The 288358-nt window shown below is 39.1% G+C and overlaps 6 protein-coding genes across 17 annotated transcripts in view; 2 read left to right on the forward strand and 4 right to left on the reverse strand.

The window, feature by feature from the left end:
• Positions 1-37784: 37784 nt before the first annotated feature.
• On the reverse strand, positions 37785-176270 carry FRMD3 (FERM domain containing 3). Of its 2 annotated transcripts, none has more exons than XM_080372765.1 (14): positions 175903-176270; positions 111526-111630; positions 98769-98811; positions 89756-89834; positions 78235-78332; positions 76888-77011; positions 66873-66960; positions 64962-65050; positions 62621-62684; positions 61520-61608; positions 58123-58197; positions 57485-57553; positions 54200-54321; positions 37785-38913 (listed from the first exon to the last, which is right to left on the reverse strand). In XM_080372765.1, exons 1-14 carry the CDS (start codon positions 175999-176001, stop codon positions 38318-38320), a joined length of 1740 nt encoding a protein of 579 aa, XP_080228891.1. In that variant the 5' UTR covers positions 176002-176270; the 3' UTR covers positions 37785-38317. The 2 variants fall into 2 exon arrangements, with proteins under 2 accessions (XP_080228891.1, XP_080228892.1); XM_080372766.1 differs by having other exon boundaries at positions 169252-175995.
• A 9201-nt stretch (positions 176271-185471) lies between these two features.
• Positions 185472-288358, forward strand: part of RMI1 (RecQ mediated genome instability 1) — a 153044-nt gene continuing 50157 nt past the window's right edge. Inside the window, exon 1 of the mRNA XM_080372761.1 lies at positions 185472-185481. The gene's annotated coding sequence lies outside the window, so the exon portion shown is untranslated. The remainder of the gene's footprint in view (positions 185482-288358) is intronic.
• On the forward strand, positions 190612-202237 carry IDNK (IDNK gluconokinase). Its single transcript, XM_080372791.1, has 5 exons — positions 190612-190732; positions 190896-190926; positions 191225-191311; positions 192850-192893; positions 195064-202237. Exons 1-5 carry the CDS (start codon positions 190692-190694, stop codon positions 195422-195424), a joined length of 564 nt encoding a protein of 187 aa, XP_080228917.1. The 5' UTR covers positions 190612-190691; the 3' UTR covers positions 195425-202237.
• UBQLN1 (ubiquilin 1) lies at positions 201409-228830 on the reverse strand. Of its 5 annotated transcripts, none has more exons than XM_080372759.1 (11): positions 228538-228829; positions 216407-216558; positions 212182-212297; positions 210620-210882; positions 209667-209825; positions 208776-209019; positions 208159-208301; positions 207117-207200; positions 204825-204940; positions 204348-204516; positions 201409-202624 (listed from the first exon to the last, which is right to left on the reverse strand). In XM_080372759.1, exons 1-11 carry the CDS (start codon positions 228694-228696, stop codon positions 202532-202534), a joined length of 1698 nt encoding a protein of 565 aa, XP_080228885.1. In that variant the 5' UTR covers positions 228697-228829; the 3' UTR covers positions 201409-202531. The 5 variants fall into 5 exon arrangements, with proteins under 5 accessions (XP_080228885.1, XP_080228884.1, XP_080228883.1 ...); XM_080372758.1 differs by having other exon boundaries at positions 201409-202605; positions 210620-210861; positions 228538-228828; XM_080372757.1 differs by having other exon boundaries at positions 201409-202602; positions 228538-228828.
• GKAP1 (G kinase anchoring protein 1) lies at positions 234153-266058 on the reverse strand. Of its 6 annotated transcripts, XM_080372782.1 has the most exons (12): positions 265138-265336; positions 258914-259173; positions 256062-256211; positions 249437-249514; positions 247789-247912; positions 246722-246744; positions 245900-246049; positions 245405-245506; positions 243397-243460; positions 241815-241885; positions 240860-240937; positions 234153-238929 (listed from the first exon to the last, which is right to left on the reverse strand). In XM_080372782.1, exons 2-12 carry the CDS (start codon positions 259124-259126, stop codon positions 238888-238890), a joined length of 1095 nt encoding a protein of 364 aa, XP_080228908.1. In that variant the 5' UTR covers positions 259127-259173; positions 265138-265336; the 3' UTR covers positions 234153-238887. The 6 variants fall into 6 exon arrangements, with proteins under 6 accessions (XP_080228908.1, XP_080228912.1, XP_080228909.1 ...); XM_080372786.1 differs by lacking the exons at positions 258914-259173; positions 265138-265336 and adding an exon at positions 265932-266058; XM_080372783.1 differs by lacking the exon at positions 265138-265336 and having other exon boundaries at positions 256068-256211; positions 258914-265130.
• The window catches only part of KIF27 (kinesin family member 27), a gene marked incomplete at its 3' end in the record, with an annotated part of 24832 nt that continues 4281 nt past the window's right edge, over positions 267808-288358 (reverse strand). The window contains exons 2-15 of one of the 2 annotated variants that reach the window (XM_080372752.1): positions 282578-282718; positions 280029-280229; positions 279334-279494; positions 278847-278980; positions 278141-278296; positions 276898-277103; positions 275836-276033; positions 275375-275485; positions 274142-274318; positions 273278-273493; positions 272058-272264; positions 270502-270700; positions 269908-270072; positions 267808-268271 (exon numbers count right to left, since the gene is read on the reverse strand). In XM_080372752.1, the coding sequence (XP_080228878.1) occupies positions 267808-268271; positions 269908-270072; positions 270502-270700; positions 272058-272264; positions 273278-273493; positions 274142-274318; positions 275375-275485; positions 275836-276033; positions 276898-277103; positions 278141-278296; positions 278847-278980; positions 279334-279494; positions 280029-280229; positions 282578-282718 (2736 nt within the window). Of the gene's footprint in view, positions 268272-269907; positions 270073-270501; positions 270701-272057; positions 272265-273277; positions 273494-274141; positions 274319-275374; positions 275486-275835; positions 276034-276897; positions 277104-278140; positions 278297-278846; positions 278981-279333; positions 279495-280028; positions 280230-282577; positions 282722-288358 lie in introns of both variants that reach the window. The other variant, XM_080372751.1, reaches the window with a different exon arrangement.

Raw genomic sequence — 288358 nt, forward strand, 5'->3', positions numbered from 1 at the left:
TCAAGTAATGTTAATCTGCAATCTGAATCTCCCTTCCTGCAAAAAGAATTTCATGTTGCCATTTTACACAAAGAAATACAAGCACATATTTCTATTCCATTGTTTGTATAACATAATAGGTTGAAAGTAGTTTATTTAAAGACCTTATTTAAAGAATTAGATCCAGAATATATGTGTACAGTATGTTTTTCTACTAATAAATCCATCATTAGAATACAGTCTGAACTGAAGATTAACTTTGAAAAGGCCAGTGCTCCCTAAACAAACAAGAAAATTCAATCACATGCATTTCCTCTATGTCTTCTGCCAGCAAAAAGTCCTTTAAAAGTTTTATTGCTATTTGGTATGGTATTATCACTTCACAAAAAACTACTCTATAGTTACACAGTACTATTTGGAAATAACCTTTATAAACTATTATTGAAGAAAGAATATTTTTTGCTTCTGCTTATTTGTTACATTCTCATGTTCACTTTTCCCTATGAAACCTCAAAGGATTTTTTTAGACCAGACATAATACTGGCATTGTCATACCCAAACATTTCAGACACCCATTCAAGCCAAAGTATAAACATTGCTTTGCCTTAGAAGTGTCATAACCCATTTACTGTGGAATAGAAAAAGAAGAGTGATTTCTGAGGATACCAATAGGTTTTACCTACTGTTAAGAATGAAAATCAGAACATGTGAGTCAACAGAATCCCAGTCAACTCAGGTCAACTGTTTTTGGCATTCAGGAGTTCATCTCACAGGGTATAGGAACTGTGGGGGCTTCTGTCAAGAAATACCCAATTATTAGTGAAGATCAACAGTTCTGCTCTAAAAGTTGGCCTGCAATTGCAAGATGTATGCCTGCTGATTACTCTAGCAGAACTGCTCATTTTCTTGTCTGGCTACATATGTAAATTGCTTTAATTTAATCTAAGTTCTCAAACTTTATTTCACTCCACTTAAAAGCAACAATTTTCTGCTATGACAAAACTAGCAACACAGGATATTAATAGCGGCAAGCAATGCAACTCCTATTTAAATTCAGTATTAAATATGCAAAATTATCCACATTCTCCTTTTACAGAATGCAACAATATGCATTATGTTGAAAAAAACCCAACCACAAACTAGTTAGCTCCAGACCAAACTGGACAACAAAATAACTCATTCTTAAAAAACTTTTTCTGTAATGGGTAAAAACTAAAATAGAGGACTTTGAGTAGACTTCAACTTCTATGACACACAGGACTTTTTGTGCAATGAGCACCAAATCATTACATTTGTTAATATTATAGAAGTTAATTGACTGAGGCAAAGGTGTTGCACAAAACAGTAAATACTTCTACTTTTTATCTCAATCCAATGAATAAAAGTTAATTAATTACTAGATTGGAAACTAGTGGTTGCTTAAAGACAAGTTATTGTGACACACATATTCAATATGGGAATACAGAACACAGTCCCAACAAATAATTATACACATTTTTTAATTCAAAAGGGATAAATTTCCCAATGCAAAAAGTCATAGGAAAAATTACTGGGAATAAAAATGTTCATAGAAAACAATATAACAAAAAATCAGAAGTTAAAACAAGTGTTGCACTTGGCAAAACTCTTTAATTCCAGTCATCTTTGTCTAAACAATGGAGAACTACATTTAGAAGCAACAATCAGAAATAACAAATATAATTAATGTTAAAAAGAGGAAATAGATGGTAATAAAACTGAATATAAAAAGTGCAGGAAAAGGATAAGGAAAGCTAAAGACTGCTGAAATAAATCTGTATTATCAGATGTTAGGCCAGCAAGACTAACGTTTGACGTAAATTAGCCACAAAAGAAATAATGCCAATGATATAATCCCACTTACAGACAGAGATGTTATACTATTAATATTGCATGAAAGGCAAAATTGTTCAATGCATGCTTCTCTTCTGCATTTTAAAAGAATCCAGATGATTTCCTTGTACAACAGAAGATTTCCAGGTCATTAAGAACTAAGATTTATATTTAAAAACATTCACTAGACAATAACCCTTTTAAAATTATCAAACCTGAGACTTCCATCCAAAAAGAGTTGACTACATAGATCATGTGGTAGAAGGCAACCAATTATTAAAAACCTTGAATTGTTGAGAAAATATTGTAAGAAAGAGCATATGGCGGACAACAAATGCTACAACAGGTAGCTGGATACTGGTGCTCGTTAAGATAAGGGAAAAAGAACCACGTTATAAAGTTAATAAAAGCTATAAAACTTGAAATCAAATCAATATTGTTTTCTAGGAAGTACACTTGATTCCATCTTGGATTTTGCCACACACTTCCTGATTTACAAATACAAAACTGGGAGACAGAATACGCTGAGGAACCTACATGGGAGAGGCAGCAAGGGAAGGTAAGGCTAAGGGGTACATGGAAATGAGGGACACTTTCTCCACCTGACAGAAAATGGCTGAAAAAAAGGGCAGTCCTCACTGCCAGTCCAGCAAACAAATGAGAGGAAATAATGAAATAATCTACAGTTATCAAGGGAAAATATGCAAACTACTGAATCAGTGCCCTTTGCTGCACTTTCTGTACAGGCCTGTACCAAGACAAAATTTGTCTCTCCTTTTCCATTTACTCCTATTCCCCTTCTGTTAACTTGACATGAAAATTCTCTGTCATAAAGGAGAAACTGCAGGGAAAATCCCTTTAGGTCTTGCTTTTATTATAGACTAACACCATAAATCCTGAAATACTGGCACCAGGATTTCAAGGCCAACACACTCCCATTTCTGCAGCCTGCAGAACTGCATACAGAAGGCAGCTAACAGCAGGATCCACAGCTGACACTGAGACTTCAGGGGGAATACAGAAGCACAGCATAAATTTACAGTTAATTTGCCATAATTATGTTAATTTTTTCCCATTAGAAGTTAAGGTAATTTAGATACGTAAATGCAAGAATTAATGGAACTACAACAAAATCACAGGGAAAATATCATCACAGCTTGTGACTCATAACAAGCTCTGAGAGGGGAAGTGGGAGAAAAATAATTGTTCCCCCCCAAAAAAAAAACCCACACAAAACCAACCAGCATTGATTAGCATCTATAAATATTATTAGCACCCATAACTCAAATAAGTTTAAATAATAAGAAATGAAACAGGATAAATGCTACAGCAAACAGTTGTCCCTTCAGACAGCCAGCAGAAGCCTCACATTCACAGGCCCTGGTGCTCAGGGTGGGTCCCAGCCACCCCAACACCTGCTGCAGCCGTGCAATCCAGCGGGGCACAGGCAGTCAGGAGGTTTCTGGACGGCACTGATGACAACCTTCTGGAAAGCAATTGAGAAGCCGACAAGCAAAAATGCTCTGCTGGGCTTCACACATGCAAAAAAGGAAGGACTTATCATGGATGTACAGGTCAGGGGCAGCATTGGCTGTAGTGACCATGAGATGGTGGAGCTCAGGATCTTAATATGAGAAAACATGGTAAAAAACATGATCACAGTGCTGGACTTCAGGAAGGCCAAGTTTGGCTTCTTCAAGGACCTGCTTAGAAGAAACTGATGGGATACAGCCCCGGAGAGAAAGGAGTCAAAGAAAGCTGGTTGCTTTTCAAGGCTTATATCCTCAAAACTCAAGAATGGTCCATCCCAACAAGTAGGAAATCAAATAAAGGCTGCAGGAGGCCTGCATGGATGAACAAAACACTTGAGACCAAATTCAGACATAAAAAGCAAGCATTTAAGAGCTGGAGGAAGGGCTAGTTAGCTCAGCAGGAATAGAGAAACACTGTTCAAGCATACAGGGGTGGGGTTAGGAAAGCTAAAACCCATCTGGAGTTCAAGGTGGTGAGGGATATGAAGGGCAAGAAGAATTTCCACAGGTACGTCTGCAACAAAAATATGGACATGCTGCTGAATGAAACGGAGAACCTAGTGGATATGGAAAAGGCTGAGGTTCTCAACACCTTCTTCACTTAAATCTTTACTGGTAGGATTTGTCTCCAGAAACCTCAGCCCTCTGAGACCCAGGAGAAAGTCTGGAGCATGGAAGACTTATCATTGGTGGAAGAGGATCAGGCTAAAATTCCAGTCTTATAGGGTTATGGATCAGTGACACAACGTTCAGTTGGAGACTAGTCACGGATGGAGTAGAGTGCTAGGGCTTGATCAAGGGCTGATATAATTCAGCATCTTCATTAACAATCTAGATGATGACACAGAGTGAACCCCCAGCAAGTCTGGAGATGATACAAAACTAGTAAGCATGGCTCTTACACCAGATGGTTGTGCTGCTAACCAGAGGCACCTCAGCAGGCTGGAGAAACAAATAACAGGAATCTGCTGGAGTTCAACAAAGGGAAAGGCAAAGTCCTGAGTCTGGGGAGGGATAACCACATGCACCAGAACACGCTGGAAGCCAACCAGCTTAGCATAAAAAGATCTGGGAGTTCTGCAGGCAAGCTGAACACAAGCCAGCAGCTCACCAACAAAAGGCTGACAGCTGCCTGGGCTGCATTAGGATAAGCAGCACCACTGGGTAGATAGAGCTGATCCTTTCTCTCTACTCAGCACTGGTGAGACACCTAGAGAGTTGGGTCCAGCTCTGGGATCCCCAGTACAAGAGAGACATGGTCATACTGTACTGAAACTAGCAAGCAGCCATGAAGGAGACTGATGTCCTGTGATTAAGGGACTTAACATCTGTCACAGAAGGAAAGGCTGAGCACGTTGGGAGAAGAGAAGGTCTGGGGGGATCTTATCAGTGTGTATAATTATCTGCTGAGAGGGTGTAAAGACAGAGCCAGACTTCTCTCAGTGGTATTCAATGACAGGACAAGAGGCAAGGGGCAAAAATGGAAATGCAAGAAATTATGTTTAAACATAGGAAAAACTTCTTGACTCTAAGAACACTGACACATGTTGTCCATGTACACTGTGGAGTTTCCATCGTTGAAGATATTCAACACCCAGCTGGAGACAGCACTAAGAAACCTGCTTTAGCTGACTCACTTTGAGCTGGGGCATTGAACTACCTGATTTCCAGAGGTCCCTCCTACCTCTGTCATTCTGTGACTCCATGAAACAAAGGCATTGATAGGCTCTATTATGTCATCACTTTCTAAAAACTTTCTCCTCTATTCCTTTACTCTCAATTAATATGACTGAAGTCTTTTACAAACCTACATGTTTAGCGCAAGTCTTACTAATGCAGGACTGAAGACCAGCTGCAGCAGAAGCAACCTAGTTTACCTTAAGCCTCCAACTGTTTCCAGTGTCATGTTAATGCTTACGGAAAATTTTCAGAAATTGTCTCTTGTGCAAAGTTCTTATGAGCCACCAGGGAATGCAACACCATGCTGGGGAAACAGCTGATCTAGCTATTAATGAACTGGAACACCATATTATCATGCAACAACATTAGCTTAGGTTCCAAAAAGCTGTATAATTGCATCAGCACAATGCTTCATCCAGGCTAATTAGCTCTGCCAATCAGACTAATTAGCACAGGGCACAGCCATGCTAATGTGGCTATACTGATTCTAGCTCCTGAAGTACAAATGACAACACCATACTACTCCAAACAAGAGGTATCATTTGAGTATATTTAGAGGTGAAAATTCCTGTAACTCTGCCCATTCTGTATGTGCAAAATTTTTAGAAAAAAAATTCTTGCTTTTCCAACAGACATTTAAGTATGAAACATATTTGAAGCTATTACAAATAACATTTCAAGGGCTTTAAAAATGTGTTTCTGCTCAATACTGGTTATTCTGCAAGATGATTAGCTGCTACAGCAGATTATAACATCCCTTGGATTTCTGTCAGGTTATGTCTCTTAGAAGGAGAATCTTTGAAAAGGCAGTAAGTTCACTGATGCAATTTTGTTTCTTCATATAGGGTTTTCACAAAGCTCTATTTCCTTTAACACCTTTAACACATAAACCACTAGACACTTCTCCTGCTCATCTGGTGTTGTACTATCACTTTCTTAAAAGTGTAACTCCTAATTTTTAGCTGCATAAGTAAAAAAAAATACTTTCTGGTGTTTGGTAAATTTATTTGTTCCAAAATGTTATGATAAAGCTTAGATTACCTTGTGCTTGCTAAAAACTGGAGGTGCATTACCAATTTCCTTTAGGATATATGTCAGGCTTTGCGTAAAGAACAGCTCAACCTCTGTCATGCTCTGCTTGCTTCCCAGAAAACGATCATGTTGTTCAGGTAGTTCATGTCAACTTCATCCACTTCCAAATAATTAATGTCTTTGATGTCAGCTAATTAGTTCTGCACTGCTGCAGCCTGTTTAACAAGGCTCTGTGTATCTAGGCTAACGCAAGAAGCATAATAAATCCTTTCAAGTAAACTCTTGATCTAAAGCACACTTGTCAGGTCATACTTAAGAATGGATTCCAAATTCCAAATTTATATTCTGAAGTACCCCCTCAACATGGTCTTGATGTGCCAAAGGTTTTAATCTAGGCAGGGCCTTTCTTGGCTTGAAAATTCTTTTCTTAGTCTTGGTCTTGAAAGGCTCTTAACTCCCAGGGTTTTATTTTATTTCTTTCCAGCTGTGACTCTACTTTCAGCTGCTTGCTGTGTGAAAGTGCACTACCCTGGCTGACTCTGCAGCAAACTAACTTACGATGAATGCATGGGACATCACCAAGGCAAAATCTGAGCAGAAAGGAACCTAAATTACTTCTAGCATGTATCTAAATAAAGTAACCAAAAGACTTGTAATACATGCTGAAATGTTGGTGATTTGTTATAGCAAAGATTAATTTGACTGTTATCACTGAAAAAATCAGCTTTAAAGGTTCAATATTTCCCAAGTAACTGAAACTTATCTCTAAAAGAGCCCCCCCTGGAAAGTTAGTCCTTGTCTGTGTTTGCAACACACTGTATACCAGTGCTCATAGCAACCTCATAATGAAACACTGCTCCAGGGCAAACTTTCACACAGACTTTGCCCACAGCAGTGGGTGTGGCAATACACAAATAAAGGTCACTTCGATGACCTCTCCTCCACTATGCTATTTTAAATGTTCTTCCTTCAGCTGATGATCCAACAGCAGGAAGTCATCTGTATAAATACCTCAAACTGCCTTCAAATTAGCTGCTTAATGCCAAAAGATGTATACAATTCATTGCAAAAAGGAAATTAAAACTATCTCTCCTGGACAGATAAATAAAGGGTTAAATGAGTGCACTTTGCAATGGGCCCATAGTCAGGCTGAGGTGCCCCATGCAACTGCTCAAGGTTTGATGCTGGTCCAAGTATATATGAGGAATCTGCTTGTTATACATCTTTGCAGACTCTGTGTTGTGTGTTGATAGTGTGTTGTGGTGGGGCTCTGCCCAATGCATTGTTCATTAAATTTTCTGTTACATTTTAAGCACAAGCATGTATTTAATTTGCCTCAAGGGGTACCATAAAAATTCCCTAACAGTTGTTAAAATGATTTTAAAGAAATTGGGTACCATAAAAATTCCCTAACAGTTGTTAAAATGATTTTAAAGAAATTGTTTAAATCTTCAACATGCAATGGACTGCTCTGTTAATGTACACCAATCTATATTCTGCATCCAAACTGAAGCAATACAGGACAATTGACTGTTATGGTATTTCATCAGGCTTCTCATATCCTCATTTTTGCATAGATCTTCAACATACAGCAGCCTGAGCTTATACTGTCATTCAAAAGTGATCTAGAGTCTGTTCTACTAATGGGAAATATCTGAGGGCAGAGTTAAACCATTTCAGCCATTTATGAGTCCTCCATTTTCCCTTTTTGAACCACATATAGTTCAGGATTTCATAATATTACAAAACTGTATTAAGAGGATCTTATTATCAGTTATTCCCGTTTATTCACTGTTCTTCAAGTACCATTAAGTTTAACCTAAAACAAAGCTAAAATACTGTGTTTACTTGTTCAAAGGGTACCACATGCACATCAAGTGCTGTATAAATAGCTATGATCGCAACAGCAATAACAAATTAACAAACCTAATTTGAAAAAGATTTAGAATCTGCTATTTCTCCCCATGTGTGCTGTCTTACTTTAAGTTAATCACTTTACCATCTTCTCTGTGTGCCAAAAGTCACTGTAGGATTTAACAACAAAACTTAAAGCAATCACAGTACTTACCTCCATTAACTTAAATTGCAGTTCCAAAAAGAAGAAAGTACAAAACAGATCCTATGTTAAGTGACTTGACAAACCTTAGCAGTTTCAATACACTGGTTTAATCTCTTTCTTCTCTTTTACACACAATGTACATCAGCTCAAACTGTACATACAAATGACCTAGTCGTGTGTAGTATATTGTCAAGCTACAGCTTTGTTTGGAGATGGTGGTAAACTCTCCCAGGCTGCATTCATGTCTACAGAAACTGCTGGTACTCCAACACGGACCCCAAAGCACCTCAAAATGCAAGAAGCAAATATCAATTATGAAAGAAAGATTTATAGACAGAAAAATATGGATAGTTTCTAAGGTTAAGGTTTGTATAATTTGCTGTGGTAGACATGATAACATCTACTGAAAGAATTAACTATGACTTAAACTTAGGGAACACACAGCCCCTTTTATGTAAATAGTATATATATGAAAAAGCATTTTTTTTTCCCAGAGCTTGGGCCTCAAAGGTTTGTTCCTTTTACAGCCACTCTTTCTATGGATGTTACCTATATGCATATATGTAAGTATGCACATCCCTCTATGTCGTATGTAGGAAAGCTTTATGATAAACTTAAGAAAAAATCCATAACTTCAGTTAAGACTCATTTGCAGCTGTTTCCTCAAAGAGGGAACAGGGAACAATATAGCTGAGCTAAATAAGCCTGCTGGTTTAAAGAGGCAAATGTAATTTAATTGGTGAGTAACACCATTTACTAAAGATAACTGCCTGATTACATGAGACTGCCCCATTCTCAGTCCCCAAATCCTTACCTGACAATCACTCTGGAAAATTACATTCATAATTACTACAGACTAACAGAAAACATATCTAAATAACTGGTTGAGAAGAGAAATTAAAAGCATGAACTAAGAATCACAAGCAGAACAAGACCTGATTTTCAGAGACACAAACTCTAAACACTAAAGAGCAAAAGTTAGAGAGAGAGATGCCTCCTACTCCACTCTTGCTGCGTGATGGAGTATTGCCCAACCAGCTGAGAGACTATCAGCAAACCCAAAGCAGCTGTCTGCACTTGTAACCACAGTGGAGCTAAATTATTTCATTATTTCCAATTGAGCCTGAAGAGATAGTATATTTGCTTACAGAATATATATGATAAGCTAATATAGATCTGTATTCTTTCTTAAAAGTAAGATATTCTTAGAAGTAAAATACATGCTAGTAACCCTAATGACTGGAATAACCTAAAGCAGCTGGTTACAGGAGAAGCACAGGATATTCATACATTACTGTATTCAGAATACTAGCTCTTCCATCATGCTGTACTTCCTGTTCCAGCAACTGGAGGACAGTTTTGTTAAGATCACTGCCCTTACTGCTATGAATCTTTCTGTCAATACCAGCTTGGCACTAGCAAGCAGATTTTTAAAAAGCTGGGTTTGGATTGGCTTCAGCCAATTTTAATCATACCAGTTAAGGAAGTGGAATCATTAAAGGGGAAAGTAGCTACAGTTATTGAACATATGAATACAGGAATTTATGAAAATTTCAAAAATATGCATATAAAGTGCATAATTGTATCGACATCATGGGCTGAACATGACGTTATGTTAGTCTGAAATGTTAGGGCAAGATAAAGACAGGCTAAGTCTTAAAACACAGGACCTTCATCTCAGAGAAAAAGCTAGCTTCAGTTAGAGGCTTCCTAGAAGGCTAACGAAGATCAACATTACTTTCAGATTTGCAAACTTTGTGTATTACTAGTAGCAGAATACTACTGCTAGCATGGAAATAGTGTGGATAGCATGGAAATACACAGACAGAAATAACTAATGTCAATCATAATAGTATGCCTTCATCCATCTTGGAAAACAAATATATATATTGCCTTTGAAAGTACGACACACCTATCTTCACTATGCAGTTCACAGCCCTTTTCTTATTTATCTGACCATGTATAACTGATAAAACCTCACTGAGTTTTGAAGCTTTGGTCCTTCACGACATGTACAATAACCAAAGCCAAATACAACACAAGCACCAAACTAAAAATCCCAGACTGACTTAAATTTTTCCACGCCTGTCTGTTGACTTTGGTTTACATCATATATGGTAGTCTATGACACAGTGCAAAAATCCTGCATGGAGGCTCCTGAAGTGATGCACCTTGGGTGAGCCAGGACTTGCGTGCCCATCCGCATGGACCCTACCTGCTACTGCTGCTGCTGCCACCCTCTTTCTGGAGGAATAGAATGCTTGGGTTGCTAAAACATTTGTTCAGCACCACTGAAATGCAACACCCTACTTTGTTTGGGCAAGGTGTAAGTATTTGCTCAGGAATTCACCGTGAGAACATGACATAAGCCCTGACAGATCTATCTACAGCAGGTGACCTCCAGTTTTGTTTGCTTCCTTAGTCATAGCCTTGAGTTTCTTCCTTTTTTAGAAGCCGCCACCCTTATTAACCATTCAGGTCATTCAGTGCATGTAAGCTTTCTTCTGCTTTGTTTCTGAAGTGTTCTTCTTTGGTCTACGGATAAAAGTTTGCTGGTGGGTTTATTTTTTATTATATTTTGACTTAAATTCTTGAGAACAATAAAACAGAAACACGGTTTGACAATGGGAAATCTTCAGTTTCCTTTTTATTTCTCTGTAGTAAGTTAAACTTTCCCATGGGTGAAAGATTCTGGAAATCTGTACAAACAAACTGATGCAAGCTGGGTTCAGTGACTTACCTTGGTCACTGAATGAATATTTGTGGCAAAGATCTCAATCCAAATGCCACTGATCACAAACCTACAATTTTCCTGCTTACATATTCATGTGAGCCCAGCTGGTCAAAATCTCTGCTGAAGGAGAAGAGCAGGAAGACTTTTTCATTACAGAAAAATTGTTCAAGTAACATCTGTCAGGTTTAGTATGTGGATCACACCTAATAAGATGGCACATATTTATGTGTTCTTTGGTAACAATAAAATTTTTTTCTTATTATTTATTCTTGGTTTAGACTCATGTATATGTTTAGCTGGGTACTGAGTCTAGAATTACTTGAAGTATTTGCAGAAAATCCACAGCTACCACATCAAGGTGAACTTGAAAATGAAAACAAAAATACAAAAGGGAGAGGGCACCTTGAGAAGAATTCACTTACAGGAGATAAGTATGTGACAATTTTCCTTAATGGAAACACTTAATTTGTGAAAAAAAAAAATCCAGTTATTTATGTCATATTTTATCAGGGATTACCTAGAATTTGCATTAGTCCCAAATTAATAATGGCTATGTAAGAATATTTAAAGAACTTTAATATAAATACATTCAGGAGATTTTCTTGGGTTTTTTAAATACATTACATGGAACAAAACAAGTATAGTAATATCTGTTGTTGTTCCACATAATGCAATTACTTAGCCATTACATGTTGTTATTATCTTGATTTACAATATATGACAAACATAAAAGTTTTTGCAAGACCTTTCTATAGTGCAAGTGCTTTAGTAAAATAAAAGTCTTTTTATGTTCCAGAAAAAATGGAGCACTATGGAATAGTATTCTCCTTAATGCAGAAGCTGAACACTAGACAAGCCTAGAGTAAATTCAATTTCCAATACTGAGATGTGCATATAGAGAAAAACAAGGCATATCTAAAAAGACTTAAATAACATACTGAAACAAAAAGGGGTACGTTACATATCATAGTGCATGTGACAAATTTCTAGTAAGGCCTTGAAAATTAAATTATTTTCCATCTCCCCTCCAGACAGACATACATTTCTTTGTAACCATGATCTGCATAATTATCAATACAGACAAATTTGTTCTAAACATCATCTTTCCACCACATAACTTATTGGAGACAAAGGAAATCTTTACAATTTAAGATTTTAGAAATGGGGTTAATAGCCTATAAAAGACGACGTTTATTAGCTTCAAAAACTGAACACATTCTTCCTCTTCAAAAATATCCTACAAATGAAAATATATGCACCATTTCTTAATGGTAACCTGTCAGTTACAACACTTCCTATATAGGAGTAAGAGAAGTTATTGTTTCACCAAATACAATATCCACAGGAATTTATTCTACAAAAACTCATAACTCAATTAGAGTATTGCCAAATTTAAATTTATTTCTGAACATCTGTGAACACAAAGTTGTTTAGACTAAAGAACTACCACATTGAAACATAAAAATGTGCCATTAAATTTTTCCATATCTATCAGTGGTTACTAGGGTGTTTCTTAGAGTTTCATTTGTTATTTCCCACCAGAGGGGACTTCTTCACCTTCATCTTACTGATCTTAATCCAGATACTGTAATATGCTTACAAAACAATTAATCCCTTGCAAGCCAGTGGAATCAGTGGCAGACTTATGGGACAGCAGTAAGACAATGCATAGCCACACCTCATCAGGCAGAAGAAGCCACGCTGAGAAGTCACTTTTGCCTTTATTGCTCTTAAAACTACAAGTAGTTGCAAGGAATGACAACAAATACAGTACAGTCTCTGACAATTCTTGTCAATTCTTGACTTGCGATAGACATGCAAAGTCAGGTACTGGAGGGGAGCATTTTCTTTTGTTCTTTAGATCTATTTTAATGTCATCTAATGTTTCTGAAAAAGAAACATGGTCTAAAGCATGCACCAGAGACACTCAGAAGATCTGTAGTCCCTATTTTAAAAAATCCTTACCACATCCTGGAAGACAGCTGTTTTGTAAAAATAAGCTAGAGAACAGATTTGCAAATAAAGACCATGCCATTATATTTTTCAAGGGAGTTTCAGGACTCACACCTCTGCAATCCCAAAGTAAGAATCTTTAAGATAGACACACACACCACACACACCCCCAAAAAAATTTAAAATATCTGAAGGTGGATTTGTGGCATAGTAAAAATTAACGTCAAAGTAGTATTTTGAACATGTAGCTAGGCACAGATGTACTTATTTACCAAATACGTTGTTCTCTCAGCAGTCTGAACTGTATTTTTGGAAGCTGGACTGTATTTGGAGTTGGATTTTAGAAAAAAGAGAGATTAGTTTGGAATCCCAGAGTTATAAGTAACTTTCTTTGGGATTTTTTAGTAAGGAAAGATACTAAAAAAAACCAAAAGTAATAAATACATAAGCAGTGGTCAAGCTGCACTGGCATACCCTGCCAGAAAGATATATGTACATTGTTATCACAGGGAAAACAGGATCAAATTTCTCAATTTTCCATTATGAATTCAGCATTTCCATTTTAACCACTATACAACTGGCCAGACTGTAATTTCCAAGAACTTGCAACACATAAGATTGAAAAGCCCTGTGATGTATGGGGATCTATTCTACATTTTAGTTCAGACTTTCAAAGGCCTATTAGGTCTCCAAATTACTGGCAAAGGCAACTGGAGGCAAAATTTTGTGCCAGAATAACTTGTGTTTGCACTTACTTTGGCACAATTTCTTTCTTAAAGATGTCTGAGCATGCAGAGGTACACTTTCTACAAAACCAGCCTAACAGCTGCTAAGAAACTATGTTGTAGGGAATCATCCCAGAGCAGGAGGCAGACAGCTTACATGATTTTAACACATCTTTCCCATTTCTAAGAAATGAGACCTCATGAAGTGAACAACATATTTGTGTCTTTCATTCAATTAGTATTTTCTCTCAGTCACTGGTATTACGCGATTACACATTAATTTCTGTCACTACAATTGCTACATGGCCAACAGTTAATAGCCAATGAATTATTCTAGCATGAAGCAAATTAGGCTTTTACACATCATTGTGAAATATTTACACTGCTTTCTAGACTGAACTCAACACAGCTCAAGTTCAGCAGCATGGCAGATTGTAGAAGACTGCTGATTTACCATCAGCCTGACAAATTCCACTCTGTTGTTCCACTTACACATGAAGCTAAATAGCTGGGCAGGGTAGAGAACTGAGAGTCCAGTAATTGTGGACATAGGAAGCTGGTACTTAAAAGGCTGTGAACACAGCAAGTGAGAACATGGAGTACCATGCTATCTGCCCTTCACTTCAACTTGTACTTAGTTGACAGCTGATGTCCTAACAGGATTACTATGCATTAAAATCATCCTACTACTTCTGTTGATGGGATTCTTTGCAGAATAATAGAAGAGCATTTCCAACAAAAAATGAATGACTCATAAACTTCTTTCTAAAAAAATATAGTCTATTTAACATACTGAGTCTAGAGCACCTGTGATTATAGGACAACTGTATTTTATTCAGATAGCTTCTGCAATGATGCAAAGCCACATGTGGTCCCATGTGCATTCACAGTCTTTTTTTTTGAAAGCAAAATAATTAGCATGCTCAGTAATCCATGCTAACATTATTATGTGACTACTGAAGCAGAGTCACTGACTGTCTTTGTGGATGGAAGAGAACAGTGTCATGAACTCAGATGGGCTGTGTTTGCTAGTATTCATTGCAACACAATAGTGCAAATGTCTATTTCCAATTATAGATACAAGCAGTATGAATAATTGTAATCAACCAGTGAAATAACATCTGTATATAACATTCTCATGTAATTTACAGATTCTAAAACTTAATACACTACTTAATGTCTGCATTAATCCTTATAAGACCTTAAGATACAAAAGCTAGAGACTACTTGATTATGTCTTCAAAGAACTAGGCATATCAGTAGTATCCCATTCAAATCTTACAGTCCTGTTAATATCACTTCAGCCACTAATCCAAGGATAGCTTCAAACCATTTCCAAGAGAGGTTACTTGATTATGCTTTAATGCCACCTCCTGTAAGCTTCTTAAACTTAACTGTAAAAGATGCAGCAGCTTCAGCTGCTCAGTGTTCAGCCACTCAGCACATCACTGAGTTCATGACACCAGATCTGAACAGAAATTAAACCAAGCAAGGGGAAGGTGGTAGATGTAGCAAGCACAGAAATTAGGTGATACTTATATAATGGTTTTTATTTATGTGCATTTAGTCCTCTTAAGAGCTACTACTCTGTTTTCAGCAGGCAGTTTCTGTTGTACTTTCTCAGACACAGTAAATTTCCAGGAAGGAAGTGTTTTCCCTTGTCTGAAATCAACACAAACTATGGAAAAATGTTTTCATAACATTTTCTTAGTTTCTTAGAATGTGGTAAGTAATGGAACATAGAACAAAATTATTTCACAGGTTGGAAAGAATCCATGCCACCACTTGATTCAATCTTTATGCATAACTTATCTGTAGCAATCCAGCAGTTCTAATGTGCTGAAACATAATGATTCAGTCTTCACATCAGACCTCTTCACTCAGTCTTGAATTTACCTGCAAGGTATTTTTTGGACCAGTCAGCCTATTCTAATAATTTGGTTTCCCAGTTTTTGAATCTTTTTAAACATTAGAAGCCCCATGTCAAGAATGTTAATCATTTTCAACAAGTCATGTTTCAGAAGTCATGGGATGCTTCTTATGGTATGTGGCTCAGGATCCACCAGCTTGATGAACTGAGAGATATAAAGCAATAGGAAAAGAAGGGCGGGGGGTGGGCTGGGGGAAGGTATTTTTATCTTCTTGTGTGAAGTCTTTAGTTCTTCTGTTTGAATACATAACTAGATTAATGGCAAAAAATAACATGGATTCTAGTTGCATTGCTAATGAACAAGGTTGGCTTTATGTAACCATTATTCTTGAATCGCAGTCAGAGATAAATAAGATTATCTGTCAACTGATTGCTGGGTTAGGGCGTTCCATCTTTGATTGGAACCTTTTCTCATTACTTCCAGAAAGAATGTACCTAGTACAAGCACAGAGGATTATTAAGCAATGGGATGTTAAGACCTTTCCAGGATCTTTTTCAGTGTGCTGACACTGTGAACATAAGATCTGAAAGACTGAAATGCAGTTTCTACGTTTACTCTAAGACTATATTTTCTGTATACAGTGGAAGTGTCCATGCATAAATTGTTTACTGGAACTTGTCTGTTTTAAATTAGCTGCCTTGTAGCACAAAAGACATAAATAAAAGGGCAAAAGCAAGCTCTGTAATCTATAAAAGTGAGAATTATTTGCTTCTGAAAAATTTCATTTAATTGATCAGACACAGGAGATATAAACCAGTATGCTTTAGAATGCATGTAAAACCTTTTAAGACTGCTATACAATTTAAGGACTGTCAAATAAGTAACTACCGGCTGAGTGTGATAAAAATCCAGCAAAGTGAGCATTTTCCTTTTATAGAAAGTGTATATAATTGTCATTGTCATTGCATGATTTGTGCAGAACACTAATGTAAAAGGGAAATTGAAGAAACACAGTAAGTGTAAGTGTAAGCATGAACCAGAAGCTGAAAATACGGAACACAAAACCAAATCTGAGTATTTTGTAGGATAAGAGTAATAGCTGCTTGCTTAATCAAAAAATTCAACATAGGCTCGGTAAAAATTAGCTACTACTCCTACATGAAATATCAAGAAAACCTTTGCAGGAGCAGTATTACATTGCATTTTACACATCATACATAATTAATTTATATACCACAACACTACAGAAGTAATCCTGACCTATAGGGTTGACATTCCAGTTGGCTGTGATGTCACAGAAGGCTGGAGAAATTAATAAATGGGAATGTCATAGAATTCAACAAAGGGGAAGGCAAAGTCTTGCATCTGGGGAGAAATAACCACATGCACCAGAACAAGCTGGAAGCCAACCACCTGAAAAGCAGCTTGGCAGAAAAATACTTGGGAATGCTATGGACAACAAGTTGAACATGAACCAGCACTGTTGCCTGGTGTGGGTAACAACCAACTGGGCTGCATTAGGAAGGGCATCACCAGCAAGTGATCCTTCCTTTCTACTCAAACTGGTGAGACACACTTAGAAAACTGAGTCCAGCTCTGGGCTCCCCACTGTAAGAGAGACATGGTCATACTGGGCCAAATCTAGTGAACAGCCTTGAAGGACACCAGCTGTGGAGTCTCTGTCCTTGGAGATATTCAATACTCAACTGGAAATGGCCCTGACCAATCTGCTCTAGTTGGCCCTTCTCTGATCAGGGACACTGCATGAGACAGTCTCTAGATGTTCCCCCTATTTCAATCATTTTGTGATTTCACATTTACCGGTTTCTCAAAAAGTTGCTCTGATTTTCAGTCTTCAAGGCTTATCTCAGCAATGTGAACAATAAAATGCTTACTCTAAGTAATCACAATATAAATGGAATGACACTTCTTAGCATGATTAAATCAAAGAAGCACAACTTTATTTGAAGCCCTTCAGCAGGGGCATGTAGATAGTGCAAGAATGCCTCTTCAAAAGGATGGAGAGTGAAAAGATAGGAGGATCTGCACGAGAAGAAAATAAGCTCACAGATGACATGTAGAAATCATGTACATTTGAATTAATAACCTTCTGAATTACTTTTCAAAGGTGAGTATTGTGCATTGGGTGGCTCAGAGTCAAACTTTCAGCAACTTTGTCTACCAGATGGAGGAAGTAATTGGAGGTAAAGGAAGGGTAGTAATTAACACAGGCCCACAGGCTCCAAATTCTGTGTGGCAAGAAAGAAATACAATGTAACTACCACCAAACTGTAGGATGTTACACTGGTCTTGCTGTGTATTCCTAGGCACATAAGCAATCCAGTTCCACTTTCTGGGCTTTTCCCTATTTCATAGTATTTGTTTACTTGGAAGTAGGACTGCAACGACCAGAACATCACATTTAATTACACTGATTAAGAGAAGTAAACCAGAAAAGAATAAACCGAAGAATATTGAGAGATTCCAGTACATCATTCCCCTTTCACTGAAAGGTCATGCTTTCTTTCTGTTTTTAATTAAAATATAAAAGCAATTAAAATCTGTTTTCATTCTTCTGAATAGTTATATGACCATTTTAAACAAGGTGAAAATGTGGATTCTGAAACCTTGAGATTTGTCTCACACTTATCAGCAGGAGTTGTAGGCTAGACATTGATCAAAATTTGTATTTTATCTACAAATCTGCAACAGCACATACATTTGCTGTGGCACATTGTTAACAGATATGCCCCATTGCCTCAGCCATACATTTAACCTAAGGACTTTTGTTATTTTAATGGATATTGATTTACATACTTGAAGACTGACCATTTTGATACATATCACTAATCTTCTTGTTTGTATCAGCTGAAACTGGTCTTTGGACATATTATGATCTGTGTCAGGCAATAAAATATCTCATTAAATTAGTTCTTTATTTTCATTTGCTCTTCATGAAAAGCTATTAGTATGCTACTTAGCATACTATGACCCATTAGCTATGATGCACTGCCAAATACAGTACTAAAATACACTGAAGACAAAAACATAACTGAAATCATACTAGTAGCATTTTACTAAATGTACTAAGCATATTACATGTCTTGATAAATGGCTCCCTCTTTGCAGAGACAGTATAATTTAATAAGTTGCAAATCCATATAAGAAATATGGAACCAACCGAACAGTCATATGAAGAATTTCTGTAATATGCTGTCATATTTATCAGCTTATTACCTTTTCAAAGAAAGTAATTCAAATTCTGTTATTTAGCTTTCATGGGTTAACTATTTTGAACAGTTGCATACAAGATTCCTCCCATTAAAATGTAAGTATCAGAAGACCTAAACTTTTTTTACATTGCTTATACTAATTTCATAATCCGATGTACATACTAACAGTCATCTATTAGACAACTGATATTGAGCATCCTGTGTTCATTTCAGCATCATACAACAAATTAAATTTAATGTTAATGCAAGTATACCTCTCATCTAGGAATATGATCTCTGACAACAATGTATTTCAAAAGAGTTCTCATTGTTTCTCCTTAATGAGGTACACCAAAAAAACGAATATTTGCATACGGATTTACGCTACAAGGGTTAAAGAAGCTTTAGCCTTGCATATTTCTGTTGTTAATGTGAATTATTACTGCTTGCCCTTATGAATGAACCAGAACAAATGAGGCACAAAGTACAGAGTCATTTCTAAACAGTAAAGTTCATTCAAAATTCTTTTAGGAAATTGATGGGGGGTTATATGGCATTTGCTACACTTTTTCATGCAACATTACACACAATGCTCATTCAAATTTTTTCAGGTCACATGCAACGGAAACTGATGGAATGAAGAAGAACAAGCAGCAAGTTAGCAGCAATTAACTGCATGTAGGGAGCCTTAAAGGAATAATTCAGAGTCCTAACATTTGGTTTTAACACATTTAAATTCTCTGCTAATGATACAAAGGAGCTGGCAGCAGAACCTAGGAGTGGAGGAGACTGCCTAGGTTGCTTAGTTCATTGCATCACATGACTAATACCACATCAAATAATCCTAGCCATGGCTAAAATTCATTGCTGTTGAATCATACAAAGTTACACATTAATCAAAACAAAAGAATAACAGTGAAGTGTTGACAGGCATTAATAACATAGTGCGGAGAGACAAATACGGGGTGAGGGGTGGGAGTGGATGACGACGACAATCTTAAAATGTTCAGCTTGGAGAGTTTCAGTTGGTAGTAAGGCCACAATATGATCAGAAATACATGCTGTCAAAGAGAAGAGAAGTAAAAAATAACACCAGCCCAGTGAAGAACCTTTCTTTTTACTTTCTCTTAATGAAAATCTCAAACAGGATAGCTGGAAAAAAATGCATTCATGCATAGATTTTAACAACATATTCACATAATGCTTTCAGAACAAACTGACTGCAGACACTGCATAGATGATCTAAGTTCAGAGGAAGTGGTTAAACTATTTTGATGGAGTTTTCCACTGGAAGCTGTTACTTAACTGCAAACATAAGCTTTTGAAGAAATGCACCATTTTGACAAAATTTTTGATTAAAAAGTTCTAAGCATTTAAAAAATAAAATGCATCTGTCTTTCAAGTCTGTTTTGATGCATCACTTTTTTATTATCTCCTTACCTAATTTTAAATTGAAACTGTTATTTTGAAAACTTAATATTGTCATAAGGTTCTGACAACAACACTGAGTTCTTTATTTTGTGGAAAAACAAGTTTTCAGCTAAATCTCAAGTAAAACTAGGAAAAAAGGCAGAAAAAGATTCTTAAAAAAAAACAGAGGTGATTTGTCTTGCCCATGGCAAGTAACTGGGACACTATCCCCTGCAAATCATTGAATACAATGGATTTCCTATTAAGATCAAATACTGCACAAGAATAAAAAGATATTGAAAAAGACTATTTGCAGTATGTCAGTCATCCACCATGTTATTTCCAGTTTCAGGCTGGGTGATTTATGAAGTATGCAGATACACGACCTGAATGGGAGTGAAGGGAAACCCACTAGGTCCAGAGTCCTGTTGCCTTTGTGGGACTCCATGGGGAATAACTTGGCAAGGATGCTGACAAGCACATCACAACAGGACGAGACAACTTCCATGCACTCTGAAAACAGGAACATTCAAAATGCAGCACCCCAGCAGGGCTCGGCCACTTTACTTGTACTCAGTTTTCTGCTGCTGTGAGTGACCTTAGAAGAAGGTGTAAAATGAACGTAGAAATAGAAAAATATGTACCTGTTATGTAAATATTTTTCAAAGCCCTTTTCCTCACCTGTTTTCCAAATATTTTTTTCTCCCACTGTTTTTCTCCAGTGGGCTTGATTTTTATTCATCGCCAGGTCATCTACTTAATTTTTTTCTCATTTTAAACTCATTTTATATTAGATTTACATTCAGTGTAAATGATAATTTGATTCATGCTAAGCAATCTCTTTTATTTAAATATACTGGCTTTGTATACAGGCTTTCTGTTTCTAGTGGTTACTTTTTCTATTCCCTGTCTTAAATATTCAGCTGTCTACCAAACAAAAGTAATGAAGTTCTGAGGCCTTTGAATAAAAATTTACCGCAGACATCATGGAGGCCTTACAGGATATTAGCAATACAGGACTTACCTTGACTTATTTATGGATGTGCTTCAAACAGAAACATTGAGTAACAGAATGTATTCATTGTAGTCTACCACCTCACTGTGGAGTGTATTAAAACAAAGCTCTGACAACTGTAGTTTGTTTTCTTTGATTTAAATTCAGTCACTGTCAGGACGATTATAACCTTAACGCAATACACTAAAAACTGAGAAAAATATAAAAGCTGAAGGTAAGGATTAAGGACATTGTATTGTTAAAAGTCAGTATTAAAGCCCTCACTGGAGTATTCACTAAAGATAAGAAATATCTTGTAATAAATATGAGCTCAAAAAGTAAGCAAGCCTCGGTTTCAGCTGCCCATGTATGTAAGATGACTACGTAAGTCTGGACTTCTCCCAGTGCCTCCTCGGACCACTCACTTTTGTCCTAAGGGTTTGTGCTACAGAGAGTTTCCTATTTAAACTGTGTGACAGCATGAAATGTTACAAAACATATTTATATAATACAAAACATGATGAGTGTTCCTTTTAATAAGGGGAGACCAAAACTTCTCCTCCACTGTAAAATAACTGTGTTGCTTAAGCACAGTTTCATAGTTCTCTACTACATTGTGCTGCATTAAAACCAGTTTTTGGTATCACCACCTGTGAACAACACCCAAGAACAGCTTTATTTGCGATTTTTTGTGTACAACCAGGCTATAGAATACAGAAGAGTGCTAATATTAACAATTAGTTATACAAGCAAGCTTTATGTTTCGTTTGACAATATTTTTCTAATGCAGAAATTGACCATGCTGGAATAGATCAATCTATTATGTATTTTAATGAGTAAGGGTACTACTTTTCAGGGTAGTGCAATTATTCCTATTACTACATTAAAGACAGTAACAATGTGTATTTAAAACAAAATTAATTACAGTCATATCAAAAAGCATGACTTGTATTTAACAGAATTATGAACAATGATTATTTACACAATTAAAATCAACAGCTAAGCATATGTCAGAAATTCTTTACCTAAATTATATAATTAAAATTATATAATTAAATTATATACAATTATAGTAATATTTTATATTATATTTAATTTAATAATAAAATCATATATAATGATTATATAATTAAAAATAATAAATCCTAGTTTATTAGTTGACTCAGGACTATCCAAAGGCTTTGGAAAAACATGCTTTACTGCAGATTCTGCATAAAATCTCTCATCTTCAAGCGGTATGGTCTTTTCTTCCACATCCCAGTCCTTCAATTACTATTAAAACTTAGTCTGGATGATCTGCAACCATTGCCAGTTCCTTCCATCTTGTCTCATTCAACAACTTTATTTTCAAGATGTCTGGCAAATCATCTTCAGAGAACACATTTTCCCTTTGGAGAAAAGGTGATTCATTTTCTTCTTTGAGCTGAAGCCATCTCATCATACTTAACATCCTGAAACAGACAAAACTCTCATTTTGTGATCCATGCTTAATGGTTCATCCTCCCAACATAACACCTTTATTACTTTCGGAGCCTTATCAAGGCTGCTTTTCAAAATTTTGTAGATGTGCTTATCAGATTTTATACACTCTTTGCTCACCAATGTATTTCCCAGAGTTTATTGAACAGGGGTGTAGCCACATTCAGAATTTCTGTTAGGAAAATTGAGACTTCTATAATTGGAAAAACCTTTAAAGGACAGGCAGCTTCCTGAAGGACTGTCTCCTGAGTTAAGCATCAAATCACTGCTTTCCACAGCAGAACTTTCTGCAGGTGATTGTAGCGCTAATTTATTACCAAAACTTTTGTCAATACTTGATTCAATAATGGCTCTATCCATTTGATTTATGCTAATCCACTTTCTCACTTCCAACATTTTGCCTTCCTTTTCTCTATCTTCAAATCTTTGTTTGTTTTTTCTGACCTGTCTGTACTTTAAAAACTTCAAAATTTAAGATCAAAGCCTCCAAATCATCTACTTATTCCTTTGCCTTAGGAGAGAAAGCCTGTCCCTTGGTGTTATCTGTAATATTTTTGCAAACACAGGAAATGTCAGCCTTTATGGGAAAAGCAGAATTTTTCATCTTGTCTTTATTATCTACTATATGCTTTTTTCTTGTGCAGCATTTTCCACTGCTGTTAGTCTTTTTTTCCAGAAGAAAACATTGCCTTCCAACCAAGTAGAACAAAAGTGTTTTGTATTTTCTATTTTGAAGGAAGAAAATTTATTTGGAGACTTTTTTGGTATAATATCCTTATTGGATCTCCTTTTAATGTCTGTCAGAGCAATTCTTTCTGCACAGTTCTCATCAGATCTATCAGTTAGGGTAATCAAAAAATAGGTATGAGTGTTTTCATGCAGTGTTTCTCCCTCATCCAAGCTTTCAAAATATTTCTCCTTGAGGTTTTGTGGTCATCAACAGCTGGAAGTTGGCCTAAAGTAACTTTTTAGATCTTAGGATCCTTTCCTTCCCATTTATCCATAATTACTGTTCTTTGTCGATTAGTAAGATTCTGTAAGACTGAATCTTACAGAAACATTTGTTTTGAAAAGGTAATGAATAAATAGGAATGGATTTTCCTTGTGTAGTCCATGCTGATAAATTAAATGCCACAAAGTCTAGATGCACACATCAGCATGTAAACTGAACTTGTCTGCCCACGAAAAGCAAAAGCTACCTGAACTTTCAATTTTCTCCATCTTGCTAACTATTGCTTTCTCACTTTCACTGTCTTGAGAAAAGATACATTCTTGGTACAACTGTGAATTTCTTGACAGACAATTGCTCTTGGGAGTTTTACTGTGAGTCTGTCCTATACATTTTCTAGATACTTCTGAACCTAATATTGTTATCCAGTCTTTTTCTGAATGTGATATTCCAGGTCATTTATCACTGTCTAATTGAGTGGCTGAGTGCTGTTTGATACAAAATTGATTTCCATCATCTTCTGCCTTCATTATGGAATACAAAATTTTTCCTTGCAATGCTTATTCTGGTTGGTTTTGAGCAACAGGACAGGAAACCTTTATTTTTTTGTAGTAAGCTAGGTGCTTGACCTGTATGAACTTGAGGTCTTGAGCGTGAGTTGTCTTTGTTTCACTAGGGATTTTGGCATGCAGCTGTTCAGTTGCTTTTTCAGAAAAGTGTTCTGCCTGAAAGGAAAAGAAAGCATGTCAAAATGAACTAAAATGTTCCTTTAATATATTCAAAGCTGCATTATTTTGTTGGCAGAAAGCTGTAAGATAGTGGGGTAAAAAAGTCCCAAAACATGCAAATCCATTTGAAATTACCTATGTTTAAATAAAGATGTTGTTGTACTTCACTATTTAGTGATAGCGGATTTGATCCTGCCCCTAATAAAGGAAATTCTTTACTGACAGCAAAGACAACCCTGAAGATCAAGAGCTCAGTGAATGCCAAACAAAGACATAAAAGCAATATTCCCTTGTTGAAGTTCTATCTGCCTAACATGAAATAGGTGAGAAAATTAAGTTTTTTTCAAGGACAGTTTTCATGTGATTAGAATTGGGCATATGCACCACTGGCATCTTACCACTGACTCTTTAAAAGTTCTGAAACTTTAAAGTATTCATAGCAAGTAAGGCAGCTCTTTGAAGTGCTACTTTATTTTCTTAAACATATGGAAAATCTTTTATTTATCTACTTTTAAACTGGAAAACCAGACTCTGAATGTATGAATATATGAAAATTAAAATCTAGATGATATTTAATTTCACAGTTAAAAGGCAACAGACCTTTTACACAGTATTCTATTGCTATTTTGATATGTTACAAATCAAACCCCAACTATGTTCACAGTTACCTTTAAACTAGATAGGACAATACACAAAACTCCAGCTTGCTATCAGACCCATATATTTTCCACTTGGCGAACAGGATTTTATTGGTTGATTTGAAAATCCATCAGAAATTTAAATAGTACAACAGAAACAAAAATATTAAACGCATTATTTCCAAAACAATATTCTGGAGTATAAGAATAATATAGGGTATTAAATAAATCTGATATTTAGCCAGCAAAGCATCTCTAAAGTTTAAAAAAACCCAGCAAAACCTAATTTTGAAATAAAATCCTTAATCACAGCTCACTATCCCAAGGGTAGGACAGGTAAATTTCTCTATCATCAAGAATTATAGTAAGGAAGGTTTTTTTTATATTGTCAGATATTCAACAAACTCATAGATATATGCATATATGCCTCTGCAAAAATCTTTTAAATGTGTGATCTGCTAAAGCCTCATGAAGCCCTGACAACCTTGAAGGTGAAATCCTGACTTCATTAAGATTAATGATAATATTTCCAGTGATATTAACACAAAGTCCATAGTTTTGTTTGTTTCCAAGGTCCAGCTGAGTCTTGCAGACTCAGAAAAAATCAAACTAGCTCAGATTTGGGGAACACAAAACAAATTCATCTGAATGAACACTGCAGTGCCACAAGATATCATCAATCGTTATGAAATACACAATTCCATTTAGGATGAAATTTAGCAATCAAGATGTCATTCAAAAAGGATTATAATGTATTTGAATTTAATTTTTTTTTTAAACTCAAAAGCCACAATAAAGTTGATAGCATACATATATTTTTTTTTTTTTTTTTTGCTGTCAATCCAGATCTGTACGGATCTTACTGGAGGAAAAGAAGCAATAATGCAAATAACAGGAAATCTACTTCACCCGTTTTCACTTGTCTACAGATATAGACCTTAATCTTACAAGAAATTTTTTACATGCTTAACTCCAAGCATATAGCTATCCTAGGTTACATGAAAAGGTGTCTTTTTCTCTCTCTTACAGCTTAACACCAACATTTTTCTTCCAGACTGACTACGCAGTCAGACAAGGAAATGTTGATAACATGATCCTGCATGTAACTGAATATATTAATAAAGATTTGGGTAAGGCTTACTCTCAACAGCATTTGATTTTGATTACAGGTCACCCCTGTAAGCATGAATTCCCCTTAAAATGAAGGAACTTTAGCAATGTCTGTTTCAGGCTTAAGTACTGACTTGAAAGAAAGCACTGGTTATTTTTCAGTATTTTCCTTGAGTATTTGAGCCTTCAGATTCATATTGCTACTTTTTTTTATTTTAGGAAACAAGGCAATATACTACAAGCTTATCAATCACAATTTTAATAAAAGGTAAAAAGAGCAGTGAAGCATTTGGATTGACAGCACATCTAAAACTGATGTGTTTCCAAAGACCAATTCTCAAAGCTAATATAATCAGTAAAACAAATTCATTCAGAGGCTGCCCTTAGGAAATATTCTCCCAAGACAAAACTGACTGCAGATACTTCCAAGGCAAGCCAGATCCCTTAAAATCTAAAACTTCCATTAGGTTTAAAGCCACTAAGATGAACTAATACAGATGATCAAGGATTTAGGTGAAATACCACATATTCTTGGACTTCTGTTCCCACCCTGATCTTGCCCTTGCCCAAGTAACTCACCTAAGCAGGCTGAAGCATATTAGGCAAATAACGAGCAAATCAGAATTCACAAGTCATACCATATCATTCCTAAGGTTCAAGATATGTTAGACTGACCTTACTACTGACACGGATCTTCCACATACTCCCCCTCTGGCTACCCTGCTCACGGAGCAGAGGCCACATGGGTTCAGGTATCAAAGCAATCAAGAAAATAAATGTTATTCCACCCAGTCTCTGCTCTAACAAAGGGTTCTTGCGTACCTGCTGGCCTCAACCGAACAGTCTGCACAACCCTTCTGATTCCAGCAGAGCAGGCAGCATGAGGCACTACAAGACTGCCAGAAGGACAGTCTAATCGAAATGGCACCTATCAGTTATAATGGAAAATCCTTTTAATATCTATACAGAGCAAATGACATCTATAACAAAATATATACCAAATGAAATTTATAATAAATTAAATGTTATCATATAATTTTGTAAAATACAACAGAGCTGATGATTGATACCTACAGCTATAAGTAAGCTATGTAAGTAAGATACAGCAGGAAATAATTAAGGGATAGAAGACAGGGGAGACAGTGCAGAAAAACAGGTCTCTTGTTTGGAAACTTATGATAAGTTCCTTCCAAGAAAATACTTACTGATTATTTCACAGCCTATGTTTCCTTCCCACGTAGTTCTTATAAGTCCCAAAGATTTGACATTCTCTGTACATACCAAGGGCATTTTTCAAAGTATTTCTATTTCCAATTTCAACTACTCTCTAGTCTCCATTTGTAATTTAGACCACAAGAGTAATAAAAGCTTTGTGTATTTCTATCCTTTAAACATTACCTTAGGGGCTGATAAACATTTTCTTGGTTGCTAGAGGTTAGAAAAACCAAAACAAGCAGCTGACAAAATCTTAACTGGCACAGCAAGAAATGCAATCCAGACTCTTGTAGGTTTGATAAAAAGCAAAATAAAGCAAATAACTAGCATTCACAAATAATTTACTGAATAATATGGCCACAGAAACAATATTCAGCAACACAGAAATTAAATTTATCTTGCAAATGCCATCTGAATGGGTAAGAAAATTATACTAATTTATAACACATTTATTATAATAACTTCTCTCAGAAACCTGGTTTTCAGGTTATCAGACCACATTAATTTTCAAAGCAAAGCTGTCCCGCATACTTTTGCTTGCCTGCCTTCTCTAAGAGTAATTCTCAAACATTCTTTGATTATTTTTTTCCTCCTAAAATGAAGCCTAAAACTAAAGCTCTCTGGCTCAGATCAAACTGTTTCACTTTTTACCAGTACATCCTGTTCTTCCTCACTACGAGAAAAAGAACAAAATCAAAAGTTTAATCTGCATAGTTAATGAGGGGAAAGAAGATATCACAAGAACACAGCGTTTTTAGACTTGGAGACTATCTAAAGCTCAGAACTGTGCATTGTGTGTTAGTACACGTGTAGGTTGTATGGATCACTACCCTTAATTGTTCCCAGGGAAAGCTTCCACAGTATTCTGCTCCCATATGCCCTTTGGACAACTTTCTCTCAGTGAACTGTCTCATTTGTATTACCTCAAGGCTTTGCAGGGAGTAACAGGACAAGAGACAATTTTATAATTTATAGTTTTCCCATAAAATTCAAGAAAGCAGCCACTTAAATTGATGCAGGTGATAATTTTCAGTTTCTACCGTTTAGTGAAATCAGCAGAAGCACTCACACTATCCATGTGAAGACCAACAGGGCTGACAGGAACTTTTCATATCAAACTTCCCAGTGGAAAACACTGTTCCACCAGAGTACTGCGAGTCCTTGTTCTCTTTTAAGTAATTGATTCTTCAGGAAAAAAAAAATCTGTTATAAATTAAATATTTCAGCTTGACATTACACTTCTTATCAGCTGCACAACTATACTGTCTTCATTTCTGTTCCCTTTTTCTACAGGTCTACTCTCTGGTGCCATGTTAACCTACAGCCAAATTTTCCAACTTGATATCAAATGCTTGAGGTCTCCCTTCCTACTACGCGCTGCTCAGGAGCAGCTGCCTACACAGAAATGTATCATTAGGATCTTTTAGAGCAATCAAGGAGGCCAACATACAGCAGAGGCCACCAGTCCTGGATGAACAGATTTCCCTTCTGTGTTGCTGTATATCAACACCAATATCTTCTTTAACTCCTGGGACACCTGAGCTACAGCAGTGCTGCAGTAAATTAAAAACCACCTGTTATTTTTTGTGTGTTTGGTGCAAAGTAATTTCAAAAGAGCAGGACAGGCAGGGAAGAAAGTGACTAAAGGTCTCTCATTTGACTAAACTGAAAATGTGTAAGCTGTGGTTAGCTAAATTTATCCATGATACCACCAGCCAAACAGAACTGAATAATAATAATTGCTTGTCATTTCCAAGTGCAGTTGAGAAGCGTGACCAAAGGCAATCCTGGTATGCAGAAAGATGCATAGTGCCAATGAGAGGGTCATTACAATCACACAAGTCCAGCTGAAGGTTTAAATAGAGCTTGCTTTCACTACCCCTCACAGACACACACTGTGGATATACTATATATATAATGTATATATAGAGAGATGCATATTTATGTACCTGCAGGGATGCTGCCAGCAGTGGCAGAACTCTGAGCAGGATGGCTGTGCACTCACAGCTCCACCAACACTGGGGTCACCCAGCCCTGTCCACTCAGGGTGGCAAAAAGTGCCACTGGAGATCTTTGGCACTGTATTTTTCTGAACCGGTGTAAAAGTTTATTCCGAGATCAACAAAACTTGAACTTATGCCTAAAACTTTAAACATCTAATTCAAAACTGTTTGGAAATATTTATTTAGTGTTACTAAAATAAATAAATAAATAAAAATAACCAAAAAACTTAAATCCCAAAAACCAAACCTACTAAAAAAAACCCAAAAACCCCCACCAATATCAGAATCAATTTTTTTAAAAAAGGCAGAGAACTCCTGATGGATTATTCTGTAGTACCACAAGAGGACACTCTTAAACTTCTTTTTTTAATGAGGACAGGTGTATTACAAGTTGTTTTGTATTCAGTGGTAAATATAGATTTCTGCTCCCCAGCAACACAGAAAAGAAGGACAGTTCTTGATATTAATCAAATCTTGTTTAAGCTCAGAATTCAGGTAGTAAATAATTAATAAAATTTGTTATAATATCTCCTTTAAAAAATTTAGCTCAACTGACAGCTGTAGCCCTATACAAATTGCACAAGCTTTGGTTCTTACAGCTTTTTTGACTACTGTGCTCATTTATACCTTTTCTCTGAAAGCATGTAAACGTATTTTACACTATATTACAACATTGTTAGAAACTTGCTATTTCCATCTCTGTAAAGGTGTCTTACCAGTACTCATGTACCTTGGCTTTAACTGCTCAAATCAACTAGGCATTTATACTAGTTCTAAAAATTTCTTAGGAATTACGTTTTTAGAACCATAAACCAGGTATTTAAATTAGCTGTAGTATTAAAAATAATGAAATAACTACAGTGTCACTGGCTTATCATTATTTTAGAGATTTTGGGTGCAAGTTTTCGAGATAAAGTCAAGCAAGTAATTAGAATATGTGAATTATACATTAAAAACACTTATGCACATGTAACCCAGTCACAGGTTTGGAACAAAACTAACACAAATACATAAAATATCTTCCTTCTCTATAGTGGAGCATTTACAATCAACTTGTAAAATCTTTTTCCATTTTGCTTATTATATGACTTGCAGTAAATTCTGTGGCCTGAACAAGGACAACAACAAAAGAAAAAGTTAAATGATTAATTAGTTTCTTTATACATACAACTTAACAATAAACTGATTAGGAGCAATAAAACTTAACAATAGCTGATGTTGCTGGTTACATTTGGGATAAAGGTGTTTCATGCCTAACTTAATTTTAAAGTTTTCATGAGGTGAACAGTACTGTTAACAAAACTGAGTAGGACTAATGCCCTTATTATACTGGTTAGTTGCTTTACGGGGAAGAGAGTAGCCTCAAATTGTTATTCAAAGACTCAACATTACATTTTTAACTTTGGCTTTCATCATAGCAGCAATTAGGTGGATACAGGAGACCACAATTATCTTTGCCTTGACCAACGTGGCCATGTCTGAGATATTCTGCTGGTTTACTTACATCCTTCAGATCTGTTTGCTGATTTTTATTCAGTCTGATGTGTTAGTACCAAAAGAACTTTCCCCACATTACTAGGTCCAGTCTGATCCACCACAGCATTTCCAGCAAGCTGAATTTACCACATTGTCACCATATCCAGGAAAGATTTGGGTAAAGAAAACATGAAGAAACTTGTAATAAAATGTCCATTTTATAGCTGGTAGTAATATGAACAACTGTATTTTTTCTCCTGTCTTCTTGTTCTCTTATAATCTATATGGAAGCTTAACACTTAGATGAATGTAACTACAAATAGGATTAACACTTCTTGCTTTGTGTATCTCTGGAGAGTCAGACCCCTATAGTGGGGGCTTTCTGGTGTACATTCACAGCTATATTTTAGTATTTTAGGTAGATGTGAGGTCTGCTCAGTTGTGATTTCATAATTTCAAATTTGCTGTATTCCTTTTTCTAAGTTGTTATTTTGTGATGAATAGCTCCAGCCTCTGGGGAGAAGTATCTTGTGATTTCGGAGTCTCCTGGTTGCTTTTTGCTAAATGCTCTTCTCAGTGTCCCGCCAAGGGAGTTCTGATAACTCCAGAAGTCAATAAGTTAAGTACAGCCATAAATTCAGAGGTGTTATTCGCAGGCAGGAGAGTAGAGACAGTCACAGAGCCAAAATCTTTGAAACAGATGCTATTGTACTTTATAAAGGTTTTGAGAGTGCTGGATCACAGCATATTTGCTACATCTGTAGATTTTTAGCAAGTATGTAAGAACAGTGAGTGCTGCAATGCACGTTGCAAAAAAATGGCTCTTCAGCACACAATATACAGGAATCAGTTGTACATGTTTTGCAGCTCTGGAAAATTAACACGTCAAAATATTACCAAATTAAAAAGGATGGGAAAGAAATATAGAACTGTGTTTCCTCCCACTTCTTCATGAGAAGTTTTCCTCACGCGATCATATAAATGGCCCTCTCTGATCTCTGCATCCTGATGATCTAGGCATTATGCTGCACTGTTTTTTTCCCGATACTTCACTCCAAGACATGCCTTATTTCATCTCCAAAGGCTCACCTGTTGTTCCACATACACTCCTGGCCAGTGCTGATGGATACACAAAGTGTATGTTAGTTTTTAAGTAAGTTGCCCTTTTACTATTTCTTCAACGTTAGCCTCTCTCTCTCCTTAGCACTTTCATCAGGCATACCTGCCTGGGGTGCCAGGTTCCATATTTTACTTTGCAGCAGTTCAGTTTCAGAAGCATTTTCTCTTTGTACTCTCTATGCTTTTTGTAAATAACCAGGAGAATGAAAGGGAACTAGCCCTTTTAGTGCATTGCCAAAGGTTCACCCTGCCCTGTTACTGACAAACGCTGCTACAGTCGCACCTCCCCGTCAGCCAGGGTGGCCAGGCTGTGGCTGGTGAGCAGCCCGGGGGTGGCCGTTCCAGTCCCCGGGGCACACAGAATGGTTTGGATGTCCAGGGTGTGTATTAAAGTTGCATGTGAGAAACGGAAGAGGAAGAGAGGCTTAGAAAATAAGGATTTTCACAGGAGGAGCTTCGTGCTTTGTGGAGTATAGTTGCCTAAGTCAGAACAGCAAAGGAGACTGATCAGAAGACAGTGCACATGAAGGAGGATGTAATGAGTACACAGCTGGGAACAGAAATTCCTGTTTCCAGCCTCTGAGCTCCCTTCACACACAAACACGCCAGCTATGCTGTTGTAATGACAAAGGAACTGCTCACATTAAAAAGAAGAGATCAACCCTTCATCTGTGTACCCATACCATGCCATGCTCTTTAAAGACATGTTTTATCTCATTTCCGAGGTTCCAAAATAACTTTTGGGAAACAGAAGTGTCAAGGAAAGGGCAGGGCGGAAGAAGGGAAAAGGACTTCCCATCCATCTGAAATGAAGAAAATTGTGGGAATAGAATAATGGTCTCAAAGGTAATAGAGTTAGCAATATTTTTGGTGAGCTGTCCAAAGAAAACACAACTGGCCTATTCTGGCTTAACAGCAGGTTTATTAAAAAAAAAAAAAAAAAAAACCAACAAAAAAACCCAACACAAACCCAAAAGGATGAAATAACAAAACCAGATAGGCAACTATGAAGCAAAACTTCATATTTTCACCAGCAGTTGATGTTTATTTGGGGTTTATACCAGTTTAGCATAACGAAGGCATCTCTTTACATCACCTTTGTTGTTACAGTTCCCTGCGGATATACCATGATCTCAGACCTAAATGGCACATGCCATCAGCTAGGCAAAACCAGTAGAGGAATGGTGGTTGTCATGAGACCACGAGATGCGGTGCTACTGAATTTGGCATTTCCAGTGGTTATATACCTGCTGAGTGAGGATTACAGCTGCGACTTAGACTTAAGCAAAAATTGTGCTCAGATGTTTTTTTGGATTTGGCTTTGCAGAAGTTCTGTTTCTCATACCTAAGTGTATCTCCATATGTCGACCCAGCTCTAACTGTGGGAAGAGAAAACTGAGGATTTAGTCGGAAAAAAATAGGGGACACATCAGGTGACATTTTCGTTTGTACTGCCAGGGTCATTGCACCTGAAGTTAATTTAAAAATACATGCAACCCTCTCAAAACTTCTCTTCAGGAAACTATTGCTGCAAATAGTACTGAAAATCAGAACACATTTTAAAGATGTTTTAAAAACAGACTTTTCAGAAGTCATTACATGCGGTAGATCTTTTTATTACAGACTGTAAATAGGATCTATAGGATTGCAGTTGAGAGGCTTTCTGTGTTCTGTCTACAGCTTTTTCCAGTAACACATGCTCTATTCAATCAATACAGTTAATTATTCTTCAGTCAAAGAAAGGTAACCTATTTCACCTCAATTTCTAGTCCATTTAAACCAGTTACGTTCTCTTCCATCTTTTGTGACTAGCAATTAGTAAGCAGTATTTGTTCATCAGGACACTGATGATTCTAGGGGCCACTTTGCACCTCTGAAGTATCTACCATTTCGTGAGCTCAGCAGACATATCTGGATTGAAATGGCAAGCCAGCTACCATGGGAAAACTCAGAACTAAATGCACAAAGCAGGTAATTTCTCATGCTTATGTTTCATTTTTATAAATATTTTTTGCACCCCTCCACTACATGACTGTGAAGTAGAAATTCATGCTTTATTGTTCTTCACTGTCACACACTGTCATGCTGTGGTTGGCTATAGCAGGAAAACTTTTGTGATAGAAGTTTTGCCACAGCCTTAAATTCCCACTACGTGATTAAGCATCACCACATAGGAACAGCTAGTGCCCATGTTTTCTAGGAGGGAGCTACAAAGCATGTAAAGGGCAAGCTGTGAACTTAACAGCGTAAGACAGAATTGCTGCAGGGAGTTCATCTGCTGAGATGAACAGCAATAACCTGCTTTAAAAGAAACCAGCTGCAAGCAAGGCAGATTCAAAACATCAAAGCAGCTCCTACAAACTTCTGAGGATAAGACTGATAAAGGATTCACCTTTGCAGACGGGCAGAATGAAAAACATTAAGACTATGGAATCAAAGTCTTGCAGCATGGCACTTAACAGCTGTAACAGCAGAGACCTTCACAAGGTGTCTCAGAGATCTTTTTCCACACAAAACACAGCTGTAAGAAAACCTACAGCAAATCCATACAAATAGAAAAGATTATTACTTCCTCTTGGGTTTAAACAAAACCAAAAATGAACAAAATAAAACAAAAAGTTGAGAAACGTACCTTGACTTCCAAATGAAGTTTCTTGCCTTCCAGTGCTTGTGATCTTCAATTTGGCCAACACGACTGTTGTCAAGTTTTAAGTTACCTACAGCAATTATTAGCACTGATACCTGCATCCTGATGTCTTCAGATGCCAATTTTGCATGACATTTCTGTGAGTTTTAATTTTAGAGAAATTTTATGTGTCATTATTCAGAAGGAATTTTATGACAAATTCTGAATTTCTACTCGAAGTACACATGCTATTCCCATAAATTGTGGCAAGTACTTAGAATGTTGAGGAGGATATACTGTATTCTCATGTTACCGCAGGAATGCAACCTCTTTTCAAGGCAGCATTACAACTTACCCCATTTCAACTGAGCAAACAGGTGTACTTGTACTATATAGTACTGGCCCTTTACATTTCAAATTGCCAGACAGTCCATTTACATTTTTGGCACCTTCTGTACTGTACATACACATCTGCATCTAAATGTTTTATGTGTTCAAGAAGTGTCCTTGTTTTTTTCTGACTTAGCTCTCCAAAACAATGTTGTTTCCTCTTTGCAGACTGTATGTTTCTTACCAGATGCTTTTTCACTGTCCGAGCTCCAAATCAACTTAATATAAGCAAGCTCCATCCAAAAGCTGCAAAGCTTTGCTTGCGTAACAGTCTAGCCAGAACTGCCTACCAAAAGGTTGCAGCCATATTTTATGGGTCTAACTTTAAAAGGGCCTAACTTTAAAACCAGAGTTCTCAATTTGTATTCTCTGTGTAGTAATTTTATTTCAGGGCAAACTGAAGACTACGATCAACTCTTACATAGTAACTGGGCAAACCATTAAGCCCTTGGTTAGTGTATCTGAAGCCATGTTAATAATATCTCATTTTAAAGCACTTTCTTACTGTCTCTCCAGCTGATGAATAAAAAATCAGTATGTAAAAAAACCTGTAAGAGTTCTAAGAAATCCGCACTGCATCACGTACTGATTAATTCTCAACAAGAACTATTATTTATGAAACATCTTTCACCATATGAACAGTCATAACTGCAGAAACCTTTTCTCCAGTGTATTTTTATTAGGGATTCCTGCCATCATATCAACATACAAAACAATCAGGATGTTGACATATAGAAATGTGAAATTCACTGTACAAAGATAAGGCTCAAGTTACAGGTATATTTTCCCCTTAGTCTCCATGAAATAAAACCATTTTAAATTCTTCCCAGAGTTGTGTTTATAAATGTTAGACAAACCACAAAATAGATTTCAAGTACATAACATTTAACAATATAATCCAAGCACAGACAGAAATACACAATACTGTACCTATAGATTCTCCATAATCCAAGTCTGTCATCCTCACCCATAAAATACGAGACTGCTACTCTCTCTGAATATGCCCAGCCATATCCTTCTGTATGTATTACGTGGTCCTAGCCTTTAAGTTACAGGATTCTCATTACTTTCGGTTAAATTACTTTTACAGACTAGAGAATATCAGGAAGGAAGGGAAGAATTTTAAAAGGCCAGGCCTGAATATATGCACATAGTTAGTAAAGGCAGGCGTATGTGCGCACACACGCTTGCATTTAACCCTACGTAAAACCTTACTGCACTGCACAGTTTCTGAGATTATGTTCTCATGCAACTCAGCTATTTTCTGATAGAGTTAAATCAAGCATACCAATACTCCTACTTTGGGAGTGCTGTAATTTACAGGGACAAGACTATATTTTAGAGCATAAGATCTAAGTTTTGGTTTTTGTTTTTGCTTAAATACTTATGAGGCTTATATAGATTCCTCTATGGAACCATGCCTCCATGATCCAGCAGGATGCCAGCTGCCACAGCCTTCACAACTCAAAACACCTTTTCTGACACCTTTGTTTAGAAACAATGCAAGTGAGTAATTTCCTGTTAAGGGCAAATATCGTCTTTAGTTCACTCTCCATTTCTATTAGGCTGAATGATTACTACCTCATGGGAAAGGATCATTTAGCTGCAAGTAGCACAAGAAGAAGTACACATCAATAACTAATCAATAACGATTCTTCTGGGGAACAGATTGGCAAGGACAACCAAAACAAGAGAAAAAAGGTAGTTGTTTAATTCAGCCTTTCTTGGTTGGGAAATGAATAGCAATTCAAAAGTTTTCAACTAAAAAAGAACTCCTAAGCCCTGTAACTGTTTTGTCCTTCAAAAACTGGGGAAGATTAGAGGGAAAGGAGAAACCCACCATGGAAATTGCCATTTTCAAACTAGAATCTGCAAAGGCTCACATGAGAAAACCAAGCAAAACTGATTCTCTGATATCAAAACTAAATTAATTTATTCAGTAGGAGATCTGGTACAATGTGTTAAATGCACATCTAATAAAATAGCCTTAAATATGTCTCCAATTCATAAATGTCTAAGCAGGAGAAAGGCTCTGAGGCCAAAATCAGATTTCCCTTGTTTAAATATGAAATACATCTGCACTAATATCAGGTCAGGGAAAAAGAATAAAAACTTTCTCCTCTTCAAATGTACCACAGGGGTTGTATTTAAGGCCTTCGAATGTTCTCAATATTGACAAGATTGTACTTAAGTATATTCTCTAAGCTATATTGGAATACTTTCAGATACACAAATCCATGTTACACGAAACAGCATTAGACCATGTAACTGGGCTTATAATAATGGGAAAGAGGGTAAGTATGCTGCTGTATGTGAAAGGAAGCATATTAGTATGCACGGAAAATATGTTGTCTTAGAGATTAGTAATAATGGGCATCAGGGATGAAGATGCATCTCTCTTAAAGTGTTTAAGCCTTTAACTGAGTCAGTAGGATACTTTTACATCGACTGTACAGCCTAATGCTTGTTTTTAAAAAGGAATACAAAAAATATATTCCTTTTCCTCCTTTCCCCTTCTCTTAATTTGTAAAGTAGGTAACTCCCTATTGATCTAGGTAGGGTGCTTTTTTTTTTTTTTACTTTTTTTTTCTTCTTTTTTCTTTTTTTTTTTTCTCCTTACTATTGTCTTTTTCCATGTTATGTACATTAATCTACATATAGACTGAAGACTCAATGTCTTCCAAAACATACTTACGTACTTGGACTATCTTGTAGGGACTTTCTACAGCACTGATAAAGTGTAAGACAACCTGCCAGGTAAGAGGAAGGATCATTCTTTTTAGTTCTGCTCACTTCCCCAAGCTTTACAACTGTGCCTTTCAGAAATTCTTCTGCACACTTGGTGTCCTTTCACCTCATCCAATCAGCCCCTACTGAACTTGAGTGAACTTTTTGTATATTTCCAAACCACAGTCCCTCTATACAGAGCTATATTAAACTCATTCATTCTTCAGCCCATAGTTTAAAAACAAATCATTGCTAAAACACTAAAAACACCCTACGTGCCCTTGTGCATTACTCTTAACGGTTTCTACATTTAAATAACATCAGAAGTTGTCTTTTGCTAAAAATTTACCAAAATATTTTAAACACATAAAAATGTAAAAAAAACAAACAAACAGAAAACCAACTCAAAAACAAAACCCCAGCATAAACATTGCTTGTATAGGCATTGGTTAGAAGAGACTGCTGTACTAAGGAGTATATTCAAAAAGGTTTTTCTTTCAGTTTCATTGGATTTAGTGTCATGAATCAAAAGGTTAAGGACAATGAACCTTACTGTGACCCCATTTTATATGATGTAATAGATGAGCAGGAAGTCTGAAATGCTATTAAAATAAAGCTTCTTTTTTTGTTATTGAATGGTGACTGCATAAACCTGTAACTAAAGGGGTAGCTTAAGTATGTAAAGAGAATTTAAGAAGCTGAAGAATCTGTAATGAACTGGATATGAAGACAGCTACCAAATGATGGCCCCAGGGGCAATATGGAAAGCTGGCACTAACTGAAATTTTGAATATAGCCCTTAGTTTTATCATATTTATTTCAAATTTAAAAGCTGCCCAGCATGTCACAAATGAAGTTTATTTTGCAAGCCACCCACTGCCTAAGGGGGCAGTAATATTCAACATGAAACTGCTGAAATTCTGGTGTCTGACGGATTTCATGAAGAAAAGAAATTTGAAGGTCCGACTCCAAAAGAACAAGCAGAAGAGGAAACACAAACAACAACAGTCCAAGGCCTACAAGAAGAAGTCTGGAGAAACTCTTCACAAAGGCATTCACCTCTATGTTGCCCATTACAAAGTCATAGCTCCACCTAAGTGCTCTCCGAGCTTCTTTCAGTTCTTCCTCTTCTGCAATCAAAAATGCATTTTCATCTGCTTCCAGTTCCTCAAACGAATCTGTATCATCTTTCTCATTCTCTACTCTTGGACAGGTATCAAAGAGCATGTCAATCTCATCATCAACAGGGGTGGGCAGCAAGCTGGCACTGGGATTGTATACCATTTCCGAGATGGTTAAAGGTTCTTCTTTCATCTTCTCTTCCTGTTCAATGGCAAGATCAACATTCTCCCCAGTGTCCTTAACGGGGGAGCTTGAAGTCACAGGTACTGAAATCTCATCTTCCTTTGGCAGCTGGATACCTTAAAAAAGGACATGAGAATAGTGATCCTAAATTTCTGCCTTCCTGGTGGCAAAACTCATCCTTCCAATAGTATTAAAAAAAGGTTGGAAAGATGATTCTGCAATTATTTTGTATATTGAAACCAAACCACACATGATTAGCAAAAACTGGAAAAGGTTTTTGAAAAGCTACAGAGGGCAACATCTTTACAACACTGCAGTAACCAGATCTGCTTAACTGTAACTGATGCAGCTAATAATGCTGTAATGCAAAACAGAAAACAAAACAGCTCATTTTCTACTAACAATAAGACTTCTGATATTAATTAACATGTAGTACATATGTGAATTGGTCTTATTTGGTGTATAACAATAACAGTAAAAATAAACACAACAACACACCTTTATTTCTTTGAGGAGAATGTGGTAAGATAAGGGCTGAGGTGGGGAATTTTTGATAGAGAATTACATTAAAAAGAGATAATAGGTTATCGCGATAAATTCACATTAACAGTAGAGAGGACAAAAGGAGAAGGTGGCTGACACTCAGTATGAGGATTAGATATCACTGAAACAGAATGAAAGAGCCTCACCTCTAAAAAGCTCCCTCTTCTCATGTCTAATTTTTCTTCCAGTCATCTTTCTACTCTTTGTACTCACAGTTTCTTTTCTCCCTCTCCTTTAAATTTTTCTCTCCTCCCCTCAGAGAGGAGTCTTTCTTAACCTTATGGTATGCTTGTTTCTTATTACCCCACTTGCTGCCCAAGCTTTCTCTTCCTGAAACTTACCTTTTTCCAGTTTAACATCAGTAGCAATAAGTCTGAAAAAGAGTCTTGGTGTTTAGCAACTATATCAACACAGCAGTGACTGCTGTTAGTCATCAGTTGCAGGAGTGGAAGGGAGAAGAGTCAGACACAGAGCTCAGAAAAAGTGATGGGAAAAATAGATTTAAATTTGTCCCAACTCTCATTACCATCATCAGATACCATCTATATGCAAAAGGAACAGACCATACACAGTATCATGTGCAACAGAAACACATAACACTTAGTACTTCTCATTTTGTGATGTTAAGCATCTCTCCATTCTTTACTGACTAATCCAAAACCAACAGATGGATAAGGATCAAGCAGGTAAAACCAATACAAGGCTACATGACTTGTCCAACAAGTAACTCAGGAAAACCATGTCAATGTACTATTTATAATGCAAATAGCCTAATTCTTTGATTTTAGTGAAAGATTTCTGTAAAAGACAGTGAACTGACATTATCAAAGATTCATTCCAGTTTTATTGTGGTAAAGATTAAGGTTCAGAGACTTCAAAACAACGTGATGTAACAGAAAATATATTATTACAGAAAAAAAAAGTACTCGGAAAAACAGTACATCTCCAGCCCTAATTACACTGGACATATAATGGTTTTCAGTGTGAATTACAAGGGTCTCAGCAAGCTACATTAAAGTTTTCTGTTAAAGGATGGCAAACATAAAAAAAATTAAACTGAACAAAAGACCTATTATGGTCAATTTGAGATGAAGGAAATAAAGTATGTCCTGAACCATGCTATAAAGAAGAGATGCACCAGTGTTCTGTAAACATATGAACCAGGACAAAAACTGAAAAGCAAAAACCCCCGTCATAAAGGCATCTACAATATAGGACAGTAAACAGCTTAGGTGCATTTGGGTTACAATACTAAGCCACAATTTTAAATAGTAACCAAACTATAACTGACCAGAATTCTGCAAAGAATCTCACTTTAAGATCAGAAGACTTTTCACATTTTTTCTTGAAAAAGCCACCTTTTTTTTTTTTTTTTGTACATTATTAGTACTAAGAATTTTAAATACCATTCATTGCACTGAAATTATTAACTTTGTTTCTGAAACCTACTTTCCTTTGTTACACTAGATAGTAAAAGAATATCCTTAAGTCATTGGCTACTACTAGCAGTAGGCATAACTACATTTCAGCAAAGTTGGTGATACTTGCCTTACCCTAGACCTCCTCATTGTTACAACTTTTGCATTTCTTGAATGACAAGGTCTTATAATCTCTATTTTCAATTTCTTCCCCCAACACACACACACACACACGTATATCTACCACGACTATCATGGGACAGGACATATCCATGAAAGCCTCAGTTTCATAACTGATACCAGCTTTGTGTCCTAATAGGTCACTCAGCAGTAGACCTGCCCTGAGCCAGACACAGACACATGATCATATTTCTGCCAGAGCCCAAAATACCCAGTACTTGCAGAAAAATCTCCCAATACAAAGTCAACATGTTGAAACTTCGTAAATGAAATTAATCAACCAGAGTAACACTTTGTGAGAAAGGGCTGCTGCACTAGGAATCTTGAAACTTTTTACACTTCCTCACGTAAACATCTGCCTTAGCTCCTGCTGTATGACAGAGTGCCTGACAGTTATCATAAAACCCTCCATGCAACCTCTGCAGCTCTGTGAGCATGTTCTCCAGACAATCGAATGGGTAAGTAAGGTACTTGCTAAGTTAACCCAGTTCACAGACTTCCCAAAAGTTGGGTAAGTGATGGCTTGCTAATATCTGGTAACTTTGAAGTTATACCAAACTTAATGCCAGTCGGGATGAAATGCCAATAAATGCAACATAAAATAACAACATATTACAAATATTTCTAAAAATGTAAGAAATTACAGAAAACCTACATTAAATCACTCCTTGAACAAGCTAGCTTGATTCTAATGTGACCAGAAATGTTTCTGTATCCATTTCTTAATGAATCCTTTTACCTGTCATGTTACATTCATCACAGAAAACCTCTTAATTACAGAACACCGTCCTCAGGAAGCATCCCCTTATTCTGTAGAACACATTAGCTATTAAAACTGATTTCCCCATTTCAGTCTTCAAAATGGCCCAGGCAGATGTACCCCCCCCCCCCCCCCCCCCCCCCATAATTCGTTACCTCTTCCTGCTCTCTGGGAGATACACTGGCCATGCCTCCAGGTGAGATTTCACATTCTGGCAAAATCAACGAAACCCACCGTTTCTGCTTCCCCTTACTTCAGCCCTGAGCAAGCCAGCTTGTAAAGCTAACCTAGGAAAAGAACTGGTTTTCTTCCTGGGTTAGTTCTCTGATGGTTTTTCTTCCTGAACTGGCTTGTCAGACGGTCTCACAAGTGCAGCACCTGACCAGGGACACAGAGAGAGAGGAGGAGTACTCCTTTCACCAACACAAAGCCAGCAGGTCTGCATAGCTTGTCCTCAATAAAGAAAATGCAGATGTCTCATCATTAGCTTAATTTGGCTGCATAATTTCTTGCCTCAACTATTCTGTCCTCTCCTACCACAGCCACGTTAGAAATTCATCACATTTCAGCATGAAACATATTTTGTGCTGGAACTTACTGTCTACACCAGTCTGTGCATTAACAAATACATTTGCCACAATCATCAAGAGGAGGACACAAACTGATGGAAACTAGACGCAACAGTCTAAGAACACTAAGAGGTGAGATCTGGGGTAAACTTTCTCCTAAGCATACTGTAACAGCTGGTAACACTGGATCATCAAACCGCACTCCAAGTCATTTGAGAGTGCATTCATGATATCTTAAAAATATAAAATCCAAAATTTTTAAACTCTGGAGCCCAACATTAAACACCTACACGTATTTTTAGATACACAAGTACTACTGTTTGATTTTCAAATGTGGTTTCCACTTTCTCTTAATAGAAGTAAAAGGTAAGTTGAACCACTTACTTAGACACCTCAGTATGGATTAAAGGACTAATTTTAACCTCTCAGATTTGAGAATCTGGGCCATAGGCATCTCTATACCTGCTTAGATGCAAGGTCAGTAATATATCTTCTTCGTGTTTCTCATCATAGAGAAGACAGCTGCAACTACCGCAAAGAAAGGTCACCCCAATTGATGATTCTTGAGCCTTCTCTCCTTCCTCAGAGTAAATTCCAGTGTGCATAGTGAACATAAACACAAGAGATCATATTAACTTTCATTAAAACTGTATTTTTCTCAAACAACTAGCAAACTTCTGACATTGTGATTAACTGTAGATAGAAGGCGGTAGAGGAACATTTTCAGATCAGTGTTTTCTGAAGGGGTTGTATTAACACTGGAATATGTAGCAGTTCCAGAGCATACATCAGCTTTACAGTCCACTACTTAGCCTTAGTGGATTACAAGAATTTTCAACTGTTTTGCATGTTATTATGACATATGAAATGCATTCTACATCAGCCAAACAGATGCGTAAGTAAGTAATGTTTTGATGTAAAAACCTGAAAATTTAGAACAGGCATTAACTGCTGCTGTTGCAAGCTCATTTAATATTTGAAAAATTAAATATATAAAGCTGTTCTTTTCATTACTTCATATTCCCTATAACACCACAACATTTCTCAGGTCAAGGACTGAGGAAACAATTAGCTATGAACTGCGTAAGCCCACAGCAAACATAGATTTTGAAGAGTCTACTGAATTTATATTGTGTTTAGATTTAAAGGATGACTTCAGTATTAAATTACATTTGAGAACAACTTCTTTGTTCCATTCTTCATTTTATATTTCTACCAGCAATTTACATTCCATAGATCAGAATCTTTTAACACCTATTACTGGAATATCAAGTAAATAACCTCAATTTTATTTTTAGTATTATATATCTATAGGAAAAATCTGCTACACTTTTCTGACAACTAGACAAATTTTACAGTTCCAGAAAGATCTCATTACGCTAGCCAAAAGTCAGCACTTCTCTTCCACCAAATACTGGGATTAGTTCAAACCTCTAACTGGCTACAGCAGATAGAAACACGAACAGCTGAATAAAACATGACTTTACAGTGGTCATCTGCTGAGAATATTAACATGCAAGAGGTATAAAAAAATTTTGTCAGCCGCTAGTGTTTCTAAAGGGGCCAAAACCAGCAGCTGAGGATTAGCAAGATGAAGGGCAGCCCCAGCTTCACCTCTCTTAAGCAGCTGCAGTTGCTGGAAATACAGCACCCCAGAAAAACGTATCCTCTGCTTATTGAAAAATTCAGTTCATGCATTGTTTGGTGACCAGATACACTGCACACAGCTTTACTTACCAGAGATGCAAACACAATTACACATCTGTAAAGGCTTAGTATAGTGGAGAAAGGAACAAGTGTGAGTCTTTCCTTCTTCTAAACAGCAATGTAAAATTAGATATTGCCCAGAAAGAGCAGTGCTGGCAATACTTCATTTAAACAAGTAAGGCCAGCCAGGCTGCAAAAAGGACTACTTCCTCTAGAAATATTGTGTAGTCCTTTGCTTGTTTTCAATGTGGACAAAATTCATTTGTACTATGAACAGAATGACCTTTCAGAGGGAAGGGGAGGGTGACTTTCTCACATAAGCAAAGTGCATGGATGTCACAAAGAATATGTAGGAAAGGGAAACAGAATCTAGAATTGCACTAAACTCAAATATTCCCCTACACGAGATCTATATCAAAGCAAGATCCACATCACGGCCAGATGTCCAGCCCTCAGAAGTAGGAGGACATAGATCCCTACCTTACCCACATCCCGTGCCCACAGAAAACACCTGTTCTAGATTTGCAAGGAGAGTAAATCAATGACAGTTATAATAACTCCTTTCTAGACAGTGACCTGGCTTTCCTGCTGGCCATTCCCATCTGTTCTAATCTTACAGGCAATTCTAGAAGGGAGTAAAGCCCTGTCAACAGTTGCCAACTCACCCCGGTGGCAAGCACTGTGACTGCAGCGTTACAACTCGCCTCTTAACGGCGTTGTGTGTCAGTGTTCAACCGATGTCACAGCTAGTGCAGCCACCGGAGACCATCGCCCTGCTTTTCACACCCACAGGGCACCCAAAGCACAGAGACAGAAGCAAAACAGAGCACACAGCGCAGCAGGCGTTCTGGTGTGCCTGTCTCTAACCTCCCTCTGGCCTGGAAGGAGCCCACCCCAGCACTGCTGACCCCATTCCAGAACCAGGATTAAGCAGCGAAAATGCTGAAGGGAGTAGCAGGGAGAGAGAACTGTGCATCATGGAAGCAGGAATGAGAAGGCAAATACATCTGTCAGTAGCTCAAGGAAATGGGAGAAGCTGGTGAAGGAACTGCAGCGACTCAAGTGTCTAGCACCAGGCCAATGAGACTAAGGTTGAAAAGAACTGGGCACAATGTGAAAGCTTAGCACCCAAGAAAAGGAAGAAAGTGGGACATTTCATCACCCCTACTCAGCTTGGGTGAGCCCTCCTGGTGAGAGTCAGCGTTGTTCTGAAGTGGTTGCAAACACAACAGGGTTCTTCCAAGGATTTATGGCCCCTGCCATGAGTTTTGCACAAGCTACCTCCAGTCCTTAGGTTTCATATGCTGACATACAGGTTTTATGTATGTGTATACCAAAATGAATAACATCCTATGAACTACTGTAAAATCAAATCTTTTAAGAACCAGTGTAGCTCCAGTGCACAAACACATTACTAGACTCGTGTCATATTAAACCAACAAGATGGCTTGTGTCTATTTGGAGCCAGCGTTTAACCTCTGATGTATAAGGATACAAAATACATCTAAATACTAACACTTTTCAATCTTACTACCTATTTTTGAATCAAGGGAGTTCAGTGCATTCTCGTACACATGATCGTTTACCCTGAGTGGTGAACTCATGAAGCAAAGGCAGCCAGGGGCTGTTGCTATTCAAGAGACAAATCACTGCAAGAAGCAGGTTCTCCCGTATCTGCTGTGCTTAATGCATTCTGATTTTCAGATGCCAAAGGTGTGAGAGTATTCTGGTCTTTGCCAGGACATTCTCAGTTAATTCTTCTGTAAATATTTATTACTGAAATGAAGATTCAATACAAAGGCATAGTTTTATATAGGTGCATGGAAACTGAAATCTGTCAATCTATATATGCAAAAATAACAAAAGTAAACAGTACCATAAACAGCATGGAGAAACAAATTTTGAAACGTCTCACAGCATTAAAGAAACAGAGACAGATAAACTGATAGACAGGCCAAGCCATCTTTGGCAAAGAGATTTGGTATAAAAACGAGAAAAAAGGTCTTTGTTTTGGTTGCTATCCAAAGCAATGTTGAATACACGTTGTTCCCTGGGTTGCACTTGTGTTATGTGGAAGTGAAAACCAGATCTGAACCAGATTCCCTTCCCCACCCACCCCCCCGTAACATTATTCACTATATTAAATTATTCTGTATCTAGAAAAATAAAACCAACAAAGTTATGATCTGGCAACCCAACCCACTTAGTTGAAGTAAAATGCTAAACTGAATCCACACTGTATTCAGTTGGCATCCAAACTCTGCCATGAACCTGTCTGATAATTTAAGACCTATTTAGCTTTGTCAGAAATTATCAGTTTCAAAGTATTTCTCTCCTCAGCCCAAGAAAACTACGAGGGGAAAAATTCCAGTCACTCATTTGTTGGCAGTTAACAAATAAATCCACAATTTACATCAGCTATTACAACAAATGTCATTTAAGTTTTGTCTCATTCATCCTCCATTTGCAACTCTGCTTCTGTCAGGAATTCATCCTTATTCTCTGCTGTACTTGATGTGACATTGCCATTCACAGTACAGTTCCTTTCCAACAGACCTCTATTAGCACAACAAACTGGGGGGTGGGGTGGGGGCAGGGAAAAGGTTTGAGTAAAAAAAAATGTAAATTTACCAGCCCTTCTGGCTGTGAGCTTGGAGCCATGTCGCAGCAATCGAACGCACACTTCCTTGTTGCAGTGGTTAATCATCCGCAAATGAATGCTTCTCTTGGTTTGGATTTTTACAAGACATTTCACCATTTTGACTATTAATTCCTCTTCTCAAAGTCTTGTAAAGGCTCTACCCATACCAGCTTTGACCTTTTATTGAGTTCCCACTGAGTTTTAAGAGACTAACAGAAGTCACTCTCAATGAATCAAATGACAAGCTTCCAATATGGCCAACAAAAATATCCCAGCAGGGAACAGAACGAGAGGTTATTTTTAAACATTTCCAAATGCCTCATAACGTATAATACAAACTTCCACAGCATCTATCTCAGTTAGCAGTTGCTAGCATAACAGCTGAACAAGCATAAAAATATCCATGGCATCAAAACATAACACAGTGAAACAAAAGGCCAGCATCTGGAGTACGTTTTTCACAGAACAAAAATGACACTGTGGCCATTATTTTTCTAAAGAGCTTCAATTTGGCCACTGGTGTTGGTTTCCCACCACTGCCTGGGAAGCATCTGCAGAAAATGTATAGATACAAATGGAAAAATCCCTATGTTGTTCTTACAAACCTCAGTCACAAGGCAAACCAACGTGAGGAAAATGCTTTCATTTCAAGCCTAGAATCAAAGCTGACCTGCCTGGTATAAACAAGAAGAGAAAATTCTTAACTTTGGGAAAAATGTCTCCCTTTGTATATGTTCTCCATTTCCCACTTGTGGACAGCTATTGGACACTTGTATCCACCAGAAGTGTTGCTTCAGAAGGCTGGGCACTGCGCCATCCAGCAAAGATATGCAGGCTCCTAAAAAAAGGCATGACACTCACACGCTGACCGATGACAACTTGCTCCAGCTGGAAGCTGGAATGCAACCTCATGCACAGCATCACAGTGTCCTAGTGGGAAAGGAGCTCTTACTGGGTCCACTGAAACCTCAGAGAGGACATAAACTGGAAGGAGCATACTGGCAGCGAGGCAGTCTCTCATTTCCCAGAATACTTAACCTTTAATGTTTATGACATATTATACCATCCAAGTCTTCATTATCTGGCGTCCTTGTTCCCTCTGCACCATAACATCAACGATGTGCATGCAAATATGTGGGAAAGAAATGGGCAGGGAAGACTGTCCTGTAATTGTGTGTTTTACACCAAGTGACTTCTCCCATGAAAGACACCCGTTTCAATGGAGCTTTTGGAAAGCATATTTACTGTGGCTCCTTTCCTGTGCCTGGCCCACACAATACGAATATCCAGCAGGTTTTTACTTTTTGCTCCTTCCTCCTGCAGGGCAGACTCTCCTCTCTTCCTTTCCTTCCCTGCCAGCACTTCTTTGCGGGTCTGAGATTATGTGCCCCTCTGCTTTCTATCTCCATTTTGTCACCACTTCAAAAGTAAGATTCTGCTTTTCTCATCTTTATTCTTATAACTGTTATAGCAACCAAAAGAGTATCATTAAAATCTCACCAAAAATGGATGGATCTCCAACATGTACACAGCTACAAAACATAGAAAGCACCAATTCTTACAAGAGTCTGATCACCAACACATTCAATATGCAAAGGAAAGAACACAAGTGTCACCTGGACATGGCTGTGGATGATTTCCAACAGGAGTACATTCATGTTGATGAATAAATAACATGCTTCATGTGACCATGCTCATGCAAAAGAGAAAAGACTGTGAGATTTAAAGTCACTTCCCACAAACCATGTATACAAAACTAAGGGATATTTATGCTGACATCTTGCAGCTGAGTCAGCAACTCTCTGTCTCTACTACTAAGTCCCTGCAAGTAAGGAACAGGTTCTGTCTCCTGAGAGAAAGATGACTTTGCGTGACCTGACACAGGCAGCACATCCTGCGTGACGGTTGGAAGATGGTTTTCAGCAAAGCTTTTCCAGACAAGGAGCCTGCTTCTATTCTGCAGTGCTGCCCAGGACTCTGTGCAGACGAGTGCCAGCAAGGGGATGGGTCCACTCTCAGTAACTAATTGTTTTTTGCAGCTCACTTCACTCTCCTCCTTCCTGAATTGCTACTCTAGATACTGCACTGCTGACAGGCTAATGACCGGTGGGAACTGTGGCAGAGACCCTTACCATTCATGCACCATTACAGGGGGGCCAGAAAACAGCAGATGGTTATGTAACTTCCCTTAAAATCAGAAAGTATGGTTTACAAAAGCAAAACCAATCCCTTCCAAAACCAAAACCTAGAACTAATAAAACACTCTTCCAAACTAGTCCCAGCCAGTGAAAACAGTGAACAGGAAATTCCTGTTCAAGAATAACAATTTTAATGTATATGTGGAAAGGAAGTATATCACCTGTCTTCAGATTTTAGAGGTACCCTATTAGGGTGATGGGGACAATGTTATTTAGTTTGTAACTAAAGTAGTGATCTTATTTTGTAGGCACATGGCATGATAAACACCTGGAAATCTGAGAATTTGTAAATAAGTTACAAAGGAAAGCTGGCAGAGCTAATTGTTAGCATTAGGTACTGCCATCTTGAAGCAAAAGGTTTGCTCCTAAAAAAATTCTTTGGGGGCTTTGCAGGGCTCAATTACATGGTTAGAGGACTGTAAATCCACGTTAGTTTATTGAAGACAGACATGATGATGCATGCAGTGATGTTAAGATCTCCTTAGGCCAGAACGCTCTTTGGGCGACTCCCAGAAACTTGCAAGACAAAGTGTGCAGCAGCAGGAGAAACTTAAGATGACCAGACTTTATTCCATAAATAAAAGAATGATCTCAACATTAATAAACTAGCAAAAAAACAGTAGAAAATTCCACCACATACAACCTGGCCAAAGGATGCTCACTTTGGCCTCTACCAAATTCACTGGAATATTAGAAGAAATTATGTCAGCAGATCACAGGAATCTAAAAATAGAACCATTATTTTATTTAGAAAAGCCACTAAGAAATCTGATGAACTCTTACATGTTACAATTTTTGTTATCATACACACACACACACCTGGTACAATCAGCTAACAGGACTATTGCTTCTGCTAATTTCACAGGGAAAAGCTGTTTGATGATACACAACATAAGACATTTAATGATTCTCTCTGATGTAACGTATGTGTCCCATATACAGCAGGTATGATTTTAAAAATATAAATGTTGGCAAGCTGTGTATTAGTTCTATCCAGAGAACAGTTAGCACTAAACCAACAATTTCTTTTTCAAATAAAAACTAAATGTAACAATACTGAGCTGTACCCAGGGCAAAAAGTGAACTAGTTTCCCTGTTATAGTGCTCTTGCTATACAAACAACACGTGAACAGATACTTAAAATTGTCTCCTATTTTACCAATATATTTTTAACATTTATTTATACAACTATTAATAAGTGGCTAATTTTTCATGTGTTCTGCCTAAGCTGTAACCACAAAAGCTCCATATGCCTCTGCTCTACAAGCAAAGCTTACACAGATAAGAACTCTCACGCAGACTTGCAGGAGCCGGTGTGTGCTCATTCCCATACATACCTGTAAGATGCAACAAAGACTCCACATTATAAAATAAAGATACTACTTGTGCCAATTAATTGCTGTTAATGCAGTATTTCTTATACTTAAGTGACACACAAAAATAAGTTTTCTAAAGGTTAAGAGCTCTCCGTACATAACTCAGATGCACAGGCATACAATTTCAGAATTTAAAAAAAGATCAATGAGGACATCTAAACAGTGAGGAAGAAAGAATTGAGGAACATGGATTTTAAACAAGAGGAATTTAGAATGAGTCTGTGCCATCAACACTGTGTTTTCTAAAAAACAGTACAAGTTAATTCTATCAATACGATGACTGAAGCACTCTTTCACTTTGGTTTTCCAAGGGCAAAAGTCAATGTCACTAGGAAAATCATTCATGTATGAAAGCTAAGCATACATGTACCAAGTGACTTACAAGACCTTTTCGTCACTTTGTCAAAACACCATTAATACGCTGTCACTCAGAGCTGTGGTTTTGCTGTTGTTTTTTTTTTTTAAATTAGGACTACTCAAGTACATGAAGCACCTGGTGTTGGGAAATCCAAAGACAATTATCTACCACCTGCAAAATAATTGCCAAGTGATCAGGACAAGCAATAATATGTCTCACCAAATCAGATGGTAAAAGAAGGCAGCCACAGAATTCCTCTATCAATGCCAAAAATATTATAATGTGTTCAACTGCACATAGAGCAAGGACCATGGAAAGGACCTAACATGAGCATTCAGAGGGCCTGATTTTGCCCTCTGTGACAAAGAGGAACTTTGCAATCACAATTCTGGATACACTTCGAACTTCTGTAGCTAGGTGCCTTTTGAACAACATCTTTTAGGTTCAAAAGTTAGAAATGATCTTTCCAAGCATATCTGACACTCATACATGTAAAATCTAATTCCATGCAATAACCCTCTATGCATAACTTTATGGTTGCATTTTCACATTAGCATGGCTCTTTCTTTCTTCTTCCTGAGATGGAAGGACATCAGTGCAAAACAAAAGTTAGTAACAAGGAATGTGCGAAGTGTGAAGAATCGTAGGCAGTAGCAATAAAGCACTGACAGATGACCTGCAAAACCTAAGATATGAACACATGAGATTAGTTTTTTAATTTGATAAAATATGTACTGGCTGGTGGCCAACCTCTTATATAAACCACTTACATAACGGTAATTTAACTGAATGTAACTGAAGAATTGCATTTTGAAGAATGAGACACCAATAGACAACCTCAGGATACTTTTTCCTGCCATTCTAATAAAAAATAAAATGCCATTACTTGTTTTCAAATCCTCTTGTGTAAATGTCAACTGCTGAAGTAACTATTACAGTGGTATCATGGGCGTCCAGTATCTTTCTTTCCACAGTGGTCCTTTATGACCGTGTTTAGGCAGCGTACCCTTTCTTAACATGTCTGCAAAACCAATGGACAATTTTGGCTTTTCTGGAGGACACCTTCACTTCAGCATGACTGCCAGAATAGATTTGTAAGATGGAATTTCATATGGGAGAATGGATGTGCTTTAATTCTTTTTCAATATTTGGTTGCATCATGTTTATTTTCCATCTGAAAGGATTATCCCATACGGACAACAAGGCAGGCTGATGCTGCTCAAAATCCTGTGGGCTCTGCTGTGGCCATCTCTGATGGCTTTTTTCCCTAGCAACTATCAACTGGCACAAAATCTTCACTCTCACCTGGCAGTTTCTGTTAGTTCAGTTTCATACAACCCAGTCTCAGCCAGCTCAGAGTTCATCTCTCCAGAAGTTTCAGGAAGCAGAAATATTTACTCAAGACACTGAGGCCACCATATTTTTGTCCATCTGTTTTCCTCATAATACATAAAGCCAATTTAAAATTAAGAACACGTAACTTTTGCTCAGTTAAAAGACAAAGCTGTGCACTCTCCTGAATCTGTCCAAGGTATGCATGCACAGCTGGCAGCGCCATTATCACCAGCTGTGCTAATGAGTTGCTTGGGCCCATCTACACAGCACAGTGCAGCACTATGTGAAGGTCTCGGCCACTGGCGGCTGGAACATCCGTGTGCATATGGCAGCACCTTGCAGAAATAGGACCGAGGGTCCTGGAAGCTGCATTAGCCAACCCACACAGCAAAGCCACATCTGACCTAGGCAGGACTGCACCATGCTCTCAACACCATCTGCAGGCTCTTTGGAAAGCACCCCAGGGTGTCCATCCCCACCTCAGGCCCAGACATTCAGAGAGATGCCAAGGCTGCTACATGTGCGCAGTGCACTAAAAGCAGTTTCCCAATGCAGGTAAGCCTGTCCCAGGGCTAGGTGCCTCCCCTGTCCCCACCTCCTGCTCCTGCCCTTGGCCTTGCACAGGACCCTTGCCTGGCCCCCTGTGATGAGCCTCTTCAAGGTTGAGCCAGGCAGTAGTGGGACACTGTACAGTTAGGGGTGCGTTGGGGAGCATTGGTTGGGGTTTGGTTTCTTTGTTTGTTTTTTGGTTTTTTTCTAACTCCTCCCAGCTCACTCTGGGGTGATCAGTGCTGACGCAAGGGAGAAGATGGGAATCCATGGAAGTGGATTGAGTGCATGTGGGCAGAACAGCCAGCATCAGTGTCAGAGAGCTGTGAGATCAGTTCAAGAGGCAAGTCCGTAATACAGCCAAATTCACTGCAGGAAAGTATTGTAAAAGAGCTAAACACTGCTAACTTAGCATCTGGTGGTATTTAATCACACATAACACTTTCTACAGGAAATCCACCAGCAAGTACTTCTATTAAATTGCAGTAGTAACAACAATCTGTCTGAATGAAAGGAAACATGCTTTCAAGCTTACATAATATGTACATTTGAAACCAGCAATGGTAAGTCAGCACTTTCCAAAAATGGATTTCATTGCTTAGAGTTGTAAGTGTGGTACAGCAGTAGCAAGCTGTTGATAACTCTGCAGTGGTGGCAACTGCCTAGCAGGAACACAGTGTTGATATTTGGTTGTCAGAAAGTGAATTCTCAGATACACTTATTTCACAGCAGAGGTAAATGAGTAATTATAAATATTAACTACATGTCATGCAGCTACTACTAATTACAACAAACTAAGTTCACAGACAATCTAATTCACCTTGCTTTTGCTACATTCACTGTTAAAACTCTGAAGAACAAACAAAACATGTTCATATGACTCCTACAAAACTAAAGTAGGATGCATTCCTGTGAAAATGAACATACTTGCTGAGCTGTTTTCCGTTTCCCATTAATCATCCACAACAAACCAACAGCAGAGGTCATATTTCCCAAGTTCTGAAACAATTAGCTCACTACATCTCAAGTAAGAACCACTGTTAGGCTTTTTGGGTTGGCTTCCTTTTTTATTAGGAAGAATGCAGTTACCCTCATTTAAGCTGGCTAAGATGTTCATACCATTCTATGTAATGACTGGGTCTCAAAAAGATAGTGTTGAATGCGATTTTTAAAATATCAAGGAATAAACAAATACAGGGAAAACCTTGTTAAACAAAATGCATTAAAACTGATCTTCCAATAACATCCTTTTTTGTCAATGGGATTAAATTACAAGAGATTCTTTCCTAACTGACCTTCAAATAGCAGTCCTTTTTGTCAATGGAATTCAATTAGGAGACAGTTTTTCCTAACATTAGAACAAAAAGAAAGAAATATAAAAGTAAAGGGAAGCAAGGAAAACAAAGATACTTAACAGTAAACTGCCAGTTTTCACTCCTGAGTAACTGAAGTTACTTTTTAGTAAAATAGTGCTATAAAAATGAGATTATTTATTTCCTGTTAAGTTCCCTTCACCTGACAATCTAAAAAAATTTTTTTTAAACAGAAAGCTGAACAGCATTAACTTCCTCACAATCTCACACGAGGCTTCTGCACAGTTCCTTGAGATAGTGATCATTTCCCAGTATGACATGCAAAAGCTTAATGGTGTACTCCTAATGGAAATTATTAAATTTTTCCCATATCCCTGCATCAGTAACTCACCTTTTCCCATACATTTTATCATAAATATTGGTAGCATTTGGCAGGAATCGGGTAAGTGACTCACCTTCATCTAAAGGAACCTCTTCATCCTCACAGGGAGAAGGAAGGAGGGGCTGTAGAGGTTCCAGGTTGATTATGAGTTGCTTGTTCAAGGAGGGAGAGCTGCGACTCTGGGTAATGTTGGTTCTAAAAGAATGGGGGAAAGAGGATCGGTTTATTCACAAGGAAACAACTGCAGTCAAGTACATCTCACCCCAGAATTGTTTTGCATAAATTACAGGAGGCCTTGAGTGATCATAACAAACTCTGCACACTGAATGCTGCTTCCAGCCGTGTTATATTGCACCTTCAGCAGATATAAACCTTTCAACATCTGAAGTGTAAGAAAGGTTTTGTGCTGCTTTACTTCCCTTTACACAGCCTGACTCCTTTTCACCTTATGCAGGATTTCAGTGGGCTGCTCTTCACCATGCTGCACAGCACACACCAGTATTTGGCTTCAAGGAAGGGGAAGGTAGAGAGGATACAAACTGTTTTCCTGATGTTGTTCCATTGCCTTCAGGACTGAGTAAAGGCTTTGTTATGGTTTGAGCACTGCAGACGAAAGGCTAAAGCAAGAACGGCTGTATCCCTTCAGTTAACAGATACACAATGCTCTCACTCTCCCACACTCCAGACACTACCTCTACACCATGCCTCCAGGTGATCAGGTTGGTTTTCTTTCTTGTCTTACTTGGCTCTAACAGGCTTTCATGATAGCAGGTGTTGAACTTTCTCAGGGAAGTCTGAGGAATGCTGTTGATTCGCTTGAGCCTAAAATCTTATTACTGAGAAGATAAAACGGTTCTTCAGAATAAGTTATCTAGGACTTACAGGCCTGAAGCAAGAGTCCTGCTATAAATGTGAACTATTACATTATAAAATATTTACTTTTAACAAAAGCAAAGATGAAAGGGAAGAGGATTCGACTTGACTTCAAATGGTACATAGGTACAGTGCTGAATTTCACAAACTGCATTTCAAGTTTGCACAATGACTCAGCTTAAAATTCCACATAGATAAACAAACTGAACAAAGCACCTATTGCAAGTGAAAAGAAGGGACTGTGTGTTGCTGAGGGCTTAGGTAAACTCAGACACAGGTGTCCCATGTAAAGTCACATTACATGTCATTAAATATTCTGTGGGGATAAACAAGCTTTCTTGCTCAATTGCCACAATTCCTTGCCGTTAACCATTAACATATGCCCAAAACTAATATCCTCCATTTGCATTCTGTAAGCAGTCTCTAATAACTGTTTAGTTTAAATGTTCACTATCCAAAGAAGTTTTTCACTCGGATTACTGTAATTACAATCGCTCCAATCCAACAGTACCTCCACAGGCTCATTATGCATCCCCTGAATCTTTGTGCTGGCTGTAAAGAGCTATCAAGCAACTCCCAAAACAGGAGTTGTGCTTGAAAGCCCATAGAATATTCCTACTCAACACTTACTTACAAAGATGCCTCCTTAAGGCATGTCCTGGAAGCAAAATATTACATCATTCAGTGTGCATTTGTCAGAAGAACTCACCACCACATTAATGCTGCATGACTACAGACTCCAACAGGTTTTCAGCCTGTGGTCCTTTAAGAGTAATATCCAAACAAAAAGATACGGAACAGTAACCTCCTTACAACTGTATATTTCTTTCTCAATGCAGCCATGGTACCATCGAATTGACTTTGACGGAGGGGGCAAGGGATAGAAAACTTCTTTTTATATGTTTATGTTTATATTTATATTTATATACATATATATTTATCATAAATCTTATCATTTCCTCTAAATGTTTTGCATCTTAAAAACTATCATTTCCCATCCCCAAATCTTCTTTCACAGAGTAACTTGATTCTAAGGCCTGCTTTGTTGGTGATGAAAATTTTCTATGCTTTTTGCCTAATGGTGCTACTGAGGACAAGCTATCTACCTCTGTCTCCCGTTTCAAAACCTGCACTATAAAAGCACTTTAAATCATTAGACTTTCTTAGTCTTTCTAAGAAACTGAACCTGGAGCTGCCATAATACTGTATATACAAGCATTTTAAGAAGTTAATCACAAAAAATATACATTATTATTTATGGGTATTAAATCTGTATGACTCATTTGCCCTCTGATCCATTTCTTTATGAACACTGAGTTTTAAACAGTATGTTTAAAATACTTTAAATATTGAAAGCAAAGAAAAGTAAAATACAAGATATAAAATAATTTTACATGAAAATGTTTTCTTATCCTACGGAAAAAAGAGACCCTATGGAAAGTAGGCAATAAGCTGTTTCCTTATGTAACTATTTGCATTTAAAATGCATTTCTGTGCCCAAGTATTCTACTCTGCCTCAGTGATTGAGCTCTATTCTGCCTTGTGTGTTCTCAATTAACACATTTCAGACCATTGCTTACCCCATTTTTAAATGTAATCTGCAAAAGCATGTTCAAAAGCATCCCTGCACGGCCTTACTATTAATTACATATATTACAACATAATTATAAATATTTGCTGCAAATATATTCCTATCCTTTAGTAAAGACAACCCAAGTTTTTCTCAAATATAGATGGAATAACCATATTAAATTAAAAATAAGCCAAACACACACACCACCCCTGAAAAAAAAAAAATCACTGTAAAAATAGGGATATGGCTGTAGAATGCTCAGAAAGTTAAGCAGCCTTTTAAAATAGCTTTTTCCTGCTGGCTTCTTTCTTCTTGTCTGAAGGACTTTAATTAGGTTCCTACCAGTTTTCATTGTTACTACAATAAGTGATAAAGTCAAGAAAGTATTTTGCTTGCAAAGTCCAGCTGCTTATTTCTAACAAGCCAGATTTTTCTCTGAAAAGAAGATTGTCTGATCTTTTTTTCCTTTACTAAATGAACGTCTTGCTTTTTAATCTGACTGCATTATAGAAAAGCTATAAAGTATACTTTTAATCATACCGATATACATACACAAAACAGAATTTTTCGAAACCAGGCAAGAACTAGCAATGAAATGAGAATGTACTTTTCTGTCAGGATCATGTAATAAGAGTCTATGTCATAACACAGAAAATTATATAAGGGACTTATCTGACTGATAGATTAAAACCAGCTTCAAACCAGCACAGATTAAGTTCCCTTGTGTAGACTACATGCTATTGTCAAAATTTCATAACACTGGCAACATGTACTTCCCAAGGCTTGCATGCCTCATTGTAGAAGCTCAGCATGACAGCCATTACAGTTCAAGTGAAAGGAATGAGAATTTATTTGTAGAGAACAATAATCATCCTTACTCCTTGAACTTTAATATCGAATATCAAGACATACCTGTGAACTTCAGGAGGTTCCCTCTGGATTTTAGAGCTTGCCTCCACAACCTCTTTGGCTACTTTTCCACTGCATTAGAACATGAAATAAATATTCAGGCAAATGCTAAGATTAGCTCATTACATGCCAAGCACTATATATACATGAACAATTCAGGTACATTCAAAAGAAGAATAGGAAAAGGTAAAAAAAAAAAAAAATCCTATGCAGTGGACATATAATGTCCCAGATTAAAAATTCTGCGACAACCTGTCTGCAAAGCTGTTGAAGAAAAAGCAACTTTGCAGTACAGTGCTAGGAGTGGGACTGGACTATCCCATTAATGCATCCGTGGTCCAGAGATGCCCAGTTACAGGGAGCATACAATCTGCACTGGCCACACATCCTTGTTTGTACAGCACAAGAAGTGAAGTGCTGTTCTGATGAAACTGCTCTTTGACAGAGGTCTGCGTGAAGCCTCCACATCATTTTATAAGTGATGCTAAAGAGAGAACAGAAAGTCTTTCAAATCCTGACCTGGATTAGGGGTGAACAGGTCCTCAAGAAGGAAAAGCTCTCAATTTACCATGCGTAATTACCCATGTTTTCTCTTACTTTCTGAAATGGTTTACCATGAAAAAGAAACAGCAAACACCCACCTATATCGAAATCTACTGCCTTTAAAAAATATCTTGCTGCTGGACATGGTCTTGATCTGACTGGATTTTGCATACCTGAAGAAAAATAACAGAGGCTGTCACATTTTCAGAACAGAAGGAACCTGATAAGCAAAACCAAACAAGGTAAACTACAAGCTTTTCTATTTTTATACCACAAAGTAACATTCAATAATTGGCCTTTCCAACTTTTTTAAGGCCTTACAAATTAGAATAAAAAGCACACACACAAAAAAAAATCAGATAGCACAGAATGTCTGAACACCAAACAAGTGATTGCCTGGATAAGAAAGCAAGAAAACTAGATGCAGACACTTGCTGCATCTCTGGGGACTTTCATTCACAGGACACAGGAAAGACCATGGTACACCAAGAGCCCCTGGGACAAGTCTGCCCTAACGCCACCTTGTTTGTGGGAAGACACGGCTATTTCCACTTTCCAACTAGTAAACCAAAGAAATAAAAAAGAAGTGGTAACACTTGTCTCCCAAAGTAGTTGCATTTCTGATGTCTCTATAGTGTCAACTTCTCAGTAGCCTATACCATATCCTACTGCTTCTCTCTAATCACAAAGTACACAGGAACCTTTTATCACAGTATTTTACCACAAAAATCATGGAAGAGTACCTCAGACATGCCATCTCCTTCATGTTCTCTGCCTTCAAAATGGCATACTGATTTTGTATCAAGTCTCTCGTTCCCAGACCCTAGTAGACAATCTTCTATGATTTATATCTATTCCAAAATAATCACAACAGTCAACCCTGAGCCTGGATCAAAACACAACTAAAGCTCTGTTTTTCAAGACATACCAAGTGATCATGACCTTATCTTAAATTCCAAGTCTCAAGCTCCTCTGAGCAGAAGAGAGGACCAAATTTAATTAAGGCAAAGCACCATTATCATTAATTACTTACACAACCTGGCTTCATCTGTCCTAACCTTACTAGAATTCCTTGTTGGTATCATACAGGACATAGACAGGATTTATCTAATGCTGTAAGACGCTAACAGTCTACACCGTACAGCTCAGTTTCTCTGAAACGTATGAAAAGCTGTGTTGTTTCAAAACTACTACTCTAAGCATTTATTCACAAATTACTTTGGCTTCAGTTTCGTGTTCAGGTTATTGTTGTTATTTTTCTGTATCACACATATTAACCATTACTATTTTCTAATCTACCTGCCAGGTTGCTCTCCACTGAGTATCACTACCAAGCTTCACTTTCGTAAAGTAGCCCTCTTTTAAAACCCACCAAAACTGAAACAGGCAAGCATAATTTTAAGGAATCATGCTAAAGAAATAACCCCACAGTAGTGCCCTGAAGGCATTCAGAAAATAGAAAAAAACCATGAGAGAAGCAGCCCTGCACACACCAAGGTCAGAGAAGAAAGAGCAGGAGGAGGTGCTCCAGGTGCCGGAGCAGAGATTCTCCTGCAGCCTGTGGAAAACACCACAGGGAAGCAGGTTGTCCCCCCTGCAGCCCATGGAAGACCATGCCAGAGCAGATACCCACACCGCAACCCACAGGGGTCCCTGCACTACAGCAGGTGGTCATGCTTTGAGGGAAGCTGCAGCCTGTGGACAGCCCATGCAGGAGCTGGCTCCTGGAGGAGTTGTGGCCCATAGAGAGGAACCCGTGCCACAGGAGGTTTATCCTGAAGGACTGCAGCCCATGGGAAGGACCCATGCTGGAGCAGTTTGTGAGGGACATTGGAGCGGAAAAGTGTGAGGAGGAAGGAGCAGCAGAGTGAAATTGCTATGAACTGACTGCAAACCCCATTCCCCATCTCCCTTGCACTGCTTGGGGCAAGGAGGACATGGAGGAGCTGCGAAATGAAAGAGTGAAGTTGAGCCTGGGAAGAAACAGGGGAAGGGTGGTTTTAGTTTTGTGTTTATTGACACTTCAAAAAAGAGTAAGAGGTGAGAAACAAATCAAATTAACTTCCTCAAGTCAAGTCTGTTTTGCCCATGACAGTAATTGGATTGCAATCCTTCTGTCTTTATCCAAACCCAAGAGCTTTTTTGTCTTATATTCTCACCTTGACCTGCTGAAGAGAGGGAATGAGAGAGTAGATGCATGGGCATCTGGCACCTACTCAAGGCCAAACCCACCACAACCATGCATTTGTGACCAACCCCCCACAGTTAATGCTACAACCACCTAACAGTAAGAGCAGAGAGATTATATTCCTGTGAGTGTCCCTCAGACATCTTTACTTTGAACACCAGTTTCTCTCTTTTGGGTGGGAATTGTTTCCCATTCCCCATATTTCTTTCTAGTATCATAAAATAAAACCTCTCTAATACCATGCACTATTTTCCTGCTTACGTGTGTTTACATACACTTCCAATGGAAAACACTTCCAGATAATCTTTTTATTACTTCAGTCTCAAACACAGTAGACGTTAACATAAAGAATTAACAGCCACACTGTGCCAGCTCATATTTCCTGTTTCTTCACTGAATGTATCAATTTAATAGATTATATTGATATATTAGTATATCAGTGCTGAAACAATAGAAGAAATTCTCTCCAAAATAAAGCAGGTCATTAACACCCATGTTAGAAGACACATTTTTCCTACCCAGTAATTATTTACCCTTATGGCAGCCCCCTGGTGTTTCTATGCTGCAACACAAAACCAGTATTTTTTTATAAAATATGCAAGATGCTGTAAGGAGAGACTGAGTAGCAAGAATAAAAGCTGTGGGCCTAAAGGCAGGCATCAATAAAAAAATCTAACAAAGTCAATGAAGGGCAAAAAGAACACATGAGAGCTTTTTAATAAATTATTTTCAGGTTGTCTTTTAGGGAATAAAGAGGAAGATACTCCTTTTTTCTTGTCAATTTACAGGCCTTTTTTTATGAGATGGCTGGCATCTTTCAAAATGTATCTAAGAACATTTTCTTTTGGTTTTTAAATCACTGCACAGAATATTTTTTTTCAACCAACTCTGACTAAATCTTGGATTTCAAGTGGAAGAACATCATCTACCAGCAGAAAAGCCCAGAGAATCAAGCACAACAGTTTCCTTCATTCTCAAGGTATTCAACCACAGGGCTAAGATTAACAATGATGTTCCCAGACACAAGTGCAGTACTGTGTCCATCCAACATCACAACACAGAGCGACAAAAGCAGCGTGCTGGAAAAAGTGTAATTATTCACTGCCAAAACTCTCCTGCCTCCTTTAGATTTTAAACAGTTTATAATATTGGCTCGAAATGAAATAATATTCTCCATTAACATGCGTATTTTCTGTCTGCATTTTGAATTTCATTAGTGAAATGGAGCATTTCATATTGAGTGATCTTTAACTCACATGCACATTTTTTTTACATTTAGTATAGATAATGACTTCAGGTTTACATACTTGTAAAAAGCCTGGTTCTCCACCCCACATTTCCAAAGATGCTTGCAGGCTGCTGGTGTAGAGGTATGGAATGACAACACAGTCTTTTTCTAAGTGCAAGGAAAAGAAGGCAAATAAAAGTAATTAAAATGTTGAATTCTCAAAGATTGAATCAGCTGTACCTGACGGCATCACCATGAACCAGATACAATGAAGAGTAAGTCTTCCTGTGGAGCCTCAATCTGTGGTTCACCTACAGAAGTTCAACCCATATGTAGCTGATATTTAAATTGCCCAGACACTTGTTTCAGAAATAAAAGGAAATGCTTCAAGTGGGCAGAGAAAGGTATATGTACAAATGGCTTGTAGAATAAATCTGTACCAACTCTATCCAAGCCAAAATCAAAGGAGGAGTCTCTGTGTTCAATATTACACATTCCACAATCACTGCCCTACTTACCATCCATTTCTTCCCTATGTCTTACCATCAAATCTTCCTTGCTACCACACAAACAGCCCCTAATACCTCCGGCATTATGTCCTTCCTCCATTTTCTGTTCCTCACCTAGATTGTATCCAAGGCCATAAGCCTGGGCTTTATCACTCTGCCCTAGGGGAAGAACTGATTATAATGTGCTGTAGGCAAAGATCTCTACAATTTCAATGGCAAGAGCCCAGCGATAAGACTCCTAACTACTTCAACAGACTCCAGCCTATTCAGCAGACCAGGACTTGAGGACATGATTTTAATTAGCCCAAAATACCTCACATGGATCCAGGTATCAATGCTTACCTGAATTTTCAATCTTATACAGATGTCACTCATGCTTTAGAGTGTGTGAGTACAGCTTTAGTGCTTTAAAATCCATCAAAATGTGACTACACAGACCATCAAAACCCTGAGCAATCAACATAGCACTGCATGAATGTTCAGTGAGAACGTCTCAACTCTGCAAGCCAGGCATTCTTCTGACAACAGCAATATTCACATTCACTCATTCTATGTTTTAGTTACAATATGAGGTACAACTGATTGTTTAGAAATTTATTTAGTTAAAAAATGTTATGTTTTAGTTGATTCTAAATCAAATACAGAAGTTCTGTAAAAATATTAAACCTGACCTCTTTCTGGGCTCCAAACACATAGAAAGTCTTCCCTTCAAATTTCAGTTTATAGACATCACACCTAGAAAGAGAAAAATTATTTGAATATAGGAAAAACAGATAGATCCATAGGTAAGAAAAGCAACTTGCATGCATGTTTCTCTGACTTCCAAAGTCAAGCAGGCTGTCAAATGACAAAGAGCCTCAACAGAAGTCTTACAACCTTTAGCATGAAAGTATTCAATATTCTAATTTTCTTTAGAGTAGAGAACATAATCCCACAGTATTTCTTTTACATCTGTATGCACCTTCAAAGAATTGACTTTGGCTGCTGGAAAATGAAGAGGAAATTAAAAGTAGGCAGAAGCTTATGTTTACATTCTATTTATTACACAGTTTGTAATTCCTCTTGTATCTTACAATCTTGGAACATCTAACGTAATTAAGTTATGTAATTAAGTTATGTAATTAATTGAGGGAAAGAAAATACTCATCTCTACCATTCTTTATGGATTCATATCACACATCTTAGTAACTGACTACTTACAGACAGAACACAACAGGAAGAAAAAGAAAATGTTTGACAGCACTTACTACTGGGCATTGTGAGTTGCAAACCTATGACAAAATTTAATTTAACTAAAGTTGAAAGCACAATCTACATATGGAATAGCGGCACACCATACAAAAGCAATGCAATGCCTCTGTTTAAATTGTAATGGAAATACAGTCATCACCACAGCTAAAATGGAGACACTGTAGTTTTTTAATAAACTGCTCTAAAGATTTTGGACATCAGTTGTTTGAAATGGGAATGATTCTGGAGGCAAGGACAATGTTATCCCTGAGACTTTATAATGAAAGTTTTGCTTTAACATTAAACAACAACAAAACCAACAAATCATTCCAGCTAAGAAAGCTTTTTCATCTAAAATAAAATCCAAAACATTAATTTGTGTGTAGTGCAAATTTCAGCTAATATCAGTTAAATTAGCACTCATTCCTAGGTCTCAGAAATGAAAGGAGCTGTACATGGCATTCAGATTAATCTCACTAGATTAACCTTCCAACAGCCAGCATAACACTGAGACAGCTTAATGGTTTTTCCTCTACCACTATTTCATTTTGTGTCTGGTTTACGTGCTGATGGACTAAATGAATACACCGAGATCTCCGAAAAGACACGTTACCCTTAAGTAAGCTGAAAATCTAAGCACTGTGAAACTCATTACCCACAACATGGTGGATACATGCTTGGCAACTGTTATTCTCTCCTGCATGCACTGCAGACTGATTTGTCCTTAAGCCAAAATCTCAAACTACCTTAGCACTGTGACTAGGGCTACCTGAAATTAACCCTAGGGAAACTACAGCACAAATCCAGGATCACAAATAGATGGTATTTGACTGGTATGTCCTCAAAGCTCCACAGGGAACTGAATCACACTGACAGAACTACACTGACTTTAGAATTCTGAGGATTTCAGGTTAGCCAGGTATTGGGGAGGTTTCTGTGAATATGTAGTGGAGTTCAGCTCTACACAAAAAAAAACCAAAACAACCAAAAACCAACCTCGCCATTTCTTTCTTCACTTTCTGCCCATCTTCTTCCCACAAGACAGACTGGGAGCACTGAGGCAGAGCGGCCACAGCTAGGTAACTACTGTTGGCAGCCGTTTACCAGCAGGGCTAAAATGAGATTTATGAATGTCTGAGCATTACTGGGCTCGCTCTGCACAACACTGCTGAGGGCATGGCCAGATGCTGTCACACCACCTGCAGGAGATGGGTTTTACCTCTCCCTCAAACGTGGCTGAGGCTGCCCAGTCAAGTGTTTTACAAGCAGAAAAGAAAAGCAAAGCCAGACAAACCAAAGCCAAAATGTCCAGTCCTTAAAAAAAAAAAAAGAGACTAAAAAATAAAAATTCAGCGGTATTCTCACTTCCTCTTCTGCTTACCAAATAAGTTATTTTACAATTTTCCAACTGAGGTTAATTGAGGAAATAGCAACACTTCCTAGAGTGAAATAAAGATGCAGGTGGACTCTTCCAGACACCTGTGCCAATAAGCCTCATTGGTGATTTACAGCATAGTTGAAAAATCAAATTACTTAATTTTAGCATTTGTGCATTATGTCAACTAACGCACCCTGTAGAACAACTTTCACTGGAGGAAGTATGAGACCAAATCCTACTTCTCATCTAAGATCTTTTAAAACAGAAACATGATGGGGCAAGAGAAGGTATATTCATGTGGTTCATCTTAAATACAAGAAATGCAGGTGAAGACAGTAGGAAGAAGGAAAGACACAGGAGGAAAGACTCCTGCATATTAATCTACTCTTACTTCACATGCTTACCATTTTAACAAATGAATTCTTTTATTCCCCTGGAAAACTACAAATCCTGCAGCTGTGAATCCTAAAAATGTAGTCATCCCCGTTGAGTCCTTGAAAGAGAAAAAAGAAATAGAATTTTCCCCTCATCCAGTGATGTATTTCTTAAGGTTAGAATAAATTGTTACTCCACTATAGACTACCCCTAGTTTTTTTCCTTTTTGAAATAAATTTTTCATTCAAATTGTAGACTTCAAAAAACAAAGACTACTGTTGGCCATACAGGTCTCATTTATTTCTAGGCATTTAAATGAGTAACAGCATCTTATGTTTTGTTTCCATCTACCTGTAGCTGATGACAACAGGGAATCCTTAGGTATACTTACTAATGTTGTTGAAAACACAACTTCTGTATATGTCTCATTCTTAACCAGCAGACTAACTACAAATCAGGCATTCACATCTACTTCAACACTAATATTTTTTAAGATTTCACAATAACGTTGTTCCTCTGTGAGATGTCGTGGTGGAAGTACTGCTGACAGACAGAATTACTACAGTAAGCAAGTACTCTTGACTACAAACCAGGACATACCATGATACTTGTCTTTCAAACAGAAAAGACTATTTTTAATTTGTAATTCCACAATAAAAGTTCCGGCTCATAGTTTTTCACCAAGGATTCAGGTGAGTTTTCCATTAATTAGGTTTCCTGTCCATCCCAAGTTCCAGACCCTCACCTTGCTAAAGTCAGTCAACTTTATTGTGACTTATGTTCCACCAGTCAAATAAAGGGGAATAGAAACAGTGATGTTTCTGTAGTAGCAGCCACAGCACTGTAAGGGAGCACATCATAAGAAGCCAAGGAAGCACTTTGCTTTGCAGTTCACTTCCAGAAGACTGAAAAATTTTGCTTACGCATGGGCTGTGAACCCCTGACTGCATTCACACTACAAGCCCTGCTGCACAGGTAAAGAGGAAATTCTGAGCCAGTTTTGACCCTGTTCTAAGTGCCAACATAAGTCTCTGGGATGACACCTGAAAATCTGCACTATATTTTTGAACTAAAGTTTACTAAGTCACTGACTTCACTGAGCTCTGAACCAGACCCTGTATTTCACAGAGAAGCATCATTCCCAGCAAAGTATACACAAAATCCAGTGCAGCTTTATTAGAGCTGACTGTTTTAAGGGCACTCACCACCAGAACAGCTAACCAGACAGCCGTGCTGTTCTGCCAAATGGCATGGTATACAAGCCAGAGCAAAAGCAGCAGTTAAAACAAGAGTTAAAGCAAGTAACACTAAAAATAAACCCTGTAGTTTATGCAGATAAAACCCAAGTAATTATAAATGCAGGTGTAAGGGATAATCAGAACTAGTAACTAAAATCACCTTCTTAGAGAAACCACAAAACAGTGAAATGGGAGAATATGCAAATGCATACCCAGTTCTCCCCTTCGTACATTTGGTTTGCTGTGCTTCCTAAGATTTCCATATATTCATAGTGTTTGAAAAAATAATCAGCCAAGGACTAACACTTTGCTGCATCTTCTGGACAGAATAATGCTGAATCCCGAAAATCTTGTCAAACACAAAATATTTCACACCTGGAGTATTTAGAGAAACCTTTGCATTAAATGCAAAGAAATTATGAAGTATAATCAAAGCTTTTGTCATGACACTCTACTACATTCTCCTATGATGTTCTGCTTCCTCTGGGGAGACCTTTCCTTTGACTGATGCAGAAATGTCAGCCAGTCAATGTTCTTCCAAGGCTTAAACATAATAACATAGTTCCAGGGCAAGTTCTTTTATAAATTACTCCCTATTTGTGCCTGGATAAAAAACAGAGTTAAATCAATTCAATTAACAGCTTTTTACTAAGTGTCAGTAAAAATAATGCTTTATTAAATGCTAGTAAAAAGAACCGCTACCTTGCAAGGATGAGGATCAACACCATAAGTTTCCAAAGAATATGCTTTCAGGAGCAAGTTAAATTCAGCAACAGCTGGGCTCTGACCTCTGAAAATACAAAGAAACAGCAGTTCGACAGCAAAAAGAAAACAGGAGAAAAAGACTTTTTGACTGAAGAGTTTAAACACATAAAAAAGGAGGAAAGAAAGGTTCTTACTGAAATACAAACTATTTCAACTATGTTCTGTTTATGAACAGATAACTTTTCATATGTTTTCTCCTGCTGAATTGTACAGTGCCTGATGTTTTCAGGTAAATCCTGATGGTTTTGTCCCGCTCCTGAGAGAACATATGTTGTGCAGTTAACCAGAGTTATCTGATATCCTGCAAGTATTTGGTGTCTTTTGATATACACACACATCAGCCTGAATATGAAGTAAACCTCAGCATCTTTTTTCCACAGAGTCTTGTTCTCCAGCTCATATAAAAGGATCGTGCAGATTAACTGACATTCCTTCCAGTGCAGGGCATAAACACAGCAATCATATTACACTGGTCTGCTCAGATGTACTCCTAATTATAGCAGTGCCTGTTACCATCATGATGGTTCAGAATCTGTCAGCATTTCCATTATATGCCCCTATTTTTAGGGTGTCTATAATGAACCATGAATATACACTCAAGCCTGAAACATGGCATGCAAGACTTGAGTTCTAGAGTAAGTTTTATTATTTGAATTTTGCTCTTCTAACTCTTGCCATTACAACAAGGTCTAACACAGATTTGCAATGCCTGCTTATCAGTGAACTGTTCCAAGTATTACTTTATTTACATATTTGAATGACTAGAGTGCATGACCCTATTAGACAATATGCATTTGTGACAACGGGCTGTGCTTAGGACCTTTAGAAAGTCATACCTCATAAATCCTTCTCATGCAAATTATCCCCAAAATATGCCATATCAAACTTCAAGGAACACATCAATAGTCATACTTTATCTTACCCCTGCATTTTTGGGGTCCAGTGTCACACCATGACCAATGGCACTCATGAACTGGCATTTAAAAATTGTTCTGTGCACTGCTGTAGAATAATTTCCCTTTAAGTCTGTTACCCCTCAGTAGCTGGAAACCAACAAGCTTTGACATGTAAGATCCAGTGTTTGGCTCAAAGTTCAGTTAAACAATTAAGACAATGTCTAGCATGCTTGTGGATGTCAAATCCTATTTTGAACCTACCAACCTGATGCCCTGTGGCAATGTGTCAATAACATCTTCTCTTAGAAAGTTTTAATTCATGCTCATTTGTACTTCACTGCTTACCGTCTCCCAGTCAATCCCATGATACTTCTTCAGCCTCTTCCCTATGTCTTTTGGTCCTCTTTGATACTACACTTTATTTCAGATCATATTTTTGTTCATGTTTAGCTTTTAAACATTAAAAAACACATAAGATAGAGAACAAGTGCCCTTCTTTCTCCTTGCATTCTTGGTCTCTTTCTCACCAATTTCGAATGGAGAAGTTCTTATATCAAATGGAACACTAAATATTACAAAAGTGCATTTACACAGCTAAATATTTAAGGGGAAAAAAGCATGAAAGCATCAAACAAAACAGTATTTATTTTGCCCAACCAAATTTCTGGCAGCTTTACTAAACTGGTTTTCTCCCTTTTCAATACTAATAAATCACAAGCTTTAAGTGTAATCATAACTGAAAGACCATAAAAGACCCTTAAAAAAGCAGTAAGTTTGTTTCATGTACCAACCACCTGCCCAGGACAGAAGAAATCAACTAAATTGACCTAAATTACTTAGAACACTTATGTTACATAGTGAAAAGCCAAACAAGTAAGACAGTTTGATTTCATATTGGAAATTGGACCTTACAGAAAAATAAGATCATAAAATGCATCTTTTTTTCCCACCTCCCTTTACTGATCCAAAGGAAAGCAGTCGGTCTTCTGGTTTGAAAGGACCAAAAAGTGACAAACAATTTGGAACAATGTAATTTAGGGGGTTTGACATTTCCAAAAGTAAAAAAAAATTAAATTGCAATTATAATTAAAGAGGCACATTAAAAAAGAATTAATATGCTCTCCCCCCTTATATCCTCTAAACCCATGCTATCTTTGCATACATCAAGTGGAACAAGCTGTGGTACTTGGAAAAAAAGCAGAAGACATGGACAAGTTTGAACTTATCGTATTACAGGCTAATCAAATGGCTACTGAGCAAAGCCTTAAAAAAACAACACAAAGCAGAAGAGTGAAGGGCAATATAACATTTAAAAATCCTCATTCATCCCTTATCAAAAGATTAATATTCAAGCCTTGATAACATGCTTTTTATCTGTAACTTAGTAATGGAATTTCCCTTAGTAAATAAAAATGTAACTACTGCAAATCCAATCAGCAAAGCCAGTATTTTTTTATCCATCACTGATTTAAAATTAGCTATGCCTCTGTCTTTGTTAAAAAGCCTTTAAGATTTACACATGCAACAAACAGCCTTATATAAAAATTTAGTTTCCTTACCTATGCAAGTGTTTCAACAGTGGAAAAAAGGGAATATTTAGACCACATATCTTTGCTGTTTTGTAACTCAGTTCTCTCAAGAAAGTCAGATCTCTGTCAGTGTATTCACGTCTTTTGATCTTACATGACTTCCCAAATTTTTCAGTAAGTATTCAGCATGCAGTGGAAGATGTATTCCCTTTCCATATGTTGCAGCCACTATAGCACCCAGCTGCAGCATGCCAAAAGTTTTGAACAGGACCAGTAAAAAACCATTACAAGGAAAAGTTTCTGTATACTATACAAATAATAAAATGTGGAATACTTGTGAAATTAAAGCTGCATAGTCATTAGCTATGGATTAATGATTCAACCTAGGAATCAATCATTGCAAAAGTTCCTAATAAAATTTTAATGAAACCAAGTCTTTAATAGAAGACTGAGAGGTCTGCAACACAGTCTGTTTTTTCCTTTAGGCTCATAAGAAGTACACGCTAGCGGATGTACAAGCTCTGCTTATTCCCCACAGGGCCCCCAACTCTGAAGCACTTCAAAGGCCAGGAAGCTCAACAGGGAATACTTCCAGGGTGTGCTACAGCAATGATCTCCTTTTGTTGGCTGCTCACACGAATTCACTCTAAAATTTTCTCCCCTTCATACCTTTCCTTTGAGGTGTGTATCTGTTCCATACAGAAGCAGTGAAGCTTAGTGAAAGTCAAGGATGAGATTGCAAAAGATTGAGGACTGATTTCTTTTAACAAACAGAGAAGACTATACAACAATAACAGCAAAGAAAGTATTTTCAATGCTATTTTTGGTCTCTTGATTTCTGAATGACCTTAGTAAAGTCACTCCATCTATCTTTTCTAATTCTCTTACTGAGTGATAATGGGCTGTGAGATACCATTAGCATACTAATAATATTAATAAAAGGGAAAATTAATGTCCACCTTTGTGCCTCATCTCTATGTTAAACAAAGTTACTTGCTGCAGAATACAATAGCAATACTGTATTTGAGTGTGCCCCATGTATGATTAATTTCTGGATATTTATGGTCTGTAGGGCATTTCAATTTAATTAATTCAAAGAGAAAGTATGTACATAATGATCTGGCCTCTACAAACATTGCATATTCACCTCCACACAAACCAGTGCCAGCCATAAAGCTTTAAACAACATAGGCTCAGCCTCCATCAAAGAGATGCCACCAAAGGCACCCTTTGCTCTGCCTTGCTACTGTGGACATGCTTCACTGCAGTCTCAGGAGAGACCACAGTGACTATTCAGGAAGTACCTCCATCTATGAAACATTCTCCTTGTTATATCCCAGATCTTGTACAGGGTTACCTGTGTTTCCTTTTAATCTAAAAAAAAATAAATAAATCCAGAATTCTTCAGAAAGAATCAACATGTTTAGCTACACTATATACTGATCATGGAACTGCTTACCACATAGCTGAGGTTTTGCTGTTGTTTCTTTAAATCTTTTCAGAGGTGGCTGAGACACCAACTGCTATACAATTATAGTGCTAAAGGTCTTGCATAGTTTACTTTTCATTTGAGCTCAGGACATGAGACAGCGGAGTTGGTTTTAAGTACATCCTGTCCACTACTGTTCTTGATCACAATGAAGGTGCTAAGGAGGTCTATGTAGTATTGAAATATAAATCTCCTAGAATTCCCCATTTCGGTTGTACTGGAGACAATAGCATGATGGTGTGATAATTTCAACATTAAGACACAAATGGAATTGCATTGTAGGATGTGGGTCAGTTTGTCAGAACAGTGAGGCCAGGCTTTGTACGTTGCCCAGGCAGCAGCACTGCTCCTCTGCGAATTGCCAGGGCCACCAACATCAGGGAGTTAAAAGCCTTTAAATGGGTTTGCATATGAAAACAGACCCTTATCACCCGGCAGGTAGCTGAATTGCTGAAATGTTTCTGGAACATAGAAAACTGCAGAAGACAAATATAAATTTTAACTTGTACTGCATAATTGTTTCTTCCCTCAGATAGAATCCTAGGATGACAAAAACCTGAATAATCACTTTAAAATAGTAATCAAACTCATTTATTGAGTCTGTTAAATGCTTAGGGGGTTAATTTTACACCATGCATATTGTAATGATATGTCCCACTTATATAACTCCTTCTACCAGAACGTTTTAAATTACTTGTGTGCCTTAAGAGATGAGGCTGAGATGGTATCTCTGAAGTCTGTGTTTAGGTATTTGTATTTCACCTTTACTTCATTAATTGATCAGTGACACAGACAGCTCTAAGTCTATTCAACAGACAGAATATATTTACAAAACAGATGCAGTTTTAATTTACCTTTTATTTTAATTAATTAATTTAATTAATTTAATTTAATTAATTAATAGATTAATTTATAATCTATTCCCATGATACAGAGACCTCTACTGAGCTATGTGTTTTCAATACCACAGTAGATTCATCTTTCTGGTCCAGATAGACCTAGCTTGTAAAGCCTCCTCCCAAATAAAGAAGAGGTGAGGAGGGAAATCCCTATATTGTGGAAATTCACACTGCCATTTGAATTCAGCAGTACGCTAAATATGCAGAGTGTGAACCCAAACCTCACCATGAGACAGGCAACAACTAGCTTGGTAAAGAAAACAACCACATTTGGGGTTCATGATTACGACCGCTCTTCCCAGGGTGGGGAAATGGGGAAGGTACATGCACATACACACACACACACACAGAATAAATCTTCCCTAAAGCTAAAAAATTATCAGTTACAACAAAAGCCGCTACCTTCTCCAATTCAAGCAGATTATCCTTTCTACTGAATATTTCTTGGAATTCCCATTAAAAGAAATATCACATATATTGATCTTTTCAATTTTTCATTTTATCAGATAAACTTTCAGGAAAAGAGGAGGGAAAACACCTGTTTTGTCTGTGAAGTTCCTCTCTCTATGTTACTGCTACAACTGCATCTTCCATTAAAATATGCTCAGGTAAAGCTGTTCCTCACCTTAAAGCTTCTGGAAATACTCTCTGTGCCATGCAAATGCCAATCCCAACAAAAATTATCTCGCTCTTACAATTTTCTAGTAAGTGCATCCATAGTTACAAGTATAGTTCCTTAATTTTAATTGGTTTTAAGCACACTTCTGTAAGAAAAGAAATAGTTCAAAAGAAAAAAGCTTTGAGGAAAGCAACACATACATCATTTTTCAGGGAAAGGACAAGGTGACTGGGAGAACCTGTTATTTCAAACTTCCAATAAATATAAATTCCAGCCATCTTTCTAATATAGTCAAATTACAACTGACAAGAGTGTACAGAGTGAAAGAATACACCAGGAAAATACAGCAGATTAAAAACAAATTGTTCATTTATTACAGCTAACACAACGTCATTTTAATACCAGTCTTCTAAATTAGAGAGAATTAGATAATTTTGAAGTTGCAGTGACATGTGCCAACATACAGCCTGATGGATAAACCTAAATGCCAACACTGGGAAACTGGAAAGGAACCAGCAGGGCCTATCAAGGCTGAAATGAAGTGGACATTCAATGCCACCCAGGGCTGTAATGTAGGTGGGACCCAGAGCAGCAGCCACCATTATCTGCCTATGAACTCCCTGTACACATCACCATCCTCCTCTGCTCTCCAAAGTCTTTGGTATGCTTTGTATAGCTGAAAACTACAAAGACTTTGGCTCCTTAGGCCTAGAAGTCAGCTATCCTTGCTGTAGGCCAAGTCCTGCTCTTTTCCAAACCCCCCCTTCCCCTCCATGCAAACCTCAACAGATCCTCGGTCCCCAGCAAAGCAGCCTGTCTCCCGTAACATGACTTGCAAGTTTTAAAGCATGCCATATGTCCTTCTGATCAGATTCCTTTCATGTGTACAAGGACATTAGATATCAATGTGATTAGGGTACTACAAGAAGCTAAATATAAAGTGTAGATGAGTGTGCTGCCAGCATTAAATGCATAAAAGCAGATAACATGTAATTTTAATTGCAGGAAGATCCTAAATGAAATACAAGACCCACCTTATTCTGGACTTGCTAAACGGGAATTTAGTTTTAGCACTTTTTAATGTATTCAACAGAATGCAAGAAGTCCCTTTAATCTTGGCTAAATGATATTAACACCCACAAAGAGAAGCATTTTCCAGCAGTCCTTGCCAAATCTTCTAGGACAGCCTCCCAGAATGTACTCTGATGGTAACATATTGTTATACTTGCCGGTGGCTCCCCTGACAGCTCTATGCCTGCACGAGAGCTGAAGAGCCCGATCAGCAGAGACTGGGAAATCCTGTACTCCTCCTGGCACCTGAGTCTGAGCACCCATGGTAACTGATAGTGTGGTGAAGGGAATACAGTAAAACAAAGCAGCAGAGGAAAGTTAAAAGTGCTTAAACCCCCACCAAGCAGTTGCAGTATGGACGATGCAGCAAAGGATAAAAATATGATATGCCTTTCCAATCAAATTTAAACACCACCTTTCATTTTGCTCGGATCAAAAACAAGCATTAATTTGCTACTCTGGTTTTCAAGAAAATACTACCCTTTAGCTTAAAAGTTTACATTGCTTTTGAGATAGTTAATAGCAGAACATGGCAGTGATTTCATGCCCTTAGAGGAAACTTTTTCTTCTCCCAAAAGATGTTCTCCCATATATGACTTCTACAAAAGCTGGAATATTTGATACAGACAATGGAGATGACAGCCAATTCAGTAGCACTTAACCGCCCTGAGCCTGCATCCACAGCTGCCATCCGAAGCAATACTAAATAACTTCCATACGAGGTCAGCATGGGAAACAGGCATTTGAACAGGTCATATAACTCTATAATTTACTGGGCAAAGTTAATGTTTGCATAGTGCTTTCAGATAAATTCATGACTGTTTACATAATACTTTCATATAAAATACATAGCACAATATTTCATATTAGAAATAAGTAAAAACGAATCATTAGTTTTCAAGCGGGACACAAAAAAAATCTCTTTATTTTCAACCACTGAGTCCTTTAAAAAAAAAACAAACAACAAAAAAAGACAAAAAAGCCCCATGAATCCTACAAATATAAATTCCCTTGATAGGGATTTAGGTGGATCTTCTCTTTGGAAATCTATGTATTTTCAGGTATCTGGAATCAGGAAGCTCTAGCTGACAGGTATCTTTCAAAAGCCAGGGAATTTTTTCAGAGTAGCAAATGTTCTGTTAAAGGGCATACAATTTGATATAAATTCATATGAAGGATTATTTCCAGCTAGATACAGAAATCCAATCATCTAGCACTAGACCTCTCTATATATAGATACTTCTATGACAGATATCTTTTATTAATTTGTACTCCTAGAATAGCGATCCATGGAATTAAATATCCAGAAAAGGGCAACATTTCTATGTGACTAGTGAATGTCTGATGTAAAAAATGCAATAGAACAATCAATTTTGGCAAGACAGAGCTGCAGTGGAAAATTTCCAGATAGTAGCTACAGACAGCTCTGAAACCAGACAGATAGGTAAGGCACACCAGATGCTGACGTAAGTGAAAGAAAACAGAAAAGAAAGAAAATAGCCCCTGAGGGCTGCAAAGAGGATAAGCCACTGGGCCTAACATCCATAACATACGAATCGGTAAAATCTAGAATAGAAAGGGATTATGGAACATACACATGTAAGTGTGCAGTTATGCCTCAAACACCTCCTGGAGTTCTTTGCAGGAATCAGCAGATCCACAGGCAAAAGAAGCTGGGTTGATACACCTGATTTCCAAAAGGCAATAATGAACAGCATCCCCCATCAAGACTACAGAAGAAATTCAGAGGACATCCTCACATGCCGAGCAGCCCTTGAAGGGAGGAGTCCATGACTAGGAGAATCCCAGAGGGACCTGAGCGAAGGCTTGTAACATTTACTGTCGCAGGATAAGAAGCATCACATTTCTTAGGACACAAAGGGGGGTTAAAAATGAGCTAAAAAATGTGTCTGGTTATTCATAAAAGAGGAACTAACAGATTAAAGTCACAATGGATGGGCAGAATTAACGCACAAAGTTAAAAAACAACACAGACAAATACATCTCTCCCAGGGCTATGAAACACAAAGAACACCAGCTTTGCTAACCACCCTTCCTTCTCTTCTCCTAACTTTAAATAAAGGACTAGCCTGTTCCTTGAAAGACTGAATTGATCAAAATATTTTCAATTGTGCCTCGGCTTAACTGATGAAAGATCTTGGGTTTTAAAAGTTGAATTTATCTTTTGGAAATCTGCAGCCACTGTATAGAACAATACTGAAAGTAAGAGAAATTCTGCTTTCTTTTTTAAAAGGCTATGGGTTTCTGTGGGTCTATGTACAATGCAGCTTGGACTGCTCTAAAAATAATAGACACCGCTGTGCCATTTAAAACATTGTTTTGCTGCATGAAATATAAGCAAAGCATATAGGTTTCAGGAAGGAAAAAAGAGAAGACATTAATACTGGCAAGCTTACTGTCATGAATGCTGCATTTTAGTTGAACAAAATATTTGATAGGCTTCTGGAAAAAAATGATTTAAGCTTTAACACCTCTAAAACGGAATTTTTCATTCCTCGCCTGCAATTTGGTGTCTCCCAATCTAACTTTTGTATAAATAGCATTCATACACTTAAGCAAACCATTTACATATATTGCAACATGAAAACAAAACACAGGGTTTTAAGCAAGGGCAAAGGGCCTTGTAATCTCCGAATAAAAGTTACTCGTCTACTTTATGTAATTAATCGTTTCCTTTCATTTGATTTTCTGCACATCCTACACCTCTCCAAGTTTTCCGAGGACTATCTGAGGACATACAAAGTGACTAGGGCATCATGCAAGTTACCGTCACGACTGACTGCTGTGTGTGTCATTCGCTGACAATCCAGAAGAGGGTACAGTTGCACAACACACTGCTACTTCTCTGCTGAAAGGCTATGCTTAGGGACACATTCAACTTTGAAACCAAAAGACTGATTAATCTATCTTTTTTGATTCCCCTTTGTCACACTGTTAAAAGTTTAGGACACAAAAAGAGCATGCAGAGTTCTGAATCTCACCTCCTTAGTCTTTCAAAGAAGTTATTTAAATACATTTCTGTGCAATTCACCACTATGTTAACAACCTACAGATAAAATAACTTAATTACAGTTTCAGTCAGGTCAATAGCTATCAAGAATTTTATAATTGCACTACAAAGAGAAATTTCACAGTCAAAGACATGTGATCACTAAATGAAAGTTACTCTTCTACTCGTCAAACAAAACCGCACTCATGATGCTAGTAGGAGCAGCTCACCAGGCCTGCATATTGATTAACGAAGGTTAACAGGAAAAGAAAACCCACTACGCTGAAACCGCATTTTCAAATAGGGCATATTAGACAGTATATCGGTAGAATATCTATTATAATCCAAGGAACAAACCCTCCTAAATTAACATACACTACCTGGAAACAGATAAAAGTATTTCTTCACTGTCTCTTTACCAAAGAGCATTCTAAATTACCTGAATTCATTTTTATGCATTTCAGCTATTTTCTTCTCGAGTTTTTGTGACTGCTTGGGAAAAATCTTAAAGTCGCTGATGTAATTCTCTGGGTGTTCATCAGGATCATAATCACCAAGCTCAGCTAAACAGATCCAAAATACAAAACAAAACAGAAAAATGCAATTGCAACATTATTTAACAAGGAAAAAAAGTCAGTTAATACAGTGTAATTCAAGACACTTCCATGATTGGAAAAAATACAGCATCTCTCAAGAAATGCTATGCTGAAGAATTGACAGTTAACTGAAAGGACAAAATTTGTAACTGCCACTGCATCAATGAGTGTCAAGTGAAGTTCATGGTTGATTAAATGCAGCAGTAATTAGCAGTCCTAAACTATTTTCTGTGGCAGAAACGTGCTCTGTAAAAGAGAGGCATAGGTAATGTTCCCCCTTTGAATACGTGTCATTCTGGTACCAGGCAGAACTAAAACAACGCACTCCAGATTCTACTGCTTTTTACACCAATTTATCCTCACCAATATGGACTGGTTTATTTCTGTTCTGGCAGAGAAGCACAGGCTGTAATATTATTTAAGGTGGCCCACAGTATTTGATTCCTCTTCTAAAGGATGCATCACTTAGTTACCCAAACATGGCATCTGGTGTCTTAATTTTTGAAATAAGCCTCCTTTAATAAGGTCTAGACTCAATCATGGTTTGGATACACTACCTTATAATGCAGTAAGTCCTTGATTCATTTTAAGGCAGAATGAAGGGGATTTCTACATATACAACATCTCTACTCAGCTATCTAGCTAACTGGTTCTCTGTGTGCAACCCAAGACATACCTGAATTTGGCGCTAAAGAAATGACAGGGAGGGAGAGAGGGAGAATAAAAAATAGGAAGGGGGGGAAAAAGGCCTTTCTCCTTGAATTAAGTCTACTGTTTTTGCCATAGATTCCATTATCACACAGTTCTTCTTTACCGTAAGAAAGGGCACTGAACGACACTTTTCCCTGCTTAGTTCAAATGGAATAGGCTACATTTACCTTCATGATTCAGAACAGAACTTTGCTTTGTTTAGAACAGATATCAAACATTGATGCCATACTTTTTCACTTAAATACTAAGACAACCCATTTTTTAATTATTTTTTTTTAAGTTACAGTTTGGTTTTAGTTGGCTAAAGGGCTGAATCACATAGAACATTTTTACAGTGATGTCAATGCAGGGAAACTACAACTACAAAAAAAAAAAAAGTACATTCTGCTAGCTATATTCCCACAACAGTTTTGAGTTTCTCTTTATGATGAACACACCTATGAGTTAAGTATTTAAAAAAGCCTGCTGCTTGTACTTACCTTGAACAATACAGGCACCCAGGTAGGCAGCATCCGAAAAAGAACACAGCAGACGGCCATGGAAAATGTCTCTTTTTATTTGTAGATATAAGAGGTATCTGAAATACAATTAAAAAAAAATAGGAAATTATGTGGCATCTTTTTGTAACAGATTTAACTTATTAGTGTGAAACCAGCTGTGTAACTATTCTGGATCGCTCTCTCGCTACCTTAAATGGCAGGAAAAAGAGGCAAAGCATGACTACAAAAACAATTAAATGTAAGACAAGAGATTCTTCTCAGTAACAGTAAAATAATGACAGCAGAAGCAACAACAACACACTAAGCGCTAGCACGGAGAGTACTTTGTTTAAAATGTACAGCTGTTACAATGCTTATTGGTAAGGTGAAATAAAAGACAGAAATGTAAGTTTGTTTGAACTCTCATTGAATACAGGTTTACACAAGGAAATCCTTCTGTTGCTATAGACAAAATAGCACGTTACCACAGTGGAGAGGATTACCTTCCTTTTCTTTTTTCAGTCTGTGAAGAATCCTAGATTAATTTTTGAGACAGAAGCAACTGCCTGAGGCCCAGGGGGGTGGCAGGCATAGGGGATCTGCCTGGAGGGAACCTCTCCCATTCCTCTGAGCTGTTCTTCCTCCAGAAGAACTGGGGAGAAGAAACAAAAGGCTCCTTCTCCCTGCCCTCCGCCTCCTACCACCGAACAGCATTATTTCCGATAGCAGGAGGAGAGGCAAAGCGGCCAGGCCATTGCTTTTTCTCTCGCTTCCTCCCCTGGAAAGCAAGCCTCCCAGAGATGGAGCGACTCACAGCCCAGCGACACGTTTGCAGCTCCTTTCCCAGCCACCAGGCTGGCTACAGCTGCACCATTCAGCAGCTTAATCCCTCCAGGAAAATAAACCATTTAGGCATTGCTTTAGCCACATAAAGTCAACGATCTCGAGCACATTATCAAACTCAGTGGCTTCTGCAGACCTTCAGGACATTCCCTGATGCTGCCAGTCCTCTCCAGCCTTGAGCTACAGTGTAGCCAATAAAAATGTGTTTTATGAATAACACTGATGTCAGATGCATTTTGCCCAAGCTACCTGCTTCTGTGTGGACCGTGAGCTCCTGTGCCAAGTAGCTTAACCAAAGCTTACAGTGAGTTCTAGTTTGAGCAAGACTGGAAGTATTATCTGAAGGGCAAGAGAAATTTACCTCCTTTCCTTGGATTGTTTAATAAATGCTACATAAATGCAATTAGCATTGAGAGAAGCAATTTGTTCTCATTGTGAATGCATCCCTTCACTCAACAGTATTACAAGTTTCTACCAGCACCTTGCACTTCAAGGTCTTTTTTTGTTACTATTTTTCAATCCCTATTTTTTCCTGTAATCAGCGTCCACTAACAGCTCACTAATTCCGTTCCATAATTTTGTACTGCTACAGTACAGGTATGCATATCAGGGTGTACTGAAGGCCTCAGTGAAATCCATTAAAAATTCTTAACCTGCAATGACAGGCTACTGGAAAAGGCTCAGTATCTTGATGCAAATACCATACATAACCTGGGCAAATGAGCAGTCTCCATCCTAAAACTTTTTAGTAAGTCTCTCCAGGGTGAAAAATCAGGTTGTCGTTCTCCAGAGTGACCATTAGCTTCAGGCCAAACTGAGTTCACCTTTTTAGAAGTACCAAAAAAGAGCCACCTATGAAAGGGCATTTCACAGTGCAGCTTGTTAGCTGAGCTGTAAGGTCAACAGACCTCTAGCAACACTGCACATAGGTGAGTTCTGATTTTGAAAATTACTATAATGATATACAAAAGTACATAAGCTCCTGGGAAAGCATATTAACCCACTGATCCTGTCCTACATTTGCAGATGTGGGACTGAGATGAGAACTAAGAATCTGAAGTCTCAGCATCATGCCATGTCCAATTCTCCAGCTGTATGGATAGATGCAAATCCTATAAACAGTTACTTTTCTATGAATATTTTGGTATTTACAAAAAGAAAGAATAGTTTTTCATGAAATTCTCTCCCATGTAACAGAATTAGGCACCAGTGCTGTCCACTTTGACCATATAGTACAGACCATTATCTTCAGAGACCAGGGAGAAAGGAAAATCTTCAAGAATTGACTCAAAGCACCTATTCAAGAGTCAAGCAGCTTCTCTCTTACTCTCTCTTTCAAATGCTATGCAATAAATCACGAGTTAAGATTCCTGAAGTGAGGTGGCAGGGAGCTCCCCTGCGCCCCAGTATGGTTATTTTATGAGAATAAACCTGAAAAAACCACATACATGAATTCACTAGGTTTCAAAACCTTTTCCTTTTTTTAATATAGGGGGACAGCCATAAATACAACAGTTCATGATGGGTCATTAAGATACTACACCAGCATTTAAGATCAAGAACAACAAACAGCAGCATCAACAAAAAAACCCTTAGAATGAGGGCAAAACCTCATTTCTATGCATCCCACCAAAATTCTATATAGATGAACATAGGAGCTTGGGTGGGAGTGTGCATACCTGTGGCATTTTTAAGTAAATATTTTGCTGCTGACCAGGATCAATCAAAGATCCTCAATGTCGTTACTAAATTTCTGCATCTGTAACAGTCTCAGTTGTCTGAGCTAATATTAAACAAATGTTTATTTTCCCCAGAAAGAAATGAAACAGGAATAAATACAAGTTTTAAACTAGTTTCTTGCTTAAGCCTATTTGCAATATGAAACTACTAAAACTTGTCAAAAAATACCCCCCAAAGTTAGCTTCATTATAATAAAAAATAATATATACTTTTTCAATCTATATTGTCAATAAATACACTCTTGTCAATTACATGAAGCTAATACAAATGTATTATTATCCATCCCATTCAGCTAAATCACTGGCTCTGCAACTTGTTCAGAGTTCAAAAAAAAATAATCAGGATTTTAGAATTGCAGAAAATTTCTGTTATAATTTTTCTGGAACTTCAAAATAACACATTTTTCATTGTCTTGTCTCCCTAACATACCAGGAAATATTTCCTTTCTGTAACAATCAGGAACACACAATCTTTTGCTGTGAGGTATGTTAACAGAAAAAAAAATCCAAGTAAACTGAGGATATATAACCAAACCAGCACATAAGATATTATTTTAGGGAAAAGAATATCTGTGCCTCAGATAGGATTTCCTCCCAGTGATCACCCTGGGATGACAGAGCTGAACACAAGCCATCACATAGGCTAGCTTCTGTCACAGATGTGGGCCATAGATGTTATTCACGTGTCTTTGCTTTAAAATATATAATTCCTAGTACTTGCTAGTCAGAGGAAGGAGCTCTGGTTTTCCTACCTTATGTGAAAGGGGGTTTGTTGTTGCAATTGGCTTTGAGGGGCAGGGGGGTTGTCTCTTAAATTGTTCACATACCTTTCTATTACACCGATAATTTTTTAAATAAAAATACTGGAGTTTATTTTTTCTGTCACTAAGGTTCTTTCCTATTGAGTTGCTGCACGCATTTGACCACTGAAATCCTTAATGAAATGGTTCAAACTTGCACTTTCAAAGAACTATTTTGCTTCTAAGAATAATGAAAAAAAAAAAAAAAAAAAAGAACAAAGAAACACCTCCAAGAAAAAAGGCAGCCATCAAGAGAGGGAAAGAGGCACAGAGCATAGTTCACAGTGGCGACTGGAAAAATTGTTAGCTGGGACGCTAGGGAAGCACTTGCACTTAGAAGGGCAGATGCATGCAGAGCAGAATCAGAGCCTGACTGTGTTTTTCAGAGACCACTAAGACAAGTTCTTTCAAACGAAGGAGAAGCATGCACAATGGACTGAACACCAGTGTCGCAAGCTTTACCAGAGGTTGGCTCAACATCAGACACTTCCTGTAATCCTGACAGAGTCATTTATGTCCCAGTTCAGCAAGAACCTATGAATGCTCACCTCACTCCTGAATTCAGTAAGGGTTATCCATGTAGTTCAGATTGGCTACACTTAGAAAAATAAGTTGCAATATCAGATCTGATTTTGCTGTTTCTCATGTCTTTCCACCACAGCTGTTTTTTCCAGGCCTTGGCACAACTTTATAGCCTGATTTACAGCCCTAAGTACTCAGTCTTACCAGCAAGCTAGTAAATGTATGCTTCAGTGCTTACACTCACGAATGTCTATCATTGGAATAACCTCATTTTCATCCATTATCCATTTGCAATACAGAGGACAACTCGAGCTTAGCCAAGCCCTTCCTGCAACTGCAGATGAAGGGTCAGCAGTATCTATTCTTGTTTTTAAGCAGGCTTTGTGACCCCCAGAGATGATGTTTCTAACTGCTTAATAGTCAATTTAGTTATCTATTTTAAGATGTTCAGTGAGGCAAGAAAGCTTTCCCACAGCCAAACTCTGTGGTTTGTCCACGTAGTGGTTTTTTTTCTTGTGTTCAGGTCACTTCACTCATTTCTATTCCAGTAACAAGCATTTCTCCCAGAGTTGTTGCAGTCTTTCCAGCTAACAGGCATGGTCACCTCAGGAGATCCAGCAGTGTTTCAAAAATTGTTGTCTCAGTGTGGTGTCTGACTTTGACTGCAGTGCTCTCTCCCATGCTGCTGTGCATATTCAGGTGCAGGGCAGCAGAGTGCAAATGAATGTATTTTCTGCATTCCTGGACTGGATGCTTTCCTCCCCCAGCAGGATTTGTGAGTTCTTTATGTATATTATTCTGGATACTAACTTCACATTGTGTCTTCTCCAGTAGATATCACCAAGTACACTGCAAGAGCACTAATCTCCTGCCAAAGTCTACGAACCTAACCTAAACATCAACTACTACATGTAATGTATGTAATGCCACAACTAAGAAAACACCTTCTCTATGCTTTTACAGTGCCACCTAGATAAAAAAGCTAATAGAAAAAATAATTATATTCTCTAGAAATATATTGCTTATCTACTTAATATTAAAGAAGTATTTTGGTATCTTATAAATTAAAAGAAAAGCCATCACTCTATTAGCTACCAACAAAACACAGAGGTGACAGATAGATCTTGGAGTCATTACAGACAGGTCCCTGAAATCAACTCAGAGTGCAGCAGCAGCCAAAAAAGCTAATAAAATGCTGGGCATGATGCAGGAAGATATTGTGAACAAGACAGAGGGACAGTCTGCCACTATTTAATGCCTTGGTGTAATCACATCTTGAATGTATAACCTAGCTCTAGTTCATCCATCCTATGTAGGACATAACTGAGGTTGACAGGTAAGAAAACTCAAATGAGTGAGATGGTGGAACCTCCCATACAAGGGGAGATGGTGACTGAGGGGGAATAAAAGTGAGTCTTACAAAATCTTGAGGGTAGTGGGAAAGGCAAACACAGAACTGCTATTCACTGAGTTCTGTAACACTGGAGCTAAGGGGAGGTCAGTGAAATCCAGGGAATTGCTTAAGGCAGATGAAGGAAAATACCTTACGCAGCAGGTAGTGAACTAACTGCCTCAGGAGGCTGTGAAGAAAAACAGTATTACTAAGTAAAAAAAAAAAAAAAATATAAATGATCAGACAAATTCATGAACAACAGATCTAGAAAACAATACTGAAATAAATATGCAGGAATGTAATTGTTAAAATTGTTAATATAATAATTCCAGAAACCTTTTAGTGAATTTGGATGAGAAAGAGATCTGTTTGTTTTCTTATTTTTCTGGAACAATATGGAAGTTTTGTTCACACTGGCGTGGCTTAAACCCATCACAGCACTTGTAAAACAGGTACACATGGCAGTATGTGTGCCACAGTGATGTTAGTACAGAAGTTGCTTTTCAATCCACCTACCCAGATATAAGTCAAATTCTAGCAGAGGAATTTGGAACTAGGGACATAGTAATCATGTCCTCAAAACACATTCAAACACAGGAAAAAAGAAAAATCTATTTCTATTAAAATGTCTAAGACTGTAAGTAGTAGGAACTACCTTGTTACCTTACTTGGGAAAATGCAAGACTGTCTTTTGCGTTAACAGGCAGCTGTAGGAAGAACCTCTCTCCTTGTTCTATACCTTCTGGAGAGAAGTACTGATGCTAAGTATTCAAACACAACAGAAGTAGTAGCATCCCTTAACTCCATCCTGAACCTATGTCTCCCACAGATGGCCAAAACAATCAGAGAAGCTCTGGATTCATAGTATTTTATATATATATATATATATATATATATATATATATATATATATAAATGTAAAAACCAAATAAACAAATCAAATTAAACAAAAAAACCTAACCAAACAAAAAAACCACCACAACACCATACACTAAAAAAAAAACAACCCCAAAAACCAAAAACTCAACAAACAAACATCAAAACTACTCCCTCAGAAAAAAATAGTCCATTCTCCTGCCATGGGGTGGAGGTGTGAAAATCACTTGAATAACAGCTTTCCAGTAATCTCAGATCTCTCATTTCTGTGATCAGGATCATGACTGCCACTTACAACTAGCAGTGTGGGGGTTTGTCCTTCTGGCTTTGGAACTGGCCAGGGCCTGCACTGCAGTGTATGGTCTTTCCTTGGGAAAAGGGAAAATGTGAAAAATTAACATGCCAGCCAGCTGCTTGACACTACTGGCTACACGGGAAAAAAAACAGCTTTATTGCTATACAAGAACTAATTTCACTGATGAATAATGAGGACAAAGGAGTGGTTAGGGAAAAGCTTTATTTTGGATGCTGGGTACATAAAAGCCTCACTACGGCACAGGAATAGCTTCCCCTCTGCAAGCTTCCACAGCTGAACTGCATCTTCTCAGCGCCTCCTGCCTTCCCCTCAGAGCACCACAAGAGGACCTTGGAACATGTAAGGTCTCCTCCCACAGGCACAAGCTCCACCAAAACACCCAGGACTCTCCTGGATAATTTTTTTCCCTGCCCCAAATGTTATGTGCAAGCCTGCCTGCACCAAGCATAACTCGCATTCATTTTTAAGACCTATGCTATTCAACATGATTGTGAGCCCAATACTATTAAAACAACAAACTCACCTGCCAACTGCCAATATGGCCCTAAGAAAGCCAGAACAGACAAGCTGACTTGCAGAGGCATCAAAACATAGCTACCATTGCACATCTCAAGAAAAGCAGGACTGGGTATCCAGAGCAGCAGAGGTATTCCTAAATGATGCCTGGAACAGGTTTCAGCAGCACAGTCCTACATCATACTGGCTTACCCTTGGAAGGATGAACATATTGCAAGACTTTTCAACTTGCACATAAATGGTTCGATATTAAGATATTCAAGCACTAACAACCAGCTGGAGCACTACAGCCCCAACTGGCCTCTCGTTTCTGGAGGGAAAAGCAACCGACTCTTCCAGCACAAGTCAGTATCAAATACAGCTGTTTGAGATAGGACTAGTCAAGCACGTTATGCATGCAGCTACATTGTTCTTCCTTGCCCGAGCTAGCTCACTCAGGGCTTTAGAATTTGCCATGTTTACATACCTCAAGTCTTTGTCATTTTATATGATTTCTAATTAAACATTTTTTTATCTGCTCTTCTTGTATCAAAGTACTCATTACACTTTTGTAACAGCCTAGTGACTGAAGAACTGCTTCTTGGGTTAGGAAATATGGATTAGAAAAGAAAGGGCATGATAAAAATTGATTGAAATAATCCATCTTTGGTTAATTCCATCACCTACTTATTCATGCCCTCTTCTAGGTCTGTTTTTTCTATAGTAATCATGGATTACTGCTGACACAGTATTATCTGTAGCATTTTAGATCATTTCTTTGAGACCTCAAACGGCTTTATATTCTCTCATTTTAATTATACATACACAGTATAATGTAGGAATTTGGAGAAAAGAACACGTGAGGCCTTGGGCTGCTCTATTACATGAGAAAGAACACTGATTTATTTATTACCTAAACAAGAATGCTGAAAAGAAGTAACGCAGTAAAATATCGGTACCCGGGTATGACCAGTCCTTGGATCCATCTGTTCACACTCCTTTGACTGTTCCCATTCTGTTCACATGCAGCATCTCAGGCTTTCCCAGCTATGGACTCTCCCAGGGCTTTGACCGCTGATCAAAGAACAGTGGAGAGGCACAGAACAAAAACGTCTGTGCTTTCCAGAGAGTGCAGTGGGATGCTGTGTGTGCTGCAGATTGAATGACCTCTGTAGTTACAACTGACTTCACGGAAATTTTGCATCTGTGCATGCCCTGCCAGCAGAATAATCCTGACCATCATAGTGAGCTCTGGAGTATCATTTTTTCTGCACGTGGTTCCACGCACATAGCTAAAGCAAAACTCCTCTCACCACCAAGCCTATCACGGTCTCTGGAAAAACAACTGAAATGCACCAAATAGACTGCCCCACCAAGAAAACAGTATTTCCAAAATTAAAGACAGATCTTCTAAATCCGTGTTGGCACAAGTTAAGGAGATGAGCAAAGAAGGTTAAGCACTGAAGCGCGTTAAGATTTGGACTTTGTTGACAAGTTGGGTTTCATGTAGTCTGTCATTACAGAAACAGGAGAGCTCAAGGTGACAGCCCTCATGGCCACTGAAGTTATTTGTGAATTACAATCCCAGCACCAGCTGACTGTAGAGAAAACAGCGATCAAGGACCACACAGAACCTCCCTCTGTAGCATGAGGCAGAACTTTTGTCCTGAGTCCATAAATTTCCTATTTAACAGTAATATCTCAAAGTGCCCTAACACCCAGAGGCAGGCACTGGTGTTATTTCAAAAGCATAGTTATGGAAGTGCTCATTAATTAAACTGAGGGAAGATGAAAGTACGCAGCTGGAATGGTACAACATGGCTGACGGTATGCACAGGCATCCTTAGCAGTGGAACCAAATGCAGTGACAAGCAAGTGCATGGCATGATCCTTTGCCCAAGGCACTCCTAGTCTCTAAACACACAGCACACACACATTTTCAGGCTTTTATGGGGTTTTTTTCTATATCATAGGCAGAGGACTAACTTCAGCTATATCATTCTCCATCTTAATTTCCTGAAAATAGTTCCACCTGTAAAAACACAGACTAACTAAAGGATAACAGTCCAGACGAGCACACCAAAGGTAAGATAGAAATGAAGCAGCAGTAATCTGAGGTGAAAAATACTGTTTTATTCCTGCAAGCAATATCTACATCCTGAATAGTACTTCTACCCACTGTTTTCAGAGAAATCAAACCATTTGGCCCACACACACAGAGCTTCATGTATTGAATAGATGATATTTTTTTTGCATCAGATATTGCTATGGAAGAGTAGGAAAACCAGCTCTTTTTAACATCTGTATGTGTCTTTGATGTCTCTGAGGTACTTCATTAAAGATTTATTCCTATAAAGCTTTTACAATGACTGCATCGACAATAATCCACATGGGGGATTTAGACAGGGTTAATTAATATTCTGAACCAAAGAGCAGTATGACAATATGACAGGATGTCTTACTGTATCTTAATTTCATTATCTAAATGGGGACTACAGACACACATCGGATTTCTAGCAAGAGAGCAGCTCTATGACATGCTTAGTTAGGCACAGAGAATAGCAGAAATGCAAAGCACAGTTACTCAGACTCAGCTGACTGCATATACAGCTATGAAATACAAATAGCGTTTAAGTCAAAGAGGACAATATTATTAGTTTATTTTCAAATCATCTTCAGCACACACTGCAACAAATGTGATTGTCCAGTAAACAGCAGAGCCAGAACAAAATCTACCAAAAAGCCAACTAGCTGTCAAGGTTTCATGTCTGCCCTCAGTCAAATACTAATGGACCTTCCCTTTCTTGAATTTCACCAATCATTGCAATTCAAGAAAAAAAAAATTAACTCAAGCCAATTTGGAGTGTCACCTGCAAACTAACCCTCTGCTTCAGATGAAAAAGCAAATTCTCAGAGGTGAGTTACATGAATACACCTCACTTCCTTGTTTCAGGATGATTTCTATGTTTTGTTACTGTGTTAGAGACCTGGGCAGAGACAAAGCTTCCCAAATAGCTGTATCAGGAAACTATAAAGCTGCTCAGATACAAAAAGGTGTCACGTGCACAAGGTGGACATATGAAAAAAGAAATTATTTCTCTTTTTTAAGGTCTTAATAGTATTAGTTTTAATAAAAGACCATAAAACAGTTTTTTATACAGCTGCTTGACTGCAAAAAATAATTTGAAATATTCTAGCAAAGCCTAAAACATACTGACAGCACAATACATGTCAGTGAGCAAATTCTAGGTGCTTTGCTTTTTAACAAAACTTCTCCTGGAAGGGTACTGAAGCAGGTATAAAAAAAAAAATCAATTAATTAAGGCTCTTGAATGAGGGAAGTCTATACAAAGTTGATACTCTGGCTCATAAAAAGTTAAATGTTCATCCAAGGACAAACACTAACAAATAATGAAAATCCCTTGACTTCCTGGCTTACAACCTGTTCACTCAGCTAGACAGGTTCAGTATTTCACCTAAGATAAACAGCTATAATATGAAATGCATGTTCCAGCTGCTCTGTACAAACTACAGACTTACCATTCAGCAGAATGCGAGCTGTTCCTGAAACTTCCAGTATAAGACCAGGGATAAGGGGATCACTCCCGCTCATGAAGTGACTTGCGAGCATAAAAATGTGCAGGGCTTGGGGAAAGCATCAATGGAGAACTCAAGATAACAAGCACTCAGGCGCTCTGTGCTTCCACACAACTACTAGTCAGCGGTATGAGCTGCTGACTAGCAACACAGTGAGTTGTACATAGTCCTGCACAGCTGGTGTAGAGGTCAAAAGATCTGTGACTTTCCTACATTTTTTCCACCAAGCGCATTTATTGAAAAACACCCGGAGCAACAGAATATTCACAATGGCTAATAAGAAGGACAAATTTCCATTGTTAAATATGACTGATCCGTTGCACAGCTGTGTTTTCACATCATAAGCTGGAAAATTCCAATGTAAGTAACAAGACTTCTTAACCTCCAGAGCAGCTGTACTTTAAAAACACAAATATCTTGCACCCCTACATCAGTTTGCTAAAGGTCTATCATTAGTTTAAAAATACTTTCTTGTTTGTGGTCCTAAAGACACACACAACAGAAAATTCAGTGAGACTATCCATGCTCCTGTTGAAAGAGCCAGGGCCACACCTGAATTAAACTTGAACAGATTCATTCACCCTAAAAAAACCAAACACCTCAGACACAAAAGGAACTTACTCAAGAGCACAACTCTTTCCCAGAAAGAGTCAGGACAGTCCTTACCCAATCATTTAACCACTGCTTCTCTTTCTAAAAGTTTTTCAGCATCACTGCCTCTCTGTTATAGAAAAGTCCCCTCTGTGTTATAGAAAAGTCCTCTCAAACTTCTTTTAAATATCTACAGGTATCACAATAAATAAAAAAGCTCTCAGTAGGGCAAACGCCTGTCTACTCTAGTATTATAACATAGTGAGAACCTTACCCTATGCAACAATCTCTTATTTTGAATTTGTTAACAATGTACATTAAATGCACAAACACATTAAAAAAAAATTACCTGGTGAGCTCTTCTTTAATCTTCAAGGGTTCATGTGGGTAGAATTTCACTCTAAAGCACATGGTATATGGTGGATGAGCTGAAACATTATAAAGAAAAAGCATGAGAACAGTAGCAAGCAAACACTGCCTCAGCACTCTGAAGGATTGCCCTCCAAGAGTCTTACAAATAGCCTGTGTGGTGGTTAGCTCCAGAGCATCAGGCAGGGACTCAAACAAAACCAAAAATTATTTATACATATAAAAAGAACAGAACATATGGCAAAAAAAGGCCAAAACACATACAAAACACAGCTAACCAAGGCAAATCAATTTATAAATGGTTTCGCACCTCACAAGAGTTATTGCTTGATCCAAGAGGTACAAAACACATCTGAGCTGCCTTTTTCTTTTGGCTATTGATAAACAGGAAGTAATTGCATATTGTCACAATGAGATACAAAAGTATTACGTATATTTGTTACTTCCTGATAATGATTATGCCTAGACTATAAAATGGCAGAATTAAATTTGGTTACGAAGCTAGAGACCACAGAACTGTTTCTGTTTCCAGTATTTAATAAGGCTACATTACCTGCTCCTGAGCTATGGTACCAATACCAGACCTTAAGTACAATACTGCTTCCAAAAAAAGGAAGGAAAGAAGGGAGGAAGGGAGGGAGAGAGGGAGGAGGGAAGCAAGATGACAGTAACAGGAATTATTTCAATTCTGAAACCAGTGCCTCTCAGTTTTACATTAATGAACACAGCTTTATATCCCACTTTTGTATCTTTGATGGCATTCAAAATAACTAATCCTAGGCCAGTTGATCTTTCAGTGAGGGACAGAAAGCAAATCGAAGACTACCATTATAATGAAAGAGGCATCTTGTGATATTCATGTTAGGATAAAAGACATGGGAAAACCAAGTGGAAGGCTTAAGAATAACACATCAGGCACAATACACAGGTAGGCAGAGCCCTCAGAGCTATCTGCAGCCAGGTAACGTTCATGTTTCAAATCTAGTTCAAAGCGAGAAGGAAAATACTGCATCTTCAAAAGGTAAACAGTTTGGGGAAAAAACACACCTATATTTACACAGGCCATGGTAACTGGCAGGCCTGCTGGTAACACCAAGAGGGAGCACAGAGATGGAGGAAGCACCAAGGCATAACTGCTGTCCGAGTAAGAAATGTGAGGGTCCTCTTTACTAAAACATTTATCAGCACAGCCATTTTTAGATAGACAGAAACAGAAAAATAGATAAGGCTTCAAACAAAACGGAAACCTGTGAACATTGTGCTCATTTGGGAGTGTTCTGCAGACCTGAGTGCAGAACTGTAATCCTTTTATTAAAATATTTACCTTTGAAATTAACTTTCTGCATATTTACACTAGTACTCAACATTTATAGACCCTCTTAACAAGGTGGGGGGTTGGGGTTTTGTTCTATTGGGTTTTTTTAAAGGAAAGCACCCATGCAACTTTAATTCACAGTAAAGTGCAGATCTGTAATAGTCCAGTTAGTTTTAAAAGTCCCTTAATCTTAATGTATAATCAAAGTACAGAGTCAATCTAACTTTCCCAAATCCTGAAGAGATGGTACTTTTACAGGAGGGGAAAAAAGGAAAAGCAGAAGAAAAGGGCAAAGAAAATTACAGAGAAAATGAAGAAAAAGATCAGGAGAATCAGATAATTACTTTTTAGTTACTGTAATCTCTAACAGTAATCACTGAGCTACTGTAACATTTTACTGTACCATCTCCTGAAGCTTACTTAGGTCACCGGCTTGTATAATAGCATGTGGACATTAGTTCAACAATCATGATACTCTTAAAGCTACTTTGACTGTAGTATTTATTCATATGCTGCAGTCTTCCAGAAACTCACCTCTAGATATCACATAATTCTATGTGATATACAAAGCAACAGAAAATAAAAATGCATTGCAACTTTTGTTATGGTTGGTATCTTTTGGAGAGTTCAATTGCTTTTGAAGATGAAGCAGTATTTTCCCCTTTAACAACCCCACATTGCACTTTTTAAAAGCATGATCAGCCTTAACAAACCTGCTGATTTCACCTTCTTTTACTTGTTTAAATAACTACTCATTTAAGACACAACGTCTGAAGAGATGGGGATGGAAAAATGAAAAATACAGAAAAAAAGAAAGCAAAGAAACAGTAACAAATAGAAACAAGAGGAAATGGAGAAAGAAACACAAGCTCTAAGTGTTTCCTAGGGATGGTTTGAACATTCAGGCTAATCAAATCTGGAAAAGGCCTCTGAAGGGAAGCAAAACACTCCAACTGCTTTCTGTGGGTTTTGGCATCTTAGATGTGACCACAGCATTGTCTTACAGTGACTGGAAATAGGCTGCAAAACAGAGGACATTGTTACGTCCTCCCTGCCCTGTAATGGCACTAGAAGGTAAACTGAATTCAATGTCCCAGAAAGGGAAACAGACATACAGAAATGCACTAAGGAGTCATCTTGCCTGGACAAAGCAAAAGATAACATAAGTCATCTTAAAGGGTTCTCTCTTCTCAATAGCCTTCTTAAAACTAAGCACGGGAGTAAAAATTGAACTTCCAGAATACGGTTTCATTTACAAAACACGACAGAAGAGCCAACCTGTACTAAATGAGCAAGAGTTCTTTGTCAGAAAAAAAAAAGGCTTTTAAGTGTCCTGGCAGATTTAGAGGTAGTTTGTGCTTGAATTAGGGATATGCAGAAATAAGAACAGACAGGGCATGGCTCTGCAGGGCCCTTAGCTATTACAAGCCTACTGCAAGACCCTAAAAATGTACTGAATTTTACGCAAAGTTTTGGATGTCAATGAAATGACTGAAACTTTGGTTGTTATAAAAAGAAAGGAAAAAAAATATGTTAGAGTTACAGTAGAAGAGTCACACTCTGGAAGTTTATGGCAACCACAGAAAAGCAACAGCTGCCTCATATGAAAAGAGTACCACAGCAAGGAAAGAATGGCATACACTGCACTAAAAAAATAGTCCACATTGTTAACAGTAAAGGTTATAATAGGAAATGTTTTCCTTGTAGCAGAAAGACAGTAAGTATACACCAATGCACAGAATATGCATAGGAAATTTGGCAAAGCAGTTTGAAGCCTACTTTGCAAACCTTTTCCTGGAGTCAAGCTTCTGTAACAATATTCCTCCTCAGCTGTGCAGCAAGTAATACAAAACAAGGCTGCTGCAGCCTCCTAAACAGAGGTCCTTTTCTCAGTAACACCTGCAAGAATGGCACAGTCTTGACTGACTTGCAATTGGAAATGTTAAAAAGAATATGATACCCTCCACTCAATTCATCTCTGGAGATAAGAAGGTACCCTGCAATCACTGAAGGAAACAAGATCCTGGTTTTCTGTTCCTCTTTCCCAGTTAGAAAACCAGCCACAAACAATGAACACTTGAAAAGGGAAGGAAGGAACACCCACAGCTATCCACTTGCCTCGCCATCTTAATTTTAAAATGGATCGTAAGCCTAATGTTCCTCAAAAAACACATTTGATGATATGCAAACATTTATTAAAGCCTTTGTCTTACAGATTTTACAGTACTGGAGAAACACACCAGAACCTCTTACTCTCTGTCACTGTACGCTTGTAGTGGAAAGCAAGACAGAGAGTGAACCGTATCAGCTCGAGATGAGATTGTCAAGCCAGACAATTCCTCAATTCCTTGAAAGCAAAATTACTTTCTACCACTTACTCACACATTAAAGTGGAAACATTAACAACAAACCTTCCCAAAACAGATTTCAATTTGCAGAACATTTCTTCAACATAAAACCAGCCTGAATATAATCCGCTTTATAATAGCTATAAGCCTTTTCTTTCAGCGTGGTCCTTTATTTGTCAGATAAGAACCAGCTGGTATAGTGAAATGCCCAAGGCTTTGTCAGAATTCCCCACCATCACAGGCTTTGCTTTCTCGCTAAAAAAGATTCACAATTACAGTAATTTCAAAGGACTTTAGCATGAAAAACAGTACTGGCTGCAAACTCCATTGCAATAGGGCTATTAATTTGGCACTTTATGTGCTAACAGCACATAAAAAAGGAAGGCAAAAGAACAAATACAAACATTTAAATTATATCAAATGCTGAAACCAGTCTAGACCCTTCCTGAAAGAAATACATACACAGCATGGAAGGTTTCCAGGCAACTGGTTTTACGCTGTTAAGGTTTATTTCAGTTGTATTTAACTAAGACAATGTATATGAAACAGTAAGGATCTCCTAGTTAAAACCCAAGCCTCTTAACATCCTGACCAGAGCAAAGATATAGCAGCTTCACCCCTTGGCACAGATACCAACGTGTAAGGGACAGAGTCTCATGTGCATTCATTTTCAAGCAAAGCCCACTGCATGATTTGTCTTCTGTGAAGTTGAAGAGCTTATAGGGAATGAGAAACCTAATAAAAATTACACATTCATACTACCATTTTCTTCATAGAAAAACAATCTGAAACAACAAGAGAAATATACTTATGTAGTAGAAAATTTGTTTTTAGAAGCTGGTGCAAATCTTGATTTAAGTTTTAGAAGTGTGAACCAAAGAGGGAGAAGGACAGAAGATTCTCAGCTGCCACTTCTGGGAAGGTTTTCTGTTTGTTTTTAACAGCCTGCTTTTCATCCAGCACAAATACTAGCTTCTGTAATAAGCTGTAGTGTTGATTTTTTGATTAAACATGGAGTACAGATGGATACTGAAAGCCAAAAGCAGATGTTTAAATTATCTTCATAGCTCTGAGAATGTAATATTGCAGAAAACTACTTGCATCTCTCCTCGATGTTACGTATTTTCTAAACTATGCTACATTACTGAAAGTTAAGTGAAAAATCAAAAAAAAAAACCACACACAAAAACATTACACTCAAACAGTCTTCAAGTTTGCTGATGCTGCAGAAGGATCTCTGGGGAACCCTGAATACATATGCTGTTGCTTCCATAGACCTTTTCCCTTACCAGATGAATTGGCTGTTTATCCATACAACTTGCTGTGCATGTTCCAGACAGAACAGTACTCAGTGTTTTTCTTTTATACATAAGAAATACTTGATCTCAATATAAACCTCAAATTGTGGGGTCTTCCTGATGGCACTCAATTAGTTATGGAACAACACAGGGCAAAGTAGATTTTCATCAACCAGTTATAATATGCTTTAGAGCGTGTTATTAAATCTTCATGAACATCTCAGGTAAAGGATACACAGCATTTGGATTAGTGCCTGAAGAATCACACAAAACTTCCCATTGTCACTGTGCACAGATTTATGCACCACAGATTTGATTACAGTCTTTTTTAGATTTGTGCTGAAACATGAAAACTGATGGTAAGTTTGTTGAGATTTAAGAATCTTTAGAAAGTTTTGCACAACCCATCTCTGCACCTGGGTTCTTGCTTCCCCTAGTTTGTTCCTTCTCCTTTCATATTTTATGAAAGCATTAGAGATTAATGAAATTAACTTAACAAATTTCAATGGACTGACACAGGAAACCATCCTTTCTGCATTACTCTCTCAGATCATCTGAGATGCAAGGCAGCAAGAAAAACGTAAATTTTGAACTCCTGCACGTAACAGCAACAGAACTGATTCTGTTCCACTGTAATCAAGAACAGAACACATACAGTTGGATATTTCCCACAAGCAAGTTACAGGATAGCTGTACACTTATACAGAATAACCTTTAAAATTGAAGAAAAAAGGGAATGAAAGTGCATGGGAAAACACTGTTCTGTACTTTAACATTAGTACTGATGTGACCAGTAGGATTTACACCAAGACATTCCTAGACAGAAAATAAGTAAAAACATGTAGGATGGCCAAATGGAGAACTTTACTGGCAGCATCTGGGAGAAAATAACTGTGTATGGAAAAAAAAAAAAACACAAAAACAAAAACAAAACAAAACAACAACCACAAAAGAACAGAAAAAAATAGTTTTAAAAGAACCACAAAGATGATGCAGCTACCTTAGGCAACCTCCCAGAGAGTTTTTCAACACATTATTTGAAGCATGGTGCTCACAGCTACGGATCACTGGCCACCAGCTGGCTTCAACCAGTACAAGACTGGCAGTGGTACAGGGCATTTCTAGAGACTAAAATTTCCCCTCTCAGGCAAAATTAGTGGTAAAAATGGCTGAGACACAGACCTAGACTTTACACATCATCTTATGACACAAACATTTCAGTGAAGACAGTAAATGCAAAGGTAGATGCCGAGAGAATAAAAGATGCCATGCCTTCCTCCTCCTTGTGTTGCACCAGAACACATTTTAATACGGTTTCATATGTAATAAGACAAAATATAAAATATTTTGGAAGATGCCTTCTGTCATATCCCAGTAGTACTAAATATGAACTTAAAGCAATCTTTGTGAAAGCTAAAGAAATTAAAATGGTAGCACATCACACAAGAACCTATGCAGACTTCAGAGCTTCAAACATACAACATTCTGTCCCACTGACAGAAACACAGCTGCCAAATTCTGATTGCTGTACAACCTGACTGTATAGAGGGATTACGCCTGAATGATTCACGTACTACTGAGGCCCATGAAATCTAGCACCTACTGAAATTTGTATTAGAACACTACTCCCAGACATTCCTTTTCTGCTCTGAATATTTGTAATACTGAGCTGCACGAATAAATACACTGAAAAGCTTGTTAGTGTTGCTGGGGAAAAAATGAAGTTCCCCACAAATGGTAGCTGAGATCAAGCAAGCAGCATTTTTCAAATTCTGCTGCATGTATGCAAGTCCTCTGTATTCCTATGTAAATCTGAGCATTTAACTGAATTTAGAGCACTTTGAATCATTAGTAATAATACAGCCAACTCCTGCATCAGAGGAAATTAAAGTCAATTCTTACAAAACAGATCATTTCACTGTCTTCTAAATTCCTTAGTGTCAAAGAAAAAAAGGCAGCCTCCATCCAATGCAGTCTCTGTGAATAGCTTTCTGCCACCATTTCTCCCAGAAGTCATATATACATAATGCATGTTCTATTAACCAGTCACTTCATGGCTTCAGTTATGGAAAGAAGCACTTTACAGCTCCTACTAATTTCAGTCCTCACTTGTGTCACCTGAAACTGGGATGCTTTTCAAATGAATATTGGTAATTCCTTCTGAGTCTAAACTTTTTAATAGTAAACTGAATATTTTTAGATAAAATACAAATTAACCTGTGTGCCTTTAGAAATTGCTTAGTATTTGACATTAATATAGCATATTATAGAAAAATAAATCAGGAGGTTTCTGATGTGAAATGCTTACAAAAGTGTCCTTGAAACCTGTGGGAGCAAAAGATCTATTTATGCATAATCTACGTGGATTCTACACATGTATAGAATATATATATATATATATTTCCTTGTTTTATTTCCTCAAAGGGTTACTGTAGCAACTAAAATCCTTCATCTGTGACAAAAGATAAAGTTACACTACTATTAAACTGAAGCTGCTCATGAAAAACCAATCACATAGTTAAATTGCACTTCTGTCCTAAATCTAAGGTTGATAACAAAACTCCTTTGTTTGTGTCTCATTCTGTTTTGCTGTTGTTGTAGACCTTTTCACTATGATAAATAACTTCATACTAGCTGCATTTTATTTTGCTTTTTTTCTATGCATTAATTTTTCAGTCTTCAGAGATTTTATTAGGATTCTACCCCAAAAGGCACACAAGTTCTCTGATGAGACCATCACATCACTACGTCTATGGAATTTATAGAGTACCATCGATCACATCTAGGCAACATCTATACACAGGTAGAATTTTTTTGAGTAAGTGAAAAAATTCTGAGCATATCTGCCAGCAGAGTTCCAGAATATTTTCACTTTCTCAAAAAAATTCTTGTCCCTTGTTTCTTCTTTCACTGGCACTGCAGAGGAGCACAAGTTAGTTTTAGCTTGACATTCTTGAACTTATTTTTTATCAGATAACACTCTGGTTAGCTAAACACTAGATATAAACAGTTCACACTGAATATGCTAGGTAGATGTGTGCATGCTTATATACACATGCATGAACGTGTTGCAACATATACTATTACTGCATTAATGGAAGAATTTATTGAAGTATTCCATGTAGTCCTGCTAGCACCCAGGACTACTGTTTTTAGGTATTAGACAATCTCTTAAGCCTCATCACATTTTAAAACAAATACATTATTTCCCATACAAAAGACACCTTATGCTTAAAATAGAAAATGGCTGCATATGAAGGGTATGTGAATAAAATTATATTTAATTTTGTAAACTAAAAATAGGCAACATCTTTTACCAAACAAGACACAACTCCCAGTGACCTCAGTCAAGTCTCAGAACTGCCAAATAACGGCTCTCTTCCACGGCTGGATATAAACCTGAGCACCAAAATAGTTCCGTTTCCTGAAGAAGTCTTCACAGTTGGCCCATTGGAAAGGATGAGCCAGACCATAAAATTTCAAAAAGAAAATTAAAATAATACATTCCTATTTTGAGGAGTCTTTTTGAAATGATGACTGTAATTTTCCACTTGCCTGTGGCAGGAGCTCACCACATAACCCACAGCACTTGAGTTTGCTGGACTGTAAGACTGATCTGAAACCAATGCACTGCATTCAGGAAGCAGGGGGCAGCAGAAAGAAAGCAAACCAGAAAGACTCAGAAGCAGATTGCCACACTCCATATTTTATTGCCATCTCCCAGTGGATGATTGCATCTGCCTGAAAATAAGAGCCAGAACATACAGGTCTTCCCACCAGATCTGCCACCCCACACACATCAGCTGGCCTCTGGCTCTAGCCTGAAGCAGTAAACTAAAGCTCTTGATGTGCAGAGCACTGTGAGACAGTGAAATGAGTGTAGCATGGAGTTTTTAGGAGTCCAGATGGCACACGAAGGGCCTATTTGCACCAACAAACAAATGAAGCATATTTTAAATTACTGCATGGAAGCACAGGAGAACCTTTCAGCATTTCCAAAGCAGTTTAAAAACAAAAGCTCTCAACACTTACATTTCATTTGCTTGAAGATGGACTTGTTGAGCTCAAGCCAGTGCTAGAAAAGCAAAGCAGAGAGCACAGGTTAATATGGATCACAGCAGACAACAATATCCTTGTAGATGTACGTGGTACCAAAAACAGGAAGTAGGATTATTGTTTCACTGAGACATACATAAACTCGAAAAAGCACCTCCACAGTGTTATAATACTGAAATTGCACTGTATAAGCATACTTGATATTTTACCACTGCTTATAAGATGTAGTTGAGACAAAAAAAAGACAAATAATTCAAAGACCAATTTAAAGGAGACAGGCTCTAGAAATTAATTCACAGCAGGCGTTTTAGTCTTATACTTTCAGCCATTTTTCCCCAGAAGAATTATACTGGACATAGGATAGAGTATTCAGAAATATTAACACAATCCGTTCATTAATGCTGTCTTCTACAGTTTTTGTAACTAAAGCATGTGTAAATACTGTATTCTCAGTCAGCACCCTCAGTGTTCTCTTCTAGCAAGAACTAAAGATCTGAAGGGAAAAAAGTGTTCTTTTCCATTAAATGTTTATGCTACGGACAGTCAATGCACAACAGAGCCTACCAGTTGATGTATAAATTTCTAGGGAAAGACTGCTATCGCAGGAAAACTTTCATTTATTAATTCTCCTGGAAAAGAAACTCAGATGCTACCATAATGAAAAGGTAGGCTAACATTTCAGTTAAGACCCTTAGCACATCCCCTGGTAACAGTAGCTGAACTGTCAGTAGGACGTTTTGATTGACAAAAGAACATGCTGATATTCAAGGCCCACTTCTGACCACAGCCAACAGCATCTTTCCTGTAAGCAAAAAATCTCCATGCTAAAATAAGATTTGTGCTGCAGAAGCAGCTGGTCAAAAAGCATAGTACTCAGCTTTAATAAGCTTAATCAACACTGCAAGGCCTTGTACCAAGGGGTTTCATTTATTAACCCTTTTCATTCTAGCTCTAAACCCCTATGATCTACTGCAAAACAAAAAACTAGCATTTCTTAAAACATACGTCATACTTAAAATATCCTACAGCAGCTACTATTTTTCCTCATAACTTGTAGGAATTCTACAGAGGAAGGCAAGGGGAAGATACTTTGTAGGTATTGTTAGTAAGTGACAGAAAATTATTTTAAAAATGACATCTCAAGATTTCAATCAAAATCAGGGGTAACTTAGAATTAATTTTCTGAAACAATTTACAACAAAACAAACCGGAAAGAACATTTTCAAATATCTGCAGCTTATATGCTATGGCTGCTCAGAAATTCCTGCATCTAGTTTACAGCAATATTGGAGATAAGCACTACTGTGCATTTCTTTTTGAAGTTCAATTATAACTAAGAGACTGATTGGAACCCTAGTACTCAAAAGACAAACAAAACAAAAAACCAAAACTTCAAACAACAACAAAAACAATCCCACACTATTTCTTCACCTGTTTCCTCTCCCCAGTATCTCCTATTTTGAGGGAAAGAAAGAAACAAGTGAGAAAGCAATGACTGTTTCACCAACTTACCAGAAATATCTAGCTCATTTCATTCTTTTTTTAGATCACACAGATACATTATTTATACATTTTGCTCTGAGTAATGGGGGGTAAGGGTTGTTCATAAAAAAAGTAAGGCAATTTAAGACATTTGGTACCATCTGCAGTACTTTATAGATACATAATTCAGAATGAACTCACAGACAGGAAACCAGTCAAGACACACAGATACGCAATTTTGCTTTCCTTAACATCCTCACACACCTACCCCACCTCCACCAGGATCTAGGCAGTCCAAGGTGAAGATTCAGACAGCGAAGAAGAACTTGGACAGTAAGCCATGCTGTACTGTTCCCTGGGAACTGAGCGTGAGGAGGTATCTCACTATTTTCATCCCACAGGAGCAGAACAGAACTTGTCTGGTATTCCTTTTTGAAAGGCCAAGCTGAAATATTAGCAAGGACCAGGTCAGCGTGTACAGATGTTTGAAAAAGTCAATTACCTATGCTAACAAAAAGTCAGAGGTAAAAAAAAAAAAAAAGCCAATTTTCAAATATGAAACCCTTCTAATTTACCATATGAATAATGAGAAAGAGGAAACATGGATGAAAATTCCCCATGCAGTGCACCAAACCCCCAGGAATGCAGATTTAACTAACACATCCAAAAGCAAACACATTTCACTAAGACCTGACTTTCATGGGTTAAAAATGGATTGAAAAGACACTGAGCAATTAAGCAGTCTACACTTTCACTTGGAGGTCAATATGCTGACAGGCAGTTTTTATAAGCTCAGATTTCTGTGGTGACCTTCTGTTGGTGGAATATTGTGAACATACAGGCAATTCAGCTGAATCTTCCAGAAAACTGAGCAGTTGCTTTGTAATTTGTGATTTTCAAAGACACAGCAATTAGGTGCTTAATGCATTCTGAGTGTCAGGGGAAGATAAACACCTAGTCATTGTCAGTACTTCTGAAGATAGTCACCCTTATATTTGTTTGCATATTTCAAGTTAAGTTTTAGGAAAGATTTTCCCCTGAGTACTTATCTTTCAGCTTTACAGCATTGACTATTAATAATTAATAATAGTGCCTCATCTCTATAGTACTATAGAGTATTCATGCTATATTTATTCCAAGATTAATTAGCTGTTATAGCTAGGACCAGACTAAGGTTCCTATAAATTCATGGAAGGGTTTCTGCAGGAATTTTCAATTGAAAAGCATCACGGCCTTGCAAAATGCTTTTTCCATGTATCAACCTTTTTTTTTTAACAATTTCTCTGAAAAAGAAAAAAAATCCTCAAATGAAAGGGAAATACAACGTTTTGAGTCAGTCTGTCAGGCCAAATTTTAAAAGCATTTCAAATCTTCAACTGCGAAAAAAGTTCATTACTACTGTATGCCACACTGCCTTGTGGGAACAGAAGATAGGTGTTTCCATTTTTTTTTTGTAAGGCTAACACTTCATAAGACAAAATAGATAAACAAAGAGAGTCAGAAGTAAAACTTGGAGCCAGAGGCAATAATCTTTAATTTCTCTCCTTGCAGTAAAATGTGCTAATGAGGGGGACAAAACCCCAGCAAATCTTAAACAGTTTCATTTTTGCCTCATGTATTTCACATCACTGTCCGTAAAGGTTGCTTTAATTTGGGTGATGGCCTACACCCTCAAACCAGCTTGGCTTTATATGTAATAGTATATAATGATCACCAGAAATCATTCCTGCAGAGGCTGAGCTTCCCATTTCCTTGATGGCATGTTAGCAATGTGGTTGTTGCCTAATGGAGAAGAAAAGACTTTGATCCCAGCCCAGCTAACACCTATTACCAAGGATCCCGTGACGAGATCTGTGTTCAGCACCGCCAATTTCTAATCTCTTCTGCTGAAAGAGGTTTGAGCAGCAGCTGGGCATCTAGCTGGTCAGGCAGACGTCCTCACAGAAGCAGAAGGCAGACAGAAAGATACTTAAAAGGGTCAGTCATGGGACAGCTAATGAGTCAGGTGCCAGTGGTGAGTAAGCAAACTATTATGGGTATCACTTTTGGTCCTGGGATCATAATATGCTGAGAATTGCCTTCTGACTGAGGTTTCATTGCAACTGCATTCTGTGTTTCAGACTAATGCAATTTTTACTTTGTAAATACAGCTCTCACCTCTGATCAGTCTTTAAGTGGCACTGAGTAGTCATTAGTAAGGCCAGGTGTGTTCTTGCTTACCCACAAATGCTGGGCAGCTGATGTGCTACCAGCTTCCACAGCAAAAGCTGAGGATGAGCAAGGACACCACACAAGGGTAAAAGCACCATTCTAGAAAGGCAATTTAATTCCAAAAACACTGATGTGGATTTTAGCAAACACATTTCAGCCTGTTTTGAACAAAGTCATTCACTGATAAGCTCAGACACGACTGAGCTTGGTCCCGGTATAGCACAGGGTTAAGGGTTTTGGAATTAGAAGCAGGGAGGAAAGAGGACATAATGTCCCATATCTCTTCTTACACCCATTGTAAGGGGTCAGGTGTCATTAAAAACCCCACTGTTCTTCCTCTACACTGCAGCAGCCACTCTATGGTGCAAAGACGTGTGCTCCAGTCTCACCTTCCTATGGACTCCAGCATAAGACTGGCATAAATCAAAGCCTACCTCCTACAAAATTGCCAAGCCATGAGCAGGTGCTCGGGACCTGACCAGCCACTGAATTCAGTGAAAAGTCTCTCCCTTCCTGCAACAGAAGAGGCTTTTTATTTAGTCTCCGTGTTTGGAAGAGGAGCAGTAACAAAGGGGCAACCAAAAGTGGCCAAATACTGTATTTAAATCACACCCAGCAAGCAATACTCAGTCACGTGCTCAGATGTGCATACAGTAAAACAGAATAAGAAGAACCTGCAGATGTTACAAGAATATTTTAACCAGGCAACAAATGGATTTGAAGACTTTGTTGAATGGACAGAAGAGAGCAGGGGAATGGAGATATGCACTGAAACATTGCTAGAAATGTAATAAGATTAATTTTATTTAAGCCTCAAACCTATATTAATCTTCAAAATTAATACCTAACCTTTTCCTTGAATGAAAGGCAAAATGAAAATCAATTTGCTTTAGCCTCAAAGCAGTGACTTGCACCAGGTCACTGCCTGCCACAAGTTGGATTAAAAAAAAATAAAATAGTAACAGTATCCAAAGCTAATGGAAGCTCAGACAGGGAAATAAATTGGGTTCCCACTCTGTACCAGCACAACAGATGCCAAATGACCCTGGGCAGCCTGCACGTCATCTTCTTCACGCCCTAAGGCTGACACCATTTTTTCATGGCTTCAAGAACCTCTAAACCAGGGGTCCTCAAACTTTTTAACCAGGGGGGCAGTGCACAGATGAAGTGGCAGGCAGCCATCTGCGGCTGCTTGGTTTTCCCCCCAGCCCCCGGCAGGGGGAGGTGGGGGGGTCTGTAAATACCGGGGGCCGGACTGAGGACCCTGCAGGGCCATATCCAGCCCACGGGCCGTAGTTTGAGGACCCCTGCTCTATACTAAGAACATCAATATTTTTCCATTGCAGCAAGGGAGCTGTTCCTCTGTACTGTTCACAAAATCAGGGCACTGACTCTGGTTAGCGGTATGCTAAGCAGGAAGAAGCAAGGTACATCACTATCACAAATATACAATGGAACAGAATCACTGTTTGTATGATTCTGAGCTGCAATTTACTAAACAGATTTCCAAAGTCTCACTCTGTTATTCCTATTACATCAATATATTTAGTGCTGTATCCAATCAACTGATCCATAACCTCAATATCAGCTGAACATCCAGCCATGAAATCTGCATATATTGATGTATGCATGAGCCAGCCACATGCTCATAGACAACAGGTTCAAAACTGATGGAAAAACAACCTTTATTAAATAGCCTGCAGAATTATTTTATTTACAAGGTTACTAATCATCAGACAAAATATTTTAGTTGCACCATTACTGCTGAATTAAATTTGTACATTCACACCACTATTCATTTGTGCCAAGACTGTGCTTGGTACATAAATGCACTGCTACTGGTAAAAGCGGGAACCCATTTAACTTAGCACTTTGTCCCTGGAAATGGCCTAAAGCAAACACTTAGAAGAAGTACAAAACTAATAGCTCCCATTGTGTTCACTGGGTTTTTTCCACCAGCCTCCATTGTAACTTGTTTCTAAGTCTTCCTGGACTTTAATCAGTTTGCCTAAACACTTATTTTTAAACAATTTTGTTATATTTTTGGCAGCTACATCAATGAATTTTATGAATCAATATTGCATTTTAAAGACTACTTCTTTATAGCAATTGTTTTATAATTTCTTAGTGTGTTTCAGTTCTGTTACAAGAATTACAGGGCAATCTTTCCTTGTCCGCCTTCTCCAAGCCATTTTACATCATATCTTCCGCTGTCAGTCTCTCTTGCTCATTCTCTCACGCTCTCTTATTCATTCTCTCTCACTCACCTCTTCTCCTACTGGAATTATTCTAGTCTAATCCATCTCTTTTCACATGAAATCCATTCCTATTTGATATCATTCTCAGGGCTGCCTTTGTTCCTTTTCTACTCCTACTGTATTTTTTTGAAACAGCATAACCTGAAACTGCACACACCAAGCAGGGTCACAGCAAGACTTTGTGTAAAAGCACATAATTTTTGTGACAAATCTGTGCAGGAGGGGAGATTCATATGTGTAGAGAAAGATTAAAATTGTAATTAACCTATGGATCAGTCACGCTGGTGTTCAGCCCGTAATACTTCTGCTCTACCCCTTCAAAGAGGCTGGAGAGCTCACAGACAGCTACATAGCTCTATGGAGCCTTATGGGTCATTACACAAATACATAGACTTGTTAAACAAAGGTTGCAAATTATCTGCTGTCTCTGCTGTCTCTTTCTGTCCTAATGTGGGACCAAGTAGACATTTTTAAGAATATGTATTAAATAACTGTTGTTTCTAAAGAAGAGACCAGCTGAACACAAGGCTTGCTGACCCTTTCCAAAAGTCCCTCTGATGAGGAACTGCTGTGCATTTTGTGTACATGACCCACTAAAAACAGAACTGCTACTTCACAATAAATAAATGCATTGCTCACAGGCAACACAGTCCAGTTTTCTTCCCTAGAAAATACTGGGACAATGTTGAACAACTGGGGTTATAGGATTAAACAAATACTCTGCCCAGGTCCATTGGAAGTGCTGTACTCTAGGATACAAATGGAACTCCCCAGCAGCCTTTCTAGTGAAATAATCATGTAATCTGAGAAAAAACTACCTGTGTGTAGCGGTGCCTAGCAGCTTTGGTCTCATCTAAGCTTGAAAGGAAAACAAGAATTGTATTTGCAACAATTCTCCACAGAGAGACTGGCAGGAGCACTGGCAAATCAGTGGTGCACAGTGTCATCCTTCTAACTCTGGGAAAAGTCAGGAAATCCCAGCGTACTCACAGCCACCATTAAAGATAAGCTGCATAGCTGGAGTGTATTCATACAGCAGTTTCACTGGTCATACAGCCTTGCTTTCATACTGCTAGGGATACACGCACAGAGCTAAACCCACTGCACTGCTCCTGAGTAGCCCTGCAGCACATCCAAATGACAAAGCATCTTAATGCTTCAGGGTGATGACAGTCTCAAACATTTGTACGCTGACTGGTGAGACTTCACAGTTGCTTCACGGTCCTAACAAAGCCTTGTCATAACACCTAACACTTCCAACCTACCTCATGGGTAGCTCCAAGGTATTTCTGCCTAACTGCCACATATCTTCACATTCAAAAACATAATTACAAGCACATGCTCAAATCCACCTATTGGGAGTAAAAAGGGGGAAACAAGTATTTCCAACTATAAATCACTGCTCAGATGCCTTACTGAAGGGACTTGAAGAAAACATTTCACCACATTACCATCTTCCTTCAGCCCAGTCCTCTACTGCCCTTAATACCAGTGGGATCCCTCAACAAGGGTTCTCTAGTTGCAATCTCTAGTGAGGATGCTGAACAGTAGCTGCATCATAACATCCTATTCCCAACTCTAACAGCCCCAAAATCACAAAAAAGTGCTCAGTCAACCCAGGGTATCTGGCACAGAATTAGCTATGCTGCATATCCTCAAGGGTAAGAGTGTGTATAATATCTATTATATGAAGATATACCAACAGGTAGCTCCTGGAGTAGCAGAACCAGTAACACCTCCTCCAGATATGTCCCCTGTTTGAAACTACCCGTTTCTAAAAACTACAAGCTCCAAATGATGGTTTCTGGGTTCTTAGTGTCTCTCTCCCAGCTCTCTCTAGATTCCCCATGGGGGAGTGCTGCCCTACAGCATTTCCCTTGGTAAGAATAATAATAGGGATTTACCCATCTATGTGGCAGCTTATCTTGATGAAACCTTACAGGAATGTAATGTTTGAGACCTATACACCATACAAAAATTGACCAAAGCTGGCTTCAAAAGTTACTACATGTAAGAGTTGGGGAGAAGGCCAATGGGATCCCATATACCTAGTTTTCTCAGAAATCCAGGCAAAAAATTCAACAGTGAACACTAGGAAATCATTTGTTCCCAGCATAGTACCGTTAGACACCAAATGGCATGCTGCAATTTACTGCATACTTTTACTACAATCCTGGCTTTTCTGAAGCTACCCTAAGGCATAGTTTCCCCAAAGGAACATCCAAATGTGATGCTAGACGATAAAACAGCAGATATGATGTAGAACCTAGAGTCTTTAACTGCTAGTTCATTGGCATTGTTACTCTCATGCATATCCAAACATAATTAAAAAGCTACGTGCTGCCTTCTGTTAGGAGTGTCTTCCAGTTTCTTTTTTGGTCTGGAATAGAAAATGAAAAACTATAGAAAATTTTATAGTTTGACTATGCCTAACATATCCACACACGTTTTACTTATGCAGAAGGAAAAGTTTATTATTTAAGGGGGGGGGGGAAGGAGGTATACATCATAACTTACTTGAAAATTGACCTATAAAAACAGTAGCTGTTTCCCACCACAGTTTTCCCACATTTCAAAATTTTGTTCCAGCCTAAGACAATGAGCTCAATCATCTAAATTTTTCACATAGTCAGAAGTTCTGAATGTTCTAAACACAAATATTGAAACATTTCATTTGAAATATCTGAAATACTGAAACAGTTCATTTTTTAAATTCTCAAACTCAGTGAAGTGTTCCAACACTCCTAAGTCAAAATGCTACATTTTGGTAGCATACTCGGAAAGAAGACACTTAGGGTGAATTGAAGCTGGTATTTTTGCCTGCTTGAGCTCTCTCAATAGATGACAAAACAAAAGGACTGCAAATTAGCTTTTGGAGCAACTCTGTAAACTTCACAAAAAAAATTACATACAAATAAGAGAGAGGCAAGCATCACTGATAGACTAAATTCCAGCAGGAGTAATTCTGCACAATATTCATATATATATATATATATGTGTGTGTGTATACTATATAATAATATACTATTATGTCATATAACTTTAATATTCAGAGCCAATCAAGAATAATTCACTAAAAGCCAGAATTAAATGCATGATTTTGGCAGTTCCATTTGGAACCACAGCTATAGCCCTATCTGTGCAGAAGCAGAGACTATGCAGTGGAATATAAACTACAACAGAGGCATTCAACACTTCCAAGAAAACAGGCAAAGTAACATGAATTGTACACTACCTGCATCAGAATCAATCAAAAAGCGTAAAAAAAAAAATCACGCTTTCTTGTTTCAGCTTTTATTACATATTCTTTGGAAAAAAACTCAGAAAATTATGCCTGGTCTTTATCTCTATCAATGTTTAACGTAAACCCTTCCATAAAATTATAGAGATCTGTCTTAAAATTCATCACAAATCCAGTTAAAAATTTTGCCCCGTTGCCTCTATTATGGCTGTTGCAGACATTACAGCTCTCATTGGCTTAATTAAGAAGCCACCTCTCATGCTCAAACTTTCTTTTTCTTTCTGCTTTACACTCTGATGCATGCATAACCGTATCCTCTTATCCTTTGTTTTGCTGCACTAAACGGGTTATGCTGTTCTTAATATCATCTCAAAAACAAGTTCTCCATTCTCTTTATCTTTCTAACAGTCCATCTCCTGATTCAGTTAAACTGATCTTTCCTAAATGCAGACATCTAGATCAGAATAACTGCAGTCTCATTAGGGTGTAACGACTTTAATACTTTCCTGAAAATACAATCCTAACAAGGGGCAAACAAAGTGTTGTCTTTTGTCATAGCCACATCATGCCAACACCAGACCAGGGAATATTCATTTTATTCATTGTCCCATATCTCTTTATTTGTCCACAAGGCACTGAAGTGCATTATCACATACATTATTGAACTGGTTTAGGATAAATTATCACTTCCCTTCAAAGCAACTGTTCTCAGTCAAATCACCAGATTTAACTTTAGAATGAAGCTCTCTGTGAATTCCACATACAGATCTTACTGTTTCCATTTTGTAATGCATCTAACAGACCCATAAGAATGTACTGCAGGAAATGTCTCTCCCTTTTTCCTTGGTGGGACCTGCAAGAATTCCACAGAGCTTCAGAAAACTCTTCTACAGAGCTGTAAGTACTGTTCCATGTAAGGTGGCTACAATGATGTGACATTACCCCTGTGACCCCACTACATCTTATACTTGCTATATAGCTCATCTCTATAACCACAGACCTAAACAACTACTCTTCTGGAATCTCAGGGGCTTTTGTTAACATGAATTTCAGGTAGCTACGCTTAGAACTACTAAAATACAAAACTGTGGGAAAAGCCATCACCTACCTCATCATTTCAAAATCATGATTTCCTCTATTTTTCTACTGTGCTGTTTGCTGATGAACTTTACGTAACTACAGTGCTTGGGCCCCAGCACACTTATCCATAAAGTCCCACATTGTTATAGTACCAGGAGACTGTTGGTTAGTATGTTTCTTTAAGATCAGAAAAAGCTCAGAACAGTCTGCTGATGGGAGATGAACTGTAATTACAGTTTCACAGTCTTCTTACATCTGACTGGTAGACATCAATGCAACTGTATGTGATACAGAGCTAAGACTCAGGTAAGCAAACCTCAACAAGATCAGAGATTCAAAAGAACCAGATGATGTAAAACTGTCAAAAAAAGAAAAAAAAAAAAAAAAGAACTATTCTTCTATTAGAACATTTGTCTGCAGTTTAGTCTTTAGGACAGGGTTTGTTGCAGAGGAAATATCCACTCTGAGGGAAAGCAATCTATGTCTAAAAGTTTAGAAGTGCAATCTTAAAAAAGAAAAAAAAACCATCAGAACAGGACAAAGGGACAACAGAATAACTGCATATTAAAATAGCTTATTTTGATTAATTGTAATAAACCTAGGAGAAAAATTTATGTCACTTTCAATTCATCATCCAGAGCATTTTTAAATCTAAAGAAGTCTAAAGAAATGACCCTTACAATTTATGTTTTAATTCATCAGGGTTTAAAATCAACAATTAATACCCTATTAGAGAAGTTACCATATGCTTAAATACACAAGAGTAATTCTAAATCAGCATTTAAAAATGCATGTATGGAAAATGTAAGCTTGAGAAGTTTGCCTAAAAAAATTCCAGCTGAAGAATGTGCCAGTTGATACAAGCCATCCTGCTACACAGGATGGCCACAGTATTCTCAGTTGTTGGATATAAAGGCAAATGAAGACCTAAGATTTTTTAGGTAAGAACATAAATGTTTTCTCAGATTGTCTTTTAGTACTAACTAAGAGAAACCTTCAGTATAATAATCTTCCATAAACTTAACACAGAATTAGCTACACTATAAGACCTAAAAGTAAGCTGTGAAGCCAAGACTGGTACTGCAGTGAATTTGTCAGTATAGTTAAACAGTTCTTTAAAACATGGGAACCATATAAGGTATGATATAACAAGCATCCCAACAGGAGTGTTTTTTTTTTATTTTTTTCTGAAGCATCACTTTTTTAAAGTATTCTGCCAAAAAAATTAAAGCTTTTACTAAAAAAAACCCCTCTTGACTGCTATTAAGTAAAATAGCTTTTCTGTAGCAATTATTGTGTGACTGTCAGAGAAAGGCTCAGCAAAAGTAAGTATTCATTAAGCCCTACCTCATTACAGTCTAATCCAGCACTCCACCTGCTTCTCCTATTGTTTTCAACCAGGTGAACACCTCTATAAATTTAATGATTGTGAAGAATTAAGTACATTGGTCAGAATAACTGCTAATCATTCTTCTAGTTATTTTAATTTTAAAAGGAGGATGCAATGGAAATGACCTGCTGCAGCTTTGCAAAGCTATTGCAATTCTGTAAGGTTGAGCAGAGCGTGTTTCCCAATCATTTTTGACAGAACTAATTAGGGTGTAGCAAGAGATATCCAGCAAAATGTTCTTCTCCTGAATCATAGCCATTTCAAGCTAGTGATCATCTTCAGAGATTAAAAGCCAGTAGATGCCAGATATTTAAAGACATATTCAAGCCTTAATCTTGAGACTAGCAGGACCACACAGTGAAGAAGTTCTGAATTCCATTGTCTGAGGACTCCTGCATCCTTTCCTGCTCTCAAACAGTAACAATCATCTGAAAACAAACAAGGAGTAGCAGTAGCAAATCATATACAGAGTACAACCTGCAGGACCACCTTCCACCTAAGAAAGATGAAAAATCACTGTCCACACAAATGCCTAGAGCACAGGCTTGTAAATTTCATTCCACAAATGTAAAGATGTTCATGGGGAGAACTAACCTGAAGACTCCCCCACAACCTGACAAATCATACCTATTTTGTGTATTACAGATATCTAAGCCCATGTGCCCTGTGAAAAGTGAACCTGAATGACGCTTTTAGCTGTTGAACTCAATAGGATTCCTGCCTACATGTCTCAGGATGTATACTCTACAGCAAAACAGAAATCCAAAATCCAGTGCACTGCCAGAGCCTAGAGCTACCCTGTGCTACATCTGAGTCATGCCCATAGATCTTTTCTACCTTCAGTGCCAGGAAAACTACACAAATCAGAATATATCTATTTACCTGCAACTAAATACATGAACTGAGGGGAAAATTTAATAATGCCACTTTAAGAACCTCTATGGATTACGGCCAGAGCATAAGCCCTCAGAGATCCATAACTTTGCATTAAAACTTGCCTGCTTATTGGGGAAAAAAATAATCAGTTTAACATTACTTAAAAGTAAATGTAGTAAGAGTTCATATACGTACCCTCTGCTTCTCAGGGTCAACATATCGAATGCCAAAATAGTCTTTTTCCAGCAAGCTGTAATAGTTGCAGATGTGATCTATGAGAAACTGACCTTTAGTTTCCCTCTGTAAAAAGAGAAAGAATTGATACATTATTCTGAGTATTCTGAACTTGCTGTCTATAAATATTAAAAAAAAAACTAATTGAAGTGTCAAGGAAAATGGCACGTGAAATTTATTGTTATTCAGATGAGCCCAAGGATTTGAGCATTTATCTCCTCTAAAAGATGCAGGAGATCAGTGATTGATATACTCCCTGCACATTCACAAATTGATTTGTTAAGAAAATATCATCACTACTCCTGCCTCAGGAAAACTCTCTAATAGCTGCACATTTATAACATTTAACATATTACTAGTAACTGTATTTCCACTTGATGCTATAATGGCGTAATAGATACCATTTACGTATGGAACTTCAAACCATGTTTTTTCACATCCCCCAAGTTTGCAAGCAGTTTTGGCAGTGAGTACCTTCCAAGATTTTTACGTAATGCCCACAGCCAGACAGACCTGATCCTTAATTCCCAGACAGCACTACAGTACAGGGAATAAATGCCCAAATCACTAAAAGAGATGTCTTCATCTTTGCATTGTCACTGGGTAACTATAGCCTTAAGGAAACTTAGTGTATACACAGTGGTTAGTTAACAAACTTATTCATTATTTCTGCTTTCTTCAGTCTCTATCCTGTGTTTCATTTCTCCTTAATCTACTGCCTGATAAAGAGAACCTACATGAAATTAAGATTTGTTCAATAAATTTCAAATCTGTTGGGTTGTTGGGTTTTTTTTCTGAATTGTGATGAGTATAAACACTGGGCTAAAGCTGTTCTCCTAAAACACTCTAAGCAGACAAAGGTGTTTCACTACATCACAGTTTCAGGTCTCTACATCTCTCTCCCTTGATCTGTCTACCCTGGTCCTGCACTAAGACATCTCTGCTGTGCACCGGGTGGCGAGTTTGCAAGACTCTACCCTTTGCTGACATGAAACAACTTGAACTTAGCTCTTTAATGTCTAAAAATAGAATCTACACAGGGTAAGCAATCAAATTATATAAAAAAATTACCTAATTGTTCCTCCAAATGATTCCCTGAAAACTTTAATTCTATGCCTTACTCAACCTTTCTTCAAGAAGCTAACAGGGAATTTAAACCATATAGCTAGGCAAAAATGAATAGGTAGCTCCTGCATTTCTCAAGGTACTTTACAAAATTAAACATTGTTATCACCTACATTTCATAGAGAAGCAGCTGAGGCAAAAACAGCACTGTAACCTATCCAAGGTCACACTCTAAAGGGCAGAGGAAGCAATGGCCTTGGGACTACCACTGTCCAGTGAAACCCACTGCTTCCCACAGGAAAAATGAGACACGCTTCAAGACTGGAGCGTTAGAAAAGAACACAATCTGTGAACCACTGCTCTGGTTTTTTCTTTACAATCAATAAAGAATTCTGATATGGATACAGTTATCATCCTTTTGCTCCCATCACTGAGCATACAGACTAAGTAAAAAGTACGCTTGGTGAAGGCATTGACAGAGAGCTGCATGGCCCTTCCAGGGCACCAGGGCTCCTGTGGCCAGCCCCTTCCCTGCCACACGGACCTTCTCTCCTCCCAGATTCATTTCCAGCTACAAAGGAATTGCTAATTCTTTTTCTTAGATGTGGGGTCTCTGCTTCTCTTCCCCTTGTGTAAACCATCTACTTCAACTACTGCTTCTTTCCTCCACCTCCTATCTCCTATGTATTTACCCCTCACTATGTGTCCCGTACTCTTCCATATGCTGCTGCTTGCCTGGAGGATACCACTGCCTTGATTGCACCATGGTATTTCAGTACTTTGTTTTCCTATTTTTAAATGGCCAGTGTCAAAGTATGTTAACCCAATTTCTCTGTTTTCTGTACATGCTCACTCAGCCTCATGCTTTGTGCCCTACACTGCTACCTTTTCTCCTAAAATACAGCTGCAACAAGTTTTTTTCTGTAATTTTTCTTTCCAGCCTCCAGACATTTAAGAACTGATTTGTTTGCTGTTAAGAATGCTTAACATATACACTGACATTTTTTTATACTGTACCCAGTCACAAGTACGGATGTGCGAGTGACTGCACAGGGAAAAATCTTCCTCAAAAGGCAAAGCCAGTATCAAAGATTGAAGAGTACAAAAAGAAAACTGCCACTTTCTTCATGACCAACGAAAAAAGGTTTACACTTATACAGTCATACCTCAATGGAGTATTTTCTAGCTTAAAATCTTAGAAATGTCTGCAAACTTTTGTGACTATGTGATAAGCAAGACGATCAAAATATTGAGAAAATTTGCACAGCGACATTTCAATACAAAGGCAGTAGGAAAAATTTGAACACAGATGTGAAATTCAAGTTGCACAGTTTTAAGATGAATCTACAATGAACTAAATAGAAGTGGGGAATAACAGCTATTAGATGACTCAGGTACAGTCAAATGCATCAAAATAGATTTTACTGACAACCCTGTACAAAAGAAATCCATTTTTAAAACACTGGAAATGAGGAAATTAGACTAGTCGTATTTTCATCTGACAACATTAAGGGTGTTACCTGAAGAGCAGTCAGTAATCTATTAGCTTCTATAGGTTCACATTCTAACCCATTCATTTAAAAAGCACTTTGCTTCACCCATCTAAATAATCACGTAAGTTTTTTGAGTTCTTAAGCAATGTGATAAAAGGCTAGGCCATGTACAGTGTTTTTCAATCCAGTTACAACACTCCCTTTCTAAAATGAATTGATGCCCTACTTTTCTTGCTTGAAAGATATATGATGCAAATGAATCAAACAAAAAAGAGCAAATGAACAAAAGCCTCCAAGCTAAATTCATGCTCTAGGAATCCTTAAGCCCTCCACAGATAAATAAAAGGGACTAGTTAATAACTTCACCCTTGGTTAATACACACTTCAGTTAATCGTGCTACTTAGTCAGGCTTCAAGTTCCATGTGATTCATTAACAGATATTAAAAATGGTTCAAGATGTATAAAAGTGGCTAAATGGGCACATACATAATGTAATGACTGTTCTCATAAAAAATACTCATGTTGTAAATGTTCCACTATTAGACTTTTTAAATACCTGAAATTTGAAAAAATTCAGATCACGTGTACACAGGGGAACATACTTGATGTGGCACAGAGCACCTCAAGTCTGAATTCATTACAGACAGTGGGGCAAAGATAGGCAATGGCTGTTCATTTTGTTTTCTGCAAACAGCATCCATAAACATTTTCTACATTTCTCTAATAAAATTCCAAATTCTCCTGAGCTTTAGAATCTGATGATCCTTCTCATCTCCTGTATTCTTTGATACACTTATTACATTACAAAAGAATATGTTAAATCCAAAGTTTATTCTCATTTGCGAAAGAAAATGAATAAATTAAATTAGGAACTGCCAGTCATCCACAACAGAGCACAGGAATGGATTTGGGCCACAGAATAATGAATAAAAAGCATTGCCTGAAATTTCAGACAGTTGCCATATAGTTTTCCAATTAAATGAGCCTTCAAATAAAAAAACAAAAAACAAAAAAAACCCAAACCCAAACAACCAAATAAAAACAAACCTCAAACCCTGCTATACCAATAAAGTACTTTTCAGCAGTTTAGAATAATATTTTTATGCTACATTTCAGCATGTTTGTCAGAACATGAAAAAATGACATCATAAACAAAGCATTATTTGAACCACTACTGAAAATGTCAGCAACAGACCACAGGAATCTGAGTGAAGATCAAGTCTTTTAAAAGCTTCACAGCTGAAACGTTTGATTATATATACCACAGTTCACCCAGAACTCGTTAACTATTCCCAAGTAGAGAAGACCAATCCAGGCAGAAACAAGAGTCTCAAAAGTGTGTAAGCAAGAGAACCAAAATGTCTTGGACTGTAATCAAATACACTGTTCTCAACGAAAGAATACCAAGTTAAACAACCCACTTTTTTCTAAGTCTATTAATTCAAATACAACACCTGGCTATCTCAGCTGAGATATATTTTCTTTCAGATTCTTGTAATCCGTACTCCATGAAAAGTGCTTTTTAAAATGGCCTTAAACAAAGAACTATAATGTAGCCATTCCACACACACGCTCAAAAATAGGTTTTTGTTGATTCCTATAAATAATTTGAGGAACTCTCCGATTTGCTTAGATAAATTGGCACAGACAGGCTGGACATGTTTTTCCTAAGGCTGCATTTGAATACCTGACCTTAATACCACTAAAATCCCACAACAAACCCCAACATGCATGCAAGGGATATAATACCATGTAAATGACAGGATCCCTGAAGACAGAAGGTCAACTAGCAAATAGCTGTTAAACTCTGCTTTTTAAGCTGGATCAAAATTTTTCTTTTCTATTGAAACGAGTATGTATCAAATTAAACTAGCAGCTGTTTCAAAAGAACTGAGCAAAGCAAGGGCCATTCTCCACTCCCAACAAAACTTGAAAACATAATCATACAGAGTCCTCTATTGATGGATTCACTGGACAACCCGAGTTTCTTCCTTAACTCTAGGAACCAAGTAAAAGACTGCAGAGGTGCTTCATTTTCACTACCAGACACTAGTATTATGGCTTCCATTTCTGCAACTCTGCAAATTTATGACTGAGTAACCCAATTCCTTGGTATCTCTTCTGTTAAGTAGAAATGAATCCAAAGATCTCCATGGCTCTTGAACAGTTTCAGTATAACACAATATCCCAATCTCGTGCCTGCTTGTGGAGATTTCTTTTTTTATTCCTAGTTTCTTTGTGCAAGTTAAAAAGCAAGGGAGAGTGTATCTTCTTGTGGCAATTTAACCTCTCTCTGATGACGTAAACATCTGTGACTTTTACAATTCTGAAAGTGAGAGGAAAACCTTTTGTAGCAATTTAAGATCTTGCATTCAGTGAAATGACTTCCCTATTTGCATCTGCTTTGCTGTGGAGTTCTGTGTCTATTTATCTGAATGTCGTCACAAGGAAGAGCAAGAGTCACAAGCAGATTAAACACCACGCTGCTGCTCTGTTATCTAACCACTGAAGTCCTGCCAGCTGTGCTTATCTCTGTCAGGAAGCCACTGACATTACTAAGAAGGAGTGCAGAGTTATAAACACAGAGTTTATTTGTACCAGGGATTTCAATCCTCATCCCATGAGTGACTTTACTCGTGCGAACAGTTCCCAATAGTGACCCTCCATGCAAAGCTGCTCACATACTTAAGTACTTACTTAAGCTTAAATCCACTCGGAAAAAAAAAAAAAAAGTAAATTAAAGCCACAATTCAACCAGTATTTCTGTTTAAATGCATAGAATGTCCAGGCTCTTGGGCAAGGCAAGAGTAATGACTGATCTTGTATGCTTGTTTTCTTCTTTTCTGTAACATATTTTGAAGTTCTATGGATGTAAAAAAATTAATATATGAATTTGAGAATAATAATAATACCACCATAGAAAGAAACCTAACCACATCAGAAAAATGGACAAAACCATGAAGTTCCTCTAAGGCAAAAACTAATTCAAAAAGCATCTTTACTTACTGAAAACTGAAATAGTTCTATTGACAATACTTGACAAAAATGATAAAAAGCAACAAAGTTTTACAGAGTTAAACTGCCTCCTCAACTGCCACCTCTCATATTTCCGACTTCTCTTCAAACATCCTCCTCCAGTAATAAGATCGTATTTCTTCTAGGCCATTTCATGAGAGAAATACCTTGAATCCCAACAGGCATACATCTTCCATTTCATTGACAGATATTCTATATAGCTCAGTATTGAGGCCTGCTTGCATACACAGAAGTATGGCTGTAAAAGGACATATGGGAGCAATTCTCTGCTCATGTTGGTTTGGGGACAGCTGTCATCACATCTGCATTTATTTCCAGTGTCACAGCAAAAATGTTCACTAAGCATCACCACCAGACTGAGGCACACACTATAGGAATGGGACTGATTTATTATCAACCCTTCAGAACTGAATGGGGAGGAGGTCTGAGGAAAAAGAGAGGGAAAGCAACCTGGCATGCCAGAATTTCAGCGTATCTTCTAGATGAATTTTTAAGTCAAGCACAAATAGCAACATCAAAAACAGAACCCTCATTCTGCAGCAAGCAAAAGCAGTGAGGTGGAATGGGCTCAGCTCCAAGCCAGCAATGTTGTGCCAGCCCTAACCCTGACAACCTCCAACATCCCGGGCAAATTTCTTAAGGCTCTTTGGATTTATGGATTCACTGAGATTACAACTGATAGTAACTACTCACAAGACAGATATACAGACAACCTCTTAGCCTTTTCTGCTCCACCTTTGTAAGCAGTGGTAAGAATATCCTTCTGCAGATGTTTCACAAGAACTGGATATTGCATAACGCCTTCAAAATACAAAGAACTGTTAAAAACATGTCTGTTTCATTCCTCAACTAAGACGCTATAGCCCTTCAAAAGGATTTCCTTCCCACTCATAATCAGCACCCTCTGGTATTTTAAACTACTTGAAGTACACTGGAGGTCTATTATACAGCATTTAACTGGAAAATTTTCTCAATTGTAAGAAGGGCCAGCTGCAATTTACTTTGTTGTTGTTGTTCAAGTTTCAAAATAAAAAAAAAGACAAAAAAACTTTTGCTCATAAAAACCCAACTTGGAACTGATTTTAGAATCAAAGTATTCATGGCAGACTATTTGTTTGTTTATGATGAGAAATTACCTGTATTTTTACAAACCTGGAAAAAGGGGGAGAAAAAAGCAGTGCTAATAATTTTTCATGGAAAGAACAAAAAATGACATTGCAATAAAGCAGCTGGCATTTACTTAATTACAAGAGTCCTCTTCCATACATACTTTTTGTATGAATTACCTCTTGTAAATTGTACCCCTTATTCCGTATAGGCAATTACCTAACCATAATTTGTATCAACATCTAATTCTAGAATGTAGGGGAGGATGGATTTTTTTAATCTGTGTCTCTTAATACATTTTGTTATGTGTAAATTCACTTATTTCACTACACAACGTTACAAAACTAGCTTTTGTAAACAGCTTTTACCTGTTTACCTACCAGATCTTTTTCATCCAATCAGGCAGAAATAGATTAAAGAATGTGCTCTCAGTAGCAAAGTTTTCATTATCTTCATTTAACTGAAGGGAAAAAGTGGCACCCTACTACACTGTTGGAAATCCAGCCCCAACACCATCCACAAGGAGCTGACTAATAAGACACACGTTCAATAAATGGGAAGAATGAAGGGATGTACGGGAAAATCCTCTAGGGAGGAGAGTAACAACCCAACACTGTAATGCACAAAGCAAATATACACCATATGATACAAAAACATACTCAGAGAAGAACTGTACTTGCTCTTATTTATCTACTCACTTTCTGAATAAAGCCCATGAAAGATGCATCTCTTCCTAATAAGCCACCTAATAAGCCAAGCAACCAGAATACATTTCCCTTAGTCACAGTGCTTCCACAACATCATTTCAGCAGAGCTTCCCAGACATGTATGCTATAGAAATGCACAGTGATGCAACACCAACTTACTCAAAAAAAACAGAAGTAAAACTTCAGATTTGAATTACCATCTTATTTAACTTAATTTAAAATGGGAAAGACTTTCAGAGTAAAAAAAGAAAAGTATGTGAATACATGAGTGAAAGCATTAGAGAATTAATGCCCATTTTATTTCATCTGGAATTTAGCAGTTAACCTTTGATAACCTTTGCCCACAAGAACACTTCATGCCTGAGACACAAACTGCCTGCACTCCTCTGGTCAAGACCATAACTTTTACAAAGGTATTAGCCTTGAAACTCAAACTTCCGAGCCCTTAATTATCAGTAGAAACTCTGCAGCACCTCAGCGTCCCTCTTGCAGCGAGGGGCCCAAACCTGAACACAGCGTTCGAGGTGCGGCCTCACCAGTGCCCAGTACAGGGGGACCATTGCTGCCCTGGTCCTGCTGGCCACACCGTGTCTGGTACCAGCCAGGGTGCTGCTGGCTGCCTCGGCCACCTGGGCACACTGCTGGCTCCTGCCCAGCCGGCTGTGGACCAGCACCCCCAGGCCCTTTCCCACCAGGCCCTTTCCAGCCGCTCTGCCCCAGCCTGTAGCGCTGTGTGGGGCTGCTGTGACACAAGGGCAGGACCCGGCACTGAGCCCTGTTGAACCTCATACAATTGGCCTCAGCCCATCGCTCCAGCCTGCCCAGATCCCTCTGCAGAGCCTGACTGCCCTCAGGCAGGTCAACACTCCCCCCAGTCTGGTGCCATCTGCAAACTTACTGAGGGTGCACTCAATCCCCTTGTCCAGATCATTGATAAAGATATTAAACAGAACTGGCCCAAATACTGATTAATGGAACTAAATATAAAAAAAAACCAAACCCAAAACCCAAACAACTACAAACCTGTGGTTGTTTCATTTGGGCACCAAATAAACACATACATCTTCAAACATAAAGGAGAAAGCAAAGAAAGAGGAAGAATGGCTATGCTGAGAAGAAAAGAAGTGCAAACCAATTTCAAGGCTGTATGGGTGAATGCAGGTGTGGAATTTCTATTAATCTGAAATGAAACTGCATGGCTAAATATACACAGCATTGAAAATTTACCCAGAAATGTCTGCTGTAGTGAGGTCAGAAACATATTTGTCAAAGACAATTCTTCTTGTGTGCTACCTCGGTTGGGAAATGAAGAGGGTTATTCAAGGTTACTTTAGTTTTGCACTATTCATTTGCAGCAGATGGACAGTTTTGTCCACACAACAGCACATTTTTGCCCTCTCTTGAATTAGAGGTTATTGTAGGATGACAGTGGTCAAATAATAAAAGATGAAGGGGAAAAAGAACAATTACACCATAGAAAAATTAGTAATGCCAGTCCCATGCAATGGAAACAACTGTAAAAGCAAAATCATTAAGTAAATGAAAATTGTATTCTACTACACAGTAAAACTTGGACAGCAGGAGTGAGCACAGATAACAGCTTTCACACAATCAGCTCTCAACCTCAGTGCTGTTCTGCAAGGAAATTACTCTGACCTATGAGTAAATTATAAATGACAAAAAGATGTATTTATAGTTCACATACTGCCGTTCTCATAAGTCACCACCAGCCAGGCAGGAAGGCAACTGAAGAAACCACAAATGCAATATTCATTTACATGGCTCATCATCATTATTTGTCCCTCTGCACACAGGCAACACTTGACCATTTAGGTTTTATGTCCCTGAAGTGACAGCTTCACAGAAGGCTTGTAGCATTAACTGTTCACTTCTCGTAACAGCTTCCATTAGTGCAGCATTCATGATGCTATCTGAGGCACTATTGATTTCTTAAAAGGAACTGAGTGCCTCTGTCAACAAATCTATCATTTTATTCAATATCCAGAATTGCTCAGCACAGCTAACTCTGCTTTCTCTCTTGCATCCCTGACATCAAAACTAACTTGGAAGATACAGCTAAGGCACATCACCATACCACACCTAGCAAAGCAGATGAGAGATTTCAAGTATGAGTTCTCAGCCCTCACCGACAAAGCAACCCAAAAGCCAAATCAGGATTTTGACAAAATTACCTAATGTCCGCCTGTACAGGTGACGGTCAACAACCCTCCCTTGGCCCCATGCAATACTGAATCTTCTCAGTGGGTTCAGCAGACCCAGAAAACGAGGCCTCCTCTGTGTTCTCCTTCAAGTACCATTCTTTAAATATGCCTTTTCTAACAGATACACAGCAGTGTGCCCATTTTTGTACAAAAATAAGTATTCTAAAAAAGAAAACCAACAAAAAATACTTCTAGCCAAACAAGACACTTCCCCAAGCACACGCAGAAGAATCAGCATGGTGTCACACAGCTTAGTTAAGCTGCTTGAAGAAAACCAACCAACTGGTAAGGGGCAAGAATGCCACTTCAGCTGCGTTTCAGGGCTCAGCTGAATGTACTGAGCCCCAACCACAGTGACGGTCATGCAGGAACAGCCACACTGTTGTTTCCGCACCAAGTGGGAAAGTATGACCACAGCAGAGAAGGGTGAGTTGGAAGAAGAGATGAGCAGAGCAGGGGAGCTACTGTAAGCACTGGTAGTGGCTCAGATGATGTCCCTCAGCCCCCCAGCTTGGGGTTAACGCCCATGTTCCTCCCCTCTCACAGGGAAATACAGCATGAGTGCCTGCAAGCACAGCATGGGGTGTGCATGCACTGGGCAGGAGGGAAATCGAAAGAAAAGTAAGATCATGGAACATAATCCCTAGAGGGGGAGATTTCCTGACTGCTGAATTAATGCCCATTTGAAAGGCTATTAGTGATGTGTGAGGCCAAGACCTTACATAAAAAACAGACTATATGAGTAGATACTACAGGAATTTGATCCATCATTATGTGGATTACTCCAGAATCACAAGCCCAGCTGTGCACCAGTGGTCTCGCAATATCAATTCTGCAGCACACTGAATCACTGCAAGTGCTGCAAATCACAGTTAATGTCTCCTGGCAGACAAGACCCACAGCCACAGCGATGTAGTCAACAGCTCCCAGTGAACCAGCTGAAAGTATAACTCACACTCTAATCTGATGTGATAACGGCCTAGATGAAAAAAACTTTTGGCTAACTGCAGAATCCTCAACATGCTATGCACTTGAGCTGTGTGATAGTTGTACCATATAATTGTAACATTAAAACCTCACAGGACATTTGTCATAGTACCTGCTCAGGATATGTGAAAAGGTTTTTATAGCTTGTAAGAGGGTGAGGATGCCAAGCAGCTCTCCCACCTATTACTAATTTAGAATCCATAAACACATTTTTTCTTTCAAATACTCATGTTCCTTACCTGCCCAAGGTAACTCACTCTTTTCTGAGAAAACTATTTGGTCTTTATTAATGCTGCACTATGCTCTCTCACTTTCCCCAGGTGTTTTGACTGCAGAAATGTTGTAACTTGAGGGACCATGCTGGGTCATTTCCCATTTGCCAAAGTGTTCTATTCCTTTACTCTCTTTGGGGTGAACTGAAAGAATTATTTCACCATGAAAAACTATTTCCAAACCACTCAATTAGTAATTTATGGACACACATGCATAAATATATTTTCCTGTTAGAAATAATTACACAGAAAAGAACCTTTCACCAATACCCACCCCACCCCCAATAATCCCTGCTGTTAAATGCTTGTTGTGAAGGAAAACAAACATTAAATTTTTAAGATTAGATATCCAATCTTCAGAAAAGCAAATTTATGGAATATTGAAAACACTAGAAAAAGAAACCCTCCAGAAGCATTCCTTGGACATAGAGCCTACCCTACACCAATAACCCCAACAATATTTAATAAAAGCCAGCTATTGGCATCAGGAACTCATTCTCTTGTGTCATATAAACTTCTGTCTCTATGCCAAAAAAAAGTTTCCAGTTCACAAATTTTGATAGTACGAGAAACTGGACTGATTTTTTTCTTTCTTTCTAACTTTCTGGGGGTCATTCAGTCCTTGAAAGCCACATCAATTGTCTCATTAGCACTACCTAAAATAAAACTTCCACTTGACAGCACAGCTGGAACTCCCCTTGCATTTGTAATCACCTTACAAAATTACAACTATACTAAGTTGTTGGGTTTTTTTTACTCTTTTAAGTACAATTAAATATAATCCAGACTTAAACCAAAAATTCTTTCTGAATTTCTTTTAAATGTCACCACAAGAGACACAACACATTTTAAATAATGGTTGGTAAAAATACAGACCGTGTGTTGTACAGTCTTTCTCCATTAACCACAGCTGCAAAAAAGAAGATAATATAGCAATATAATTTACAGGTCCCATACCAAATAAACTGTTTTTCCCTTACTAGACTCCACTTTTCTCCCTTGCTCTGTCACATTCATCTTCACCTTCCTGTTCTGTGCCCAGGCTCCCTGCTCCCACGTGCTCAGCAGAGATAAAAGGCAAACTGTCCCAGCTTTTCACTGTTTCAGTAATTGGTCTGTTTTCCACACCTCTGAGTCATGGTACATATCCACACACTGTTAAAATGCATCCTTTTTGACTAAGTTGGGAACTTATCACACTTGATTCTTCTCAACAGTACTTGATCTCCTATCTCTTTTAAGATCCCCACCCCTGGAATAAATCCTAGGACACCACAAATATTTCTTACACCTAGTAACCAGAAAGCAAAGCCCTGAATTACATACCAAATGACAATGCAATTGCTCAATGCAAACCCTGACCTCACAGAAACACAGAAACACTATTCAGGACACAATTTGCTGCTTTTGGTATTTATAACGTATCAGCTCCCTGCTGAAAGTGAAGAAAAAAAGGGGAAAAAAAATTAAAATACTTCTGAATATGTGTTTAAACACTGGGAGTAGACTAGGCTGTTCCACATAGCTAGCATTTAAGAAAAGTATTGTAAAGTCACTCAGTTTATTGCACATTATGTGGATGATGTTTATGCACGTTGACTACCAGTTATCAGCACATTCCCTCAGCTATCCACATTGCCTATTGCAACTGAACAAAAAAACTCATTAAAACAAGTAAAGACCAGAAGAAGATACTGAATGGGATCACCTGTATCCATTTTACTATAGGTAGTGGTGGGTAAGAAAACCATACAGTGAAAACTACATTCTGTGTGCAACTAAGCAATGCATAGCTGTCCTAAGCAAGTCTCTTCAGAGAAGTCATTCAGGGGTGCGGGGACGACAACAAGACAAGATGACACAAAAAAACCCCAACCAACAAACACAAAAGTACCTTGTTTTCAGGTATTTAAGGACCAAAGCAAATTTTTGTACATAAAGTCCTGTTCTCTCACAGGTGGTGGTGGGGGGGGGGAGCCATAAAAAATTACAACATACCGTTACATTCATAAATATATTGTGCAGCTGGTTCCTAGGTCACCAGTTGCATCAGAAGCTCTCTTTAATTCCTGTCATATTTCGAGTAAAAGCAGAACCACAGCAAATGTCAGGATGAAAACTGAGCAACTTGATAAGGCACTGAACAGGTCTGAATATTACCTCAAGATAGAAAGTTAACTAAGGTTTCTTTTTCTCCCCTCTCAGTGTCGAAAGATCTATACTAAACCTTTTGTAATTTGGCAGCAGATTTAGGCTACATTTTCTCTTCTCTTCACCCAGATCATCTATGGCTGCTACGGGCTTATGGGGGGGAGGGGAGGGGGGGTGGGAATCCTCTTTAAAAAAAGTCTCTTAAGAAAGAGCTAGACCCAGCACAAGGCTGACATGCAGATGATAACAAGCAAAGCTCTGACAGCTTCATACCTGCTGTGCCAGAACTGACTGCAAAACCTCAGGATGCAATTATTTTATAATGATCCTCTTTTTCAAAACTGGAGAAGTTGCACAAATGAGCAAATGACACCAAAGAAGAAAAGGTAACTTTGTCTTACTGCACAAGGCAACTTTTTCGATTTTTCTTTCTGCCTGACACAGTGAAGCCAAAAGAACTTTTGGGAAATAAAGTGAGAAAAAAGCCAGCATGGGAACTGGCAAGAGAGCAAGCAGACATATCAGCGCCCTTACACCCTTCCCGTGGGATGCAGCAATCATCCCTAGCTATGTGCCCTAAGTACAAGCATGAGCAGCAAGTAGAAGGGAGGCAGAGATGCAGAGGAGGACTTCAGCGCCAAGTGCACTTCTGTCTGTCACCCAAACCCACCCATCTTCATGTGCTCTCCAAAGAGCCTTAAGGAAAGGATGGGACTCCCACACCAGCTGAGAAAGTACCAGAGTTAAGCGTAACCATTATCAAAGACATGTGAGACCCAGTAAATCAGGATGTATTCTTTTAGGTAAGGTGGAAGATCCCCTTTCATCCAATGCATTTAAAGCTTATTGCAGAGTGACACCTGCTCTTGTACTCCCCCGTCCCACCACCACCTGCTCTTCTCTAGCCCTTCCCAGTCCAGCCCATCTCCCTCTTTGCCACCCAATAGCGGGCAGCCAGCCTCAGACCATGTGGGTAGGAAGAGCACATTGAGACACCCAACAGCTAGTATGCTCAGAAGCGTTGTCTTTGCCACTTTCTCTCAACAGAAAACAGAAACCCAGAAGTAAATTAATGACAGCTTGCAAGCTCTGAGCATTTGACTGAATGCACAACTGTCAGAAAGAAATGACTACTGAAGGACACTGCTTCACACTGTGGTTGGAAAGGTCTTTCAATAACTAAATGCCAATACTGATTTCTACATATGACTACCTATTTAAACAGTGACGCCACTGAGTCCCTGTAGTACATACTCATACGTAGCCATCTTGGAGAGCAGCAGATATTAATCTTGAAATACTAATTTAAGATTCTATAACAGCAATGGTGAATAGATAAAAAAATATGATCATCATGTATTCAGCTCATTAAAGGCACTTCCTCTTCTAGCTTATAATGCATCTTTGACACATCTCACACATACACACACCATAATTTTGATGCATATGTTTCTATAGGCACACATGCACAGTTTATATACAAATATATAAGAAAGATGTCAAGAAAAAGTACTAAATTTAGAGAAGGCCATTAGATCATTTGGCTGTCTGTATAATTTGGAAAATTTTGTCCAATTTACATCTCATACTACCCAGCTTTATCTTTTGTCAAGCTCAATAATTGCATTTTTTTCTACAGTGTGTCTGCAGCTGAGGCAGTCAATCTTGATTTAGAGCTTTAACAAAACAAAAAAAAAAGGTTGAAAATCTGCAGATTCTGTTCCTGGTTTATTCTACTGCCATTACAAGCTTTACAAAACTTAAAATAATGCTTCAGTTAAACTGTCAGCATAGCACCATGGAGCACCATAATTCCCTATGAACTTTGTTACTAAAATAAATATACTGAAAAAAAGAGCTATCTACAAAAATCTCCTCTGAACAAAACGATTTAATGAAGGACCATAATCTATTTGACGGCACTCAAAAACTGTTATTTTAAAAAATATATATGCTGTCATATTTAATAATATCCACTTTCTCACAAACCAGAACATATTCCAAAGTTTTATGCACCACTTTTCCCCAAGTTGTACAATATAGTCTCATCCTTATTTTATTGAGTCCCTAAGACAGCTATAAGCAGCCAACTTGAAGCCCCATATTGGGCGAAATGTTTTACAGACCAACCAAACAATACACATACACAAGAATCTATTTCAAATATCTACTTTGGTTTTCAGCATCAACCTTTAAAATGATGTAAAGCTTCACCATCCCAACAGCTTCTGATATTTTGAACAGCTGTGAAGTTTAGATATGCTTTCTCCAAAAAGTATGAAAGGAAGAACAAAGCATTCAAACATTAGGGGAATCCCATATGATAGTCAGGTCAGCTTCCTAATTTATACTGAAAGCAGTTAATTTTCTGTATATGTCATTTTAGGTGAGAATTACAGGCTTGCAGATTCTTCTGATTGTTCGGCAAAGCCATTACCTGATGTGAGAACAGCTCTCCCAAGCCCAGTGAGTTTTCAGCCCCTTGCTCAAACACAGATCTTGTCCCCGTGCATTTTGGGCACTCTCCCCATCCCCAAAAGCACCTCTGCACTGACTCGTGCAGACTGCCCACATGCCATGGACCTCAAGCAACAACACACATACAGTTGCACTCAAGCTCCCAAAGCCAGCAATTTTCCTGCACTGGTGCTTACCGCCCTGTCCTCCAGTAGCTGATGGCAGAGCTGGCACCAAAGAAAGAATAAGGGGTATGGATAACCCTTTTGTATTGGCACTGGAAACACCCATTTCCAGTAAGTTCATGACAGATTACTGAAACAGAAGGCAGCCAGGCAGCTTACCCTGGGACAGAATTGCACACTCCACCCCCAAAATCACCAGCCATCAATCCTGCCTGTGCGATAGTCACAGTTTCCATCTCACTGTGGCACAACTTTGTAATGTTACCCTACGCTGGGGGAAAAGGAAGTGTGGTTCCGCCTTCCTGGCAAAAACAAGGGAAATCCTCAAAGCCACACACCGAATGCTTGAGCTGAACTTTATATTTGTCAGGTTCTCTAAAAAAAAAGCTCAGCTGAGAAGAAAACAGACACAGAAAACAGAGCCTGCCTACAGCGGGTGGCAGTTCCACCCACTTCAGAACCCATGTAGCTGTTTCAGATTCTCCTCTGTTTTAATTAGAACATTTCCTAGTTTACTCACTCTTCCTCATCTGCTGCTCTGAACTATGGACTGTGCCAGAAAGCTTTGAAATTACCAGAAAGCTAAAACGTATTCTTCTACTTGTGAAAATATTACCAGATAACTACATCGTGCACATGAAAAAAGACCCTCACAGATTAACTTCAAAATTCACATACTTTTTTTTGGTTTATTTCTTTGATCACCAAAAAGAAAATCATGATATTCCAAAACAAGGGGTACAACAGGAGGAGGTCTCAGCCTCTCAACTGCACAATCAGGTAGCAGCCATCCTGCCCTTCTCTATCACAACATCCATCTCCTGTTGCACATCACCCAGTGTTAAGGGTGCTACTAGGGGACTGACAATGACAACTCCTGTTATTGGATCAAAATCATTGTGATACTCGAGTTACTGAAAGCTCCAGCTGCCATAAAACTGGACAAGAATCTCTGGTTGAACTTAAAAAAAACAAGGAAAACCTGCACCCCAAACTAAGGAAAACCCACCAACCCCTCAAAACACCAGGAAGTGAAAAAAAAAAGAGGCAAACTGCATTGTGTAAATGCAGTTTATTTTTCTTGTGAGCCAATGTTGCAATTTTGGGGGTGATTTTTATATGCTTGCTATTAGCAGTACTGGAAAAGACTAGCAAATACACTGTATGGCATGCAGTAAATTAACTAGTGCAACCAAAACAGTATCAATATACAATTAGCCTTCAACAGCATTCTGCCAGGACTACATAAATTAGATTCAACTCAGCTTTTCTCCTGAACAGAGATATTAATCTATGTCAAGGACAAAGTTTCATCTTTCCTAATGCAATACCTTCTGCCCAGACTGTGAAAAAGCAAAGATCTAAAGGTCATCTGCATCACTGATTTAAAATTTTAAATGCAAAAATGAGTATATTCATTACAGCATTATATGTGATGTAGGAATGAGTACACCTACATTTTATTGAAATAGCTTAATGGGTCCAAACAGTACGCTGCCCAAAAACTGTTTTGTTGTGAATATCAACCTTGCTTTCAAACGCAACAGCAAGACAATACAGAAAAGTATCTCCTGTCTGAATGCTATGCCGACTGTATAAATAACCTTTATTCTGATAATTTATGATAAATACCTGGTAATCTTTTCCATTTCATAAACTCTAGTGATTGGTAATAAAAACGTCCAGTGACAAATTGCCTAGACTTAATTACGTTTCGACAGTTTTCAGCTTTACTGTTTGCTTTGCTATCAATTTCATTCTTCATGTGCAAAAAAAAAGCTGTATTCCACTTCTTCACATTTTGATGCCTATTTGGGTATAGTGAGGAATCTTCCAGACCCTTCTCTGTTATGTTCTTCTAGCACTGAACACCCTAAAATACAGCAACAAAAACATCTGGGGGCTTAGTTGTATTATGCTGCTTGATGATCTAATCACCCATCCATTCCACCCACTTAATGCCAGTATTTCAGTCAAGAACACAGTCTTGCTCCAGACTAGTCTGAACAATGAACTATCCCCTCTGCAGAGGGTAAATCCTTATTAACTTTTCATCTTAATAAGGGGCCTTATGATTGTCTCCTGGTGGTGCAAAATAACATAGGTATTATATAACCTAACTCCTCCAGAAAGGAGCTGCATTAAGGATGGACCAGGGAATTTGTCTGCTTACAAAAACATCTCATGGTTGCCTAGTACATTCATGGAAGACACCTAAGTAATAAAGTTATGTACTTGTTTTCTTTTCAAGAGCAAATTTACTTATTCATAAAGAGAATAAAATGGCCAAGAGCAGCAGCATTGAATGTCAGAGCATGTCTCCCCTCAACAACATAACTACAGAAGTACTCTAGCTCTCCCCTACATGCATCCTAAGTGAAGAAAAACCCTAATCTCCCCTGCCCAAAGCACAGAGCAAATAAAAAAAAGGCAGACTGCAAACTTTCTTGCCTATACTGGCTTCTCGGAGAAGATGACAGAAAATTCAAGTTCTTATTCTGGCCATTAGTCACAGTCTAACGTATCATGAAGATGACATAAATGAAATATGGACAACATTTGTATCCCCCAGCCAGTAATTTGGGTTACAGCCCAGGCCAGGCAGATGACTTCTCTGCCAGGACACCGTTGTACCAAGCAGAGGAAAGCAGAAACATCCCAGGTAATGGAGGAGGGAAAGATTACAAGGGCCCTATGGGATGCATACAGCAGCACACCTAGCTTTGCCTCGACAGTTTATTGAGGCCGGTACACCAGCTTTACCAGTGATATGATGAAACCAAGGATAACCTTCAGCCATTCAACACTAACCCCCTTCAGGGTGTTCCATGTCTAAAGCACGTAACAGTGACAGTATCAGCAGCATCAGCATAAAACACCGTACTGCTAACACTTCAGCAATGCCAGCTTCTGGGCTACCAACACAGACTTCCAAGCTACCATGACAAATTTTTCATTGCTTTCAAAAACATGTTTTTGAGAAGAATTTTGAGAGGTTTATTAACCCCTTCTAACTGAATAAATTATATAGTTCAAAACACTTTCAAATAGCATTCTTAAAATACTATCTCAAAGGCTGATTTTAGGGGATCCCTCCTGCAAAAGACTGTATTTTTAAGTTATTTATTACACATCCCGAACCCTACTCTGCAAATCTTACTGGTTTTTCTTTTAAAAAAATTCAGAGCTTATTTCTGCAAGGGTCAAATGCCCCACTAACTTCATATTTGATAGAGGCTGAATAAGTTAACAGCTAGCAGGAGGGAAAAAGACAAAGAAGCAGGCACCACACAGCGTTTTGCAGTCACAGGTTAGTATCCCAGCCTACAATGGAACCTCCTCCTCCCACACCAGAAAAGGACCTCTTCATGTTAGTTTATGCAGCTCTAACTTGTACACAACTCCTAAGATAGAATAAAGAGTTCGGTGCTTAAAGTTCTCATCTTGGTCTCAATCACATTCAAAGGTATCTGTAACATCAGCAAGCCACAGTCACTCTTTCTTATATTCCCCTTTGCATTGCCATGCTTACCTATATTCTTTACCCTCTACTTAAATTTTTTCTGGTTTCAATGTGTTCACATTGCAAGATGGCATCACACATTCTCAGGAAAAAGTATAAGGAGGGCCAGCCACACATTCGGCAGAGGGAAGGATGTGGGCCTGGATGCCTAGATCACTCTGTCCACTTGCATGTCCTCTGTACAGGGCAGGGAACACCGGAAAAAACATCAGCAGGCACAAGATTCAGCAATAGCCCAGAGGCATCCACTTAGGCAGAGATAGGGCAAATGCGCACAGCTTTTCACCAGTGGCTAACCAGTGGCAAGAGGAGTGTTATAATGCAGGAGTGTGAAGGTGCAGCACTCATAGCATCCCAAGATACATGTGGAAACTACCAAGGATGAAACAGCTACTGACTTGATATTGCTGGATCCTTCCAATCTACTTGCAACAGGAGCCTTTGGAAAGTTACTCCCAAAGGGAATCCAGAAAAAGAAGTTTTGCTCCCAGTGTCAATTGGTGCAGTCATGGGAAATTACATCAGAGCATTGTTCAGCAAAGGTATGAACTGGAACCAGCAGAACAAGAGGAACGGAATCTTCAAGGCAAATGAATTGAGTAAATTATGCAATGATACAGAAAGTTGTAGCCTCAGTTCTTCACTCTCCTTTCATGTAAATCAAAGACATCTGTGTATTAATTTCATTAATTATGATTAAGTTTAATTCTAAAGTTTTTTAGAGATGAAAAAGCTAATTAATTAGTTCTGCTTTTATGTTCATTAGTTCAAAAGTAAGCTGACCAATAAGTTGCGTAAATCTTAAATTCAAAGCAGCAGGGCTTGACATCTTCTTTGAAATTCCCTAGGAAACAGTAACACAACTGATCTTTATAATGCACAACCCTTATGCTCTTTGATCTTTCCTTCCAGGAAGTGCCAGTCTTACTCCTTTATGTTTTAGCACACCTAATGCTACCAAAGGCTCTTCAAATCAGAAAGTGCACATTCTAAAAAACTCAGCCTACAGGAACTTGATACTGATTTTCTTTATTTAAAAAAAAAAAAAGGGGGGGGGGGGGAGGAAAGCTTTTTGTAGTTAGCACTTCAATAAATTTAACTAACATATCACTGAGTATTGAACAATTGTTGATTAAAGCCAAAAAATAAAGTCATTTAAATAAAATAAGAGAAACAGAAAATGCAGCATTTAGAATCATCTAACAGAAAATCCAGCATTTAGAGTCATCTTTTCCTCTGGTACACAAAGAGGAAGCAAATGGAAAACCCAAATATGATTCATGCAGTAAATGGGGAAATTCAATGCTTTCCCAGTTCAAAGTAACATCTGCCCAGTACTGTAGTCATGCCTCCTGTGTGCTGCCTCTAACAGTAATTGCACCGTGGCTCCATACAGTTCAGTGATCCACTTACCACTTTCTCTTTCTCAATTCTCCTCTGCATGTCATTGCACAAAGAGCTAACATGGAACAACATATGCTCCACAGCTCATGACAACTACAGACCTGCTCTTATCTCCAGAGCAGATCCCCATTTCTTTCACGGGAGACCCGGCACTTCCAAATACCTTTAAAAAAACAAGCAGAAAAAAACCCCAAACATCAAAACCCTACAAAAACTAGACCTTGATATGAAAAAGATGCCAGGAAAATTAAAACAAATCAGCAATCACATTAAAAACCACACAAGTACACAGTGGATACTAGAATTTTACCTGGGACATATTCTACTTCAAAAGATCTCCTTTTATAGCAGAAGTGACCATTATGGACAGGCAAGAGAGTTGAGCCTGCTGCTAACATCAGGCACATTCCTTCCATGTTTGCTGAACTGTAACTGATTTTCTTCTCTGTTGTTCTAGATAAAACTTGTAATGGCCAGCATGGCCACCTTACACATTTTCATTTCATCCACATTTCATTCTATTGTTATTAACACTGATGACTTGACAGCACTTAAAAAAATATAGGGAAATCTAATTACAATATATATTTACAAGAGCAGATTGGGAATTCTTGTTCCTTTCATATGTACTGACAGTTCTGACCATTTTTATAGATGACATCAGTACTGAAGGGAAGCTATCAAAATTTTGTAAATCAGGTCTAAAGAATATGATGCTAAACTATACAAGCAAACAATCATAGGTATTTTTAAAATTTTTAAAACTTCATATTGAATACATATTGAAAATTAACACAAAAAAGCAAAATGCATTACTGGGAGTACTAGAAAGGAAGTTTATCGTGACCCTTCCCTTGAATCATTCAGTCATCACAGGGATGAACCTTTTCAGTGCAAGGCTGTTACTTACCTTCCCAAAGAAAGGGCAATTTTCTTCCTCAGAGAAAGGATCAATTTTCTTTAGAGCTACAAAAAATACTCCCTTCCTGATTAAATGCTTATCTCTTCTTTTCCACCCTCACCCTGAGAAGAGTTAAATGGAACCTAGCATTCAATCCAGTGCACAACACTAGGTCGTGAATTTCGAAAGTTACCTTGAAGAGTAAATGCTGAAGCCAACAGGAGATGCTTCTCACTTCACGTGGGCTCTACAAAATACAGGAATCTGTTCCTGAAGAATCTGCTTGGGAATTCCATGGGCAACAGGCTCTTCAGTGATCATCAGTTTCAAATCAAAAATTGACCTTTTCTACATAATACACTACAAGCATATGGGAAGTTTAGAATGATTTCTCAATGTGTTCAATCCAACTGCATTTGAAGTCAGTTGGAAATGGATTAGAGCCAAAAACCCGATTATTAGCACTGAAAAGCGCTGACAAAATGTGTGATCACACCTCGTGGACCACGCTATTTATATTTTGGTTTCATATTTACCTAAACAAATCCCCTCTTTGCTTTTAGTCCTGGCTGCTTTTGTGTCTCACATGGTGATGCCTAAATCCTGATGCTTCCTCTTGGTCAGCATCTGCCTAAAGCTGAATAAAAAATGGGCTCTGACACCTGGGAAAGCAACAAGATGACAAAATCTGCGGGAAAGCAGGAGAAAGATTAAACATTCCCCCTCCTACCCCGTATTTATCCTTTAATGGGCACAGAAGTGATAAAGCTTGACCTAAAGGAGTGTATGACAACATGTTACTGTGCTTCAGCCTCTCTTCCTGGGGACCAGTGGAACCTAGCCCAGGCCCAGGACAAGGTTCAGCCCCCTACCACAACCCAGGAGCAACTCCACAGCTTCTGTCCCTACACTGTGCTGGTTAGCAGCATAAAGGCCCCAAACTAAGATCTGGGTAGGGGCAGCTGACTAGAATGAACATCAAAAACATGCTTCTGCAGTGCAAAACAAATGGATAAAATAATTAATTAATAAAAAACCCAGCAGATTGCCTTCTGCCCGCGACTTCAAGCAGTCACCTGTTCTGCACTCCATGGCCATTCAGCAGCAAGCACAGCATGGATCATGGCCACCTGGGGCCTCCTGTTACAAAAATGCAGGCTTCTGCCTCAAGACTAACAAAGCTACCTCTGTCTCAAAGGAAGACACATCAGTTACCAGCCATAAGCCATTATTTGCACAGATGGATGTACACATGCTCACACACTGGTTAGTTTTGATTTATTTGTAGTGCTACAACTACATATACTACCAGGTTTCTTGCCACTCTCTTCCTTTTGGTTCTGGTTAAGACATAAGAGCTACAACAAGTATATACATTAGCCAATAACCTCAGTTTATTTTTCATCTTTTTGTAATGTAAAATATTGCCTTCTGAAAATACCTACAATAATTACTCTCACAAATAGCCAGCAGTTTAAAATATTCAGACCATTAAACGTCAAAACAGTCTGGAAGACTTGAGTCACGGCTTAAATCTTTGTTACTACATCTGAAGTAAGTTTCTTTTCCTATATATAAAAAGGCCTGTATGCAAATATTCCACACAACAAGAGGGGAGAACTACATATTACCAGGTTCACTTGTTTGCCTAACATACCCATGAAAGACCTGTCTCTTGGGTACACATGTCATTCTTCCCCAGTCAGTTTGTCTCTGCATCAGGATTTTTAGCCCTGTGATAAGCACTGTACCAGTGGCAATACTGCAGGACAGAATATGATGAAAATACCATCATGGGTTACTGTGCTCTGGGCCAGTTTTCAAAAAACTGCAGTCACCATGGGAATGGAGTGAAAGCCTAAAGTGACAGGAAATGAAAGGGGAAAAAATTCTCAGTGCCTGCTCCATTAAGGAAATAAGATGAACAAGACAGAAAAAACCCTCTGAATTAAACGCTCTTTTGGCTCATCAGAGAAACTCGGGTTGTCTGGGCGGGACTGTTCCTCCCTCCTCGTGTTCCCTCCTCCTCTCTGCTTGTATATTCACCATACTAAGCTTTTCTACCCAGAGAGATTGTTCAGTATTTTCTGCAAAAAAAAACACCAAACCCCAAAACCATAAAGTTTTGTAATCTTCTGACTTACAAGTCATGCACTAGACTCTCTTCAATCTGTCCTACAGCTCACAGATTTGCAAGTAAGGAGGTGAAGTCACTGTTACTGATAAATATGTCTCTAGTAAAAACATAAACAGAAATAAAATATCACAGGAAACAGGTTTTTCCTTTTTTTTATCACAGGAAACAGGTTTTTCCTTTTTTTTTATTATTATTATTACTTAATACATGGAGATATGAAATGAATGGACAAATACTAAAAAATTGAATGTGAGAGGAGTAAACGGTCGAAACAGTTCTTGCACAACCCATTGAAAAGTCACCTCTTAAACATAAAAGTGGTTTCCTCAGAGATTAAAAGTTCAGTATGTGCTTTCAGTTTCAGCAAACTGAGAAGCATGAAATTCCCAGGTAAAAGCAATCTGCATGACAGAATTCCTTGGCAGGACCTGCATGCATCACAGCTGCAGAAGCCAGGTTAACCAAGGTCTCCACCTCATTACCAAATCAACAATGTATCACAGTATTGCAAAAATGTGTGCAGAAAGCTCTGCAGTCCTTCATTTTAGAGCACAATACAAGCCCCCACCATTGTCACATAACAGTTCCAATAAATCTTTCTAGACTTATTTCTCTTGTGGCATCTTTGTGATGGAAATTATCATCATGCTTCTTATTTCAGCCAGGAAACCAAGGCACTTCAAAGCTAGTTTGAGAAACCAAGATTAAGACAGTTTGAGAAGCTGAGCTTGAGAGGCTGGGACTGAGAATTTCACTTGCACCTGGTGAATGCAAGTTCAGTATTTTGCCAGCAACTCACCAATGCGCATTTATACTCTGAGAATTTGGGGCTCTCCAGCTTTGAAAACCATAGCCACAGTGCCTTGGGGTTTGGGAATTTCTTCCCCTCTGAGGCACTTCCTTAAACTCATGTAAGTGAATTAGCAGAGATCCTCTTTACTCACCAATCTTTCCTTCTCTTCTGCTCCAACAGGATGCCAAGACAGACAAGTATCTGCTGCTTGGCAGTATATGTTTGTATCTGCCACTCACCTCCTCAATCTCATCCTTCTCCATACAAGTTTTGGACCTTACCAGCTCAGTGCCCCAAGGCTGTTCAGACTATTTAAAACAAGCCCCAACAGAGTAACATTTTGCAGAAATGCCAGTTTGTGTTCCCAGCTGACAATCCTCCAGTTTGCAGGTAAGTGATGTAGCATCAGTCTGTGACTTTTATTTATATGCATGTCGCTTTTCTTCAGAAACATGCATGAACAAGGAATCTAATCCCTGTTAGAGATACCACAGAGGCTGCATTTAACAGGAACATAACAGAAGCCCACTGTGCTTTAACAGGATGATAGAGGCATGTGCCTGTTGCTCTCATACAAGCTCTGCCGAACTGTTTTGGGGAGAAGGGATAAAAGCTCCCACCACTCATTCAACTTCCCACTTGCATACCAATTTTCATGCGTCAGCATGAAAAATTAGCCCCTGCAACCCTGTAATACAGTGATGCCATTCAATTCATGGAGATAAACAACTTTGTTCCAGATAAATGCAAACTTCACAACCACTTCAAGTTTTGCAGTCTCTTAAAACAAAAGGTAACTTATTATTATAACTAAATACTCTACATACTGCAACATAGGACCTTAGCACAAAGGAAACTGGTATAAATGTTGATATAAAAAGGCAAACCGATTGCATTCCTAAAATTTGCCTTAAATAACCCTATGGTAAACATATATTAGTGCTTAATGAGGGTAAATTCAGTGATATCATTATGACATCAGTATATCAGAACTCAGAGAAAGCTCTACAGATTTTGAAGTATTTGTCTTTCACTCCACATAAATAGTCTTTTTTCAAAGAATGGAATTTAAAGACTGCTCTCAAGAGCAGGATTACTGTACATTTTGCAAAAGCACACACTTCTAAAATTACTCCAGTGGGAGTCAATGTGAAGCATGGGGTAGAATTGGGGTGTGCAGCACCACGTGAGGAAACACACAAAGCGCCTGCAAGGTGATACCAGGGGAATTTTATCAGTGTGCTTAACTGTAAATGTTGCAATTAATGTATCCATGACATTGCTGAGCTGCACAACGCTGTATTATGTACTTTAGCTAGTAGTAGGATGCTGCATTGTATAGTTTAGCTACTAAGTAGGTAAGAACTGGTCCAAAACCCAGACATGAGCCAAGAGTGCTGAAAGAGGGCCAGAAGAAGAGAAGGTCATGAAAAGGATGAGAAGAAGAAGAGGAAGAGGATGAAAAAGACGATGATGAAAAGATGAAGATGTCCCAAACGACCAAAGAGGATCCCCGACCCATTACGCCACACATGCATAGTAAGAGTGTAGATATGATACATAGTTCTTGGAACTGTAACACATACGCTAATAGTTTCTCAGAAATGTCATTAGTATGCATAGATCGGCCATATAAAGATAAACAGTGAACAAAGACAGTATGCACATTGGGGGGAACTTATCCCCCATGCATCTGTCACCAAGAATAAAGAATGCCTGCTTTCTAAAACTCCAAACCAAGTATTAGAGAGTTTTGCCTCTGATTTTTCTGTATCAAAGGAATCCATCTTCCTTTAACCTCGCAGCAGCTAGAAGCTTCATTCTGAGAGGTACAAATTTCTCAAAATATCACAAACCCAAATGTGCTACTTTGCGTGTTGTGATTTATCTTACACATCTAAAGTTCACCAGAATAAGCTCATTGAAAATAATGTAACCCTTCCAGAGGCTTCATAGACTTCCAAAAATGGAAGACTCCCTGACACTCAAATTATTTTGTAAGCAGACACTACTGCAGGACACCACTTACAAATTTGAGTCACTGTGGATAGGATCTGCATACTCATGTTAGCAATGTGTGAAAAAGGTACACGTACACAGTGCTGCTGAAGTCTTTCATCCATTTTCACTTCACTTGCAAGTCACTTGCAAATAGACCTGTGTAAACCTTACCAAAAGCTGCACCAGAACTGTCAAAGTCTGTGTGGGTCTTCAAACTGTGAGTTGCTCTCACCATACGGAAATACAGGGGTCTGAGCTTCCCACTACCAAACAAAGCTTCTGTAGTCCTACATTTACCCTGCCTGTGAGAATGTGGACAAATCTCTGACATATTATGAGTCTTTCTTCTCCTGTCAAATAGGTCTAGACTACCTGCCTTTCTCTCAGAAAAATTAATATCCATTGGAGTCTGTAAAAAGCTCCTTAAAGTTTTTACATGTATTTGTAAATCTGTTGTTCTAGCCATCAAAATTTCTAAAGGGAGATAGGAAGCTTAGCCGTTTCAAATCTTTAAGATGGTTACTACAGAAAAGCAGCCACATCAATTTTTGCAAGGGGTGGGTAGAAAGAAGTGTAAACCAGGAGCAAAGACAAGGTGGCACAGCCACAACTTTGGCTTTTGCTGCTTGAGTGTTTTCCTTTTGGTCAGATGCTAGAGAAAATGCACATTTATGCTTTCATGCAAAACCGCAGGGGCAAAGATACTCACCTATAGACAGATACCCAAGTTGTAAGCAGGGCATTGGTATGCTTTAACATCAGGCAACTGTTTAAAGGATTATCACAAGTGTCTGCCAGGTACTTTCTTTAGCTGTAGACCCACTGCTGTCAAAGTTTTCATACTTTTTTTCTGCCTGCAACATCAAATTCTGAATACAGTTGAAAGTTCATCTATTTGCAACACACATGTAAGAAAGGAGAGAAATGCACATGGAAATAAGATATACAGTATTAACACTAATCTCTCAGTCAGCAGTACTGTGATGGATTGCATCAGTAACTACCTAATAAAAACAGACAGTACTTCTTCCTCCTCATAAACAAGGGTCTACATGTTCTAGAGAAGCTAAGTGGTTATATGCAGACTTCTACAGGAAGAGCAAGTTCAAAAATGCATGCATGGTAGATATAGCTAGTATGAAAATGTAAGCTCACTGCATTGAGGGATTCATTAAAGGACTTTCCTTCGTGGCTTCCCTTCCTTGAAAACACAACATAGTCTTTGCCAGGTAAACTATGTGTAATGACATAAGAGACAAGCTGCAAAATCCCATCTTTACATTTTGATGATTCCTTGCAACCAGATGACTTCTTACTTTTGTTTGCTTGTTTTTAAAAGGAAGCAAAAGGCTGCAAGATTCATGGAAACGCACGTAAGAAATCAGCTACAAAGGCAAATAAAACCAGAGCTCTTCCAGGCCTCTGCTGTAGCTGTACCGTCTTTCCTCTTTGCTCATTGCAGTTTCCCAACTTCTATGGCCTTGACAAGAAAAGAAATGCATTTAAATCAGAACACAGGCTAAAAAGAATAACTTCAGAAATGGAAGTTTGTCCAAATTGTTATTCAAAGAAGAATTGTTCACAGGTTTTAGGAACTCCTATGCAAAAGTTTTACTATAGTTGTTGTTTTACATCTGCAGGGAGGGCAGACCTCCCCATCCCAGCCACCAGAGGATGAGAGGGTGGTGTGCACTAATTCTAGCACACCTGATTTCATCTCAGTTCTAATTTCAGGTGTTATGTAGGTAACAACAACACCTACAGAAAATCAGAAGAAAACACAGGGAATAACGGTGAAATGGTGGACAGTTAATCCGATCATATCACTGGTTAATAAATTACAGGTGTATAATTAATACCACACAGTAGCAGGCAGTTTCAGATTCATTATCAATTAAAAAGGAAGCATGGGAAACAAAATTAAGACCTGCACAGAAGAGCTGCTACTGTGAAGTGCTGTAAATCAAAAGATGACTAAATATGCACCTTCTGCAGCAACACAAGCATCTATGGCACCTACCTTTACTGCCAAGGTAAATGCTACGTAAACTACAGAAACATCTCAGTGTATTAGCTCAATTACTTCTTCCTTCAATTTCTTTTATATTTTATGGGTTTAGTTCAAGATGCTATACTGCTTACCATCCTCAGATCACCTCTTAAAATGAAAGCAAATGCAGCTGCAAATCTGCTCCTTTGCTGTGTATCAGTACAGGTCAAAACTGCACAACAAGCTGGACAGACTTTAATTGCAATCTCCTGGATGTGATGATTCACCTCAGTACAACCTACTTATGAAATGAGAGAGTAAGACTGACACTGAGGTTACTGTTCAACTGTAAAAATAAATGAAAACTTTCTTTCCTTAAAAACTTACTATAGTGTTAATAAAAAAACAAAGTTTCATCCTTTGTTGTTGTTTGTTTTTGTTTTTTTTTTCCCAGAATGCAATTACAATTTTGCTGCCAAAAAATCCTCCACATTGTCTAGTTAACTAGACTAAAGCTGACTATCACTAAACTAACAAGACCCTAGATGTTGCCCTCCATTTAATTCCCAGTTCTACTGTATTCTTGCAGCAACTTTGTGGCTTAAAAGCCACTCCAGACTCCACAACAGCAAGGTGATAGCTCATTTTCAAACTACTGTATTTGGCAAACAAGAATTCTTAAACAAGGTAGTAAATTCTGAGTTTCACTTTAAGGCCCAGTTGTGTTTTATAAGAACGTATTTTATGTTTAGTTGCTTACTGTGTCTATACTGATCAGAACATCTCATTCTAACTCAAAGTTTTATTATACCCAAACCAATTCCTGTGCACTAGCAACTCACTGCAAACAGCTGTTCAGCTTCTCAGTCAACCTGTGAAATATCTTTGAAGACAGATACTGCATCAAAACCACTAATCTACATCAACCAATAACAAGATTAAAAATACATCAAAACAGAAACTTGAAATATAATTAGGCTGAAGAGGCATATCTTCTCCCCCCACCCTCCCACTTACATTCTCAGGAGTTGTCACAAATGACTATATGCAAAAAAGCTCCTTCTAAGTACGGGTGCAGGAAATATTTATCCTTTGCAAACATGTGATGAAACCCCTAAGGCATAAACAAATCCTCTGAGAAGCATGTCCACATCAGAGTTCCCCTTAATTACACATCTACCAACTGACAACGGCAAAAGGATGAATGATTGTAGCACACTCACCCTACAAATGCTAAAATATTTGATGAGGTCCAGCCATGGAAAGATAAAAATGAGTATCTATTTAAAGACAGAAGAACTTCGCTTCTGTCAATGGTGATTTTCAGAACAAAATTAGCATGAAGGAGAACAGCTTCTTCAATTTTGAGACAGTGTTACTGGTTAACAAAAGGTACATCCAAATCACATACCAATTTTGGTTACGGGATGAATGAAATCAACCATATTAAAAGAACTTCATACGCAGCATCTCCAGCAACTACTATTCAACACCACCACTAATATTATTATAGAAAAACAGAATACGCAGTACACTAAATACTCCTTCTGTACTGCACTTCCAAGGACCAGCAGTATATGATACCACTACAGCCATTTTCACAATCAACCTCTATTATGTTTGGTTTTCCTCTCCTTCCTCATTCTCTGACTTTTCCTTTCTAATAGAAGCCACTAGAAGTTAAATATTTCACTTAGTTTCCTAAGAACAGCAGTTACAGGATACACAGCAAAGCCAACAGAAAAATCTCACCAGTTCAACCCAGTATTACCATAGTATCAGTGTTAACAGACATCAGTGTCCTCAAATCATTAAACATTCTTACCCTTGGAAGTTGAGATCCTTAGGGTAAAATACATAGAGTTGTAATCACCCAAGATTAAACAGCTGAGTACATACTTAAAACACAGAAGAAACACAACTGCTTACTGTTCAGCTTCAATTTTGTTGTTACATTCATGTCTACATTTAAAGCCTTAGGAAGCTTTCTCTACTTTCCCCTGAAAAGCATTTACTTAGGAAAAGTGAGTATCACCAGTTAAGATTCTTGCTTTTATAAAGTAATACCACAGACAGAGCTTTGCTCATAGTACTATTTAAGCCTCCTAGCAGCCTGAAGTAGTTGGGTCTTTGCTTCAGAGTTTTATTCAGGGAACTTGTTACTTGTTTAGCATGTAGCATGACCAGAAAATCTCAAAAGAGGGTTGATGTTCTCTTTACTAGAGACCCACTACGTTGCCTCTGCTTAGAAGAGTTACAGACAACCAAGTAACAAATGGAGGCTAAAATTAATTATCAGGTAGTAATGACAATGCCTGAACATACAAAACAAGTGACATTTCCTTTTTATTTGTGAAGTTACATTAACCTGCAAATGTCCTTTCTGTCTCTGAAGAGATCCTGTTCAGCAATTGAGGACTCCTGCTGTCTCTAACACCCCAATTATTTGTAAAGTCATCTACCACAGGAGTGCAATGACCTCCTCTGAGGATGCTTCTGAGGGATACAACAGATACTACACACAAGAACTGCACTAAAGCAAGCCTAGCCACTTCATTAAACCATCATTATTAGTTGACTTCACTGCAGAGTTGACATTTGTAAAAAAAAACATAAATTCACAACACACCTTACCAAAGTGCCTTGTTAAAGTATTTTTCAGAACAGGACCTCAGGTCTATACTTGCTGAACCTGGAACCAGAGCAAAGCCCTGAGGCTGGATGGTCCTGTGCACCTGCCACATCTGAGCTTTCCGGATTAAAAGCAATGTAGAGACCACAGCACCACAAGCCAGGTGTGACAGACATCCACAAAAGGTGCATGTAGGTATGCATTTAATTTTCCACAAGTCATTGTAAGAGATATTTCTCTGTGGTTATCAGGTGTAGAGGCTGGTGCTTAGAAGCTCAACAGTCCACTTGCATTCAGGCAGGACAAGGGCAATAAATGCAGACACATCTTCATATTATGAGCTTCTGAATTTCACAACCTGATCCTAACAGCTAATGCTTATTATTTGAAATGTATGGTCCTAGATAGACTTGGATTTAAAAGTCCACCATTAGAGTTGCTTTAGGTATCTATAATTAGGTCTAGGAACATACTGATGTCATAAAACGTTATCACTTGGTCTGGACTGTCATTACTCCTCCCTTCCCTTTTTTTTATCCCACCCTAGCACTGTCCACTAGAAAAAATACTTTTTGCAAGTTTTTTAATGAGAGCCTACTTTTTGCTTGAGGACACTTTTCTTAGCAGGCAAAGAACAGACAAAAGTTTTGTTCCCAGTTAGACCCCCAGGCAGACAATCTTCATGGGACACCTCCAGCTGTGATGGCCTACTGCAGCTACAAGAGTATTGCCATGTTCATGCATAATTTTCTATTTGTGCGTGACCTGCATATGTTAGCATGTCATCTGGCTATGCAAGGCCCACAGCTTCCCTCAGAAATGGAGACTGTGCCTCTCTGCCGAAGCAGCTCCTCAGGAGGCATGCCTTTGCAGCACCACCGCTGCTGCCAGCGACCACACTCAATGCTCTTGAACAGAATTCCTTGAAGGGCTTCAGATGAGATGGTCTGACATGTCCTTGCCTGAGGATATTATTGCCTAAACTCTCAAACTACCAAACTGATTTAGCTAGCGTTTCACTATGTGTTAAACAATCTGCGCACAAGGTCTGGGCCAAGCTGACTCTCTGAAGTTTTTAAAAGTGACGAATGCAGGGACTTCTAATTGAAGGAGTCAGCCTTGGGAAGGACAGGAAACAATGGATGTGACAACAACACAGTTATCCAAGTTACACAGAAAGAAGCCTCCAAGTGAGGAAGTTTGGGCTGCAAGAGGAGACAAGGATAAAGTGTTGCAATTCACAGAAACTTGGTCAAAAGTAGGACAAAGGTTATTGTGGTAGTGGGAGATGGCGACCTCCGACTTAAATAGCCCCCCAGAGAGGGTAAACCCTGCCTGGGGAGCATGGGCAGTTGGTGAAGAACTTCACCAGCACTGTCTGAGGCTGCACACCGATTTGCATTAGAAGCGAGACACTTGTAACCACTCCTGTGTGCATGAATGGCAAGGAATATGTAATACACATATTACATAATACACATTGTAATAATGTGCAAGTGCTCTGCTGTATATAATGTGTACCCTTGAGCTGTTGGGGTCTGCAGCGGGTCTGCAGACAAGTTAGTTGACCTCAAAGACTTAGCCGTGTACCTTTAAGACAGCCACAAATTGTCAGGTATGTAAACAGGGTGTGAAGAATCGGAACTTAGAACCGCAGCATACGGGCACCTACAGCAACAGCAAATAGCAAGCAAGGAGAAGGACACAAAAACTTATCAGGGTATGACACAAGGACTGTCTAAGATATATAAATAGTTTGTATAAACAATAAAGGCCATTTTTGTCCCAACCCAGCCATAGTGTTTTTTTCAGTCCGCCTCGACTTGCGTTCACCACATTGAGCAACTTGGTGTGCACGCTGGGCGGAGCAATCCCACATGCATCCATCATGTGGACCCGTAATTAAAGAGAATGCCTGCTTCTTAATGCTACATTGGTGTTAACAGGTTTACTCATGACTTTGATAACAAGGACAGCTTCGCCTCGTAGGGCTGAACCATCAGTATCTCAAAGAAATCACACAGACCAGGAGCTCAATCCAGCTGCTATGGTATAAATATTTTTTAGCAAAGAATAAGGCTTCTCCCAGGGCTTAGTTGTTAGTATTGCTTCTCCAAGCAGCTTGGAGTGACCTTTTGGAGTAAACAGAGATGCCTGTGCCTGGAAATTGTTTCCAGATTTAAAACTGTTATCTGCTCCTCCTCCCTACATACACACATGCACACCACACACATATATGCACACTCTCTCTCTTGTTCATCTTGAGTTTTCTTTGGCATGTAACTAACTATGGCCAAGCAATCAAAGAAAATGGAAAACAGTTTGAAATATGAAATCAGCAGCATTATATAAATTTGAGTGCAATACATTAAGAGTTACAAAGAAGAAAAATTCCCTAGCAGCAACAACATTAGAGTCCAATAATCTTTTAGAGTAAATTATCACTTTATAAAAGACTTTTGGCACAATCACTCCACTCAGCACCCAAATTCATCTTTACTTGTGTTTCTTCCACAGAAAAGCAGCAAATTGACTATTCTTAGGATGAGCATAAGAAGCACCAATACAGGGCATTCAGAAAGCTTAGCTGTCCTCCTGCTGTTCTCTCTCAGAACTCAAGCTTGACTGCCTGGAGAAGCAATCTCCCTTTGGCTCTTACTTTGCCATAAACACTTAATGCATCATGATAGTTAATTTTACCTTGAAACCTCACCCTCCTCAATACATCTCTCTGATAATCTCTAAAAGACGCTCAGGTGGTTGGCCCTGGGAAGTGCCAGCACAGTGACCACTTCTAAGGAAAGGATTAGAGGGAAAGCTCCAACTGAAGTTACTGAGAGTGTGGCTTGTAAACTGACTGAACAAAATCCAAAATAAGAATGTAAGGCTTCCTATCCAGGACTGTTTTAAAAGGTGTTGGACTGTTTTAAAAGGTGTTGGGCTGTTTGGTGTCAGCATTGTTATCTTCAGCATGGGCATGAGGATTCTAAGTACAGAAACCAAACTGGAACCTCTGTAATTCCTAAAAATTTTAATAGTTTCAGAATTCTAAGTTGACAGTTAGCCTTGGCAATATCTGCTAGCCAGTGGGCTTTACAACAAATGATTTCTTATTTTCAGTTCTATTTTCTTTTCCTCCTACCCTCACATTATTCCATGAGGCTGTTCTTGCAGAATTGATGGAACTAAAGGAAACATGCATTCCAGCTGGAAGCTTGCAATCACAACTTTTAAATGACATGCAGTGTTAATCTCCAGTCACTCTAGATGTAGATAATACACTAGCTAAAGTATGTTGAAATTACAATGGCAAAAACATGAGGTAGTAGTCATACTACCAGTTTTGAAAGGAGCATTTTCCAATGTGTTTATAAGTGATTGTCTTTTGTTTATTAAATTCTTTTCACAGATCTTCTCAGCTGCTTTTAGGAACACTGGAAGTCACACGTGCAATGCCATTTCTCAGAAAGTACGCAACAACCACATGAGATCATCATACTTCATCAGCAACATTTCCTGTTTCTCCAGTCAGGAGCAGGCATAAAGGGGAATTACTGGAGCTAAGAAGGAAGGTAATGAAATTTGGGTTTTGCTAACATCTCATGTTAGCAGCTGCAGCTTCTCCTTCTCTGAGATGCAGAAAAGGGAAAGCACATGCTATTTTAGCAGTAGCAGCAATGAATTCAACACTTGGCATACGTTAAAGCAGCACAATGCAGTGCCAGGTAAAGCCAGCCCAGCAACTCTGAATGGAACTCTTCTGGCAGAAATCAAAGGACTGCCTGGACCAAATCCAAGTTTGTACCACTGGCTTAAAATAAGCTATACTGCTTATCTGTGTAAAGAGAATCAAGTACTAGCAAATACTGAACGAAACAGGGTGCCATTTTTGCAGTATACAGACTTCAAGTGTGAGGTGAGGTTAGCCACTAGAAAAGCCAAACTCACTTCACCTTGTCATTTTCTGTATCTTTATGACACATGTTCAACTGACATTCAATATCCAAATTAGTTTCTTCCCCTTATGACATTTTATGATAAATCATTCAACTGATTCTGTTTTCTTTGGGGCTTCAATTAAAATGCCTTGAATAGTGAGTTTATGCACCGCTGTGTTACATCTCCATAGCTAACCTGTACCATCTTGTCCACAGATTTAACTGGTCACTACACCAAGGCCTTTCAGTCAATTCTAGCAGTACATATCTTGCCTAGCAAACAGTATTAAACACACTAAGGAAAAGGAGAAAAATATCTTATGACAAATAACAATTCAATGAGACCAGTGTTGTGCTTTGACAAGAATTACACAGCAGATGCTGTCTTTTGCTAACATGCAATTTGGCCACAGTTCAGGTGGTCATGTCTATGGTTCCCCATATGTTGTATTTTATTTTCATGAAAGAGAGAGGCTGACTAACAGAGAGACTTGACCTGCACGACAACAGATCTGACCCTTCCCATGGTTCTTTTTATCATCCATTTCTCCCTATTGCGACAAAGAGATGCCCCATTTGCCTAACAGAGAGGAGTCAGGTTGACTCTGGGAAAATGGACTTCTGAAAGTTGCCCTGAAGGTAGTAGCTGAACTGCAGCCAGGTATTCTTACAGCTCACCCCACTTGCAGCTGCAACTCTTAATCATGTACTACTATGGTAGATCAGATCACACCGAGGGGAACAGGTATGCACAAAACTAAGTGAATTACATCTTCAAAACAAAGTTGAGGACTAACATCGCAAAATCATTGACCTTCCCCCCATACTTGCTATGTAATGCTACACACTTCAACTCAAGAGATCACACAAGAAAACAGTGCAATAAATTGCAGCAATTGAATCCACTCTTCCATGAAACCACTTAAAGAAAACGCGTGATACCACACCATTTTGTAAGAACTCATCCTAAAAGGTGATGGAAGTTTCATGCACTTAGCACATCAGGGTGAGCTGGTATCTCAGTTTCAAGCCCCTCCTTGTTCAGACGTTTGACTTGTCTATAAGGCCACTGCCCATTCAAAAAATCCAAAACAATTTCAAGACTTTCTAGTCTTCAAATGCCCGTGAAGCAGCAAGATAACAGCATTTTCACAACTGTGCATCATTCCAGGCAAGTCTTGCATACAGACTCCAAAGCCTCTGAAGCACATCAACAAAATACTTAAAGGCTAATTGACCAGATTTTAGTACATTTTGTAGTACACGTTGTAGTTCTGTAGTACTTTTTGACATTTTGACACCTACACTAACAACTAATTAAAACTTAACAGGTGAAGCAAGAAAAATCCATCCCAAGGAGGATGCAGCTCTTGCAAATTAGCAAATGAGCATCAGTGTGTCCTTTTTGAATCTCACACTCAATGGCTTGAGGTGGCACAGAGAGAAACATTGCCAACAGAAAACTAATTAAAAGGAACAGTAGAAGATGATGCCAGAAATATTTCTTTTCTTATTGAGAAAGGAAGCAAGAAACTTTTTTACGAGTCATCTGACCAACATCTAGTTTAGACTAGATATTAGGAAAAATTTCTTCACTGAAAGGGTTGTCACGCATTGAACAGGCTGTCCAGGGAAGTGGATCAGTCACCATCCATGGAGGTATTTAAAACATACATAGATAATGCACTTAGGGACATGGTTTAGTGGTGGACTTGGCAGTGTTAGGTTTATTGTTGGACTCAATGATCTTAAAGGTCTTTTCCAACATAAATGATTCTGTGATTCTGTGATCAAATGCAGAAAATGCCACTAACGCTGTCCTCTCACAACTGTTCATTCAATACAATTCATAGTGTACAAAGCACCTACTATCCAACAAGTTAAAACTTCAACAGTCTAGCTATTTTAAAAAATACTTTTAGAAAATCCAGATCAGTAAAAAATTTACCATAATATCTATCTGCATTTTTATGAACATGCCACATAAATGTAGGAAATTGGTTAAATTTAACATTTCCTAATAGAAAAAGCTGGTCTGTTTTTTTCTTAATTGCACACACCAAGTAAGTTGTACAAAGTTTTCATTAAAAATGTCAATTCATCCAATATGAAGCTTTGAGGAAAGTGTTACTGACACCAGGTCTCTGTCAAAAAGAGTGAGAAAATCTCATCACATCAGGATATCCACTGAGAACACGGAAGACCTAGGGAAGTCCACATTTACCTGAATCAGACTGTTTCCCAAAAAAGGAAGACCCTAATTCTCTACTTATTTGCTCATCTAGGATACATCTGATTATGAAGATGAGATTTATTTCACCTCTGCTGAAGTTCTACCTAGTTTTTAAAATAAATTTGTATATATATAAACATGCATGTGTGTGCATGCATGTGTGCAAGTGACAGATATGAAAGATAACAAAAGGAATAGTATTAATATATCCATGCATGTCAATATATCAAAATTTATGACAAACAATTAGGAAATGGTAAGAGACATCATCTGAATTTGGGAGAGTGGGAAATTCAACCTAACGCAAACCCCAGTCCTGAGTCAAAGCACCAGGAAAACATGTTGGTGCTATTAAAGACAAGGCTGAAACATGCTTTCCTCCACATTTCTAAAAAAAAACCAACCAAAAAACCAACCACCAAAAAAGGCAGGTAATTCACTCATGTTTACCATGCAATTTGCATATTTGTAAAGCTGTCTTTAGCTAGCAGACTTAATTAGGACCCTTTGAAAAGATCCTGCATAAGTTGACAGAAGTTAAGAGGAAAACAATAAAAAGTTGCAAATACTGATCTGCTATGCTTATTTAAAGCTTTAAATTTAGTTAATTTTTTTAAAATGCAGTTTCTGACCACAGCATTATATTCTTCTTTGTTTCTTTTCTTCTTTCCATCTTCTCCAAAAGAGATTTATCAGTAAGCATCATTACAAATTACTAAAAGGAGGCACTACAAAGGAACCAGGAAAAATATAGAAGTAAAGAAAAAAGAAGTGAAAGTGACTGGCAGCAAAAGTGGATTATAGTTTACTTCTTAATTACAATGCGGTAATACATTGCAAAATGACAGCAGTGTCTGCCAAGCAGTGCAAACACAAATCTAAACCTGCTAGATGGACAAGATTCTACATATATTTTGAGTTTTTTTCAAAATAATTCCTCAGTGTTTTGAAAGCAGCATCTGATGTTGAACAGTTCTATTTGCTTACTAGCTGCCACTGCTTCTGGGTTTCTAACATGTTAAACCAGGCATAAAATGATTTTAAATGGCAGATTCTGGTCCACAGCCAGCTCTGTACTTTGTCAAGGCTCCACCAATGGCCCAGATATGCAATGCCTCTCACATGCTGGCCAGAAATCCTTCCCTCGCTCTCCCATGGCTTGGAAAGTAGTTGCAATGTGCTGCTCCAGTTACTGATTGCTTAGAAAACACACAGTGCCTTTTGGCGTTGCAGAGCTAGAGCCAGTACACAGCAACTACTCCCTGATGCCTGACCTCATGGAGAGTGAATTAACCAAGGTCTACTTTCAGTAGACTCTAATTAATTATACAGTCCTTCGGTAACTATGATATTCACAGAGTAAACATCTCAATGACCAAGTGAGTGTAATTTATAAAATAATCACAGATCATCACAAGGACACCAAATTTTCATCAAAAGCCTATGAATGGAGCTTGTTTGGGAAGTTGGTCCTTGCAAGCAACTCAGGTGCCGCATTCAGCCCTCAAGAAAGAAACTTTTGTCATCTCTCTGCAAATCACCTATTGGAAAAACCTGCAGAAAATAAATAAACTGTCTTCAGTATTCTAGGGAAGCTTTACAAGTAAGTTTGTCTGCAGGAAGGAGGAGAGATGGGTTTGAGGAAGAGCAAGAGTGGGACAGCTTAAAAAAGCTCAGCTAATGACAGTACACTCAGTGGCTTCAACTTGAAAAACCACAATAACATGCTGAATGAGGCAGCAGCAATTGAAAGAAGACATATTTGCAATTTCAAAAGCAAAATCAGGATGAGACCAGGCTCTGAAACTGAGCCAGATGTGTCATTACTTTCTACAACTCCATCAGGTATTATATCACCCCATGCAACTCCTTTGAAAAGCAGGTGCTGTGGAGAGGCGTGTGCTGAAGGGCAATGCAGAATACAGGAAACACAAATTTAAGTGAAAATACCACAGGCACCATTTAGCAGATGTCATAAGGGAAGAATAAAGTAGCACAGGTTACAGAACTGTCCATGGGGGATTCTAATATATTGACACTGCATATGGAACCAGAATTATGTAAGCATGGAAAACATTATTTCAATTAGATAAACAAGAAGAAAGAAGAAATAACATTAACATTACCCATTCTGACCTAAAATCCACAAGCTGTGCAAAATGCACGGCACACATCAAACTTAGCACCCAATAGCTCCACATTTCTATTTAACTCCATGTTACATTTAAGTCCATGTATCTGCAACCTGTCCTGGTATACCTAAATCAATAATCATCCTGGTATGCCAAAATCAATAAAAACCCAATACCATACACATACATATAATGATAAACTAATAATATACTATCCTATATAGAAAGGCCAGTTATCATGCAGTTGTTGCAACTTAGTATTTTGACATAACTTTATTACGGAAGAAAATATATTTAAAAGACAGTTCTCACATTTCAAAAATCCAGAGACCAAATGGTTTCTGTAAGCACCTATATATATATCCTATGAACTGAAAGAACTTCGGAATGTGAGCTACCAATGAAAAAATCTGTTACAGAATAAACTAACTGCACCGAGATTAATATCAAAGATGTTTAAGTATAAAACATCATTCAGCCTTTCATTCAGACATACTTTTTTCTCACAATAAATGTATACCTGGATTCCTAATCATTTCTCTCTGACACAGCTCACAGAAAAGAGGGGAACTCTGGATAAATTTTAAATAGAAGCAAATACATAAATCTTTAATTATTACATTTTTTAATCAGAAACATTTGTCATAACAGATTATTACTTATTACCTTCAATATTAGCCTACCTTCAAGTACAGCAAAACCGGCATTTTGGTCATTTATTCAAATTCTATTTTAATTAATAAATACTGCATGCTACAAATAAAATGGTCTTACAGAAGAACGTAACAAGCTTTTGAGCTTGGTTCTAGACAAGCAGTTAAATGTATCATTCACCCACAGCTGGGCCAGCGGAAGGCGGCCACTGCAGTTTGCCTCCAGTCTCTCAATATACTATAAACGTGCATACTTAAGATCCCTTCAATTTCTGATGGCAAACAGCAAAAATCTGTTAAGGAAAGAGACCACAACAGATTTTCTCAGTCCTTTTTGTTATACTGTGGAACACTACTTACCTACTCATTTGCAGATTTTCAGAAACATTGGAGCTAGAGTATTAGGCTTAATCATGTTTAAGGCTACAAAGGTATGTATGCAAGGTCTCCATGGCTCTCTGAAACTAAATCACAGGCAAAAGAAAAAAACAAAAAAAACCCCAACAAACCAACCACCAAATCAAACAAGTCAAACCCTGAGCAACCACAAACCAAAGCATCCCAGGAAGGTTCTGGAAGACTTGATTCTTTATCCACAGATTGACCATAATGGAAGATACAGATCTTGCAATATTACATATGAATGGGAATATTTTGCCTTTTGTGAAGATACATTCAGCATGCAATTAAAATAAAAGACCAACAGCTGAGAGTATCCACAAAACAGAAAAGCCTAGAAGAAGCAAATGCCTCTTAATACAAGTTAGGAATAGATTTGAGAACTGAGATTAGTATAACAAAAGCCCGTATGGTCTAGCCCAAGAATTATCCATAAAGCAAGGAAGTGAAGGCCTAATTCAGACTTTCTGAATTTTACCTGTATCATGTTACTGAATTTTCAAGCATTCACTATGGCTTAAACCAATGGGCCTGTCCCATTCCTAAAGACCCATTCATACTCTAAATATATCCCCCAGACACAGTACTGATACTGGAGTGGAAAACTTCCAAGATATACCGTTTGACTGAAATGAGAAGAATAATATGAATCTCACATTGAAAAAAATGTTATATGGATTTCTTTTTTGGCAGAACTTGCTGACTACTGTACAATAAGAATGTAAACAACTCTTAATAGTCAAGCTACAACTATACCTTGAGACACACTCTTGTGATGAGAATGGAAACACATCAAGTTTGTAACTGGACTGCTGCCAGCTTGAAATGTCAGAAATGCCATAAACAGAACTAAAACCTTTATGCACAACATTCTGTAGTCCCAAAGAATTAATACCCATACAATGAAGCTGATAAGGAAATGCATAAAGAGGAAGGAGTCAGAGACAGCTCAAAGGTTTCTACACAAAAAATACGGTCTTGTCCTTGTCCCCTGCATGTGCAGCAGCAACAAGCAAGTCCTTGGGGTCCTAGCTGCTTAACCCATGGACCCAACCACACAGGAACGACTCCCCATAGACACTGCTTACTACAGGCATGCTGCCGATTATCCCCATCCCATGTACTCCCTCAAAACTACTCCTAATCAACACCATCCTTCTAGCTACAGATGAAGCAGCTTCCCCTGCCTCAACGCAAGGAAGCAGCCATAGCCAAGGCCACCCAGAGGAGGCCCGTACTCCTAGTAGCACAGTCACAGGCTGCCACTGTCACCCCTCCAGCAGAAGATGCCACTCCTCATCCTCTTTCCACTTGCACCAGCAGAGGGCTGTGCACGCAGAACAACCCCTGCTAGTCCCCTACTTAATGCCTGTCCAAACAGAAGCATCCCTCAAATAGCAGCTTTTAGACACCCCAATGAGCTGGGGCACAAAGCAAGATGTGAAGCACTTGTAGCAATGCCAAGGCTCCCGTTCTTAACACTATGCCACTAAAAACTTCTGCCAGGGCAGAAGCTGGGTCCTGCCTCCCATCTCAGGAGGCAAGAAATCCATGTAAAGACTGGGGGTGTGGGTGTGTATAAAGAGATGAAAATACTCTCTGAAACACTGGCAAACAATAAACAGATAGGTAGAACTGATTCAAAAGCAGAGATGTCAAATGTTTGAGACTTCAGTCACACATCCAAAGATAATGGGCAGGGAAGGCTTCCTTTTTAAACTACCATCTGGAGTCAAATAATTGAGCTGAAAATTTATGACGATGACAATAGTAGCTCCTAGCCTTCAGGGATTTTCAGGACAATCTGAATATACTACCCCTAAACTAAAAGAAAACCTAAAAGCATGGTCTTCAAAAAAAAAAAAAAAAAAAAAAGCTAAAAGATTAAAAAAAAAAATACAGCACAACACAGGTCCTTCCCAAATATGGCCAAGGCAGACCTCAACACAGAACTGCCATACACCTCGGGTGTAGGTAGTGCTGTCTAACACTGCTTGATGAAGGATTTATTCCCCAAAGCAAGGTGAGTTCCATTAAAAATAAAAAAATTCTCCACAAGCGTTGCAGGTGTTACTTCTGCTTTTTTCCCCTCAGGTACATAGGCCTTCTTTAATATAAACAAACAAGCAAACAAACAAACAAAGGCACAAATAAGCAACTAGATGTTTTTACAGCTAAGTAATACAATGCACTCATTCCCATTTACCTAAAAACCTTTGCTGACACAAGGACATCTGTGACCAGTAATTCAGTCTTTAATATTACTATGTAGCGTTCTGTGTAGCACTCGGCAGGAACCAGAAAAGCCTTCATAAGAATCCCATGTATAAATTATGCTTCATGACAGATTACGTGTCCCAAAATTTCCCTCTCTTCAGTTTAAATATGTGTGTTTACAGTCTCCCACTTAAACAATACACTTTACTTAGCTGTTTCATACAGGATAAATCAAGCTTATGTGACTGCACAGAAGCTAGGGATCTGCTCTTAAAATAATTACAAAAATTCATATCCTTCACAGGCTTGATTCTTTCCAGCTAGTTCATAAGCAAAGAAGCATATCTCCAGAAACACTGATGTTCTATTCTCAGAACGTTATTTATTATTAAAAGGAATTTCCAACCTAATGCTGTCTCTTTCCTTGAAAATGCTTCCAAACATCACTTTCCTGTGACAAAAAGAAAACAACACCAAGACAGGACTGACACACGTTTGTGACCTGTCTGTAAAGAAAAATTACCTACACTGAAAAATCTATTTCATTAAATGTGAATACCTGAGACCTTTATATTTGTCTCCTCCTAAGCACAGCAGTTTTAAAAAACAACGCACAGCCTTGTGAATTCCCTTTAAATTGATAATCCACCCTGTTTTACAGACCAGCAGCGGGAGTGGCCAGGAACAGCAAGCAATATAGCAGCACAGTCAGCACGTGAGCCCAGCAGCTGGCAGCCCTGACTCCAACCGCGCTGTGCCATCAATGACCAGAAGTCATTCGCATTTAGAGGCAGAATTTAGCCCGCCAGATAAACTGCAGTAGTGGAAATGTTCACAAAAATTCCTCATCAGGCACACTTCACAGTAGCAGGGCAGGATCTTGACCTCCGAACTAGACAGGATTTTTGTTTGCTTATTTTTGCCAGTAAAACATGACACCAAATGAGCACTGCAGCCATTGCGTGCTTTGACAACCACTGCAGGTACACTGTATTTACAATAGCAACCAGGAAACCACTGACATGCAAAATAAACAATTCCACTTTAATATTTGCGCTTTTTTCCTTTACATTAACTGTCTTTAGTTGATAATCCTTGAAAATGCTAGCCAACATAACCATGCCATTGTATTGAGTATGCACACATAATTACTTAAGCATTTAAGTATCACCAAGGATGAGTTCAATATTCCATTTGTGTTCTGTTCTAATGGGATGAGCACTAGAATTTCACTGAAGAGTAAACAAAATAAACGTCTACTAATTAAAATTACACTATGGGTTGGAGGGAAATCCAGCAAGTGACTTATGTAGAAACAACTTTCCAAAAAAAAGGAAATCAGTATGTACAGTTGGAGATACGGACTGTATATGGTACTACTTTCATGTATGTTTCTGAACTTGTATCTTTTTGTTACAGTTTCATTCGTCATCAGTTTCTGAAGTTTGTACAAGTCATGGAGGCAGACAATCTGTATGATTGTTCAAGGAAAAGCTATTTTTTGTAAATAACAGATAAAGAAATGCTATTACAAACTAGTCAACTTCTATAATGTACATAATTTTGGAAAGTTGTTGGGGTCTTTTTTGGTGCCATTAAACATGTCAAATCCACTAGGTATTACATTAGCTAATCCTTAACATACTGTGCAGAGAAAATGAAGCAAAGCATGAATTAAGGGCTTCTTATGACAATGGGATGGTTTGTAACTTTCCCTTTTTCCTTGATTGCAACTAAAAAATCATGGATATACCTAACAACATCACCACAGGAAACTCCAGTTCATTATCTGTTTGCATCAGGCATGAAATCAGCTTTATTATAGTACATAAAGCAAACAACCTCTGCATTCTGAGTGCCTGCAAAGACTGTCTTCATGAGAACTATGCAGCCTCATACAAATTATGTATTTCGTCTGACAAGACCTCAGAATTGTTACATAAAATTAATGTTCAAAGCTGATTGTGATGCTCATGTGATTTTGGTAATGCATCCTCAGTCTCTTGGAAAACCAGTACTGAATGTAATAGCTGTAACATTTAAACCAGCAGCTACTGTTCTTGCCCAAAATCCAGGGCTTCAGTATGTCTGCACCAGCAGAGACAGATTCAATATTCTAAACCTCTTTGCTGTTAACTTCAGCAGAGCAAGCTGGGAAAACACTTACAGTATATTTAAAAAAGAAAATGAAGTAATGCCTGCAAGAAAATTACCTTGGTCAGTGTAAGCATAACAAAATTATAAGAAAGCACATGTATTTCAGAGCAACTGCTTTTATGTACCCTGCATGCGCAGTTCCAGATTCCAAGCATGATCCAGGAAACAAAGCTGATTCACATAAAACCATGTACCTTCCATATATTGATCAACCGTATTGATTTCACTGACTGCACTGGGACCACTCAGTTGATTCCACTCACCTTAATGCTCTTTGGAGGATTTTTTGAAAAAGAGATAACCATTTCTCCAAACTAAAATTTATTTAAATAAACTTCTGTTTTCCCACCCTGAGCCTTTGAAGTGTTTACACCTGACAACAGATCCATTTCCTGCGTGATGTTTTACATTAAAGATTTGTTTCTAACTGATGTCACTAACTGGTTAAACAAATAGAAGCTGTACACACCTTAATCTAAATCTTAAAAAACTGTGTAGGCTTTGTGTATTATTCATGGTACAGTTTTGCCTAAAGCTGATGTAAATTATAACCCTATTCCCACAGTAACAGAGATTAGCTGTAAAGCAGTACACGTAACTCCTATCTTCCCACCAAATCCACTGTGCCAGGAGTCGAACAAGCATGGATCCATCCAATTAGTTACATGCTAATGTAACTGGCATCGATACAGTTGCACCCAGACTTTTGCCCCTTCATATTCAAAGGCATTGGGTTTAATGCATTTTTTGCAGTTAACAGACTTGTAACCTGTCATGTAGCATAGTTATAACTGATGAAAAAAACATTTTAAGTATTCTAAAATTTAGATGTAATGAAAGGTATGTGTATTTGTATATCCCACTCCTAAATCTCTGGCATCAGCAGTGAGGAGAGCACTATGTACACTTGCATTCCCTTCTGATTATCCAATATAGTTAAGGAGAAATCTATTGCAAATAAAAAAGCCACTTTCATAATTCAGATGTGCCATATTAAACCTTACTATAATATCTCTGAGTAGTTCCTGAATAACAGAGTAAGCATGCAACCAGTTTTCCTTCAGATTTTTGGTCAGGAAAAGACAACAGTCGAAGTCTGTCGGCACTCGTCACCACACAATCCTTAATCACATTAAACAATCCTTTAAAAGCCAACTCTGAAATGTTCAATAAAAAGTATTTAAGTTCTTTTACTTAGTAATTTTCTAACAGACATCCCCTATATTGCAGTCTTTCAGCACTAACATTTAAGCTGCTGCCTCATGCCAAAAAGCCTGTTATCTAGTCTAATTTTAACTATTCTAGTTTAGTAAACTGATGTAGTCTAATTCAACTTAATCTAGTCAAATACCTGATACAAATCAACAGAAACATTTACATGTATTTTTCTAAATGGGTTTTCATTTTCTCTAGTGCCAAAACATTTTCCTCCAAAGCAGCGACTACACTGGAAGACCATAAGCAGCTCACCAGCACTTTTACCCTTGCTGCAATACTCCCTAACACCTTGTAAAAATCTCTGAGTTTTTCATATCACAACTTTCATGTTAAAGATGACAGCCACTTTTTCTTGTTAAAGACTGTAATATTTTTTTAAACATTAAAAGCTGCTTATCATATTGAAAAGCATGCCACCCAAGGTCAGAATGCACGTAATTTGCTAGATAAAAGTACAGCAATTCTGTAGAAGTTGAACAGCTCAACAGAGTTGAGACTCACCTTTCAAGTCTGTAGATAACATCATGGACAATCCCAAAACAGGGCAAGTCTAACTCTAGATGATACCCAGGAGCCTGTGACCCTGCCAACACACAACTGGGTGCTAGCACGCGGTTCAGGATTCTCCATGACAAATTCAAAACAAAGAAGTAATGAAGTTTCATTTATTAATTGAGAATGGGGGTCTGCTGCTTAGTGTCCAGACATCCCTTACCTTCTTGGAAGCACACCATACACAGCTTCACTTCACAAGGAGCCCATGCATCCTTGGCCTGTCAGAGGCGGCTTTTAAAAAGCTCTTAAATTTTCAAGTATGACAAAGCTGATGTTCTAACACACACCTACTTTTTTTCCTAAAATCACATTCTTATTATAGATAATCATTACTCCTCCTAACCCCTAAGTAAACAAGGATATAATAAAACAAGACATTATTTCATTACTATCATTTTGTGAATAATCCCAACATCATATCCTCCGGCCTGCCAAATGCCATTTTTGCTCATTGATACCTTTCCAAATAATGATGCAAAGATCTTTTCCCTGATCTACTGCTTCAGCATATCCCTTTGTGCATGCCTCCAGTAATTTTGTCATTTCCACCAGCTACTCCTCATCCACCTGTTCCCAGTTGCAATTTACCCCTGCCTACCAGGACCCTCTCACTTTATGCCCCCTCGTCTCCTTCTTGCTGAGGGAGGGAGGACAGCAATCACCCACCCTTCTCAGCTTCCACAGTCCACCTCTCAAACTGCCAGAACAAGCAACCCTGTGTTTCCTTCCAGGTCAGCCCTTCTGTCAGGGAGGAGGAATGACAAAATACACTCCATTATAACCTTCCAAACCCCTGTTTCCTTGGCAAAGATGACCATGTGCAGAGACCACTAACTACCTCACGCTGCCCGGTGTTGTTTCCCACCTAGGGAACAGTCTTCTTGTAAGAATATGAGCACAGAATATAACTCAGCTGCATTTGAGCTTTAATAGATTATTGCCTGCCTCGGTGAACACCGTCCAGCTGCAACATATTAAAATGTATGAGCAAAAAGGCTTCCGACTACTACTTTTCACTCCTGGTTCCCACGAACCGAAAGCACCCGCAGATTCAAGTACAACTCCTCATCCATATGGCAGCAAGCTGGGGGTTTTTACATAACATACTATTCCACTGGCTGTCCACGTCCTCAGACATGACTAGGAAGTGTATCTTTGTGTTTGCATAGCAAAATGGGGTCCTTACCCATGCCTTAGGCTCTGAGGCACTATTGTCATAACACAGTAGACACTGCTATTACTACCCATGGAAATGTACTCCACACGATCCATTCTCTGTGTCAAGCTGCCATTTGCATGTTGCCTCTAAGCATCTTGCATTCATTAGATATACTGAAATAACTGAAGCGTCTGAGTTTTGGCTGTTTCTTGCGGTTTTTTAAATTACACATGTGAAATAGCAGACATTCTTAATGAAAGGAGCCCGAACTTTTATCCTTTAAAAATTTATCATTTAAAAACAGCAATTCCTGCAAAAATAAAATGGTAATACAGTAGAGAAAAATTACTAGCATGCAGGAAAATTACTATCAGTCCCTTTTGCAAGAAAGCAGGCACAGGTACACTGAAAGTCTGTGACAATACTAACACTGAGGAACAACAAGCTCTGAAAGAAACATGATTCTACCTTCACCAAATTACAAGCCTCTGTAAGGCATATGGTGTAATATTTTGAAATCCTGAATGCTTCCTGTGCTGTAGTCTCCATTGTAATCCTGAATGGTTATCTTGTAAAAAATATAGAAAAATATAATGCTTCAGATGACCTGAGGTCTGGCAATAACACTGCTGTGCTCAGGATCATAGCTCTGCTTGTGAGAATCACAAGACACGGGAAAGCTTAATGCTTAATACCCCTCTGGGACACAGTATCTATCCCCTTCCACAGAAAAAGACATTTATACATTTATCAATTGATGCCCTCCAGCTCTGGAGTAGCAACAATGTGGAGACAGTCTGGATGACTATGTCTCCCCTAAGCACTTTGGAGGGACACAATGACCCTGGAAACCCAGGAAGAGTGTTAGAGCTGTGGTCAATCCAACCTCCATCTCCTCTCTCTGCAAAGCAGGAGAGGCTCAGGAGGCGGACAAGTACAAGTAATAATTTGTTTCTCCATACTAGGCATACAAAACACATTATCCTTCATGAGCTCTGCAGCAAATTTCCAGTTCAGTGCAAGACACTCCATCCCACACAGTCACCTGAGGAACTAAATGATTCTTCTGAATCTCAGGGAAGGTGTTCCCACATGAATGTATCAACATGTACAGACCAGAAAGCCTTACTGCTTCTACCCCAGATTTGTGAAGTTTGTAGTCATCCTTGCAGAACTCATAGAGTGCTCCAAATTAAACATTACAGTCCCTCTCCCAAGGGCAGCTTTCATCCCCAAAATCCAGATATACACCTGTTAGCGTGCCCCCTAAGAACACTATAAATAGACATCTGGGGATGAAAGGTCCTACTACAACCACAGAAAGTCATGGAAAGCATCTCTTATTTCTCTGAGGGACCAGAAGACATCAGCCAGCCCATCTCCCAGGAGCAGCCATGCCTACAGCTACGGGTCATCACAGCCCCACTTTGGGCATTTTTGATCCCATATTGTAAACCAGTAAACCTGAGCTCCACTACCGCTTAGTCTGGCTAAACATGCGTATTACCCCTCAATTTTTCACCAGCTACTGCTGTGTTCTAACTGCCAAACACTTCACCAAAACTCCAAACCACACAAACCAAGATGTAGGTAAAGTAACAACTGATTTGTACCTCCATACACTCTCACGTACTCTTTGGAGGTGGGGGAGAATATAGGCAGTCCCTCAACATAGAATTTTACCATTATATCTTGCAACATTTTATTAATCGCCTCACTGTCAGGAAACTGTTCCAGAATCTGCTTAATAAAATTTATCATGCCAACTAAGCCATGGGATGTGTCCAGTGCACAAAAATCAGACTTTTAAACATTTTTCATTTACTTAACAGAAAGCATGTTACATGCCAAAGTGGCAGTCATAGTTCACATCTTTACATGCAGCCTTCACCATTTGTGGTCTCCCTACATAAATACCAAAATTAAGACGACCAACATATGCTCCGTTACATTTGGGCCATTAGCAAGGTGAAGGATGTCATCAGTATTGCTGCAGATCTAGCAGTAGTTAAAGTGAATCTGCATAGATGAAGGAGCAATCATTAAGGCTTTACAGATTCACATTCCTCCAGAGTGTCAAAAATCCTCCCCACACACCCTCAAGTGCTGGAGTTCAGTTTTGATCGCTGATTTAGCTGGAAGATGTGTAAAAGCAGGCACAACATTATCCACTGGCTAAGTGCCTGAGACAGCTCTGTGTGTTGTTTATTCCAGTGAGTACATAAAATATCTTGCAGTCATGAAACGTGTCAGAATGATGTTTACTTTGAACAGAAATATACCATTATCTTGTTCATAAAGCAGAAATATCTCTCTTGGCAAGAAAACTCGTATTCCTGCAAAGAAATACTGCCACGGGAATTCCAGTGCACCTTTGGGAAGGCAGTACTTTCCCTTTTATTTCCTTCCTTTTTTAAGCATACATTTAGCTGTTCTATTCCAGGAATACATGGGAAAGGCTACACAGTTAAAAATGAGAAAAACAATATTCTGTAGAAGCAGATCCAATTTTAATTACAAAGCAATATCAAATCGGTATGGACACAGTGGGAAAACAGAATTCATTTAACTGGCTTCCCCCTGGATTCATAACCTTTCTTCATTATTCAGCCTGCAGGATAAAACACTAAAAATCCTTCTCCAGCAAACATTTTGGTTTCTGTGTAAGCAGTGAATCCTCTGAAGACAGAGGAGGCATAGAGAGGTTAGAAAATGCAATTCCTTTGGTATGTCTCAGAGAAGTGCCAAACGTTATGTAGGGCACAAACCAGCTCTGCAGGTTCACCATGAACATAGCTCTTCTTGTGTCCTCTGAGCACTGTCAAGTCAGCGAACTAGGAATTTCAAAAAGGATTTACATGTCACCTTGCCTATGGGCTTGTTCTTTAAAAAAACAGAAACTAGCAGGGCGGGGGGACGAACTTTGATGCCTCGCACAGAGAGAAGTAGTTCCTTTCTCAACAGAGTACCTGTGTGGCCAAGACTGAAAGTAAAGAGGTTTGATTCATAGAGAAAAGCATAATACAAATATTACTAGTAACACTGAGACAGGGAGCAAGTAAGAGAAGCACAGAGGTCAGTTTGAGGCAGGAGAGGAGCGAAGACATCATAGCTCTAACTAGTAACCTGCCTGGACATCTACCTGCTAACACCTGATAGAGTTTTCATCTTTCTTGGAGTACCACCAAAAGACAGCTTGGCTAAGCAGAAGGAGGGGACCAAAATCACTATTAGAAATCAACGCCCTCAAAATGACCAAAAGTTCCTCCTGTGAATGGATGGTGGGGAGAAGAAGAAAGAAGGGGAAAGCACCTAAATCCACATCTGCATCTTCTCTTTTATTTCCTAATCAATAAAAGATATAGCTAGCCAGAGCTCTTAAAAGCAAGTTAATGGAAACTCACCAAATGCAACAAAAACTCTTCATCCTCAGAATACTGGCTACATAAGGGAAAACTGAAAAGGAAAACTCTCTTGTGTTTTTTAAGACTACACTGATAGCTCTGAACACAAAGCAACAACAGCATAAATATTCACAGAGTGAAAAAGAACTGTAAGAAGACAGATGTTGAAGCTATGAATAAAAAAACTCAGTTTTTGTCTGTTCTTTCAGGACACAAGATACTCACTGAACTGCTTATCACCTCCTGACGAAAACTGCATCACTTTCTGTAAACAGGACAGGATGTCTAAATAAATTCAAGCACAAAGAAAAAAAAGTAAAAGATGTGAATATTCATCCAGAAGAGTATGTTAGCAGTGCTAAGAGTTTTAACAGAAAGTACATCTGGGAGGAAGGGAGGTTTAGTTTTCAAAAAGGATTTGTTTCCTCATGCTGTATGAAAACCCCTGCAGGACACAGAAACATTTCCATTATTCTTGAACAACTCCAGTATCATTCAGGATTTCACGTACCAGTGCAAATGTAAAGAATGGGCAAAAAATCTGTAGCATGAAGACTGAAAACGCTGGATCTCAATTTAAAAAAAAAACAACATAAATTCCATTAAGACTTTGGAAAAGACAGAAAAAAAATGAATTTGAGAGAGGTCAGCCTAGCAGACCATGAAAATGAAGATTTTTCTCTGATTTTAAAATCAATGAAAAGAAATTAAATTGGTAAGAATAAATTAGTGAATGAGCAAAAAGGTGAAGAAACTTAAGTTTCCGAGGTACGATCTGGTTGTTATAAAACCTGATTGTTATAAATTGCAGTTAGCAAAACAAAGATTCACAAACGACCAGGATACCGTAAAAGCCTCACAATGATACAGACCATTACAGGTAAGTTACAGGAAGTATATAAACACACATAAATACAAATTATTTAGATTATATATAAACACACAGATATTACGCTGTGCAGAAAGTATGTTACCAAGAGCAAAAAAATTATAACCAGTGAGTCAAGATAATTCATTGAGACAGTAAACTACAAAAGATTACAAGAAAAAAAAACACGCAACCGAACCACCACGCCAAAATACAGCATGAAACTTCAAAAAACAGTACTTCTGGTAAACACTGCCCAAAGACTAACTCCAGATCATCATCAAAATGATGACTGAAAAAATCACTTTGGTGGGGAAAAAAAATTCAATAACACAAAAGTAAGCAATGATTAGTATGAATGTATAACACTCTCTCTGAAATAATTACAGGAATCAGCAAACCAGGGAATGATGTTTATCAACTGATATAGATCAACTGATCTAGGTTTCTGTTGTGTATCCAAGAGAGTGTACAGCCCCACTTCCAAAAATAAAGGAAAAGAAAAGAAAAGAAAATAATAATAAAAGAAATCATAACTTCAAAGTGCCATGAATAAAAGCATTGTGAAAAGGACTGAAAACTGTCTGGAGGACTGAAGAAAAGGGTAATGAAAAAGCGATGCAACTGGTGAGTTAGATGACAACCTCAGCAGGAGTCTGTGTTTAGGCATGGTATTGATATCTTTGTCTACGATGGAGAAGACAGTAAACTAAGTGCTGCTGGAAGACAGGAGTAGAAATGAAAATCAATGGGTCTGCAGAGCAGAATTACAACTCATATTTCCCCCCCTGCCCCAATCCAACACAGCCCCCTGTGGGTTTTGCTACATTCACAAGCTCCTCAAGACTTTGACAGAGAAGGGAGATGGCAAGTCATTTAACAAACTGCAATGGACATCAACTGTACTGCAACGGACTTCACCCCTTGACACCTCAAAGCAAACATGAAGTAAAAAATATAGAGGGAAACAGATTCGTAAAAATTACCTTAGCAGTTGGGATCATAGATTTATGAGCTATGTGTTCTTCCACTGGAAGGAGTTTCTAAATAACAGAATAAAACAAAAGAAGGTGCAAACACTGAAAGGGCGTAGTCAATCCTCTCTGCAATACACCACGTCACTGCTGAAATCTCTACACAACTGGAGCTTTGTTCTGTTCTCCACACATATGAGCATCAAACTCCTGGAATTTCTTCTTCTACAGTAGTATTTTCCCCCCCTTTACTTAAGTTTAAAGTCAGGCCAATGGCACAAATTAATTTGTGCAGTCCCATCATCACAATATGAATTAAGCATTCCCTTACTGTGTTTTCCCTGAAATCACACCATGAACTCTTCTGGGGCAATATACAAACCAGCCTCTGATTCTGAAGAAGAGGCAAGACAAAAATTGCTATTTATTTGGGGCATGTAACCCACACACAAAGATTAACTGTAACTGTCCTGAACACACTGTCCTGAAACTGTGTAATTATTGTTTATTTTTCACTTAGATACGCCACTCTTTTTGCTTTAATGCCCACGAGCAGCAACTGTGTTTGGTTTGGGGACTGATGATTCGTTTCAAGTCTTCTCTGTTCTGGTGGCTGTAAAGTACCAGCTGCCAGACTGTATGAGAAAACTAATGCAGAGATCCTGACCAGTAGGTCAGGTTGAGTAGATTCTCCAGTCAAAACAGAAAAGCCTCTGTGGATCCGCACCTCGCAACTGGCAGGGGCACTGCAAGCTGCTGGAGCGATTTCACGTGAGCGGATGAGTCTGCATGCTGAATCACTCACGGCACGGTCTGTAAACGCCTCTGCTGTTTCCTTCCTTTTCCCAGGATGGAGCTGAAGAAAATTCACACGGAGCTGAAGCAAGCAGGGTCAGTGTGTTTGGTGCACTCACCTCTGTTGGCACACTGAGCGCGTCTCGAGGTAAATCCCTGAAGCCACCTAAGTTCAGGTTGGCAGTGCACAGCTTCAGAGTTCAGCTCGCACCCCAGGTAACTGTCCCATTTAACGCAAGAGCAACCATCACTCTCTGACTGTGAAGTATTTATCTTTGTTAACCAATTTTAAAGTAACAAGGTGAAAGTGAAGGATCAGCTGCCTTTTACTCCAGAAAATTTAAAGAAATAGGATTAAAAGTATGTTCTGTGCATCTCCGTGGTGTTTTCTTTTTTAAAACAGAGATTGCATCTAGACTAAAACTACTAAAACCATTCAAGCATTTTGGGGTGTTGAAATCTACCACCTGTGCTATCAAACTCTTAGGGCATTCCCTGACAAAAACCCAGTCTGTGTAACTAGCATTCTTTCTGACCAGTTCCCAGGCACCGCCTGACAGATAGAATGGTCCACGAACCATTCCTAAAAGGCAGCTCACACACAGACACTCTGTTTTGGACACAAAAACATTTGATTAGCCTCTGTGCTTGGAAACAATACAAATATATCGCTACTGAACTTTATGCATTAATTTCCACAGGAAGTCACCTTTAACTTGAAATTGCTTGCAACTGCTTTTTGGTCTCTTTAATTAATTATTAAATCCTGTTGTAAATTCTCCTGATACTGTTTGGGTTTGGGGGGTGAGGGGATTGGGGTTTTGTTTTCATTTTGCAACCCCATTTCTTTTTTGCTTCTGTTGCAGTTACATGAAAGACCAAAAAAAGCACGCACACAGACTGGCTCTATGAAAAAGGTTTTACACAGTGTTGTCAGAACTACCCAAAGTTATCTTTGCAACATGGGTCCTTTTACAGTAAGTTTACATATCACAACATCAGACAAAAAATGGCCAGGTGCAAATCTTGCAAATCTTTTTTAAAGCACAATTCTCTTCCAAAGAGAGTTGTTATAGGGAAAATATCATTGTGAGATAATATGTCTGCAAGCATGCCTTTAATCCAGATTGCCTACTTCTTCCTGGAGTTTAAGTAAACAAGGAAAAAATAACAAATGTTTTAAATGAAGATGTTGACTCATTTAACATTTTTTCAAAGGAAGCCTTTAAAGAGCAATCATTTTGCAGCCACTTAATACTTACGTTTCTTACTACAACTGTCTCGAATGGCCAGATTTCCAATTATTGCAGGAATTACTTCTGTTTGCAAACCCTTCTGCTGAAAAAGAACGCATGGTGTGTAGCCCATACCATCTCGTTCCTGGCTGTGAGCGATCTTGAGAAATTTTATACATATACTTACCCTTATACAGATTGGTATGATACATTTTATCTCAAGTTTCAAGTATTACTTTCAGTCATGGGAAGCTCTTCCTTGAAAGATAACAGTACTAGAGTATCCATGATCATTCGTCATCCCTGGGTCCTCCTTAGCTGGGTTTCTCAGTAACTCCCATGAACCGCAACCATGAATAGGACAATTACTATTTACACTTGGCCTACTACTGGCATAATTAACCATGAGCTGCAAAACAGCATCTATCTTAACAGCACACTTGAGATGCCTAGATGTGGTTATCAACACAAAAACAACATGTTAAACCCCGAAAAGCGGAGAACAGCAACACTTTTATGAACTGAATGCCAGTAGCTGGAAAGGATACAATCAATTTACAGTGGAGGAGTAAAGGAAGAAAAGAATGCTTGGGGCTTTTTTATTTATTTATTTAAGTTTTATGCCAGAAAGAAAAAAAAATATTAAATTAATTACTGTTGAATTATCACAATTGTGGTTTTACTATCAGATGAATTAAAAAAGAGTGAGAACAAGCTAATCTGATAGGAACAAAAAGATGATTTGCAACGTCTAGAAAGGGTCTCTGAGAAGGCAAGGCTAAGGAGAAAAATAAGGCTTTACTTAGGCAAAGACAGAACAAAGGAACAGATAACCAGCCTCAGCTGAAGGAAGAAGTATGAGGAGATATTTTCCATATCCAGCAGGGAAATACACAATAGAAGTCGTCTGGTGGCTGCTTGACTTTAACAGGGAAAGGAGAGAAAGATTATCTGGACGATATGAACCTTGCCAGCAGGCTGATATTACCCACACCAGGGAGTGAAGGGGGAGTACAAAAAGAGAGAGGGAGTAACAGGAAGATAAAGAGAGCTGTTTTCAGTATGTTTGATTTAATAAGCAAAAATACCCAGAAGGACAGAGACCTCTGCTGCAGAAAACCAGCACTGTATCACAGAAAGAATTACTCTGGTCCTCCCAGACCACCTGGGGTTTTGATGGGGGTTTTTGAGGCAGAAGAGGAATCAGCTTCCATTCCTCCTGTTCTTTAACCTAAGTGTTCAAACCTTGAGTTTTTAATATACCGTCTGTTCCAGGGGACCAGCAACAACCATGCAAGTCAAATCCAGACTCCCTATTTCACCTTCCAATAGAAAAGGCACTAAGCTCTTCTGTTACAGGTAATTTCAGGATCATTGATATACATTATTAAATCATTCTGGACCTATACAGAAAATTCAGTCTAGGCAAATATGATGAAAAAGTGAAAATACAGTACTTCCTCAACGAAGGTTCATTTTTACTCTAATCTTAGGTCAATCAATTCTGTCAAATGATCTCTTCTCAGCTGCCTCTTATATTTGATCTGTATCAGTGCACTGAAGATACCTAGACACATGACAGCAAGAAGACAAAGCCTCATAAGGTGCCAAAAGCCCTTTCAAGAAGAGTACATGAAGTTCCTGCAAGCAGAAAGCACCCTGTACCTCACAGGGGCCACTCCTCACCTCACAGGATCAAACTGATCATTTGCAATTTGGAGATCTAAACTATGCTGCATTGTACTATTGAATTTCCCGTTGTCTTTTATTAAACAGCTCCACCTCTACCGTTCAGCCAGTGTCCAAACATGCATGACAATAAAGAATGTGAATACATTTATTCACAGCTGTAAGAAAAATCAAAGATGGGTAAAAGTGAAAATATAATTTAAATCAGTAACTATACTTGTAGCTTGCCACTGTTAACTAGCAAACTTTGTCTAAGGATACTTGCATTTTTTTTATTTCTTTCCTCCACACTGCAGCACCAGGCCTCACAAATACATTAAAATACTGACCATCTACGCTGTTTGATTTTACTGAAATACAGGTTGACCTTCAACGCTGCATTGGGCAAGTCCTTAAGCACACATCTAAGTTCCGCCACCACAGTTTACTAGCAATCAAAACATGAATAACAACACCAATAGCAATACACAGAAAATACAAAGCTAAACTAAAAGGGAAGATCATAATCTTTAAGATCAGGAATTTTCAGAGTTTGTTCACTATCAGACATGGACTGCGGAAAAAAACTAATTCAACATCATTAATAGCCTTTATCCAACACAAAAGCAGCTCAGCTGCAGTTTGGTGTATGTCTTGAGCAAACCAGCTTTGTAAGTATTTCAATTTTAGAAAAACAAGAAAGAACAACAGAGTTTATGAATTGGTAGCATCACGTAAGTATTACACATATCTATGTGCCTTTCACCTAGCAGAGATACAGAAACCAATGTGAAACAAATGCTGAACTTCACAAACACTCAGCAAAACCCATCCAGACAATTAATTTCTTAATTTGCAATGAGAACTCCCAACACCTTAGTAACTTTGCAGTGGCACCTTCTAATCCTTGTTACCTTTTCAGCCCTGGAAGGAGCTAAGGGCACATCCATAAGCACTATTAGAAAGAAAACACATGACTGCAAACTTAACCGAAGACACAAAATGACAACAAAGGTACCTTTAACCCACAGGCTTGGCTTAATTTGAGAGGCTTCCCATTCGCAACCCTCATCAAGAGTACTGGTTGTAACTGTACTATTAAAGTCTCAAGCATGAAGTTAGGAATACAAGCCCTAGTGTGCAGTTTCTAAAATGTGTCAACATAACACAGCACAGAACCCATCCTAGCTTGCATCCCCTTCCTTTTCTTGTCTGACTACCTGGATCCATTCATTACAGCATCATCCCAGCAGCACAAGGCGCTTGCTGGTTACAGTTCTGACATCGCTTAGAGGATAAATATAAATTCACTAAATCTCCTGCCTGCTGTCTACATAATCCCTTAACCTTTCCCTTTCCACAACTATGGCTCTCTGCCACCTTCTCATCTCTAGCCTCTCTGCTCTTTTCATTCTCAAGCTGCCTTCCCTTCCCACTTATTTTTCCAAATCACTGACATTCAGCGTATCTTCACAGTGAGATACGTGGTCACTACTCTTACCTCCAGCCTGCCTTGGCATGTTGTTTTGGTTTTTACACTTTACGAGAGAGAGGAATTTTAAAGAGAGTTCTTTGGTTAGCAGATTTCTATTAAATTTAGCATCTGCTTGCAAGTCGCAGACAAAGCAGAAAATATTAAGGAAGAAGGTGGGTTTCCACTCATCAATGTGCTACAAAAAGAACTAGACAGGACAGTGTGTGTCACATTTGGGGGGGTGGGGTGGGGGGGTGGGCAGTCAAGCTAGGAAATTATTAGCTAAACTGCAGGCAGCAATATTCAAACTGTACAGAAGCCACTCCTAAATTAAGATTAAAAAGACACAAGGCCATCTTACCCTATTGGACCAGCAGCAGCAGAACCAAATGAGCCTTCTCAGACTTTGTCATCCTCATTCTTACTTACGCGAAAAAGGTAAAATATCTAAGAACAGAACATGAGTAAACTAAAACTTTGCCCTGCTTCCTTTCTTCCTGATTTCTAAACCAGGTTTTAAAAATTATGTGTTCTCCTTTCTCAAAAGCTGGACACACAGAAATTCAAGCTTGTGCTTTAAACGACAATCAAATAATCATTTAGACACATTAAAAAAATCAGTACTGTAGCCAGGTGATATTTTTGGGGGCATCCAGACAGATTTTTGTTCGGAAAGCTCATACAAAGCAAAACCTGTGTCATTACAAAGGCCCCATTACTACACAGTTTTACACATAGGCTGAGGCACAAGGAGATCCAGTCATACAGTACTTCCACATTTAAACAAGCAGGCAGCAAAGTCCACTACCACTTTCAATAATAAGCTCCAGCTGGGAGAAAAGCCTTATTCATGTCAACCTTAACTCCAGTTTTGCACAGCTGGATCTGAGCAGCTGAAGGAGTAAAATAAAACTTCTATTCATTTAAAAATTAAGTAATGTATTAAAAGTGGCATTTTTCTAGAATGAGCTTATAATTTTATATTAACCTCATATAGATAAATAAATCCAGAGCTATAATAGTAGCTAATAGACATTCATATTTTTTAAAAATTAAAAGCAGTAGTAGCAGTAGTCACTTCAATTAAATGAGGTATACTGGACCCTTGCCTTATTTAAAACACGCCAGTGGCACCACTGAACCCAAGGTACACTTATATATTTAATAAGAAACAGTTTACCATAACAGGACCTTGAAAGTTAACTTTACTCACAACTTAAGCACAAGTAATCTTACAGAATAAAACAGGTCAAAAAGATATTTTTTTTCCTTCCTATTTAAGAAGTGCTGGTTTTGGCTGGGATAGAGATAATTTTCTTCATAGTAACTAGTATGGGGCTATGTTTCGGATTTGTGCTGAAAACAGTGTTGATAAACCAGGGATGTTTTCATCATCAGTAAGCAGGGCTTACCCAGAGCCAGGGTCTTTTCTGCTCCTCATCCCACCCCACCAAGCAGGCTGGGGGGGCACTAGCAGTTGGGAGGGGACACAGCTGGGACAGCTGGCCCCAGCTGAGCAAAGGGAATGGTATGGAATATCATATGACACGTGCTCATATGTGTCTCCTGGGGGGAAAGAAAGCTGGGGAAAGAAAAAGGAAGGGGGAGGACGTTTGGAGTGATGGTGTATGCCTTCCCAAGTAACTTACACGTGATGGAACCCAGCTTTCCTGGGTACGCCTGAGCACCTCCCTGCCCATGGGAAGTGATGAATGAATTCCTCGTTTTGCTTTGCTTGCACATGCGGCTTTTGCTTCACCTACTAAACTGTCTTTATCTCAACCCAAGAGTTTTCTCACTTTCACTCTTTGAATTCTCTCCCCATCCCACCAAGGGGAGGGAGGGAGGGAGGGAGGGAGGGAGGGAGGGATCGGCTGCCTGGGGCTTCCTGACAAAGTGGGGTTAAATCACAAGCAATGTTTAGGCTATTGTTACTAAAAGGTTAATTAGATGCGTGAAGTTACTGCATGAAGCCTGAAAAAATGGGAGTGAAGTGATCCTTATGTCAATGACTCAGAAAGTAAGTATCACACTAGTACCCTCAGAAAGGAGGTCTTCCTGCTGCTCCAGCCACATTTCCAACAGTTCCAACTGCCCTCTTTCAAGCCTTGGTTCTGTGCTTTATCAGGCAGGCTGCACAAGCAGGGCATCTCACTCTCTTGCACATGGGAACAGACCGTGGCCACTGGCCCTTCAGGCTGTTTTTCATAACCTCTCTGTTTTAGCTGTGCCACTACAACTCACTCTACTGCTGCTGTAAGAGTGCCCGACATACAGGTCCCAGAGAGGCTTCACAAACAAAAATCATGGGAAACTAAATGTCATCACAAGTTAAGTACCCCTTGGGCCTCAGCCCCTTCCTATGTCTGTCACCACTTAGCTAATTTAGAGTCACAAAGTCTCTCAGATGAAGAGGACAACACACTGAATCCCGACCTTTGAGCTGCAAACCTAGCCTTGAGCAACTTGGTGACCTACATGGCAGCTGCACAACTCAATAACTAGTTGGCTGGAGTCTGTAACGCATGATTCATCTCTGATTCTCCCTGCACCACCCCATATGCTGTTACTAGCTTGCTTGCTATAAAATGGAATTTCCAAAAGCAGGCTCTGTTAGCCTGTTGGTTTGCTGAAACATGGTTTTGAAAGAACTTTAATAATAAAAAGAAAAATGTATTTTATATTCCTACCTAACACTATGAAATTTACACAGAGAGGAAAAAACTACACATACTTATGCAACACCTGAATAAATCTGCACCTGCTCACTTTTCTAACACCACCTCCCAATGTTTTAGCTGAGCAACACATGACTTTGGTTGCACATTTTGTAGGGCCAAAGATCTACACTATCTGCAAAGATTTTAGTTAGCAGACATCTCTGCACTCTAGTGGTACCACAGCCCTCTGATACTAGCCCACATGTGCAAGCCAACTGCTGGAAAGATATACTCGAAAAAGTAGGGTTTGGCAAAACGTAGTGTGCTAAAATTCAGCAGATCCTCAGCTACATACATCACCATCCAGACTAGCTGCGTATCTCCCCTCCTTTCCCCCTGAAAATGCACAGCTAGAATTTCTGTTGTCACCATTCCTTACTGCATCCCGTGTCCTTAAGAGACTCTGTTGGCATTTCTCAGTGTTGTAGAATTAGGCCTTCTTACCCTCTTAATGACCAAAACACAGCTGTCCAATATGCTCCAGCTGGTGCAGCCCTGGCATCTCTGCTGTCAACCCAGCAGCACATCATCTGGGCTGTCTTGTCCCGCTGAATATGCATCGATATGCATATACACAACTAACTCCCAACTTTATTTTTTTCCATTAAGAAATGAAATGGTAGCACTCTGAAAACTCCTAGCAAGTCTTGTCCACATTATGAAGTTCAAATACAGATCTGATCAAGACACTAAAGGAAAGAAGTTGAGTGGTTTGGGATTTATTAGTCTAGTGTCTTAATAGCTACACACACACAAGAGGATAAATAAATTATACAGCTAAATTATATCTCCTCTGTATATACAGTGCTAGATAAGGGGTAGCTGTCTATAGGGAGGACGAAGCAGCTAGAAGCATGAGGCACAGGAAAGAGGGAAAGGTAACTCAGAACAATAACTTGTTACCATTAATTGCATGTTTCTGCTGAAGTGACCAAGAGTGAAGTAGTTCCTCAGACTAAGATCTGCATTTACATTTTTAGAATTTCAGTACCCAAAAATCCTAGGGGGAAAAAAAAACAACAAACACAGGAGCCATTCCCACCTTTTAGATATTTTTGGTCAGTGTGCAGACTCAGGAAAACAAGTTCTAGATGAGTTTATAATAGAATTCAATTTGCAGGATTACCCTTAGAACTGTAACAGTTAAAACACTGTGAACTTTGGCATAAAACACTTTTCCCCTGCATGCATTAAATGCGCAATGAGCCACAAGGATGCAATATGATTCAACTGGCTCTGAGCTAATTACCTCACCCTGTACAACGCAACACCTAAAGTAATGACTTTTTTTTCTACCCTTTGGGCATCAAAGGACATACTCTTAACAAGTGTAAATCTGTTGAGTACTACAAACCTACAGAGTTGTAATGACACCACCTTAGATTTTGACTTTGAATTCATCATTGTTTAAAGAGACTCATTTTTAAAGATGCCACATTAAAAGCTTTCATTAAGCTCCGACAAAAGATTCTGAAGGCCATTCTGCTTCTTACCCATTAAAGCCACGACCTCATAACCACGCTACTCATTAACAAGAGCACTACAATGGTACAGGTACAAGATGTTTCAGCAATTTCCTGTTACTTCCAGGCTACATGCTATTTGAGTGTTAACTAGTACACAAGTATGAACTGGGAGAGGAGTGCTGGAGCGCAGCCCTGCAGGGAGGGATCTGGGGGTGCTGGCTGACACAGGCTCAGTGTGGGTCAGCAGCGTGCCCTGGCCGGCAGGAGGGCAAACCGCGTCCGGGGGGGCATCAAACACAGCATGACCAGCCGGTCAGAAGCGGGGATTGTCCCGCTGTACTTGGCCTTGGTGCGGCCTCACCTCGAGCACAGGGTGCAGTTCTGGGCCCCACAGTTTAAGAAGGATGTTAAGGTCCTGGAATGTGTCCAGAGGAGGGCAACGGAGCCGGTGGAAGGGCTGGAAGACATGTCCTGTGAGGAGCGGCTGGGGACTCTGGGTTTGTCTGGCTTGGAGAGAAGGAGGCTGAGGGGTGACCTCATTGCTCCCCACAGCTTCCTGAGGAGGGGACGTGGAGAGGGAGGTGCTGAGCTCTTCTCCCCGGGATCCAGTGACAAGACATGTGGGAATGGTTCAAAGCTGTGCCAGGGGAGGTTCTGACTTGACAGTAGGAAACATTTCTTTAGTGAGGGGGTGGTCAAACACTAGAACAGGCTGCCAAGAGTAGTTGATGCCCCATGCTGGTCAGTACCTTAAAAAGAGGCATTTGGACAATGGCCAACATAATATTCTTTAACTTTTGGTCAGCCCTGATGTGGTTAGGCAGTCAAACTAGATGATCATCACAGGTCCCTTCCGACTGGAACTATTCTATTCTATTCTACTATTAAATGGCTCCGTTGCAACTAATGAAAACCAGAATTTGGTGCAAGCAAAAATGTAGCTTGCATCTCATGGCACTTGATTTTTTCAGCCATAGTTGGCCTTCATACAAGACCACCAACCTGATTTCAAGCTGTGGGTTATTTCCTACTACCAGCAAGACAGAAAGATCAACTGGACGTGACAAGCAACATCCCAAAAGACCACTCACATCTTCCAATCTGGATGCCAAGTTAATCTCAGTAATGACTGCAATGGAAATTTCAGAGTAACTTAGTTTCTAACGCTTGCAGTTTAAGAATCTGTAAGACGTCCATAACACACCAGAGCACAGGTCTAGTTAGGACACCTACAACACCCCTCTGCTTTCACACGCTACAAACACTGCTGCTCCAACAGAAATGCACAGCCTCCTTACTCTTCACCCATTACCCTTATTACCTGGAGGAATAAAAAGGGACCAAGTAATCAGGAAGAAGGGCTGCTGCAAAGTTGCCTTCTTTCCAACTGCACAAGTACCAGCACTCATGGAAAACCCTTCCGCAAGTTATCCTTTGCCGTAAATGCAGGGGCAGCGGGAGCAGGACCCTGAGCTCTGCCCCCTACCACGGTGCCATCGCTGCCCGCCACCGCACGCCGCGGGCCTGGCTGCTCAGGCGGGGGTCCCCCGCCGGCCCGGCTGCAAGCAGTGCCCACCGGGGCGCTCCGACAGCGCGCCGCGGGACGGGCAAGGCGCCGCCGAGTCCCCTCCCCGCCCGGGGCGCCGCAGCCCGGCGGGCTCCTGCTGCCCGCGGGGACGCCGTGCCTGGGGTACCGGAGCGCGGCGGACCCCAGCGGCGGCCGGGCGGGCTCCGCGCCGCGCCGTGCAACGCCGTGGCGTAGCGGCGGGAGGCGGCGGCGAAGACCCGGCTGCCCGCGCCGGACCTGCTCCGCGGAGCTCCGCGCAGGGGGAACGGGGCGTGCGGGCAGCTCCTGCCGCGGCCGCGCCGAGCCGCCGCTCGGGCCCTAAGACGGGCTCCGCGCCGGGGAGCCGCCGCCCGCGCCCCGGCCCGGCTCTGCGCCCCCGGGCCGGGGTGCCGCCGCCCGCCGAGCCGAGCCGCGCCGCCGCCGCCCCTCTCCCCGCCGGCACCTGGATGTGGCAGGAGATCTCGGAGTCGTCCAGCAGCCGCACGGTGCATTTCATCTCCGCGCTCAGCGACCTGATGCTGGAGCTCCGGAACCGGATCATGCCTGCAGCCCGCCCGCCGCCGCCCCGCAGGCAGCCGCAGGGGGCCAGCCTGCAGCGGCGCCCGGCCGAGCACGGCACGGCGCGGCACGGCGGCGGCGCCGCCCCTCAGCCCCGCGGCGCCCCGCCGCCGCCCGCCATCCGCCCGCCCGCCGCGGCTGGGGCTGCCGCTGCGTCAAACTGAGCTCCGCTCGCCGGCTTCAGCATCCTCCTGCGCCCGCCCCCGGCACGGCACGGCGCGGCGCGGCGCGGCGCGGCGCGGCGCGGCGCGGCGCGGCGCGGCACGGCACGGCACGGCCCGCGGGGGCACCGCTGTGCCCTCACCTGCACCCCGCGCTCCCCCGGCCCACCGGCGCTGGCGAGACGCCCCGCGGGGCGCCGCGCCGCCGGGCTGAGGAAAGGGAAATGGCCCGCGCGTGTGTTTGCCTTCCCCGGCACCGGCCTGTGCTTCGCCTGGCTTGGAGCGCACCTGAGCGACCGTCACTCGCGGGGAGTGCCCGGTGCCCTGCAGAGCGGGGAGTGAAGTCCCCATGCCGCCTGCCCGACCGTAGCGTGGGTCTCCGGGGTACCCCAACACAGGCTGACACAGGAGGAGGACCAGGGAACCCTGTGAAAAACATGTAGTTTTATATACATATAGTTTTATATATATATAACAAAATTGACCAAAGAAGGTGACTGCACTGTAAGGAAAGGGAAGAAATCACAATGCAACTTCTTCTAAGAGTGCGGGTGTTGGAAACTTGTTTCCTCAGGGAAAAGAATGGTCGTTGAGGGAGGAGCAGTTTCATCCCATTTGCTGTGCAAGTGGGAAAGAAAATAGAGCATCCCGTGCCTTCAGTGTTACGTTCTCCACCACAAAAGACTACATACATTTGTGCAAAACCTTGCAGGAACCAAGCACTGAAGTTGACCAGCCTTGAAACAGGGATCAGCACTGTGGCAAAAAAGGAGCACCCCCTTTTTCCGTGCGAAATGAAAAACAGCCAGTGCAAAAGGGGATGTGTCCAGAAGTCTACAAAGAGAAAAAGAGTACTGACAGCCACACACAAGGTGTATTTCAGTCATTTTGCCTAGTTGTCCATGATCACTTGTAAACTTCCATATTTTGAAAATAGTTCCATGTGAGTGGAAAATGTCAAAGCGAATTAACATCTAAAACCCCTTTTTTACAGATCTATATACCTAAGCCTTAGACGGGTTTGTTGTAATGTCTACAACTGTGTGTTTGGTATTTTCATATTACACTAATATCCCAGAGGGTCTGTTTGCATATTTTGGAGCTAGCATTAATGCATCAGGAAATACTGAGAAACATCGCCATAACAAAATTCTGCTATAAGCACAGCCCTCAATACATACATTTAACAGCTTTAAACCAAGATATTATGTCCTTTTGAAAGGCCAATAGGAAAGCCTAAGTGCTGCTACTGCTGTAAATTTCTTCCTTTGGCATTCTGCTGGACTGCTAACAGCAGGAAATACAACCACAAACAAAAGAGAAGTACATAACGCTCACTGCTGCCAGCTAATACATACGCAAAGCCCTTTAACGTTGAACATAAAAGAAAAATGGTAAGTATATGCTTCTTGTAAATAAGAAATGCTTTCAATTGCACAGTGAAGAGTGAAGCAAATCAGTGAGTATTTAAAACAGATTATTCACCTCAATAGCCACAGTGAGCCCACAAAATATGGAAGAAGGACCTTATCAGCTGAGACACCAGTTGCGGGCACCCACTTGTGAGTAATAAAGTAACACTTTTTGTCCTGCAGTCCTGCAGCGTGGGAACGCAGCAGATGAAGGATTTCAGCTTATGTGTGCATTGAGTGTCAGGCGACATAGATTTTCCTGTTTACAATAGAGAAGGAATCGTTTCTTTCTAAGCCAGATATTTTACCTTTCCCTTCAGTCTCCGCAGCATCTCCATCTTTCACAGTCTTTCTCCATCCAAAAGGGGAACCAGAAGAGGGAGCTGAGACAATGATGAAGCTTTAGGGAGCAGGTCAAACCCTCTACCACTGTCAGAGGGTTTTTCTTTTTACTGTCAAAACCACGTGGAGAGGGGCGAGCTTCCCAGGGGTTCTAAGTTACAGACACAGTGATGACAGCAGCATGAAATTCATATCTCCAAACTGACTTACACAGCAAGTGTGGACTGGTGTGTACCAACAGCAGCACAGCTGCAGATGCACAAAGCTCAGCATAACTTTTCTTGCCTGCTTTAAAGACAGATCATTCATGTCCTTTTGACACTTTATTTGCTTGTGATGCCCCATACCATGTAGACTTGAGGAGCCCGAGAACTTGTGAGACATGTAACGGATTTCTATGTTTCATTTACCACAGAAATACAGTCACTATTAGCACCGAATACAGTAGCCAACCAGCAGGATGTCACCAAAGAAATAAAACCATCACAACGAAATACTCCACACATAGGGAAAAAAAACAGGCAATGAAAGGAAACACTGCCCAGTTGGAGCTGCAGGATGTAAAACCATCAGATGGATTTTGCATCAGATACCAGGACTGCCATTCCTCCCTTACTCATGAAGCTTTAAAGGCCTTTTTATTTTTCCCCCCCTACAAATAGAAGGCTTTTAAATGTCTCATATTATTACAAGTTACAAAGAAAACCCACAAACATATTTCAGCAGCCATCCCTTTTTCTGCCATATCTTGGAGACCAAACAGTCCTTACACTGCTAGTGTTTCGAAAGGTCACCTGAAAAGTCAGGTACTTCAGAAACAAGCATTAAATAGTATGGCCAAGATTAGAAAACACAAAGCAATACAAAGATAAATTCAATTCAGTTAACAGTAAAGCTGAGCTGATGGAGTATTAAAAAAATAAAAATACAATGCTTGTACATCTACCCACTTCTGAGTCAGTGGAAGGTTACTGCTACTGCTATTGCTGCCAAGACCACGGCATGTTACAGAGAGGTCTATCCAAACCCTCACTTGGCTTCACACTGCTGAGCATGGAAGATCTGATGGGAGATACTCAATACCAGGTAATTACGGCTGCAAGAACAAATGCTGGTGGGTAAGCACATGCTTGAAATGCATTTGAGGTTCATCAGTCTCAGGACTGTCACTCAAAGCAATAGCCACAGTCCCATTCTTTGTTCACCTAAACAGTCACTGAATGAATTTGCTTTGGCCTGAGAACATCCAAATGGAGTAAGGGACAGCAGCCTATACTCCCTATTTACCTAGGAATTGCTGCCAAATATGAAGCTAGATTCAGGGATAGCAGAGAGCACTGATGAGCTTCAGTACTTTGAGTTCTGGATGATTCTGTATGGAGCCATGTTACAGAACACAATAATTAAGGATTTTCCTTCAGTGACTGATCATCACAGCAAATTTAGCTTTTCAAGTTAGTGTTTATAATTTAAACTTGTGTGTGTGTGTGTGTGTGTGTGTGTGTGTGTATAAAAAATGTCCAATACTCAAAGACTAACCCATAAATGCAACTGCTGCAGCTGTAAACACATCTGCCTTGGGTCAGACCTCGGGTGCCAGCATGGGTAGAGCCGCTACACACTTCACTGCCCCCCACAGGGGTGCCATGCTCAAGACACTCAGCTTCTTCCACTCTACCCACACTTATCCATCACCTCGGGCTTGGGCCCTTTGCAAGGTTCTCACCGCCAAGCCATACAGCATGTACAGCAATTAGCTGCGACTCATAGATCATGGTGCCACAAGCAAACAACAGTGACTTCATTAGAATTAATGAAGTCTAGGACAGTTCAGATTTTACACACTTCCCTCCCACAATAGGATTAGGAACCCCAGCTTTACAATATTTCAGCTGAAGACAGATGATCTGGACATCAGGCTTCTCCAGAACATATCCTAAAGAGTGGAGGGTGGAGGACTGAGCTAGCAATGAACCAACACTCCAGGGAGCAGTTTACTATAGTCAGGGAAGCGTGAGTTTTGCTCTCAGAGTTGTAAGGTCCACAGGAAAGTTAGCTTCCTAGGTGTCCTAGAGGTCCTGTTACAGAGAAGTAGGTTTGGGTGACTTCTGAAGGACACATTGCTCATACCAAGGTCCAAAATTTTTGTGCATATAGTTTGTTATCTTCAATAGAATTGCCTTTGAGCCACACACTGCATTTGTGTAATACTGGAAGTATTTTATTTCCAGTGCTGGAAGTATATATTTCCAGTAAAATTCTGGAAGCCAAGCCTGAAGTAGTAATGAGCCAACTGAATAGATCTAGGCATACTAGACAGCACTCAAAATACGGAAACAAACAAGCTCATCAAATGTTATATATACAGATATATAAATGTTATATATACATACCTGCGGGATGCTTTTGTTCAACTCTTAAGTAAGTATTTGACAGGCAAAAAAATCAATTTCACTTCATAGCAAAAAACAATTGTAAAGAAAAAGAGGGGGGTTGCATGTTGAAATAAAAGGTCTCTGGCATCTGAATATTGCACCAGTAATTTGAAAAATGTATATAAAATATTAATGCATATTTCTATAATGCTTATAACTATAATAACAAACCCTAAGAGTATTTAAAGATACATAAATTACAAAGAAAAATATTTAAATAGCAAAAGTTCTACTGATTTCAATGAGGGCAGAGTTGAGTCACAAGCTGAAACTATAATTCACATAGGGTTTCTACTTTCTTTTACCTTATTACAAAAATATCACAAAACCATCAAATATGCATTGCATGAATGAGAGGGCAACAAGATCTGTAAAACAGGACATTATTTGACAGCAGTACCAAAGTACTTGGGGTTTTCATGTTTGTACTTCAAAAGGAATTTCTATTGTGAGGCAAACATGCTCTCACTCCAAAGCCACTAAAAAATACGGAGCTATCAGTGACATATTCAGCCACAATTACCCCAGCAAAAAGACATAGAGTCCTATTGAAATCTGTAGGGATGTCTCACAGCTTGCATGACACCGGTGGTCCTGCTGGCCTCCAAATTCCTTGTGTGTAGTTGCGAGCGCAGCCACAACCATGGCTCACAGTCGGAAGGGTGCATTGTCTTTTACTGCTGAAGTTCAGAAATCTCTGCAAAAATTCAGAAGTATGGGAAGAACATTACAGTACTCCCTTCCAGCAGAGAATCATGGGTTGAATACAAACCTCTTAGCAAACTTCCTGCACGTCACCCGGAAGCTCAAGTATCAATCAACATTTATCTGAGTTAAACTGTATTGCACAATACTATACTTGAATGTTGCTTACTCAAGAAAATGTTACATTGATTTTAATCCACAGAAGACAGCTATCATGAAGGCAAATGTCAGCTCCCAGCATTTGATTCAGAGGGTACAAAGTCAGTGAGATAATTGTCATGGTTCACTGGGTCCTGGGACTTGCCAGGGTGTTTACCCATAGGGATTGAAATGTTTCTTTGGTAGACTCTTCTCTTTTCAGGGAACGTATAGCCAGTTCTGTTTTTCTAATGCTGTAGTCAGGAAAGCAGGCAGTGTACTCTCTCAGAGTTTCCCATGCTGCCTCTCCAAGGAGTCCCTCTCCTCTGAGGACCACGTTTGTTCCCAAATACTTCTTTCATTGCTGGTTCTCTCTCATTGCTTTCACACAATCCATGCAGTAAGCTTCTGGGCTTGTTAACAGTCCCAGAGAAACCCTGCAGCTTACACCGCTGAAAGACTAACAAGTTTTGCATGTGACACAACTGATGGTTTCAGATGTTTACAGTTAATTCAGTACCTACAGGAACCTGATTGTCTCTTGAGTAATGCAGGGTGGCTGCCATATCCATGTATCTCCACAGTCTATGACAAGTTAAAAGAACATTCCCACACCAGTGGCTTAGTAGTCTGAATAAAGACCCTCAGCATCTCCTGATCAAGCTGAAAATCAGAGCTCTGCTCTTCTGACTGTATTTGTACATAGACAAAGGATATAGTGACGCATAACTGCCCATCAAAAAAATTTATTTTTAAAGTAGATAGAGATATATTTGCAGACAGTTTGGGCAGGTGGAGAAAAGAGGTATTGCCTACCTATAGCCTGAACAGCTCCTTTTTTTTAACAGTATTTGTTTAAATAAATGTTTAGCAAGGCTCCAGTCCAAAACACAGTCTAATGTTACACCAAATAGTCACATCTTTTCAGCTTTATCATTGCAGGGATGATAAAAACAAGAGTAAAAGTTGATCATTACTGTAACACTAATACTTGATATAAAATATACAAAAACTACATTAGCATCGGTTACCGGGTGGCCAGACCAGCAGACTTTGCAGAGCCAGGTTTTGAAAAGTTCTCAGTATCCCAAAAGCTTTGCTCACTGAGTGGAGAGAAATAATCCCCATCACGCAACAATTTGGTGTGTTCTTTTATACTGTTCTTGCTACCAGAGAGACTTTGGATGCTGATGGGCAAAATTTGCTTGCAGTAACATCCTGTTTCCATGGCTGCTGCACATGCACTTTGAAACAGCTGAAAGTGCTTAGACCAGTTTTGGCTGGTTCTATAATTCCTTTTCTCCTTTTGAGGTTATTCTGATTTTTAATACTCCCATCATGCAACTTGGAATTTTACAACCTTTGTCTATACTGGTAGTTGTCTAACTTCCGATGTGTTTAAAGCACTTTTCCAACTAGGAATGATCCTCAAAGTTGGAGACTGTATGAGGAACTGGACATTACACCATGTCTAATTCGCATAAATCAAGGTGAAGTCCAGCAAATAAAACTCCTGCTTTGCATATGCAGCATGTCAGGTTCCTAGTACATTTTGTGAACAAATTAAGAAGTACAGGAAAAACCTGTATCATATACAACAGGTATTTCAAGTTTGTTAATCTTGCCCCCATCTAATCTCTATCCAGAGTATGTTATTACAGTAATTAGCACCGTGATTTTTGAATAATAATATGCAAAAGTATTCAGTTTCTGATATAACTGTCTTTGTAGCTTGTGATTTTTGTCATTAATTACTTTGCAAATTACTGTAAGGACTATTGCTTTTTATTGATCTGCTCTTTTAGTTATATAAAAGCTAATAAGGACAGGATTTAAAGTTGCAATTACCTTTGTTGCTAAACTTCTTTGCACATGAGTGGCTTTCTTACGTAAGAGCTAAGTACACTTGTAGGTGATTGCAGAATGAAGGCTTGGCTATCCAGGGGAGAGATATGGACTAACCGAAAGCAACAAACATCAGAGATACTAAGAAAGCACACTTCAAAAGCAATCATTTGATAACTGCTCAGTAATTGTAATCTTACAACTTGTAGGAGCTGCACTTTAAGATACCTGTATTTTCTCCTAGCCACTTCCCAAAGCCAGCAGCAGCTGGCTACATCTCAGTAACGCTTTCAGTGCTTTCAAAGCTGGTGGTCCTCCATCAGCGTGGCTGTCGTAAGTACTGTTGAACTACAGCATTCCTAAGTTTTACTCCCTGGGTGTGAGGAGACAAATACAAGATAAGATGATAAAATAACAGATCTGTTGCAAAACCTGTACTTCCAACGGAGACCAGAAGCTTTCAAAGTGACAGATGTAATCCTGCAGCAGCTACTTTTAGTCTCACTTAGGCTGGAATTGAAACAGTACAGCTCTCCTGAAGTTCTCTTTAGCTATGCCCCATTTCTTTTTGAAGAGACTGAAAAAAGAAAATTGCCTCCCGGTGACCCTGTGGTCTTCTTTATTTCCAGCCTGCCCCTGCAGCAGAGCTGGAATTACTCCAGACTGCACATGACTGTGGGCTGCGAGCAGTGGCTGCGCAAGCCGCCAGCACCACACGTGCCAGCAGCCTCCCACTGCCGGGCAGAAGGACCTCTGTATCATCCTGTCTCTGTTCTGAGCACCAGACACAGCCCCTTGGCTTTCACAGTCACTTCTGAATCACAGTGCTGCAGCTCCAGTTCCTCTGGACTGAAACCACTATAGTTCTTGTTGTTTTTTTTTTACACTCTTGAGATGGCAGATAAATAAAATATTATTTTATGACCTCAAGGTTTCAAACAGATTTTGATTTGTTGAGCCCTTCGAGGAGTCTTTATGCTAGTGCATTAATTTCTGTTATGGCACGTAGAGAAATTTTTATTTGGGAAAACAGACTTTGACTTCTTATACACAATTAAATTTTGTAAGATTCTTGTGCAAACCTGGAGATGGTATCAAAAGATTTACTCTGGATTACACTGATAAAGTATAGCCCATAAAATGAAAATGTTTTCAAAACAACCATGTAAAAAGGCAACTAATATTCCACTGGTGATCTACCTTAATTTTCTTGAAAGTGAGTCACCTAGCCATTGCATAAGCATATTACTGTATTTCTTTTTTTGTTGTTCCTAGAAAAATAACAATGAATTAAAAATAGCTCCTAAATAGTATTTATAATTACATGTATTTAATTTTCAGATCAATGTTTTCTTAGGCTTCTCGATATAGAAATTAGTGAGCTAGGTCATGTATAGGTTATAGTACTGTATGAAGTATTGCATTCTTCTTCTTACCTATAGCTACTTTCAGTTAATTTTGCCATTCCTTCAGCTTTGCAGTTGTCCTGGTTTCAGCTGGGACAGAGTTAATTTTCTTCCTAGTATCTGGTACAGTGCTGTGGTTTGGATTTATTCTAAGCTTGATAACATGCTGATGTTTCAGTTGCTGCTAAGTAGCGTTTACTCTGTATCAAGGGCTTTCCAGTTTCCATGCTCTGCCAGTGAGCAGGTGCACAAGAAGCCAGGAGGAAGCACAGCCGGGACAGCTGAACTGAACTAGCCAAAGGGATATTCCATACCATAGAACATCATGCCCAGTATAGAAACTAGAGGCAGTTGGCTGGAGACCGCCAAACACTGCTCAGGGACTGGATGGGCACTGGTCATCGGGTGGTCAGCAACTATATATCACTTAGTTTCTCTTGGGGTTTATTCCTCTGTCTATTTTTGTTACCTCTCTTTTCATTGCCTTTTTTTTTAAAAAAAAAACCCACACTTTGTTTCAGTTATTGAACTGTTCTTATGTCAACCCATGGGTTTTACCTTTTTCACATTCTCCTCCCCATCCTACTGGGGCAGAGTGAAGTAAGTGAGCAGTTGTGTGGTACTTAGTTGACAGCTGGGGTTAAACCATGACAGTAATCGAGCTGAGAACCTACTTATGTCGCTTAGAAGCAACAAGATCAAGTTACTCCCGTTCCCTCTTAACTGGGTCTTTTGTACTGCAAACTGGAAAAATAAGAAAAGCTACTTACAACTCTAATTTTTTATTTCATGAACATCACGCCCTAAAGCTCTGCACTTCAGTATGAACAAATGGGATGAGGTAGCATGTACAAATACTTAATGTGATTCTTAAAACCTAAACCAGCTTTGGTTTGATTTACTGATCCCAAATGCCTGAACGCTTGACAGATTCATCAAACTGACCATTTTTTTCCCAGTACTGGGAAATCCTTTTGGTTGCAGAAAGCCAGTTTGTACTAACTTCTCCCCCGTCCCCAAAATATGAAAAGGAAAGGATTTCAGACAGTGTATTGACTGACTTTGCATTGCATAGGACAAATTCTGAAAAACTGTTGGTATGATTTTGATTAACACAGCCATAATTTGAAGCTGATTTACTTCATAATGAGGACTGTGACAGGACACTGCAGTATAGGCTATTTATTTCCAGTATAGGCTATTTATTTCAGCAACTCTCCTCACAATTAACACATCTTATTAACACTCTCTAGATTGTATTTACTGTCAATACATATCCAGGATTTAATTTGAACCCCTGAAGGTCTACATAAATCTGGGGTTTAGTTGCTTGAAAGACAGTCTTTCTGCCCTTAAGATTTAGGAAGTTGAGAACACCCAACTTATGTGAGCCCTCACTTTTATAAGGAACAGATGTCCGTGATGCTGCATGTTGCTGGCAAGGTTTAAGAGGTCTGTGCACTTTTATAGTAGTTCACCATTATGCCGGGGCAAGTTTCAACTATGAATTAGAACAGGAGTGGTTTTCTCCTACTTTGAATTCGGCAATATCCTGAATACAACAGACCTTTCCTAGTGTCTTTGGGAAGGAGGCAGATAAAGTAAAGGCAAGTAGAAATAAGTTCAGAAAAGTAAAATCCTTTCTTTCCTATGTTACCCTTCTCTAAAATTAGGCAGCTAATCTGATGCTAAAGCTTTACTGAATTCCACAAATTCAGTATTAGACAATTAGTCAAACCAGAGAGGCTCAGAAAGACACTGAAAATATTCCCAAAAGCCATAAAACAGACTAAATGCCATTTTAAAAAGTATTTAAAAAATCTGTATCTGGAAACTCTTTAGGGGCTAGAAGTGCATGATCGGTTTTCTGGTAGGTAGGTATTCTTGAGGGGGGGGGTTCCTTTTAATTTTTGACTGTTCATCATTCACCATTATATTCTAATTTCACCTGTTATTAAATATAATAAATAAAACATCAGAAGACATTGACATTCCATAGTCTCCTATTTCAGCTATGTCAACGTACTCTGGAATTCATGAAACCATACAGCTTTTTTACGTAACTACATCAGAGCTTCAGAATCAAGTTATATGTTCTGCAAACATTGGAAGTAATATTAATTTTAAATGCTAGAGAGAAGGCACCCATGCCAATTACAGCAAATGGTCGTCAATGGAACGACAGCATCAGAATAAATTTCCTAAGATGTGCTCATATTATTAAATGACAGAGACTATTATGAAGCTCCTCCATGTTATTGAAGAAATAATAAGCGGAAAAAATATTTATTTTGTCTCTGATTAGGACTGACTTGAAGGGGAATCCTAATTCAACTCTAACCAAAAGTATCTACATACCTTGTGGGATCTACAACTTCATTAAGCATACCTTAAGTGGATACCGAAGAGTACGCGACGTGATCCTGTTAAGTCAACCATGTGGCTGAAATTTACCCAATCACCTCTCCAGTTGACTACTAACTTGAATTCTATCTGCACAAATCAAATGAACCACGCTAGCAGGAAGTCTGAATATAATTGCCTTCTTCATATTGCCTATAGGCTCCTGTGTTTGTACAGTCTGATTAGTTTTCTCCTCCTCCTCTTCCCCTCCCTGCAGCAGCATCTGCTGTCTGTACAGCTCCGTCAACGCATGCTCATGGTTTGTTAATGACAAGTAGGCTTTCACTTTTTTTGAGTGAAAGAGAACTCCTGGCAAGACTTCCTGCAAATACAGTGATATAAAATAGCTGTTAGATGACATCATACCAGTCCAGCATGGAGCTTTTCATAAAATGCAAACTTGTACATTATGAAAAAAAGCTGTCAAATAGAGAAACAGATGTTTTCTCTGCTTCGTAGTAATGAAGCTGGATAAAATTGTGATAATCTCGTTACAAAAGCAGTTGAGTGTGCGCTGTAGTGGGGTAGTCAGTTGCTCTTGATGTTAACAAAATCTCAAGGATTGTTGTGACAGAAAAATTAAGGTTTTAATTCTGGGAATGGGAATAGCAATTGTGATAATGCTTTCAGGATCAAAGCAACCACAGGTATTTTCAGTTTTGTTCTTGGATCTCCCAAGAGCTCTCATCTGAATGAAACATTTCCTCCTGCCTCACAATTAATCAGCCAAGAAACTGAAAAGACACAGGCAAATTGAATTACTTTAGCACAATCATACTGCCATTACAGCATAATTTGCATTCAGTCACTGGGAGCCTTAAAGGAATCATTGTGGTCTGTTAGTAATTTGAGGACTAGGCTGTTTACGTAGTAGCCTAATAACTTTGAAGGTTCTGGTCTTTGTTAAGAAACTCTTAATAGGTATGTGAACTACAGGCCGTTCCAACTTCAATTAAATAGTCAGAAACAGATAACAAAAAAACGCCACAAGGCATCCATTGTTCATAACATTATTTGAAGTGCCCTGCAAAGCAAATAAAATTTCATGGGGACTGGGAGACTTAATGTACTTTCTGAGAATTTCTTCCAAGGTTTGATTCATAAGATCACATTACTCCTTTTAGGTTCAGAAGCTAGGATTCACTCAGTCTTCTTTATTTTGGAGAAGGACTTCTAGTTGAGAAACTTAACTGATATGTATTAAAAAACTTTATTCCTTCAAAGGAGGAGCTAACTTAAAATACTCATAAGAAACAATTTAAATTTGTTTCATGAAGAGTCACCACCACTAACAGATCTCTTCTCTAAATAAAGTTTTAGGTTTTCTCTGTCCAGTGTAATGAACTTGTTCATTTTGCAATCACCTAGATAGCCTTTACTTACAGGAGAAAAACAAAGAGGAAATCCAATGTCTATCATTCAAACAGGGAGATATTTTCCCATAAAATCAAATTTTCAAATTTCAATACATCTTTTGTTATGGCAGTGCCAATTATTTTTTTTTTATTAAAGAAAGATAAAAACTCTTTTCTATCTATCCCTATGCTAGCAGAGAAACCAGAATGTGAACTGTAGAAGGAATGAGTTAAAACTAACTGGATGGATCAGTATGGCTAATAACATGTTCATTTAAGACCTCTTTTATTATTTCAAACAACAATTTCTCACACAGAAGCGTGAAGCCATGGGTAAGTGAGCAAGGTACACTGTTTCAGAATCTGTATGACAGCATATTTGAGACAATATTATAAAAACACCAGGACTTGTTAAAGTTTTTTTAAACATGGGTAAATCCATCGTATTATGTCAAATAATCATGACCATATAAGAAATATGACATCATTATACTTAGAATTAGCACTACTGCCTATTCTGGAACAAGTCAGTGCCTGTAACCTGAAAAACACGCTTATTACCCACTGCTCCTCATTGTCAACTGTGGTTTATAAAGCATTAGCAGCTGAACTCCCACAGTGGCGGTGATACATGCAGTACGTTGTGTTGCTAGGTAGGGCCTGGCGGCCGGAAGATCTCGCGCTGTACGGAAACACAGGCCCCCCCTCCAGGTAGCCAACAGCTTTTAGTTTATGATGTAAGCAGATGGAAGTGACATTGTAAACCTAGGCTATATAGTGTCGCATCGTTCAGCAATAAACGCCATTTGCCATCCACCACATTGGTGTCTGTGAGCTGATGGACCGCGCGGCCAGGGGTCGGCCGCCGTGCCGTTCCTGAGCCAGGTCACCGCGTGCCTGTGAAGGCAACAACGATGTGATCATCCTTGGTGCCCAACCAGCTTTGTGATTTTTTCATGGATACTTCTTCCCTTCCTGACACCCTAGCATCAGGCCATCTACTCAAGGTACCTGCTAGCCTTTCCCCCGGTAGGATTATGAGATGTCTGAGCTCAATTGACTGTTAACTCTTTTTCCACCTGCAAATTGTCTTCAAGTAGAATATATAGAACCTGGACTGGAACTGCCAGACATTGTGTTGTTTAGTTGCGGTGCCTGTTCAGACCAAACTGCCAAAGTCTGTAAATCCCTGCCATGCCTACTGCGCACAGGCAAAGCAACTTTACCATTCACATATGGCATACACAGTCCATGCAGGAGTAAGAAACACAGTGCCCACGGTACATCACTCGCTGTGCATGCATAGGCTGTCAGTCAGGGACGTGAGCTGCAGGTCCGGGACATCCCACACCCATCAGCCTGCCTGTGCCCCTGCCCTCTCTGCCTTGCTACTCCCAAGAGGTATTGTTCCCTCCACACCTTCACCCAAGACACAGATCTACTACAACCTTTTCAAAAAGGAAAAAAGAACCCCTCCCCCACAAACTACTGCCCCACTTGCACATTCTCGTCATCCATATACTCTCTATTTAGACTGCAGCCTTTCCCACGAAGAGGCTGTCATCCGAGTCTTGTGGACATCCAGGGATTTGTTATGCCCTGCCACTACCGTGCTGCTGTCCTCTTCACAGCATTAGTGGCAGGTGGCAATTTCTCCACCTAGGATACAACAGGATCCTGCAAAGACGAGATTTAAGAAAGGAAGCTGAAAACAAAATGCACAATGCCAGTGCCATGAATTTTCTAGGTTGCGTTTCAAAATAAACACCTGCAAACAGCAGCAGTGCTTCCCCAGCTGGGCACGAAGGTGCAGGCCATGCCCTCCCGGCTCCCACGGGCAATGCCCGTGCTGCTCCCCTGCCTAGGAGAACTCCAGGAGCGCTGGCCGGAGCTCTGCCGCCCGTGATCTGCAAGGGCAGAAGCCTTGCCAGGCCGGACGTGGGTACGTGCCAGCAGCAGGGCACGGGTGTCTAAGGGCAGTTCCACACTTTATGACTTGACTCATCCTTAGCAAGAGCGCTGCAACAAGCGTTAGCCAGGGCACGGGGCGCGGGCTGACTGTTGTAAGGGCAGAGGCCTGTGTGCGCACGGGTGACCAGCGCCCTGTAACGCTCACGGCAGCCGCCGCTCCCCGTTACCCGCGTCGACGGGGCCGCGGCCCGCGCGGAGCGCGCGGGGGCCACGGGGCAGGAGGCGCGCGGCCAGGCGGCACAGCGAGGAACGCGCGGCAGGCCCTGCGCACGGTGCCACCGCGGGCGGGGCGCGCGGGGCGGGCGGGGCGCGCGGGGCGGGCGGGGCGCGCGGGGCGGGCGCTTTCCCCACCTCCCCGCGGCGCCGCCCTCCGCGCCCGAAGCCTGCGGGCGGGTACGCACACGCCTCCCGCAGCCGGGGAGGGGGCCGGGGCGGCGGCGCGGAGGCAGGAGAGGGGAGCGGGGAGAGGCGGCGGGGAGCGCCGCGGCGGGCCGGCAGCCATGGTGCTGGTGGTGGTGATGGGCGTCAGCGGCTCGGGGAAGTAGGTACCGGGCGGGCGGCGGGGCGGCGGGGGCTTCCCCGGGCGGGTGTTTCCGACTCGCCGTCGCCGCAGGCTGCCGGAGCCGGTCTGCGGGGGCGGGGGTCTCAGCCCCTTGCCCGAGGGCCAGGGCAGGCTCTAACCGACTCTCGTTGCTTCCCTGCAGGACCACGGTGGGGTCTCGCCTGGCAGCCAAGGTGCGTGGCCGTGCCGGCTCCGGCGGCGGCGGGAAGCCCCCTGCCTGCGGGCGGCCGGGCCGGGCCGGGCCGGGCGGGGCGGGGCGGGGGCGCGCTCAGCTCCGCGCCGCGCTGTGTCAGCGGTTGCTGCTGCTGAGCCGGCGTTGTAATTGTTGCTAATCAACATGACGTAAGTGGTGATCCATGCTGTGGTGCAAGAGGCTTGGCGTAGAAATTACATTGTCATAAAGCCTGGGAGCCTTGTTAGCTCACCTGGTTTGGCTGAATGATCAATAATTTGTATATTTTTTTTTCTTAGCTCGGATGGAAATTCTACGATGCTGATGATTACCATTCTCCAGAGAACAAAAAGAAGATGGCAGAAGGAATACCACTAAATGACGAGGTACCTTGTATACACCCTGAAAGAACAGCCATCGACACAGTTACCTGAGTAACCTCTGGCACATCCCACTGCAGTGAGTTGTACTTCAGGTGGACTAGGCTGACTGTAGGCACAGGCTGAAATTACAGGTCTGCAGCCGGTAAGGGGGAGGCTTCTTGTGTTACAAAGGTTTCTGAGTAAACAAAGTAGTTTATCAAAGTGTGCTTGGTAGCTCACAAGGCGGTTGCTTCTGATTCAGGATTTCTCTCTCAGAACTCTCTCCCTCTACATCAATATACAGGTCGCAGCTTTAGATTACATGCTGTTGCTTCAAGTTAAGTACAAGAAGACAAGCAAATATTTCTAGTGAAGTACATTTCATCACTTTCAGTTACTGCAGTGATTAGTCCACAAGATTCTGTTTTACAGGCTCCTTCTTAAAACGTCCTTCCTTCCCTTCAGCCTGTTGTTCAAGCTTAAACAGGTAGAAAAGATCAAGTTAGTTTCACAATACTTACAAATCGAGAGACTTGAGTGATTAGAAAAGTTACAAGATGACACCTCTTGAACTTTTTCTGGGAAATATCTAGAAACAAAGCTGAACTAGGGAGCTCTTCAAAGCACTCTGTATAGTCTGAAAAATAATATTGTAGGTTCTAGAAACTTTAATCTTTCAGTATTGGTTGGAAGTTCATATCTGCTAGCATGTCGTCTAAAGCAGCATTCTGCAAAGGAATGACTAAACCATTGGCGTATAGTGTGAGCAAGAGGGAAGCATCTCTTCTGAAGCTCCAGAGATGCAAAATTGTGAGTGCCTTCCAGTGGGACATGATTCTGTAATGACAATAACAAAGAGTTGTTGCATTTATTTGTCCATTTATCATTTATTGTACTCACTCAGCAATAACAGCATTGAAAGATGAAATGGGAGCAGTTGTTTAGTACTCAATATGTACAAAAAAATGTTTCTGGGAGCTTAACATTTAAAATAAGATTATAATAAGAAGTTGATCGACCACTCACATTGTGTTTGCCTAACTACCAAGCAGAAGTATTGCAAAATTGTGGCTATGACAACACATTTGTGATTGCTACCGACATAAAAATGATATATTTTATTGCAGATAACTAAATTTAAATCTGTTCCTGAAAATCTCAACTTTGATCCAAAGCATTGTGTGTATGTGCCAAGACACAAGGAAAAAGAAACAACAATTCAGGCTGTACATTTGAATTGTATAATGGAAGCAAGAGAGAAGTTGACTGTCATTCAAAGGTTTACAACATGCATGCTACATGTAAATACAAACTACTTCCATCAGATAGTTCCAGGTATCTGTAATGTAAAAAGTACTATTCCACTAAAAACATCTTACTGACAACATGAGCACTTCTTAGCCTTCAGGAGAATCTGCGTTAGGAAGAATGAGAATCAAAACTGAACTTGCTGTACAGTTTAATGCTAATTTTCATCTCTAGTCAAAATGCTCTAGATGTTGGAACTAATTGTTTCAAATCAATTTCATAAACAATTTTGAACTAACTTGTTTTCTATCTAGGACAGGATTCCCTGGCTTTGTGTATTGCATGATATACTAAGGAGGTAAGAGAACATCTAGCTGTGAGGAGTTTAGGCTAAAGAAAATAAAAAGTACCAAAAGTATTTTTCTCCATTGCATTCCAAAGCAGAAATGTATGTAGTAGTGTAAAAATATTCTGCAGGTAGTAAAGCCATTCCATTTTCATTAATCTAAGCTGTCATAGTAATTGCTAAGGGTGAGATAATGCCTGAATAAAAGTGTTGGGAAATTGTTGCCAATGATAGTTGTTTTTCTACTGTCCGTGTAAAAATAATTTCAAGGATCCAGTTCAGTAGCACGCCTGACATTAGATACTTACAAAGTACATAACCGCAAAATCCACCAATAGTGACAGTAGGATAAAATTTTATAAAATATTGTTAAAGATACAGTGTCAAGTTTGCTTGACATCATCTGCCATAGGATCCTTATAGAGAAGCTGATGGAAGTTAAGTGCTGGATGAGCAGACAGTGAGGTGGATTGAAAACTGGCTGAACAGCCAGGTGCAAAGGGTGGTGATCAGTGGCACGAAGTCTGTCCGGGGGCCGGTAACTTAGTGGTATACCCCAGGGGTCAGTGCTGGGTCCTGTCCTGTTTAACATCTTCATTAATGATCTGGGTGATGGGGCAAAGTGTACTCTCAGCAAGTTTGCAGATGACATCAAACTGCGAGGGGTGGTGGGTCTAGAGGGACCTTGATAGGCTGTGGAAATGGGCTGGCAGGAACTCCATGCAGTTTAAGAAGTTTAAGAAGTGCAAAGGCCTCCCCCTGGGGAGGAACAGCCCCAGGCACCAGTACAGACACTGCCCGGCACCCAGCTGGAAAGCAGCTTAGCAGAAAGAAAGGACCTGGGGAGGTGCTGTGGCGGACACCCAAGCTGAATGAGCCAGCAATGTGCTCTTCTGAAAAGGCAGGACAGCAATATCCTGGGCTGTATTACACAAAGTATTGCCAGCAGGTCGAGGGAAGTGATCCTTTCCCTCTCCTCAGCACTCGTGAGGCCACACCTGGAGTGCTGTGTTCATTTCTGGGTTCTCCATCACGACAGAGACATGAACATACTGGAGAGTATCCAGTGATGGGCCATGTAGGTGATGAAGGGACTGAAGCGCCTCCCAAATGAGGAAAGGCTGGGAGAGCAGGGACTCTTTAGCTTGCCTTTACACCGTGGCTGTTCCTTGCTTGAGCACACCAGGTGAGCATACCTCATTGGTGTGGGCTCATTTACTGAGAAGTTTGTCTGGATTGTTACTCTGGATCCATTGCCTTATGTTACATGCTAGCCCAAGGCTACTGCCCAGCTCCAGAAACTTTGCAAAATCAAGTATACTTTAAAAGACCCTAATGCCAGTGTTTTAATTACTGGTACAAGTAGCTGAGGCTGGCATTGGCTTACCTAGGTGATAATAGTAGATATTATAAGTTCTTGTTTCCTTGTGCACCAAAATCTGATGAACAGAGCATAATTTTTAAATAGATTCATACCTAATTTTAATTTGATTACAAAACTAATTCTGGATTTGCTTTTCAATGAAACAGACACACCCACCATTTAATGCTTCCTTTATTTTAAGAAACTTTACCAGTAAAAAATACTATGTGCAAGGCATTAATTTACTTGCATCCAATCCCTTGTTTAACTTGAAGTGGACATATATGCAGTGCTGCCATTACAGGAAACATAGAATAGAACATTACAGTTAAATATGACACAATGAAAACAGGTGTTGAAAGTATACCTCCGTATGTATTTAAGAACAGAGGTCTGTACTGTTCAGCAGCCACATACTCTCTGAACAGATTAGTATAGTAATTTTGTAGATAACAGATGGGAGTTTGTATGGATATTCAGTTGCTGCTGTTCTCAGCAAGTGGGGAAATGATGGTGATACTTCCTAGTGCTAGAACTAAATTTGATTTGGGAAAGAATGGTGGCTAATAGAAAAGGTTCCCAAGATTTACATTTTACCAAGAGGCTGGCTAGCCTGACCTCGCTTTCAAATCACATCTTCACCTGCATTGGTAATTTGGTTTCAAAATCCTCTCAAAATTACGAAAAAATGCCACTTCTCCCAAGGCTGTCCTCTGCAGGGATCCAGGTCTCATCTCCCTTGTTCAGTAGAACTAATACAGAATAACATTTTGTTATACCACATGTGGATGTATTTTTTTCTTCTTTCATTTTTGATAGAGAAGACTCACGTAGCCAAGATGCTGTTCTGGCCTGTTCTGCACTGAAGAAGATGTACAGGCTTGTATTAGTTAGCGGAGCATCTGCAATTGAAAGCAACCAGCCAGCACAACCAGGAGAAAAGCCAGCACTGAAGATCCTCTTTGTTCATTTGCATGGGCCTATAAACGTTATTGCTGGCCGCCTGGAGAAGAGGAGAGGACATTTCATGCCATCTGAACTTCTCAAGTCTCAGTTTGATATTCTGGAGCCTCCTAGAGCACCAGAAAATTTTATTACTGTCAGTCTAGAAAAATCTCTCCCCGAGATATTGCTGGAGATAGAGAGTGCCATTTTGCAGGATGAGGCTTTTCTGGAGTAATACCCTGAACTACACATACAGAAATTATCTTTTAAGATATTAAGATTGTGAAACAGCATTTTAATTATTAAGTTAAAAACTTAAGTTAATTATTAAATCGAAACAAATTGTTTTTCTTGGTACTTAAATGGATTGCAATATTAAGAGCTTTTATTTTAGTATTTTTATCATGGCTCTGTAGAAGATGTGCAAGATGAAATTTTCAAAAACTGTCAACTTCTTTAACCCTTCACCATATAAAGTTAAAACTCCCATTCTAGGAAAAGCCTGCTTTTGAATATCCTGCCAAGGGTCATACACAATAATTAATTTTCCTCATTTTAATTTTTACTCTATGGACATGGGCGCTTGTGCTATTAAGTGATGAAATAATTTACAGCTTTGTTAGAAACAATCTATTTATTTTTCTAGAAGTGTAAGAGGCAGGAACATGGATGATGAAGTTCTGCGCCTGAAACTACCACTGTCTCACTACCAGATCTTCAGTAAGTTGTAGCTTTGTGTCCTAGCTAACCTCACCAGGGCACTGGTGACCTCATGAGAACTTTTGTGAACTCTTACTGAACACCCAGCTGAAAAATGTGAGGAAATAAAGGTAGTGGTGGTGATGCAATATACAAAATACAATTAATTGTATGGAAAGTTTTAGAAATAAAGTGTAAGTGGCATCATATTGGCTCTCAGCTCATGGTTTTCATGTATAAAGCACACGCATTGATGAGGTACAGTGGAGAGTGAGTCAACCAGTGATCAATACTCTAAACAAATTGAGTGAAAATAATACAAGATTGATAGACATTTCCTTCTTATAGAAAAACTAATACCTCTCTCACAGTTGGACCTCCTCCTTCACTTCCCTTTTCTGGTGTGTGCTTTAGTTTTCCACCTCTGCCAATGCCCACTCCAATACATGCATATGGATAGGTGTTCATACAACTGCTTTAAAGCTTAAGATCAAACTATTTCTAATGCACATTTCTCACTTTTTTTTTTGGTGATTGGAAAATTCCAAATAGCCTGTCTGTTACCTAACTCACAGAATTTAAGGCTGAAATCCTTTTTTATTGCCAGAGTTTCTTAAAAAGTTCTTTATGTCTTGTTACACAAGGGATGCCATGTTTAGCTTAATGAAATCTACAGATAGTTTCTGTAAGAAACAAATATTTGAGTCACATCTGAATGGATGCCATTGCACATGGATCATTTTTACTGTCATGCAATTTTTTCATTTCTAGGATGACAGATGAACTCCTTTAGAATCAAAACTCATGTTTCAAAACATTTTTAGTGTAATTTTTACCTGGATAACTAGCCGATAACCAAGACAAACATTTGTCTTAGTTTTCATTATGTATGAGTAGTAAGGGCTTTGTAGTTCACTAGACAAACTACTGTGCTTAGATCAGTACAATAAATAGGTGTTACTTGAGTGAAAGCAGACATTCTTAAAAACAGATTTGGGGTTGTAGATGTTAATGTACCCACACAGAAGTGGTCTTTTCGTGTTTGTTCGTGACCTGGAGGGAGATTACCAGGCTGTTACCAGTTTTAGTCTCCTGCTGTACAGCACAGCAGCATTAGAAACAGGGCTTGCTCTCAGTTCAGAGTCTGGTTATGGTGAGAGCCAAGGTGCAAGCTTAAAACAGAGGCAAAGGTATGTGCAAAAGACAGGTATATCTGTCTGATCCTTAGCACCATCAAACTTCAGCGACTAGGCACCTCTTCAGACAAAGTGACTTGTCAGAACGGTGAAGGTTTAGTAGCTGTGATAGTCAAAGAAACGGCACCCTCTCGTGGTACCTCCCGCTTTTTGTGACGTCTTCCTATTTTCCCAATACACAATTTTACAAAGAAAGCCTCTGTAATATACCCATTGCTAAATAGAGATCTGTGCTCACTTTTTTTCAGACAGAGTAAAACTAGGTCAGGACACTGAACAGTGATGGGAAAGCAGCTGCATCCTGTCACAGATATGATCAGACCTTAAAAAAACAGTAGTTGGGCAACATTCTCAGGCATGAGTTCTGAAAAGGCTAGACTCCTGATTCCGAGATCTGTTTGTCAGCTTTTATGGGATGCTCCCGAAGCTGCTGGCACCAGCAGAAAATTGTACTCAACACTTAAAAACTATTCCCTCTTAGGAAAGCCTATGTAAGCACCTAGGGTTTTTTAAGTCTTTTCTGAACAAAATAGTATGTTCTTACTTACAGCCAAGTCATGCTTTGTCAAATTAGGTTGCGGTATTTCTCACTCTTAGCTCCCATGACAGGAGTATTTCCTTTCCTTAGCTTTTTAATATTTTGCCTTTTGCTTTTACTTAAAGCAAAACAAGCATTTCTACAGTTCAAATGATTCTGAAAGGACAACAAAGCAACCATTTAGATAAACGTGTCACAAGATACATGTAGTTTTCACAGCCTGGAGTTCAGTACTTTAGTCTGTTAAGTCCTACTGGTGCCTGAAGCTTGCAATTCCCACTTCCATTAACAGAAGATACCTCTATATCTTCACTGTTCTAGCCCCCACATTAACTAGGAATTATCAGCACCTACCTAAAGCTAGTCATATTTTGCAGAATTGGTGCTCATGAGAACCTCCCATTTCCAAGAAAGGGCAGCTGACAGTAAGTGAACAAACACAGCAAAACGTTAAACACACATCAGTTTTTCTCAGAATATGGATCTGAAGATAATGCCAAGCATCTGCATTTCTCTCTGAATCTCAGAAAAGGCAGGAGTTTGCCTCCACCATACTTTATCTCAGAGAGGGACATAAAGCCAAAAAAACTGCACAACCTGCCCGCTCCATAAACAAGTAGAAACCAAGAAGCAGTTACGGTGCAGGTGAAATCTTCACGAACACAACTTCTTACAGATGCTTCACCTCTACACTCTTCTGGCTTGCTTTTTATTTAGAAAAGGAAGATTGCAAGGCTCCTGGGAAACCTTCCATTAGCTCCATCTCACATTCAGTTTATTTTCCCCAACACAGGACCATGCTTGTGTAACGAGCTGGACAGAACTGTTAGTTTACTAAAACTTTTGCCACAGTGCCACATACCTGACCTTTGCAATGCTAAATCCACAGGGGATTGCAGGAGTGGTTGGCTTTTTTCCCCTACACGGGAAAAGCCTCCAGTTTTCTGCCAGCCTGTTCACATGCAGCTGCAGGAAAGCGCAAATTATTTAAAAGAACAGCACATTCGCATTTTGCATGCCTGGCTGTGGACCCCAGCTCCATAATTTGAGACAGTTTCAGATACTGCATAAATGGTTGTTGTCAACTTAATCTGTTGTTATCTGCTGTTCTAAACTATAAAAAAGCATTACTTCTCTTCATTTACATCTTGTGCATCACAAATTAACAGATGTCCGTTACCCAAATGCTAACCACATAAAACCACTCTTGATTTTAATGAGGCTGGGCATGTGTAGAGTGGAAGGAAGAGATCGCAGAAGAATCCCTGTACTTAAGTTTCATTTACCTGCCAAAAGACAACCCCACCTTCCATTTACACCCCACCCCCTGCCTTTTTTTTTTTAAGTGAACTGAACACTGTATTAGGGATGTTGTGTTCAGGTTAGTTGGGCAGGTTATTTATGTTTAGCTCAGGTTATTGGGATGCAAGCTTTCTGTCTGTATTTTGAAATTCATTTAGCAAAGGCAGCAGAAGCTAAGAAGGAAACACCTGGAGTTAAAAATTGTTTTTTCTCTGCCATGTTTCTGCCGTGAGCACAATTTGTCTATGGAAGATAGATGCTCTATACCTCCTCAAGATTTTATGCTAAGCATAGTTTGTAACATGCTGTGTAAATACTGTACCTAATACAGCATAAGCATTTTGCAATGCTATGAGGAAATACAAATTAAATGCTAGATCCCAGTAACAGTATCCATTCATACATTACATACAGAAAAGGTACAATCTTCTTAAAACTACACAGGTTGTCTATACGGGCAAAGGAACAACCCCAGCTGCCTGGCAACTCTGCTCTAAATTGAGGTGGTTATTTTATTAGGCAGGCACTGGACCAAGAAGAAACCACATCCTTAAAACTAGAAATCTTGCTGTCACATTCCCAACAGTACTGTAACAACCTTTGATTTGAATATACATATTTTAAATGGCATCTGTCAATTCCCACTACCATGACTTCCAGCTTTTTCTTTTTGCAGCAGTTACTATCTCTAGCAATAGTTTGATGATCAGGCAAGGCAGCTCTGTAAACCGGATCAATCCTACCAGATCATTTGGTCCAACGTAGGGGAAAAGGAAAAGAAAACAGAGACAAGCTCCAGGCAGACATGCCCTTTTTCTGGTCCAAAATGCAAGCAGTTCAAATACAAGTTACCAAAGTGCTTGCAGTTAACTATAATGGCTCCTGAAAGAAGAGGTAGATGATACTTCTTAAGAGAGAATTTTAGAAAGATGGTAAAAGCAGCAATGGGGGATGGGGAAGCAGTGCACTAACAGAAACACTGTAATATGCCATTACACCACCAAGTGTTATCATTCTTTTATTGTTAAAGATTAATAAAAAGTCTACCCTACTTACAAACTTTATTCCATTTACTGTGTTTTCTGAAAATCCCTCCTATGCAAAAGCTGGCTCAGTGTTTTACCATCACTTACAGAAAGTCAGTAACTGTTGTTACTAGTGGACAATACTTACTGATAAGTATCACCTGTATTTCAAGAAGGAAACTTAGCTCAAGGCTCATTGTAGAATGTAGATCAAATTTCACCTCTTGCTGAATTGCAATAAAATTTTACTTCAAATATAGCATCTCCTAGTTTGTAACATGCAACTGAAATACTTACATAGGTGAACTGCATACTGTCTCAAGAAAGCATTCATGCTAATTAGATTCATTGTTTTAGTGCCTTGGTAAAGCTTGCTAAAATTACTCCCTTCCCCACCCAACCTTTTCATTTGACAGTAGGCTTTCTGCATGTTACAGATTGTATTCTCAAAAGGACTTGCCTTCTGTATGATGAGGGGTCTTAAATTTATTAAAACAAGGCCCCAGTAAGGCATGTTATAGTCAGATTAGTTACTTTGAAGATCCTAACAAAGTCTTGTGAAAGTAACTGTAAAAAGGTAGTGATTATTCTACAGAAACTACTTGCTATCTGTATCACTTCCCTATCACAGTCTTGCACTTGGTGCAATGAAAGCTACCCACCCAATAGAAGTCACTGTGAAGGTATGATGATGGGTCTGATCACTGGCTTGGCAATAATTTTGCACCCAAACTATAGGTATTTTGAATTTAATATAATCAAAACCCTTTATCTTACCAACAGATTCTATTTTAATCTATTCCTGTTTATTTTAACACTTCATGCTGTTACCTCTATGAGACTTTGATCCAGCAGCAGAGGCTGCTAACCAGGAGAACTTCTTGAAATTTTCCCAGTGCCATGCATCACCAGTATTTGATCAACTTACTTACTGGCAAAGTAAGACAAGATTACTAGACAGTGACTGAAACTTCCCTTCTGTGGTAAGAATACAACACAGCTACTGCCAACAAAACTGCATACATGGCTTTGACAAAAGTTTTTACAATTTCACTATATGCTGAAGTGTGCTCAGCTTCTTCCTTCGTGTTGCATTACAATTTCCCTTCAAAGTGATTAACAACCTTGAGTTAAGCTATTTGCAAGCAATGATTTTTAGAGCAAAATGAATTAATACTTGTACCAGAAAAAGAATGTTCAAACCCAGTGTTTAAAAGCACTACAGGAATTCAGTGAGCATATTCACAACTACACTGACGAAGACGACCAATAAAAAGCAGATGCTATTCAGTAACACACACACACACAGTGTAGCATCTTTTGTTCTGCTACCCCATTTTATCTAAGTTAGTCATCTTCAACATCATATACCTCTTACTTTCTTCCCTCTACCTTACAGAGGTGGGGAATATTCCTGGAGCTTACACTTAAGTAATCATCAACTGCAAACACACCGAGACAAGATGCTTAAAGATTCTTTTAATTCATTTATTACCTGTGCACAAGAGAAGTAACTACCAATAAAAACTCAGGAGATATACAGTATTTTTTACATGGTTGTTAAAAGTAATTAGAATAACACATGACCATGAATGAAAGTAATATTTCCAATTACAAATCAGAATACATGTTAGAATCCTAATGGAACAAGCCAAAAAGCCTTAGAAGCCGTTCCAGAGCACAAGTCAGTGCCCCTTTAATTTGCACAATAATAAAGGTAATTTACAGTTAATCTTTGTGAATATTGAAACAATGTTACAATGCAAGTTTCTGTACAGTTAGATTTAAAGAGATAACCAGAACAGTAACTCTAGTATATTTTAGCTGAACTTGCTTAAGCATTTTTGCTGACATGGTAGTCAAAGATGCTGAAAGATTCTACACTGAAAAGAGTCTTACGACTTATTTTTCCCTGGCTTTTTTGCATTTCTTATAATCTCATTCTATTGCAATGTGTAAATCTCCAGAAATGAGCTGTCTCCATTATATATATTGTGTTTATACAAATTAAAGCAAAAAAAAAAGGTAGTTACTGAAGTGGTGTAAGTCTTTCACCATTTTGCTAGCAAAAAAACCCCAAAAAAAACACCATGCCAAAATCACAATAAGCAGTATTGGTACCCACAAATTGTAGCTTCAATTAATTTTGTTTCCTTTTTAATTTGTATTCTACATAAATTACTACTGAAAGCTAATGCTTAAGTAGTAAATAAATTGGACAGTTGTAAGTCAGACAAAACCTGCTCACCCAACTGTGAAAGCTGAGATTGTTTCAAAAAAATCACAAATAATGCAGAAAAGTGTGATGCATGCAAAAGTGAAAATGCATTGATTCCCACTATTTGAAGAAAACTACTGCACTCCACCTTAAAATGCATCAGATTGATTTTAGTTGTAACAAGACAATCCCAAGAGTCAGAATGAAATAAAGCAAATATTTTAAAGATTTAGAAGTTGTTATCAAAAATAAATTACATTTTTTCAAGTTAAAGAAACACTGCTATGAAGGCTGAGAACCAAGCAGCCTTTCAATAGCTGCACTGACGTCTCCTCCTGTTGCTATTAGCGCTTGTAAGTTTGCTTCACGGTTCAGAAAGCCCATTGCACTCAGCTGCTCCAGTTGTTGCTGAAATCGAACTTCTGGATTTTGCAACTGCTAAGAATAAAATTTCAAGCTATAAAAGCATAACACACATTTAGTAAAGTAGAGGATCTAAACACAGCTGGTTCTGCACCACTCTTGTCTTTACAAATTTTTTACTACATCTTTTTCAAGATCCTAAAACTATACTATGACATAAAAAAATAATTCAGTTTTGAATTGAATTTAACAAGTCAGACCAGCTTCCAAGAGTATCTGCACTTACATGACATTCTTGAACTGCAGGAAAAGCTGCTTGTTTGATAGAAAAGGATTAAAATTAAACTGGGTAAGTATGTCTCATGAACATTTTCTTAAAGACAAGCACATACATGGTTTTTTATTTAAATGAAACAGAGTTCAGCCTAGTAATATGGAACTGCAAGGATTATGATGATGTCACTGTTGGCAATAGTGAACAAAGACTTTTTTTCTTTACATAAAAATCACATAATTGTTAATGCTCCAAGCACTTGTTCACTAAAATTACCAAAATTCTAATTGTTAGAAAGCTTCAGTCTAAGGCAAACTGGCAGCTGTGCTTTATGGGATTATATGGCTCACGCAAACTCATGGCAAAATTCTGCATAATTTCAGTGGTGTATCAGTTCAGAGGCATATCTGAATCAGAACAATTATAGAAAATAATATGCTGAAGTAATACTGAGAAGCATTTTTGAAATCAGTGAGTTGATTCAGACATTAAGACGAAACTTGTGCAGCCACTGCTAATTTTCCTTTTGTTCTAATTCAACAGTTTCATACATCAAGAAATTGCCACCAGTATTTAAAATCTGCATATGGTTCCACACCAATACAATGTAAAGTCATAACCTGGAATTTAAGAACTGCCTCCCACTTGCTTCCCCCATGCAAAACTAAAGAGAATGTTGACTCAGTAGTGCAAGATTTGACAACTTAAGTGAAAATGTATAATATGGTTTCCCACAGTGACACCCACCAACACCTTCTTGTGGTTAGAAAACTAAAAGAGTCTGTCAGATCAGCAAGCTGAACTAACTCACCCTGTGGCAACAGAAAAAGCAGGACTGCCCCTTCCACCAGCGGTCTGCCATTACCCTGGGTATGCACCACAGTGTAATGGTGCCGTTTCACACAGCACTCTTGGAGAGTTAACAGCGTGTCTCCTTTAAAGCCAATCTTCTTCACCACCCTACAACTACTGGCAAAACTGCTACTTTTGCTTGACTTTTGGAACTCTGGAAACCCTTAATCCCACTCAGCATGTTAACAAAATGCACTACAGTCTGGACCTGCAGGATGTCAATGAAGCCATACAACAAATTCAGTCTCCAAATAACCAGACTGTGGTTATTCCAAAGCGTGGGACAGAGGCTTAGTTACAGCTAAAGTGTGACAGCCCGCAATAAAGACAAAAAGCACAGAGGTAATGATGTTCAATATGCTTTTCTCTTGCCTGAGCCCACAATTCACTTGCCAGCAAACCTTCCCATCCCAATGTGCCTCAATCTTTCCAAGCACTTCAGAAATTAAAGGGTATGAAGACGAGTGCATAAAAATCAACTGTTTAAAGGATACTTCTACTCAAATTCAATGTTTTTCCAGCATTTACTTGCACAGGTGCAACACCACTTTTAAACCCCCTCTACTCTCCTTTGACCAGAAGTATTTAGGGGGCTCTCCTCTCAACAATCAGCTTCCTTTCTAGTGGTCTACAATGCAAAAACCAACTAAGAATTAAAAAAAAAAATCTAGAATATAGTGATGTACTTTACCTGAGCATTTGCACCAGCAAGCGCCTGCAGCATTTGCTGGACAAACTGCTGGTGACCAGGTTCAGCAGTTCCTGATGTTGGACTTGTACTGTCACTGGGAGCAGAACTAGGTACAGTGGACCCTGCAGGAGCTCCAATGCTTCCTAATCCACCTAAACCAGGATTAAATCTGCATAAATGAGAAAAAGAAATACACTGCTTGAATTATAAATTCTAGCTTGCCTTCTCAGTTATTTAATTACCAAGTAAAAATCCTGTTCAAGAGGGGACGACAATTTAAGTAGTAAGACCAGAGTCATCACTGTTTAGAAGTGCACAGCAGGCAAAACTGGCAGCTTCTAAAAAATTTTAGTTAAACTATAAAAGGCAGGAAGAGTCATCTTTAATAAAAACTGGTTAAGTCTCCATGTGTAAAAAGAATGAACAATGAAACACAAGAGAAAAGGTCTTGTCTAAATTTGTAAGACTGATTCTTACCCTGGTATAAGCCCCGGTGCTTCTGTTGCTAGCGTCTGCAAGCCCTGCTGAATCTGTAGCAAAGCCTGCATTGCTCTGGGGTTTGACATAGCTGATATCGTGTCAGGATTCTGCATCTAAGAAAAGGAGATAAACTCTTCCAATATATGCAGACATTCACAGTTAATCTTTATCACTAGATGTTTTACAGAATCTGATATAACTGCAGAACTTGTTATGCAGCTTTGAGTATTTACATGAAATCCTTCAGGTATTTTTCCTTTTTTGAGAAAACTTTCATAGGAGGTCATCAATGAACTCTCTAGATGTGGACTAAGTCTTTCAAATAAGAAGTACACAGGGAAAAGTGTTTTTCATTACCTCTTCCAGCAGACTTTGTAATCTTTCAAAGCTATAGGACTGTATTAGTCCAACTCATTCTAGATTTAGTCTCCTATATTGTACTACTGGTAAGCAACAATGCTGAACACAATGGAACAAGACCAATAGGTATCCAAGTTATATAATATTTACTTTTCCTAGCTAAATTCAGACCACAGCAGTGCGATCATGACTATTTATCCATGTCTTCCTATCTGTAGTGCCCTCAGAGCCTAAAAAAATGCAAATACAGTGCCAAACATACTAGCAAGCAAATGTATAATATTCAAGGGCTCTCTCTCTCCTGTGACTTCAATTAACCGGCTTTCACATCCACAGATACTTTAAAAGGCAAATTCTTTTCATTTCTGAAATTAAGTGTCCAGAAACCTAACTGTTATAGATACAAACCCAAAACTAATGGCTTATGCTCACCTCTGCTTAGAGATGGCATAGATAAGTGAAAAGTAATGTTTCAGTCACAAGTGACACAGCCTTGGTAGCCAGACCTACTTCAAACAGCAGACAGGTTTGTTAATCTTAGCAGCCTTCACTTGGCAACTACACCAAATTCCTTCGGCTGCAAAAACATTTTTGATTCGCATAGAAGTTACAGATTAAGGTCAAACTACCTCTGGTGCAGAGAACTGCAGAATAGGACATGAACTCTGGTCTGGAATATGGGTGCATACTGTTAATATTCTCCATTCATCTCTTGGACTTTTACCTTCCTGACAGCTAGAAGTCTGAAAATAACTAAATATAGCTGGTAAAGTTTACTCAGATTTTAAAGAGGAAAACATTTTGTGTTCTCCAAAGAAAGCTGCTGCAACTACTTAAAGAAATTATTTAAATCCCAACTTACTGTCTCATATTTGTGTTACTTTACAGAAATGGTGGCCCAACAATTCTCGGAGCACTTAGGTGACCTGGATTTTCCCTCTATTAAAGTTATTAATTTCAGCTGTTAAGTAGCAGCAGCAATTCTTTCCTAGTTCTGCCAGGCAATTGCCCTTTATTGCAAAAGATGCCTTCCATTATGCAGAGGAACATTCCATGGTTTCTATCACCTAAACCCATAATATAAATGCCAGTAGACAAGCAAGGGAGTACAAGCTGCAGTGCTCTCAACATTCTAAGAATATCCAGCTATTTCTACACTTCACCTGCTAATGCTGCTGATCATCTGACCTAACATAGCGAATACAGCAGAGAACTAGCTGTGCAGATAAATTGCAAGGTGATACTGAGATCTTGGCAACGCACATTTACTCCGATACGAAGGACTGCCTAATGATGAACTCATGCATTTGATTAAGTCTTCAATTCCTAAGAAAAGTCTTGCTTGCTCCTATTTAGGGAACACAGTACTAATACACGCTGTGGCAGCTAATACCAAGCAAATACCTAGACTGCAAACACAATGATATTAAGAGGGGAAGATGGTGGGAGGCCAACCTTTACAGGCAAAAAAACTTCAGAACTCACTCCTTTTGAATTAGACATGCTGCAAGATCTCTTTCTCAAATACTCAAGGTAGGTTTGAAGAGGTACAAGAAAAACATAATGAAACTTAATTCTAGTAGTGGGAGAAGTACTAAGCTTTTTAATTTGCAAAACAAATCATGTTGCAAACAGGTGTTCTTCAACTGATGAGCCATTAGAATTCCTTCCAAGCAAAGAAGCAAAAGCAAATCTAAGCAGTTGCACTAGCCGAAGACAAAAACACCCTCTAAAAATCAGGTTTAACTTTTAAAAGGGATAGAGCCATTAAGCAAGAATTTATTACTACGTGACAATCCAACCTGGTGTCTAAAGCTAAAGAGAATATATTACAGAATCTAGCTTTTAGCCAAATCAAAGACACCAGTTTATTGAAAATATTTCTTACTGATTTGCAGACATGTATTAGCAGCTACTATTTCATCTTACTTGCTGAAGGAAAGTTGGAAGTTGTTGTCTCATTTGTTCCTGAAGTTGAGGATTTCCAGCAAATAAAGGATTATTCAACATCATCTATGGGACAAAAATATTTAACTTCACAAAGATCAAGTAGTAAAAACCACACGGGGTTTGAAAACTACTTACATGGTAATAGTCTATGAAAATAACCTCATAGAATAATGATCATCTACATCTCCTTTGACCAAAACTTGTTATGAACAACCGGACTAAAACACACTGCAGAGGTTTTTTGGTTGGTTTTTTTTTTTTTTTATTCATTTATGCTGCTGTTGTTTTAGTATTTTTATCTTTTAAGTGAATGAACTGCCAGATACTTGCCAAGACAACCTCACTTGCATTACAAGAAAATCCTTGTCTGCTCAGCCTCCACTAGAGATCTAAGCAATGGCTTCCCTGCAAATGTCACCTGAAGTGAAGGACATTTTCCAGTTGAGTATTTACTACAGAGAAGATAATGTTTTTTTAGTCTCAGTTCAGGATTTGACTTTGGATATTACTGCTTTAAGTAAAATTTGAAAGCACTTCTATGATAGCATTCATAAAACAGCACCTGAACTTCTACAGTGAGCACAAGTCACAAAACAGAAGCTGAAACCAGAATAATTCCTAGACAGGGCACCGCCTCACCTCCCTTCACTTCTCCAAAGCTAGTAAGGGTATTTATTTACTGGTAGATCTACTGTAATTTACAACCAAAACATTCATTTTGTCCAACTGGTTCTTAGGCTGGGTCACAAGTTTAGGGCTGTACAAAACATACACAAACTTGCAAGTTATTTTAGAAGCATGCCTGGCATGATGTCCAATTACAAATTGAAGAAGCTCACTGCAACAAATTATTAAGTAGGTAATAATTTCAGTGAGTTAGGGCTTAACATTGAAAACTGGGCCACTCACTACAGACAACCAAGATGTGAAAATTTAACTGTACCATAGATTGAACTTTTTTTTTTTTTTCTTCTTTTTCACATCAATACACACAATACATTACTATACCAAACGCATTTACCTGTACTGCAAGATCAGGATTTTGGCTTAATGACTGCATCATGCTTCTCATATAGGGTGCAGACAACATATTCTGCATAAGTTGTGGGTTTTCTGTTATCTGCTGCAATAAACTCTGCATTCCTGGTGTGTTGAACATACCAGCTTAAAAAAATAGTAAAAGGCCACTTTAGTAAACATCCTGACTATCATCAGATGAATTAGACTACCTAGAACCAGGATATAATCACTTGGTTTCTAAGAGTTTTAGTCCCTGAAACATACCTCAATGCAGTTCTGCCTCCGCAGACATCCTAGAAGACAGAGGCTGTATCCAACAAGCAATCCCACTAAGTATCCAAAATTATTAGCTCTCACATTTGTCTCCAAACAGGAAAAATACTATCATTTATATAGAGATTCCCTACCTTTGTTATGTTAAGGCAATACACAAGTACTATTACCACTCTTTGTTTACTTTTTATGTTTATTTTTCTACAGAGGACTTTGCTACTGGTCAAATGTTCTACAAAAGTAAATAGCACTAAAAACTCTGAAGCAAAAACTCTCTAATGAAAGCATAATTTCCTGCAAGTCCCAACTATGTGCAAATATATAAAATTGCAGTAACAAACGTACCTCCTAGTCCAGGTCCCAAATTTGGTACAGTTGAGCTCTGCCCTGTGTTGCCAGAGGTGCTGTTTCCAGCACTACTGCTGCCACCACTCTCACCACTGGTGGTGGTACTTGTTGTGGAAGTCTGCGAGCTGGACTGAGGAGCCCAGGGATTTGGTAGAGGATCTCTATTTTCTGTACGAGATGGCTGACTGTCCCCTCCTGTTGATGCATTGCTTACTAAAGAAGCAAATGGGTTACCTCCAAACTAAAGGGGAAGGAAAGCAAACATGTATTATCTGCTAAAGCAAACAGTTTATACATTGGCTATAAATGACAAATTACCTTCCAAAATTACAGAAGGTGGTAAGCGTTGATGGCTCTTGAGAAGTCATACTCACTATTCTATAGTAATTCCTTGTAAATATTCTGAAAAGACTAGAGATACTAGCCCATCCAGAAAAAATTAAATCACATTTTTTTGAAAGCAGTGTTCTACTACACTGGTATTTTGATCACAATAAGATTGTATCTTGCATACTGGTTTCCAAATTCAAAGCCTTTTTTTCTTCCCATCTTAGGTTCCAAGTTACTAAACACATCCCTAAAAAAATATTCCTGGACCTCAGAATTTTAAGGCAAAGAATTAAAGAAATTAAAATCAAGTAATACAGGAACCCATTAACTTTAAAATACTTTCTCAAATACACAAAGCAATACCTGTATTTCTTCAAGCTTAGAGAAGCACCAAGTTTTTAAAGCTCTTTCCTCCTCCCCTCAAGAGTAAGAGACCACATGTTGACTTCAAGCTTCAAGAAACGTTTTGTCACATACACATTTTGAAATTTACATTACTTACATGTTTTTGTTTTAAAAAAATTTTTACTTTCAGTGGCATGTACAATCTTTTCTCACCTGTTCCTGTGCTGCATTCATCATTGGCTCCTGAATATCTGTGTACATACGTCGTAAGGCATTGTATCCACCTGGTATACTTTCAAGGTTGCTCAACGCTCGGTCTTGGTTTCGCATCATTTCCTGCATCATTGCAGGGTTTCTAGCAAGTTCTAGTGTCTAGAGAAGTGGAACGTTTAATCTGTATTAATAAGAAATCCATTCTAAAGCGAATGGATTTCAGCGTTTGGCAATATCTCAGTTACCACTGTTTAACCCAGTTCGAAATTATGATTAAAGCCAAATCAAGATGTCAGCTTAGTGGGACTCAAGTGAATTCAGTACTTAGCCAGCGTTCTACCACAACTGTCATTATGTTCATTGGGTCAGGAAGCACTGGCTAAACAGAAGAAAAACCTAGATTAAACCGTTCTTTTCTTTCTTCATCTTCACAGCACGAAATACTCCTACCATTTCCAACATCATTACAACAGGCAGTTTATAGTAAGAAATTTAAAGTAAATACCTACATTTTCAGAAGCACCTATTTTTCTTCTGATACCTTCTGCCAAACAGCATATGGTACATACCATCTAATTTTAAAAGTACTCAGAAATACCCCCAGTTAGATAAAACTAAAATATGTGGTATTTTGGATAATTACTACTTCTGGTACAGAGGGTTTCAAGTGCACACAGAGACATCCAACTCTAACCTCCGAAGGCATGATTACACAGTCCTCAATGTCTTTCAGAACGATGTTGCAGACCTTCTGAATTATCAGTCTATTTTGGACATTAACAACTAGAAACGCAAGTATCAGTTGTCTACAGCAATCTCTTACGGATTTTCTAGTAAGCCTAAATACTTCAAGAATATTTAAGCACTTAAATAAGCACATCCAATTCCTGTTCTGTTGTTCACAGTTACAATATAATCAAAAGTCATGAACTTACAGAGATCCTTCCACATACCTGTCTCATTATATCTGGATTATTCAGCATGTGACTGATTTCTGGATTTCTCTGTATCAGTTGCTGCATTTGAGGGTTAGCCATAATTAACTGCCTCATCAGGTCAGGATTTGAAAGCATGCTCTGAACAAATGGATTTTCCATTATCTGAACCATCATTTCTGGGTTGGACATAAGTTGCCGTTGCATCTGACTTTGCAACTCTGAGAAGTTTGATGTATTTAAGCCCAGGCTACTCAGACCTGCAAAACCACCGAGGCCACCTTTAAGAGAATGAAAAAAGTATAACCAAACTTTCAGCTTCTAGTATACATCGAAACACACCCAGGTTCTTTCTAAATACAAAATACCTGAACTTATCCCACACTTTAAAGTAATGAAGATGAATGGAAAGTCTATCTTTGCAAGCTGTTAAGGAACTGTCCACCAAGAGTTCACTTCTTTAAGTAAGAAGACACACAAACAAAAATCCAAGAAACTGTATCTGAAATAGAATGTGTTATAATTCTAACAGCTTTTTCTTCTCATTTTCAATAGGCAAGATACAAGGGATGTTTGACTGTCAGGGTCTTAGGTTCCTCCCCCCCTCCCAGCAACACTGACAATGCATTTATAATAATCATTTACCTGTCTCTTGGTTAGACTATAACCAAGAGAGAGTTCACAATATGACTCATATTCATTATTCTAATTAAAAAGTAGAGCTCCTCTTCTCGCTAATGCACCAAGAACTAATTATGCTTTGAACTCCCCTCCTTTGCCGAGTCCAAACAAGAAATCTCAGAAAGTACTCATCAGTCTGAAGACATGTTTACACCTAAGAAAGCAACTGCTTACTATGGTTAGCTTTTCCAGTTCTACCTCTTCCCAGGACCCCAAAATCAAATGGCATGAAAAAGAATGAACCAAAAATCCCACTAAAAACACTAGATAGTATTTTTAAGTCAATAGACTACAGCCTCTTTATCCATAAAGAAAAGACTGATGCTATTAGACTTGGAACCTGAGAAATACCGAGTTGCAAGACTAGCAGCAATTTTGTTACTTCTGTTCCAGATCTTGGTTTCACTTTACAGGTCCAGGTCCAACTTCATCAAAACTCTCCTCACAGCAACTCAGATGCACTTTTAAGGAGCACAAGGGCACTGGAAGGAGTTTCATTACCCATAGTGCCAGAATATAGCATAAGTGGCACCTTACTACTAAAGGTGAAACAACCCAAGTCTGAAGTTTGTGATGAAATACTGGAACAGGCTGCCCAGAGAGATGGTATATACCCCATCCCAAACATTCAAGGTCACGTTAGATGGAGCTCTGACAACCTATCTAGTTTAAGACGTCCCTGCTTATTGCAGGGGGGCTGGACTAGATGTTCTTTGGAAGTCTTTTCCAACCCAAACTACTCTTATGATTCTATAAAAAATTAAGGAAACAACTTTCCTCTGGTAACTTACTGATCAGAAACCTTGTTAACCAATACCATAGATATATGTAATCACTTTTTTGGGTGGTGAGTTAGTTTGTTTTTAAAGTTTTCCATGCTATCTAACCAATATTCTTACCCAAGCCCAAAGGGTTACTATTTGTTGAAGCTGGTGTTGAGGTACTACCGCTTGATGTTGAAGTGGTAGCAGTACTCCCAGTGGTGTTTGCTTGTTGAGCTGGGTGGTCTTGTGATCTAAAAAAAGCAAGTTTAAGAAGTTGCAACTTTAACAAGTTCATTTAAATAACAGGAACAGTATCATACTTGAGAATCTTAATCTACATTTTGATTCTTTCTCAAAAATCTCATTGTTATCTCTAGATGGTTTCCTTTCCGAGACATCCGTAATATCATCAGTTTTACAGAACAGCAGTTTGAAACATTAAGAAAACAGATGGGCACCACTGCAGCCATTGCCATCTTCTCACCCTATCCCTGGGACACCCACCAATGAATTGTTTCCTCAGTCCTCTACCTTGCTTTAAGGATCCTTGCCTTATTCCACTGTACTCAAATACTACTGATTATGTCTGGGGCTTAAATAAAGCATAGCAAGATTTAATGTGTTGAATTTACTAAATGCCGCATCATTAATAGGACACCTTACTGCATGTGAAATTCAGTTAACATTTCATTAGAAGTCAAATACGAGAATCTCAATAAAATTTAAGATTTCAAGAACAGGGTAAAAAAAAAATGTTACATGAACTTAAAGCCAGCATAATTTAGCATGGGCACTGAAGCATACTCAAGTCATATGCTGGCCATGCCCTTCTACTGCAGAGGCATAAACATGGGTGCTGCCATTTAGTGAAAGAGGTCAAGGAACTGAGCTTATGTAAAACTAACCTGGCCTCTATTCAAAACAGAAAGAGGCTAACTTGAAACCCAAATGAGTTCTCCAGTCTGGTTCAACAATTAATCTCACAAATTCCTGTATCTGCAGGACTACAGCATGAAGTAACTTGTAGAAACTATGAATTCAGACCTCACACAAAGATTTGAGGATTCAACAGTACACTAAGTTTCATGCCTTGGTTAATCTCAGAGCACCTTTCTGCTGTAATGAAATTCTGTGATTCTTTCACTAAAGCAGAGGCTGGGAAAAAAAAAAAAAAAAAAACAACAGAAACAAATCCAAATAAACAAAAATATGCAACCCAAGCCCAAGAGATGCCTCAGGTCCAGAGACTCCCCTGCTATTTCTAAGAGTTCTCTGACTCCAGGCAAAACATTAGCTACCAAAACCATAAACAGAAACTAGAGGCACGTGGAATACTTTGCACACTTTGCAAGTTCTTTCACCAAATCAACACTAACTTATAAGTAGCCTATTCTGCTGCTATACCCTGCTCATTTGACCAGTGTTCTTGTAAACAGGTAAATAAATCACAGCATGCCAAGCCATGAAGGTCTAAGATGCCATGGGACCAAGTCAACTTCTTCAAGTTCTTACTGATGTTCTGGGTGTGAAGGAGGAGATATTGGTTTTGATATCTAACAGTTCTTGTTAAACTTGTGATTCCTACAAATTTGGTTTTGCATCTTTTAATATATATTCTTTTCTTGTTTCCTTTCATGTCTATCAAAACACAGACAGATTTTGCCGAGTGAAAACCCGTTCTAGAGAAAATCTTTCAGACAGATGCTAACAATCCAGGAAAGGGAATACCTGGATAGCTTTGATGTAAGGTGCCCTGACATAAGGCATCAGGTGAAATTCCTGAGAGGAAGCATTAATACTCTGTAACATTAATGGCAACTGTGAACTTTGAACACAACACAACTACCATTGACCATGTGGCTGTAACTTCACTGAGGAAGATTATAGGCTGTACACTGACCACGGATCTTCTGCTAGAGGCACTTGGTTTCCCTTGGTCTAGAAAACACAGCAATCTTTCCTTCGTAAGGAAAAGGAAAGTAAAAAGCATAAAACCGTATTTGATTTTTCAACTGAGAAACTGTTTTGAGAAGCAACTGTAACTCTTCATGTAACAGACAAGAAAGGCTTTCAAAGCAGGATAGAAAAGCAGACGACTGACAGTTCATAGTGCTTCTATGGAAATTTGGGGTATATTTCCTCAAGATAATGATTTGAGTATGAAGTCTGCCAGCCTCAAGTCTTTGAGTGAAATTCCCGTAAAGTGCACATCATCTTTTACATCCACTTTGCCATTATGTTTCCTCTGGCCGCTTATTAACAAATTACAGGTGTTGACTTGGAACTTTGTATTCAGAAATTCAATGCATCTTCACTGCCCATTGCTGACCACTCACTACTGCTCTGACACTGTATAGGCCAGGTTACAAGATTACAGTGGAAGCCTGTATAATTTTGCGAAATGTAGCACAGTGATAAAATTATCTTTTTTCAACACGGACTGGTTGGGATATATGAGGTTTCCTATTTCAAAGTGACACTTCTAATATTATTTAGAAGGGAAAAGATCTAGCTTTGGAACAGAACTTTTGTTTATTCAGGTATATGGCAGCAACAGCAGCAGCAACAAACAGAAAAGTAAATGGCATAAAGTGGTTGGGAGCAATCCAATCTTGATACTCATGGCCAAAACCCAGCACTTGCCAGGCCACACCAGAGGGGTCCAAGTCTTGCTTTTTGGGTGAAGCATAAACCCCAGGTATTTCATATACAGAATATTGAGGTGGTTCAGGACAACACTGTACTTTCTGAAAAGGTGATTTTCATTGTGCTGGCAGTTCTCTTTAGCAGGTCTTAGGAGCATACTTTAAGTTTATTCCAGCAAAGACAGTAGGTGAAAACATCATTGCTTCATTTGAAGACAAGGTACATACATGCAAAGGGTCTGTAGCTGGTGGGGTTTTTTTTACTTCCTAGTCTGGGACACAATTAAAACATTCTGAAGATAATGGTAATACAGTCTTCTAGAATTCCTCAAAAAAAGCAGGAGAGAGGAGAGACAAATTGCAATGCTGACAGGACCAATGCAGGGACACCAAAAATTCCCCGAAAGCCATAGAAGTGGCATTGTGCATGGGTGCTCCTTTGCCCAGAGGCAAAATGCAAGAAAGAGAGACTGGCATGGCTATTTCAGTACGTACAGCTCTTGTAGGTTCAACCTATGAATCCTCTGGTGACTGTGCAAGTCAAAAGCATCCTGCTATCACTATGCACAAAGCCTCTCTGCCACACTCAAGACTGCAGGCAAAAAAAGCAGAAGTCATGACAATAGCATAATACTAGTTTAGATGCATGAAGCACAGAATTGCAGTATTAGCTAATACCGTACACAAGATCTGGGTGGCTATTGGGTCTAAACTGCAGGCTGGGGAGGCATGGGGCAGGGAAGGGAAACCTCTGCCAGTGCAAACAAAAGTGTTTTGACAGAAACACAACCCCAGGACAGAGAAGATAGTCCCACCAGGAAGCGACCATGGAAATGAAGACATCATTTTCAAAGATGCCTACATTTAATACTAATGCTACTAATTTCAACAGGTACATAAATTTAATGCTATGTTATGAAGACGCCTCTGTGACTTGGTAAGGCCTTGAAATAGAAAGCATGTTTGGTTTGTGTCCTGAGTTGCATGTTCTTACCTTCATCATGTGACATTTTCCCACAGAAGGAGATCCTCACCACAGACAGGAAAGACTCAAGCAGAAGGGGAGCAAGAACACTCCCCCTCTAGAATAATGCGTATTTCATTGACTAAGCAAGTTGCGTTCAGTTGAGGGATGTATTACCCTACTTGCTGAAAGGATTTTTTAGTTTAGCCTTTTCCTTCTGGATGCTTCACAGGAAGTAATGTGCAGATGACATAGCTCAACCGATGCAACTTTCTCATTGTCATTCTAAAGTTGCTTCACCAAAACAAAAAATTCTTAAACTCCAAGGCCTTCTCTACAGCCAGATAAACTAGCTGCACTAAAGCAGTTCTCCAAAAAACTTCCTTGTCTTGTTTCATCAAACAGCAAATAAGGATTCACTGCACTTTTTCACAATGAAAAGCTGCACAACATATCTGTATGGATGGTTATGAGCTGGTGTCTAGACCTACGGAGCCAAAATACAGCCAGTATTCAGCACTAAAACCAAAAAGCAAGACAGTTGCAGCTAGAAACATGAACCCAATTAAAATACAAGACAAACCAAAGAAAAGAGCACTGTAACTTCAGACTTATTCTGCACCAACTGTGACTAAGGAGATGATTAAAGTGATTTAGTCCAATCTAGGTTTGCCAAACAGAAAGCTAGTAAGAATTCAGAGCATTTTCACTTCTTAGAGGTAAACACAAGATCACTTATCAGTAAGGTTACCTGTTTTGCGTTTTGATAACCAGGTGAACAGTAAGTCCATCATGAATTCCATGCTGAGTCAATGTATCTTGATCTTTTAAAATTTTTCCAGCAAATATCAACACCAGCTGATCAGTGTGGGACTTGAAACGCTTAGAGATTTCTTCCTTGAACTAAACAGAAAAGTTAACTTACAAAATTATGTAATTGAAAACTGAACCGTATTTTTGTATTGATTTAAGGACAATTTATTTTTTTCACTTTAATGTATTATCCTACTTGCACTGCACATTGTTTCACAACATCTGGAAATTCTTTATTAAGTTTTCTTAATTTTTTTTGTCCATAGGAAAGTGGCAAATAGTTATTTCTTTTTTGTGTAATAAAAATCAGAGTTTCACATCTAGACCACTAGTTATGTAACTACCAAATAACAAAATTCAGACTCCACTTAAAGACTACTATGGCTTCAATTAGGCATCCATCCATGACAATAAATATATACAAGTATGTATACTACTTACATATGCACAAATATATACACACCATAAATACTTTTATATAATTATACACTAGTGTGCATATAATTATATAAAAGTAAGTATACACTAATACATATATATATACACGCGCGCGTGCCACTGAAATCATCCATTGCTGAAAGATTGAGGATGCAATATCACAAGTATGATATATATGTCTACACTTTTGCTGGAAATAAACAGAGAAGTATCCTCTCTTCTTAGACATATTTTTGCTGCCTTCCATGTATCAAAATTAGCTTTCCCTTCCATGCAGGTAAAAGTTACCTCTCAAGTGGCTCTGCTTTCTCATTCAACATATAACATAGCTACACGAAATACTGTTGCAGCCCAGAGCATGGCTAATAGCCACATTCTTCAGCTGACCAGGAAATCATACCCTCATTAAAACAACTGAACATGGATGCCTATCATGTACCTCCTTGCCTTCCTAGCCAATAATAGCCATGTTATGCTTTGACTGAGTTCTTACTGGGATTTACTATTCTCTAGAAAAATGCTCTCTCAGAAAGAAAAAAAAAAAAAACAAACAAACAACACACAACAAAAAACCCCCACAGAACTTAAAAAGGAAGATACCCAAGAAAAAATGCTAAGGAATTACCTGATTATAAGAAAGCCTGATAAATTTATTCAACAAGACTAGTCAGTAGGCTAAGTTTTTTAAAATTATCCCAGACAGTCAGAAACTCCTTCAGCAGTTCACCCTATTTAACAGTTTAAGTTAGTTGACCATACTACTTTAAAAATCTTCCCAAACAGCCTATGGAGGTCTCACTCTTATGAATATAAAACATTAATCTTTCAATTAGTTATGAATAATTACATTTTCTAAGTAAAATCCCACTGTATTATGCTTTGAAGGTTCTTTTAGTATAGGAAGAGGGGAAAAACCAGATGGGGGGAGGAGGCAGGGAGAGAGTGTGTCTAACAACAGAGGTAAAAAATTTCTGTGTTTGGGTAGGAGGTTACCCTTGGTTATTAGAAGTCTACTCACACAGCATTAATTCCCGTTCTTGGGGAAAAAAATTTAAAAAACTTATAAAGTCAGCCTTTATACTCACAATATTTAGAGTTGCAAGTATTCCAGAAAGTCACCCAGTCCACTTCCTCCCAAAGTGGGTTACTTAGCTGAATTATTCCTGACATGTTTATCTAGTCTGTTCTCTTCAGATTCCCAGCAACTTTTTTTCCAAGAAACCTGTTCCAGCATTTCACTGTCCTATTTTTTCATTGTCTTGTCCACAACGGACAATCCAAACAGACCGTTGTTCTCCTTAGAATAAAGGGTTGCAGTAAGGCTAATCTTTCATTGAGGGCTGTTTTCTAATCTGATCATTCCCATCACTCTCTGGATTGTCAAATCCAGTTACATCATTTTGTCAGTGTGGAGCTCAAAACTGGCTAATATATTCCATACCAGTTCTTATCTATACTTAATGGAACAACAGGATAAACTCCACATCCTGCAAACCATACTTCTATTTATAAGAAAGTGAGAAAACATTCATGTAACAGTGCTGACTTATTTAACAGCTATAAACTCTAGACTCTTTTCTGCAGAGCAACTGTTCATGCAGTTGCTTCTTATTCTGTGGTGTTCTAGTTCATTATTCTTAATACACATTCTAATGTAGCATAAAACCAGCAGAAATACAATTTCATAGGAAGCTAATGCATAAAAATAAAGGACTACCACACTGTGCCAAACCAAACCTATTTACCCAAATTCATCACATTTTCAATATGTTGTGACTGTGAAATCCACAACTTAATTCTCATCAGAAGGTTGATGCTGTAGTATAAAAAATATTCACAGAATCACACAATATTTTGAGTTGGAAGGGACCCATAAGTATCACTGAATTCAACTCCCTGCTCCTCAATGGACTACCTAAAATTAAACTGTATGATTAAAAGCATCATCCAGACACTCTTTGACCTCTGACCAGCTTGATGCCACGACCACCTCCCTGGGGAGCTCGTTCCAGCAACTGACCACCCTCTCAGTGAACAGCCTTTTCCTAACATCCAGCCTGAACTCCTTCCTGATGCAGCTTCATTCCATTTCCTTGTGTCCTACCGCTGGCCACCAAAAAGATGAGCACCTCCTCCTCCTCCGCTGCCTCCCTTCAGGAAGCTGTAGACTCTGGCGAGGTCATTCCTCAGCTTCTCTTCTCCAAGATGAACAAACCAAGTGGCCTGGGCTGCTCCTTCCAAGTCTTGCCATCAAGGCCCTTCACTGTCTTGATCACCCTCCTTTGGACACACTCTAGTTTAACGTCCTTCTTTAAATTACGTTATCTTAAACCAAGCCCTGTCACACATTTCCAGAAGATGCTATTTACCCATCAGGTTAAGGAAACAAAATCCCATTTCTAGAACATATAACCAAACAGTATATAATGTTACTAGTATATAGCCATCAAAACGCTATAAAATTCCTTTTCTCTACTTGCATTTAATGCTATTCAGACCTACAAAACAATACTACAGTATGACATGAATGCAACAGTCAATATACCAGGACTCCCAAAACAACTTATACGGCAACATACGTGCATGATCCAAATGCACAATCAATCTTTCCAGTCACAATAATAAAACTGTCAAGAAAACAGCCAATTCTGACTGAGGTTTATTTACATAAAAAGCCCAACCAAGACGAAAGGGGGGGGGGAAGTCTTCTCATCAGTTTCACTTGCATTCAGCAGAAACTTGGGACTTCTCAAACCACAAGATACAAGCAGGACCAAGCCCTCTGTTTGACACAGAAGACTACCATACAAAACCTAGGTTACCACGCAAGGTATTCTGCGAATGAGTCTGTAGATTAGTGTTAACAGTCAAAGACACCATCAACAAATTAGGTGCCCGCTTTAGGTTTTTGCTGAGGCAGGGGAAAAGAATCATCCATACATATGTAAAACAGAATCCCAAAAACACTTTCAGTACATGTGAGTTTGTGTGTGTGTGGTTTTTTTTTTAATTATCAACACCTAATGTGTTGCTTCTGGGGGAAAAAAAATAAAAATCAAAAGACAAGGATAAGTCTCATCTTTGGCATCACCTGATCTCTGCTAATACTAGAAGACTATTAGCTTTAGGCTGGAGTTTGTCACAAGTCACTACTGTTTGCACTGTGAAATAAAGTCAAGGAGGGTGGAAGAGAAGACTTCCATTCTGTATGCAAAACCTACCTTCGGTATTATCAGTCTCTCACTGTTAATGGTAACTGAACTGCAAGTCCATTCCCCCACAATGAAGGGAAACCCCAGAATTTTCTTCAAATTCAGACAACAGAAGGATGAGCAAAATGGCTGGCAAATGCATTCTTACTCCCACAGACCTTATCTGTGTAGCTTTTACAGGACTCCCCACCACTCTTACGGGCAAGAAATAATTTGAGGGGTAAGGTGCTACAGCACTACAGTAATGAAAGACAGCATAAAAAGTGAAGCCAAATTTCTCAATTCTCTTTTCCCTAAACAGAACTGTAAACATCAATCTGGTACATATTGCCTCAGAGCCTCAAATTAAACATATGCAATCAATAGCAAAGGGAATAAAGCAAATGAGATTATGATTATGGGAATTAATACACATTTATAAGAAAAAACACTATCAGTAAATTATAGTTTAAATACTTTGTTACCAGGGAAAATGAAAGATGGAGTGTCACTGACTGGAAATAATGAGCATTTCTGTCCAGTTTTCCCACTGCACTAACTCTTCACTTTTGTTAACATAAACCAAGCAGTGGTTTCAGATTATTTGCTTTAATATTCTAAAATGCAAGTTCTAGCTCACTGTAATAATTCTAGGCACTGTGATATTAAAAAAAAGATGTTCAGTTTGAGTGAAGAAAAGGACTTAAAGTTGTAAAAATAATGTTTCACCATACCCAACACCCAGCACAGTCACAGGAACTAGTTCATTATAGTCCTCTAGTCGCTGACTAAAAATTATGTATAATTAAGTCAATTGTAGACATTAATAGACAAATCAGTGGACAGAAACACAATGGGAGTCAGACTGAAACACAAGACTAACATCTAGACAGAGTCCTAGTTTCCCTAGTGAGTAAATGAGAACACAGTAAGAGTGAATTAATTCAAGGTCACAACTTCCTTAAAGCATGGAAACTTGTAGATTTGACATGAATTAGAGCAAATCTAAAACTAGTCTTTTTGAAGCACTTTGCCCATATTACCATTTTACCTCAAGTTGACTTGTTTCTATCAACTTTTTTGTTTTTAAAGGACAGGAACAGTGTCATTTTTCACATTGAGAACATTCACTTTTTTTTAGCAGCACACCAGCACTTCTTGTTTATACTCTCAATTTCCATGTTAAATATCCTCATCTTTACACAGCTTTAAAAAACTTAGCCCAGTACTGTGCTAACAAAACTTGGATTTTTTCATTCTATGTTAAAACAAAAATAAGCTGTGAAGCAAGTTAGGACTTCTATCACACCACCTCAACTTATTTCCTGTGAAGAATCTTGCAAAGGGTGGACATCATGATGTTAATGCCCAGTGCTGAACAAATGCGTACTTCCACCTGACCTAGTTAAAGTAAACATTTTGTCACTTAAAGCAAGTATCTGAATACATGAGTAGAACAGCTGACTAAGACTTGTTTTGCACTGTCAGGTTGCAGAGCAGATCCCTACTTCAAACATTAACATATTAACATCCGAGCATCTGACAAGTAGGCCTAGGAAGGGCCTGGTACAAAGTTATTCTAGGCAAAGTAAGAAATACTAACATGCAAACTGTCCTTCAGTATGTTACCACTACGTAAGGACTCAAAAGCTTCTGCTGCCTCACTCTATGACATCAAAAACAGCAACTGTAACAACATTACTATCCATTCACATGACAAGCACTGTGAAAAAGCAATGAAAACAGGGAAACAAATAAATGAAAAATACTTTCCCAATCCTCTCAACCTTGGCTTAATGAGACACACTTAAAAATTAAATTACAGTAACAGTCTGAAAGAGGCCTCAGGGAATCAACATCCAATTCCCACTGGAAAGTAGGAAAAAACAGGCCCCTAAACACTGCAACCGCTTCAAAGATATTAAGCCTCAATTTTATCTAGATGATAATAAAAAATAAAGTTGCTGTATCTCCCCACACACTCTGTTTTGAATACAGTAGTGGATGACATGGAAGCAAAAGCTTGTACCCAGAGGGCTGAACTGCAGTTCACTTTCTCAGCAGTCCCTCCAACAGTTCTACTACAAAGAGCTTCACATCACATTACCTTGTTCAGCACTGCCATTTCAAATGATCATTTAAACTTTCAGCTGCTATTCCTATTAACTTAACTGTGTAAGCGCATTAGTAAGATCCTACTCTTACACCTACACCCAGATGTTTCAACAGAGGCTAACTTTGATGACCTCTGGCTTTCTTCTATAGCATAGAATGAATGGCTACAGGTCCTCCTGACCCAAGAAGTTAATGAACCACAGACTCATAGCAACACAACCACCGATAGCTTTCCTAATGAATCATACCTGGTGATCTTATGACTGCGACTTAAAGTGAGTCAGTGGAGACAGGGTTTCATTGCACAATTCCTGGACATATACAGGAAGGGGGACATGAATTTGTGGTTTTAAGTAGGAAAGCACTTTTAGCCCACAGCCTATAGCATGCAGCAGATAAAATGTAGTCAGATATGCATCCCAAATCGGGCTTCTATATAAGTGTATTCTCTCTTTCACAACCCAATGCAGTTACTATCTTCCTGCGCCCTTGCCAGTGACCCATGCTAGTTTCACAATCCAATTATTTCCTCAAATTCCTGCAACCCAAACTCATCTCAAGAAATACATTCAGTTTCCTGATGAGTTTGCAAGGCTAGTAGCCCATACAGGAAAACTGCAGAAATGCAACCTAGTGGAAAGGGCTCAGGACTTGTGTTCTAGCCAGTTCTATTGCTTTCACACATCCTTCAGCAAGTCACTCCACTCCTCCATGCTTTGACTTAGAAGAAATGGTTACCAATACTTCCCTTCTCCATAAAAACACTTTGCAATCTACCAGTGCAAAGTGCTGTCCTTGCAACAGAACTAGTCTGTTCTCTAGCAAGGCACTGAGACTGGAAAAGGGCATAAAAGGATTAGGTGTAAACCAGGATTCTTTCAGTAGAGCTCCTTCCTGAGAATCCACCCTATACTTTCTTTTTCATGAGACAGCATAAGATGTTTTATCCTTTAACTTAACTGGGAAGACCTTGGGCAACATCCATTTTTCCTGGGGAAACACCAAGATGTGAGTTACTGCTGACAGAATTTCTTCTCATCCAACTTTAAACTGGTAAGTGTCTTTAAACAGTTTGACTTTAGCAAGTTTCAAATTTAAGGTGATACTGAATATAAACATGAATGGACTACAGATATAATAGCTAACATTCTTTTTAGCCTGCCAGTGGAAGCAAACAATTAATGCCATCTAAAACAAGAAGTATAAAAAAAAAGCATTTTTCTCCATGTCACAATATATTCCCAATTTTTAAGATTTTGGCCTAACCTTACTCCCATACAGTGACACTTCTTACATATCCAAGGTTTACAGTCACTAGATTAAGATGTTGACTGGGCTCTAAAATAAACATGAGAGCTCTATCACCTCTTACCACGAGACCTCTATCACAGCTGTTTATTCATTAGGGTTTTCTCTGCTGTTGCAATTTTGAACAGTATGCAGGACAATCTTTAAAGATTCTGTGATACTCCTGACCCATGACTGAGGGTGAAGGTGTTTTGCAAGCAAAACAAACTCACACAAAATCACAGGAGCAAGGCAGGCCCTATGCAACATGAATAAAGTTTAACAAGGATAAAAAACCTGAAATATTAAAAAGAACCTGTACTCTGTGGGAAAGTATCTGCACACAAGACACTTCACAGTATTATTTAAATAGGTACTCTTATTTTACTATATCTGCCAGTCATTTATCAGAAAACTTGCTAAGTACCATGGTTTGATAACTGATACTTCTGAGTTGCATCTAACTAAGCCAATTGTCAGTAAAATCAATAGACCTTTTCCTAAATGTTTCTGTTCTACCAAACAGCCATCTACCATTGCTCTAAAACAATTCTTACCAAGTTTCCAAAAATGAGAAAAAACTACAAACCTTAAGAAACATGAATAATCAGGAGTATTTATGGAGCTATATGCATATATATGCAGTAGAGTCCCACAGATGTGTTTCAATGCACCGAGACACCAGATGATGGAAGACCTAACGTTAAGCAATTCTGGTAGTCAATTCACTTGAGTGCCAACAGAAAGCTAAATCATAACGCTGGAAAAGAAAACAAACTGAACTCCATTATCCAGTTTCAACCTTTTTGGTTGTACCCTTCAGTAATCCCTGGACTACAGAAAAACAGAGAAAGGACTGGATTAAGTTAAGAACAGTTTAATTTTAACTCCTTTATGAAGCAAAACATTACATAAAATATTAAAAGCATATGCAAGTCAGGAAAGATGCTCCACTACCAAATTACCCAATGCTCCCGTTAACATTTATACCTATGTGATCTTTATAAGCAAAACATTAGGAATTTGGGATTTTGAGAACTAGGCATAAATCTGAAACCCTGGATTTACAGATTTGAAGTTTCAACCATAAACTGCATTCAGTTGTAATCAGAGAATACAACTTCATGAAGCCTCCAGTTGACAAAAAGCATCCTTCAACACAATGTATACATTTACACATGTAATTCAGTAAGTCAGGCTTTTACCTATAATTTAGTGTAGTACAGAAATCACTTATTTTCAAAAGCATACTACAAGCTGTTAAATATGCTAATACTGAAAACTGTATCCCACACTGAAGAGACATTCCATTAAAATGTTGAAGTTAAATAGATGTGGGGGGAAAATGCAAAAGAACCAAATCTGTTTTCTGTGGAACTAAACTCAATTTCACTAAGTCTTCCAGATGGACATTACTCCAAAATTTTCAGATAATCACAGGATTGACAGTAATTCTCTATAAGAACTGCAAGCTTCTGAAATTATCAGTGCAGATTTGATATATGCACTGTTTGTTGGCTTAAGTTAAAAATATACAGCAAGTTTCAGAGTTGTCATGTTCACAGAATGCACAACTTGGTATCTTGCAGTCTGCATATGCACTGCTGGACAGTAACTCTGAACCAAATATAACAATCTCTTGAACGCTGCAAATGTCAACATTGGGCATTAAAAGAAATGCACTATGAAGTTTCAGCAAGCTTTAACTCTTCCAAAATTCCCTCATTGCGTAAACAGTCTCAATGATGAAAGTAAAACGTTTTTTCCATTTAACTAGTTCCAACACCTCACCACTCAAACAATTCAAGTCATTCACTAAGACATAGAGACACAAGTCGTCCATAACATGAGCACTTTGCCTTTGCACACAGGCTTTACCAAAACACATGCTTAAGTCACCTGTGCTAAGCAAGAGATTGCCAAGATTGATGAAGTCAGAAAATGAACTGGGGGTGGGGTGGCGTTGGTCCTTACAGTGCAGGACAGAGGCAAAAGACAGTTTTACTAAGCTCAGGTGTCAGCACTGTCAAGAGTCAGCTTAAGTCAGCACGCTTACAGGTATTTATCTTTACACACCATATATTCTTGCTTTTTGCAAAGACTTCACGATCAGTGTCATACCCAGTCAAGAAAGCAAATATTTGGTCTTTGCCCTAATATTGAGCCAAACTGTGCTCAGTACAATCAAATAGGTTCAACAGAGAAAAAGACAGATGGGTGGCACTTGCAATCAACTGACCTCCCAGAGTGGCTTTGTACTTGAAGGTAATTTTCCATTCCAACCTGCATATCTGCTGTTCTAGCTGCACAACAACAGTATCAGCAATAACAAATCCTACGTTGCTGAAGTCTTCCAACGTAGGGAAAAGTCCTCCTTGACTTAGGGTGGTTGCAAACCTGATTTACATTAACGAACCAACATAAAATATGCTTTGTGTAGCCCTAAATTTGGCCCTGATGACCCAAAATATTTAGCTAAAAATCTAGATTTTTGTTCTGGCAGTTTTCTGAAATGACTACAGACAAACAAACATGTCAGCCCACAAAGTTATAATATTAGCTCCAGAAACATGTAACTGAATGGGGTTTATTTTGCTGTTTTAGGGTTACCTGGGTGGTTTTTTTCAACCTACAAATACAGCAAGCATTGCAGGCCCACCTACACCAACAGAACAAACCACCTGCTGATCCCAGATGCATTTGAACAGATACTTGGTTTGAGATCAACCTATTTTCAAGGCTGGCTCTAGAAACATAACATCTACTGTTGATGCTTATTATTAAGAACAGCTGATTTTTACAGTTTAAAAGCAACAGCCAGTACTAGTCATACTACAGGAACAGTGCAGTTTTTTAGTACTAGTTACAACACTGTCTGAGACTCAAAGCAAACGGTTGACCCATATGGGCAACCTTACTTCAAGAAATCAAGATGTAACTGTAGATTTTATCTCTTAACAACAGCTCCAAGGGAGACAACATTTGGACAACAAAGACATTTCAAGCAGTATGTTCTATTAATTACCTAAATTTGTGTGGCTGCTTTCAGTAAAAACTCATGTTCTTGCCAGGTTGTATAACTATTTGAGTTTAAGACAATTGCTCATTTGAAAACCTGGCAGCCTCACTGGCATCCACATTTAAACAATCTTGCTGAAGTGGAAAATATTATAAAATTCACATCTTAAGTAAATCATGTTTATAATTCTTGAAGGACCTAAACTAACAGCAGACTGCTTTTCAGGACAAATGCGATCCTCAGGTCAGATCCACCGTATGAATCTCTCTTTAAAAAAAGAAAAACCCAACCCAAACAAAAAACAACACCCACACAAAACCCCCCAAACCTGCAAAGACTTAACAAAAACTGCATGACGCTGTTCACAAATCGGTGGAGAACAGAGAAGCAAAAAGCACCCCTTTCAGACTGAGATTGCTGGGAAAGCAGTGGACAACATTAAAAAGCAAACACAGTCATTTTACCTTTGGGAGAAATGCCTAGATTAAGCTTGCAGAGACAGTAGCTGATACATACAATACCGCAGCTGCCAAAATATCTGAAAATGTCAGTGAAGACAAGACAGTAGTCTCACCCCCCCTGGCAGCTGGAGTGAAGACTTCAATGAAACTTATGCCTGGGATACTTATAAGCCAAACGCTAACACAAAAAAACCTGATTCTAAACCAGACCCAGTGTAAAAGCTAGGGTGGGGGGGTGGAAGTGGAAACAGCATTTTGTCTCTGTACATTTACTAACTGGAACAAGAGTCTGATATTCTAGCCAAGGTGCAGGCACTGAATTTTACACTTGGGAGTCTTTACTTCATTTTTTGTATTCTCCTACAATAGCCACACAGTACCTTTGAGCTCACTCATTAGGTAAAGGAAAAGATTTCAAGCTCTGTAACTAGACAACAGTGGCACTATCACACATGTAACCTCTTTTTGGTGGAGTCTGCAGTTACCAACCGTACCAAAAAAATGTGAAATCGTACTGAGCTGCCACATTTGGAGACATTTCAATGAGGACTTCAGAGAAATTCTATGGAAAACGAAGTAAGCTTTGACTCTCCTTCAAGGAACTTCACTTTCTGGAGTATTTAGCATAGCAACGTCTACATCCTTCACAAGTGGGAGACCCTGGCTTTACAGCACCTCTACCTTACAGTTTAATTATACCTTTTCTATGATTTCTAGTTTTCTAATTCAAATAATGAACTTCTAGTCAATACTTGCATGGAACACCTCCAAGAAAAACAGGACAGTTGCAGCAAATAGTACTGATTGATTCACTAGCTGTCACTGCTTCTGTTGAGCCAAAGGTGCCACTGGGCACAGGCTCCCACAAGAATGCAAAAAAGACCCTGATAATTCAGACTTGCCTAACAGTACTGCCACGCTAAGTACTGGATAAATAACTAGCACAGTTAAGTACAGCATGCATGCTTTATTTGTACTGTAAATATTAGAAACAGTCTAGAGACATAACTTCCCTAAAAGGCAGGCATTTTGCATAACCTGCTTGCTGCTTCTAAAGACAGTTTTAGATCAAGGTAACCACCGGCAGTACACAGCTGCAACGCAAGGTGATTGCATCTATTTTCTACAGTCATGCTCGCTAGCCAGCCGGCCTCCTACTTGCAGACTGAGTCAGCTCGACAGGACAACTCACAGTTAGAAAAGGAGCCACATCCACCTTCCGGCCCGGCTCTCAGCATTGCAACAGGGAAGAGAAAAGACGGAGAGGGGAGGAGGAGGTGAAGCGGGAGGTTTCTTCACTACCCCCGCTAGGCTCAGATGGCAGCGGCCGGCTCCTGGGCCGGGCCGGGCCCAGGCCAGTCCGAAGAACAAGAGCTGCTTTGTCACCGTGACGGGCCCTCGCCCTGCAATGCTGGAAGCGGGAGCCGCGGGCCTGGTCTCCCCTCCCAGACCGCGCTCCGCCCGGCCCCGGGCCCCAGCCCCGTCCTGGCTACCCCCGCCAGGCCCCGCTGCCCGCTCCCTCGCCCGCTGGCCCCTCGGCCCGCCGCGCTGCCCTCACCTGCCGGACACTGCTGGTCTCAGACACGGCGAACTCCTCCTTCTCTTTGGGCGTCTTCACCGTGACTTTGATGATCCGCGGCTCGGCGGCGGCGGAGCCCTGGGCGGGGGACTCCGGGGGGCTACGGCCCCCCCCGGGACCCTCCGCGCTCTCCGACATGGCGGGGGGGGGGTGGGAGACCTGGCCGGCTGCGCCCGCGCGCTCCCACCGGCTCGCGACGGACCCTCCGCGCCGCGCAGCGACCGCGACGCCCGCCCCGCAGCCGCGACCGGAAACAGCCCGGCTCCGCCGCGGCGCGCGCTGATGACGCCCCGCATCGGGGAAGTTACTAGAAAAGGGCGGTGCCTGCCCGGGTGTGGGCTGGCCCGCCCCGCCCCCGCGCGCCGGAGGAGCCCCGCGCATGCGCCGCACGCCCCGGCCTCCGCCGCCGCGGGGGGTTTGAACGGTCAGTCTGCCGTAGTGGAGCTTGGACTTCATGTTCAGATCCAACGGGGCGCTGTGCTTGGAAATTTCACAGAATCGCAAGTGGTGAGGGTTGGAAGGGACCTCTGGAGATCATCTCGTCCAGCCCCCTGCTAAAGCAGGTTCACTCGGAGCAGGCTGCACAGAATCAAGTCCAGGCGGGTTTTGAATGTCTCCAGAGAAGGAGCCTGCACAGCCTGTCTGGGCAGCCTGTCCCAGGGCTCTGTCACCCTCAAGGTAAACAAGTTCTTTCTCGTATTCAGATGGAACTTCCTAAACAGGCTGCACAGGCCCAGCTCCCTCGGCCTTCCCTCATGAGGGAGATGCTCCAGCCCCCTCACCCCCTCGGCAGCCCCCCGCTGGCCCCTCTCCAGTCGCTCCCTGTCTCTCCTGAACTGGGGAGCCCAGCGCTGGGCACAGCACTCCAGGTGCGGCCTCACCAGGGCAGAGCAGAGGGGCAGGACACCCCCCTCCACCCGCTGGCCACGCTCCTCCTGATGCAGCCCACGCTGGCAGCGGCCTCCTTGCCCACCGGGGCACACTGCCGGCCCACGGGCCACTCGGTGTCCTCCAGGCCTCCCAGGTCCTTCCCCGCAGAGCTGCCTGCCAGCAGGTCAGCCCCAGCCTGTGCTGGTGCGTGGGGTCGCTGCCCCCCGGCGCAGGACCCTACCCCCGCCTTTGCTGAGCTTCATGACGCCCCCCCCGCCCCACTGCCCAGCCTGCCCGGGCCCCGCTGAACGGCAGCGCAGCCTCCGGGGTATCAGCCGCCCTCCCAGCGCTGCACCACCAGCAAACTGGCTGCGGGCACGCTCTGCCCCTTCACCCAGGGCGCTGGTGGGTGGGCTGAGCAGGACGGGACCCGGTGCTGAGCCCCGGGGCACAGCGCTGGCTGCGGGCCCCCAGCTGGGCTGCGCCGCTGGTCACAGCCCTCTGGGCTCTGCCATCAGCCAGGTCTCAGCCCACCGCCCTGCCCACGCGCCCAGCCCACCCGGCCTGCGCTCACCTGGGGCGGCTGTGGGAGACAGGGTTGAAAGCCTTGCTGAGTCAAGGTAGTCAAGTTCCACCACTCTCCCCTCGTTTGTCCATCCAGTCATTCCATCATAGAAAGCTATCAGGCTGGTCAGGCATGATTTACCTTTGGTGAACCCGTGCTGACTGCTCCTGATAAACCTCCACACGTTTAGAGATGATTTCCAGGGATCGAGGTGAGGCTGACCAGGTTGTAGTATCCTGGGTCCTCCTTTTTGTCCTTTTTAAAGACTGGAGTACACTGGCTTTTCTCCAGTCATCAGGCACCTCTCCTGTCCACCATGATCATTCAAAGATGATGGAGAGTGGCTTAGTGATAACATCTGACACCTACCTCAGCACTTGGGAGTGCTGGATTTGTGAGGGCCCATGGATTTGTGGGTGTCAAGTTTGCTTAAGGCTAAAGTGTTCTTTAACGTGATCCTCCTCAACCAAGGGAAAGTCTTTCTTACTCCAGATTTCCACTCTTGCCTCTAGGGTCTGAGAAACTGGAGGGCTGGCTTTGGCAATAAAGACTAAAGCAAAGAAGGCACTCAGAAACTCTGCCTTCTTTGTGTCCTTCGTCACCAGGGCATACACCTCATTCAGCAGCAGGCCCACATTTTCTGTAGTTTTCATTTTGCTACTGATGCACTTGAAGAAGCCCTTCTTGTTGTTCTTGACATCCCTTGACAGACTTAATTCCAAGTGGACCTTAGCTTTCTTCATTGCCTCCCTGCATGTTTTGATAAAATTTCTATATTCCTCCCAATATGGATTTTCCACATCCCATAAACTTCCTTCTTCTGTTTGTGTTTTGCCAGAGGCTTCTTGCTCATCCATGCAGGCCTCCTGTCCCCTTTGCTTGATTTCCTGCTCATGGGGATGCACTGATCTTGAGCTTTGAGGATATTATGTTTGAATATCAGCCAGGTCTCTTGGACCCCACTACTTTCTAGAGCCCTAACCCATGGGATTCCTTCAAGTAGATCCTTGAAGAGGTCAAAGTTAGCTCTCCTGAAGTCCAGGGATACAATCCTACTTAATGTTCTGCTCCTTCCACGCAGGATCCTGAACTTCACCGTTTCATTTACCCGTTTCAGGTAAATATGTGACGAAGGTTAGTAGGAGTTTCATGGTGTTGGGAGTGCAGATGCCTGACACGCAGCTGCTGTTTGCAGGAGCTCTAATCCATAACACAATGACACGTAGCGTAGCATAACCAAGGCCTGTCATGACCTGCGAGGTTTTTGTATTGGAAAAAGCAAGAAAACTAACTTGGTACAGCTTGTGAACGTACATTGAGGAAACAAATCACACCTTTTAAGTTACTTACTTGGCACCAGCTAAACGGTAATAAATACTGAACATTTACTACTTTAAAAGTAGTATTGTTATGGAGGCGTTCCGTAGCTGGGACTCAGATTTTCCTCAAACTTGGACCCAAAAACCTTATTTACTAATTAAATCTAGTATCACCAAATTAGGTGTTTTCCCAAATTATGAGTGATTTTCCTGTCTCTCAGGAAATTCAAGATACCTGTTATTGTTTTGGTGTGAAATATGTGTGTGGCTTTGAATTCTAAACTCAAATACCCTTTCTTCCTTATCCTTAAATAAGAATTGGCTTTTCCCACAGTAGCCTGATTTACCAGATGATTTGCTGGCTTCGTCTGCTGTTGGGATAATCTCTCAGGAATTCAATGTAAATTCATTCAGGTGATACTAAAAAAAGTTTAATACAACATGGTAGGCTCCAACCATCTAAAATTTTTACTAAAGGAATGTAAGACCTGCTAAGAGGTTTTAAAATAGAAATACCAAAGACTGGCTGAAGGCAATCCCAGGTTTTGCCTGTCTTAAACCTTTGGTTTGTTGCAGATAAAAAATAATTTCAGGCATATTTAACCACTTAGCCTTTCCTTGGTCACATTTGTTCCTTTTCCACATTAGTAGTGACCCTACAAGTCTTTGAATTCTGCTGCAGCAGAGCACTTCGACACATGCCAGTGCTACATCATCTTGTTGACTGGCAAAGTAAGGGACATTATGAAGTAACATTTTGCACTACCATCAAGCAGTGATTTCAAGCAGAAATCAATCAGATCAAAGTGCAAGGAGATGTTCCTCATCCCAGGCTGTTATTAGTTTATACATTTAGCTCGTGCTGACTGCATAACTTGAGTTGATTTTGTACTGGAGTAGCACAACTGCTACTTGGTTATGGTTAGCACAGATTTACAAGTTAGTTACTGATGTACATTTGTTATAAAGGGACAAGGATACTAAAAATTCATAGAAAATAGCTTGAAAGCTATCAAAAGTTCTCAATTAAGCAGAGGAAATTTTACCAAAGAATGGTTGTTTCTTCATTGTAAGTTAGGCACAGCTAACAGGCATATGGGAGCTCATTTGCCAGTACCAGAAGCATCCAAGTAGAAAATACCTTAAACCAGAACAACAGCCTTGTGTGTTCATGGTCAGGTAGTTGAGGACACAGTTTATACACAATGCATGGAAAATGAAAATGGTACAGCAAAGAATTCTGAGTTCTTAATCCTCCTTAGGCTGATGGGTATTTAAATACTTCTGTCTTTCCTCTTGCTTCTTCTGTTCTTTACCACTTCTTTCCACCTGTGCTTTTATTTCCCCATCCTATAACCATCTGTGCAGTTCTTCATCAATTTCTGATCCTAAAAAATATAATGCAGAATGTTTATTAGAGAGAGCAGCTTAATATTTATGCCACTTCCTTTTCCTCACCCATGGTCACCGTATTTACTGCTGAAGTTCAGCTTAATTCCCAGCTCTGACAAGACATCTTCAATTTGCTATTTTTTCCATAGGCAGTTGGTTTAAACCAATGCAAAGATACCTAAGCTGACTTGAAACAAACAAACAAACTGAAAATGAACTTGCAGTGATCAGAAAGTATTTTGCATCAAAATGAAAATACTGGCTCAAGGTCAGTGGAACTACATTAAGAATATTGGTAAAATATTTTGAACCTGTTTGGCTAAACTCAGTTTAATGTTTTATCTGAAGTTAGTGATGCAATTCTGAATTTAGACAAGGTCTCAGGTGGTCTAATGACAGTAAAACTGACATGCAAGAATTCCAGAGTTTTTCTGTAAACTACAAATAACATTCCTTATATATTTCTGAATATTAAAACCAAAACATAAAACAATCACTTGTGAATTATTCTTGATATATAAAGGAAGAGTATAGATTTCTACTTTCATATGACCTTAAAAAAGTATCTATATGTTGTTTCCCATTTCGGATTTGCCAGAAAAAAAGTTGGGACTTTTGATTGGGACACAGTTAAAGGGGGTAAATTAAAAAAGCTGCATGCTAAAGTATAATTGGATAGACACCAATTATCTTCTGCTGTGAATATGGGGCTCATCGTGTGGAGACTCTGTCTTCAGTATAGCAAACCACAAGCATAATGCCTTGCTAAATCTGAACCAAAGGGCAACTTCCTTGTCAGCTCATCAGTAATTCTAATAAATGAAATGCTATTGTCTCACTTTCAGTGAGGTTTGCTTTTTTGGAGGACACGAAAGATCTTTGTAAAAATAGCATTAGGCAGGAATAGAGCCTTGAGATTCTGAACTGTGACTGCTAGTTCTTGGCTAAAATCACACACTTGGAGTCTAGGGAAAAAAAGTCAACATTTTTATTATCCTGATCTGTTAACAGATTTTTTCCAATTGTACATTATACTGCTGTACTATTCCTACTTATTTTTGTTGGTTTGATTCACAAACATCATATATAAAGTTTTTTATTTGTATTTAGTCCTATCCATCCCAGCGATTTTCTTTTCCACTCTGCAGGTACCCTGTGGCTTGGTCTTTCCAACACACTCTTGGTCTCCCTAACCTCTGTTGTGTGGAGCTTTTCATCTCTTTGGGAAAAGATGCCTCACGTTCCCCTCACTGCAGATTTTTTTCCCCCAAAATTCATTAGTATTCCTAATTTCAGCATGGGGAATTTGTATCTGTAGTATTGCTCCAACCACCTACTTTAAAGGTAGTACAGTTTATACTCTTTCTAATGTTCAATCAATAGGAGCCCTTTCCCCCCTCTTTATTCTGTCTTTCTCACCTAACCTTTGATTATGTGATTCTGATGACTTTTTATTTCTATTTTTAAATGAACTTTTTTTTTTTTTTTAAGAAAAGGTTTTATTATGTTGCTATATATACAATTTACAGCTTACTTCAAAGCAATTAGCACAGGTACAGAATACTGTTGAAGATTTGTACAGGTAATCAGAAGAATGAAGAAACTGGCTATTGCCAAGTTATATACACTCACAGTCTAAAATGATTCATTGATGGAAAGTAATAGCAAGACAATTGGTGAATTTTCAGAAGAGAGCATACTGGGAGTATCCCTCCTGAAACAGGCTGCAGCAGCTATAAAAAAGATTTGTCTTTACAAACATGCAGCTGTTACAGATGTAAAAGGAACTAGATATGAGAAAATACAATTTTTTTTTTTTCTAAGAGTCATACAAGAATTTTTGAGTAAGAGCCACATAGAGAGAACAAATCAGCTGATAGAAGAATTTCTGTGTAATTCATACTAGATCGGCTAATACACCAAGTGATGAACAGGGAGAGGAGTTGTGTTGAATAGAGAACTGTATTCAGCATTGCCCACATTAGAAATATGTGTCTATTTCTTTAGCACTTAAAAACAGAATGAGCTTTTCATGAGGACATGAATATGCACTTTTAGAATCAAACTTCAGTTTCATTTTAGTAGAGTTCCTTCTGTTGTTAATCAACAAGCATTATACAAACTAATTTTAATTTATGTCAAACTCAATAGCACAAGAAACAACACAGGTTAGTTCTACAGTGTTTGGGGGCTGGGGGCAAGCTTTTACTGACAGTCCTGAAAGAAAACAAACAAACAAGCCAACAAATCCCTATGTCAGATAGGGACAGATGGGCAAATTAAAACTTAGAAGAAGACAAATTTGTAGGATAGCAGGTAGTCAGTCTTTTGTATTTTGGCTTCTAGACAGCTGAAGCAACAGAAGCAACTCTTTAAATCTAATTTAGTAATTTAATGACATCTTAAAACAGACATTAGATTTTGAGAAAAGATAAATATTCTGAATATTTTAATTAAAATTTGCTTACAGATACAAACATGTTGGAAAAGAAGTTGCATCTTAAAGTTATAGGCACCGTTGACTTGATTAGAAAAAAGTCTTGGTCTTCTTCTGGTAAATATTTCCTGTGGGGCAGCAGATAATGAAAAAAAATACCCCCTCCCCAAATAAAGGGGGTTTAGATTGAATCAGACTAGTAACACGACAGATTATTTTGTTCCACCCAGTAGTGTTTTATCTATTAGGATAATATGCTGCAGTTATGTGTGGTCACAAGATTCGCAGTTCTGAAAAAGTGGTATCAGTCCTGTCCTGAAGATGTGGTATTTGGAAATTATTTTCAAACAGTTGGCCAGAACTAAAAAAAAAAAAAAGGAAGGAAAAGGTAGGACAAACAAATACGTACACCTGCGCTGAGTCTGAATATTATTATGAAATGTGAATAATCATGGACTGTTAGCTACAATGTCTAGTTTCTTAGAAAAGTCTTATTCCACTGTTAGCATCTTCATGGTATTAAGTTTTCAGAAGTCACTGCTAAGAGCTTTACGGATTCATAATACCTTTATTGATGAAGACTTTTGTCCTGCTTTTCTCTCCTGCCTCCTAGTGAAGTGCTGTCTTTGTACATACCTTGCTTTAGAAATTGCTTAGTACTACAGTGTGGTTAAAAAAAAAAAAAAAAAAAAGAGTTAAAAGTCTTCTATTTTTTAGATCGACGGGTATTTTGCTTTGTCTCCTCCTTAGTGTCTTCCGTGGTTCTTTCCCTCCAACTTGTGTGCTCTCTGCTGATTTCCCAGATAACTGACAAAGACTTTCTGATACGTTCCTAGTCTGCCAGCTCCTTCCTACTTGTCCTTCTGTAATGTTCCACTTCAACAACAACCCAAAGGAAGAAAGATCCCAAGGTTTAGTACTATGTTCAGTGCTGCACAAACAGATCTGCATTTTTATATCCATATTGCACTCACTGCTAGTTAACATGGCACAAAAATATGTTTGAGCTTTGTTAGCACAAGAGGATTTGTTTATTACAAGGCAAGCTCTGAAGAATTACACAGGGCACTTTTCAAAGCTAGCAGGTAGGAAAGCTCTTTTTACATGTTAGTTGTGCATCAGCTTAATATTTTGCAGTTGAAACGCATGTAGGATGAAAAGGTGTCCTGGTTTGGGCTGGGATAGAGTTAATTTTCTTCCTAGTAGCTGGTACAGTGCTGTTTTGGGTTTAGTATGGTAACATTGTATTTTATTTGTTGCTAGGTAGTGCTTACCCTATACTGAAGGTCTTTCCAGGAGTTTCCATGCTCTGCCAGTGAGCAGGTGCACAAGAAGCCAGGAGGAAGCACAGCCGGGACAGCTGAACTGAACTAGCCAAAGGGATATTCCATACCATAGAACATCATGCCCAGTATAGAAACTAGAGGCAGGTGGCTGGGGACCGCCAAACACTGCTCAGGGACTGGCTGGGCACTGGTCAGTGGGTGGTCAGCAACTGTATTGTGCATCACTTGTGTTTTTTTGTCCTTTGGCATTATTCCTCTCTCTTTCTCTCTCCTTTTCATTACAATTGTTGTTGTTGTTATTATATTTTATTTAAATTATTGTTTGTATCTCAGCTACAAGTTTTATCTTCTCCCAGTGCTCCTCCCCATTCCACCATGGTGTTGGGATTGGTGTGTGAGCAAGTGGCTGTCTGGTACTTCACTGCTGGATGCAGTTAAACCACAACAAAAGGATACAGATCATAGAATCTTCGAATCACAGAATGGTTTGGGTCAGATGGGACCTTTCAAAGATCGTCTAAGGCCACCCCCCTGCCACGGGCAGGGACATCTTCCACTTGATCACATTGCTCAAAGCCCCATCCAAGCTGACCTTGAGCACTTCCAGGGATTAGGTGTGGCATATTGTAGAGGGATTTTTAAAGGACCGAGGACATATGTTACCATTGTCCGGGTTGGACAACCCAGGCCTGCTAGATGAAGCTGCAGAGCAACTTTAAATTGTTCTTGGAACAGGCAGCGTGAGAAAGAAAACAAGCTATGCACAAACAAGAAGCCAGGCGCAGAGCAAGTCCTGGGAACTGGGAAATCAACACACTCTCATCGGCACACTCTGATCAGGCGCCTGCAGCATGCTCACCAGTCAGCGACACGGGCGCTCGTGTGACCAGAAACTTTTATCCAATCACCTGTGTGTAGAGTCGTGTGAGCGGTTGGTTTAAGTTATAAATATGACCTGTTTGTTTAATAAAGTGAGCACGGCATGTAGCTGTATTGGTGTGATTGTCGTGACTTGGCTGACTCTCCACGGGGGACCCTCTTTGGCATATGAAGGCATGGACTCTGGGTGTGGTTCAACCAGAGACACTTCATTGTACAGAGCAGCTCATATTTATATCTCTGAGACCCGATACAAATTCCAGCTGTACGTACTACCAGGCTCAGGGCAGAAATCATTCATGCAGTTATATAGCTATATATCACTACAAGCATGCAAACACTTTTTGACTACTAGATAACCATGTTTATCTTTCTTACTTTCCTTCACAATACCCAGCTGTTCTCTCACCTCCTGCCAGATCAGACATTCTCCATCCTCCTCTCATACATCTCTCTTCATCCTCTATCCTCTTCTCCCACAATTAGGTATCCACAACTTCTCCGGGCAACTTGTTCCAGTGTCTCACCTTCATTGTAAAAAATTTCTTCCTTATCTAAATCTGCCCTCTATCTGTTTAAAACTGTTGGCCTTTGTCCTGTCACTACAGGCCCTGACAAAAAGTCTCTCTCTTATAAGTCTCCTTTAACTATTGAAAGGCCACACAGCAAGGTCTCCCTGGAGCCTTCTATTCTGCAGGCTGAACAGCCCCAACTCTCTCCATCTGTCTTTGTTTGAGGGGTGCTCCAGCCCTCTGATCATCTTTGTGGCCCTCCTCTGGACTCACTCCAACAGGTCCATGTCCTTCTTATGCTGGGGGCCCCAGAGCTGAATGCAGTATGCCAGGTGGGTCTCACTAGGGTTGAGTAGCAGGGGAGAATCACCTCCCTTGACCTGCTGGCCACGCTTCTTTTGATGCATCCCAGGATACGGTGCACAGCGATGGCTCATGTCTAGCTTTTCATTTACCAGTATCCACCTGTGTCCTTCCCCACATGGCTGCTCTCAATCCTCTCATCCCCCCAGCCTGTACTGATACTGGGGGTTGCCCCAACCCAGGTGCAGGACCCTTCAGTTGGCCTTGTTGAACCTCATGATAGTTAAAATGGATGAATACAGGGAGAGGAAATAATGGCTGTTAACTTTTTAAAAACAGATCTGGATTCAGCAACGCAAAATGCTTTTGCATGAGCAGTATCATTTTCAGTTTTGACTTAGTAGAACTTTGACCATTTGCATAGTAATGCATTTGGACCTTGACAGTCATTAAAGGAAGTCTCCTTAATTAAGAAGTTCTGTGAGAGCAAGAATTCAAACATAGAAATGGAAGAGTAAATTTTATTGAATGTTGAAAAACTAATGGCAATACAGTTAGTTTCAGCTCTGCTGGAATACTAGTTTTCTAGTTTTTCTGTTGCATAAAGTACAATAAATCTGACAATACATTCAGACTGTTAAACTAGTAATTGTTAATTTCTCTTCAAAAACTGCATAGTCGAGCAGTTGTGCAACAAAGATATACATTTCTGCAAAACCCTGAATTATTTTTTTTTCTTTGAAGCTGGTGACAGAGGAGATCACCTTCACTGGTCAGATTCTGAGTGCCTTTTCCCTTTTTTCCCACTCTGTAAAACAGAATGAAAACAAATGTTTAGTTAATGTATTAGACATGACACTTTATATCTGCCATTATTTTTTATATTAAAGTAGTATAAACTAACATGAAAAAACTCAGGAGTTAAGTTGCATACTTTAGTTAAATTATGCAACTATTATGGGATGCAAACTTGTCTGAACCTGAAATATTATTATATACATTAAAACAGTCAAGGCACTTACAGGATACATAACTGAGATGTTAACATCTAGGAATAAAACCACACTGGTTTTGGTGGTGGTGGGTTTTGGTTTTTTGTTTTGTTTTTAATCCACAGCTTTTGGTTACTTTTTTTTTTTAAATTTATCCTTATGTTTGAAAGCAGTATTCCATAAAAAAGTGGGCCTCATGTTACCAAAGACAACGCCACAAATAGTAGTAATATAAGAAGGGTTGTCCTGGTCAGCCTCCAAGATTACACAGAATAATATAAGCAGAAACAACAATCCCTGCAAGCCAGATGAGACAGTTTTCCTAAAACAAAAAAATCACATTTAAAAAAAAAAAGCTAAAAAAGTAATAAAAACCCAACCAGCCACACAAAAAATGCAGGGTGATGAATTAAGCAAGAAATACAGCAATATGTGAAAAGATAAAAGCATGTTAGGCTGGGAGGTGGGGGTGGACCAAGGAAAAAAGAGCAACAGAATAGGTGATTTTGCAGTACTTCTAAGCTTATAACAAAGACCTTTTTTTGTAATTTTTTTAGTTTTGTTCTTTTGGTTTTTGTTTATTGAAATTAACCACAGGATAAATTTATCTTATTTAAAAATTTCTATTTACAGAGAAAAACACTTCATATTAGAAAAGGCATGCATGGGAGGGGAAAGCAGAAAGGCTGAAGTTGTAAGACAGAACAGTGATGTGAATTAATTTGACAAAAGATTCACTTTAGTTCAAATACCGGCATGAGCATTCAGCTTGTCTGGAAGGGACTGAACAAGCATATGTATTTGTCAGCTGCTGCAAGACAATTTTAAGAAGAAACTTGCTGACTTGCGGTAAAGTAACAAGGGGAAAAAGAGAACAGGAAAATACAAGAGAGTACATACAGAACTCCATGTAATGCTAGCCAAAGAATTTAATGTAATCAGAGAAGATATGCTGCTTCAGAAAGAGTAGTTATGGCTTAATGAGCCAGTAGTGTTCCAACACAAACAAGGTGTTGCAATGTGAAATAGGATAGCTTGCCAAAGACTACACAGCTACCTTAGAAGCCTCCATTATATACTACAGGCTCTCCTTGTGACCTATGCAAAAGGTCAGTCAAAACAAACAAACAAAACACCCAGCAAAAACAAAAAACCCCAAATGTGTCAAGTCATACACAAGTACAAACCCTTATTTGCAAATACTGTCACTCTTCAAAAAAAACAACAGCAGGAATGTTAACCAGCATACTATTTACGAAAAAGTTAACTGAAATTCACAAACATGAGTTGCATCAGCAGCCAAGTTGAGCAAAGCAGCATATGCACAGTCAGCAAGACACCAGTTTTATCACTCATATTTTGACACAATTTGTTGTGAATCTCCTACAAAGATTTGGCTAGAGACAGATCTAAGATACAAAATGAAAGAAAGAATGTGTCAAAAAAAAGAAAGTCTTGAAGTCTGCAGTTAGTCCAGTCACACGCAATTAGTGAAACCAGTTTGTTGCTTGAAGTGCATTTATTGACTAGCATACTTCAAGAAGTTTTGAAGTACAAGACAGGTAGTAGACTTCAAGTTGCCAAAACTGTGCTTTAGTTTTGCTACTTTTTTTTCCTACAATATGAACCACTAATTATTTTTTTTGACTGGAAAAATTAGAGGTAATAGGTCAGTTCAGAGCTCATTACCTCATGATAGTCACAGCTACATTAAGAACAGGTAAACTTACAAACGCAGAAAACTACCTGGTATTTCATTAATTCTGTCTGCAGTAGTTTCACTTTGGATCTTTCTTTTTCTAATGCAGCATGAAGTGTTGCTACCTAAAAACATACAGAATATGAATTTATAAAATATCTCTTGACATCTGTAAGTTTATGCAGTCAGTGTTGCTCTCCATTAGTACTGTGTTGGACAAATAAGTAATACATGCAGAGTTCAAGAGTGACTGTCATTGTGCATGAACTGAAAGTACAAATAAAATATTCTTTAATTGCTTTTATTTCCAAGCAGTATTTCCTGATTCACCTGTATAATGACATAGAAAAGCTATAAAGTTAGAAACTCATCTGACACTTGGATTCTGCATTAGTTCAGAATGTTGCATGAAACACTTAACTAATGTAGTATTGTGCAACACAGATAAGCTTAATACATCACCCTCAAAAAACAGTAATCTTAAATGTAAGGTGTTTGGACAAGACAAGAGCTTAGAACTAATAATTGCTGTGGACCAAAAACTAAGCATAGAAGTCTTGTATTCTGTCTACTACAGTGACCTGCCAACTGACACGTCACAAGTAATTTGTAGCTTGCTTGTGTTCATACATTTGAGACTAGAGATTAAACAAAACAAAATAAAACCACACCCAGGAAAGAAGCATCTTCTCAAGCACTTTCTGAACTTTCTAGCTTGGGTTGCCAGAGAATGATATTCCTAAGGTGCTGTTCAGGGCAAAATTATTTCAGGCATGCTGAGGTCTGCTATCTTTCCAGAAACAGTTCTAAGTGAGTCATACTCGAGGTTTACGTAATACACATGCTCTGACAGACACAGTGCAGGGCTAAGGATGAAATGTAACATTTTTTGCTTCAAACAAGTCTTGTTCCAGCTTCTCCCTCCCGCACCTCATAACTGCCTTAAATAAACAGTATCTTTGAAATACCCACGGAATTTTACATTTAGACATCCTTACTTACCTCTGTGGTCAATTCATTTTTGATAGTTTGAGATTCATCAGTCTCTAGGAGTATTTCTGCTTTGTCCTTCCCTACAAGAGAAAGATACAGCATGAGCATCTTTCTAAATATACAGGTCTTCATCTGCAATAGCACTGTGACGTTGCTTTATTTCACTGTTTCATTACCTCTAAATAATGCCGTCTTCACTAAAAGAACAGTAGATGTAAATCAAAACCAACCATTAGCTACCAGTGCCATTAGCAGCAGTGAAAAGTTCTGGAGATTAAACCCCACCCTTGCACCCTACTTACCCCACACTTCACCCTGTAAACAGCACGTATTTTAGAGATAGCCATTGTGAACAAAGTCCAACAGAAAACTGAATAAAGGCTGTGGATCAAGATTTTGCGATCATTAAGCTTCACATGTGAGCTCAGTCATAGCTATGGAAACTTCCATTTACTGAAATACGGAGATGTTTAAACTATTTAGCTAGTGTCTGTGAACTATCTGTAGATAAAATTCTCAATATGAAGAAATGAAGTTTTTTCAAGGCTCAATTCTGCCACAAACTTTATTCTCACCAATATACAGAATACTCAGTCTGTAGAAAAAGAAAAAATTGTTTGTTTTATAGTATGTTACTATTCCACAAAGAGAAAAAACCTTCAGAACTTCACCTCTTTCCTTTCAAGATGAAGTATTTAATCTTGGCTCAAACACTGAAGTAATAAAGTTCCAAGTTAAAAATTGCAATGATCAGTCACATTATGAACATCTCAACTATCTTAGACAGGTTTTGTAAACATTGAAGAAAAAAATGTGGCCTCTATTTCTAGCTAAAAATTTAGCCCAGAAAGGAAACTACATTCAAGAGCTAAATTAAGAAATTGAGAAGCAAAGGCAATTTTGTAACAAAGTTAGTGTGGCTAGCATCATAGACTCAAACAACTTCCATCGAGCAAGATTAGGAATATTAAAAGATACCTATTCATAACAAGCATAAAGATACTAGGATATTTACATATATGTAAGTGTGTATATACAAATTTGTTTCCCCAAACTTTTACAACAAACCCTGAATCATAAAAACCCTGGATAGTGTTATAACAGAAGTATCACACAGTTGCATATTTAATCCAGCGGTGTAGTTATCCCTACTCATTGTGTGGCAAAAGACTTGCTTAGGTGTAGAATGATGTTTCCAACAGTCCAAAGCACAGCTTGCAAAGATGTAAGATCAAGTTACCTCACGTTTGTCTAAACGTATATTATAATGAGATCTGTCCAGAATATATAGCTGTCACTAGCAAAAGAAAGTCTAACTTGAAGAATCATTGTACCTAAAACATAACCGAACAATTTATATTTCAAAAAATGATCTCAATATGTAACTGATTATTTCATTATGTAACAGCAGCAATGCAGTACTGTGTGGTCCACCAAATTCTGTAGTTCACTGAACTGGCTGCAAATTAAGAGATTCTTAGTTCTTTACAGCTGTCACTGAGTCAACTTACTGTTAAAAAGCTGCTTTGAAAGTTCCTTCCATGTTTCAAAAAGAATATCTAAGTTTCATGATAAAACAACTCTTACTTACTTTTACTTTCTTGCAACATCTTCAGAAACCGTGCATTTCTTGCTTTTACTTTCTTATGCTTTGCCTGTATTAAAGAGATTGAATTATTACAGGAATACACTATTTTAAAAAAGTATTCTATAGAGTAAGCATGACTTCAGAATTTAAAATGACGACTTCTGCAGAGAATCTAATCATAGAATCACAGAATCATAGAATCATTTAAGTTGGAAAATTAGACCACATGTCTTAATTAGACCACAGCCAAAGTAAGAAACACACAATGGGAGAAGATTAATAACTGAGAGTTGGGAAAAAAACAGGCAAGCACAAGGCTTAGAGCAAGTTAACCTAAAAAAATTAACATCAGTGTACTGATAGTGCAAAAGCCACCATCCAGGTCTGCCTGAAGTATACAGGCCTGTTGCATCAAGGGCTTTGTGGAATCTCCCCAGAAAAATTACAATTATAATGCAATTTCTAGATAACAAGATAAGATAAATAGTTTGCCATATTACCTGGCAAGCTGGACATGACCCCACTGCTCTATGGATTATTTTATTCAGCAGTTTATTATTATTACATTACAGTTTCTTCCCTTTTCAACTCTTCACTACTACCCAGAAACCCGTATTTGCTGGTATCTGATCTGATATCACCACTTCCTTTGTAAGTCAGTCTTTTCCTCAACTGGCCACCCGTGTCAGTTCTAGCCATGTATCTTAGCTGGAAACTTATTTTTCCTGTCACAAGTCTCGTAATACAGTTTGCTCTTGTAGGCTCTTGAAAAAAGTTGATTTCAGACATACTTTTTTTGTAATAAAGAAGCTGCTGTCTTCCACTTCGAGTATCACATCAGTCCTTGACGATAATTAACATATTTAACCCAGATCTCTTATGGCCACCTAAAACTGTACTAAGGTCTCTGGACAAGTTCAGAAAATTAAACAGCTGTGTCATCATCCATCACCTCACCGGTACCCTTATGCATTGTGCTTAATCTGTCAAATGTCATCACCTGCTGATAGTGATAAATATGAATGGTTTTATATTTTATAATTTCACCTGGGCATTCCAACTTTAGTACACAGCAAAAATAGCTGTTGAAGTCTTTATTAATAGAAGAGTACTTCTCTGAAGCATCAGAAAACTCCCAATCTGTCAATGTGCTCAGTCTACATTAAGCAATGACTAAAAATAGTAATAAAATAATTTAAAATAATTTTACACTGCTTTATTGCTGGTTCCTCATGGAACATCTGCCCTTTTTTTCTAGACGCTATGCAGGCAGTGCTAACATGGACTGAAATCAGGCAGAGACACTTTCCCTAGCTACTCTAGTTTATAGCAATACTATTATCAACAAGCAGACCTCTTTTTCCTGTTGTGTTTTATCGTATGGTGAATCTGATTTCCAATTTCACTTGTATGTAATAGGGAAAGATAAAACAAAATACAGGACTCCATTCTTGTTACACTGCAGCTTTAAAGGAGCTTCTCTTAAACCTGATAAAAAAGTCATTGATTTTTTTTAACCACTTCAAATATTGGACTGAATCTACAGAAAATTCCAACAACACATTGTTGTTAAATGCAAGAAAAGCTGAGTAGAATTTGAAAAATAAATAGGCTGGAAGAGACCCCAAGAAAGTCCAACTTTCTGCTCAAAGTAGAGCTAACTTCCAAGGTAGAACAGATTGCCCAAAATCATGCCTAGTCTTATATTACATCTTCATTTTTTTGACCATAAAAATAGCAATACTAGAAAACAAGTAGTGACTGATATGCCAGATATGAAGTTTATTTCTGGATGCTTTGTCTTGATTCTTTCAATTATTTTTAGATGCTTAACTTAAAAAGAAGAACCATTCTGTGTGGTACTGAAGGAATAGTTTGATCTGTAAATACATCATCTGTAGCCAGTCTAAAGCATCTCTACATACTGGTCACATTTTAATAAATACTTGCTTTAAAATGTGTAATAATGTTAAATTCTGCCTACTGTTTGAAGGTATTATCACCTACATACCTCCCACTGAGTTATTACATTTTTCAGTTGCTCAATTTCTGCATTTTTCTTTTCAAGCTCAAGCTTTAGTTCTTCTGTTTTTCTGTCTTTCAAAACAGTCTCCTATAAGCAAGAAAGCATCAGTTCTTAATAATCTAGTTATGTGAACTCAATTCTCAGGAAAGGCAACCTATTTCTTGTTTGTCAGAGAAAAGAATTTCTGATCAAAACTAAAGAGGTATATGTGCATAGATACCAAAAGGATAAGAAATGCAGTAATAAATATTGTCATTTTCTTTGAACCAAAGATTATTTCAATCACAGGTCTTTCATATCAAAAAAAATTAAGTCAGTTAAATATCTCTTTGGATAGATAAAAATATTACAGCATTGTGGTCTTTAGGATTATCATGCTTTTGATTTGTGCTTTCCTCTACTGAGGTGCTCCCTTTCTGATCACTGAATAAGCTTCATTGGGCAACTTCTTCACTTCAGAGTAACTGCTGTTTTACATGCCTGGTTCTGTTCATGAAATGTGCAGTTATCTTTTCCACTGTAATCAGTGAGCTGGACTCTCCTTTTCTCTCTGTCACGTATTCTGTGAACATCATCTTCCAGCCTGTTGAAAAATCCTCCATCATGCAACAAATGGGAAGAGTTCAGTGCCTGTCAAAAATAAGTACTGTAACATATCTTCCTTTACATTATTAAGCTAGACATCAGCATGGTTAAAAAAATAGCCTAAGTAATGATAAAGCATTACATCTAGATAACTATTTTATGTTGTACATCCTGAGAATAATGTGACTTTCACTTAGAGAATATGATACCAATTGTAAACTCATTAACAGTTAACATTTAGCTGATGATGAGGTTACACAAAAGCATAAAGTTGGAATTTAACAGTTCTGCACTATGACTACACTAATTTATGTTTTATCTCACTGTCACCTATTCTTCCCTCTAAAGAGTTTTAATATTTGCCGACTGCACCACAACATAGCAGCATCACAGTACTTTCATCTAATTTACTTCTCTTTTTTTGTGCTACAATTTTTATTTTTTAACATGCTTTTAAATCTGCAAGTTGCATCAAAGGCATCTGAAAACTAAAGAAGCAAGAGGTAGTTCTAAGAAAGCCAGTACTAAATTATCAAGATACAGGAACTGCAGACATACATCTTTATTAAATCTGCATCTGTAGAAGTTTTCCAAATAGAAATCAGTCAGTTTCATAATGTAAAACTGATTGTTGCTACAGAAAGTGCCAAAATAATTAATTACCTTCTAAACATAACATTTATGGTTTTTTATTAAACTTGTTTGAGTAAGACTTACCACGTGTTTTTTAGCAAGGTTATCTGAAAGGAATAGAAAAAAAATGAAGGCATCAGTACAATCTTGTACAGCTAGCTATTGAAATAAAATTTTGAAAAGTAGGGAGAAAACCCACATATATTGGCATTCTTCAACATTAACCCTCCTCTCAAAGTCACAATTAAAAAAAAGTCATCACCTAAGAGCACTAGAAACCAAGATAATAAACTATGTATTGTCAGTCCCTGTACTTGCATCCTCTCCCCAGTCTTTCAGACTATTTAATTAAAAGCAGCATCTCGTACTTTTTGCTTCAGTTAAAGTGGAAGGCAATGTCTTTGGTACAGACACTTAAGGAATTTGTTAGTTGGTTTGTTTTTAAGTCTATTCAGGCTTTTATAGCACATATCTCACTGTATACCTGAATGCCTTCTATATTGCTGTGCTTTCAATCTTCTTCCTCTACTCAGATTATTTGGAAATGATGTGTTTAATAAATATTGTAGATTTAGATAAAACCACCTTTCAAAGAAAAACCTTAGAACACAAGTTACTGTCTTCCTTTTCTAGAATCTACCTTGATTTCTTCACTAAAATTCAGAATCTCTGCTCTATAGAAACAGATGAAGGAATTTTAAACATACAGATAATGCATATAATGAGTATACATAAGTTATTTCAATATTTACTCATCTTAAAAAGAAAACAGTATCATGAAAAAAGGCAAACAATTACTATTACCCACAAAACAGAGAAACTCAGTTGCCTGAGGGGTGCAAACTTTGTAGAACAAAAAAATCACACTTAGATTTAGAAAAAAAAAAAGTCACATTGAGTGTCATGCACCCTAGGGATACTACATGAAATTATATTTTTCTTAACCTCTTCTGTTTTTCCTGCTAATAGAACTAGCCCATTATTATATAACGAACACTCAGCTTTTAGACTCAATAGGATCCACTGACTGAAACTCATTTAATGTTTGTTCAAACACAGTATTAATGAACAGAAATAAGGGCATTTTGCTGTTATCACGCACACTATGAAAATTCCAAGTAGAACAGCTCATATGGTATGATAAGGCATACCTATATTACTGTCTGACTGAAAGTCTTTCACAGACACAGTGAGAGGTTTCTCTTTTCCTTCCTGGTTCTTTTTCTTATTGACAGACTTTGATTGAGATGAAGTATTTTCAATATTTTCATATTCCTAGAAGAATAAAGTCCCAGTGGTATAATTTTCTTCAATACCCAAATATTTTTTTCCTGAGGCTTCATAAAGGAAAGAGATTATTGATAATCTATGAGAGGACATTTTAGCCTGAACAGCAATTTGCAAGCTTCAGATTGGTTTAAAGAGTGCAAAACATGCCAGCAATTAAGCATCAGTTCAGTCTCTGAAGTAGAGTATTGCTCTTCACTAAACAGCAAATGAACTAACAGCCTAATACTTCCTCAATCACCCACATCAAATTTTAAATGCAGGAAGGCAGAGCGCTTTATTTGAAAAAAAGATGTCTACTGTATATTCTTTTTATTCTCAGAATATGCTTACTCATTCAGCAGGAATCAGAGAGCTATTAGTGTTCAGCAATGCTCTACGAACTGACCTTACTCCTATTGAAATCAGACAGCCAAGTACGTGAGAGCCATTTGAACCAGAGTCCCACCTCCCCACACATCTTCATCAACATTCTTCAAAAATTAACAACGTCCTAGTTGTTAAAAACAATCTTAAAGAGTAATTAATTACATATTTTAATTAAGATTATGTTAAATCTTAAATGTTAAATAATCTATTTTTTAAAGTAATTATACAGAAAAAAGGATGGGAACAGAGTGCTTTTCTTTCCATAGAAACAAGATTTGTTCAGCATACTCATGTACTGTACATTTTTAATATATAGTACATATTTTAAATTATTCAGAAGTAATCCTCAAAGAGTCTACAAACAATGCTATGCTACTGTGCCTGAAGACTGTCTTCATTTTAAAAAAACAACTTCAATATCTAAGTTAAAAATTTACCTTAGTTTTCAATAACTGTGGTACTCTCCTCCTCAAACTGAAGTACTATACAGAGGTATTTCCACAAAAGTGCATGTAAAAGTTTTATTTCTTAATGATGCACAATTATATTTAAATTTTGGTATTGTCATAATTTATTGCAAATAAGCAACTTATTAGAAATAAAAATTTCATCTAAGCATACTTTTTCAGAACAGTTCTTCACTGTTCCATAAGAACCATTAAGATAACAGCATCCTCACCAGCTAAGAAAATGTATACAGCTTATTAGAACTAAAATATTTATACTCCAAACAGAGAAAAGATGGCAGAAAAAAATGCAAATGATTCAACCAAAACTAAAACTAAGGCTTAATGAGAAATCAGTGCTTTGATTCTCTTACTCTTCAAGTGTGCGGGATTTTTTCTGAGGAAAGTCAGGATCTCTTGTACTCTTAAAAAATTTCAGCACATATGTATGCCAGAAAAGTGAAAAACTAATTTTCCACCTTTACAGGCCAACTAGAAAAACCCAGAACGAAACCCCCCAATACTATTAGATATGGTTTCTTTCAAATCCAGTATTTCTCTGAACTCTTTAGTGTCTAAACAGTGCAAGCAAACCATATTTACATGAAGACAATGGTACTTCTAGGAATTTTTTTGCCTTTTAAATTCAAGCCTCAAACTTGTACAACTTCTACATTAGGATAAATCCTGCAAATACCTTTTTGTGTTCTTCATATTCCAGTTTGCTTAGCAGCAATGGTTTTTCAAGATCAGCTTCAAACACTTCAGATGTCATCTGAAGAAACAAGATTAATATATTTCATGTGACTAGGTTCTCAGAAAAAAAAAAAAAAAAGAAAAAAAAAGCAGATAAAACCACTAGGACAACACTAGAATTTCAGTTTCAATACACATATCACTACAATTGCCAAAAAAGCTAAATTTCACTGAGGGGATATATGGCATTATTACCAGCTAATACACCTTTTTGTACCATAAGTAATAAAATACCTTGCTTCAGGAAACTTCGTGATGGATGCAGGCATACAATAATTTGTGCAGATCTTTATGTAATATACTTAACATCTTGACAATTTGTACATGAGATTTTTTTGAAATAATTTTTATTTTTAGTCTGCAAAGCAAAAACCAGAGGATGTTAAAGGATGAAAATAGTCATTGTAGACCACCAGGAAGTCTATGCGCTCATCCACTACACAGAAAAGATTAGGTTAAGCACACTTTATTTTTTTATTAAAAGGAGAGCACAACTAAGAAAACCGGAATTATTTCCAAGATGTTTTCTCTTTCTTTTTTGAGAGAAGGAAGTATGTAAGTCTTCTTGGGAGATTAAAAGAAAATTTGAAGCTTTCTATGTGTGAACTATTAAGAAAAAGAATGAAGGAGGGGATCCCTTTTTTGTTGTGTTATAGGAAAATAGCAAATTGGATTCTGCTGCATAGAAGGTTTGAAGGATTAAACTGAGAAGACCAGTACCAGCAACAGTTCAATGAAGCCAAAATAAGATATTTATCTAGAGGATATAGATGCTATAGCTGAGGTAGACAGTGGATAATCTAAATGTATAAACGGTGAATAAGCTGTGTTACTGTTTACAGCAAAGTTAACTAAGATTAAGTTGTTCTGAACACAAAACACTGTTCCTTTGAGTTCTACTGCCTTAAGGAATCACTACAGTCGCCTGTGTGATGTGCAGCCAAATGGAAGCCTTATTCTTCATCATAGCTCTCTCCTTTTCATGCCCTTAAGTGAAATATTAATTAGTAAAAATAATTACTTTAACCATCATTTTCTTGTTCTTTGAATTTCAAATTGAGATGGTTTTCATTCATCGCAGAATAAACTACAGTAATTGTTAAAGTGAATAAATGACTTAAGTGGTCTCAATGTACTTTGCTTGAACTGGGCTGTGTGACATACGCTAGCTTCTTGTCTATAGGAACAGTGTTTTGAAAACAACTTTACAAGTTCTCAGATGCTTTACATGTGTCTAAAAGGGATTGATCCATGAAAAAAGCACACACATTCTTCCAAATAGTTTTGTTCAGCAGTTTGTATGACCAGTCTCTCACTTAAGAGAAAATCAAAAAGTGCCTCCCAGTTTCCACCATACTAAACCGGCCTTTTTTGAGCAGTTATTTGAAACATAGTAAAATAGTGCTCTCGGCATAAATTGCTGCAAGATTTCAGGTAGACTTTGGGGTGCCATCATTCCTAGCTTTGCATTTAATCAGTGGTTCAAGCTCAGCATCAGCTGATTGCACTAGGCCTCACTGGCAGGGCTTTTGTAGCGGGGGACGTGGGGAAGAGCCCGGGACCCAGCAGGGCTGCAGGCACCTCGGGACCCCGATGGGCTGCACATGGGGGCAGCGAGTGGAGGGGCAGGCGGGTGGCAGCCGCCCCAGCAGCAGCCAGCACTGGAGCGCAAGGGGTCCCTGCAGACAGACCCCCGTCCTCCGCACCAGCCGTGGCCTGCAGTAAGGGGACTCGAGAATAAACAGGGTGCAGGAGGGGTTTTGTAGCAGTCATGATGTGGATTTTTTTCTTAAATGGTTTCTTTCAGTATCAAAATCTGTAATTAGAGGTTTGATAACTGACAATAAATGAAATTGACTGAAATTTCCCCAAAATTAATGAACAAAACCAGTCCACAACTATTGCATCTAATCTGACAATGATAGTCATCTACCAAAAATTCGGCCTTGTAGTCTACTACACTGAAAAACTCAACATGAACATGACAAAAAAGGACAGAATGGGGACTACTAAAGAGAACAAACACACAAAAAGGTCAGCTCACAAGAAAGATGAACTTAAGGATTTTTACCTTTGTGTGCCTGAAATAATTTAGCACACAAGCTCCTAAATAATTATCAAGAATTAATACTACCACAATGTTATTACAACTATGAAACAACTGCACAAAAAATCACATTATATGATCTCTACTACAACAATAACCCAATCATAATGTACTTACCCAGCAGTCACCCAATTCAGGGCAAGACTGAGTGTTTGAAGCTAGCTATACAAAGGCCGCTACTTCTAAGCAACACCGGAGTTCAGAGCTTTAGATCCAAATATTCTTTTCCCAAGCACACTCAGTCCTGCTTCTCTGCATAGCCCGACTGTCTCAGGACAGATAGCTATAGGCTCCCTACCACTTAAACCTATCGAAAAATACCAGAACCACGGGTTCCTTCGCTTAGACACTGGGAGTGCAAAACCAATAGGCAAGCTCTGGAGTACTCCTAATCGTCATAAGAAATTGAGATCCATGCACAAAGTTCTTACAATGAATCTTAAAAGCTTTGCTTAAGAAAGACCATGACATTTACATAATACCTCCATAGTTAAGACAATTGTTGACAGTCCTTTAAAAGGAAAGTGCCAGGCAGTACAGTAATTTGGAGGGTAAATATGAAAAGTGGAACTCTTCATAAGCTGGGCAACGCTCTTCGCGGAGCTGACTTCTGCAGAAGCAGGGAGACAATGTTTCTCACCCAGTGTTGAAGACCACCATCCCTTGCAGTATACCACTTAACAATTCCCTCTTCATTATCAATATTGTATTACTGGACAAGGGAAACTATGGAACTGAGAGGCTAGGATTTCATGCCTTCTGAATCCAAACAATTCAAACTCCTATCTCTTATTTCTGATAAGTATTAAACCTACTTGCCAATCGGTTTCTCCAACTCACAGAAAAGATGCTTTTATTAAATCTTACGATAGTAGCATGAGTTTATGAAAAAACAACACAGGGACAGCAGAACAGTTAAAAACACAAATGGACATTCGATGCAACCTTGACTAATAAAGGTATTCTGTCAAACAAACATTTCCAAAAAATTTGTCACAGATGTAGAATAATACCATTTGGTCAAGGAATTCTGCATTCTCAAGTCTGCTGAACATACTTTGCAACTGGCAAACATAACATAATTTTTCCCATAACAAAAATCAGACTCTTCATAAGTTTCCAACACTTCTCATCTCCATCTCTAAAGAACACCTCACCTCTTCTTCCTACTACAGGGGCCTCCTCTAAGTTTTAACTACCATCTCTTGCTAATTTTAAGAGTGGTACTACTGTGGGCTTCAAGACCATTCAACTGAATCTCCCTTTAACACATACCACACCAGCATAAGCATGACATCTCTCTCCACCTTTTTTTTTCTGTATCTGCCTTCAATACAACTTGTTCTTGAAAAGCTATACACAGACTCCAGAAAGTTTAATTCCTAAAGTGTTGGTAATGATACGACAGTACATGAGCAACAGTTGGTAAGGACTTTAATACCCTCCACGAGGCTTCATTCTCTGTCAGAATTCAAAATTCAGTGGGCTGAGAGGATCAGGACCTTGCTGCTGAATGGCTAAGGCACTTGGCTTTGGTATCCCTGCATACGTGTGTACCACGCAACACCCCCCAATCCACCCCCCAATAAAAGTCAGGCAGCTTCAGTGGGATGGAACAGTGCAGATGTAAATCCCCCTTGAAGTCATGCTTTTGGCACAGTCATTGGAAAGGAAAGAGAAAAGCCTGGAGCACGAATATCCCAAGTTTTATCTCAAGTCATTTAACAATTAAACTACACAAAAGCTAGACAAGCGCCTGCCCCACCTCCTCTTGGGTTGCTTAGAGTACAACTGAACAGGCCATGTTTTGAACAAACGTGAGGAAAAACTACCTGTGGCCCTCAGTAATGTGTCAGTTCCAAGTCCCTGTGCTTAGATCAACTAGGCAGATCATAACTCAGCAGATCTGCCTTTTCAGACCCACTCCAAAGCACATGCTCTTCTTCACTCATTGCTATGCTCGAAGCATTAAGTCTCTAATACTTTTACCTTGTGTCTGTAATAAAATTTACCTTAAGATCACAATTCTTTAAATCAGAGTTATCCATGGATTCTTCAAATTATAGTCTTACAGAACATAAGAAATAATAATTTAACAGAAGCAATACAGAAACACTGCAACTCATTACATTTAAAAAGTAACATGAAATGCATATCCTGAAACAGAACTGCAGGAGGGGGCCTGGAAATCAGGACCATAAGTAACAATCAGTTAGCTGAAAGGAAAGTGCTGGAGTTTGTAGGCCATAAACCCTGGCAGAACAAGGAGGGTGAATAGATAACAACTGACAAAAGATAAGGAGATGAGGAACAGATGGCCCAAAGGAGAAGTAACAAGTTTGTGCTAATTGATGACTGTAAAAACTTACTTAAAGTGTCCTTTGTTTGTTGTTAACCAATTAGGGATTGCCTAGTATGTAATGCTTAGCTTAAAGAACCAATCTATTCAAAGCCCGCAGCTTCTGAAAATATATATAAACTTGTGATTGTATACAATAAATCGACATTTGCTTGCATCAAGCAGTGTCCCGTCTCTCCATCGCAGCACAGAACTATTGTGACAATTTGGGCAACAAGCTACCAGACAACAGAACAAGTTATTACTGAAACTGTTAGTGATAACATTAGATAACGAAGCATACCTGCAGATATTGAAGTTTCATTGCTCTTTGTGTGACACTGGCCTTTACTGCCTAATTTTTATTTCATGGTCACAAGTCCTTTACTGCCTTGTTAGTAGACTACTGCAGAAATCAGTGGGGACTCACAGAATTTTAGTAATTCTTAAGAGCCTAAAAATACATACCCCATAATTAAAGTCCTCACGGTTTTCACTTGTAGCCATTTTTCCCCTCATATAAGAAAAAACAAGCTAATTCAATGCCTGCCAGTGCTGAAATATACGGGCACTATCTACAGTGAAATCAGTTTTAAAAGGAATCTTATTGATTAATCACATTTTATTAAGACTATCCTAATGAGTTATGCACTCCATGTTACATACTTTGAGCTAAACCAAACATTTTAATTGTTGTTCTAAGACAAGAATCAGAATTCGCAACTTCTTTTTCCACCCATCAGATTCCAAAATTCACATTTTTAAGAGTTTCTGAGTCAAGTTAAAATTAAGTTCAAAGCAGTTTTGGTGATGTTTTGGTCTTTGAGGCCTAAAACCCAACCCTTTAAACAATTTATAAACCAAAAAAGTTCCCTGTAACTTCTACGGTCGCCTCAAAACCTATAATGTCAAAGTCATACCAGTTAAATTACTTCATGTTTACAAAGTATCAACACTGCAATCTAACAGTGATCATGCCAGTATCAACCATTTCACTAAACGTTTAGTGTAGCACAACTTAACACAGGATTTGTTGGAAAAATATTCAGCCTACACAGTACCTCCATTGTTTATTCTCAGTCCATTGTGACCACAGAAATCTGTTCAAAATGTAGCAGTGGTGCAAACCAGCCTATTCTTAGCCTTAAGAACTGTGACAGCATTTAGCTATTTCTTTTTCTCATAAAAATGGGACAGAGGTGAATTAGAACTGTAAGTATCATATGTTATGATTATGCTAATTGCTTTAAAGTTACTTTTCAAACGAAAGAATCATATGGTAACTTCACAGCTTATATGTCAGTAAGATCAAAACTAACAAGAATTGTTTATAACTGAGTTCACTTTGTCTGAACATTTTACCACCCAGTAATTAGATTATAAAATTCTTTGTTACCTGAAATAATTGCTGAAATTGTTGCCACAAAGGACAAGGAAAAGGCTGAGGTACTTAATGCCTGCTTTGCTTCGGTCTTTAATAGCAAGGCCAGTTACCCTCTGGGTACTTACTCAGCCCCCTGAGCTGGAACACAGGGAGGAGTGAAAACATTATATTGGCCTCCATACAGGCACAGTCAGTCTTTGCTTTATCTTCACTGTATTCTTCGAGTGTTATTACCAAAAAGATGTACTAAAATTAAAAAACAGAGGTTCTTGACCAATAGAACCACCCTAGTGTGCTAAAGGACAGTCAGCACTCACAGTTCAAGTGTTCTTTGTTACCTAGAAAGGAACTAGTTTTTTCATGCCTAACAGAACTTACCAAGCCTGGTTTACTATGGATATGTACTGTATATCCATATATCAATCCACCAGCATTTCCCCAGCTTTGCTGTCGCCACAGCATTTCACCATCCTTCCATGGTATTAAGTACTTCTACTTGTTGTCCAAATTACACAAATTCCTCTTACCATACTACAGTATTCACAGTCCAGCTATGAGGTGTGCAAGCAGCAGCATGTGCTGGCTCTGAACTGTATCTGACAGAAGATGTTTACACTGAAACCTTTCCCTCTGTGTCATAGTAATTTGTTACTTACTCTCCAGCCATCTTTCTTTATTCATGAGACTTCATGGAGTAATGTATTTCAGGAAAGCCAAAGACAGCTAAATATACTAACCTGTACCTGCTCATCTCTTTGTCTCCACTCCTGCCAATTTTCTTCCTGACAGTCCTTCTGCATTGCAGTGTGTAGTTTTTGTTCATGCTGCGACAGACAGTTTCCATGTGATGATTTCTGAGGAATCTTTTTAAAAGCAAGGTTTCTGAGCTGAAAAACAGTTATTTTTAACATTAATCAAAACGTGGATAGGTACACAGAAACAGTCTTAACAGATTAACAAAGGCGTTCAGACACATGGGCAAATAGACATGCATGTGCTTTACCCTACTCTGCAGTTTGAGATACATGTTTGTTTAATCATTTATGGTACACATTGTAACGTAAAATTGTGGAGAACTGTGGATCAGAAACACCACAGCCACATAACATAAAACAACAAAAAAATGAATATATTTTGCCAGCTGAAAATACTTCCAACAAATCTGAAAAGGCAACTGTGTCTGACAGATTTCATGCTGGACCAGGTATTATGGTGCTCACATCTGACCCAAATTAAACATAATGCCAAACAAAGGTGGTATACACAGATTGATTTGGCATCTGCAAAGAGAGGAAGTAGAGGTTCAAGGAGAAAAAGGACAATGTAGACAGTCCTTACAGTTTGTCAACAATCTAAAGTTGGTCACACTCTAAGAACTTGCAGTAAGAATTATTTTTAGTTGCTGCACCATATGGATACAACAGTGCCATCTTAAAAATACCTTACATCATTACAAAATTTGACAGTGAAAAAATAACCTGCAAATTTGGCAGCTCAAAGACATTCACTGCTCAAGCTTAAACATTAACATTCTGATTCTTACTTGGAGTGAAAATAAAGGCACCAATACAATCTCCTATCAATTTACAGACAGGGATTTCCTTAACATAAAAGCTCCTGGAAGGGAGGAAGAAGCTATTACCAAATTAAAGATGAAACAAAGAGAAACAAAGTACAATGCTTTCCTTAACGTGAGTTTGTTGAGTGCCATTACCCCTTAAAATGGCAGCTCACCTTACCTTAAAATTACTTAAAATCAGGCAATAACGCAGACAGCATTTTCCTTGCCCTCCAAACAGTCCCTTGCCATGCTGCCCCTTGCTTCCACTGTCTCTCCTGCTGCCTGCACCAGCACTACAACCCCTGCTTCCTTCCTCAGGTTACAGTGCTGGCAAAAACAGTGGTGCAGACCATTCTGATTCATAGTTCCATTGCAGTACAGCCATGGACACAGTACACGTTGGGTTGAAGAAAACAAGTCAGCCCTTACTTGCCTCTCTGCCACTACAAGAGTAAGTATAATTTCCATGCAAATGAATTTCTGTAGATTCATTCAATGCATATGTAAACACACAATTAGTTTGTTGGCATTAAATTTTTTATGGTGTTAAGGCAGACATAAAGAAACATCATGGAATGCTTACTGAAAACTTAATCTTCAACATAAAAAGAACAGCATCAAAACTGAAAAAAACCCAATTTAATAATTAGCAGTACTGCAATTACTCAAATTTCAAGAGTTTTTAAGTTTAGTAGATACAAAAAGAAAAAAAAAAACTAACAACAACCCCAAACTCATATTTACATATTAAATTTTTTAAGAGATGTGTACAGTTTCAGGCAGAAAGATTATCTCAGTTCAACTGTCAGGCACAGCAACCTAGAATTCCAGATCCCAGACTTCTGGAACAATTCTTTCAGTCACACTTCTTAATTTCCATTTCATCTGAGGTTGATGATGAAATGGATCCGAGGAAGTCCAGTGTCAGAAAATCACAACTAGTCATAACACTGCCACCCAAATTCACGGGGTGGGGAGGGGGAAAGGCTCTGGATTTAGTAGATTAAGGGGCTAAAATGATGGATAAATCTGAAAATTACAACTTAGCAAACCAGACTTTAAAGCTTTTCAGAGCTTGAAAGCACCTTTGAATTTTAACGTGCTGGCTGTCCCAGCAGGCAACTAGAACTGACTACCTACACACCTCTGAAAACAAGTTTTTTCCTATCAATCACTTTTTAAAAAAGGTCACGCCCTTCATCAAAAATTAATTATTCAAGTGGTGCTGTCAAAAAAATGAAACCTAGTAATTAATTCTCATAAAATATTTTCAACTTGTATAGCTGAAACCTTACACTTTTATATAACCAATTCTTAATAAAACAAAGAAAATAAATGCAGTCTCTGTAACTAAGTAGCATTTATTTTGTAAAAAAAACAAAACAATGAATTGTCAGGGACAGGAAAAAATATTTATCAGATAACAACCTTACACACTTGTTAAAGAAAATGTAGTTTGAATTAAGAAATTTAAAGTGCTGAAGCTGCTAAATGGCAGAACCAGGCCTCGTCCCTTGTACAGCCCTAATCCAAGGCTGGTTTAAAACTTAGTCAAGTTAATCACTTGAATAGAGAACAGAGAAACAATAGATGAGCAACCGCATACACAGGTGCTCTCACAAATGCAGGTGTTTCTAGAAAAAATCAGCATATGTGAATAGGAATTGCTTGTTCAAAGACCAAGTGTACTTGAAGGATTGTGTGAGTTAAAGCAGGCAGAAAGAAGGTCATGATCCAAGGAGGACCTTGGAACCAAGGCAGAGACTGGAACCAAACAGATTAGTCAGCTGGGACAGGGTCAGGTGATGGGTTCGCAGAACTGACAAGACTAAAGGAAACTTCTAAAAACTTTGGACATGAACTAATGATTCGATAAGTCTATATAAGCTGCGCTGCATCCCTTTGTTCTCTGCCACTCGCTGGGGTGGTGGCCCAGCTCTGTGTTGTGATTAAAGCACGCCTAGTGGTACCCACGTCTGTGTAAATTTCTCCTTTAACACCACTACTGAAAATAGATATTCCCTTTACCTCATTGACCTCTCTTCGTTGCTGTTCTTTCCTTTTTCTCCTTTTGTTTTTTTTTTTCTTATCTGTAGATGATCTTCCCTGTGATGCCTGAGATTTGCCAGCGCTTTGGCCACTTCTTCCTTTTCCAGGCTCCAAACCAGCATCAGTTTCAACTTGTAGTAAAGCAAAACGAGATGCAGTGGTAGGAACTGAACTGATTACAGTAGATGCCATTGCAGTATCTGAAATTCTACTGTGCTGGCTTTTAGTTATTAGGTGTCCTAGGAAAGTAGCACAGAAATAAGAATGAAAACAACGTTTGACCAAACACTCAATAATTCATATCTGTTAGCTGCAGGGTTAGTATTTAAACCCAAACCCAGTATTATTTCTTTGTATTTTTCCTAAGGTGTATTATCTTAAGTATTCAAACAAGACCTGAAAAGTAAAGGATAATCTATAAGAAAACCAGAGGTTTTTAAAGCTATTGCATCTGTTCCTGAGAGGTTATGTTTGATGAAAATAACATGGAGAAGACTCTGAAAGAAGTTCTTTCATGTTCCAGAGCAGTGGGGGGATGAAGGGGAAGGGAAACATACGGGAATAATGCAGTGCTCCAAAATTTTCAGATGCCACCCTGGCATATGGTCTGAGAAAGAAAGCAAGCAGGTATTAATGTGTATGCAGGCGCAAGTCTGGGGTAAGCTGCCTTACTTCTTATTTTACAGGTGGTATTGTTTTGTTCCCAAGCCACTGTAGATTCAACTAGCAGTTTTCTCCACAGGAAGTGAGCCCAGCGTTGCGGCTGGCACTGTTCTCAAACACTAGGCTCTTACTCTTACAGCACAACACAGAAGACGGGTTGGGGGAAGGCAGAACTGGGAAACACGCTCATGCCCTCCATTGCTCCCTGCAGCTATAACCAACATGTATATCCCCATTATACCACTCCAAAGCACAAATCATCTATCTAGTGTAGAAGTTAAATTTATGCCATAAGAATATTTGGCTAGTTGCAATTCTTCTATGAAAAGTTTAGTGAATGAGGAGAAGATTGAAAGCGATGTTATTTCACAGAAAATATCTAGCTATGCTAATGTACTACAATAGAGAGGTACAGTGAAATAACATCTACTTTTTGAAAGTGCTGTTTGAAAGGAATCCTTAAGAGTTTGGCAAATGTGAACATAATGTTTGCATTGAACAAATGAACAGAATGTCTGCTTACATGGTCTACAATCGTCTACAAATGTGTTGCTTGTTAACTACTGTTACAGAAGAACGAGAATCTACAGAAATTTTGAGAGATTGTTTTTATTACTAAATTCCAGACTTTCCCAAGGATAAAGCTGTGCAGGTGCTCTAAAGATGCTCAGACATATCAACACAAAACAATTCTGTTACCAATGCTATGCTATGGTAAATGGTCACTATGATGACCATTACCCAAAAGAATTCTTCAAAAGGAATATAACATTTTATTTCTCAGAGGTGAAAGAGCAAGTAAGCCAATACTGTCCTTATTCAAGTTTGCCTAAAACAAAGGTTACAGTCAACAGCATTCTTCTCCTACGAAAGTCACCCTACTCTATTTCTCTCAAAAAAAGAAAATGAAACTGATTGTATGAAGCTGGTTGTATCCTAAGAACAAAACAAACCTGACATCAAATTGTAAATCTACCTGATGCTGGTGTTCAGACTCTCTGATAAGACCACAACCACAGATCTAAAAAAACCCACATCAGTCACATCTAAACCACCATAAATAATTAATAATTGTTACTCTCTTTAGATTATTAAACAACAGGGCAAGTTTGGACTTTCCTGGATTTGTGTCTATGTTTTAAAATGCATTTTAATTCTCAATAACTATAGTTATCCTGCTTAAGAGCTTAGATACAGCAGAGATGTGCTCTTATTACTTGAACATGCATTAAGTTGAAACCTGAAACTCAGAGAAAAGATTTAAGACAACACCTTCGCAGGAAAACAGCACCAAAGGTAAATGCTGTCAGGTTACAACATGAACTTAGAATACTGGATGGTGCTGTTGGCACTACACCAGACTACAACAGTGTTAACACTAAGTTTGGAATCTCTCTACTGTATTTGGCTTAAAAAAAACCCCTAGCGCACTAAAGATGACTCTAGTCAGTCAAAAACTTGACATTTTTAGTCTGTATCTATTTACTGTGGTATATGTGGGTTTTCATAAAAACAGATGAACAGCACAGCACAGTCTTCATTAAAGCTGCCAGTTGCTAACGGTGCCAAATACTTCTTTTTTGCCCATACAATTTGGAAACATTTCATATTTGCAAGCTGCAGTGATAGCAGCTAGATCCTTTGGCAATACATTTTAAAAGAAAACATTGTCAAGATACAACTATTAGTCTAGAACATGAGACAAAGGAAGATGAAAAGAGGTTGGACCCAGCCATAGCAGCTGAAGCTCTGCATCACTATTAAACACAGCTGCAAACTCCTCTCTCCCTTTTCAGCAAATACAACAGGTTTACTTCTGCTGTCTGACTGTAGTAGGCATGCAATTAAGTACCCAGCTGACAAACATGTTAAGCAAGTACCACCCACAGAGTTCTGCTGTTATAGTTCACTGAAATACTTCAGTAACAACATGAAAATAATTTACATAAATTTATTCCTGAATTTCATTTGTTTCCACAGAACAGGAAAAATACATAGTAATGAGCTTGTAGAGGAAACTCTACAAATACATGAGATTACAGATTACTCTTCAGTTAAGTCTATAAGAAGTTAACATTGCTAACTCAGTAGAACATTTCAACACAGCTATTCACGTTACAGCAGGATCTAATAATCCCACTTCTGCAACACTAGAAGATGGATCCAGTGATCCACTGAGGCCTACCACAACGCAATCTTCACATTTTAATACCACACCTACAATTCTGACAGCCAGATCTTACCAAGCACCTAATATTCAGTTCCACGGTCTGACTCCCCTCCCCACAATGGACTGATCTAAAAGCTTTCACCTAAGCACTGATGGCTTGCCACCCCTTTTACAAAAGTCTTTTTTGTCCTTTAACAGAGGATTATAATTTGTGTTGTTCTTTATTGTTACAGACATGAACGGTCTTATAAAATTAAAGCACTGACATTCCTGAGCTTGAGGCTTTGCTTCAAAAGGCTTTCTGACCACACAAAAAAAGCACTCAAATACCACAGTGTTCCGTAACTCCACAGATGAAACTAGATCTGAAAAAGCATTTCAATTTTACAGTGGCTTGAAGAGTATGGCAGTCTAAGAAATGTTATGTATTTGTAACAGTTGGTTGACCAAAGCCTGTCTAAATGTGAGACAATTCCTTTGCTTACAATATGGAGCGCAGCAAAAGAAATCTCCAAGAGGGCAAAACAAAAGCAAAATGTGCCTGTGGCACCTACACAGCTCATTAATACCTCAAGTGAGACTGCATGTTAAAAAAGCCCAACAAACAAACATCAGTACATGGAAACAACTCCAAGTGTGTCACGCATTACCACAAGTTATATGCTTCTGAGAAGACCTTCTCTAACACACCAAGATAGTTACTAACTGTCCATTTTTATGTTAATGAAAAGATCACTTGTAATGGATTTCACAGTTGCAACATCACTACAGTGTTGATTCACAGGTCCCGCCAATAAATGACCCAGTTTCAAAACCTTCTGTTTTGCAAATCACTGTCAGGCTATTAGTTCAACTGTCTCTGCAACCTGTTCCAAATTATAAAGTTTGCAAGAAAAGTTCCCACAACCAAAATGACATATCATTCAGACTGATATATCACCAACGTAAGCATGATACACCACATAATTTCAAGGGAATGTAAAATCATCTGTTACAGCTAGCAAGCAGTAATTCTTTTGGTGCTCTACTCATTCCTAGGTCATATTCGTCTACAAACCATGTCAGCCTACATGAACAGATTATTTTGGAATTTGATACCAGATCAATGGATTATATCACATTGGTCCCATTAATGAAACATGTAATGTATTAAGGTCTGATACAGTGATTTTTAAGCACAAAATGCTTACTCTACCTTACGCTCTTAGTGAACAAAAAGACATGTTTAGAAATTTAAATTGTGACATGACTGAAAAGAAACGGTATCTTTCTAACTTCAGTTCCCTGAGGTGTACCAAGTACAGTCAGAAATATAAGACCCATCAATGCCCTGAAGAGCTTCAGTCTCATTTTAGACATGATGTAAAAAAGACTGTGGTTAATAAAAGTAAAACAGTCAGCTGGTGTTACCATAACTTGAAATCCTTTTCCTATCTTACCTTTACATTTACTTATATTTACACGTTGCAGGTAAAATAGCTTTTGAAATACTTCTAAAACCTCTACTGTAAATTGTCCAATACATACAAAGAAGCACATCTGCAAGTTTATTCTGTTTGAGCATCAGCAGCTTCCTGGCCTATGGTGCAGCTTTGCACATGTGCATGAGTTACCATTTACCTGGCAAATGTTCAAGCACCTCTAACAAGTGAGCATAACATCAAAATTTAGGAACCTCTGGTCTGATGCTAGCAGTACAACTTTAAGCATCTGTGAAATAATCACATGGCTTTAAATCTGGGGCTTTACGATTCAAGGAAAACATACGGAAGAGCCCAAAAACCCATTTCCCATTTAACCACTTTCATTGTCAAATAAACTGGTAATAAAGATGCAGGTTTTAGAAAACTTTGCAAATAGGGTTGTCATGCTAAAACTTCTTCCCACATACATCCACTTGTTTCTACCACTAATAATCATATTTATGGTAATATATGATCAATATACACTCTTAGTAAACACCTGAAGTATTGCCTGACTTCAGTACTTGCTTGTACAATGGAAATAACATTGAAATACGCAATGTAAATTTGTAAATGAAGGAATATGTCCATTCCCTCCAGGTACCAATCAGCCTTTGCACCATCTGCACATTATGTATTGACCTTTGCCTGTTTATGCATTTACCACAGCAAGTTCAATCTACTTTTCTTTATCGTTGCATTTACAGGAAGTTTTGCACCGGAGGTCCTCCCAGTTGGACAAGCTCTCTCCATTTGTTTTATGCCATCTGATCAAAAGCTATGCAGCTCCATTAAACAGCTCTATACCCTCAAAATTACTCAAAGTCATCAGCTTTTAAGTGAGTTTCACAAATCACTACAGAAAAACAAGCAACCAAACAAAACCCCAACCAACCAAAAAGCCTTGGTTCAGAAACCTACTGGAGAGCGGCAGCAGTGGCATGTGCGGCAGCAATTAACCCACGGCAAGTAAAGGGTCTTGCACAGTTTGAAAGGGAAATACGGTGAATTTACTGCTTCGCTTCTGTAAAATTCACGAGTTTAAGGACAAACGGTTTCTAAAACTCTGGATTAAAATGTAAAATCGATCGGGCAGGTCTGGCTTCAGTTTGTGCACAGAATGCTGACCGACAACGCAAGCTCCCTTGCTTTTCTTCCCGTGTTACAGCCCACCCAAAAAAAAAAAAAAAAAAAAAAAAAAAGAATCGGTTAAGCTTTACGGATAGGAACTTCAACAAATATTTGAAACTTCATGCTTACTTCACGGTGCGTGATCAATGCACCTTCGTTTACAAATTTACGTTGCGTATTTCAATGTTATTTCCATTTTACAAGCAAGTACTGCAGTCAGGCAATACTTCAGGTGCTTACTAAGAGTGTATATTGATCGTGTATTACCATAAATATGTATATTAGTGGTAGAAACAAGTGGATGTATGTGGGAAGAAGTTTTAGCGTGACAACCCTATTTGCAACAACAAACGCCGGCCCACCGAGCCACAGCCCGCGGTCGGCAACCGTTAACGGATCCGCACGGCGCCCCGACATCTGGCCTCCCAACCGCCGGGGCCGAGCGTGCCAGCCCGCCCCGTGCCACCGGGCGTACCCACGGCAGCCCAGCCGGTGCCGGTGCCGGGGGGGGCTGTCACCGAGCCGGGCTCTGCCCGTCCGCCGGTGCCCGAGGCGCTCACCGCGCGCGGAACGGCGGCGCCGTGCGGACGCGACAGCCGCGGCGGCGCCCGGCGGGCGGCGAGCCCGTTAAATCGATTGGGGGCAGGGAGAGCGGCGGTGCCCCGGGCGACCAAAGCACGGCCCCCCGACAGGCACCATCCTCCCCCGCCGCCACAGGCCCGCGGCCGCCCCCTTCCCGCCGCGGGCGGTGCAGCGGCGGGGAGCGGGGCACTCACCGCGGTGGCGGCGGAGAGGAGAGGAGCGCAGCAGCGGCGCCGCTGCCCCGGGGCTGGCGGTTGAAACGGGCAGTGGCGCGCGCCGCGAGCCCGCTGAGGTCCCGCCGCCCGCTGGTTGGTTGGGCGCCGCGCGTGCGCTGCGTCACCGCCGCCCGCGGCCGGGGCGGGCTCCTGGAGCCGCGGCGGGGCGCCCCGCCCCAGCCCCGGGCCGGCGCCGCCGCGGTCGCGCAGCGCTGAGCGGGGCGGGCCCGGCGGGGGCGGGCCCGGCGGGGGCGGGCCGGCCCGGGACCGGCAGCCGCCGCTGCGTCCGGCTGGTGGCGGCGGGATGAGCCCCCGTGAGGACTCGCGGTGTTGGTGGCCGGGGGGCGGGGCGGGCTGTGCTCGCGGCGCTCCGTAGCGCGTTTTAGCGGGACACAGCGGGAGAGGGAGCTGCGAACGGGTGGCATGGCAGTGTGGTAGGCCACCGCAAGGCACCGTCGCGTTGGTTTCACTCCCATGTTGCCGTCACCTGCATGTCCATGAGCGCCGTAACTGCCAGCGGGTAACGTCGCAGAAGTAAAACGCAGCGTGGGACAGTACAAGCCTGTCAGATAGCAGTCTTGTTAATTAGCAGAAGTAAGAGGACCTGCATGTTGTCTGGGACAGGGAGAACCATTTTGTGAGCTCTATTAAACTTGCATAAACGAGAACATAAATCACTGCTTGCCCCTTTCTCCCCTACGTGACTGCTTTACTGGCCTCTCATGGCCAGCAGTTCTCCAGCGATCACAAATGTGCCTCGTGTAGCTACCTACCTTAGCGTTAGGTGACATTGTAGTTACATCTTGAAATGGGTGTGTGTGGCATACAGAATCTGATGTCTGAATGACTACTTACTCTGCAGCATTGCAGCTACAGAAACCTCCAGAGCACCAGCTGACAGCTGTTGGTGACCGAGTTGTACTTTCCCTACACCTTCCCTTGCCTGTTTTGCATAGGTAAAGAACGGGTTTTTTCATTTCTGAAAATATCAAAAGAGAAGGAATTCATGTTTATTTATACAGTATGAGGTGTATGATAATGCATTTTCTTGAGAAGAAAGGTGTTCAACAATTCCTTCACTTTACACGGAGATGTAGTAAACAAGTACACACTTGAAACCATATTTACTTGTTTCTGTTTATTGCTTTTTTACTACAAACACTAAGTGAATGATACATACAGTAGTATTAAACAACAGTAGTTAAGGCTCAGTACTTCATGACAGTAAAAACAATCAAGCCCAATCTAAAAACAATCAAGATGAACCCCAGTCCTCACCTCAGAATTCAGCTGAACAATAGGTAATAATTAGGTAAAATTGTAAAAGATACAATCATTTGACATGTTAAGTGGTTTATCTATCTGATTAGAATGGAATATTTTGCAGTCTACCCAGAAAATTTTAAAACATACCACAAGATAATAGGTCCATTTATCATGCTGTAACAGCATCTTTATAATGTGGACAGATTTGAACTGTGCTTGCAGCATGAAAAAATGTAGTTCTTTTGTACCTACAGCCACACATGTTGTACACAAGACCTTGCCTAGACAACAGCAGAAAGCAGAAGCTCCCAAGTACATCTAACAATCTATGACATTTTCAAACATGACAGGCTGAAGTCCACCACTAAAATAAAACTAACCCTACAATCAGTGCTGCCACTTTTTGTATAGATATTTGATCTCATTTTCATGTTAATCTTATTTGAATGTGGACATTCTGGTCCCTGCCTGCAAGTTTGTGCAGCTGTTTAGCATTGCTTCTCCATGACCACTGTCCTCTTAAAAAACAGATTCACTTTTCATCCCAAACCCATTACTAACAACAGTATAGCAGTAAACCAAAGGACATGTGTAGTCCTTGCTCTGAAGCAGATAACAAATCCAGAAGAATAATTTGTCTGTGAAAGGACATGACCAGTACAAATAAAATAATATATTGGTTTATCTGGCTTATTTTGAGGATGCTGGATTTCATCCTTTGGGGTTTTTTTCCATTTTAGTAGTACAGAAAGAAATACCACACTTTGAGTTGCCAACAGGAATTCTTTAAATGTCCAACAGACAAAACCAGAAAGGGAAATAAGCAATTCTCTTAATTTCCTAAGCAAGCCGTAAAGAAGAAAAAAAGTAAGTACTTCTGTGTTCCTTTTCAGGAACAAATTTATCTTTATGTACTGATTTTGATCTCAAACACCATGGCTCATATAATATGCTTTTAGTAAAAAGCATACAGGAGCCAGGCATTATCAATACTATATGACAGTCTGACAACTAAATTTTCTAGCTATATATCAAAATAAATTAAATAGTTTGCTACTCTTTCTGACTCAAGAAAGTGAAGTACAATATTGTTTTAGGAAACCAAAGTTATGCAAGTACAGTGCACCTCACACTGCAGTTTTTGAAAAAGTTACATATTTGTTGAAGTTTATGCAAAAAACCCAAACCAATAGAAGTAATTTCTTCAATGTTAAAAGGCCTCCGAATGAAAGTTCTTAGATACTGTGTTAATTAACATCCATCTCAGATAGTGAGCAATGAGAGCTAAAAAACACTTAATCATTTATCCATTGTTAAGTGAACAAAGAAGTCTAATACAGTGGCTTCATTAGCAAAGCCTACTAAAAATGCAATGAAGAGTAACTATGTCTTACCAACACTAGATTTTTTGTCCATTTCAATGGAATCTGGAGCAATAAAACTGACACCAGCTCCAAGGCTTGAGCATCTCAAAGACAATTCAGAGGGAGGAATATGACGTAGCTCTCGGCGAGACAATTTTATGGGAGTTACTCCTTGAAACTGTGTTATGGTCTCTTTTCTCTGGATGACAGAAGGTAGCTGAGGATGAGATTTTGAAGGCTGAGTTTCATCTGCCCCTGCTTTGTCATCACTGGTGCTCAACAAACATTCTTTGTTGCACTCTGATTCTGAAACATCCTCTCCAATCTTGTATGAATTCTGTTGTGTTCTTAACATACTTGTTCTGTCAGTTTCTTTTATTTTTCCTGGTCGACTATTAGTTTCAGGGTTAAGTGTTGACTTGAATTCTTCAGAAGCAACTTCTGCTTCATCTTGACCAGATGCCTTGCCACCAGCACTGTTACCTAAAATGAAATTTATCAGGAGATAAATAGCTAAAAGTTACAACTCTTCCAAGTGCCTGCCATCAAGAAATATTAGTCAATACAGTTTTACTGCATCAGTAACTTGTACTGTGAATGTGGTAAAAAACTAGCAGCACGTCATATTTTATCCTTTCTGTTAAGAAGTTTGTCATCCTCAAAAACATCAGAGGTATTAGCTGTTACTTTCCTCTGACAACGTCCTGGTAATACAAGCCTCACCATTCTACCTTGAAATGTTTCCTGCTAGGCACTCTTAAACAACTGAACCATGACAGCCAAATATGAAATTATTCATATATTGAAAAACAGTCAGCAGTCATGCTAGCACAATACACAAAACATATTCTGTAAATTTGACTGTAATGTGCACACAGGGCTTTTATTATTTTTAAAGCTCAGCAACAAATTATAAAGTGTTTTTATTACATTGTATTGCAGCATGCCTCAGAATGTATTCAGAAGAAAAATAATTAAATACAGTGTATTTCTTACAAAAACTTACAAACTTTTGAAAAAGTTGGAAACTCACACGGATCTTCTCCTTTCTGCTCCTTGCTACAATTTGGCTAGGATGGGTGTTTCCCATCATTGATATACGTCCTGAACTCCATGCTTTGTATACTAGACATAAGAGTAGTCTTTCCCACACTTATTTATAATCCAACCTCTAGAATATTCACGTTCACTGTTTGACAGTGTGCTTTATAGTAATGAATGTGTTGGCTCACTATCCTGCCTAGAGGGCAAGGGCTGTGCCTTAATGCACTCTGAGAGCAGCAGGTCTGTGATCAGCGTCTATGTATTAGGAAGACATGGCACTGCCTGAGTGGAAAGAAACAGAAGCATCCACTGGGAGGAAGAACCAGTCATTCCGAGACTTAGGAAGAAACACAGGGCCAAGAAGGCTGTATTATGCATGTGAGGCAGTGGCATCAAGAGGTGTGAGACAACCAAACTAGTGACAGAAATAGAACCTTATTTTCTCCTCCACCTGAACAGCTCCATTGTAGGTTTGGATTCTGGCAAGAAGGACAGAAAAATTAAAAACTTACAATAGCAAATGGTTGTTGGTTTGCTTTTTGTTGTATTTTTGGTTTTTTGTTGTTTATGTTAAAGCACAGAATCACGTTAGAAAGCTCTCTTTTGTCTTAAAAGTGTGTAAATCCCGTCTTTTAGCCTTAGAAAGTAACCAACTAAAGTAAGTTAGTAACTGAGAGTATGGAATTATTCACTGACGATCTCCTAGTAAGTAACTTTCATGAAATCAAGTACTAGGAGCAGCCTATCTAAAAGCATGGCAAATGACAAAGCGGTTAGTTACAATGTCACTCAGACCCTTTCATATATTGAAATTCCTTTTTCTTTAATACAATGGTTTGCAGATGTAGATGGTGAAATTATGTTAGAATCCAGAGACAAGAACTTGAACCACTAGTACACAACTGCTACAGCTATAAACCAATGTTGTCTCTCCTTTGAAACTGGAGGAGAGGTGTAATATATTCCTGAAGACTAGTTAGTTCAGTAAAAATATGACTTTTATGGCTTCTGTGTGTTTCCCACCTTCAAATAGTCTATTGACAATTGCATAAATATTTTAAGATAATATACTTACATTTAGTGGATGCCAATGATTGATGAGATGATTCTCCAAAGAGGCTCTTCAATTTCTTCTTCAGCTCTCTGCTTATTTTCTTATAGAAAAATAAGTCTTTTTCCAGTTGCTGGACTTTCACTTCATACCTTTTCAAGGTTTCTGCAATACCTTCACTATCTTGTTCTAGGACAAGAAAACTGGTTTAAGAACCAAATATCTCTATGCCAAAAATCAAGATGCCCAACTAGACAGAATATGTCTCATATCTTGCTGACACTGCTTGCAATGTGTATATTTTAACTAGTATGACACAGGATCAAAAAGGCCATGTCAACCTTGCTTGTCAGTTTTAATAGACGTATTTAGAAGACCAAGATCAGCAGGACCAGTATCCTTCAAGTTTCCAATATCAGAAAATTCAATATGAAAATACAACAATTGTGATACTGCTTTAAAAAATAATTTCCCTCCTCAGCATCCTACACATCAGAATTAGTGACAACCAGAACGTAACTTTGAACCCTGTTCTTTTTTTTTCAGTTGGACTGTAGCATTTCTCAGTAGTGACTGAAGATAATATTTGCTGTACAATCGCCCTCAAGAAGCAAATACCTTTCAAATGATGCAGTATTAACTGTAGTTTTTTCTCATGCTCTTTGTGTTGTAAGGTCATCTGCCTGTCACACTGCAACCTGACATGTTCAAGTGCAGACTCTAATTCACGTATTACGTTTTCCTGGTCTATGACCTTCATTTGCTGTTCTTCAATCTGCAGTTGTAATTTACATTCAGACTCACGTAGGCGAACAATCTAAGAAAGAAATACACTTAATTTAATTTATCAAACCATTTTAATAAAAACTTTTACCCTTCTGCTTAATAGATTAAAGCATACAAAAGTCTCCACAAGCCATAATCTTATATTGGAAACACACCTGCCCACTGCTGCAAGTTCACACTTTAGAAATGAGCTCTGTACATTTTAGCCAATGGACTGGTGAATGTTTTTAAGTACCCTGTGCAGAACTTAAACTGCTGTTAAAGAAAATGTAGTTTGAATTAAGAAATTTAAAGTGCTGAAGCTGCTAAATGGCAGAACCAGGCCTCGTCCCTTGTACAGCCCTAATCCAAGGCTGGTTTAAAACTTAGTCAAGTTAATCACTTGAATAGAGAACAGAGAAACAATAGATGAGCAACCGCATACACAGGTGCTCTCACAAATGCAGGTGTTTCTAGAAAAAATCAGCATATGTGAATAGGAATTGCTTGTTCAAAGACCAAGTGTACTTGAAGGATTGTGTGAGTTAAAGCAGGCAGAAAGAAGGTCATGATCCAAGGAGGACCTTGGAACCAAGGCAGAGACTGGAACCAAACAGATTAGTCAGCTGGGACAGGGTCAGGTGATGGGTTCGCAGAACTGACAAGACTAAAGGAAACTTCTAAAAACTTTGGACATGAACTAATGATTCGATAAGTCTATATAAGCTGCGCTGCATCCCTTTGTTCTCTGCCACTCGCTGGGGTGGTGGCCCAGCTCTGTGTTGTGATTAAAGCACGTCTAGTGGTACCCACGTCTGTGTAAATTTCTCCTTTAACACTGAAACAATAGAGTTTTCCTGCTTCTGGAAAACTTCCAACTTAACTGCCACACATACCTTGTTAACAAATCACCCAAGGTTCACCCAAGACACACCATATTCTAATTTTGATGTTTCCAGATGTCAGTATGATTCTTCATTATGTGGCTGTACACACTGTAGGCAGTGTTTGCAAAAATTGTTTATACTGCATTTAGGAAAAAAATAGGAATACTAGCTTGAGCTTTATGAAGCCTGCAGTTGGGAGGAATTTCAGTATAACACCACTACTTACATATGTTGCTGCTCCAAATTTAGCAATACAGCACTGGAAAGGAGCAAGGAAATGTCCTGGTTTGCAGCACCTTTTAAGCTAATAACCCCCAAACAAGATATACAAAGTTAACACACAACTGTCCTGTTTAGGTTAATATAAAAATTAAAAATATCTGTATTAATAGCAGATCTATGTAACCTGCAGAGATTTTTCACCAAAAGCATCTTAAATTTACTTTTATTTCTTGACTTCATTTCATTATCTAGACAGTAACAGAGAATAGGATATAATCTTACTCATTAGCTAAAACAAACCTTGTTGAAATATTTGAAGATGATAGCTCTGAGCTCAGCAGCAGATAGGGAAACTAGTTTTCCTATTACATTATTCTCACTCTGTGAAATGATCTGAGAAGATGACCTGAGCAAGTGCTGACGATTCTGAATACTTTCATTCTTGTAATCAATAGCAGCCTCCAGGGCTTCAATTCCTTCTTCCAGCTGGAAAAGGACATGTTCTTCCTGAAGAGAAATACATGGGTGAGATCTTTAAAAAAAAGCTGTAGAATTGATCTTTCTATACATAAGACATTTTTAACTTCATTCTCAAGTGTGAAACTAAAGGGCAAGACAAACTAGTAGTATTACAGAGAACAGAGTGGGGAAAATAAGTGGTAGGGTACAAATCTAGAACACTTGTCTTTTTCAGACATAGTATCCCTATCATGAAACAGTGGTCAATCAAATGGTTCATCACAAAAACAGAAGTAATGTTTCCCTTTTTATTCTTCCCTCATCCTCCCCACAGTTTGCCTTCTAGTATTATTTCCTTGATTGTGCTTGTTTTCTGTTGGATTAATGAATGAATCGGGTTGGTAAGGAGTTTGGTGAACATAACTTGTGTAAAGAAATGGCAGAAATGCATGGCCTAAAGCATTGCAGAAGATTTTGAGGAGTGAGATAAGTAGGGTTCTTTCTGGCACATTATCACCTCAGCCATATGCCCATACTGCTGCTGAAGACCTAAAAATAATCTGTGCATTTTATACGAGTGTATCATATCTTCAACATAATTATACTGATCAACTTAAGTGTGGACCATCTGGGTAGCGTGACTTATTTTTGCTGTAAAAATATAGAGGACTTCAGATGAGGTTTGTTTTTTTCACAAAATTCTATGAAAAAAACCACTATGCAAGTACATTGCCTTGTTCTATGTCCTGACATTAAAATATCTGCCTGTGATAAACTGAAGAACTTCTAGTTCCCTTATTTCTGGTTATATGAACCTTAGCTCAGCGGAGTTTGTCAAGGCATTAGCTGAATTAAGTCCCCCTGTACAGAAACTTTGTTCACTGGTATGTAAGTAGTGCCATTACAGCAGTATTTTAACATTGCTATTTACAAAAGTACCCAACCTCAGTTCTTTTGTGTTAGCTTAGTCTAATAATTGCAGACATTTTAGGTTCTGATTGGAATGCTTTATTATACAACACTACCTAAAACCTGTATTTGTTTCAGAGGTGCTTACTTACTTCAGTTGACAACAATTTACCATCTTTCAGTTTCTCATCCACACTATTTCTTCTTCTGAGCAGCTGATCCCTTTCTGTCTGGAGAACCCGAATTTCTTCCAGAATGTCTGTCTTATCTTCAGTGGTACTGCCCTGAAGCTGCATACTTTTATCACACAGTTCCTGATCCAGCATACTTAAGCGACTAGACAATTTCATACTATGTTTGTTTAAAGCCTGAAAAAAACCACAGCAATCATAGATATAAAACTTGAGATACCATAAAACTGAGATACTCCTTCCAGTAAGAAAAATGTAGGTGAAACCATCACAGTCTGCAGTGAAAGACTTGCCTGTTTCTTGCGATGGGACCCCATTTATTTTGAGTAGACAGCTACCATAAAATATACTATTTACTCAAAAGGTGAAAGAAGACAAAAACAGTCAAAGTGCAGTTTTCTACATACTAAAAATTAAAGGGGCTAGTCATTGTAGGTGACAATGATACTTCTATTTTTATTCACTTTTGCTACTGAAAAATAAATAATGCAAAATGTTTCCCTGCATGTTCTCTGGTTTGCAAAAGGACCGAGTAATTTTTAGATATCACATTATTTAAATCTCTGTGATAACAGAACTCCATAGTTCAGATTTTTTTGTTTTCTTTTGTTGTTGGAATTTGGGGGAGAGAAAGTGAATAAAAATTATTATTCTGTGTTATTCACATTTTAAATGTTTATTTGCTCAAGCCACACAATAACTTCATGGCAGTGGTAGAGACACATGTCACATGGCTTCAGCTTCTGCTATCTGTCTGCCTTCCCCCCACCAGTCTTTCAGTCAACACTGTAGCTGTGGCGAGTTTCATGTTTTTTCTTAAATCACCTGGCTAGATCGCAGTTTCTTGATTTCCAGGTGGCTTTTCTCTTGCAGCAATGCTTCTTTTTTGGCTACAATGGCTTCTCTTTTCTTTAAATCTTCTTCTAGTTCTGCTAACTGTTGGTACTGTTGGAGAATTCTTTCCATTTCTTCATCCAGACACTTCTTTTGCTCTTCTAATTTCTGAAGTTTCAACAGAGATACAGAAAGCATTAATCAGGACTTTCTGGATAAGAATTTTATGATTATATTTTTCCTTTTTTAGAATAACCAATGAAATTGTGGAATAAACCAATATTTCTAATGTTAACATTAATTCTGCAACAGAATTTTGACTCAGAATAATACAGAAATTGGACAGAGTTTAAAAAAGGCCTGGCAATGTTACATTGCTACATCTTGTACAAACAAATTTGTATCAGATGCCTTTAATGAAATGTATTCTTTTTCTAAGAACAGTTATATAAATAGATGTCTTCAATATAGTCACAGCAACTAGGTTTGGAAGGTACCACAAGAATGCAGTTAGCCCATCTTCATTACATTATAGTTGCTCAAGACCAGCTCTTTGTGAAAAAACATCAAGTGACAAGAAATTATGATGTTGGAAGAAAGACAGTAAATGAGAGCTCTGATCCTGCTAACACAGTCCATTGTAAGTTTATTCTGAAGCCACCACCATTTATCAGTTGTTATATTCCTGGTAAGGCTAAAAACTTGCCTTTACATAACTTTAAAAGTTTATTTTCAGCTTTTAAGACTTCAGGTAACTCATGAAACTCTTATGTTCCAATGTCACCATCTGAAATAATGCAGGTGATACTGCTGCACAGGACACTTACTTTTCTAAACCTCTTTGGAAAAACCAAAACCATAGACCTCTGACATTTATGTCAGAGGAGAAAATAAAAAAACCAAACAAACCACACAATGTTTATAACAGAGCTCATCAGGATCACCCTCAAACCTACCAGACAACCAAAGCTGTTGAATTCTCAGGTCTCTGAATCAGCATCTTTGACAAATCATTGGAAGAAAAGGCATTACAGCCTCTCCTTTCCCTCATTCAAGAAGAATATAAGAGCTGCTAGACTATACTCCCAATTTTTTGCTACAGCAAAAATAACCCCAAAACTATGATGGAATACTTTTCTTCCAAACACTTTACAAAGATGACTAGGGGTAAAGACAATTTAGGTTTTTTTTCAGGGTCCATACAGATTTGGAATAATTAGCTACCTGCAGCTTCTGTGAAGTTCCAACTGAGTTATTTTTCTTTTTAAATGCAGCAATCTCTTTATCCTTAAGTTTAAGTATTTTCTGTTGTTGCTCCATCTTTAGTTGAAGTTCCTATAAACAAACAAAAAGCCTAATTTTTCCTGCCTCAGTCAGTCTGTTTTTAAAATGTACTTAATGTTAAGAGTCCACACAAATATATAATCCGAAATACTGAGTCTAAATTTACATGTAAAAATGCAATTCAGAGCTAGATATCATGTAATGAAATTGAAAAGAAATGAGAAAGGCAAACTGAAGATTTCTGTGAAAATGCTTGCAGACAATTACTTCAATGCATTTGTCAAGAAAGTCATTACTTAAAACTATGGAAAGCCTGGCAGTATAGTTTATCGTGTTTGGGGAAGCAGAAGCAAAATTGTTGCATCTCATTCTTTGTCATAAAGAAACAGGAAGAATCCTACTTTAATTTGTTGCTGGTCCCGCTGAATCTCTATTTCTAGTTGCTGCTTCTTTTCGCTCTCCTCACACAGTCTTTTCTGTAGCTGGGTCTGCTGACGCTTCATCTGAGCCACATTCTGCTCAAGTTCTGTTGCTTGTCTCTCACTTTGGTTGGATAATGAAGCCAGATTCTTGGTGTCTTCCTGCTTTTTCTGTAAGGCCTGAACATTCATGGCAAATTTCAGCTTAACAGCAGGAAAACTACAACTAAAATATGACTGAACTTTATTCTTTATTTCACTGAGTTCTTTGAATCAGCAAGACTTACTAACTTCTGCCCAAACAATCACTTTTTATTTCTGTGGTTTCTGAGCTATCTGGTAAAGCTGGCACAGGCAGAATTAATCTCAAGCAACATGAGAAGGTAAAGAAACAGTTCGTGCCTAGCAATACAATTAAAGTAGGAAAATTTAACAGAAATCGCAGCTCTGGGAAATGTGCAGAGACATAATGGTGCCAGAATGCTAGTCCTGAGCTCGAGTCAATAAGCCAACTACCTCTTTCTGTATGGGGTTTGTCTGACCCATCCTAGGACCAAGAGGCACAGAGCACTGAAGCTGACCCTATACAAAATGTAAAATTAGGCACAGCAGAACTTAACAGTAAAAGGTCAGTGCCAAACAAATACGACTGTATTCCTGCAAGCCTGGTCTTGCAAACTATCACAGTGATTTGCTTAGAGCTGGAATTTATATAGCAATTTCATAAAACTTAATTTTATTTATGGCACGGGAAATAATACACTTATAATAGTCTCCTTGTGTAGGTTCTTTCATGGTACCACGTACAATGGTGTAGGAGCATCTCATTTCATACTTTGTTTCTTCTCTACCAAGAAAATACTGTGTGTATCTAACCACATGTATGTTAAATAGCATTCTGAGTATAATAGTATTAAGTTTCTCATTAGCTACTTCAGTCCAACCAGCTACCAGTCTAAAACTGGTGAGAGTTTTACAAGCAGAATGTTAAGGTTCAAAAGTGAGACAGAGATTTCCAAATCTTAATGGTCAGATCAGAAATACCTGCACTTTCAATTTAGCTGCATCCATCTTCTTCCGGAACTCTTTCTGTAACTTGGCTTTCTCAGGAATGTCTCTCAGGTCCTTACTCTCCAGCTCCTGAAGCCGCTTTTGTGTTTCAGCTAGTTCCATTTTGGCCTGCTCAGATTCTTGCTCCAGTTTAGCTATCTTCAAAGAGTACTGCCTGCTTATGGACTGGGCATCCATACCTTGAAGACACCATATCCAAACAGTTTTAAAACAGCAGGACAATCAGTTGAAATGTACTTAATTCTGTAGCTGAATCATTACTTATTTCATTCTGGCTAAACTAGTAATTTCTAAGACATTTTCCAACCCTAAGGGAACATACAGTTCCTTTCTGACTCTGAAACAGATAAAGGAAGAAGTCTTAAATCTGAATTCTTCACAAGTCACCTGATGTCACCAAATAAATTGCCATGTGAGTGCCAAATAAAGTGAAATTCTTCTGCCTACTGTAGTTTTTGCCAAAATGGCTCTCCTGTATTTCATAAATTCTGCTTTATCCAGAAGAATATGCCATTTTCTTATTACTCAGTTTTCAGTTTAACAATCACTACACAACTTTGGATTGTGTTTCTACTCTTTGACTTGCCCAGTTTGGGTAATCTTTCCCAAAGTACTATTTTTTAGGGCACAGAACCCTTCTTGGAGTCGAAAGACAACCTCAAGAGAAGGTATGCAGAACAGAAGAGTGTGATTGAAGGGGTTGAACAAATAGATCTTTACTGTCATCATAAGGCTAGTTTCTGGCAGACATATATAACGCCAGGACAGAGGTGTAACGGATGTAGGCTAACATCAACACTGACCTTTCCCCTCATCCACTTCTGACTCCTTTTTTACGGCATATATACAGAAGATACAGTGATGTATCTTCTTTCCTATCCCAGACACTATGTGACAAACACATGCCCACAAAGAGATCAGTTGCACTAAGCATACATGAAAAATTACACTCTTGGTGGATAAAAGTGATGATCAGCAAAGCACAAAACACATTTAATAATACATCTGTCCATCATAGCAGAGTGGGCTGTAGTAAAAATTTACAGCTGTCAATGCAGTCATAGCAAGTAATTAACAAAAGTTAGGATTCTTTAAGTTCTAAAATATTGCATAAGATAATTACATAAAAACTAAGACATGCAGGAGTTCAGGAATTTTGTGTTTCCTTTTTTCTCTGAGCTTCTTCATTCTCATTTTTCCCACAGTAGCCAGTTACCTGTTCTTACTAATTCCTTAATAAGTTCCTCTTTCATTTTGATATTAAGTGCAAGTTTTCTTATTTTTTGCTCAGCTTCAGTGAGCCTCAACTCTGAATTCTTTAACTTCTGCATGTTAAAAACATGACTTTTCTGGAGGCTGTCAATATCTTCACCTTGAAAGAAAAAAAGCAATATGGAGATTAAAAATCTGGAATATACTCTGTGTCCAAAAGATAGTGTTCTGGAACATAGTATAAGTGAAGTTCTTCAATATGAACTGAAAGAATCGAAAGGGGAGAATAGCACAACAAGCCTTTTCCCTTCCATGTGCCTAAACAAGAAAAGAAAGCATAGTATACACTAGCTTTTCAAGACCTTAAGTGGGAGGAAAAATATTCCTGAAACCATTTCAGTGCATCTCTGATAAGGTAATAGCATCTACATTCTTTCATTGAAACAGTACTACAGATTTATATCTAAACAGCTTTTTGGTGTGTGAAGTACTTTCTGGCTAATAAGTATTATTTAAACATTAGTGTCACTGATACAATTTTCAGAAAGGGGAAGAAGAAGAGAATCTTGAAAGCCTGTGTTCAATTACAACCAAAAGAGTATTTGTATCAAATACACATATTTTGCTGGGAAAAATATTTACATATGTTAAAGACATTCTTGCATATTCTGATACTGTAATAACATTTGCTGTCACGACTTCCATTTTACCTGTGGTTGTGTCAGTCTGTAGCACAGATCTGTTGGTTAAACCAGACTTGTCTACTTGACACTTCATGTCGCTTAGGTCAGGAAGAAAGCACAGAGAAGCCTGTTTTCGTGTCCATGTTCGGTTTATGGAATGCCTAAAGAGGAATAAAAACCATTCCAAACACACAGGGATTTTTTTTTCTTTAAGGTTCATACAAAGTAAATGATCTTAACAGGGAAGAATCCCAAATTCATGTAAGCACTTGTACCTTTTTTCCCATCTACTCTCCACCTCCCCACCCCCACCCATCCCCACCTTCATGGTAGATTCTGGCCCCAAACCAAGGATTATGAATTCATTATTAAATCAAAACCCTATGTTTATTAGACTTATTTTGTAATATGCCCAGTTGATCCCCTAAGTTTACCATATGTAACGTCACAAATGGTCTCATATTATGGCAGGATTTGTCTGTAACAATGAATAAAGAATAACAAAAAAAATTACTTAAATGAGATTTTCTTTTCTTCCTCTTCATTGCTCTGATCAGAGAGGTGGCAGTGAAGGACTTTATCCTGATCTTCTATGTTGCTTAGTATCATCTGGCTGCGAGTACGGAACTGTGCCATTACCCAGGCCAGGGAGAAGACAGGGGGGCTGGTATACACCTGTCAAAAAGCACACCAAAAAAGTGATGGGTAACAACACTTGCAATAATTTGGCAGTTCTTTACTAACATTTTTAAAATATTTCAATTTAGAAGTCTGTCATCACCTGAGCTTGTAAGCTAAATTAAAGAGGTTTTCTATAATAACTGAATACCTTTGTAACAAAAAGTTTTGTAAGAGGTTAGAGCACTTGTTCCAAATGTGAAAGAAGCCACTGTTAACAACTCAAATACAATGTATTTGATATATTGGTAAGAATAATAAACTCTTTTTAGTAATGCTTCATATTTGAGCCCTAAAAAACACCAGGAAAACATCAGAAAAGACTGCAGCTTTAGTATTTGTAAGTAATAATTTTAAGCCTGAATACTTTGGACAATTGTGACATATGTTGCAAGAAATATTTTCCAGAGTCTTTAATGGGAAGCTAAACAGCACCTGAGAAAGCCACCATAAATTTTCAAGTCTAATTATTGAACTATAACCGTTACAAAGTCAAAGGAAAAAAAAAAGTAACATTTGGGTAGACTTTACCTTTCGGGTCTCTGTCGTTGAAGGTGGATGAAGGGAGTGTAGCAGACTCTTTGTGAGTGGGACACTGTATGGCCTCCTTGCAGATGCTGTAACAGCTGGCACATCTCCACTTGAGAAGTCCAAAGTTTTCACGTCTGTAAACTTCTCTAATTTTCCTTTTAGCTGATCAATAAGCATTTGCTGTTCCACCATTTTCTCATTCTCATGAAGAAAAAAAAAAACAAAGCAAAACTGTTACCAATCATGAGCTCTGTATTATATTCTCTATTTCTAAATCCCTTTTACAAATGTCATCTTGTAAATCACTCACTGACCCTAAATTCTGCAGTGCACAGGCAAATCCTACAACAAACTTAAACTCCGTAACATACCATCAATCTAAAATCCCACCCCACCTCACCTCCAATAAATTTTAGACACACTTTTGTCCAGAAAGACCTATCCCAGATAAGTTGCATTAGCTTATATAGTGACAAGCAGATCACATACTTACAGCCTATGCTTGCTTTGTATGTGTGTTTATAAAGAAATTAAATGGGAATTCAACAAAAATGTTCAAATGAAATACATGGTCTGCGTCTCATTAATTAACCATGTGTACAGGCTTGTTCCTCCTCTTTCAGCGGTTCCACTTTAAAGATTATTCGTATTAATAAACATAAACACACACATGATCCCAGGATCCCTTGTACGGGCTATTTCTTTTTCTTCTTCCCAGCCTCAACTTTGTTGGTAGTGCTAGTTTGGAGAACTTGCTTATCTTCCTCTCCTACAGCAGTGTCTGTACATCATTCAAAACTGCTTATCTTACCAACACTGATTCATCCATAAGGCTAAGATTATATGCATTTTAAACTCCCTCTACTTTCAATTCCTTTCAAAGCACCTTTAAAATCTGGCCTAGTAACAACAGGAAAGTTGAAGAATAGATAGTCAACCAAACATTTTCAATAAAAGATATTTTGCATTCTCCTACTTTGAATCATACCTTTTTATTAATTTTTTGTGTCTTGTTTTCTTAGACTGCAAATTCCTTCCAAACACATACAGACAATATCTTGCAGATTGACATTTTGTTGGAATACAATATATAATACTCCTTTGCCACAGGAAATAGAATTTGTATATTAATACCCATATTTGTTGCAGTTTTGGAAGCAGTTACGGCCAAATGATCCACCTTTAAGCTTTTAACCCTTTCAAGGACTTTTGTTCCTGATACCCTTGTACATACAACCCCACAGTGCACCTGTTACATAAATACATGTGCCTATAAACACTTAATATCTATCTAGTACCTGCTGCTTTTAAAGTTCTTATTCTATCATGTATCACTTAATTACATATTCCTGTGAATACAACTTAAAATACTTGACAGAAGCATTTGCTTTTCATTATTCTACCTATTTTATATGTTCTTAAATAAAAGTGGCAATTTAGTAGATTAAGTACCAAAATGGTCCCTGAAAGCTCTCAAGCTTCTCTCGTGTCTCTGATACTGAAATAATCACGATCTTTTCCCTACACTGTGACTACTCCTGTTCATTACTTCTACCTGGATCCTCCAAAATTTATATAAGCATTATTTCAGTGTAATAAGTTGACATCATGGTGTACAGGTTAAAAAAAAAAACAACACCACAATCTAGCCAGAGGTGACAGAAAAGAAAGAAAGTGACAGAGGGAAGAAAAAGATGAAGGCTAGTATACTTACCTTTCATTCATTGACTCTCCCCAAGCCATCAGCAAAGAAGAGGAAAAAGGAGAAAAAGTAGAATAAGGAGAAGAGTACTAGCTAGCCATTCTTATGCTTTTCTTTTTTAAAAGGTCAGATAATAATTTATCTATCATCCATGTGACAGGCAACACCAGAACAATATTAACTATTCCATTTATGGTCTCCTGGATCTTGAACTGTTATGGACTTGCTACCCATCATAATGTCATTAGCAAGCACAAAATCTAGAGAAGGAAGGAGGCAAGCAGTGTTTCCACTACATCACTCAGTTTTCTCTAATAGTAAATGCTCAGAAAATTAGTATGAAATCCTGTCTTATAAAGTCAAAAGGGAACACTAATCTAATTCTTAATAAAGCTACAACAAAATAAATTTCTATACAACTTCTCAATTAAAGCGTTTTATAGGATCTTTATAGTCTTTTTAAAATTCTAAAGAATCTTTAAAGACCTTTCAAGTTCTAATTCATTAATTTCCTGAAACTACTTAGCAATAATACACATCTGGAGAAAGGGGCATGTGCTATCCTTTAGGAAGCATGTAGAGGGTGAATGGTTCACCTCATGTTATACAGGAAGGCTGTGGCACAGCTAGGCTGATATAGAGCCTTCAGGAATCACGCTATTGTGCTTCATCCACCAGATGATCTCGTTAAGGGATACAGCTCTAATGCAGACAAAATGCCCATAAGATTGACAGGTAGTTATGTCTAAAAAGTCCTGAGGAACCTGTCCTGAAATAATAAATGCATTCATACAGGGGAAGGATGGTACAATATAGATATATGCAATGTGTACCAGAGCAGAAATACCTGTAATCTATGTGTTTCTTCAGCCCCCTTTAAAGATTCCAGTTGTTTTTCATTTTCCTGTAGTAATATCTTTATCCGATTCTGCAGTATCTGCAGTTCATGATCCTTCTGGCTAAATACCTCTTCATCCATAACTAGAGCCTGCTAGATAATAAAAGAAAAGTTCAGCTGGGAAAAAGGGGACATTAGTATTCTTACAGTTGGGAAACAAAAAACCAAACCAAAACCAAACCAAACAGTGAAGTTTTGAGGTATGTATGGCAAATTGTGTAAGAGGTTATCTGTGGTTGTTACCAGTTATTTCTTCACTTCCATTTCATCATTGATATTTTTCTGACAAGTTTCTTTCTTCCAAAAGGAATAACGTACCCCTAACCAAAGCTACTTCATTGACTAAATCCAATTATTCTCTTTAGAGTGCTGTGAGATGTAGCCACAAGATCTCAGCATCAACCATAAGATTAACATACTTCTCAAATGAAAGAATAAGGACAGCTGTCCTCATTCTGCAACTTGAATAACCACCTAAAGATTAAACAAACCATAAGAATGCTTCTTCAGATGTTCTAGTGGAAAAATAATCCAATACTGATTGAAGGAGACTTCCAAATGTTGTTTCTCTTCCAGAAAGCCTGTAGAAGCCAGATATGAAGTATGGAAGCATCACGCCTTTTTGTTCTAAAACTGGATACTTCTTACAACTAGCTTACCTACATCTTTCTTCCAAGACCAGACAACTCTTAACAGATTTTAAGAATGCACTCAAGAACCTGCTGGCTCTTTAGAGAACAGAACTTTTTCCAAAGTCTGTGTACCAGCGCAAGTGTTTGTACTAAATGTCGTTGACAAGTGTATCCTGTCCTCCACTGCTGCTGTATCATTATGCAGAGCTCAGCCAACTACAGGAAAAAAGAAGCTTGCACAGTGTTAGCATGGTGACAGAGAGGGGCAGGATGAAGTGACAGAAACGAAGTGGCATATTGGCCATATTATATTAAACATACACAACTAAAATCAGGCTATATTTGCTCAGTTGTATGGGGTGTAGGTGTCAAGGTTTTGGTGGGGGTGACTGTTGTGAGCAGAGACCAGGGTTTTCCCAGGCCGGACACAGCCGGTTCCAGGCAACTCCAATGGACCCACTGCAGGGAGAACAGCTGAGCCCCTCAGACAAGATGGTGGTGGCTCTGTGATAATGTATTTAAGAAGGGGCACAAAATGTCAGACAGGCAGAAGAGAAGGGAACCAAAAGAGTGAGAAAACAGAGGGAACACCAGAAAAAGGAGAAAGAGGAGGTGCTTGGTGGTGGAACAGCAGATACCCACACTGCAGCCTAGGGAGGACCCACGCTGGAGATGGACATTCCTGAAAGAACTGCTGCCCACGCAGGGCCCAGGCTGAATCAGAATAAAGGTGCAAGGAGGAAAGAGCAGCAGAGAGAAACTGCTATGTACTGACCATGAACCACGCGCTGTGTCCCTATATCAGTGAGGGGGAGGAGTATGGAGTGAGTAAGTGAAGATAAGCCCCGAAATAGCTGGGGAGGAAAGGTGGTGTTTTAGTGTTTGTCTTTTTGTTCCCCACTATATAAATAAGTAATTAGTATTTTTTTAAATTGGCAATAAATTAAATAATTCTTCCCCTATTAAGACTTTTTATATTGGTAATCAATATCCCTGTCTTTATCTCAACCCACCAGCTTTCTGATTCCTGCTCTTCCTGTTTCCTCTCCCCAAGTCCTGCTGATGGAGGCATGAATGAGTGGCCTGTTCGGCGTCTGGCTGTTAGCTATGGCTCACCCACTATGCCAGTATTTTTGTTTTGTGTAAGACGGCATTATCTAGGCAATCATAGCTGTTATCAAAGAAGTATGTATGTACAAACAAGAACAGGTCCCCTAGTAGCTATTAAATCTGTCCATACACAAGCTCTGTTTTAAAGTTTGTACTGTCTTGTTTATTTTAGCCTCCCACTAACAGTTTCCACCTAGCTGTGGATGGCATACTTACCTGGGGAAATTTAATTTTAAACTTAGCTCTTATACTGTTTTGAACCTGGGGAACAGAGGTTTAAAATAAGCTACAGAAGAAAATCCATGTTACCTAAAGGCATGATATTGAAAAGGAAATGCAAGAGTTCTGGGTAAAACATTGCTGAAGTAACACAAGTTAGGAAATTACTTAATGATAATAGATGAGATACTTGGAACTTCATAGTATTATACATTGACTAGCATACTACCTACGTAGTATTAGATAATACAAGATGAAAGTTGCAAAACTTAGCCCATGGGTTATCTGGAATTACACTGATACCTGTGAAAATACTTGCATTTTAGTTATATCTATAATCCTGACAAACTGATTTTTTTGCAAGATTAAAAGCAATTTACGAGTTTACAGGACAACTGGAAGTAGTTGTTGTAGGTTAACCCCAGTAGGCAGCTAAGCACACACAGCTGCTTACTCACTGCTCTCTCCCCACCCCCTACCCGCCCTCCCCCCCCCCCCCCGCCCCCCAAAGCCAGTGGGACAGGGGAAGAGTAAAGAAAGAGTAAAAGCAAGAAAACTTGTGGGTCAAGATAGAAATAATTCAGAAAGTGAAGGTGAAGTGGAAGAAGAAAGAAAGAAACCAACTAATGCAAAGGCAATTAATGCAAAACCAATCACTCACCGCCTCCCACGGGCAGACTGATGCCCAGCCAGCTCCTGAGCAAGAAACAGCTAAGGTACCTAAGCCCTTCTCACTCAGTTTATTGCCGAGTTTATCACATGGCGTGGAATATAGCTTTGGTTGGTTTGGGTCATCTGCCTGGTTGTGCCCTCCCCACTCTCAGGTGCACCACCCAGTGTGTTCACTGGGGTGACAGAGCGAGAAAAGAGATAGCCTTGATGCTGTGCAAACACTGTTCAGCAAGACTTAAAACATTTGCGTGTTATCATCATTGTGTTGGCAACAAATCTAACACGCAGCACTCTACAAGCTTCTGTGAAGAAAATTAACTCCATCCCAGCCAGACCCAGTACAATTTTCACACTATATTCCACAGCATTATATAATGCTCATGTCCCACAGTATCCACAGAATCACAGAATCATTTAGGTTGGAAAGGACCTCTGAGATCAAGTCCAACCGTTAACCCAGGACTGCCAAGCCCACCACTAAACCCTGTCCCTAAGCACCGCATCTATGCATTTTTTAAAGACCTCCAGGGATGGTGATTCCAGCACCTCCCTGGGCAGCCTGTTCCAATGCTTCACCACCCTTTTGGTGAATAAATTTTCCTAATATCCAATCTGAACCTCTCCTGGCACAACTTGAGGCTGTTTCCTCTTGTTTGGTTGCTTGTTATCTGGGAGAAGAGACCTGCCCCCACCTGCCCACAGCCTCCTTCCAGGCAGCTGTAGAGGAGAACAAGTTCCCTGCTGAGTCTCCTCCTCTCCAGGCTAAACCACCCCAGTTCCCTCAGCCGCTCCCCACCAGCCTTGTGCCCCAGACCCTGCACCAGCCTCGCTGCCCGCTCTGGCCACGCTGCAGCACCTCAGCGTCCCTCTTGCAGCGAGGGGCCCAAACCTGAACACAGCGTTCGAGGTGCGGCCTCACCAGTGCCCAGTACAGGGGGACCATCGCTGCCCTGGTCCTGCTGGCCACACCGTGTCTGGTACCAGCCAGGGTGCTGCTGGCCGCCTCGGCCACCTGGGCACACTGCTGGCTCACGCTCAGCCGGCTGTGGACCAGCACCCCCAGGCCCTTTCCCACCAGGCCCTTTCCAGCCGCTCTGCCCCAGCCTGTAGCGCCGTGTGGGGCTGCTGTGACACAAGGGCAGGACCCAACACAACCTCATTAACCCTCCCTCCCTTCTTGTCCTTTGACTTATACACAGATATCATTCCCTAAGTCTATGGGCCATTTCTGTAAAATATTCATAAAATGTTCCCAATATGTTCACTGAGTCCATTTAGCCCATGACTTGGGTTCTGTCTGTTATGGTGGTCACCCAGGACGGGAGAGGTATGTCGTGTTGAGTTACTGGACATTGAAACAAGCTCAGGCTGGGTCACTGCACTTGCCTGGCTTTTAGCAAGGGTCTGTGAGAAAAAGCAGTCCCACAAACAGGTCTGCTGTTTCCCAAGGGAGGAACAACCCATGCTGTCTTTCCCAGCCAGTTTTCTAAACATACTACAGGGGACCTTATCTCCTTCTACAATACACAGGGGTTTTGCTTGAGCAGGTCCAGGTCAGTTAGCTAATCCTCCTGATACTAATTAGCCAAGTGGCTTCTGTTAAACTTGCACCCCACTGCTGACATGTCCCAGTGCCCACTGCCTTCAGTATAGTCTTTTAACAGTCCATTGTATCATTCAGTCTCTCCAGAGGCTGGTATGTGATAGGGAATATGATATACCAAATCATTGCCACATTTCTTGGTCAGGTGCTTATGATATTTTTTTCAGAACTGACTTCTGTTGTCTGACGCAGTGCTTCCTGGCGTGTCATGTCACCAAACTTGCTTTTCAAGGCCCAGGACGGTGTTTCAGGTGGTGGTATGGGTGCCATCCTGTCCACATTTCTTGTTCCACAATATCTATGGCCAGCCGGATGGTTTTCATTTCTGCATATCTACTCAATTCACCTTTCCCTTCAGCAGTTTTTACAACTTATTATGTGGGACTCCACACAGTGGTTTTCCACCTCCAATGGTTTCCCACCATATGAAAAGACTTAATGGTGGCATACTTCGTTCAGGCCATGATAGTCCACTGTAAACCTCCACCTGCTATTGGACTTTTGTGCTGGCCATATGGGACTATTAAAGGGCAAGTGAGTCCTGCTGTTCACTCTTTGGCTCTTGAGTCAACAAATCAGCTCCTGGATTTGGACAAGGCAGACAAGGGAGTCTCAGTTGGGATGATATTGATGCCAGTGCACCATCATGGTAGAAATTGGTACTTGCTGTTCTTCAACACACAGCAGCCCCACAACAGAAGGCTCATCCAAAAGGCCAGGCAAGATAGACAGCTGTTTAATTGCCTCAGAAATGGCAGTGGCTACATCAAAAGGCCAAATAGTACCTCTTCAGATCCCTGAGGTACTCTCTTTTGAGAGAGTCAATGGCAAGGTTATATGGGGCCTCTGGACTGGTGACAATAGGATGATTCTGTCACTTGTTTCCTGTTAGGCTCACCTCAGCTTCTAACAGCTGGGATACCCCTGTCACTCCAGAAATCCAGATGTGTATGTGTTCAGTCCCCTTGTATCCTGATGGCATTAGGATACACTGTACACTGGTGTCCACCAAAACCAAAGGAAATACAATTGTGCTTTTCCTCCACTTGGCTGGAGGAAGGCCCTCCTACTCCCAACCACAGCATTCATTACCTGACTCTAACTGCAAACCAGAAGTCATTACACCATGAAAGGGGGCCATGACTCTGTTGCCAAGGCTACGCTACAAGGACTATTCACAGGTGTGATCCTACTACAGACCAGCATGGTAGAAGGCATGCTGTTCAAACCCACGTGGACATAAATCCATTGGATTAGTATCAGAAAGAAAAGAGGGGTCCTCAGACCATCTACATCATCTGGGAATTGTTCAACAGCAACCAGAGCAGTAATCTTCCTGGAAGGACCCTTTTTAACCAGTGCTTTTTTCTACAATTCATGTACACAGATTTCCAGGACCAAGGTGGGTGCACCATCCACCACCCCACCTCCTCATATCCTCCCCGACTCATGCAGCTAGAACTACAGGGTGGCACCTGGTGTGTGCCCATGGTT

This window comes from Falco punctatus (assembly GCF_963210335.1).
Source record: "Falco punctatus genome assembly, chromosome: Z".
Classification (NCBI taxonomy): Eukaryota; Metazoa; Chordata; class Aves; order Falconiformes; family Falconidae; genus Falco; species Falco punctatus.

Bases quoted from the DNA above. Each gene is read 5' to 3' on its own strand.
- FRMD3 (XM_080372765.1), bottom strand. From the start codon at position 176,001: ATGATCCGGTTCCGGAGCTCCAGCATCAGGTCGCTGAGCGCGGAGATG. The intron at 89,835-98,768 runs GTAAGTGTTGAG...ATAATGTTTCAG, and splicing joins CATCTTCAAGCAAATGAAAT to CTCATCCACCATATACCATG. The intron at 77,012-78,234 runs GTAAGTACAAGC...GGATCTGTTTAG, and splicing joins GGGTGCCTGTATTGTTCAAG to CTGAGCTTGGTGATTATGAT.
- IDNK (XM_080372791.1), top strand. From the start codon at position 190,692: ATGGTGCTGGTGGTGGTGATGGGCGTCAGCGGCTCGGGGAA. The intron at 190,733-190,895 runs GTAGGTACCGGG...GCTTCCCTGCAG, and splicing joins GGCGTCAGCGGCTCGGGGAA to GACCACGGTGGGGTCTCGCC. The intron at 190,927-191,224 runs GTGCGTGGCCGT...TTTTTTTCTTAG, and splicing joins GGTCTCGCCTGGCAGCCAAG to CTCGGATGGAAATTCTACGA.
- UBQLN1 (XM_080372756.1), bottom strand. From the start codon at position 228,696: ATGTCGGAGAGCGCGGAGGGTCCCGGGGGGGGCCGTAGCCCCCCGGAG. The intron at 216,559-228,537 runs GTGAGGGCAGCG...TTTTCTGTTTAG, and splicing joins AGACCAGCAGTGTCCGGCAG to TTCAAGGAAGAAATCTCTAA. The intron at 207,201-208,158 runs GTAAATGCGTTT...TTTGTCCCATAG, and splicing joins ATCCTGATCTTGCAGTACAG to ATGATGTTGAATAATCCTTT.
- GKAP1 (XM_080372782.1), bottom strand. From the start codon at position 259,126: ATGGCATCTACTGTAATCAGTTCAGTTCCTACCACTGCATCTCGTTTT. The intron at 256,212-258,913 runs GTAAAGGGAATA...ACTGTTTTTCAG, and splicing joins AACGAAGAGAGGTCAATGAG to CTCAGAAACCTTGCTTTTAA. The intron at 246,050-246,721 runs GTAAGTCTTACT...TATTTTTGACAG, and splicing joins ACCTTGCTAAAAAACACGTG to GCACTGAACTCTTCCCATTT.